Source organism: Phacochoerus africanus, chromosome 7 (genome assembly GCF_016906955.1).
Source record: "Phacochoerus africanus isolate WHEZ1 chromosome 7, ROS_Pafr_v1, whole genome shotgun sequence".
Classification (NCBI taxonomy): Eukaryota; Metazoa; Chordata; class Mammalia; order Artiodactyla; family Suidae; genus Phacochoerus; species Phacochoerus africanus.
The window spans coordinates 86,234,181-86,522,538 of record NC_062550.1 but is presented as its reverse complement, the minus strand read 5'-3'; the positions used below and the strand labels follow the sequence as shown (position 1 = coordinate 86,522,538).

At 39.9% G+C, this 288,358-nt stretch overlaps 4 protein-coding genes across 5 annotated transcripts; 3 read left to right on the top strand and 1 right to left on the bottom strand.

The window, feature by feature from the left end:
• The first annotated feature begins 8,911 nt into the window (after nucleotides 1-8,911).
• Nucleotides 8,912-26,484, top strand: SPIC (Spi-C transcription factor). Of its 2 annotated transcripts, XM_047788180.1 has the most exons (6): nucleotides 8,912-9,028; nucleotides 10,883-11,032; nucleotides 12,057-12,150; nucleotides 15,297-15,409; nucleotides 17,184-17,292; nucleotides 25,739-26,484. In XM_047788180.1, the coding sequence occupies exons 2-6, from the start codon at nucleotides 11,030-11,032 to the stop codon at nucleotides 26,164-26,166; spliced, it is 747 nt and encodes a 248-aa protein (XP_047644136.1). In that variant the 5' UTR covers nucleotides 8,912-9,028; nucleotides 10,883-11,029; the 3' UTR covers nucleotides 26,167-26,484. The 2 variants fall into 2 exon arrangements, with proteins under 2 accessions (XP_047644136.1, XP_047644137.1); XM_047788181.1 differs by lacking the exons at nucleotides 10,883-11,032; nucleotides 12,057-12,150 and having other exon boundaries at nucleotides 8,969-9,028.
• Nucleotides 26,485-126,101: 99,617 nt separating this feature from the next.
• MYBPC1 (myosin binding protein C1) lies at nucleotides 126,102-199,651 on the top strand (the record flags this gene model as incomplete). The annotated part of the gene is made up of 31 exons (XM_047785796.1): nucleotides 126,102-126,129; nucleotides 128,551-128,619; nucleotides 129,731-129,799; nucleotides 130,604-130,645; nucleotides 138,757-138,795; nucleotides 139,486-139,521; nucleotides 141,156-141,266; nucleotides 144,112-144,260; nucleotides 144,728-144,845; nucleotides 146,630-146,681; nucleotides 149,004-149,060; nucleotides 154,575-154,741; nucleotides 155,146-155,278; nucleotides 156,874-156,998; nucleotides 157,990-158,095; nucleotides 159,532-159,698; nucleotides 161,014-161,176; nucleotides 162,247-162,353; nucleotides 162,932-163,065; nucleotides 169,310-169,469; nucleotides 170,682-170,786; nucleotides 171,745-171,933; nucleotides 173,080-173,214; nucleotides 177,558-177,725; nucleotides 181,936-182,024; nucleotides 185,010-185,205; nucleotides 189,741-189,880; nucleotides 191,464-191,623; nucleotides 192,278-192,414; nucleotides 194,092-194,278; nucleotides 198,989-199,651. Coding segments are annotated over 31 exons (3,639 nt in total), but the record flags the coding sequence as incomplete, so codon positions are not given.
• A 14,220-nt stretch (nucleotides 199,652-213,871) lies between these two features.
• Nucleotides 213,872-256,717, top strand: CHPT1 (choline phosphotransferase 1). The gene is given in 10 exon segments (XM_047788178.1): nucleotides 213,872-214,159; nucleotides 233,766-233,913; nucleotides 234,208-234,263; nucleotides 234,265-234,350; nucleotides 242,527-242,611; nucleotides 246,533-246,664; nucleotides 250,179-250,337; nucleotides 250,756-250,881; nucleotides 253,432-253,542; nucleotides 256,545-256,717. Coding segments are annotated over 10 exon segments (1,221 nt in total). The 5' UTR covers nucleotides 213,872-213,886; the 3' UTR covers nucleotides 256,590-256,717.
• Nucleotides 256,521-264,640, bottom strand: SYCP3 (synaptonemal complex protein 3). The gene is given in 10 exon segments (XM_047788179.1): nucleotides 256,521-256,624; nucleotides 256,750-256,763; nucleotides 256,766-256,853; nucleotides 257,768-257,866; nucleotides 258,499-258,598; nucleotides 259,955-260,072; nucleotides 262,632-262,666; nucleotides 262,833-262,899; nucleotides 263,627-263,763; nucleotides 264,591-264,640. Coding segments are annotated over 9 exon segments (708 nt in total). The 5' UTR covers nucleotides 263,760-263,763; nucleotides 264,591-264,640; the 3' UTR covers nucleotides 256,521-256,570.
• Nucleotides 264,641-288,358: the final 23,718 nt, after the last annotated feature.

The following is a 288,358-nucleotide window of genomic DNA, read 5'->3' as shown; positions in this document are numbered from 1 at the left end:
AAAAGCAAAAAATAAATAATAAATAAATTAAATAAAATAGATTTAGTTGTTTATTTTTGAACCTTGTGAAAATCCTGTCATATTTTATTTTATTTTTATTATCACTTTTTACTTTTTAGGGTCTCACCCACTGCATGTGGAAGTTCCCAGGCCAGGGGTCAAACTGAAGCTTGAGCTGCCAGCCTACACCACAGCCACAGTAACACAGAATCCTTAACCCACTGCGTGAGGCCAGGGATCTAACCCACATCTTTATGAATACTAGTCGGATTCGTTTCCGTTGTGCCCTAACAGGAACTCCAAAACCCTGTCATGTTTTAAGTGGTTTCCTGGGTTTTAGTTTTTTCACGGAATTTTGTATTTTCAAAATTCTTCCATGTTATTGCATCTAGCTGTATTTTATTCATTCTCACTCTTCTATGTTATTCCATTATGTGAGCATACTACAATTTATTCTCTTGTCAGTGTGTATATATGTTTATATATCTATGTATTTATTTATCCATATGTGGGGGGAGAGAGAGAGATCAGGTGTTTGCAGATCTTCTCATTACAAACATGCCTGCTAACATCTTTCTATGCATATCCTGGCAATCATGTATAAAATTATCTCTTGTGTACCCTCTTGAGAATGGATCTGTGGGCTAAGCTTTACTAATAACTAGTTATTTTCCTAAATGGTGTCCCAGGTTACACTCCTACTAGACACATCTTCTCCATGTAATTGGTATTGTCAGACTTCTTAATTTTTGTTAATCTAAACCACGGGATTAAAAACGGAACAAAACCTTTTGTCAAAATTAATGGATTTGTTTCCAAACTAAAAGTCCTGCAACAATCTGGCCGTGAGAAGCTGATCGTCCATATGGCGATCCCCACTTCAGGTGGGAAGCAATCTCACAGTTCCTGCTTCTCTTATTGGCGGCTGTCTTATTTGGTAAACAGCACAATGTAAACCAATTCATACTTCAAAGTGATCTCGGCTATATCCATTCTGGGCATTAGCATCTCATGATATTTTGATAACACATGTCTTTTTTCCCCTTCCTTTCTTTTCTTTCCTTCCTTCCCTCCCTCCCTCTCTTTCCTCCTTCTTTTATGCCCATACCTGAAGCATATAGAAGTTCTCAGGTTAGGGGTCAAATTGGAGTTGCCAACACCATAGCACCAGCAACGTCAGGTCTAAGCCACATCTGCGACCTATGCCGTACGTATCATGCAGCAGTGCCGTAGCTTGCAGCAACACTGGATCCTTAACCCACTGAGCGAGTCCAGGGATCAAACCCACATTCTCACAGACACTATATCAGGATCTTAACTGCTGAGCCACAACGGGAACTCCTCTTCCTTTATTTTCAAATAGATTTTGATTTTTTTTTTGCCCTTTTTTTGCCATTTCTTGGGCCACTCCCTCGGCACATGGAGGTTCCCAGGCTAGGGGTCGAATTGGAGCTGTAGCCGCTGGCCTATGCCAGAGCCACAGAAACACAGGACCCGAGCCACGGCTGCAACTTACACCACAGCTCATGGCAACGCCAGATCTTTAACCCACTGAGCAAGGGCAGGGATGGAACCCGCAACCTCATGGTTCCTAGTCGGATTCGTTAACCACTGAGCCACGATGGGAACTCCTCAAATAGATTTTTAAAAAACCCCAAACAACAAAAATTTGACATGGAAAAAGCAGTTGTGAAAATGCTTCTTTTTGTGTGTTTTTTTTTAGTTTTTTTTTTTTTCTCCTAGCAGCACCCATTGCATTTGGAAGTTCCCCAGCCAGGGATTGAATCTGAGCTGCAGCTTCGGGAACACCAGATCCTTAACCCACTGCACCACAGTGGGAACTCTTAAAACATTTCTTTTCTTATTCAATAATAAACCTAGTTTTGTAAGATAAAACTATTTAAATGTGTATTTGTCCTCCTCTCAGCATATTTGCTTACTAAGAAAATGCAACTTTAAAAACCAGTTGGTATCTGCCAATGTTTTCCAGAGATGATATCTGAAAAGCCGAATTGAGCATGAGGAGATCCCAGTTCTAAACCTAATACTCACTGAGTGACCTCTCATCTCCTGAGTATCAGTTTCCTCACCAGCAAATGGGATGACACTTGCCCTGCTGGCCTCAAGGGCTATAGTGAGAGTTAAATGATACAATGCACTTATTTACTTACAACCTCCACTAAAGTCCTATGTTAGTAGTTAGTGTTTTACCACCTGCTTTGGGAAAGTAAAAGACATGTAAGAATTGCTCCCTCCACCCAAGTTGTTAAAGTAATATGGCAGAGATTATGCTAAAAATGACAGAATCTTATGAAAGTATAAAGTTATATGATCATGGTGGTTATCATGAAGATATGTAAAAAATTGGAGCAGAACAGTACTGAGAACCCCTTGAAACTATCTTTGAAAGGTTTCTCTCTTTTCTAACCACACCAAAGACACTCTATAGATTTTTAAATCTATTTAGAAAGTATTAGAGTATTTTCTTTTTCTTGTCTTTCACTTATTTATTTTGTGTTTTTTTTCTTTTCTTTTTTCTTCCTTTTTTCCTTTTTTTCTTTCTTTTTTTTTTTTTTTTTTGGTCTTTTTACAGCTGCAACCATGGCACATGGAAGTTTCCCAAGATAGAGGTCAAATCAGAACTGCAGCTGCTGAGCTACGCCACAGCAACACCAGATCCAAGCAGCATCTGTGAACTATACCACAGCTAAAGGAAATGCCAGATCCTTAACCCACTGAGTGGGGCCAGGGGTTGAACCCTCGTCCTCACGGGTTACCACTGAGCCACAATGAGAACTCCAAGTATTAGAGTATTTTCATTGCTAATTGCAAGTATCTGATAGAAGTTAAATACAAAGAGACTATAAATTTTATAATGTATAGCAGCCGGAGCCAGAGAGTATAAATCTCATAGTAAATAGTCACTGGAGACAGAAACTCACAGCCTGTTATAGGTACACAGCTGTAACTTGGGATCCCATTAATGGGTCAGTTTCCCAAAATATTCTGAGCTCAGGGAATCCCTTCCCCACCCCATCCCACTTTCCCTAACAGTTCCCTACATCCCGTTAACTTCTGTAGGAAGAGGATGCTGCTTCTTAATGAAAGATAGTGTTGCCCTGCTAATTGATTTTGTTAAAACATAGGGTATTGCCGCTCACAAATTTTAAGGAAAAAAAAAAAAAAAAACCCTCACCAAAAGGATTTGGAGATGAAGCAAAATCATCTGTCTTCTGAGTGAACTAGAAAGTGAAAATAGGCATGATGGCACAGGAACTATATTCAATATCTTGTAATAACCTATAATGGATAAGAATCTGAAAAAATACATATGTATTATAGATATGCATATATGTGTATATATACTTACACACACATACATACATCTATATGTACACTGAATCACTTTGCTCTACACCTGAAACACTGTAAATCAACTATACTTCAACGTAAGAAAAAAAAAGAAAATAGGCATGATGACCCCAATAAGAGGAGGGACAAGTCATCCTTCCTTTTCCCAAACCAGTGAATGATTTGGATTTAGAAGCTTTTGAGGCCAAAAGGACTGAAGTGGAGAGGCCCACTTGTTCTTAAGGTTCAAAATAAAGATGTATAAAAATTTGGCTGTGGGTTAGCTCACCTCTCCTCGTCTAGAATGCTGTCAGGTGCGCCAATAGGCTGTCAGACCCTATTCTCACAGTTCTGACAACTGTCTTAGGACTATTTAGAGCCCTTTCGTGGTTCTAACAAACCAAACCCCCTTCAGTGCCTTCACGGAAGTCACAAGAGTAAATCTGTTGTCTCCCCGCCTCGCTGTGGAGCTGGGTGGTTTTTTTACTTGTCCTGTGTCAGAGGAGTTTCCTCTGTTGGTATGAACACTGGTGAGAACCATTACAGTAATTACAGTAAATACCAGCACCTATGGTGAATATTTATCCAGCCCGATTATTGGGAAGGGGCACCAGATCTGGCAGGAGAGACCAGGCTCAGCCTCAGAGGTGGGTTTGAGCTAGGCTGTAGGTCCCAGGGGTGGTGAAATAGGCACAGTTTTGGTGGTAATAGCCACCGTTGGGTGTGTTTACCTCTCTTCTCCTGCATTATCTCAGGAGCCCTTTGACGTGAGGCCATTATCGAATTCTTGTTCTCATTCTCATTCTCATTCTCATTCTCATTCTCAGTCTTACTTCACAGATAAGGAAGCAAAGTCCTGTGGAATGGTTAAAAGCCTTTGGCTGAAGTCAGGTAGAACTGGTTTGAAAACCTTCACTTCTATCACTCGCTGTGTGACCTAAAGTAAATCACTTAACTTTCCTGAGCCTCTGTTATGTCATCCGTAATACAGGGATAATTACAAAGCAGGACCTAACATGTGTTCAACACTTGTTAAATGCTTACACCTGTCCAAAGTACATGACATGAATTCGTTCAGGTTTTCGCAATAACTCTATGTAGTAAGTAAAATCATTATGCTCACTTTATAGAGAAAACTGGGAGGTTAAATAACTTGTCCAAATTTACACAGAGAGGTGAGACAGAGCCACAGTTGGAGCTCAGGATAATAACAGCACCTCAGGGCATTACCGTGAGGGTTAAATAATCTATTATGATAACATATGTAGAAGTTAATATATGACAAGAGTAGCACAAAAGACGGGAGGGGATGTAAACTGAATTATACGGTGATAAGCTTCTTATACATGAAGCGATATAATGGTAACTCAAGGTAGACTTGATAAATTAAGAATAAGTATTGTAGCCCCTGGAGCAACCACTAAAAATAAATTACAGAAGTATATCATATCGTGTCACATCGTGATATTACAAAAAGTTAATGGAAGAAATGTAATGAAATAATTAAATATATTTAATCCAAAAGAAAGACGAGACGGAAGAACAAAAATAAATAGAACAAATAGAAAACAAATAGCAAGATGGAAGACAAAGCTAACTGTAACTACATTAGTAATTACTAAATTGGACTAAACACCAATAAAGTAGAGATCATCAAACTAGGTAAAAATAAGCAATATCTAACTACATTTATATATTTAAAGTGTGTCTTCAGAGTGACATGTTGAAAGTAAAAAGTATAGGAAAACTAGTGTGGTTAATATCAAAGTAGACTTCAAGGATTACCAGAAAAGAAGGAAAGACAGAAATTTTATAATGATAAAAGGATTGATTCAATGGGAACACAACAGTTTTAAGTGAGTATGCATCTAATAACAGAGCTTCAAAACACATGAAAGCAAAAATGGACAGAATTAAAGAGAGAAATAGACAAATCCACAATTATAGTTTGACATTCCTCTTTGTAACTGATAGAAAATGCAGAGAAAAAAATCAGTTAAGAATATGAAAGATTTAAACATTATCAACCTACTTGATCTAATTGACGTTTATCCGGCACTACATATAGTAACCTCAAAACACACATTCTTTCAAGTGCAAATGGAACATTCATCAAGGCAGCCCTTATGTTCAGCCACAAAACAAGTCTCAAGGCCTTCCGGTCGTGGCACAGTGGTTAACGAATCCAGCTAGGAACCATGAGGTTGCAGGTTCCATCCCTGGCCTTGCTCAGTGGGTTGAGGATCCGGTGTTGCCATGAGCTGTGGTGTAGGTTGCAGACGTGGTTCAAATCTGGCGTTGCTGTGGCTCTGGCCGGTGGCTACAGCTCTGGATTAGACCCCTAGCCAGGGAATCTCCATATGCCACAGGAGCAGCCCTAGAAACAAACAAACAAACAAAAAAGTCAATAAATTTCAAAGAGTAATTTAGTACAAGTAATTATTAAAATGAGGGTGAGAGTTACTTACTCGTCTCATACTCTCTGGTTCTATGAATTCTACTCAGACATAAGAAATTTTCTGGCACCTTTTTCCTGGTCTAGCAATATTATTTTCTTATTAGATTTTCAGAGATCTAAGATTAAGACTCCGTTCTTTAATACCCTACATAATTAAATTATTTTAATAGAAACTGCGAAGGATGATAAAAGCTTGAACTTAGTCTCCCTTTTCCCTGAGCTCTGAAGTTCTCTGTTCTCAGAAAATGCAGTCTTCCACCTGAAGCTTGGCACCATATTATTTAGACTTCAGCACATCTGCTGCTTACAATTTTCTAAAATAATCTGAGTTGCCACTGAGGGCAATGAACTTCTGCAAAAGAGAATCTGTCAATCAGGGATCCTGTCTTTAGAGCCCTTGTTACTCAGCTCCATTCTAGAGTTAAGGGAAACATTGGTGTCCACCCCTAAAAAATGCTCTGTGTGTATATCTTGGGCACACACGCCCCAAGAAAAAGTACTTGGATAAGAAGACTTTGAAAACACCATACAGCAGGAGCTCATAAACTGGGTTATATTGGCCTGATTGGGAGAGTTTGCCTGAAAATGTTGTACTGATGGCATTTTCCTGGAGAAATAGCTCATCATAACTTTCATCATGTTCTCAAGGATAGGAGCTTTGACCTCTAGAATGCAAAAAAACAGTGATTTTTTTTTTTTAAGGACAGCATATCATATTTTTTTTAAGTTGCTGAAAGCATTTTCTTACCCTCACAAAGGTTTCAAAACTGCCTGTTTCTCATCTGTAGTATAGAATTGTGCCCCTGAAACATCATGTTCTCGTTGGTTTCACTCCACTCTTTTTTTCAGGGTTCATTTATTTCTGTCTTGCAGAATAAAACTCTGGAGACACCAGCTGGGGAAAATGTTGGCCTAGAAAATTGACTGTGTTTTTCCATTCACTTTCAAATACATACCAAGCTTGTCTTTACTATAACAATCTGCTGGGGGTTATGGGGACTGCCCTCAGGACTGAGAACCCTGGTCTAATGGAACCGAGCCTGCAAACACAGGGCTCCAACATGGCGGTCCAGGGTACATGCACGAAGTCATTTGGGCCCAGATCTGGACCCAACCCAGCCCATCTATCACTAGCAATTGGACCTTAGGAAAAAAACCATGAATGTCTTTGAGCCTCAGTTTAGATATCTGTGAAATGGGGCTAAGCAGGTAACTACTATCATATGTGATTTTTAGATTCTTTTGAAAATGTTATTATTTGGGGGCTTGATGTGTGGATTGATGGGGACTCCCTCCTTCCTCTTGAACTTTGCCTCTTGGCCCCCAGGCTCATTTTGCTCCAGCTCTACTGTCTTTCTTTTTTGTGCCTTGAATAAACCAAACTCATTCCCATCTCAGGCTCTTGGTGTCTGTTGTTTCAGGTGCTTCACTGCATCTCTGCTTTTCTTTTGCTCACACTTTCTTATCCTTGGATTTCAGCTCACACATATTCCCTTAGAAATTTTGTGACTATTCATTACGACCATATATACTCACCATCACTTTTCTCTTATTGTTTTCTCTGTACTTATTGTTATTTAACACTTCTCTAATTTGCTTTTTTTTTTTTAATTTTAATTGAATTTTTTTTAGGGCTGCGCCAGCGGCATATGGAGATTCCCAAGCTAGGGGTCTAATCGGAGCTGTGCCTGCCTACACCACAGCCACAGCAATGCCAAATCTGAGCTGCGTCTGTGACCTACACCACAGCTCAGGACAACGCCGGATCCTTAACCCGCTGAGCGAGGCCAGGGATTGAACTTGCGTCCTGATGGATGCTATTCAGGTTCATTAACCACCGAGCCACGACGGGAACTCCAGTTTGCTTTTCTTTAAAAAAATCATTTTTACTCACCCAAACTTTTCCAGGGCTGTGGTCCCTGGTCTCAGGATAGTGTCTAGCACAGGAAAGAGCTCAGTAATACATATTTGTTTAATAAGTATAGCAACCGAAATAAAGGGATGGGAAAAGGGCGTAGTCTTGGCCGGATTAAAACTCATCAACATCTGCGATTCGATTTTATACACTTGTTACTTATAACATCTGCATTTCAGAAGAGGGGATGTGTGTTTACATTTGCATAACAAACTGGGTCAAATAAGTAATTGGTCCAAAACAATAGTCCCATATCAAGGTGAGCTGAGATTCCAACCATGCAAAACACAAAGTCTCTCTCCCCACCCACCAGGTTTACAAAAAATTCTTAGGTGGTTTTCCCCCTGGCTAAATGTGACATCTATTAAAATAACAGAGGTTACAGTTACTTAAGGGTATTGCAGACCCGTGTGTTAGAGGGGAAAGTTATTTCTACCTGGAGTACGCGTAGATGTTAGACTGGCCTCCAATGGAAAGGTAAGAGAAAAGGGGTAAATGAGCTGATGGATGGACTGGGAAGGAAGCCTGATAGGTGAAGGAAGGACCCCATAATTTCCATCTGAGCCTCCAAAAACCATTCCAAATAAAGCTTCGGGCTAAATAAGAGAACTGGACCCGCTCTGTCAATGCAACCGCTTTAAGCAGGTCCACAGGCTTCTCTGTTTTGGAGCTGTTACTGGATCCAGGTGTGGAGGGAAGCCCATAGCGTGGATTCCCTTTCCTCCTCTTAAAGGGATGGTGGTAACTAGAATTAAGGCTGGAATGAGGAGCCTCGAATGCCATGGCTAGGGCCTGTGCCTTTAAGATCTCTAAGTAGGGCAATCAGTGAATGACATTATGAGTAAAGTGGTTTGAGAGGAAAGAGACCAGAGTGAAGGCTGTTAATAGTCCAGGCAAGAAAACGACCCAGGTTCCAAAATGAGGGGTGAAATAATAGGAGTGAGTTTTTAAAAAGAAGGATGAACAAGGGTTGTACAGGTCAGAATTGTCCCCCAGGGTTGCTGGGGGCAGAAAAGCTGCAGATCATGCAGGGCTGGGGGTTTCATGGCATTTGTTCTAAGGCTTTTGGCCCATAGGATACAAATATTCTATGCCTCTTCAAAATACTAGCCCCTGGTGTCTAATGGCCGTATCATGAAATAGAAATAATGAAGGCACTGTATCTTTTAAAAAAAATCCCCTTTTGTAGCACTTCCTTAAAAACAGCTACTTAATGCAACTCTGCCAGTGAGCTCTTGACAGTTCTGTCTTGCCCATTCTGGTATTAATGAAACAGCTTGGTAAAGAGTTGAAGTATCTTCCTGGTAAGTGTTTAGTGTATGTTTTTCAAAATTATTTGTATTTACTGTTAATTTTCTTCTTTGGCCTAATGAGTGGTTCTCATTGCCTGTTCTGATATTAGAAATATTAAGCAACTGAAGTGATCAATAATGTTTTCCAGCTTTTTTCTCTTTGGACTTGCTACTTTTAAGAGTCGTAATGATGCGGGAGTTCCCATCGTGGCTCAGTGGAAACGAATCTGACTAGTATCCATGAGGATGCAGGTTCGATCCCTGGCCTCGCTCAGTGGGTTAAGGATCCAGCATCGCTGTGAGCTGTGGTGTAGGCTGGCAGGTTCACCTCCAGTTTGACCCCTAGCCTGGAACCTCCATATGACAAGAGTGTGGCCCTAAAAAGACAAAATAATGATAATAATAATAATAATGATTTGTGGGCAGTGATTAGTCAAAGAGAGTAATTTCATGTAAGTATTTAATTCAAAAGTACAACATTCAGGTTATGTATTTGCTTCAGTGCTTATGAGTTGAGGTGTAATTAATTGAAAGTCATTGATAGGGCCTTTTAAAAATACATACACTGGTAATATTCTTTAGGGACCATAGCCCAAACTCTAATTTATGGATTTTTTTTTTTTTTAAGTTTTTGCTAAATTCTTCAACATCCCCCACATTGGGAAGCTGTGTCTTTTCCCCCCTAGCTTTACTGAGATATAATTGACATTGTGTAAGTTTTAAGGAATAAAGATGATGATTTGACATATTGGGAAACGATTACCATTGTAAGACAAGTTAACATATCCACCACCTCATATTGTTAGCATGTTTATAATTTTTCTTCTCATATTATCTTTTAAATGACAGTGATTTCCAAGAGCAGAATAGAATTTCGATGTTTGATATATGATATTAATATGGATATGTATAATAAGAACATTAGATTATATCATCTTTTTGTATTATGTAGTGTTAAATATTAAAGAGTAAGTTCATTGTGTGTTCAGGATAAGCTCTGAAAACAGAGTTGCTGTGTGTGCGGAAAGAAATGATAAGCTCTGCTGGACCCACCACGCACTCTTTCTTGTTATGTGGATTTGTTTTCTTTGTGTAGTTCTATAGAACACAAAGTTAAAAATCATTTATTGTGGGTTAGTATCATAATTGTTTATTTAAAACAAAATCTAAATTACTTACAGAGATAAGAAAGTAGATAACGTGAAATTATAGACCAGGGTTCTTAACCTAGGATTTTAGAAAAGTCCGCAGATGGGTTTCACAGAGTGCATTTTATTTGTAAATTCACATTTCATGAAAGAAAAAAAATCTTTCACCAGATTCTCAGAAGTCTCTATGACACCAGAAATATTAAAATAAAAAATTACTGTTATAAATGGAGCCTTATGCTAAGGTAAAAAAGATTTTGATTTCTAGAATTTTTAAATAATACTTAAAAGAATTTTGAAAGGCTTGAAATACTTAAACATACTCAAATTATTTCTATATTTTCATATAAGTAATTTATGTAATTAACTAGCTTTTTCATTTATTTCTTAATCTTTAAAATTTAAGCATAGTTAATTATAATGTTGTGTTACTTTCAAGTATACGGCAAAGTGATTCAGTTACACATATTTAGCTACTTTAACCTTTAGGAAATTTTGTAATCATAGAAAAGCAAAAATAAATCTTTGTAGGAAATTTCTGTAGAAAGGAAATTTGTACTCATCAAGGAGAATTCGGGAAGTACTTTTGGTTTATATAAGATATATTTAGAAAATATTTTGAATAAGTTCTTTTAATTCAGAGGCAAATTAAATAGAAAACTAATTTCTTTTTTTGTTATTTTCTTTCTTTTTTTTTTTTTTTGTCTATGGTGTGCAGTGGCTTGATGTCAGATTTCAGTTGCCAGACCAGCAGGCTATAGCTGAGAAAAGCACCAAATCCTAACCACTAGACCACCAGGGAACTCCTTAATTTTGTTTTTTACTTATTAGTCTTTTTTTAGAATTGTCAGTTTATGAATGAAGCATGGTAAGTTGGCATTTTAAAATCTTCTATACTCTTTCTCCACTTTGAAAATAAAATATGTGAATTAGATTAATGAGGGTGTGAGACGGTTCGTAAGATGTTTTGTAAAACAGTTCAACTTTAGGTCTTGGAGACACGTTTTTGAAATTAAGAGGATTTCGTTTCATTTATTTTTATTTTTATTTTTATTTTTTTGTCTTTTTTGCCATTTCTAGGGCCGCTCCCTTGGCATATGGAGGTTCCCAGACTAAGGGTCCTAATTGGAGCTGTAGCCACTGGCCTAGGCCAGAGCCACAGCAACACGGGATCCGAGCCATGTCTTTGACCTACACCACAGCTCATGGCAACGCCGGATCCTTAACCCACTGAGCAAGGCCAGGGATCAAACCCGCAACCTCATGGTTCCTAGTCAGATTTGTTAACCACTGAGCCACGATGGGAACTCCAGATTCTGTTTAACCTTGATCCCTTTTTCCAGATCAGTCTCCTCCTATATAACTTCTTGCTAAAAATTTATCAAATGTTAAATACTGTACTATATAATGACTGTTATTCTCTAAATACCATATTGTAGAGCAGCAACCAGGGATCGCAACCAGGGTTGATGTTGTTCCCCAGGGTTTATTTGGTATGTCTGAGACATTTTTGTTTGTCACAACTGTGGGGGTACTACTAGCATCCAGTGGGTAGAAGCCAGAGGTGCTATAAAGCACACAATAACCATGCACAGGACAGTCCCCCACAATAGCCTAATTTAGCCACATAAAATGTCAATGGTGCTGTGCTTGAGAATTCCTTCTTCATATAAAATTAAGTTCAGTTGGAAATTTCCATAACTCCAGAGTTCTTTCCTTATGGTGCAGTGGGTTCAGGCTCTGGTGTCACTGCAGGGGCTCGGGTTCCTGCTGTGGTGAGGGTTTGATCCCTGGCCTGGGATCTTCCACATGCTGCAGATATGGCCAAAACAAGCAAACAAATAAACACAAACACAAACAAAAAAACCAGAGTTCTGCTGTTGTTCTCACAGGCTTGTGTTGAACAAGACAAGCTGGGTCAAGCATTTGAAGATGCTTTCGAAGTACTGAGGCAGCATTCAACAGGAGATCTTCAGTACTCCTCAGGTAAAGACGTCAGGCCGCTTCTGTCTGCCGGTACATCAAATAAATGGCTTGTTGCTCACACACGTACACATGTGAAAATCATGACCAGAATAGAGAAAGACCCATTTTTACCCACTGCATCTAGAATTAATTCTAATGATGGCAGAAAGCATCCAGGGTTGTCTATCCTAAATAAGTTTTTTGTTGTTGTTTTTGTTTGTTTGTTTTTGCTTTTTAGGGCTGCACGGCGGCATAGGCTAGGGGTCAAACTGGAGCTGCAGCTGCCTGCCACAGCCATAACCACAGCAACTAAATAAAAATTTTTTTAGGTGTAATATTTTATATTCTACTGATTTTTATTTATTATTAAGGTAAAATTGTTTTATAGTATTGTATTAGCTTCAGGTGTACAGCACAGTATTTTTGCAGATTATACTCCGTTATAAATTATTACACCTAATTCCCTGTGCTATACAATATATTTTGGTGCTTATTAATTTTATACATGGTAGTTTGTATCTGTTAATCCCATACCGCTAATTTGTCCCTCCCTGCTTCCCTCTCTCCTTTGGTAACCACAAGTTTATTTTTTATATTTGAGAGTCTGTTTCTGTTTTGCTTGTATTATTTTTTCTTTTTTTTGTTTTTTTGTTTTGTTTTAATGATCTTTATTTTTTTCCGTTACAGAAGGTTTACAGTGTTCTGTCAATTTTCTACTGTACAGCAAGGTGACCCAGTCACACATACATATATACATTCTTTTTTCTCACATTATCATGCTCCGTCATAAGTGACTAGATATAGTTCCCAGTGCTATACAGCAGGATCTCATTGCTTATCCATTCCAAAGGCAATAGTTGGCATCTATTAACCCCAAATTCCCAGTCCATCCCATTCCCTTCCCTTCCCCCGTGGCAACCACAAGTCTGTTCTCCATGTCCATTATTTTCTGTGGAAAGATTCATTTGTGCCGTATATTAGATTCCAGATATAAGTGATATCATATGGTATCTGTCTTTCTTTCTGACTTACCTCACTTAGTATGAGAGTCTCTAGTTCCATCCATGCTGCTGCAAATAGCATTATTTTGTTCTTTTATATGGCCGAAGGTATTCCATTGTGTATATATACCACACTTGTATTATTTTTTAGATTCCACATGTAAGTGATATCATATAGCACTTATTTTCTCTGACTTGTTTTACTAAGTATAATATTCTCTAGGTAATTGATGTTGCTGCGAATGGAATATTTGATTCTTTTTTATGGCTGAATAATGTTCCACTATACATATATAATATAGTGCTGATATGAATATTGGGGTGCATGTATGTTTCTTAATTAGAATTTTCATTTTCTTTGGCTATATATCCAAGAATGGAATTGCTGAATCATATGGTAGCATTCTGGCACGGGGACCATAAATGGTTCCATAGTGGCTGTACCAATTTGCATTACCACTAAGCACACAAGGGTTCCATTTTCTCACATCCTCTCTGGCATTTATAATTTTTAGACTTTTTTCTCTTTTAATTAATTAATTTACTTACTTTGCTTTTTAGGGCCACACCTGCAGCATATGGAAGTCCCCAGGCTCGGGGTCAAAGAGGAGCTACAGCCACTGGCCTACACCATAGCCACAACAATGCGGGATCTGATCCGCGTTTTCAACCTACAGCACAGCTCACAGCAACACTGAACCCTTAACTCACTGAGCAAGGCCAGGGATCAAACCCGTGTCCTCACAGATGCTAGTTGGGTTGGTTACTTCTGAGCCAAGACGGGAACTCCCTATTTGTAGACTTTTTGATGATAGGCATTCTGACTGGTGTGAGGTGATAGCTCATTGTAATTTTGATTTGCATTTCTCTAATAATTAGTGATGTTGAGCATCTTTTCATGTGTCTATTAGGAGTCTGTATGCCTTTGGAGAAATGTCTATTTGGGCCTTCTGTCCATTTTTTTTGTTGGATTATTTTGATATTTTTTTGATATTGAGTTATATGTGCTATTTATTTTTTACTGTATGTAAATGACATTTTTTAATTACTCAATGAATTTCATTACATTTATAGTTATACAATGACCGTCACAACCTAATTTTATAACATATATATGCTATTTATGTATTTTAGAAATTAACACTTTGGATATCAAATCATTTGCAAATATTTTCTCCCATTCTGTAGGCTGTCTTTTCATTCTGTTTATGGTTTCCTTTGCTGCACAAAAGCTTTCAAGTTTAGTTAGGTCCCATTTGTTTATTTTTCTTTTGTTTATTTTGCCTTTGGAGACAGGTCTACATATATTTTCTATTCCTAAGTAATGATGTGAGATCTCAATTCCCAGAACAGGGATTGAACCTGGGCTGCAGCAGTGAAAACACTGAATCCTAACCACTAGACCACCAGGGAACTCCTAGGACATATAATTTAACTTTTCATGGGGGCTTTTCAATTATTCTAATTTATCTTACAGGCCTTCTACCCATCCACAGGAGTAGTTATTCTACTCAGAAGGTTAATATTTTTATTCTTCCTTATCCATTACCCTTTAGACTTTAAGGTTTTGGTTTTTTTTGTTTGTTTGTTTTGTTTTTGTCTTTTTAGGGCCGCATCTGCGGCATGTGGAGGTTCCCAGGCTAGGGGATCCATTCAGAGCTGTAGCTGCAAGCCTATGCCACAGCCACAGCAACACCAGATCCGAGCCACATCTGCAACCTACACCACAGCTCATGGCAACACCGGATCCTTAACCCACTGAGCAAGGCCAGGGATCGAACCCGCAACCCCATGGTTCCTAGTCATATTCATTTCTGTTGCACCACGACGGGAACTCCTCCATTACCCTTTAGACTTTAGAAAGATAGTCTAGATGAGATGCAGATATTTTGCCTCTTGAGTTTATGTAGGGTGTTGTGGGCAGTTCCAAGTTAAAAGAACTCATGGGCTCTTCTCCTACAAGGAGTTTCTTCTGTAGTAAGAGACATGGGCTCTGTAAGATGTATCTGTAATAATAGTGTCACACAATAAAAGCAAAGTGGGAACAGAACACATGAAAGAACAATTGCATGTGTAAACATAGAAGCATGCATAAGCACACACAGACATACATAATATAAACTGACTTTTCTCAGGTTTTTTTTTTTTTCTCTGTTTTTAAATTAGATTACAAAAATTACCTGGCTTTCATCAACCACTGTTCTCATGTCAGAGGAAACTCCAATAGCTATGGTGTGCTGCCCACAGAGGAACCGGTCTATAACTGGAGAACTGTAATAGTGAGTACTTTAAGCAGGAGAGCACCATCCCTCAGTAACAGGCAGATTTCCTCTTTGCACCAGCCTTCCCCTTGGTGGATGCCAGCTGAAAGCAGCTTAAAGACAGCACTGACTGAAACTGCTTACTCACAGCCCTCTGTGGCGTGAATTTAGCCGTCCACACGGGGCATCATCAGTGCTGTCAAGAAGGAAACTGCCCCTCATTCTTCATCTGGCGTCAGACGGCTTTAAATGGTTTCTATAAAGAGGAAGTGTTTTTAGGGCTCTCATGTTGATGCTTCTAGGTCCATCTGGAAAATTGTAGGAAAGTTATGGTTCCCCTGAAACATCCCCGGCTCTGGCTTTATTAACTTGTATTAACTTGCTCTGTTTCCCCTTCCAAGCTCAGAGCTAGCTGTGCATATCGTGCAAATTCATTTGTTTTAGCAGCCTCCCGCAAAAAGAAGTGTCCCCACCATCTATCACCATCTATCGCTCCCTCCGTGTCTTCTTTCACATTGTTTTCTTAATGTATCCATTTTATCAAGCAGTCTGAATGTAATAAAGGGAATGTAAATAGAAATTTTCTTTCAGTCATTACCTTCAACCATGCTATGTCAAACATCCCTTTTCTGTCCCTGTAAATTGTTCTGTCAAGTCCTCTCCAGCAAGATACTACTTTAAAGAAGGAGTTTTGAAAACAAACAAACAAAAAAGGTGTTCCCATTGTGGCTCGGTGAGTTAAGGACCCTATGTAGTCTCCATAGGATGGAGATGTGATCCCTGGTCTGAATCAGTAGCTTAAGGGTCCGGCATTGCCGCAAACTGTGGCATAGGTTGCAATTGGGGCTCAGATCCGGTGTTGCTGTGGCTGTGGGATAGGCTGGCAGCTGCAGCTCTGTTTCGATGCCCCACCCCCTTGCCTGGGAACTTCCATATGCCATAGGTACAGCCATAAAAAGAAAATAACTAACCAACTCACTAACTAACTAAATAAAATAGAGGAGTTTTGCTTCCTGCTTAACCTCTTTCACCCTCCCCCCTTAGGGTAGCTAGGTAAAATATAGGATGCCTAATATTTTTATTTGCTACATCTGGCAACCCTGCTTCCACTTCTCCTTCCACCCTCAGCATACACTGTATAGCCTCTTATGCCTGGGATTCCTTGCCTCCTGGGCAGCCCTCTGGTATAAGGTGTAGTCAGATGGCTCACACAGTGTCTAGTTAACCCATGGAGGCCCACATCTCCTTGCCATATGTAATGGTAGGGTCTCAGGCTGCTTATTCCTGCCTCCTCTCTTGGCTCTGCCCTCCCTTGGCTGCCATATTTCTCATCTCTTTTCCTCTTGCCCAGATGGGCATCCAGTTCAGCAATGGAAATCCATCTTCCCTTTTTGCTGGCACCTTAATTTCTACTAATAATTCTTTTGGTTCTTTCTCACTTGCTTTTTTTCTTTTTTCTTTTTAGAGCTGCACCTGGGGGCATACGGAAGTTCCCAGGCTAAGGGTCCCATCAGAGCTACAGGCATTGGCCTACGCCACAGCCACAACAATGCTGGATCCTAGCCAAGTCTGCAACCTACACCACAGCTCATGGCAACGCTGGATCCATAACCCACGGAGCAAGGCCAGGCATCCAACCCGCATCCTCATGAATACTAGTTGGATTTGTTTCCACTATGCCACAGTGAGAACTCCCCCGAACACTCTTTTTACCCTCAGCTTTTGACTTTAGCCGCCAGCTGGGGGCCACATGGAAAATCCCACTTAATATCCTGCTGCATTATTTATGTAGAACGGTGCTGCGGACCTCTATTTTGAAGGAAATATTCATCAGTCTCTGCAGAACATCCCTGAAAACCAACTGGTACAACCTGCTGTTCTTCAGCAAAAGGGAGGAAAAGGTATGTGGCTCCATCACTCTTTGTATAGGTAAAAGAACCAAATCTTCCTCAAAGTAGCTTTATTTTATTTACCTTTTTTTTTTTTTTTGTCTTTTTAAGGCTGCACCCTCGGCATAAGGAGGCTCCCAGGCTAGGGGTCGAATTGCAGCTGTACCTGCTGGCCTATGCTTCAGTCATAGCAGCATCAGATCCAAGCCACATCTGCGAGCTACACCACAGCTCACGGCAACACTGGATCCTTAACCCACTGAATGAAGCCAGAGACCGAATCTGCATCCTCATGGATGCTAGTCAGATTCATTTCTACTGAGCCATGATGGGAACTCCTATTTTGTATTTTACTTACTCTTTTGGCCATATGTGTGTCACATGGAAACTCCTGGGCCAGGGGTTAAACCCATGCCACAGCAGTGGCCCAGCCGTTGCAATGACAATGCTGAATCCTTAACCCACTGTACACAAGGGAATTCCCAAAGCAGCTTTAATATCTGAGTTTGGAATTGTATTTACAAAATATTTTCTTATCACAATTGAGAATATTTAACTCTAACAGAGAAACCACTCCAAGCTATTCATTTTGGATGAGTTTTTCAATTGCTTCATAGACGTCTGGTGAAGGTACAGGGTGTTACTTAACTCAGATAAATCTTCGTATTCAGATTTATTGAGAACAAACTAGTGGTTACTAGTGGGGAGAGGGAAGCAGGGAGAGGTAATATAAGAGTAGGAGATTAAGGAGTTCCTGTTATAGCTCATCAGTGAAGAACCCATCTAGTATCCATGAGGATGTGGGTTCGATCCTTGGCCTTGCTCAGTGTGTTAAGGATCTGGCATTACCACGAGCTGTGGTGTAGGTCACAGGTGCAGCTTGGATCCTGAGTGCTATAGGGTATAGCACTGTGGTATAGGCTGGCGGCTACAGCTCTGATTCAACCCCTAGCCTGGGAACTTCCATATGCTGAGGGTACGGCCCTAAAAAGACAAAAAAAAAAAAAAAGTAGGCGATTAAGAGGTATTATGTATAAAATAAGCTACAAGGATATAGTCTATAACATAGGGAATATAGCCCATATTTTATAATAGCTTTAAATAGAGTATGACTTTTAAAAGCTGTGAGTCATTATATTGTACACCTATAGCAGATGCAGATCAGATCTGGCCTTGCTGTGGCTGTGGTGTAGGCCGGTAGCTGTAGCTCTGAGTTGACCCCTAGCCTGGGAACCTCCATATGCTGTGGGTGCAGCCCGAAAAAGACAAAAGACAAAAACAAACAAAAAAAACCCCACAAAAAGGCAGGGGTAAGCGTTAAAGCAAGAGTTCCCTGGTGGCCTAGTGGCTAAGGATCTGGTGTTGTCACATCTGTGGCTCTGGTCATTGCTGTGGTGCAAGTTCGATACCTGGCCTGGGAATTTCCACATGCTGTAGGAATGGCCAAAAAGAGAAAAAAGTATTAATAAAGCAGGATAGTAGCCTCTGTTGGCTAAAATGTGGGCCACACATATTCATGTGCGCTATTAAAGGGAGTATAAATTGGTATAAAGTTTTGTGAGGTAGTTCAGTGATTCCTACCAAAATTTTGAGTGCTCATATCTTCTGACTCTTCGTGACTGTATAACTCAGTGGTTGAGTGTGAACACTGGGTTAATTATGTGAGCCCAGCCAAATCACTTAACCTTCTATACCACAGTTGCCTTATTCAAAAAAGCGAATCACAATAATTGTACAGACATTGTAAGGTTGCTATATAAATTAAGTGAGAAAATCTACATACAGCATTATGCCTATGGTCTGGTACTATAGATATTTCCCCAAATATCTTAGGTGCATGTGTATACATACATATGTATTAGGATGTTCCTTGCAATGTTTATGATAGTAAAAAATAGGAACTGACCTACTATATAGTCAGACCATAAGATACATTCCAATTTCAGGGGGCAATTTTATTTTATTTTATTTTTTGTATTTTTAGGGCTGCACCTGGGGCATATGGAGGTTCCCAGGCTAGGGGTCGAATCAGAACTGCAGCCTCTGGCCTACACCACAGTCACAGCAACACCAGGTCCAAGTCATTTCTGTGACCTACACCACAGCTCACGGAAACAATGGATCCTTAACCCACTGAGCAAGACCAGGGATCGAACCTGTGTCCTTGTGGATACTAGACAGATTCGTTTCTACTGAACCACGACGGGAACTCCTATTTTATTTTTTATTTTCTTGGCCTCATCTGTGACATGTGGAAGTTCCTGGGCAAAGGATTGAACCCTCACTGCTGTTGCAGCCTGTGCCAGAGCTACAGCAACACCGGATCCTTAACCCACTATGCCACAAAGAACCTTGTATGCTGCAATTTTTTTTTGTTTGTTTGTTTTTGTTTTTTTAGGGCCATACCCTTGGCATGTGAAAGTTCCCAGGCTAGGGGTCGAATCAGAGCTGTAGCTGCCGGCCTACACCACAGCCACTGCAGTGGGGGATCCAGGCCATGTCTGTGACTTACACCACAGCTCAGAGCAACGCCGGATCCTTGACTCACTGAGGGGCCAGGGATTGAACCCGGGGCCTCATGGATACTAGTTGGTTTCATTACTGCTGAACCACGATGGGAACTCTGCAATTTTTTTTTTTCTGAAAAATAGAAAGGAAAATTACTTATTTATTTTTAGTCCAATCATTTATCATTTTATGAGTGTTATAATTTAGTTTTATTTTACGTGCAATTTTTTTGATTTTGTTTTTTTGTCTTTTTAAAGGGCTGCACCTGTGACATATAGTGGTTCCCAGGCTAGAGGTCTAATCAGAGCTGTAGCTGCGGCCTTCACCACAGCCACAGCAATGCCAGATCTGAGCAGAATCTAAGACCTACACCACAGCTCATGGCAACATCAGATCCTCAATCCATTGAGCAAGGACAGGGATTGAAACTGTGTCCTAATGGATCTAGTCAGATTCATTTCGACTGAGCCACAACGGGAACGCCTCTGCAGTTCTTAAAATGCTACTTTATCATAGCTATTTGAAATTATTTTGCTTTTTGTGTTTCCATTGTGGCTCAGCAGTAAGGAATCCAACTATTATCCATGAGGATATTGGTTTGATCCCTGGCTTTGCTCAGTGGGTTAAGGATCTGGTGTTGCTGCAAGGTGTGGCATAGGTTGCACATGCAGCTCAGATCTGGTGTTGCTGTGGCTGTGGCATAGGCCGGCAGCTTAGCTCTGATTTGAAACCTAGCTTGGGAACCTCCATATGCTGCAGGTGAGGCCCTAAAAAAAAAAAAAATTTGCTTTAAAAATTTTATTTTGTTGCAGTAGTTGATTACAATAGTTTGATAATTGATTTAAATTAGTTTGAGGTTTACAATGTGTGATTGAATTTTTATAGGTTATGCTCCCTTTAAAGTTATTATAAAATATTGGCTATATTTTCTGTGTTGCGTGATATATCCATGTAGCCTTTTTTGTTTCTTTTTGGCTGTGCCCATGGCATACAAAAGTTCCTGGGCCAGGGATCAAATCTGAGCCTCAGCAGTGACAATGCTGGATCCTTAACCTGCCGAGCCACCTGAGAACTCCTCACTGTGATTTGCATTTGATTTGCATTTCTCTGATAACTAGTAATATTGAGCCTAAAAAGTTTTGCATGTGTCTGTTAGCCATCTGTATGTCTTTGGAAAAATATCTACAGCTCTTCTGCCCATTTTTTAATTGTGCTGTTTGTTTTTTTGATATTGAGTTGTATGAGTTATTTGTCTATTTTTTATATTAACTATTTGTTGGTCATATCATTTACAAATATTTGCTTCCAGTCAGTAGGTTGTCTTTTTATTTTGTCAGTCGTTTCCTTTGCTGCACAACAGTTTTTAAATTTAAGTAGGTCCCATTTGTTTATTTTTGTTTTTGTTTCCTTTGCCTTAGGAAACAGATTTTTTTTAAAAAATTGCTACAGGAGTTCCTATTGTGGCTCAGCAGTAACGAATCTGACTAGTATCCATGAGGATGCAGGTTTGATCCCTGGCCTCGCTCAGTGGGTTAAGGATTCGGTGTTGCATCGAGCTGTGGTGTAGGTCACAGACATGGCTCAGATCTGGCGTGGCTGTAGCTGTGGCTTAGGCCAGCAGCTGTAGCTCCCTTTCGACCCTAGCCTGGGAACTTGCATATGTCTCTGGTGTGGTTCCAAAAAAAAAAACAAAAAACTTTTTTTCTACAATTTATGTCAAAGAGTGTTCTGCCTGTGCTTTTCTTCTAAGAGTTTTATGGTTTCTGGTTTTATATTTAGGTCTTTAGTCCATTTTGAATTTATTTTTGTAAATGATGTAAGAAAATGTTCTGATTTCATTCTTTTACATATAGCTATCCATACTTAAAATTAATTTTAAGTGAACATATATATATTTTTTTCTTTTTTTGCTTTTTCTAGGGCTGTACCCGTGGCATATGGAGGTTCCCAGGCTAGGGGTCCAATCAGAGCTGTAGTTGCTGGCCTATACCACAGCCACAGCAACTTGGGATCCAAGCCATGTCTGCAACCTACACCACAGCTCACTGCAACGCCAGATCCTTAACCCACTGAATGAGGCCAGGGATTGAACCCGCAACCTCGTGGCTCCTAGTCAGATTCGTTAACCACTGAGCTATGATGGGAACTCCTATATATATATTTTATTTTATTTTATTTATTTTTTTGGTCTTTTGTCCTTTTAGGGCTGCACCTGTGGCATATGGAAGTTCCCAGGCCTGGGATCGAATCAGAGCCACAGCCGCCAGCCTATGCCACAGCCACAGCAATGCCAGATCCGAGCCCCATCTGTGACCTACACCACAGCTTAGGGCAACACTGGATCCTTAACCCACTGAATAAGATTGAACCCGCAACCTCATGGTTCCTAGTCGTATTCATTTCCACTGCACCATGATGGGAACTCCAAAATGAATATTTTTTGAGTTAACTAGTTTTGTTTCTATAAAACAATATGCTGTATCCTAGAATTATAAAATTCTAGGAGTTCCTGTGGTGACTTAGCCTTTTTTCCCCCCCTCCCCGCTTTTTAGGGCTGCTCCTGTGGCTCAGCCTTAACAAACCTGATTAGTATCAGGGAGCTCCTGTCATGGGTCAATGGTTAATGAATCTGACTAAGAACCATGAAGTTGGGGGTTCGATCCCTGGCCCCGCTCAGTGGGTTAAGGATCCGGCATTGCCATGAGCCATGGTGTAGGTTGCAGACGCAGTGTGGATCTGGCGTTGCTGTGACTGTGGTGTAGGCCAGCGGCTACAGCTCTAATTAGACCCCTAGTCTGGAGACCTCCATATGCCTCGGATGCGGCCCTAGAAAAGACAAAAAAAAAAAAAAAGAAAAACCCAACTAGTATCTATGAGGTTGTGGGTTCTATCCCTGCCCTCATTCAGTGGGTTAAGGATCTGGCGTTGCCGTGAGCTGTGGTATAGGTTGCAGATGCAGCTCAGGATCCCAAGCTGCTATGGCTGTGGTGTAGGCCGGCAGCTACAGGTCCAATTCAACTCCTAGCCTGGGAACTTCCATATGCTAAGGGTGCAGCCCTAAAAAGACCAAAAAAAAAAAAAAAAAAAAAAAATATATATATATATATATATATATATATATATATAACTATTCAGGAATATTCTAATCCAGCAAGGAATAATGTGTAAAATCATATAAGGAGATCTACTAAATATTAGTATTGGATATTGAATGATGATAGCAATTTAATAGAAGACTAGCACTTCTACATCTATCATCTTTTTTTTTTTTTTTTTAAACAAACCTACTAACTATTAACTCCAGGGTATGACACCTGTGTCCTTTCATTGATGTTTCATGCTTTGGAGCTTTGCCATTAGGGAAAGTATCATTTACCACTCTGTTTTATTTTTAAAATTTTTTTCATTTTAAGGTTTTATTGAAGAATAGTTGATTTACAATGTTGTGATAATTTCTGCTGTACAACAAAATGATTCAGTTACACATATTCATACATCCATTCTTTTTCAGATTCTTTTCCCGTATAGATTATCACAGACTGTTGGGCAGCGTTCCCTGAGCTATACAGTATGTCCCCACTGGCCAGTCACTCCATACCAATTCATTGGCATATGCATACTTTTAGAGCTTAGTCTTCAACTTGAAGCAGCAATACATTTGAAACAATGAAACTTCAAAATACTTTAGGAATTCATTATTGGGTGAAAAATAGTACAGTCATAAAAATAGAACATATATAATTATTAAAAGGCAGCAAGGCATATTTTAAGTATCGAAACAGAAAATACTCTAAAATATATTTTGTTTTTTGTTGTAACCCTTTTTACTTCCATAATTCAAAAGTAAGAATGTTCATTATTAAACGTCCAAATGGGGGTTCCCACTGTAATGCAGTGGAAGCGAATCCAACTAGTATCCATGAGGATGTGAGTTTGATCCCTGGCCTTTCTCAGTGGGTCGGGGATCTGGCTTTGACATGAGCTGTGGTGTAGGTCAAAGATGTGGCTTGGATCCCACTTTGCTGTAGCTGAGGCATAAACCAGCGGCTGTAGCTCCGATTCTACCCCTAGCCTGGGAATTTCCATATGCCGTGAGTGCAGCCCTAAAAAGCAAATAACTAAATTCAGGTATATAAAAAATAAGTGAAAATATTCTTTTGTCCCACACTATGTCCCATTGTTAACAATTTAGTATTTCCTCTATCTATAGCTAATCTCTATATTGTTCTATTATTTATTTAGTATATATTATTTACTGTATATTATTCATACAAAATATTGTGATAACATTTTTAATTTTTAAAGGGTATGCATATCTTTATATATGCAAAAAATAAATCATTTTCTAGGGATATAGGAGAGACTTGGGCTTTTACTTTCAGTTTGTTTTTGGAGGGAGTGGGATGGACTGGGAGTTTGGAGTTAGTAGATGCAAACTATTACATTTGATATGAATAAGCAATGAGAGCCTGCTGTATAGCACAGGGAACCATATCTAGTCACTTGTGATGGAACATGATGGAGGATATTGTGAGAAAAAATGTATATATATACATTATATACATGTATATATAAAATGTATATATATACATTATATATATACATATATATGTGTATGTATGTATGTGTGTTACTGGGTCACTTTGCTATATAGCAGAAATTGACAGAACATTGTAAATCAACTATAATAAAAATTTTAAAAATACTTCTGGTTTTAAAAAATAAAAATGTAAACATTTCTTTCAAAATTGAAAACAAACTTTAAAAGGCAAGGATCCATTATAATTGATGTGACCACTGGTTGAGCGGCAGAGAGCTCGTTTAAGGCTAGGACTTTAATTCATGATGTGTTTTTTGGTAAGTCCCTTTCATTTCTCAATTTATAAACTCAAGATAATATAATGCAAAAGATAATCCTTGTAAAAACCTCTGAGGTTTTTGGATGAATGATGACTGATGCACGAGTATTACACCCCAGAGACTGTTTACAGCAGTTTGGGAGTCTACTATTCTACTTTCTCAAGGGGAAAATGGAATTTGGCCATGGGGCTTTTAGCTGCTGACAGATCTGGTGGGACATGGTATTTATAGGCCAATTCAGAAGTCACAAAACGGGTTGTCACCTTTGTTCTCCAATCCACTGAACAAGCAAAAACCACAATAGATATTTCCTTTCTAGTTATTCCGAGATATAAAGGGCTGTGTTCCTAAGAGAGATTAAAAACTCTGGCAGTACCATTTTATTTCACAGCAGTGAAATATCACCATGCTCATTGCCATTGCTCTCAAATCGTGTCAAAATGTCATGAAGATATTTTTGCATTTAACTCCAGTTTTTTTCCATTCTTTATTTTTCAAGTAATTATGCAGAACCAGAGTTAGCATTTTTACCTAACCTTCTTTGTTACTGATTTCACTTATATTTGCACACTGCTTTGCATTTTACAAAAGGCATTCACTTCCTTCACTCACTTGACTTTTTATTTGAATAAAACCCCTTCAAATGAGTTGCCCTTTCGAAATGGCTTTTCAAGTTTTTTTAAAACCACGAAACTTTGCAGTCCATTTTACTCAGTTTTGTTGTTCTGCAGACAGCTTAATATATGACATAAAACTAGTAGTCAAGATTTAACTGTGAAGAAAGATCACATGACAACTGGGAAACTCTGATAAAGAGACTTGACACCTCCCTTTGTCAGTGAAGGACAGGACACAGTTTTGGACAGCTTCCCCAGCAAAGAACGGTTCTATTGAAACTTCAATAGGCCAAGTAGACCCTTGACTTTTAATCCCATGAAATGATACCATAAATGCATTCTAAGGGGGTGAGTAGGAAGAAAACCAGTTCTACTGCAGCTTTGAATTCTGTAGTCACTCGGCAAACCCTTTCTGAGGATGTTCTTTGTGTACAGCCATGGTGGAGTGTGACATAGCGTCCCTCTTATTTTAGGCAGGAAGAAGCTCCGACTGTTTGAATACCTTCATGAATCCCTGTGCAATCCAGAGATGGCATCGTGTATTCAGTGGATAGACCAGACCAAAGGCATCTTTCAGTTCGTATCAAAAAACAAAGAAAAACTTGCCCAACTTTGGGGGAAAAGAAAAGGCAACCGGAAGACCATGACTTACCAGAAAATGGCCAGAGCATTGAGGAATTATGGAAGAACTGGGGAAATCATCAAAATCCGGAGAAAATTAACTTACCAGTTCAGTGAGGCCATTCTCCAAAGACTTTCTCCATCATATTTCTTAGAAAAAGAATTCTTCTACTCACAGTATGTTCAACCTGATCAAGGATATCTCAGCTTAAATAACTGGAATGCAGATTATAATTGTGCATATGCCAATTACCATGAGCTAAGTCATGCTGATTGCTAAATATACTCTTACATTTCATAATTTTCTGGCATCAGAAATACTTGCAAATTTTAGGATTTTTCTCTGAAAGCAAATGCTGCAGGAAAAAAAAAAACTTCATTATTGCTCTCTTTTATGAAGTAGGGTATAATCTATACTAACTTGGTGAGAAATTTTGCCAGTCAGCAAATTTAAAATGATCAAGTCCCATTTGGAAATACGCATAAATGTCCTTCCTCTTACTATTGTCTATGCAGTACTTCTAGATTAATAATACCAGTAGAGATGACTTGATTTATATATTGGTTTAAACATTATTTTACTGTCACATATTCAGACACAAAATCACTCTAATGTATATCCAACAGCTTTAGCAACAAAACAAAAAAATGATTGCCTGTGATACTGTTCATGCTAAATTACATTCACAGCTTTAAAAACTTCAGGGGCTAAAATTAGAACTACCATATGATCCAGCAATTCCATTCCTGGGTATATAGCCAAAGAAAGTGAAAACACTAATTTGAAAACATATATGCATCCTAAAGTTTATAGCAGCATTATTTGTAATAGCCAAGATATGGAAGCAGCTTAAGTGTCAATCAACAGATGAATGGATAAAGAAAATGTGGTATAAATGAAATGTTACTCAGCCATAAAAAGAATGAAATTATGCTATTTGCAGCAACATGGGTGGACCTGGAGGCTTAGTGAAATAAATCCTGTACGTTATCATTTATAGGTGGAATCTAAAAATTGAAACAACCAAATGAATATACCAAAATAGAAATGGACTCAAAGATATAGAGAACAAACTAGTTACCAATGGGGAGAAGGAAGTGGGGGGAGGGGCAAGATAGGTTTAGGGGATTAAAGAGGTGCAGACTACTATGTATAAAATAAGATACAAGGATGTAATGTATAGCACAGGGAGTATAGCCGATATTTTACAATAGCTTTACAGGAAATATAATCTAGAAAAATATGTAATACACCTGAAACTAATATAATATTGTACATCTGAAACTAATATAATATTGTGAATCAACTATATTTCTATAAAATAAAGATTTTTAAAATAAAAACTTTAATAGCTGTCCTGAACCAATATTTTCTCCGCACTTCAAACCTCATGGTCTGTATCATGTGACACTAAAGAAGCAATGGTCTAGGAGTTCTCTGGTGCCTCACTGGGTCGGGCATTGTCACTGCTATGGCTCAGGTCACTTCTGTGGCTGGGGTTCAACCCCCTGGCCCAGGAACTTTTGCATGTGTGGGCATAGCCAAAAATTAAAAAGAAGGGGAAAAAAAAGAAGCTGACACTTGTGTCATAAAATATCTCCTTTTATTATTGACAGCTATATTTTAATAAATAATGAGAAAAAAAAAAAGCAGCAGCAGAGATGGTCTAAGGAAGACGCCACCTACAAATTCCAAAGCTTACACTTCCCAGCAATCACCTCCTAGTATGCATTTCTTTTGCCTGGTGTAGATCCAGGAACAAAGGTTTCTTGCTTTCCTGCCATTCAGCCATGGGGAGGTGCTCTTGCACCATTGGCTCTCTGTCCCAACCTTGGGTCATGTTGTCTTTCTTGGAACATTTGGAGAAAAGAAAGAAAAAACAAAACAAAACAAAAGACTTTAATAAACGAGACTAGCAAATAATAAACCCTAGAGAGGAGCCAAGATTCAGGCAGTCTTGCCTGAAATCTATGGTGTATTCTCAATATTCCATAAGAAACCCCGGGAAGACTCTGTTTCTTACTACTTGGCAGGTTTATGCATATGCTGTCTGTATTACCATGAAGAAGGAGAGCTTCCTAGATGGTATGGGCCATCTTCAGTCAAGGGCAAGAGGACTGGTCAGTAGGCCAAGAGCTCCCTGGAGCTTTCTCTATCAGATGTGCACCATTCCCAGTCTCCCCTTTGTGCCCTCGGGTACCTTTCCTTCAGAAGAAACAAACACATTTTATTTTATGATGTAGGCGAACAAATAAAATTTTGCATACCAAGTATGTTTTATGTAAGCAATTAAATGATAACAATCATGAGGTGAAAGGTCACATTTATAAGTTTTAGAGTTTTAGAATATTTTGTTTCTTCTCATTACCTCACTAAAATCAGGAAGATCAGTTGGGATGCTCTGGGCTTCAAGTAACGAAAAACTCTGACTCAAACTGGTGTAACATTTGCTCCTGATGTGGCCCTACTTCCTGGTACTGAATTTTGAAGCAGTAAACTTTCTTGGTTGCAGTTCACTTAAATCAGCTTTGACTCACTGAAGTATTTGCTGGGATTTATGGAACAGTATTAGATTGCTTACAGAATTTCCGAGAAAGCTGGAGAACAAGCAGCCGGATGTGAAGCCCCAAACCACATCAAAGATCAGGCCAAATGAGGACATCACTGTCATTGGTACTGGTCACTCGATGCTGCAACTTATGTCATCTCGAGTGTCACTGAAGAGAACCAGCAGAGCATCCCTGTGGCCCCCAGAAACGTTCTTGCAACTGCCATTGGATTCAGGGATGGTCGTCTATCCCCTCTGCCTCTGTAAATCACTAGATCCCCATTTAAAGTCCGGGAAAGGAACTTCTGATTGGCTGACGCTTGGTCATGTGCTCATGCTTGGCTGCAAAGAAAGCTAGAAAAGTGACTATCTGGAATTCTCAGTTCTTATGCTGGGAGACTGTTTCTGCATCCTATCAAGACTCAGAAGGTCAAGAATTCCCCAAACATAGAAAGGGGTTCAGATGCTGGGCAGCCAAAAGAATGACAAAAGTTCACTAGAATTTTAAACTACAATAACAAGGATCAGAGCATGAAATAGTTTAATTTTAAAGACCTTTGCCCTACCTGGCAAATTTCCAAAACAAAAACAAAAACAAAAAAAAACAAAAAAAAAACCCACTCTTTGTTCTTAGTACTTCTGTGGTCATAGGAATTTAAACAGTTTCTAAACAACTTTTCCTTATCTTTCTGAGAGGGCAATTTCAGCATGGTATTTAAATTCTCTGATTATCAAGTAAAATTGTAACATTTCTATAGTTGAAGCTAATCTGAAAAATTAAAGCCTATACTTTTTAACTTTTACGATAGGGAGACTTCATTCATATCTGTTTTCTTTTGTTCAGGAGCTTTTGCAATGTCCCAGCTTCATGATTCAGTTTCACTGGGCTTAAGTTTGAAGAGCTCAAAAGAATGTAATCAACCAAGTATCACAGGTAACAGATACTCTTTTCCCAAGAGCATTTTCTGGTTGCCAGAGCTGGCTCTGAGGATGTGAAGGTCCATTGGCAGTGCTCAAGGTTCAGTGGTGCCCTAGGACCAGCTCTCAACCCATGGAAGATGGAGTTGGTAGATACTTACCTCTGCTTCATCACCTCTCATTTGGCATATTGCTGAGGCATGTTCTTATGCTTCCTACGCCTCCAAAGCTGTTTCCTGGAACCACCTCTCATACTGCTAACATTCACATCCTTGTCTCAGTTTTGCTTCTGGAGAAGGGGGAGGGTACAGCACAAGCCATTCACTGAATCGAGTTCCTTAGGACACTGTTTTATCAATCACAAATGAGAAGAGCGGACTAGCAGTTACAACTCACCGAAATGCTAGTTAGGTTTGCCGTCTCCTCTCTTTCAGGCAGGCTGTACCATGAGTCAAGGTGGGTATTGACATGCTGATGTTATAGATAGAGACTCTGATGATGGAGTAATTTAAATATCTTTTCTAAAATCATCTGGATAATGCATATTCTACTGTCATTTGAACTCAGGTCCATCTAATTCTTTTATTTATTTATGTATTTATGTATTTACTTATTTATTGTCTTTTGTCCTTTTGGGCTGCACCTGCAGCATGTGGAGGGTCCCAGGCTAGGGGTCTAATTGGAGCTGTAGCCGTCAGCCTCCGCCACAGCCACAGCAATGCCAGATCCGAGCCGCGTCTTCGACCTACACCACAGCTCATGGCAACGCCGGATCCTCAACCCACTGAGCAAGGCCAGGGATCGAACCTGCAACCTCATGGCTCCTAGTCAGGTTCATTAACCACTGAGCCACAGCAGCGGGAACTCCAATCTAATTCTTTCTGCTATGCTGTCCTGTCTGCTGATGTCAAAGACCGTCTTAGGTGTGCACGAATAGAGGTTCTCTCCTGGTCCAGTGCTAGATTTTCACACCACTATCATTTTGCAGGAAAGCTTTTGCTAATTTTATTAAATGCCATTAATAAAAATCATGTATAAAATCACCATCTCTCTGTCACTGTTGATGGGAGTGTACATTTGTACAATCCTTGGAGGACAATGGGACAATATTAAGCAGAGTTTTAAAGCACCATAGCTAAATATTACTATATTTTAAATTTATATCAAGGTACTCATGTACAGAATTTAAATCTCAAATAGTTCTGAGAGCCTTATAATGGAAAACAGTGGAACCTTCCTACGACCCTCTCTGCTTCCAGTTTTGTTCTCAGAACAACTATTTCACATCCTTTTAGCTATTTCTTCTGTCTTTATGACACAAGTATAAATAAATATGAGTGCTACAATTTTTTGGTCTCCCAACTTCACATGCTATCAATTGATATTATCACCTTGTCCCCACTTATAAGGCATCAGGCTTCTTCTCATTTCACTAAGGCACCTCTTCAAAGAGCTTCTTAATCTAATTTCATAGCAGGTTAGTATTTTTAGTCCCTGTAAGTGTAAATATACCTTGATTTTATCCTCATATTTGATTTTTAGTTTGGGTAGGAAATTCAAAGTTAAAAACCAGGTTCTCTCTGAATTTGGAAGGCATTTCTCCATCATCTTCTCATGTTCACTATTTTTTTTTTTTTTTGATCATGCCCAACAGATGGTTGCTTCTTTTCTTTACCTGTCTGAAAATTTTTGAATCTCCTTTTTATCCTGGGTGTTTCTAAACTTGCTTGATTTTGTGCCCTGGCATGGGTACTTTTTAACATACTATGTTGAGCATTTAGTGTACTTTTTAAACATGAAGACTCATACTTTTCAGTTGTAGGATATTTTTACAGTTATTTCTTTGACAATTTCTTCCTCACTATTTTCTGTCTCACATTTTGAAAATTCTAACTATTAGACTTTATGAATTGATCCTGTAAATCTTATCATTTCTTTTCTCTTCCTCTTTTTTTTTTTTTTTTTTTTCTTTTTTACAGCCACGCCTATGGCACATGGAAGCTCCTGGGCTAGGGGTCGAACCGGAGCTGCAGCTGTGACCTACGCCATAGCCATGGCAACACCAGATCCAAACTGTATCTGTGACCTATGCTACAGTTTGTGGCAATGCCAGCTCCTTAACCCAGGGAGCGAGGCCAGGGATTGAACCCACATCCTCTCAGACACTATGTCAGGTTCTTAACCCACTGAGCCACAATGGGAACTCAATCTCTCTCTTTTTTCTAATGCATGTACACATGCATTGCAATCATTATTGATGACAAGTCTGTGGCTAAAAAAAAGCACTATATCTTTTGGTACAAATAATCCTAGTAGGAACTGAACACAACAGGCCTAGCCAGGGCTTCCTGATGATGCCATAATGACGTTCATGAGAAAATTTTCAGTAGCTTAGGGAAGTCAGGACAGAGGTAGTTTTAATCTTTTGAGCATAAATGGCAATTAAAGCAATGGACATCATATTTATTTTAGATAGAGTACAGAGTGAGAAGATAGCCAAGCATATAGTTAATAAACAGATAACAATTTTAAAAGAGAGAAAACTGAATTATAAGCCAAAGAATAAGATAAATATCTATGGGTCCATATTGATATAGATAAATGATTTAATAAACTAATTAAGGACAGTAGACAGAAGTTGGATGCAGGAGAACTCATAATAATTTACATAGATACTCTACCCTCCAGAAGGTGGGGGAGAACACCGCACCCTCTGTCTTTGCAGTAGAGAAAATTAACACTACCTCAGCCAGGAAACTAAGATGAGCATCATCAGTGATAACCAGGCGATGAAGTTTAGCATCATCAGTATCACACATATTGATATTATGTGCCCTTGATAGGAAATGATGAAAATAGCATTTTACCTGTATGATCTTCCTCCCCCCAAACCTACAACCCTAGTTTAACCGTAAGACAACATCAGACAAATGCCAATTTGGGAACATTCTACAAAATACCTAAACAGTAATCCTCAAAAATGTCAACATCATCAAAAACAATGGAAGGAACTGAAGTAACTTCACATCATCTCTTAAAGTCACTTCATAGTTTTTTGCTTTGTTTTTCAATACACCTATTCTATAAACGCTGCCCCTCCCCTCTTTCTCAGTTGTTTAAAGGTACTGCAAAATGCTATTGACTTGTAGCTTCCAGGTCTGCATAACCTTTTAGCACCTGAATCCACAATAGCAGGAATCTTTTTTTTTTTTTTTTTTTTTTGGTTTTTAGGGCTGGACTCACAGCATATGGAGGTTCCCAGGCTAGGGGTCTAATTGGAGCTACAGCTGCCAGCCTACACCACAGCCACAGCAACGCAGGATCCGAGCCACATCTGCAACCTACACCACAGCTCACAGCAACGCTGGATCCTTAATCCACTGAGTGAGGCCAGGGATTGAACCCTCCACCTCATGGCTACTAGTCAGATTTGTTTCCACCACACTACAACAGGAACTCCCTAGCTGGCATCTTCTGTCTTTATCTCTAAAGTCAAATTCCCAAACACGTAATTTCCTGGAGAAGGGTATCTTTGGTACTCATCTTCAGATGTCACTAATTATTGGCTCATCTGTAAAAGGACTCCTTCAGTTAGAGGCTCAACGTAGCTCCATTTAGCTGTGACCAATGGAGATGGGCAAACCTTATTAAGAAAGGGTGTGCTTAGGGTGAGCACCCCCAAAACATTTCTACTTCAGCTACTGTGGTTAAGAGAATAAAACGCCTTAGAGAGGTGAGATAGGTAGTGTGATATCCATTTCTTAATCTCCAGAACCTGTGAATAAATTGTTACGTGGCAAGAGTATGAAGGGTGCAGATGCAACTTCAAGATGTTGATCAGGTGAGCTTAAAATTGGAAGATGATCCTGGGTTACCCAGGTGGATCCAATGGAATTATTCACGAGCATCTTCAAAGGTGGAAGAGGGAAGAAGACGAATCAATGTTAGAGTGATGAGATGTGAGAAAGGCTCAGCCAGCCATTGCTGGCTTTGAAGATGGAAGGGGCCCAGGAGCTAGTGAATGTGGGCAGCCTCTAGGAGATAGAACATGCAAGAAAAATATTCTCCTTTAGAGCCTCCAGAAGGGAATGCAGTCCTGCCAACACCTTGATTACAGCTCAGTGAGACCCAATTTTTGGAATCTGTCCTATAAAATGTAAGAATTTAATTTTTCTTTTTAAAAATTGAAGCGTAGTTGATTTAAATTATTGCATTAGTTTCAGGTGTATAGCATAGTGATTCAGGGTGTGGGTTTTTTGCAGTTTATATTCCATTATAAGTTATTATAAGATATTGGATATTGGTCCTTGTGCTATAGAGTAAATCTTTGTTGCTTATCTATTTTATGTACGGTAGTTTGTATCTGTTAATCCCTTACTCCTAATTAGTCCCTTGTCCCTCCTCTCCCCTTTGGTAACCATAGGTTTTTTTCCTATGTCTGTAAATTTGTATTTGTCTTGTATGTAGACTCATTTTTATTATTTTTTAGATTCCACAGTAAGTGATACCATACAGTGTTTGTCTTTCTCTGACTTATTTCACTAAACATATTATCCTCTAGGTTCACCCATGTTGCTGCAAATGGCAGAGAATGTTTTGCCTATGTTCTCTTCCAGGAGTTTGATGGTGTCTTTTCTTATATTTACGTCTTTAAGCCATTTTGAGTTTATTTTCGGGCTTATAGTTTCATTGATTTGCCTGTCCAGGTGAAAACCTTAAAATTTCACTTTAAAAAGTCTGTTGTGTTAATTATTATTATTATTATTATTTGCCTTTTAGGGCCACACCCATGGCATATGGAAGTTCCCAGGCTCGGAGTCAAATTGGAGCTGCAGCTGCCAACCTGCATCACAGCCACAGTGATGCCAGATCTGAGCCACATCTGCAATTGCATCTACAATCCAGCAATGCCAGATCCTTTAACCCACTGAGTGAGGCCAGAGATCAAACCCATGTTCTCATGGATACTAGTCAGGTTCATTACCACTGAGCCACAATGGAAATTTCCATATGCCACATGTACGGCCCTAAAAAGACAAAAAAGACAAAAAAAAAAAGAATGAAATGAATCCAGCTAGTATCCATGAGGACATGGGTTCGATCCCTGGCCTCACTCAGTGGGTTAAGGATCTGGCATTGCCTTGAGCTGTGGTGTAGGTCGCAGACACAGCTCAGAACCCCTATTGCTATGGCTGTGGTATAGGCCAGTGGCTACAGCTCTGATTTGACACCTAGCCTGGAAACTTCCATAGGCTGCATATTTGGCCCTATGAAAATAAAAAAAAATATATATTTTCATTATAGCTGATTTACAATGTTCTTTCAATTTCTGCTGTACAATGAATTGACCCAGTCATACATATACATAGATATATACACACACTCACACACACACACACACATTCTTTTTCTCACATTATCCTCCATCATGTTCCATCACAAGTGACTAGATATATTTCCTGGTGCTATACAGCAGGAACTCATTGCTTATCCATTCCAAATGCAATAGTTTGCAACTACTAACCCCAAATTCCCAGTCCATCCCATTTCCTCCCCCTCCCCCTTGGCAACCATAAGTCTGTTCTCCATGTCCATGAGTTTGTTTCTTTCCTGTAGATAGGTTCATTTGTGTCATATATTAGATTCCAAATATGTCATATCAAATGGTATTGGCCTCTTTCTGACTTATTTCACTTAGTTATGAGAATCTCTAGTTCCATCCATGTTGCTACAGATGGCATTATTTTGTTCTTTTCATGGCTGAGTAATATTCCATTGTGTATATACACCACATCCTCTTAATCCATTCATTCATCTGTCAATGAACATTTAGGTTGTTTATATTTCTTGGGTATTGTGAATAGCACTGCAATGAACATAGGGGTGCATGTATCTTTTTCAATGAAAGTTTTGTCTGGATATATGCCCAGGACTGGGATTGCTGGGTCATATGGTAGTTCTATATTTAGTTTTATAAGGTACCTCCATACTGTTTTCCATAGTGGTTGTACCAATTTACATTCCCACCAACAGTGAGGGGGGGGTACCATTTTCTCCACACCCTCTCCAGCATTTGTTATTTGTTGAATTGTTGATGATGGCCATTCTGACTGGTGTGAGGTGGTATCTCATTGTAGTTTTGATTTGCATTTCTCTAATAATTAGTGATATTGAGCATTTTTTCATATGCCTGTTGGCCATCTGTGTGTCTTCTTTGGAGAAATGTCTGTTTAGGTCTTCTGCCCATTTTTCAGTTGGGTTGTTTATTTTGTTGTTGTTGAGTTGCATGTGTTGTGTGTGTATTTTGGAGATGAGGCCCCTGCCTGTAGCATCATTTGCAAAGACTTTCTCCCATTTAGTTATAATTTTATATGTATTGATTTTCTGGGTTTTTTTCTTATATTTATCAAATGCACCTTTGTGTGTATTCATGGCTGCTTTATAGCTTTTTGGGGAAGTAAATGAGGGCATAAACTGTATTGACATCTATTTAACCCTTGCATTATTTTATTCATTGCCTTCTTTGGTAAGCTTATTTTGAATTTTTCTTCAAAGACATTGACATGATTTATTAATTTTGTGTGGGACTTACACTGAAGAGGTAGGAAATCAACCTAATCTACTACTGGAGGTTAGATAATTGATATGAGATACTAGTTTCTTAGATTATCTAAAAAGATTATTATATTACTGAACTTTAAAATATATAAGGCATGGTAAAATACAGGGAAAGCCATCAGATCTATGCATTTGGTCATAAGAAATTAGTCTTTCTTCTAGATTGCCCTAGGCAAATTTTATTCAGAGGCAAAAACAACTCAACATTTGAAATGGATATTTTTAGAAATACATTTATATGTAGGGACTACATGATATCATGATGATGTAAAAACATTTTTGTAGAGCAGGAATATCCTGTTATGTCCCAGAGTGGCAGAAGAAATATGTCATCCCAACTCATAAAAATATTTTTGCTATCTTATTACCTCCATACGGAATATCTTATTCAGACCATCTGACTTGGTTGCAATATGTGAGGGAACTTTCAAAATTATTTCTTAGAGTGTAATATAACTTTGCTGAAGGGATTATGACTATCTGGGGAGGAATTTGTAGGAGAAAGGAAACCACATATAAATTAAATAGTTGAAAGAGCCTTACATTGAGGTTTATGACATAGAAAATATTATTCACACAAGAAAATATAGGGGTGTTATTTAAAAAACATTTTTTTTTTAAATTTTTGGCAACACCCACAACATGTGGAAATTCCCAGGCCAGGGACTGAAACCATACCATCTCAGTGATCTAAGCCACTGCAGTTGCAATGCCAGATCCTTAACCCGCTGAACCACAAGAGAAGTCCAGGAGTGTTATGTTTTACAAAAGTGTGTGTACCTGTCGTGGCTCAGTGGTTAATGAATCCGACTAGGAACCATGAGGTTGCAGGTTCAATCCCCGGCCTTATTCAGTGGGTTAAGGATCTGGCGTTGCCATGAGCTCTGGTGTAGGTCACGGACATGGCTCAGATTCAGCATTGCTGGGGCTGTGGCTGGTGGCTACAGCTCCGATGAGACCCCTAGCCTGGGAACCTCCATATGCCGCCGGTGTGGCCCTCGAAAAGACAAAAATAAATAAATAAATAAATAAATAAATAAATAAATAAATAAATAAAAGTGTGTATGAGTGTGTATCAGGTATATAGTTTAAAAAAACAAAAAAACAAAAAAAACCCGTGTTTGGATCTTCAGTCTGTCAGTGACTTAAAATTTTTGGTACACAATTTATTCTTTGTTTTAATGTAGATACTACTCTTGCTCAAGGCTGTCCTGGGGGCTGAATGACATACCTATACTCATCCCCTTTAAAAATGGCCCATCATGTAACTTAACCTCTCATTTTCTCAGTGCAAAGTTCAAAAAATATTTTAAGTCACTTGAAAATGTAAACTTCTAGAATGTCCGTTAATCAACTATGTTTAATATAGTAATTGTGTTATGACTTCTGGCTCTGACTGACCTTGAGCAAGCTCTTTACCTATGAGCTTTGGTGACATCCCCTGTAAGGGAGGAAAATATGATGACCCAACTCAAATGCCTATTGCTAGAATTCAACACACACTTATCCTTGGGATACGTTACACCTTGCAGTGGTTTGCCAAAGCTGCTGTAACGAACTCTAACAAACTGGGTGGCTTAAGCAAGAGAAATTTATTGTCTTTCAGTTCTGGAGACTAGAAGGTGGAAATCAAAAACTCGTCAGGATTGGTTCCTCTAAGGGCTGTGAGCGAAGGATATGTCCTTGGCCTCTCTCTTTGGCTTCTGGATGGCCATCTTCTCCCTGCATCTCCCTGCATTATCTTCCCTCTACACATCTCTCTTTGCCCAAACTTCCCTTTTTTACATGGACGCTAGTCATATTGGATTAAAGGCCAGCCCTACTCTAGTCTGACTTCAGCCTAATGAAATACATCTGCATAAACTCTGTTTCCAAAAGACCACATTCTAAGATACTGGGGGTTGGAAACTTCAAAGGGTGGATTTTGGAGAGATGCCATTCAACCCATAGCCTATCTACGTGGAACTTTGTACTATATATCACAATTATATGATGCTCAATATATTCTTACATCTTTCAATGTATTCATGAGAGAGACATGAATTAGATTAGTCTTTTAGATTAAATATTTTCTTGAAATGTTACATAGTTTAAGTGAATCAACATTTAGGCGGAATATCCAGATGAGGAAAAAACTGAGGGGAGAGGTCAGAAAGCTGAACATTGTCTCTACATTGTCTCTACATTGGAGAGGTCAGAAAGCTGAACATGGCAGATGAGTTCGACAGCTGCACATGGTGGGGCAAGCTTGCTGTTTCCCCTCTCGATGTGTCCTTCACATTAACTCTCGTAGTCAAGGTGCCTGAAGCTCTTTCATCTCCTGCCTTGTAGACTTCATTCTCTCCTCTCCCAGGCTTCTCCACCTTTACTAGACTTGGTCTGCTAAGTAAACAGCTGTCCTAGTCTTAGTCAAAGCTGTCAATGTTAATTAGTTGCTATAAACTGACTCTAAACAGTGTGGATATGATGGCTGATTAATTTGTATTTTTTCCTTCATTGATTTTTTTTTTTTTAGGTGTTCTCTGACTCCAAATCTACACTCTAATCAACACAATATATAAGTAAGTTGGAGATAATTTTAGACACAGAAGATGGCTTTTATGAAAATTTTAGAAACAAAGCTTGAGCTAAAGACTTTGACCCTTTCTTATCCGATTCTTACCCTACAGGATTTCCCTTAACCACTTGATCGGGGGTTAGATCACCATCTCTTCCTTCAAAGTGGAAATTGCTTCTCTCTCTCTCTTTTTTTTTTTTTGGTTGTACATATACAATTCACACTTTTTTTTTTGTCTTTTTGTCTTTTTGCCATTTCTTGGGCCGCTCCCGCGGCATATGGAGGTTCCCAGGCTAGGGGTCGAATCAGAGCTGTAGCCACCGGCCTACGCCAGAGCCACAGCAACTCGGGATCCGAGCCGCGTCTGCAACCTACACCACAGCTCATGGCAACGCCGGATTGTTAACCCACTGAGCAAGGGCAGGGACTGAACCCGCAACCTCATGGTTCCCAGTCGGATCCATTAACCCCTGTGCCACAACAGGAACTCCACAATTCATACTTCTTATAAAAGATTCATAAATTAAAAATATAAAGGTACAGGAGTTCCCACTGTAGCTCAGTGTGTTACGAATCTGACTAGTATCCATGAGGATGTGGGTTTGATCCTTGGCCTCACTCAGTCAGTCAGGGATCCGGCATTGCTGTGAGCTGTGGTGTAGGTTGCAGATGTGGCTCAGATCCTGTGTTGCTGTGGCTGTGGTATAGACTAGTAATAACCTTTTATTTTTTTATGTCTCCTTCCAAATGTTTTCTATGCACATATAGCCATGCATGTATTTTACAAAATGTGTTATACATGTGTTCTGTATTCTGTTTGCAATCATGACTCTGCATAGAAAAATGTAACGTGAACATTTTTTTTGGTGGACAAAGAGAGCTTTATATTATTATTGTAATGGCACATCCTTATGTAGATGTGCCATGAGGTATTTAATAGACTGACCCCCAATCTTGAGCTATGACATTCTATCTATCTATTTATTTATTTATTTTGCTTTTTAGGGCCGCACCCGTGGCATATGGAGGTTCTCAGGCTAGGGGTTCTATAGGAGCTACAGCTGCCAGCCACCACCACAGCCAAAGCAACATCAGATTCGAGCCATGTCTGCAACCTACACCACAGCTCACGGCAACGCTGGATCCTTAACCCACTGATGGAGGCCAGGGATGGAACCCGCAACCTCAGCGTTCCTAGTCAGATTCATTTCTGCTGCGCCATGATGGGAACTCCTGTGATATTTTTTAGAAACCTTTCCAGATTTGACATCAAGTTTTCCCTTTTTGTTATGTGCGGGCCTTTTAAGGTTCAAAGTACAAGTTTTCCCAATAAAAATAGAAACCCAGGGCACTGACGCCTGAGCCATGGCTCCTGTCAAGTCACATCCTGTGCAGAGTGCTACTGTTTTTCCACTGTGAAACATTACTTGACCAGATTCTCAAAATAGCCCTCCCTCTTTTTAGCATGCTGGCCTCTCACTTGTGTTATCTGGCCCTCCCAAAGCGGCCAGCAAGGATTCTCAGCTTCTCGGCCTCGGAGTCCCTCTGTCCCCGTGCCAGACCAGACTTAGCCATCAGGGCATAGCAACGGGAGCTGCAGGCAGTTGGAACTTTGGGACAGCAAGTGGGAATGCAGACTCGTGGAGCCAGCCAGGTCCCTGTCTCCACCCATGGCAAGAGATCCCAGGTCACGCATAGAAGTATTCTGAGTCGGGGATAAAGGTCAGGGATCCAGGCTTCTGGTGTGTGCGAAATCCAGCCTAAGCAGCTCATAGTTTGTACTTGCTGATACCTAAAAATGACAGAGCAGGGGTTGAGAAGCGTTATAGATTTTTCAAGTCTTTCAGTCCTTAATTTGCGCGAGTGTAACTTAGAAGAGAACATCAGCTTCAGAATCAGAGAGTCTCAAGTTCAAGCCTAGATCTGCCACTTATTTTTCGTGAGACCTGACACTTCAGACACTCAACACTTTTTAAATAAATGTGTTGAATGTACGTCTGTGAATATCAGGTTCCTCAGCTGTAAGATGAGGAGATCAACGTACCAATTCTGGGGCCGTCGTGGGGACAATTTAATGAATGCACAATCGCCACATAAAACGTGCTGCGTAAATTAGAGCTGCTGCTTTTTTATTCTCTGAAGAAAAATTAGAACCCTTCTTTCCAAAATCTGCTTTTCAAGCCTCTTACCAAGTTTCTTTGTTCAACAAGTAGTTATTAAATAAGCAAGGGTGAAACATGTTGAGTCAGACACTATCCGAGGCTACAATCTAGAAACACTCATTCATTCATTCAACATACACATTGATTTACCGTCAATTAGTCAGGAACAGAGCACACAGTCATCTCCCTCCAAAATCCTTTTTTTGCATCTATCTACTGACTTCCCTCTCCATCTTCTTCATTCTATGGACCATAGCCACAGTTTCCTAACCACTCTCCCTGTTTCTATTCTTTTCTTTTCTTTTTTTTTTTTTTTTTTTTTCTTTTTAAGGCTGCACTGTGGCATATGGAAGTTCCCAGGCTAGGGGTCTAATGGGAGCTGCAGCTGCCAGCCACACCCACAGCGACAACAACATGGGATCTGAGCCTCATCTGTGACCTACAGCACAGCTCACAGCAAGGCTGGATCCTTAACCCACTGGGCGAGGCCAGGGTTCAAACCTGCCTCCTCATGATTACTGGGCAAGTTTTTTCTTGCTGAGCCACAATGGGAACTCCCCATTCTCAACTTTTTAGAACTACTTCTCATCCAAAGTGATTTTTTTAAAACTGTTAATCAGATTATACCGTTCCTTTGCTAAGGCACAAAATCCGTAAAGAATAAGATGCACATAGGAGACCTGGGCCCACATGGCCCTACAAGACCTGGCCCCTTCCTACAACTACAACTTCAGCTTAGCTCACCCATGTCACTCTTCCTCTGCCCCTGTATTCCACAGCCTCAGTTTCTAGAACTGGTCAAGCTCTTTTCATCCTCGGAGCCTTTGCACGTATTGGTCTTTCTGTCTCAAATACCATCTCCTAGGCTTTTTGAATGGCAGGCTTCTTCTCATCCTTTATGAATCGGTCAAAAGTCACCCTCTCGGGAAGTCATCCCTAATGACCATCATCCATTCCTTAAAACAATATCTTGTTTATTTCTCTTGTGGCTTTATATAGTCTGTACTTACTATTTTTGTTTACTTGCTTACTTGTTTATTATGGTCTCTCTCACTAGAACATAAGCTTCATGAAGGCAGAAGCAGAACCTTGGACTGTGCCTGCCACATAGTGGGCACTTAACAATTTATTACATGAAAGATGGAGTTCCCATCACGGCACAGCAGGAACAAATCCGACTAGGAACCATGAGGTGGTGAGTTCGATCCCTGGCCTCGCTCAGTGGGCTAAGGATCCGGCGTTGCCATGAGCTGTGGTGTAGGTCACGGACACGGCTCGGATCTCGAGTTGCTGGGGCTGTGCTGTAGGGCGGCAGCTATAGCTCCAATTCGACCCCTGGCCTGGGAACCTCTATATGCTGTGGGTGCAGCCCTAAAAAGACAAAAAGAAAAAAATTAATTACATGAAAGAATAAATGAGTGAATTTCTATTGTTTAGAACTACCAGGAATAGAAATTCCCAACTTCAGGTTGGCATGTTCTAGGATAGATATTTTCTGACATGAAAAGTTATTTTTATGTTGGATTACATTTGAAAATGGATAGACTGTGACCCGCAGAGGAGAAGGGAAAGTCAGTCTCCTCCAGGAGAAGAGCAGAGTTGAGGACACTCCAGCAGCAGAGAATTTAAGAACTCATTTGTGGGAGTTCCCTTTGTGGCTCAGTGGTAATGAAATCGGCTGGCATCCCAGAGAATGAGGGTTCAATCTCTGGCCTCGCTCAGCGGGTTAAGGATCCAGCATTGCTGTGGCTGTGGTGTAGGCCAGCAGCTATAACTTGGATTTGACCCCTAGCCTGGGAACTTCCATATGCTGTGGGTGCAGCCCTAAAAAAAAAAAAAAAGAAAGAAAAACAAATACATAAATAAAAACTCATTTGTTTTTAGTGGCGATCAGTGCACAGTGGAATCAGGGGTGTCTCTGCCATGCTGGGATGCAGGTTCAATCCCTGGCCCTGCACAGCGTGTTAAAGGATCCAGTGTTGCTGCAGCTACAGCATAGGTCACAACCACAGCTCGGATCTGATCCCTGGCCTGGGAACTTGGTATGCTGTGGGGCAACCAAAACGGAAAAAAACAAACAAAACTTATTTGTATTTAGCGACAGGATGAATTCCTTCTCTACTGCCCTCTGAGTAAGGCCTCACCATGAAGAGAATGGCTTTGGATCCAAGAACCTGGATTCGCAGGCTCTACCACTTACCAGCTGTATGACCGAAGACAAGAGGGCCAATGGCTCTGAGTTTATTTGAGCAAGAAATGGACCCCCGAGTCTGCTACAGAGGAAGTGATTAGTTCATGTTAATTAATTATCCTTTTTATTCCACTAAAAAGATTTTTTTTTAGGCTCACTATTGCAAGTTTAAAAGACACCAATGGCCAAACCTAGCACAGGGCTGGATAGGTCATGGATGCTTAAAAAGTGCAAGTTCACTGGTGAGGATGGAAATTGGCGCAGCCACTGTGGAAAACAGTATGGAGATTTCTCAAGAAACTAAAAATAGGGAGTTCCTGTCATGGCTCAGTGGTTAAGAAACCTGACTAGTATCCATGAGGATGCCAGTTCAATCCCTGGCCTCTCTCAGTGGGTTAAGGATCTAGCGTTGCCATGAGCTGTGGTGTAGGTTGCAGACGTGGCTCGGATCTGGTGTAGCTGTGGCTGTGGACTGTGGCGTAGGCTGGCAGCTACAGCTCTGATTGGACCCCCCCAGCCTGGGAACGCAGCCATAAAAAGACAAAAAAAAAAGAAACTAAAAATAGAACTACCATTTGACCCAGCAATTCCACTCCTGTGTATATACCTGAAAAAAATGAAAACACTACTTTGTAAAGATACATGCACCCCAATGTTCATAGCATCATTATTTACAATTACCAAGACATGGAAGTAGCCCAAGTGGAGATGTGAGATATATGTGTATAATACATATTCACACACACAAACAATGGAATAGCACTCAGCCATAAAAAGTACAAAATTTTTCCATTTGCAGCAACATGAATGGTCTTGGAGGGTATTTTGCTTACTGAAATAAGTCAGGCAGAGGAAAACAAATAGTGCATGATATCACTTACATGTGGAATCTAAAAAATACAACTAACTAGTGATTATAACAAAACAGAAGCAGACTCACAAATATAGAGAACAAAGCCGTGGTTGCGAATGCGGTGGGCAATTTTGGGGTAGGTTGTTTTTTTTTGTTGTCATTTTTTTTTAGGAGCTGCACCTGTGGCATATGGACTTTCCCAGGCTAGGGGTTGCATTGGAGCTGTACCTGCTGGCCTACACCACAGCTAAGGTAACACCAGATCCGAGCCATATCTGCAACCTACACTACAGCTCACAGCAGCACTGGATCCTCAACCCACTGAGCTAGACCAGGGATCAAACCTGCATCCTCACGGATACTAGTCAGGTTTGTGCCACAGCAGGAACTCCCAGGATAGGGTTTTAAGAGATAGAAACCATTAGGTATAAGATAAGGTGCAAAGATGTATTGTAAAACACACAAAATATAGCCAATATTTTATAATAATGGTCAGTGGAGTATATATTTTATTTTATTTTTGTCATTTCTAGGGCCGCTCTCACGGCATATGGAGCTTCCCAGGCTAGGGATCAAATCGGAGCTGTAGCTGCTGGCCTACACCACAGCCACAGCAATGCAGGATCCAAACCAAGTCTGCGACCTACACCACAACTCACAGCAATGCTGAGATCCTTAACCCACTGAACAAGGCCAGGGATCAAACCCACAACCTCATGGTTCCTAGTCAGATTCGTTAACCACTGCGCCACGACAGGAACTCTGAGTATAAACTTTAAAAACTGTGACTCACTTGTACACCTGTCACTTAACTAATACTGCACATCCACTATACTTCAATTAAAAAAAGAAGGCACTGGTGAGAGAGGCACTAGCATCAAGGGAAAAAAAAGTGGGCATGTAAGGTAAGAGCACAGTGGTCTCAGGCTCCAGAGGGCATTAGAGTCAGCTGGAGGGTGGCTTAAAACCCAGAGGCCTGGGCCCCTCCATGAGTTTCTGTTTCACGATGCTGGCAAAGCCTGAGAATTTGCATTTCTAACAAGTTTCCAGATGATGCTGATGCTTCTGATCCAGAGACCACACTTTGAGAGCAACTGACAGCTGTTAAATACACCAACCAACTCTGGGTGCCAGACTGGTTGCGTTCAAGTCTCAGCTCTGTCTCCCCACCAGATATACGATCCCCAGCGAGTTGCTTAATCCTTCTGGCCTCAGTTCTCTCATCTGCAAATGGAGATTAAATAGAGCCGTCCTCTGGGGGTTTTTATGAGGGTTTAAATGAGGCCTCGCACACTGTAATTGTTTGATACACATTGACTGTTATTTGAAAATAAAACCCAATTAAAATGAATTTATAGGAATTCTCATCATGGCTCAGTGGTAACAAACCTGACTAGTATCCATGAGGATGAAGGTTCAACCCCGGCCTCATCCTCATGGATTAAGGATTAAGGATCTGACACTGCCGTGAGCAATGGTGTAGGTCACAGACGTGGCTCGGATCCTGTGTTGCTGTGGTTGTGGTTATGTAGGCTGGCAGGTACAGCTCCAATTTGACCCCTAGCCTGAAAAATTCCAAATGCTGCGTGTACAGCCCTAAAAAGACACACACAGACACAATGAATTTATAACTGTGCTGTCCAATAGAACTTTCTAGGATTATGGAAGGGTCTGTCCAATTTGGCAGCCACTAGCCACATGTGGCTATGGAGTATTTGCATTGTGGCCAGCACAATTGAAGAGCTTAATATTTAAGGTCAATTAATTTTAATTAATTTTTGATTTAAGTAGTCTCATGTGGTTAGAAAAGCACAAACGTCCTGTTAGAATTCTTCCCCACCACCTAGGCAGGGCCTCTTGGTGGTAGCTCTTTGGAAAGTTGACAACGTAGGCTGGTATAAAGCCAGGGGGTGCAGGGATCTGCCACTTATTTATTTATTTATTGGCTGTGCCCATGGCATGTGGAAGTTCCTGGGCCAGAGATAGAACCAATGCTGCAGCATCAACCAGAGCCACAGCATTGACAATGCCCAATCCTTAACCTGCTGAGCCACCAGGGAACTCCATGCTTATTTTTAAAATTGGAAAATGCAGGACATCATACAGAAAAGATTTAATTCTTCCACAATTCTTTTGTGTGTGTGTGTGTGTGTGTGTGTGTGTGTGTGTCTTTTTGCCATTTCTTGAGCCGCTCCCACGGCATAAGGAGGTTCCCAGGCTAAGGGTCAAATCAGAGCTGTAGCTGCTGGCCTACACCACAGCTATAGCAACGCAGGATCCAAGCCATGTCTGCGACCTACACCACAGCTCACGGCAACACCGGATCCTTAACCCACTGAGAAAGGCCAGGGATCGAACCGGCAAACTCATAGTTTCTAGTTGGATTCATTAACCACTGAGCCACAACGGGAACTCCAATTCTTCCACAATTCTTCCACCTAGTGATAAGCCTCTAGGTAACCTTAATATTTTGAGGCAAGTATGGATATGTATTCATTCATTCATTCATTCATTCAATGAATATTTTTTGAATGCCTGCTATGGGCCAGGCAGTTTTCTAGGTGATGGTAATACAGCAATGAACAAAACAGACAAAAAAAAAAAAAAGTTGCTCTCATGGAGCTTAAATTCTAGTGGATGATATTTGAAGACTCAATAAAATATATATACAAAATTTAAAACCAACCAGGAAAATGTTATTTACAGTGCTATACATGCTGTATGCTGTTGGTTGTGCTTTCCCCTTTTGTTATGTTGGGAGCATTTTCTCATTTCTTTTTTTTTAAAGCAGGTCTGTCCTTATACCCATTGCCTGCTGAGCCACCACACAGGGCTGGCTGGGGCAAAAGGAAAAGTCAATACTCAAGTTATGTCTTCAAAAACTTCAGCCTGGAGTGTGACGTTCTTAGGGGATCAACTGGGATGCCCAGTCCTGTGTCCCTTGCAGTATCCTGTCCAGAACCAGAGAAGCCCAAGTCCAGGAGCCGATGTCACAGGTTTTCCTGAATCTTCGGGCATCACCGTTTCATCTTGCGACTCTGATGCATTTCTTTAGGTCTTAAAGAAACAGTTTTCTGCAGTCATCAGGACCCATATGGTTTGTGGCCCACCCTCTTCTATGCCTGCATGACTAACCTGGCGAATCCCTCTGCCCCTTTGCAGGTTCAGATGAAAATAACTGAAACTTAAATCCTGAAAGAGGCTTCCGATTCAGGGTAGTGAGCAGTGTGGGTTGGGGAGCAGAGCCCACACTGCAATGGAGGGCGTGAGGGTGGACACTGCACAGGGGGGAGCCAGAACAATTTGTCCTCTTTTGTGCCCTGGGCCTTGACCACTGTGGCCCCCTTTTTTCTACGTGGAGACCCTTTCTCCTGGTTTCTTCCCCTTCTTCCACTCTCCCATGGCCCCACAGCCTTTGCTCCTTAGAGTCTGCAAATAGGAGAAGGAACCCATATGTCCTCAAAACATCAAGGGCAGCCATCTTGTTTGACTTGGGAATAAAAGAACAAATCCATGAGTGAATGAACTTCCTGGGTAGCCTTTGATGGGCAGACAAGTGGTCTGTTATGTAATCTCTGTGCTTCATTTTCCTCATCTATAAACAGGGAAATAATAATCCCTACCTCATTTAGAATCGGGTTTTATGAGGATTAAAGGAACTCTTAGAACCTTGCCTGACGCAAAGTTGACCATTAATAAATGTTAGCTCTTACGATCGTCAGCTAGATGATCTTTAACCACATCCTTATCATGATCAGAGCTGTCTTTCAGTAAAGTTTTACTCTGAGCTTTCTAAATCGGGGAATGTATGCCTGCTATCTTGCAATGAAATTATATGCCACTTCAGAAATCCTGGCTCCCTTCAAACAAAGATTTTCAGGGAGAGTTTGGTCCTAAGCTGTGCTTTCCCAAAGCTGGATAGCCTGCAATTTAACAAACGTCTTAAATACTATTAAGTCTGCAAGTAGAGTCTTTATGAATTTCCCCAATAAACAGTATCATGTTTTTATAGGAGATAAAATTAGGTTCATCACTGTAAAATTATCCCAGCTTGCTTTTCTATGCTCTCTTAAGCAGTTAAAACCATGCTTCCCCACAGTAAGAAATAGCACTTGTCATGCTGAAACTATGGCTTACAGCCACAAATCCATATTAATACCACAGGATGTATTTCGGGGTCAAAGCATTATGATATACACATTGTTACCTGGGGCACTTGTATGACAGCTTTGAGTAAGCAATGGAGTCATTTTCCAGCAGTTGGTTTGGACTCCTTAAAGAAATACAGATCTTCCTTGACTTACAGTGGGGTTATGTCCCAATAAACCCATTATAAGTTGAAAACATTTAAGTCAAAATGCACTTAATATACCTAACCTGAGGAATATCATAGCTTAGTTGAGCCTAACTTAAACATGCTGAGAACACTTACATTATCCTATAGCTGGGCAAAATCATCTAACACAAAGCCTATTTTTATTTTTATTATTACTTATTTATTTGTCTTTTTGCCATTTCTTGGGCCGCTCCCACGGCATATGGAGGCTCACAGGCTAGGGGTCAAATCCAAGCGGTAGCTGCTGGCCTACGCCAGAGCCATGGTAACGTGGGATCTGAGCCTCTCTGTGACCTATACCACAGCTCACGGCAACGCTGGATCCTTAACCCACTGAGCAAGGCCAGGGATCAAACCCGTAACCTCATGGTTCCTAGTCGGATTTGTTAACCACTGAGCCACAACAGGAACTCCCACAAAGCCTATTTTGTAATGAGGTGTTGAGGGAGTTCCCATTGTGGTTCAGTGGTTAAGGAACCCAAATGGTATCCATGAGGACACAAGGTTTGACCTTGCTCAGTGGCTTAAGGATCTGGTGTTGCCATGAGCTGTGGTGTAGGTTGCAGATGCGGCTTGGATCTCAAGTTGCTGTGGCTGTGGCGTAGGCTGGCAGCTGCAGCTCCAATTCAACCCCTAGACTGGGAACTTCTATATGCTGCAGATGTGGTCCTAAAAAAGATTAAAAAAAAAAAACAAAAAAATAAATAAATATAATGAGGTATCGAATAGCTCAAGTAATTCATTGAATACTGTACCGACAGTGAAAAACAGCATGGTCTTCCGGGAATAGAACGTGTAAGTGTACCTGTAAGCGCATTATCACCTGAAACTGGGAGCTGCACAGCACCACTCGAGAGTATCCTACTGCCTAAGCGAGCCAGGGAAAAGATCAGGATTTAAAATTCAAAGTAGAGTTTCTACTGAATGTCTATTACTGTCAAACCATCATTAAGTAGAAAAATCCTAAGTTGAACGATCATAAATTGAGGACCACTTATAGATCTTAGAAGTTCCACGTCTCTAATTCTTTCATTTATTTATATATCTACTCATTCATTCATTCAACTATCTGTTTGTTCAACAAATATGCACTAAATGCTTACTATGGGTAACTTTGCAAGTTACCAAGGAGTCGATGGTAAGATCATATAGTCCCTGCCCCAACAAACTTACAATCCAGTGGGGGCAAAAGACATTAATTGAATAATCATGCAAATAAAATTGTCAACTGGCATGATGGCTATTAAGAAGGGGGAATTTTTCTCTGGGAGTCTATGAGGAAGGATGCCGGGGCCAGCTCAGCAGGATGGGGCTGAAGAACGGGTGCTGTGGAACTTAAGGAAAAATAGTTAACATAAAAAAGACACAGAGACATTTATCTTAAGTAAAGGTGGGAGCCAGGGAACTCAAGGTCTCAGGGACCAAGAGCGCGGGGGACTCGAGGTCTCAGGGACCAAGAGCGCCCTCAAGAATCCACACTGCTTTTATTGTGCTCTTTAGATGAGATCAAGTGAGGAGTGGCTATGGGTGGATGATACAGGGTTTGTTTGCTATTATATAAGTTCTTTTACTATTTAGAAAGCCACTTAGGTGGTAAAGGGTTAAGCTCTTACTCTGACCTCTAGGCACATAACAGTTCTTAAGCTTAAGTCACTTATGCCTTTAGGTCTTTGCTCTTAAGCTTAAGTCATTTACCAGCACTGTGACTGTTTCTCCAAGAAGGAAGATGGGATAAAATAAAGAAGGACAAGATGGAGTTTTCAAGGAAACATGTCTTGCAACATCTCCCCCTTTTTGTTTTTTTGGGAAGACAAAAATAGGTCTTGCAACTTTTTTCATTTCTTCTTGAATTATTCGCTTAGACAGAACACAGTCCAAGTTAAGTCTCAGAGTTCAAGTTTTAAGTCTCACGTGGAACTCCTCGGGCTTCTGCTGTGCATAGACTGACCAGCTTCCATGGGTGGCCAGAGCAGGGCTTAGCACTCTGATGATGGTGAAGGGAGTCTCTGGAACTTGACCATGAAGAGATTCTTGAGGTGCAATACAGCCTTCCCGGTGTCCATGTCAGCAGCAGATGCAACCTTCTTCACTCTGATGTGATGGATCCATGGGGCAATACCCGCAATCTTTATAGCAGTTGGGCTTGCTATGTGACCCTCAGTTTACAAATGTTAATAAATAGCCACAAAGAATGTATCAAAGCCCATATCCCTACACTGACTACCTGAGTTAAAAATCTACCTTAATTCCCCCCCTTTGAGTTGGAGACTCTAACTGTGGGAAAAGGGGCGACGACCGCTCTAACTTCTTCCTGCTGAAAAGGGGCGTCGTTAGGGAAAGCAGTTAGGTCTCCACTCATGGAATGGTCAAGTGGGCTTTGATAACATTGCTTTGGATACCTCAAAGAAATATTTTAATAGCACAGGTAACTCATGATTCTTCTGATTTCTCTGGCTGGTTATGAAACATTTGTATACCTTGGTCAGCATGCAATGGAAAGCTACCTATGTCCTTTTGAACAGTATGATTTATGGCATCACCTTCAAGTTAACTTACTCAAATATATTCTAAACAGTCCCCACCATGTTCAAAATTCTCTTCTCAATGTCCACTTGCCACACACCTTGTATCACTTTCTGTATCCATATTAGTCTGTCCCTTATTTTCCAACCAGAGCAATCAGCTGAAGACAGACTATCTTTCTTTTGCCTTAATAAGATGTAATTCCATTCCTCATTCCTTCTATATTGAAAACACACATATCCTACTTTTCTAAAGCAACCACGGACTGACTTTTATAATTTCTAAAAACAAGTTTTTCTTATAGAGACCATCTCAGGTGGCACTGATCATATTGGTTAATCATTCTAAAGACCTTTAGTTTCTGTTTAGTAACTAATGTTTCAGTGTCTCATTTGACTTCTGTTAAACCTAGGTACGATAAGATATTATACCTTAGGTTGACAACTGTAACAACGTGTATGTAGTTACCTTCCATATTTTAAGAATTTCTAAAAGAGGAGTTGGACTCTGAAACAATCAGAAAGGTATTGAGAAAAGAAAATGGATTCCCAGTCACAACTCAAAGGTTGTGTAAAGAATTTTGTAACCGGCTTGCCAGAAATATAAATGTGGCAGATTCATGAGGGAGGGGCCCAGGATTGGAGAGGAGGACTGAAAAGTGGCTCTGTATTCCAACATTTAGAGTCACCCAGGGCTGAGTGGTAATAAGGACAGGAGCCATTATGGAAATGTTCCATCAGTCTTGATCCTGGGCCTGAGGGGTCAACCACAGAGACCTTCGTCTTCAGGGGCAATCCCTCTTCCAGTGATCTGAGTCTTGGGGCATTCCCATTTAAAGGGTCCCTCTTTTCCTCAGAGGAAACAGACTCCGGGCCTAGTTCTCTGCCCTAGTCCTCTCACCTTTGAGACTCCCAGGTTGACTCCCTGTAGCGCCATAACTAGAGCCTCAGCCTTTTCTCAGTCTCTCTTCTTGTTCTCCTTTCATTCTTCCTGGCCCCGATTATAACATAGTCTGAGGAGGTGCTCCAGATCCTGATCAGGGCCAAAAGCCAATTTTTGGAGCTTTCTCCATATATCTGGCACCGACTGAGCTATGAATTTATCCTTAAGAATTATTTGGCCCTCCATTGTTTCTGGGTTCCTTTGTATGTTTTCTCAATGCCCTTCTGAGTCTTGCTAAGAAAGCTGATGGACTCTCTTGTTAAACCTTCAATAGTTTTTAATGGGTTTTACTCATGAGGCTTTTAGTCTCTGTACTATACAAGTAATAAAATGATTCCTATGCCAGTTGTGAGAATACTCACTGCGATGGAAACCAAAGTAAAGAGAGCTAAGACCAAATTATTTGGAGTGAGAGGCTTTCCTTTTCTTAGTAGATTTTCAGCTGCTCGGGTTAGATGTTTGATTTGACCTCAAGTGGGAAGATGAGCTCTTATCATCCTCCTTCTGGGGTCTGGAGTTGAGGGATGCTTCACAAGCTTGCTCATGATATGGTTTGATTCTTCTATATGGCCCTTCTCTAATTATTCTTGGACAAGATCACTTAAAACCTTTAATTTTTCTGAAGAAAGAGGCCACTGCTCAACCCAAACTGGTTTTTCTGTAGTCCATTTCAGTCAAATAGGTTCAGGAGAAACATAATTATTTTTACAAGCAGTGGCCGCTAATGAAAAGGCCGATATCCCAAACCAGATTTGTCCCTTTTAATCTCAGATTCAATAGGTTCCACTCTCCCTTGATGATGTCTTCCTAATCCCAATCCGGGAATGTAACCCTGTTTCTGCAACATTTTTTGGCTTTGATGACTATATTGATCTACTGGTGGTAAGTAAATTTCTGCATGCCACTGTTGTAATAAATCTCTCCCCCATAGATTGATAGGAAGTTGAGCAACATAAGGTTTCAATCTAGCTGGCTGCCCATCTGGTCCTTCACAATTAAGCCATTGGGCACTCTTTTTGAGACCCTCTGCTTTTCCTAACCCAGTGACTTCAATATCAGCTGGCTGAAGAGGCCAGGTGTCTGGCCAATGTAAATGGCTAATGATTGAAACATCAGCACCAGTATCAATCAATCCTCTAAAAGACTTCCCATTTATGATAACTTGACAAGTGGGTCGTTCCTCTAGGACCTTTTCTGATAAAAACACTCCTGCCCCTCCTGTGGTATTGAATCTCTTCTGTCTAAAATTATTCCTGTCTTTTTTCTTCTGGACTCTAGGTAAAATTAAGATTTGAGCAATCCGATCCCCTTTTTAATTTTCCAAGGAATCGCAGTGGAAACCATCACTTGTACTTTATCATCCCCGTTATTATCCAATATCCTGGTATGAACTCGAATTCCTTGTTCTGTTAGCTCTGCCCTTCCTATTATCAATCCTATTGTATCTGATGGTAATGGATTTTCCAATTTGGTTGTAATAGAAGTAGGAGTTTCACTAGGAAGGAGAATTAAATCGTGTAAACTAGGGAGATCTACTGTGATGTCGAACTCTGGTGCAGAGTGTAGTTCCAGGGAGTCTGGCTCTTGTTCTGAATGGGGAATGCTTCCTTGGTTGACGGGGCTGGAAGCTTGCCCCGAGGGTAGTTTCCCAACAAGGGGGTTCCATCTTTATGAAAGATGGACCGGCACTGGTTAGCCCAGTGATTTCCTTTATTACATCTTGGACATAGTCTGGGCTGTTTATTATTGTTACCAGAAGGTGCTGAAGCTCCGTGAAAGAAAGGTCGGGCTCGTGGAAGAGCGCGACATTGTTTTTTAATATGTCCTGTCTTACCACAATTAAAACATTTTCCTGAAAATTTGTCTTTAACTTTTAAATTAGCCATTGCTTGGGCTAGCATTGAGGCCTTAAAGGACTCCGTCCCCACTCCCTGACAGGCTTTAATATATTCGGCTATGTTAGCTTTTCCTTTTAAAAATCCTATGGCCTTTTTGCAATCAGTGTTTGCATTTTCATATGCTAACAATTGAAAAATAGTATCAGACACCTCAGAGTTAGTAACTTGTCGTTTTAATGCCTCTTGTAAACGAGCTAGAAATTCAGTATAAGGTTCCTTAGGGCCTTGTAGGATCTTTTGAAAAGAAATATTTATTTGACCCGTAGATTCAATTTTATCCCATGCTGTTAAGCAACATTGTCTAATCTGTTCAATAGCCAAATCATTCATTCTTAATTGATCTTGAAGATTACTCCAAGGACCAATCCCTAACAATTGTTCCATTGTAATTGGAAGATTTCGAACCTGATTACGATTAGCAGTAATTTGGGCATGATCTTGCCACCAAGACTTAAATTGTAAATATTCACTAGGTGATAGCACAGTACGGGTTAAGCTATGCCAATCAGCAGGAATCATACGATTTCCTTCAGCTACTCCCTGCAGGATTCCTTTTGTAAAGGGAGAATTAACACCATAGTTTTGAACGGCCTGTTTTAATTCTTTAAGTATTTTAAAAGGAAAGGGCTCACGAATGAACTCGTAAGCTCCATCAGGGTTGGCGGGATCAATGCCTGGAGCCACTGTCTCCCTGACAGTTACTGGAAAGGCTAAGTGTATGGCATCCAAATCGCCTTCCCTTTGAGCCTGTAAAATTCCCTGTTGAATGGATGATAGGTGGTGTTCACGGATAGCACTCATTTTCTTTACAACCCTAGAAGTAGAGGCTTGATGAGTCCTCATCACCTTACTCCTAATAGGAGGCGATTGAGGAATATCAGAATCAACAATTGGAGCCAAAGGCTCAGGAGCCAGATACTCTCTATGATAATTTTGTTCAGGGACTGCATATTTGGATTCTTCCAACAAAAGTGTAAACTCCCCTTCTTCCTCTAAGTCCTCTGTGGTCTCTGGAAGTTCTAAAACTGATTTAATTAAGTTCCAAGTACTCCAAATGGACACAGGAATTTGAATGCCCTCATCATGCAATATCCTAAGTTCCATTCCTATCGTTTCCCATATCTTTAGATATAATGTTTCTGATGTAAAAAGCCAATCACAATGTTTCTCAATAGTCTGAAAAAGTTTCGAAAGCTTACTTTCACTTGTTTTTGCACCCCCCTTTTTAAGGAGTTGTCCAAACAAACAAATGTAAGGATTATAGTTTCCCATTTTACCCCGTAAATACCTGAGAGAGGGAACTTATCTGCAGGATTTCTTTAGCGTGGCCACACAAAATTCCTCTCTCCTCAGGGCTCCACAGCACTTCCAGTGAATAAAATTTCCGCTGTAGTCGCGATCCTTGATCCTTCGTTCCTCGTGCCTGCCTGTTTGTGAGCCTGCCCCACGTTGGGCGCCACTTGCCGGGGCCAGCTCAGCAGGATGGGGCTGAAGAACGGGTGCTGTGGAACTTAAGGAAAAATAGTTAACATAAAAAAGACACAGAGACATTTATCTTAAGTAAAGGTGGGAGCCAGGGAACTCAAGGTCTCAGGGACCAAGAGCGCGGGGGACTCGAGGTCTCAGGGACCAAGAGCGCCCTCAAGAATCCACACTGCTTTTATTGTGCTCTTTAGATGAGATCAAGTGAGGAGTGGCTATGGGTGGATGATACAGGGTTTGTTTGCTATTATATAAGTTCTTTTACTATTTAGAAAGCCACTTAGGTGGTAAAGGGTTAAGCTCTTACTCTGACCTCTAGGCACATAACAGTTCTTAAGCTTAAGTCACTTATGCCTTTAGGTCTTTGCTCTTAAGCTTAAGTCATTTACCAGCACTGTGACTGTTTCTCCAAGAAGGAAGATGGGATAAAATAAAGAAGGACAAGATGGAGTTTTCAAGGAAACATGTCTTGCAACAGAAGGAAGTTGATTTTGGTCAGTGAAATTTTCCCCAAGAAAGTGCTGATGGGGCTGTGAGCTGGAGGAGTTAATCAGGTGGAGAGGGGACGGAACTGCATTCCAGGCAGAGGGAACAGCATGAACAGCATTCCTGAGGTGGCTAGGGCATGGTGAGGGGGAGAGACGGAAAGAGGGGCTGTGGGCCTGAAGTGGAGGGTCCACAGGCTGAGGTTGACCTGGAGAAGTAGGTAGAACCAAACATCACAGGTTCCTAATGGCCACGTGAAGGATTTTGTATTTACATGAAGAGCATTGAGAAGTAGACATTGGGACCTCAAAACTTGGGGATGCCTTTCTTTGCTGGGTCAGATCTCACTTTGACTCCTTGTAATTATGATGAAATTAAAATCTCAGGACACCAAGACATAGAGACCAGGTAATGGGCTGCACGTGACCCTTATTCCTCATCAAGTGCATCCTAAAGCAACACTAACTCCTGCCTCTGGTCCTCCCTTAAGTTCCCTTCTTCAGTTTTCCAACCAACTCGGAGCCTCCATCTTTGTTTCTCGGTGTTTGGAAGAACAGGCAATAAAGGAGTTTTGACCGCAGATTAGATGTGAACCCCTGAAGAAACCAAATGTTCCACCAGAAAAAGAAGTGAAGCTGTTACATATCTTAAGTGAGACAAATGAGTCTCCATTCTGGATGGGAGGCAAAGAGGCAAGACATGATCATAGTTGCCTCTGAAAGGATAACTAGATACAATGTGAAAAGAAAGAGAGAGAGAGAGGCAGGAAGGTTAGGAGAAGCTATGGAAAGAAAAGAACAACTATTTCGGTCATGATGAGGTTGAGGTAGAGGTGTCAGGAGGTATGTTAAGGCTCTTAAGATGATGTTAAAATGAAGGCAAGTTGATGGATTTGAATGGTAGAAGGCAAAACCAACTGGACTTGGAGATAGATTGGTTCTAAAAAGTAAAGGCGAGAAAGATGTCAAGAATACCTCCTAGAATCTTAAGCTGTATACCTGGATGAATGGTCATGTCATACCCTTTAAGCTTTGGAGCAGAAAGAAGAAGACTGTAGGGAAAAAATGGATGAGTTCAATTTTCAATGGAGGAATTTGAGATGCTTTAAAGATTTCCAAGAGATGTGATTAAAGCAGTGGATGGTAAGTTCTGGCACTTGCGAGAAATACATTCTCCAAGAGAAATGATGAATATTTTCAATCAGGAAGCTCAAGTCATCTTGTCTATAAAATTCTCTCTCTCTCTCTCTCTCTTTTTTTTTTTTAGGGCCGCATATGGAAGTTCCCAGGCTAGGGGTCGAATTGGAGCAGTAGCTGCCGGCCTATGCCACAGCAGCTCAGGGGATCTGAGCTGCATCTGTGACCTACACCACAGCTCAAGGCAATGCCAGATCCTTGACCCACCGAGCAAGGCCAGGGATTGAACCCACATCCTTGTGGATACTATCAGATTCATTTCCACTGTGCCGCATTGGGAACTCCCTCTATAAAATACACTTGGATTATTTCTTTGAGGCTTCTCTTCCCTTCATTTTTCTCTGTTCCTTTTTCTACAGCTCTTGTGATTCAGGTGGTACATTTTCTTTATTTTTCATCTCTTGACATATTTTCTGGAAGATCTCAAATTTGTCATCCAATCCTTCTACTGATTGTCAGAAAAAAGAACTAAGTGCAGGCCGGGACTCATGGGGGTGCACCTAAAAGTGACTACACAAACCTGACTGGTGATTGGTGCTACTGCAGACTCCAAGTGTCTCCACCAAAGATCAAATGCTGAACCCTGATGCCCAAGGGTTTTAGGGGGTGGGGCCTTTGGGAGGTGATTAGGTCATGGGGTGGGAGACTCATAACGTCTTTATGAAAGAGACCTGGGATAAATGATAGAGAAGGAAACTGAAGTGGTGAACAGCAGGTGAACTGCATTAAAAACTGGGAACAGGACAGACTTGTGGTTGCCAAAGGGGAGGGGGAGGGAGTGGGATGGACTGGGAGTCTGGGGTTAATAGATGCAAACTACTGCATTTGGAGTGGCTAAGCAATGAGATCCTGCTGTATAGCACAGGGAACTATATCCAGTCACTCATGATGGAACATGATGGAGGATAATGTGAGAAAAAGAATATATATATACATAAACATATATATACGTGTATATATATATATATATATATATATATATATATATATGACTGGGTCATTTTGCTGTACAGTAGAAATTGACAGAACACTGTAAACCAACTATAATGGAAAAAATAAAAATCATTAAAAATAAAAAAAAATTTTAAATAATAAAAGAGACCTGGGAGAACTCCCTTGTCTCCCTTGTCTATCCACCTTTTGAGGATATGGTGAGAAGGCAGCCAGTTATGAACCAAAATTCAACCTCTCATCAGACGCCGAATCTGAGGATGCTTTGATCTTGGACTTCCCAGCAACCAGAATTGTAAGAGATCAATTTTGCTGTTTAATGCACCCAGTCTATGGGTAATTTTGTTTACTTTTTAAATTAAATCTTTTTTTCATTTTTTAAAGTTTAATTGAAGTATAGTTAATTACAATGTAATAATTTCTGCTGTACAGTAAAGTGATTCAGTTATACATGTATATACATCTATTCTTTTTCAGAGTCTTTTCCCACAGAAATCATTACAGAATATTGGGTAGAGTTATCTGTGCTATACAGCAATCCTGTTGGCCACTCATTCCATATACCTCAGTGTGCATATGCCAATCACATAGGGTATTTTTTTTTTTTATGATTTTCTGGGCCACACTCACGGAAAATGGAGGTTCCCAGGCTAGGGGTCAAATCGGAGCTACAGCTGCCAGCCTCTGCCACAGCCACAGCAACATCAGATCTGAGCTGTGTCTGCCACCCACACCACAGCTCACGGCAATGCTGGATCCTTAACCCACTGAGCGAGGCTAGGGGTCGAACCCGCAACTTCATGATTCCTAGTCGGATTCGTTTCAGCTGCACTACAGTGGGAACTCCATCACAGTGTATTTTTGTTATAGCAGCCTGAACTAAGACAGATGCACTTCTAAAATCTGTCAGTTGTTTCCTGTCGATGTGATGACTCTTCCCTTTTTCTACTTCTTCATATTATGCTAAGATTGAAGAAATTGGCACACCCATTGTAAATCAGCTATATTTCAATTTAAAAAAAAGATTGAGCTCTGCCATATAGCTATGCAATGTCCATGGGTATTACTGGAAAATCTTAATGGAAAAAGAATCTAACGGAGACTCAGAAAAGAAGAGGTAAAAGGGAAAGTGGAAGATAAAGAAGAGATGTGTTTGGCGTTCCCGTTGTGTTGCAGTGGAAACCAACCCAACTAGGAACCATGAGGTTGTGGGTTCAATCCTTGGCCTCACTCAGTGGGTTAAGGATTCAGCATTGCCATGAGCTGTGGGGTAGGTCACAGACACAGCTCAGATCCTGCCTTGCTGTGGCTGTGGCATAGGCCAGCAGCTGTAGCTCCGATTGGACTGCTAGCCTGGGAACCTCCATATGCCGTGAGTGTGGCCCTGAAAATCTTTTTTTTTTGTCTTTTTCTAGTGCTGCACCTGTGGCATATGGAGGTTCCCAGGCTAGGGGTCTAATCGGAGCAGTAGCCACCAGCCTACACCAGAGCCACAGCAACGCAGGATCTGAGCCGCGTCTGCGACCTACACCAAAACTCACGGCAACGCAGGATCCTTAACCCACTGACCGAGGCCAGGGATCAAACCCACAACCTCATCATTCCTACTCAGGTTCATTAACCACTGAGCCATGACAGGAATCCCCTTGGCCCTGAAAATCTTAAAAAAACAACAACAACAACCAAAAAAAAAAAAAAAACGATGTGTTTGAATCAAAAAAACTACTGAATGAAACACTACCCAAAGTAGCTTAAGCAAAAAAAAAAAAAAAAAGGATCTTTTTTTTTTTTGCTCATGTAATTGAAAAATTCATCTATCCATTCCTTTCTTCATTCAATGATATTTATCAAATGCCTACTACTTGCCAGGCCCTGCTTTAGTCCCTTGAGATACATTAGTAAACAAAAAGCCCAGGATTACTGACCTTGTTGGACCTTAAACTCAAGCAGGCAGAAATAAATTACAGACAATAACCATATTTAAGAGGAAATTTTTGAGTGTGTTAAAAGATGTAAGTGCTGGGAGTTCCCTAGTGGCCTAGCAGTTAAGGATTGGGCGGTTGTCACTGCTGTGGCGAGGGTTCAATCCCTGGCCCTGGAACTCTCTATACCAAAAAAAAAAAAAAAAAGGTATGTGCTATGAAAACAAGAAAAGAAAGTTGTGGTCTGGGAGTCTGAGAGTGCTGCTGAGGAGCCAGGTTAAACAGAATAAGATTTTGTTGAGTAGGTGTCATTTGAGAAAAGACTTGAGGAATTCCCGTCGTGGCGCAGTGGTTAACGAATCCGACTAGGAACCATGAGGTTGCGGGTTCAGTCCCTGCCCTTGCTCAGCGGGTTAACGATCCGGCGTTGCCGTGAGCTGTGGTGTAGGTTGCAGACGCGGCTCTGATCCCGCGTTGCTGTGGCTCTGGCGTAGGCTGGTGGATACAGCTCCGATTGGACCCCTAGCCCGGGAACCTCCACATGCCGCGGGAGCGGACCAAGAAATAGCAACAACAACAAAAAAGACAAAAGACAAAAAAAAAAAAAGACTTGAAGAAGTCAAAGTAGTTCTGGTTTAGGCACAGACAGATACGGATTCTCAAATGATATCATTAGGACATTGCCTGAGCTCTGATTCTCCCTGTGATGACTTCATTCTCAGGCAGGTTGTCCCCGTGGAGGGGGCTCAGGTGTTCCTTGGGACTTTAGGATTATGTTTACTGGGTGAGCAACTCTCACAGAGAACAAGAGCCTCATACAATCCAGAAAACCCCAGAATACCTCTATTAAAAACTGAGCAAAGGACCTGGACAGACATTTCTCAAGAGTAAACATGCGAAGTGTCCACAGTTACATGGAAAGGAGTCCAACATCACTCACCATCAGGGAAGTGCAGATCAAACCACAGTGAGCGTGCGCCTCGCACCTGTCAGAATGGCTGCTGTCAAAAAGACGCAAGAACACAGCTTTGGGGCAGATGTGGGGGCAAAGGGAACTCTTGTGCACTGTTGGTGGGAATGTAAATTGATGCAGCTACTATGGAAACAGTATAGAAATTCTTCAAAAAATTAAAAATAGAATTACCATGTAATCTAGTAAGCCTGCTTCTAGGTACATATCCAAAGGAGATAAAAAAATCAGTATCTTGGAAACATGTCTGCATTTCCACGTTCATCATGGCCTTGTTTATAATAGCCAAGATTTGGAGTTCCCATCGTAGCTCAGTGGTTAACGAACCTGACTAGTATCCATGAGCCCTCGGGTTCGATTCCTGGCCTCGCTCAGTGGGTTAAGGGTCCGGCATTGCTGTGCGCTGTGGTGTAGCTCACAGACACGGCTTGGATCCCATGTTGCTGCGGTGTAGGCTGACAGTTATAGCTCCAATTTGACCCCTAGCCTGGGAACCTCCCTATGCCATGGGTACCGCCCTCAAAAAAAACCAAAAAAACAAAAACCAACAAATAGGCAAGATATGCAAACAATTAGTGTCTGTCAGTGGATGAATGGATAAAGAACGTGATGTATACTTGTGTGTGTGTGTAGAGAAACACATACACACACACAAGAGACTATTACTCGGCCTTATAAGAGAAGAAATTCTTGCCATTTGCAGCAACGTGGATGAACCTGGAGGACATCACATGAACTGACACAAGCCAGACACAGAAAAACAAATGCTGCGCAATCTCACTAACACGCGGAACATAAAATAGTCAAACTCATAGACTCAGAGAGTAGGATGGTAGTTGCTAGGGGCTGGGATTAGGGATGAGTAAATCTGAAGATGGAATATACCTCTGGGAATATTGTTAACAACACTGTGTTACACACTTGAAATTTGCGAAGAGGGTAGATCTTAAGTGTTCTCACGGTGAAAAAAAAGAAAAGGAAAAGAAAGAAAATGGTAACGATGTGAGGTGATGGATGGGTTAATTAGCTTGATTGTGATGGTCGTCTCATTGTAGATACATATATATATACATCAAGTTCTACATCTTAAATATATGTAATTTTTACTTATCAATTATAGCTCCATAAAACTGGGGAAAATAAGAGAGCTCGTGTTCCTACCATTCCGCCAAAATCACAGGTGTGGGTCTCACCAGCTTCCTTGGATCATGTGACCATTTCTAAACCAATGGCATTGGTCAGGGGATGGAGTGGTCTGATTGGCCAGCCTCAGATTACATTCTTACCTCCGTCCAAAGTCAGGGGAGGGAGGCAGGAGGAAAACCAGAGGGATGGAGGGTGGGAGTGAGCAGTTGCCCAAAGAATGCGGGGGTGCCAGAAGAAAGAGGAATGGTTGCTGAGCTGGCGAAACAAAACAAAATGCCCCAAGATTTCTATTACCGGGTCTGTGGGAGAAGAAACATGACGCCAGTTGTCTCAAATGCTGCTGCACCTTTGGGCCCCAGGTAAGCAGATTACTATGACTAGGTTACCGTTAATGAAAGGTTTTGTTTTCTTCAGCTTGGTTCAAGCAATGCTGTTTGTAAGCCACATGAACTTGCAAGTTTTCCAGGGTACCAGCTCTCAGAAGTTTTTATTGTTGATAATATTTGGGTTGCAAGATCGGCAGGAAGAGAAACCACTCAGATATAATTTAGTTACCAAGTAGGTAACTGGCTTCATGTGATTTTAATGGACTCCCCCCCTCCCCATGTAATTTAGCTACCAAGTAGGTAACTAGTTTCATGTGATTTAAAGGGAGCTTGACCATTTGCTTTTGTTTCATTTTTGACTTTTCCATTCCCTGAATCCACACAGTACCTTGATTATAGATGCCTCTCCAATTTCCACTCTCCATCTCCCTTTATTGTTTGAATGGGAATTTAGATTTTCTCATCTCTGCTTATCTAGGATTAATTTCTCTCTTATTCTGTTATTGTACATTGTAACTCATTGGAGGCGGAAAAGAGATACTAGTTCCATCTCAAAGATCATGATTTTAAAGCAGCCCAGGTTAACCTAACTCAGAAATGAGTTTGAAGAAAGTGTCTTCAAAACAGCTATTGCTTCAATGGGAGTTTCAAGAGGGACAATGTTAGACGGTGTGTTTGTCTGTGCTTTTTGAAAGAGGCTTGAGCTGACATTTAACACATGCTTAGGTTGACCTGAACCCTAACATGGGGAAGAATCTCTGTCAAGAGCATCAAGAAGTCCCCGTTGTGGCTCAGTGGGTTAAGAACCTGACTTGTATCCATGAGGATGTGGGTTCCATCCCTGGCCTCGTTCAGTGGGTTAAGGATCCATGTTTGCCACAAACTGTGGTGCAGGTCGCAGATGTGGCTCAGGTCTGGCACAGGCAACCAGCTGCAGCTCTGATTCAACCCCTAGCGTGGGAACTGCCATATGCCACAGGTGAGGCCCTAAAAACAAAACAAAACAAATCAAGCATCAGTAATGCTAAGTGAAAAGTCAAATTAACTTACTGGCGTATGATTTCCCAAAGCACCTCTATGTCTGAAGCTCATTTTTTTCAAGATATATACACCGCCCTTTTTTTTTCCAAAAAAAAAAAAAATCCCACCATGTTGATTTCTTCCTTTTATTGAAACCATATCCTCTAAGCTACATCTTTCCTTTTTTTTTTTCTTTTTTTTTTTCTTTTTTTTTTCAGGGCCAAACCCATAGCATATGGAAGTTCCCAGGCTAGGGGTCAAATCAGAGCTACAGTTGCCGACCTACACCACAGCTCACGGCAACGCCAGATCCTTAACCCACCGAGTGAAGACAGGGATTGAACCCACATCCTCATGGATGCTATCTTATTCATTTCCCCTGTGCCATGATGGGAACTCCCTAAGCTCCAGAATTTTGAGTTCACTAAAACATATTTTTTGCCACCTTTGCAAACTCTTACAGCACAGAGTCCTGAAAATGTCACTAGGATAACCTTCTCCAGACGGAGTGACTCTAATTAATGCTGTGTCTTAGTTTCCTCATCTCTCAAAGGAAAATAATGACAGTCCCTACTTTTGAAGGTTGTTGTGGAGAGAAAATCGATCAGTACTTGTAGAGTCTATAGCTGCAGAGTAGTTTCTGCATATATTTATCACTCAGTATTTGTATTACTTGGTTATTATTCTCCACACTATGATTTTATGAGAACCTAGTGGCTGGTAGGAGATGTTCTTGCCCAGCATTCTCTTGGGATGATATCAGAAAGAGACTGAAGTGGTATTTAAGGGTTTGGTTTTTTTTTTTTTTCCTTTTTCAGCCCCACCTGCGGCATTTGGCAGTTCCCAGTTCAGGGATCGAGTACAAGCTGCAGCTGCGGCAACACCGGATCCTTTAGCAGACTATGCTGGGCTGGGGATTGAACCCAAGCCTCTGTGGCGACCCAAGCTGCTGCAGTAGGATTCTTAACCCACTGTGCCATAGCAGGAACTCCTGAGTGTTCCTGATCTGTCCAGGATGGATGAATGTGTTACAAATTCCTTTCTCGGCAACACCCCTCCCCCCTGAGACTGATATGGGCCTTAATCTCTGCCCTTGAGACTTTGCAGTGTACGCAGAGTCACCAAGCAGGCAGGACATTCCTTGAGACTTTAACCTCTTGCCATTTAAACCTACAGATCCAAGAGATACTAGGAGCCCAAAGTAGACGGGATTTGTCATCTGTTCCAGCACCATAATACAGCCCAAAGCAAAGGTGCCGTGACCATGATAGGGTTGGTGTGGCAAAGCACAATCTCACCAAACAGGCCCTATTCCGCTTCTTAAAGAGTGTTGGGCCACGATATTCCTGGGGAAGATCTGGTTGCACAGCAACCCCTGCCCCTTGCCCCTCAACATGGGGTGTGATTTAGGTGTGACCAAAAGCACACCAGCTAATTCTCTTTGAGCCTGACTCTGTCCCAGCTTGCCATTTGTTTTTGTTTTTGTTGTCTTTTTTGCTTTTCTAGGGCCGCTCCTGCAGCACATGGAGGTTCCCAGGCTAGGGGTCGAATCGGAGCTATAGCCAACGGCCTACGCCACAGCCACAGTAACTAGGATCCAAGCCGCATCTACGACCTACACCACAGCTCACGGTAACGCCAGATCCTCAACCCACTGAGCAAGGCCAGGGATCAAACCCACAACCTCATGGTTCCCAGTCGGATTTGTTAACCACTGAGCCACGATGGGAACTCCATCCCAGCTTGCCATTTGAAGATGGTTTATGGGCACAGAGCTCTTGTCTGGAAGCTGAAAAAGCTTAAGATTTGCCTAGTGGTGCTGCACTGAAGGAAGTTCCAGCTTTCCAACCTTGGTCGTTGCTTCTAGGCAGGATTTTGCAAATCTATCTTGCTGCACACTTAACCTTTGAGAGAAACCTCTCGGCTTTAGGAAGGCTAGCCAGTCCACAAATTCCCTTTCCCTAAACCGAATTGATTCTCCATTCCTACCCCAGTTTCCCAATTCCAAGGGTAATCCTTTCATGGTACTCCTGTAAGTTAACTCTGACTAGAAAAGGGTCAAAGAGCTTCAGATAAAATTCAGATTAATTTGGAAGCGTGGGGTTGTTGCAACTGAATTTGAGGAGGTCCATTCCTTTCGGCAGCTGGTGTCATAGTTTCATAGGTTATATAAAAGTATTATGTGCACATGTCAGTCCTACAGAACTGGGGGCAGGACATAAGGTAGATTTGACCAATCGGGAGATATTTTTCATGCCATCTCAAAGCAACTCGCAGATGCCTGACAGCTGCAGCTGTCCGGGCCCCTCGCAATGGCATTGCTCTATGACTCAGAGGGATGTTTATGCCAGAGAATGCTGCCACTGCAACATTACTCCAGAGATGCCCCAGGAGAAAATAATTTGAAGCAATGAGTGAGAGAGGATGGTCCCTGACCAGAATGAGTCAAATCCAACCTCATATCTGAGTGCAAATGGTGGTCTATGTAGAGGCAGGAAATGCATGGGCTTTGTGGGCTGATAGAGCCAGCCACCATTCTTAGCTCTGGGCACTTCATGTTCAGTCAGTTATTCATTCCATTAATACTTATTGAGGCTCTACTATGCTAGACACTGTACTAGGTGCTGGGAAATAATAGTTAGCAGGATGGACTCTGTACTTTGTGGGGCCGATTCAAAAAAGAAAAAAAAAAAGGAAATGCAGGGCTCCTTGTTCAAAGATTATTAATATTCAAGATGGTAATAGCAGAATATGAAACAAAGCAGGGGCCCCTTCTGAGCATGGCATCCTGTGCAATTGCACTAGATGAAGCTGGTCCTCATGGTAAGCCTTAGGAAATGAGACTTTGTGCCCATGGAGCTGAATTTCTGGGGATAAATTCTGAATCATACCAATTTATCAACAATCATGACTCCCTAAGGACTATCGAAGGACAGGAGCATGGTGCCATGAAGGGCTGCCCATCATAGAGGTTATCTTAGCTCAGGCTGCCACAGCAAAATGCCATACATGGAGTGGCTTAAACAGCAGATTTATTTCCTCATCTAGCCTAGTTTGGAGGCTAGAAGGCCAAGATCAGAGTGCCAGCATGGCTGGCTTCTGGTGAGAGCTCTCTTCCTGGTTTGCAGACGGCCTCCTTCTTCATGTCCTCATAGGGAAGACAGAGGAGCTCTGGTCTCAGTTTCTCTTTGTATAAGGGCATTAATCCCATCATAGGTTCCCCACCCTCATGACCTCATCTAAACCTAATTGCCTCCCAAACACCCATCTCCAAATACCATCACTTTTGAGGTGAGGACTTCAAGGTATGAATTTTAGGAAGACACAAACATTGATACCTATCAAGGGAGTTGGATTAGTCAGGGAGTTGAGGAAAGGCTTTCCCAAGGAAGTGATGCTTAGGATAAGATTTGAAGAATGACTCAGCATTAACTAGCCAAAAATGAGAGCTGGTCTTTGAGGGACTCCATTATTCTGAAGCCCAGCGGACGGTGATAAGCCTGCAGAGGAGAACGAGGAGACAATGTCAACATAGGAGGAAAACAGGAAAGGCTGGAGTCATGGGAGCAAAGGAGGGAAGTGTTTTAGGAAGCACAGAAAATCTTCATGGGTGACTCTGGCAAGTGGTATCATGTGTCAACCCAGGGAAACACTCCCCAAGGCTGACTGGACTTATTGAAATACACGTCGTGTTCATTCCTTCCTGGTAATTAATTGTATCTACCTAGTTCTTAATCTTGGTGCATAGTTCAGAGAGGGACATTGAGGCCCAGAGAAGCCAAGTTGAAGAGAAGTGAAATAATAATCTTCTAGGGGCGGGCACATGTGAACACACATGGTGCGAAGCCACCAGGCACCACTTCCAATTCTACCCCCATCACCTCATTCTCCATCCCCTTCACCAGACCCACCCTCTCTGTGCCTTCAGTGCCAGGATGTAGCCTGGGTCTCTGCCACACCATGTCCCCTTGCTGTGCTGTTCCTCTGCCTGGAGCACCCCTTCATTTCCGCTCTCGGGCATGACCCAGGCTTTGCTTCATTCTTCTAATAACTTTCTTAAAGGACCTTCTGCCCCCAAACCAAATTAGGTTCTTCCTGTTTTTCCCTTCTTTGGTAACATAAATATAATATGTAAAAAAGGAATAAGCACAAAATGCAATTCTTCTCATAGCCCCTGTTCTTTCTTTGATACCATGTAACGTACTTGCTGATCTACTTGCTCATGAAGGTGCCTCAGTTCACCATCCGTTTCTGGCAGGCTGGTACCGAGCCCGTGTTCCCCTCTGCGTGTACACCAATCACCCGGCACATTGAAGTTACCAAATGAATGAGCAGAGAAATGTGTTTTCCACAAGGCAAGGGAGCCCAGGGATGCTCTTGTCCAAGCCTGACTTGGAGAGGGAGATGTTCTTAAAGATTATTTAAGCCTCATTCACGGTCATTTCTGTAAGCACCTCTCAGTTCCACTGCTCTCTCATCACCATAGCAACCCACATATCAAAAGGGGAGGATATTTTTTCTTTTTTTTTTTGAAAGATTTATTAATGTAGAGTTGATTTACAAGGGTGTGATAATTTCTGCTGTACAACAAAGTGACCCAGTCATACATGTATGCATATCCACTCTCTCTCAGATTCTTTTCCCACAAGGATTATCACAGAATCCTGGATAGAGTTCCCTGTGGTATATGGCATGTCCTCACTGGCCAATCATTCCATATACCTCATTGTGCATTTGCCAATCCCAAAGCCCCAGTCCGTCCCTCCTCTCCCACCCTCGGCCTGTCCCCTTTGGTAACCATAAGTCTTTTAAAGTCTGTGAATCTGTTTCTGTTCTGCAAGTAGTTTATTTGTATCCTTTTTTTAGATTCCACATATAAGTGATATCATATACCATTTGTCTTTCACTAACTTAGTATGAAAATCTCTAGTTGCATCCATGTTGTTGCAAATGGCATTATTTCATTCTTTTTTATGGCTGAGTAATATTCCGTTGTATATGTGTACCATATCTTTATCCATTCCTCTGTTGATGGACTTTTAGGTTGCTCCCATGTCTTGGCTATTGTAAGTAGTGTTGCAGTGAACATTGGGGTGCAAGTCTATTTTTGAATCATTTTCTCGGGATAGATGCCCAGGAGTGGAATTGCTGGATCATATGGTAGTTCTGTATTTAGTTTTTCGAGGAATCACTATTCTGTTTTCCATAGTGGTTGCACCAATGTACATTCCTACCAACAGTGTAAGAGGGTTCAAACAGGGAGTTTTCTGAAGCTGGTCCTCTGTTTCTTCATTGAGGTTTAGTGTGTGTGTGCATGTGTGTGTGCAGTGTGTGTGTAGAGAGGAGGCCTTACAGTCCATCAGACAGGATATGAAATCAAGATCAACCGAGTGCTCTGAGATCTCCTGTGACAGAATTATCATATCGGTAGGGCTGGGGTCCTAACTGGGAGAAGGGAACGGGATAGGGCTGGGGTAGGGAATGTGAACACCTAGGATTGATTATGGAAATGTTAGTTTAGTTACATTCATGCCAGACTCATACCAGCCGATTCCAAGTTGTTTGCCACTTGTGTTCATTCCAGCACTGTCTGAATATTAAAACAGCACTTGTTTTCTGCAGGCTGCACTTGCTGACACTCTTCAACCAATACAGAAGCAAAGAAATGGAAAACCATATGACTAAGCTCATATGGGAAGGGACTCTGGGCATCTAATTCACCAGAGTATATCCAACAGCTCACAAGGTGTCTGGCTGAAGTGGCTATTCCCAAAGGAATAGCCTAATAAAGAGGTGGGAAGAGAAATCAGGGGGTGGGAGAGCATCAGTGAAGGCGTGTGATTGAGCACCTGAGACCCTCCGACTGGGGGTGTCTGGGAGACCATATCAAAGCCATCTCAAAATTATCTCCCTCCTACTGGAGATAAATTGGAGGAAATTTATCCTCCAATTTCCATCCATTTGGTCTGCCTCTGGGGGCCAAGAAAAAGGCCCTTAGGTGAAGATGACTCCTGTAGGCATGGAATGGTTAGTGCTCAGGGGACATGGGTGGGGCACCAACAGAGTTTGCTACAGAGAGAGAAAAGCACAATAAAAAGCAAAAAGGAAACAGTGCATGCGTGCGGCAATGAGACCTATTAACAATAAATAATAACTTAGAAACACTTTGCAATCAACCCCTCTATACAAACTTCTCTCTCTATCTGAAATAAGCACTTTTACATTTAAAGATTGTTATTTTCATACATGAATTTTTAAATAGAGCAACACATTAAAAAGTACTTATAAAAAGCATTCGTGAATGAGAAAATTTCCTAAAGGGCTAATAAATGTAACAAATATATGAAAAGACATTCCAGTGATCAGGGAAATGCATAGTAAAACAAGAAACCATTTGGGGAATTTTTTTTTGGCTTTTTAGGCCCGCACCCAGGGCATATGGAAGTTCCCAGGCTAGGGGTCAAATCGGAGTTGTAGCCGCCAGCTACACCATAGCCACAGCAATGCAGGATCCAAGCCGCATCTACAACCTACACCACAGCTCATGGCCACGCTGGAAACTTAACCCACTGGGTGAGTTCAGGAATTGAACTTGCATCTTCATGCATACTAGTCGGACTTGTTACCACTGAGCCACGATGGGAACTCCAGGAAATATAAGATGAATAATATCCAGTGTTAGCAAGGATATGGGGGAAGGGACATTGCTATACACCGTTGTTAGGAAACTGTTATTGGAGGTCCAGCTGTGGCACAGTGGGTTGAGGATCTGGCATTGATGCAGCTGTGGCATAGGTCACAGCTGTGGCTCAGATTTGATCCCGGCCTGAGAACTTCATATATCAAGGATGCAGCCAAAAAGAAAAAGAAAGAAAGAAAGAAATCTGAGTTATATTTGGGGAAAGAAATGTAGCAAGATACATTAAGATTACAAAACATGGATTCCTTTTGTTCTTTCTGGAATCTCTTTTGAATAATTAAAAGCACTAGAATTGGAGTTCCCATCGTGGCTCAGGGGAAGTGAATCTGACTAGCATCCATGAGGACACAGGTTTGATCCCTGGCCTCGCGCAGTGGGTTAAGGATCCGTGATGTAGGTTGCAGACATGGCTCGGATCTGGTGTTTCTGTGGCTGTGGTGTAGGCCAGTGGCTACAGCTCCAATTTGACCCCTAGCCTGGGAACCTCCTTCATGTACTGCAGGTGCAGCCCTGAAAAAAAAAAAAAAAACTGAAATAAAATAAAAGCAGTAGAATTGAAGGGTATTTATATGATTTCTTTTGCTTTTTTTGCTTTTTTGCTTTCTAGGGCCACACCCGCAGCATATGTAGGTTCCCAGGCTAGGGGTCAAATTGGAGCTACAGTCACCGGCCTATGCCACAGCCACAGCAATGCAGGATCTGAATCATGTCTTCGACCTACACCACAGCTCATGGCAACACCGGATCCTTAACCCACTGAGCGAGGCCAGGGATCGAACTTTCAACCTCATGGTTCCTAGTCGGATTAGCTTATGGGAAGGGTATTTATAAAAGGATATTTACTGTAGCATTATTTGAGCAAAATATCAATTCCACTAAAATGGAAAAAAAAAAAGGGAAATTGTAGTATATCCATAGCAGTAAAAATAATGACTTAGTGTTGTCTGTCTTGAAGTTGAGGAATAGTCATTATACAGCAAGGGAAATGAGCAAATTGCACTGTACGATATTTATTTCAATTCAGTGGAGTAAAAAAAAAAGTAAAAACTTTTTTTTTTTTGGCCATTTCTTGGGCCACTCCTGTGGCATATGGAGGTTCCCAGGCTAGGGGTCGAATCCAAGCTGTAGCCACCGGCCTACGCCAGAGCCACAGCAACACGGGATCCAAGCCACATCTGCGACCTACACCATAGCTCATGGCAATGCCAGATCTTAAACCCACTGAGCAAGGGCAGGGATTGAACCCGCAACCTCATGGTTCCTAGTCGGATTTGTTAACCACTGAGCCACAATGGGAACCCCAAAAAAGTAAAAACTTTACATTTGTACAAAATAATTGAGCTAGAGGATTGTATGGAAGGATATTCAACTGTTGCCATTGGAGGTTGGGGCGGGGGCCATGGTGAGATTTGTCGTGGAGAGGGTGCGGCAGATGTGAATGTTTGTGCCTTCATTGTACAGTTTGGCTTATGGCAAAAAGCAAGTATTACTTTTGAGGCTTGAAAGGAAAACCAAATAGATGGTGAAGAAAAACCCTCAGTTCTGCCGGGACTGTTGAGAAGCAGATATGTTGACCGGTAATCTGGGGGCTTAAGAATGAGTAGAACCATTGTGGAAAAAGATCAGAGCATCATAAATAAGTGTTCTAAAATGGATGATACTGTGGGAATATATCCCAAAGAAATAGATAAACTCTCCCCTCCCCATACCTCTGTGGGAGGCGAGAGGTATCTGTTGCTTATCTTTTTTTAAAAAAAAGTATATAATTTTTTTTCATCAGCCCCCTAGAAAACTCACATGGCCCCAAATTAGGGAGTCATTAAGCAAACCATAATGTACTAAATATATTGAAAAAGAATAGTAAAGATCAGGAGTTCCCATTGTGGCTCAGCAGAAACATATTGGAATAGTGTCCATGAGAATGTAGGTTCGATCCCTGACCTTGCTCAGTGAGTAGGGGATCCGGTGTTGCTGTGGTGTAGGTCATAGACGTTCGACAGATCCAGTGTTGCTGTGGCTGTGGTGTAGACCAGCAGTTGTAGCTCTGATTTGACCCTTAGCTTGGGAACTTCCATATGCCTTGGGTGCAGTCCTAAAACACGGAGAAAGAAAAAGAAAAAAAGTAAAGGTCAGAACTAAGTATCTGTTGTGTTTGAGTTCTGCTTCTCTTGCTTGCTGGTTGTGTGACTTTTAAGCATGTCACTTAGCATCCTTGAACTTCAGTTCCTTCATCCTATAATGGGGATAACAATGGTCTCTAATTTAAATTTGCTCTGAAGATTAGATGAAATCTGCATAATGTATGATTATTACTGCTACTTCATAACAATATAAAATGGATGAGTGAATGATCAGATGAATGAAGAACTCTATGTGAGACACTGTGCTGTATATTACATGCTAAGTGAAAAAGTACAACAGGACACGTCCTTTACATTAATTACATAAAAATTATTTACACAATGATCAAAATCAAAAGGTCCAAAATTTTGTAAATGTTAGTAGTTGATATTTTAACGTGGAATTATTTGCCCCTGTAGTTTTATTGGTCTTTAAAGGTGGTTAATTATGTAGTAGCTTAAATAGATTTTTAATATTGAAGGCAAATCCAAGAAACAAAATTACTTAGGGGGCTATTCTTTGACAATAAAAATAATGTTTTCTGGTGTTTATTATGTCTATCCCCACACTGCTACACACACACACACACACACACACACACTCACTCCCGATCATGGGTACGTTCCAGAACATGCCCATAGTTCCCAGGCTGCTCATCAAGCTTGTGGCTGGCAGGTGCAGTCTTACCAAATACAGAGTCTTCTAGGATGTCTTGCCAGAAAGACCAAGGTCCAGGCTGGCAGAGGCCTTTGGAGCAGGTTCACGCAGACAGAGATCGGAGCGCAGGGAACACAGACAGTGTATACTTAGGAAAACGCTATAAGCCTCGTTTAAAATAGAAGCAGCAGCGGGTAGATGAGACCCCTCTGAATCTAGCTCAGCCCCCCTGTTAGTCTTGCTGCGCAGGCCACAGCCACGCACCCTGCTCCAGCACCCCCGCCCCTGCAAGCCCTCATGCCAGTTCCTGGACATGGCACCATGTGCATGCTCCATGCCCATGCCTGGGCTGTTTTCTCTGCTGGGAACGTCCTTCATGCCCTTCAAGTTCCTCTGGAAAACTTTCCCTGATCATCCTCTTCTCTTTTTCCATAAAAGATGGAATCACTGTCCGCAGCATCTGGTGCAGTTCCCCACCAGGGCACTCACACGCCTGACCTGCACCGATTTGCCCTCTCATGGGACACCCTCACGCCCTCACCTAGACTAGCGTCGCTTCCTCTTTCTCGCTTCTCCTTCATCCTGCACAGTCACTGGTAAATCGCGGGCATGTAAACCTGCTGATTGACAGAATACATGGGGAATGAAAATACAGGAAGAGCACTGCCTATTCAGTGATATCCAAGGACAATTTAATTCGGCACCATGCTGTTACACAACCAACTCTAACACAGAATTAAGTATAAACTTAGGTCACGCTCAGATGTCACCCAAAGGGTCCTTGTTACAAGAAGCACAAAAAGAACTATGAAAATAATTTCACCTAATTTTATATTTGCCTTCCATGAACTCAGAATAGCAATATACGCCTCTTAAGTTCAATTTCTTTTCTTCCTTCCTTCCTTCTTTCCTCCCTTCCTTCTTTCTTCTCCCTCTTTCTCTCTCTCTTTTCTTCTTTCCTTTCCTACCGCTTCATTCATACAACAAACTTTGACCAAGCACCTGGTATCTCCTTAGCATCATGATATGGTATATAAGCATTCCTAAAATGTAATGTCTGCAGTATTTACATTAGAATCTGGGCGCTATCACTTAACAGTAAAATAAACTTTGGAAAAAACAGCCTCTCTGACCCATTGGTTCTTCACCTTTGAATTGTCCTAGATTTTTTTCTACCAAGCAAAAATTCTTACCCTTTAGGGCTTTGGAAAGAGGAAGAATTCTCTCTCTCTCTCTCTTTTTTTTTGCTTTTTTTTTTGTTTTGTTTTGAGGGGGGGATGTGCCCACAGCATACATAAACTCCCTGGCCAGGGATCAAACCTGCACCATAGCAGTGGCCTAAGCTGCTGCCGTGACAATGCTGGATCCTTAACCCACTGCGCCACAAGAGAACTCCAGGAAGAGGGAGAAATCTCTTTGGCAGGAGAGGGAGGAAAGGGAAGCTTTAAATACTCTTATGTGACCTTTTTTTTTTTTTTTTTTGGTCCCATCACAAGGATATTTGGCAACCTACAGGAAAGAATGTGTCAGGGTCAAATGTAAGAGGAGAACCAAATTAGGAGTGGAAAGGCACACGAAAGGAGTGACAACAGGTGGGTTTGCCAGGATGGAGAGGAGATGGGGTGACCCAACCATCTGATTGTAACTTAAAATATCTTTTCAACTCTATTGATAGTGAATGTTACCTACCAGTGTGGTAGAATTTGCACATTTGATGAGTGGACGCTATCCATGGGTATTAGGTAATCCGATGTCTTTGGAGAACACGTAATTCCTAAATCTTTAAGTATCATGGGTGAAAGTGAATTCATTGAAGAATCAAACCAAGAACAAACACATGACTGGACTTCACTCAAAACATACGAACAAGCTTATTGTTAACTGGCTTTTATTTATTTTTTGGGCCAAGTGTGCAGCATATGGAAGTTCCCAGGCTAGGGGTCTAATGGGAGCTATAGCTGCCAGACTATACCACAGCCGCAGTAAGACAGAATCCAAGTGGCATCTGTGACCTACACCACAGCTCATAGCAACTCTGGATACTTAACCCACTGAGCAAAGCCTAGGATCGAACCTGCATCCTCATGGATACTAGTCAGGTTTATTACCACTGAGCCACAATGGGAACTCCGCTTATTGTTAGTTGGGAAGACAAAACGAGAGACTGGGGGTATCAGTTAGCTTATGTTTTCTCCAAGGTTCATGGGCTGAGAGCCTGACAGTCTAGAGACAAATCTCATCTCCTTGGGCAAAATACTGAGACCTTTATTCCTGAGTTTCTTTAAATGTAAGATAAGGGTAATAATATTACAAACCACACAGAGTTGTTGTACTTGATGAATAACCAAAAACATTACCTTAGCTCGCTTGAGATGGAGCATTAAGAATGGTTTTCTTCTTAAAACTTTTTATTTCTTTAAAAAATTTAATTTTATGGGAGAATAGTTGATTTACAACGTTTTATTAGTTTCAGGCATACAGCAAAGTGAAACAGTCATGCTTAAACATATATCCATTCTTTTTTTCCCATGTAGGTTATTACAAACTATGAGTCGTTTGTCCTGTGCTATACAGTAGGTTCTTGTTTTGTTCATCTATTTTATACAGTAGTGTGTATATATTATTCCTACCCTCCCAATTCTTCTCTCCCCCTTTTGATTGAATAGAACTTGAACCTTAGACTTAAATATGAAAGGAATAAGGAAAGAAAGCAAAGGGGCCGGGAGAAGCTTTCCTTTGGCTGAGTTGCTATTAGTTTGGACAATACATGGCTAATACATTACAAGCAAATGGAGTGCTACAGAGTTTTGGCCAGGTAGTCAGCTGAAGCCATTAACACTTTGTATAGAAGTTAAAACCTAACCCCGCAAGTGAGGCAGTTTGAGCCTATATTTATAACTGAAAGTCTGTTGCTGAGATGAAAGATCCTTACTCATTCGGGATCTTTGTCAAGTTCAGGCTAATGGAAGGAAGGGAGGAAAGACGTCAGTTCTCTGGCGCTCATCTAACACAGGACCTGCGATCAATGTCTTAACTGGTCACAGAGATGTTTTCCAGAGCAGATATAGAATAAGGTTGAATTTGGAGGGAAATTAATATCCAACTAACCATAATGTAACTTGTTCATCTTTTAAAAAGTGTTTTTGTCCGTATTATTAATTAGAGCTTGTTCTCCTGTCCTGTACCTGGAGAGACTTGAATCTTTCTGCATTGCTTATCTGCAAGGGCAACTGACTTTGGGCATATATTCTTGGTTTTTCTATTTTTCCTTTTCCAAATTCAAGTCCCACCAGGACCCAGGGCAGTGCTGTGAGGACGAAGTAGGCTAAAACCAAGTGTAACTAGAGTTACTAAGTTTTTTTTTTTTTTCTTACTGTACCTGTCATCAGCTGTATCAGATGCCCACTCCATGTTTCATCAGTCCTATTAAATGTTCCTTTAAGCAGACTGTTATAAATGCTATGAGAAAACAGAGCTAAACATGAGTGTGGGAATGCGATGGCGTTTTAGGAGAAAGGCAGACCGAGAGAATGGAAAAGATTCTGGTTCACTAGCCTTTTGGTTGGGGTTTCACAATTGCTTCAGATTCTGGCCACTTGAAACACTTTACTCCCATCTGCAATAGGATAAAGCAAGGAGAAGTTCTTTGTTCAGGGTTCAAGTACTCTTGTGACTATCCCAAAATAACTCTGAGTGTAATACAGTAGGGCCTCACGTAGCTAAACCCTCAAGCCTTTGACCTGTCATCATTGTCACCCCAATCGTTCTTTCCTCCTTTCTTAGGCAAGCCAGGCACTTGAATAAAATTTTCCGTCAACACTGAGAGTTGCATAAACCCCTTCTTTTTGCTTTTCCAAATCCACTACGAGTCTCCCTGTCAGTTAAAGAGAAAAGTACATAAGCTGGACTTATCAAGCACTTCTCTTCTAAATAAGTTTTCCTAGTGGCTTATACTGTTCTTCACTTAGATTTGAATCAGATTAAGTCCACCTTCCCAGTCGGTTTTGTTTCACCAGAGGATCTTATTTTTCTTCATTGGTCAGATTTTGCCAGAATTGTGATGTTTTCAACCAGCCTTTTAGTCATGGGTCTGTGGGTGCCACCGTTCAGCATTTATTCCATCAGCCAAGTTATTGTGCTGAGTTGAGCATTAAAGAAATCTGATCGTTTCCTTGGTCTCTATTTTGGAAGATGCAAGAGTTTTAGCCTTGGTGACAGTGTGAAAACAATACTTAAGCTAGGTTAGCAAAGAGAAGGGGTTGAAATGGGAGGGTAAAACTGTGAACCTTTTAACTTACCTCAAGAGTAGCTGGGAAGTAGGAACAAAAAAAGTATAAAACTAGGAGTTTCTAGAGATTGGGTCATGCAACACAGAAAAGGAGTACATAAAATATATATGCAAATAGAACGGTATGAAATTGACCCTGAAAGGAAGGGAATCTACCAATAATATCAGATACTTGGATGAAGGAATCACAGGTGATTTATTTTTTTCTTCTGTATATAGTGTGGAATTTCCTCCCGCTTCATGTCTATGGCTCTTCTATGTCTTGTCTATATCTATAGGATTTTACATCACCCTTTGCTGTTTGGTGCAGACATTTCTTGCAGAATAAATTCCTAGAAAAGAAAGTGTATAGACACCAAAGTTTTTTTTGAAAAATGGATATATGCTGTTTTTATTCTATAAATGTGTAAAATTTAAATAATAAACAGGGAGATAGCTGAAATTTTACAAAATTTGAATTTTCCTTAAAAATTCTTTGTGTTAGTTTCCTTTTACCCTGGTTGTAAATGGCATGTGTTACAACTTTACTGTAACTATAAAAGTAACTGAAAACGGCTACTACTTTAGTGAACAATCCTCCATATTATTATCATTCTTTACAAAACAGGATCATACTATAATACTGTTCAGCAACTTGCTTATTTTTCCTGACATTTCTTGAACATACTGATCCACATCATTATAACTCTAGTCCGTCCATCCTTCCTTTCTTCCTTCCCTCCCTCCTTTCCCTCTTTTTCTCTCTCTCTCTTTTTCTTTCTCTTTCCAAGGCCACACCTGTGGCATATGGAAGTTCCCAGGCAAGGGGCTGAATTGGTGCTGGAGCTGCCAGCCTACGCCACAGCCACAGCAAAGTGGGATCCAAGCCACATATATGACCCACAGCAATGCTGGATCCTTAACCTGCTGAGCAAGGCCAAGGATCAAATCCACATTCTGAGAGAGACCATGTCAGGTCCTTAACCCGCTGAACCGCAATGGGAACTCCAAGTTCTTTCCTTTTTGATGGGTATAAGCTCCTTTGTATGTGCCATTCATTGTGTAGCAGATTAAATATAGAGATGAAGATATAAGATATTTAATCAGACTGATTACTGGCACTTGGCTCATTTTCTTTTTCTTTTCTGTTCTTTTCTTTTTTTTAATTAATTAATTTTTTTTTCCACTGCACAGCATGGGGCCCAAGTTACACATACACGTATACATACTTTTTCCTCCCTCTCATTATTGTGTTGCAATGTAAGTATCTACACATAGTTCTCAATGCTACAGAGCAGGATCTCATTGTAAATCCATTCTAAGAGCAATAGATTGCATCCATTAACCCCAAGCTCCCGATCCCTCCTGCTCCCTCCCTCTCCCCCCGGGCAGCCACAAGTCTATTCTCCAAGTCTATGATCTTTTTTTTTCTTTTTTAAGGGCTGCACCCATGACATATGGAGGTTCCCAGGCTAGGGGTCAAGTTGGAACTGTAGTTCTGGCCTATGCCACAGCTACAGCAATGAAGGATTCGAGCTGTGTATGTGACCTACACCACAGCTCACGGGCCACACTGGGTCCCCAACCCACTGAGCCAAGACAGGGATCGAACCTGCATCCTCATGGATACTAGTTGGATTAATTTCCGCTGCACCAAGACGGGGAACTCCATTGGCTCATTTTCTTAATAGTTGCAAACAGTGGGCCCAGTAAACATCCTTTTATTTGGTCTCTACCATCTTGGGCACAAAGCGAATGGAAGTTGCTCAACTGGGCTGGGGAATGGGTTAGACCGTCAGCTTAGCACAACCACAGGATCATGATTTACTGGCTTCTGCGCACACACAGTTTTATTGGAAAAATGGAAAAGTTTTCAGTTTGTCCACCAGTAGGTGGCACCTCGTCTTCCTCTCTGTTGACTAAAATCCCCCCTAACTTCAGCGCATTCCTGGCGTGTCACTGAGCCTGCACCAACAAAGCGATGATCACATCACGTACAAATGCCCCTGTCTCATTCCACTTATCCCATGTTTGTATTGTTCTGGTTCCAGGACGCTGAGACTTTAAGCCCAAGGCTCTAACTTGAGCAGGAAGAGTTTATTTTGGGATGAAGAATCTTCCCCCATCGGAGGGCCTCTCAACCAGTGTCTCTATTTCTTTGTCTTTAGAAACTGGGAAGTTCTGGAGGGGAAAACATTTTCTAAATCTGCAGAACTGCCTCCTTCTCTCAGAAAATATCAGACTGGTATGTTGTTCAGATTTACTCAGTTTCTAGAGGGGGCCACAGAGTCTCAGGGTCATCGAGGGGTCGTGTTGAGAGCGATTTCGGTCAGTTATGCTTAGGAGAATAACCCTATAAATCTCCTTAAGTATGGAGAGTTGATGGGACAAATATACACAAAGTATCCATTTCATCAAACCTATAAATACACGTGTTTTAAATGGCCAGAAAGGAAGAAACAGCAAAGTGTAATTTTAAAAAATGTGATGACACATCATTTTGTTTTGTGTAGGGATCAGTTTTCTTTAAAATAAGTATATCTGAAAAGTTCAGGGTAAAAGTTTAACATCTTTCTTAAAATATTTTTTTTTGATCAGAGTGAATATAAATTTTTTTGTGACCAGAAATACCTGAGTATGACCTTGAATAAACCTTTAAAGGAAATAAGGGAGAGCCCTGGAAACTTGTGATTTGCCTTTTCTTTAAATATGGAAATGTCTTGACAGAGTTCTTGTTCCCTCCTAAAGAAGAATTCAAACACATGTGGTTTTCTCAGAATAGATAAGAAAAATGAACTTTTGAAGTTGGTAGGAAAATAAATATAGCAATTATGATACATTTGGCTAATTGTGAAAATTCCACTTTGGGCCCTCTGGGGACCATTTTACTCTATGATGCACAGAGTTTGCTTGTGGTCACCATAACTTGCAAAGGTATAGTCCTTAAAAAATATCCGGATCTCCTTCCTCCCCTCCTCCCTTTTCCCTTCCAAATCTAGATAAAGAATGTGTATTTTCTAACAGAATATTTCATAAACAGTAATTGAGTGATATGCACCAATAAGATACAAAAATGTCTTTGTTTTGTTTTAAGTTAGCTAAACACATCATTGGGTTGACATCCCTTCCCCCCACCACCCAGGATCACGAAAGTGATATTGGGGGAAAAAATAAGTGCTGAATTTCAGCTTAAAAAGTTATATCATTGAAAATGATTTTCTTCCATATTTATGCAACATTCTTTTTTTGGCTACAGCATTGTGTTTTTAAATCTTCTGGTCCACCCTAACTCTGATACACCAAAATCCAATCTGTCTTAGCCCAGCTTGAGATTTTAAAAGAAAGGTAAATGATAACTGTGGTGGAAAATGGGGAAGAAAAAAAAATTTTTTTAATGTGGCTTATGAACAGAGTGTAATACTCAGCTCTGTTTTAGGCTTTATAAAAATAATCACAAAACTCTTCACTACAAAATCCCTTTTATATCCTCTTTCTTGGTAGATTTAGTGATGGTATTAGGACATTAGCTACTTGGCAAAGAAGCTGAAATGTCGATGAATAACCACAGATGAAAGAATAGGCTGTCTGAAATTATAAAGTTAGTGAGGAGGTACCCTAGAACAGTGACCTTCCAAAAATACTTTCATTGTATAAAGTCAGCTGTACCTGTAGGAATCCTTCCTCTGGACCAATCAATGAACCATCCTAGTCCTTAAAAGTCTGACTGTTGAGACCTGTGGTTACAATCGTGGCTGTACATTTTAATCACCTCAAGGAACATTAGTTAAAACAAAAAATACTGTTGCTGAGCCCTGTCACACCCACCCTAATTAAAGCTGAATGTGTGTCTGGACAAGGCACTTAAAAACACTCATATGGGTATTTTCTCAAGGTTTCCCAGGAGATTTTGATGTGTGTCAGGGTTGCAAAGTACCTGTCTAAATTTTTTTTTTTCTATTTCAAATTCCTGAGCGACTTACACGTTTCTGGCTAGAATCTGAATTTTTTCCTTCCTTCCCTGGAAGCAGGCAATGGGACTGTGCTAATGATATCACCGAAACAGTTGGGGAGAGAAGAGAATGTGACTTATGTAAAGGTCCAAAGATACCCACAGAAATTATTTTTAAAAAGTAAACTTTTCTTGCTCAGGGTGACTCATGGTTACTACTTAGGCTATTGTGTTTGCCAAGATCTTTTTTCTCCTTTCAGAGTCAATTTGCTAAGAAAGAATGCAATTGGACAGTTGGCTCTCTCCATTATCTTGTCCTAACCCCCATTTAGTAAGCCCTGAAGATGGTTTGAGCCTAGGAAACTTTCCAGTGGAGAAAGTTGGGTCAAATGGAGTCCTCCTGGTTTAGGTCATGGGAAAGCATCTTATCATTTCTTCCCAGCTTTTCATGGCTGCCTGAGCATGAGGAGCGGTGCACCATGGGAGTTAGAGTGGGCACTGGAGGCAGACCACCTAGCTTCAGATGCTGGCTCTTGCTCTTCCTAAATATTTATATATGTGGACAAATTACTCAATTTCTCTGAAGTTTATTTTCCTCATCTGTGAAATGGTGATATTAATTTTCAGCGACATTATAAGAATTAAATGGAATAATGAGTGCAGAATGCAAGGATTAAATGAAATCATGGATGCAAAATACTCAGCATACCACTTGACTCAGACTTAGTAGTCAAAAAATAATAGGTATTATTATCCTAACTGTCTTTATCCACCTCCACTTAACTGACTGGCAAAATTAACCATCTCTCTCTCTTTACTCCCTCTAAATAAAACACACTGACCAATGCTCCTAGTATCCTGGAATACTCTTAAGCACACAGGCTTACTTCTCCTACCAGTGAGTTATAGCCTTCTCAAGAGTATTATTTGTTCCCAAAGCTGTTAATGCTGGTTATCCTTGTTATTGGAATTTAATTAAATATTAAGTAAACAGATGAAATATGAATATGGAGAGTTGTTTCTGTGAAAACTAGATTGAATACATAAATTCAAATTGCCGGGAAAAAAGTGAGTGTGGTAAAACAGCTAACTGTATCAGACTTAGAAAACTGAAAATTTGGAACCGTTTTAGGCACAGATTTATTTTATTTTATTTTTTTGTGGTGGCTGTTTTTTTTTTTAACTCAATGGATTTTATTACATTTATACTTGTATGACAATCATCCCAACAAAATTTTATAGCATTTCCATCCCAAACCCTCAGTGCATCCCTCCACCCCCCAACCAGTCTCCTTTGGAAACCATAAGTTTTTCAAAGTCTGTGAGTCAGTATCTGTTCTGCAAAGAAGTTCATTCTGTCCTTTTTTCAAATTCCATGTCAGTGATAGCATTTGATGTTGGTGTCTCATTGTCTGACTGACTTCACTTAACAGGATAATTTCTAGGTCCATCCATGTTGCTGCTGGTATTTCTTTCCTTTTAATGTCTGAGTAATATTCCATTGTGTGTATGTACCACTTCTTCTTTATCCACTCCTCTGTCGATGGACATTTAGGTTGTTTCCATGTCTTGGCTATTGCAAATAGTGCTGCAGTGAACATTGGAATACATGTGTCTTTTTGAGTCATGGTTTTCTCTGGATAGATGACTAGCAGTGGGATTCCTGGATCAAATGGTAATTCTATTTTTCGTTTTCTGAGGCATCTTCATACTGTTTTCCACAGTGGTTGCACCAATTTACATTCCCACCAACAGTGTAAAAGGGTTCCTTTTTCTCCACACCCTCTCCAGCATTTATTGTTTGTAGACTTTTTGATGATGGCCTTTCTGGCTGGTGTAAAGTGATATCTATAGTAGTTTTGATTTGCATTTCTGTAATAATGAGTGATGTTGGACACCTTTTCATGTGTTTTTTTTGGCCATCTGTATGTCTTCTGTGGAGAATTGTCTGTTTAGATATTCTGCCCTTTTTTGATGGAGTTGTTTGTTTTTTTAGGTATTGAGCTGTAGGAGGTGTTTGTAAATTTTGGAGATTAATCCCTTGTCAGTCGATTCATTTGCAAATATTTTCTCCCATCTGTGGGTTGTCTTTTCTTTTTATTTAGAGTTTCCTTTGCTGTGCAGAAACTTTTAAGTTTAATTAAGTCACATTTTTTTATTTTTGTTTTTATCGTCATTACTCTAAGAGGTGGATCTGAGAAGATATTGCTGTGGTTTACGTCAGAGAGTGTTTGGCCTATGTTTTCCTCTAAGAGTTTTATGGTATCTGGTCTTATATTTAGTTCTTTAATCCATTTTGAGTTTATTTTTGTATATGGTGTTAGGAAGTATTCTAATTTCATTCTTTTACATGTGGCTGTCCAGTTTATCCAGCACCACTTATTGACTGTCTTTTCTCCATTGTATTTTCTTGCCTCCTCCTTTGTCATATATTAGTTGGCTGTAGGTGTGTGGGTTTAATACTGGGCTTTCTATCCTGTTCCACTGATCTATATTTCTGTCTTTGTGCCAGTACCATACAGTTTTGATGACTGTTGCTTTGTGGTATAGTCTGAAGTCAGGGAGCCTGATTCCTCCAGCTCCATTTTTCTTTCTCAGGATGTCTTTGGCTATTCGGGGTCTTTTGTGCTTCCCAACAAATGTTAAAATATTTTGTTTGAGTTCTGTGAAAAATGTCCTTGGTAATTTGATAGGGATTGAATTGAATCTGTAGATTGCCTTGGGTAGTATAGTCATTTTGATAATATTGACTCTTCCAATGCAAGAGCATGGTATTTTCATCATTGATTTCTTTCATCAGTGTCTTATAGTTTTCAGAATACAGGTCTTTTGTCTTTAGGTAGGTTTATTCCTAAGCATTTTATTCTTTTGGATATGATGGTAAATGGGATTGTTTCCCTAATTTCTCTTTCTGATCTTTCATTGTTAGTATATAGAAATGCAATCAATTTCTGTGTATTAATTTTGTATCCTGTGACTTTGCCAAATTCGTGGATGAGCTCTAACAGCTTTCTGGTAGAGTCTTTAGGATTCTCTAGGTATAGTATCATGTTATCTGCAAACAGTGATAGTTTTATTTCTTCCTTTCCAATCTGGATTCCTTTTATTTCTTTTATTTCTCTGATTGCCGTGGCCAGCACTTTCAAAACTATATTGAATAGTAGTGGCAAGAGTGGACATCCTTGTCTTCTTCTGATCTCAGTGGGAATTCTTTCAGCTTTTCACCATTGAGAATGATGTTTGCTGTGGGTTTGTCATATATGGCCTTTATTATGTTGAGATTGGTTCCCTCTCTGCCACTTTCTGGAGGGTTTTTATCAGAAATGGGTGTTGGATTTTGTCAAAGGCTTTTTCTGCATCTATTGAGGGGATCATATGGTCTTTATTCTTCAGTTTGTTAATGTGGTGTATCACACTGATGGATTTGCAGATATTGAAGAACACTTGCATCACTGGGATAAATCCCCCTTGATCATGAGGTACAATCCTTTTACTATATTGTTGGATTCAGTTTTCTAGTGTTTTGTTGAGAATATTTGCATCTATGTTCATCAGTGAAATTGGCCTGTAATTTTCTTTTTTTGTGGTATCTTTGTCTGGTTTTGGTATCGGGGTGATTGTGGCCTCATAGAATGAGTTTGGGAGTGTTCCTTCCTCTGCATTTTTTTTGGAATAGTTTCAGAAGGATAGGTGTTAGCTCTTCTCTAAATGCTTGACAGAATTTGTTAGTGAAGCCATCTGGTCCTGGACTTTTGTTGGTTGGAAGTTTTTTCATCACAGTTTCAATTTCAGTACTTGTGATTGGTCTGTTCATCTTTTCTATTTCATCTTGGTTTACTCTTGGAAGATTGTACTTTTCTAAGAATTTCTGCAATTCTTCCATTTTTTCTGTTTTATAGGCATATAGTTGCATGCAATACTTTCTTATGATCCATAGTATTTCTGTGATGTCCATTGATACTTCCCCTTTTTCATTTCTAATTTTATTGATTTGAGTCTTCCCTCTTTTTTTCTTGATAAGTCTGGCTAAAGGTCTATCAATTTTTTTGAACTTTTCATGGAACCAGCTTTTAGTCTCATTGAACTTTTCTATCATTTTCTTCGTTTCTATTTCATTGATTTCTGCTCTGATCTTTATGATTAATTTCCTTCTGCTAACTTTAGGTCCTATCTGTCCTTTTCTCTAGATGCTTTAGCTGTAAAGATTTTCATTTGAGCTTTTTCTTGTTTCCTGAGGTAGGCTTGTATTGCTATAAACTTCCCTCTTAGAACTGCTTTTACTTCATGCCGTAGGTTTTGGAGTGTCCTATCTTTGTTGTCATTTGCTTCTAGGTATTTTTAAATTTCCTCTTTGAGTTCTTCAGTAACCCATTGGTTGTTTAGTAGCATGTTGTTTAGTCTCCATGTGCTTGTGTTTTTTGCAGTTTTTTCTTGTTGATGTCCTGTCATACAGCATTGTGGTCGGAAAAGATGCTTGATATGATTTCAGTTTTCTTAAATTTACTGAGACTTGATTTGTAGCCCATAATATCATCAGTCTTAGAGGATGTTCCATGGGCATTTGAGAAGAATGTGTATTCTGCTTCTTTTGGATGGAATGTCCTATAAATATTCTTAAGTCCATCTGGTCTAATGCTTCATTCAGGGCCTATGTTTCCTTGTTGACTTTCTCTCTGGATGATCTGTTCATTGCTGTAAGTGTGCTATTAAAATACCCCACTATTATTGTGGTATTGTCTGTTTCTCTTTTTAAAGTTGTTAGCAGTTGCTTTATATTTTGTGGTGATCATATGTTGGGTGCATATATATTTAAAATTGTTATATCTTCTTCTTGGATTGATCCTTTAATCATTATGTAGTGTCCTTCCTTGTCTCTTAAAATATTCTTCATTTTAAGGTCTATTTTGTTGGATATGAGTATTGTTACTCCAGCTTTCTTTTGATTCCCATTTGCATGGAATATTTTCTTCCATCCTCTCACTTTCAATTTGTATGTGTCCCTAGAAGTGAAGTGGGTCTCTTGAAGACAGCATATATATGAATCTTTTTTTTGCATCCATTCAGCTAGTCTATGTCTTTTGGTTGGGGAATTTAGTCCATTAACATTTAAGGTAATTATTGATATGTATGTTCTTATTGCCATTTAATGAACTTTTTTGGATTTGTTCTTGTTGCTCTTTTTTCTTCCCTTCTTCTCTTGTTCTCTCCTCTTGTGGTTTGATGACTATCTTTAGTGCTGTATTTGAGTTGATTTTTCTTATTTGTGTGTGTATCAATTGTAGATTTTTGGTTTGCAGTTATTCCGAATTTTTGACATAGGAATGTGTGTGTGTGTGTGTGTGTGTCTATGTGTATGAGACTGTTTTAAGTTGTTGGTCTCTTAATTGCAAGTGCATCTCCAGTATCCTGCATTTGTACCCTCCTCTTCTCACAATTTCTGATTTTGGTAGCATAATTACAAGTGGATGATTTCCTATCTTTACTGTATATATGCCTTTACTGGTGAGCCTTGTCATTTGTGGTATTTTTGTTTCTGGTTGTGGTCTTTTCTTTTCTGCCTAAAGAGTTCTTTTAGTATTTGTTGTAAAGCTGTTTAGTATTGCTGAATTCTCTTAGCTTTTGCTTATCTGTGAAGCTTTTTATTTCTCTTTCAAATCTGAATGAGAGCCTCCCTGGGTAAAGTAATCTTGGTTGGAGGTTTTATCCTTTCATCACATTAAGTATATCATGCCACTCCTTTCTGGCCTGAAGAGTTTCTGCTGAAAAATCTGCTGATAACTTTATTGGGATTCCCTTGTATGTTATTTGTTTCTTTTCCCTAACTGCTTTCAATATTTTCTCTTTGTCTTTAATTTTGGTCAGTAAAAAAAAAAAAAAAAAAAAATTGGTCAGTTTGATTAGTATGTGTCTCAGGATGTTCCTTTTTGGGGTTATTTTATATGGTACTTGTACTTCCTGGATTTGAGTGAGTGGTTGCTTTCCCATGTTAGGGAAGTTTTTGGCTATTATCTCCTCAAATATTTTTTTCTGTCCCTTTCTCTCTTCTCCTTCTGGCACCCCTGTAATACTGATGTTGGTGCATTTAACATTGTCCCAGAGTTCTCTGAGACTCTCTTCATTTGTTTTCAATCTTTTTTCTCGTCTCTGTTCCACATCAGCGATTTCCACTCGTCTGGCCTCCACCTCACTTATTCCTTCTTCTGCCTCCTGTATTCTGCTGTTGGTTATTTCTAATGAATTTTTTTTCAGTCATTATATTTTGCATCCCTGCTTGCTTAAGTATTAAATCTTGTATTTCCTTAACCAATGTTTTCTGTAAATTATCAATCTTTGCCTCCAGTTTATTTCCAGTGTCTTGCATCATCTTCAGCATCATCAATCTAAAGGCTGATAATTTCCAGATCACTTAGCTGTTTTTCTGGGCATTTTTCTTTCTCCCTTTTCTGAGTTATAGTTCTCTGTCTTTTCATTTGTATAGATTTTTGGTGTGGTGACCTTTTTGCAGACAATAGAGTTGTGGCCTCTCTTACTTCTGATGTCTACCCCCCTTGTGGCTAAAGTTGGTACAGGGGCTTGCTGTAGGCTTCCTGATGGGAGGGACTGGTTCCTGCCCACTGGAGGGTGGGGCTGATTCCTATCTCTTTGGTGGGTGGGGCTTTGTCTCTGGGTGATATTAGAGGTGGCTGTGTGCCTGGGGGGTCTTTTGACAGCCTGTTTACTGATGTGTGGGGCTGTGATCCCACGGATAACTGTTTTGCCTTAGGCTTCTCAGCACTAATGGTGTTGATAAATAATTGGATTATTTCCAGGTTTTTTTGATATTATGGATATTGCTATTATTTATCTTAATAGACATAAAGTTATATTTCTGTTGGGTTGCTAGGAGTGGCATTGCTGGGCCGTTTTCAGCTTTTGCAAATGGTGCCAAGCATTTTGTCCAAGTTGGTTTTCTTAGTTTCAGTTTTAAAGTATTTGCTTTGTGATTGTTAGCCTGGGAGGTTCAGACAGCATATGAGGATCAGAAGAATGTCTTAATCTAAAAGACGCTTGCATATCATGTCTGAAGCTCCTCTTGCTTTAAGACTTTTCTGGAGAAAATTTCAAATTCCCTAACTAGGGTTATAGACAGACCCAAACTTCATGGGAGATGGCCAATGTCCTATGAGAGGACCCAGGATGACATGCAAACTATAGGATTTTAAAAGTGCTAGTGTAGTTTTAGGCCATTTATATAAAATATGTTTGCTTATTGTTGATCTTCTTCTTGGAAATAATCTAAGGAGGCAAGTTATACACAAGCAAAGATATTTGAATGTAACAGGAGACTTGATTGATGGGTGCAATTATGGTAATAGTCCTCTGTTCCCAAGAAAGGACCACAGTATTATGGTAGAGCTTGAAGGATGGTGGTGTCAATGAGGACTCAAATTTTCTGGCTTAGATGACTAGGTTAATGGTGAAGTAATTAATCCTGATAAATAATTTGGGAGAAGCAGGTCATGCTATGGAGCTAATGCAATTCTGACTCCAAGAAGTCTTTTTCCGTTGGTGGGAATATATTCTTCAACCAAAGAAAGAAGTCATAGTTGGCTTCATAAATAATTTCTTGGTTTCACCAACAAACCATACTAAACCAACAATGGCAAGATGGCATCAACAACTTTAAGCTCAAGTCCACCGGGTGGTATTGAAGAGGTATGCAGCTCATCTCACTTCTCTGAGGGTGATAATGTGGTGAATTGCAAGGTGAACTGTGAGTGTCTGTCTCCCCAGCAGACTGTAGGCTCTTCAAGGGCAGACAGTGGGTCTTTTCATTGTTGGAGACCCAGTGCTAACACTGTGCTAGGCCCAGAGAACATGCTGCATAAATGCGCATTGAGCTAAATTGAATTGAGGTCTTTTTTTAAGGATTTAGCATAAGACTCTTGTTTATCTCAAGACTGTAATTGAATCAAATGACGGGTAAGAGATGCTTCCTGTGCATGGAATGTTTAGGGTGGTGCTGGTGGCTTTTGTGTGCAGAAAAGCTTGTTCAGAGTTTACTTTGGAATAAACAATATTAAATTGATTGTAATCACACACTCATAAGCTGAGGGTTTTTCTTTAAAGTTTTAAATTGAGCTTAGAAATTTTATCATTCAGTTTTTACCTCTGGCAAAATTTAGCCATCTCTTTTAAGGAGACAACATAATCAGAATATTTCATTTACAAATCTGGTTGGCTACATTATCTTTCTAAATTGTATATTGCTCAACTAGGCCAGATTTATAAATTAATATATTTCACTTTCTTTTAAAATATTTTAATTTTCTGAATTGAGTAAAACTGTTAATATTTGAGTAACTCTGTGTTTAAAGTAAAATTCTCTGAGATATGTTAATATTGCCCATGAACTCAATGAGATTTCAACTTAAAATCAAAATTTAAATCAGTTCTTCAATTACTTTTTGTGTGTGTGTATCTTTTTTAGGGCCGCACCGGCAGCATATGAAGGTTCCCAGGCTAGGGGTGGAATTGGAACTGTAGCCACTGGCCTATGCCACAGCCATAGCAAGATCCAAGCTGTGTCTGCAACCTACATCACAGTCCTTAACGCACTGAGAGAGGCCAGGGATCGAACCTGTGTCCTCATGGACGCTAGTCAGATTCATTTCCCCTGAGCCATGACAGGAACTCCCAATTATGTATTTTAAATTGGAATGACAAGGCTATCTCCTAAATAGCGCAGTACAAATGCCAGGTGGTAAATGAAGATATTAAAACCATAGTTTTGTTTTTTTGTTGTTGTTGAATAATTTTGACATGTGATATTGTGTAAATTTAAGATGAACACCATATTACTTTAGTATGGTTGCCACTGTAATGATATTTATCCCATTGCATGCTTATACAATGCTATCATCTGTGTTCAATAAACTATACTTTAAATCTCCATCGCTATTTAGTACTTGTTACAAGTTTGTATCCTTAAACACTATTAATTAATCTTATCCTGCCAACCCCCATCCCCTGGTAACCATCATTTTACTCTCTGTTGTTATTGTCTTTATATGTTTGATTTTTTTAGATTACACATATAAGTGATCTCATGCAGTATTGTCTTCCTCTGTCTGGCTTATCTCACTTAGTGTATTATGCTCACAGTCCATCCCTGTTATTGAAAATGACAGGATATCCTCCTTTCTCATGGCTGAATAATATTTTATTGTGTCTATACTATATCTTTTTATTCATCTTTTGATGGTTATTTTGTTGTTTTGGGTTGTTTTTATTTCTTGGCTATTGTGAACAGGGCTGCAATAAACATGGGTGTACATGTATCTCATTAAATTCCTATCTTCTTTCCTTTGAGTATATTCCCAGAAGTGAAATTTCTGAGTCAAATGGTAGGTCTAGTTTTAATTTTTTGAAGGGCCTCCATATTGTTTTCCATAGTGGTTGGACTAACTCACTTTCCCACTAATAGTGTACAAGGATTCCCTTTTCACTAGCAGGTGCCAGCACTTGTCTCCTCTCATCTACTTGACGATAGCCCTTCCACCAGAATACCATGGTTTTGATTCTCTCGAACTTTGCTACACTTAGTTCAAAATCTTCCTTGAGTTAAAAAAAAAAAAATGAATACTCACTTAATGAAGACAATTACTATGCTACTTAACTGAGGTTGCTCTTTCATAATATAGATACCTTCTAGTTGGTGGTGGTCATTTAGGATCAGAGAATTTGTCCAGATTTGAGACTTGGATTCTTCCCCCCACATAACTATCAACCTGAGCTCTTTTTTTTTTTTTTTTTGTCCTTTTAGGGCCACACCCGAGATTTATGGAGGTTCCCAGGCTAGCAGCTGAGTTGGAGCTGCAGCTGCCAGCCTACACCACAGCCACAGCAACGCCACATCTGAGCTGCATCTGCAGCCTACACCACAGCTCATGGCAATGCCGGATCCTTAACCCACTTAACAAGGCCAGGGATCGAACCTGTGTTCTCATGGATACTCGTCAGATTCGTTTCTGCTGATCCACAACGGGAATTCACTGAGCTCCTTCGTATAGTCACTGTGTTTTTGATCTTGAATCTTGGAAAGAAGTTCCCCTCTAACCCACCTTACCTAATTCTCTGTCTAGTGTCAAGTATTTGCAACTCTGGACCAATTCCACACCCAGCTGATCACTTCCTTTTATTTCCTGTTTCTTCAGCCTTTGATATGTCCCTAGGCTTCTCATTTACATCTAGATATTTTTTGACTTAACAGGATTCGAAGACATATAAGTGTTTTTTTCTACCTAACTTAAAAGACTTTGAAGTCCTAAGATATAAAAATTTTTCTTGGGGTGGGGAGGGATAAATTAGGAGTTTGGGAATAACATATACACATTGTTATAAATAAAATAATGAACAAGGATCTGCTATATAGCACAAGGAATTATGCTCAATATTTTGTAATAACCCATAAGGGAAAAGAATTTGAAAAAGAATGTGTCTGAATCACTCTGCTGTACACCTGAAATTCACACAATGTTGTAAATCAAATATACTTCAATTTTAAAAAGGTGGTGAAATTTTTACTAGGTATAAAAAAAAAGAGTAAAAACAAGAAAATGTTCATCTATTTTGCTTGTTGGAAACTAAGGCCAATCCACCTTGCAGGAATATTTTATATGATGCCGGTGACCTTGTCCAACTTGTGGTTCTAAAGTCATGAACTCATTCTATTTATATGTCCCTCAAAATTAAGACCCTGAGGAGTTCCCATCTTGGTGCAGCAGAAAAAAATCTGACTAGGAACCATGAGGTTGCAGGTTCCATCCCTGGCCTTGCTCAGTGGGTTAAGGATCTGGCATTGCTGTGAGCTGTGGTGTAGGTCGCAGACGCAGCTCAGATCTGATATGGCTGTGGCACAGGCTGGCAGCTGTAGCTCCAATTGGAACCCTAGCCTGAGAACCTCCATATATGCTCTGGGTGCGGCCCTAAAAAGAAAAAAAAAAATTAAGACACTGAGACTCTTATCTGGGGAACTTTCCCCTTCATAATCACAGATAGACCTTCTGAAAGCCCTTGGCAGACTTTGCTAGTTGATGACTGAATTTTCCCAGAGCTCTTTAAAAGTAGCATCGCAGGTGGCACTCTGGAGATCTATGGACCGAACCTAGATAGGACACCTCTTTGCCACCTTCTTTTTCATGCTAAAGTAATAGTAAACATCTCAGGATTGGAAGACATGTGTTTTCAAAAGAAAAATATTCACCTAAATTTATTCGAGGAATTACAGTTCAATGGTTTAGACCTTGAATTCTGGAAACCATACCTGCTTTCAAATACTGGCTTCATCTCTTTCTAACTGTGAACTCAGAAAAATATCTAACCTCCTTGTACCTCATGTGAAAATGGGGATAGCAATGCAGTGTTTTTTGAATATTAAAGGAGGTAATACATCTGAAATGCTTAGAATGCCTGGGACACTGTAAATGTTTACAAAGTTATGATGGTTGCTTCTCTGAATTGTCTGGGAGTCAGACGAGGGAAGAAGCACACCTTCAACCGGGGAGGCAGGCAGAATGAGGGCACTGTGTGACAGCAGCAATGGTCAGGGCAGCTGAGCAGGACCAGAGCGTTTTCAAACAAAGGCACAGGCAGAAAATAAATCTGAGCCGCAGAATCCCATCTCAGAGGCCCCAGTGCTGCAAATAGCAGCTGCAGCTGCAGACCAGGGGCTGGCCTTTACATGTGCACAGCATGAAAAGATTCACGGTGACAAACTGATCTTTTCCATCACACCCACACAGAGCCAGCAATCACACATAGCAGTAAACTCTGAATATTTAGCAGCCATTTTTCAGTAGAGAGTAGCAGACTAACTGATAATACAGATTATATATTTGGGATACAGGGCTGGTGAATTTTGCACATTAGATGTTCTCATACACGTTATGGATGATTCTGGATTGTTTAGCTTCCAATAATAATTCCTCCCCTCCGTAGAACCCTCACATGTCTAGACTGTGGCAAGGACTTCACATATATTAGCTCATTTAACTCTCCCACATCACTATGGGACAGGCAGGATTATCGTCCCAGCCTAGAGCTTAAAATAGGACAATAAAAGATGAGGAAACTAAGATTCAGAAGGTTAAATAATTTACCCAACATGACAAGATTCGAAATACAGAGCCAAGTTATAAAGCCAACTCTGTCTATAACTCTAGCATCTCATCTGTTAAAATGATTTCTGTTATCTTGATCAGAAATTATTTCAGGTGCTTATTTCTTGTTATCTCAAATTGTTCCCCCATGAGGAGTGGCAAAGTGTCAACACTTGCTTGTTTTGTATCTCCAAGCTATCAAGGCATAGGAGAAGGTGAATTGATACTTACTGATAGATTCCAAAAAATGTTATGATGGAATGGGGAATGGGAGAAATTGGTCAGATACCTCTGACATTACCTCAAGGTTACCTAAGAAGAAGAAAGATCTACCACTCAATCCATATACTTTTTTTCAGCTACAAATTACTAAAATGCCAGTTGAAAGGTATAAAGATGATTAAGACAAGACGCTGTCTCTCAAGTATACCAATCTGCAACTAAGTATTAAAAATTCAAATGTCCAGCTGGACCTGGTACTTAACACAAATGAATGAAGTGGCCCAAGAAACAACCTAGGGTGACCCCTCCTGAGCTCCAGCATATTGTTTCTACCTGGATCCACTATTTCCAAGAGAAGTCAGAAATTCATGTTTTAAACGATATATATATATATTTTTTTTTTCCCACGTGAAACAACAGTGTGGGCCAGGCAGAATTCACTTGTAAACTGGGTCTAACTCACAGGCTGAGATCTCTGGTTTAAACAATAAGACACATAAGGAAGGACAATAAGACACATAAGGAAGGACAATAGGAGTTAGAGTGTAGTCACCATACAAGGAGTATTCAGTAAAGTGGGAAATAATTTCCAGGTGGCGCATTTGAGAAGACTTTGTGGAGGAAGTCATCTTTTAATTTATCCTTCCAAAATTCATCAGGTTTGGAACCACCATGTTCCAGCATTCCAGAGAAGGAATGCTGCTTCAGTTGTAGGACCCAAGACCAGCAGATGGGAAATCATAGGTCAAGGTCAGGACCTCTCTGAGTTACATTTTAGTTTGGTTTTTCTTTCGTTTGTTTATTTCTTTCATTTTGTTTTATTTTTTAGTTTCTTACTGAAAATAAATTTATTGCACATGTAACCTGTAGTCATCAGAATTAGGAAAGTGTGTTTTTCCTATAAACACTATAAGCAGGGAGAAGACATGGAGGCTGAAAATTGTTAGGGTCCATAAGTTAAAAGAGATTTTAAGGCAATGGAACGTTCAGTGATTGCAGACTTTTGCATGGTGTGTGGCAGGACATGAAGCTTAAAAGAACATCTGAATCTTGGAAAGGATCCAGCAAAGGCACCAGGACTAATTTAGGAGATGAAGGGTATGTCTTATGAGGAGAGGCTTAGAGGGCTTAACATGCTTCAGCTTTAAAATAAGGCGGGTGAGCAGAGTTCTATTGATAGCTTGCAAGGCTTCCAGTATGAACTTGTACTTGGTGTGAGATAAAATTCAAAGTCACACTAAAGAATGTCAAGAAGGCGGGTTCTTTTCTTTTTCATTTTAAGAATGATGAGTCCAGGAATATTTTGTGCAAGAAAGTTAAAAAATGGAATGGCTTTCCATAAGTATTTGGGGGAACAGCTTCAATTTTATCATCCTCCATTCACAGAAGTGCTAAGTTTAAAGATAAGTTATTCATAATATTAACTCATAATGTTGTGTGCAGAAACATCACAGTGCTGGTTGTTGCAAGTGCACATGTAATAAGCTTAAGACACAAATAGAGATAGAGGAGTGGAGGAGGGAAGGAGGGAGAGGGGCAGAGAGAGAGAGAGAGAATTCACTTAGTCGTTACTTAGTAAAACTCTGCTAAAATTTTACAAATTCACCAAACCTTTGCCACCCTCACCACTTGTCTCTTCTTGCTTCACATACAATGAGGCAGTTTATGGCTGGGATAACTGGTAGACATAATAAGAATGTTGGTAACAATTCAGTGGGGTCAGGCTTCAAAATTTTGAATCACTTTGATAATCTGCTTTTTTTTTTTTGTATTTTGACTAATTTCATTTTGGATCCTGGACTTCTGCTCTTCACAACTTAGTTAAAACTCAGAAATCTCCACAAAATATGCATAGGAAAAAAAACTGTTAGAAAATATAATAATTTTAACAATTTTTATCTCTAATTGGTTAAATTTTTAATATTTAACATACACCATAGGTTCAGAAGTAGAACTCAGGATCTAGGTAGAGACAGGTTCTGAAAGTCGTTCAGACAGTAATTGTGGAGGATGTGAGAGAGGATTAGCTCACTCAGAGAGAGAATGTACACACAGAGGGCGAGGTCCCCACCTCCACCCCTTGGGGAAAGGGCCTCGGCAAAGGAAAAAGCAAAAGCAGGGGGAGAGGCAGAGTCTATTTACTGCCATTTAGACCCATAAGCCCCTTCCTCTTGATCACTGATCAATCATCTAAACAGAGCCCTTTCGTTTTTGCTATGGACTGAATTGTGGTCCCTCCCCCATCCAACCCACCACCCCCTATTCATATGTTTGGCCCTAACCCCAACGTGATGGTATTTGGAGATTACGCCTTTGGGAGGTCATCAGGTTTAGATGAGGTCATGAGGGTGGAATCTTCACAATGGCATTGATGCTCTTATAAGAGGATTCACCAGAGAGCTTCTCTCTATCTCTCTCTGTAGTGTGAAGGCATAATGAGAAAGCAGCCATTTATAAATCAGGAAGGGAGCTCTCACCAGAACTTGACCATCCTGGCACTCTGTTCTCAGACTTCCAGCCTCAGAGCTGTGAGAAATAAATTTTTGCTAAGACACTCGGTTAAATAAATAACAGAAATAAAATTTTGTTAAGACACTGTGGCATTTTTTTTATGGCAGCCTGAGCTGATTAATGCACCTTCAAAAACATTTTTTGGATAATCTTTACACATTTTTAGGTTGACATTTTAAGTTTTCTATCATAAGTTTAATTACTGCAAAGAATAATTTCCAGCCTTCTGTAAAAGTTGACATTCAAAATAAAAATAAAACCATAACCTCATTATTTTGAATATCTCCCATAAAATAAAAATGTCATATTAATAAGATACCCAACATAATATATTAAAGACATATAAGTAAGATTATATCAGACAGAATAGGTTTTAATTCAAAAATTGTCACAAGGAACAAAGTGCATTATATATTGATAAAAAGGTCAGCTCATTAAAAAGATGCAACAATTATAAACATATGCACACAAAACAACAGAGGCCCAAAACATATGAAGCAAACATTGACAGAATTAAAGGGAGAAATAGACAGTTCTATAGCAATAGTTGGGGATCTAAACACCTCATTTTCAGTAATGGATAGAATGTCTAGACAGATGATCAGTAAAGAAATAGAGGAGTTGAACAACACTATAAACCAACTATACCTAATAAAAATCTATAGAGCACTCCATTCAATAATAGCAGAATGCACATTCTTCTCAAGAGCACATGGAACACTCTCCATGATAGACCAAATTTGTCTCAACCAAAGTCTCAATAATTTTCTTAAAACTTCAGATCATACATATTTTCTTCTATGACTACAATGGAATGAAGCTGTGAATCAATAAGAAAGGAAAACTGGGAAATTCACAAATAGGTGGAAATTAAACAACACATTCCTAAATAACCAATGGATCAAAGAAGAAATCACTGGGGAATAAGAAATCACTGAGAGATGAATGAAATAAAAAACATAACATACCAAAATTTCTGAGATGCAGTAAAATCAATGATAAGAGAGAAATTTATGGCAATGACACCTATACTATAAAGGAAGAGAGATCTAAAATTGATAATGCACTATACACATCAAGGAACTAGTAAAAGAAGAAAAACTAGATCCAAAACTAGCAGAAGGAAAGAAATAATAACAATTAGGGTAGAAATTAATTAAGTAGAGGATAGAAAGAACCAATAAATCAAAAATCTGGCTCTTTGAAATAATCAACAAAAATGAAAAACAGATTGACAAAGAAAAATATGTAAATATCTAAGCTTATAAATGAAAATGGAGCTATTACTACCAAACTTGCTTAAAAAAAAGGACTATAAGAGAATACTATAACAACTATATGCCAATAAACTGCAGACCCTAGATAAAATGAAAAAATTCCTAGAACAGACAAACTACCAAAACAGATTCAAGAAGAAATAGAGGAGTTTCTGTCATAGCGCAGCAGATAGCAAACCCAACTAGCATCCGTGAGGATTCGAGTTTGATCCCTGGCCTCACTCAGTGGGTTAAGGATCCAGTGTTGCCACGAACTGTGGTGTAGGTCCCAGACATGGCTCGGATCCTGTTTTGCTGTGGCTCTGGCACAGGCCAGTGACTAAAGCTCCAATTGGACCTGTAGCCTGGGAACCTCCATTTGGTGCAGGTGCAGCCCTAAAAAGACAAAAGACCAAAAAAAAAAAAAACAACAACAAGAAGAAAAAGAAATAGAAAATCTGAACAGATCTATAACAAGTAAAGACATTGAATCAATAATCAAAAACGACTAAACAAAGAAAAGCCCAAAACCTGAACCAGGTGGCTTCCCTGGTTAACTCTAACAAACAGTAAAAGAAAAATTAACACTAACCTTCTCAAGCTCCTCCAAAAGATTGAATAAGAGGAAATACTTTTAGACTACTTTTTTGAGGCCAGATTATCCTGAAACCAAAGCCAAATAAAGATATTATAAGAAAAGAAAACTACACCAATATCCCTTACGAATATACATGAAAAATCCACAACAAAATAATAGCAAATTGAATCCAACAGCATGTTAAAAGAACTATACACTATGATCAAGTGAGATTTGTCCCAAGAATGCAAGGATGGTTCAATATAAGAAAATCAATCAGGATTTCTCATTGTGGCTCAGCAGTAACAAACCTGACTAGGATCCATGAGGATGTGGGTTCAACGCTGCCCTTACCCAGCAGTTTAAGGAGCCAGCATTGCCGTGAGCTGTGGTGTGTAGGTTGCAGACACAGCTCAGATCCTACGTGACTGTGGCTGTGGCATAGGCTGGCAGCTATAGCTCTGATTCGACCCCTAGCCTGGGAACTTCCATATGCTGTGGGTGTGCCCCTGAAAAGCAAATAAATAAATAAATAAATAAATGCAAGAAAATTAATGTTGTACCACATTAATAGAGTAAAGAGAAAAAACTTCCAAGATCATCTTAATTGATGTAGATAATGCATTTGACAAAACCCAACACTCTTTCATGATAAAAACTCTCAGAAAACTAAGGAAAAGGGGGAATGTACTCAACATGATAAAGGGCATTCATGAAAAACCCACATCTAACATCATACTCAAAGGTGAAAGGCCAAAAACTTTCCCTTAAAATCAGGAATAAAACAAGAACACCCACTTTCATAACAGCTATTCAACATTGTACTGTGAGTTCTAGCCAGAACAATTAGGCAAGAAAACAAAATTTTAGGCATCCGAGTTGGAAAGGGGGAGTAAAACCATCTCTCTTTGCAGGTCACATAATCATGTATATAGAAAATACCAAAGAACACACATACACAAACTACATCTAATAAATGCATCCATCCAAGCAGCAGTGAGCAGGATTAATACACCATCAGTTGCATTTCTGTATACCAGCAGGGAACAAATCAAAAAGGAAGTTAAGAAAACAATGACATTTACAGTAGCATCCCCAAAATGAAATATCTAGGAATACATTTAACCAAGGGGATGAAAGATTTGGACACTGACACTATAAAACATTGTTGAAAGAAATTAATGAAGACCTAAGTTAATGGAAAGACATGATCATGAATTGCAAGACTTAATATTATTACACTGGCAATACTACCCAAAGCCTTTACAGATCTAATGCAATCTTTTTTTTTTTTTGTCTTTTTGGGGCCATACCCATGGCATATGGATGTTTCCAGGCTAGGGGTCTAATCAGAGTTGTAGCTGCCAGCCTACGCCATAGCCACAGCAATGCCAGATCCAATGCCAGATTCTCATGGTTCGTAGTCGGATTTGTTAACCACTGAGCCACAACAGGAACTCCAAAGAGATTATTCTTTTCTCACTGAATGACCTTGGCACTCTAGTTGAAAATCATATGGCCATAAATGTGAAGATTTATTTCTAGGCTTTCAATTCTATTCCACTGGTCTATATGTCTACCCTTATGCCAGTACCACCCTATTTTTTTTTAATCACAGTAGCTTTATATTAAGTTTTGGATTGGGAAGTATAAATCATCCAAATTTATTGTTCTTTTTCAGTATTATTTTGGCTATTCAAGTTCCCTTGAAAGTCTATTTAAGAATCATCTTATCCTTGGAGTTCCTGTGTGGCACAGTGAAAATGAATCCGACCAGGAACCATAAGGCCCAGTTCGATCCCTGGCCTTGCTCAGTGGGTTAAGGATCCAGCATTGCCGTGAGCTGTGGTGTGGGTTGCAGACATGGCTCAGATCTGATGTTGCTGTGGCTGTGGTCAGTGGCTACAGCTCTGATTCGACCCCTAGCCTGGGAACGTCCATGTGCCACAGATGTGGCCCTAAAAAGAAAAAAAAAAAAGAGTCATCTTATCCATCTTTTCAGAAAGGTCACTGGAGTTTTGATAAAGATTGCATTAAGGAGTTCCTGTCATGGTGCATGGAAACGAATCTGACTGGCATCCATGTGGATGCAAGTTCGATCCCTGGCCTTGCTCAGTGGGTTAAGGATCTGGCATTGCTGTGAGCTGTGGTGTAGGTCACAGATGCAGCTCAGATCCTGCGTTGCTGTGGCTGTGGTGGAGGCTGGCGTCTACAGCTCCGATTAGACCCCTAGCCTGGGAACCTCCACATACCATGGGAGCAGCCCTAGAAAAGGCAAAAAGAAAAAAAGAAAAATAGTCTCTTCAACAAATGGTGCTAGGACAGCTGGATAACAAAATGCGAAAGAATTTAGACCCCTACCTCAAATAAATATAAAAATCAATTCAAAATACATTAATGAAAGAAAAGCAGACAAACTAAAAAGGAGTTAGTTCTCTTGTGGAGCAGTAGACCAAGGATCCTGCACCATTAAAAATAGTTGTACACTGGAAAAAACGTATTTATGGAAATAGAGAAAACATAAATATTCATTAAGAATTAAGGGGTATAAAATATTACAAATTAAAATAAAACATTGTATATAAAAATACTCTTAAATCTAGAATTTCTTCTAAAATGAAAATTTTTCTAAAGCAAAAAGTTAATTAAAAAGTAGATACTACCAAAACTAATGTAATGTAGGTATTCTCAATTATATTTCAATTTCTAAAAAAGTGGAAATTCTGAATATCTCAAGGTCTAAAGAAGACATTGGAAATATTGTTTAAGAATTATCATTTAAAAAGGCACCAGACTAGATTGTTCTATAACCAAATACCATCTATCTTCAGACAACACCTTTTCCTGTTATTCAGACTATATCAAATATTAGAAAAAGGTGCAAGTATCTATATCAATCATATGATGCTAACATCACTTTTTTGAAAAAGACAAAAAGAATTTTACAGTAATTTCATCAACAGATATAAATTAAAATATACCTAAAATAAAATGGTAGCAAATGAAACCAGAATTGTATTAATTGACAAATTGTATATTAGTACAATGTGTATTAATATAATTAATGATTGTATTAATAGACTAATATACAATAATGAAATAGGATTATTATTCTGGAAGGGGCAAAGATTGTCCAAGATTTGGAAATTTTTCAAAATACATAACTCATTATATAAGCAAATTAAAGAAGAAAAATATGTGATTGCAACAATTTATACAAAAACAAATTTGATAAAATTCAATAGTCATTACCAACAAACAGTTCAAAAGTAGGAATAAAAGGAAACAATTTTAAAATGATAGACCATGGGGAGTTCCTGTCATGGCGCAGTGGTTAATGAATCCAACTAGGAACCATGAGGTTATGGGTTCGATCCCTGGCCTTACTCAGTGGGTTAAGGATCCGGCATTGCTGTGAGCTGTGGTGTAGGCCAGCAGCTGTAGCTCCAATTGGACCCCTAGCCTGGGAACCTCCATATGCCATGGAAGCGGCCCTAGAAAAGACAAAAAAATAAAAAATAAAATGATGATAGACCATTTACTCCAAATAGCAAATATTATATTAGAGTTTAAATACTAGATCCATTTCCATTAAAATCAAGAGCAAGGGAGGAAGACCCACCTTTCACACTATTAGTGTATTTGTTTTTCTAGCTAATGTAATAAGAAAAATAAATAAAAACTTAAAAAACCAAAATTATTATTTTTGCATATTATATAATTACAGCAAGTTATGGTAAATCCAAGTGACTTTCCTAAAAATCTCATTTGAACTAAAAGATTATTTGATTAGGTGGCTGGATACAAAATAATTATACAAATAACTTCATAGCGTTTCTTTATATTCCCAGTAATCAGTTAGAAATGGAAATGTAGAAAAGAAATTCTAGGAGTTCACTTCATGGCTCAGCAGTTAACAAACCAACTAGGATCCATGAGGATGCAGGTTCAGTCCTTGGCCTCGCTCCATGGGTTAAGGATCTGGTGTTGCCATGAGCTGTGGTGTAGGTTAAAGGTGGCTCGGATCCCAAGTTGCTATGGCTGTGGTGTAGGCCAACAGCCCTAGCTCCAATTTGACCTTTTGACCTCTAGCCTAGGAACTTTCATATGGGTGCTGCAAGCAAAAAAAAAGAAAATTCCAGGAGTTCCTGTCGTGACACAGTGGAAACAAATCCAACTATCCAACTAGCATCCATAAGGATTTGGGTTTGATCCCTGGCCTTGCTCAGTGGGTTGGGGATCTGGCATTGCCGAGAGCTGGGGTGTAGGTCATAGATGTGGCTTGGATCCTGTGTTGCTGTGGCTGAGGCATAGGCTGGTGGCTGTAGCTCCAATTCAACCCCTAGCCTGGGAACTTCCATATGTTGTGGGCACAACCCTAGAAAAACAAAACAAAATTAAAAATTAAAAAAAAGAAATTCCACTTGAAATAATGACAAAACTATAAAATACTAGGCACATTTAACATGAATGGTATGGGATTTTTAAAAATTTTATGGAGTTCCTATTGTGGCACAGCAGAAATGAATCTGACTAGGAACCATGAGGTTGTGGCTTCAATCCCTGGCCTTGCTCAGTGGGTTAAGGATCCTGCATTGCTGTGGCTGTGGTGTAGGCTGGCGGCTACAGCTCTGATTAGACCCCTAGACTGGGAACCTCCATATGCTATGGGTGTGGCCCTGGAAAGACCAAAAAAAGACAAAAAATTGTAATTGAGGTATGGTTGATGTACAATATAAGTTTCAAGTGTATGATATAGTGAGTCACAATTTTTAAGTGTTATACTCCATTGATAGTTATAAATATTGGCTATATTTCCTATGCTATACAATATACCTTTGTAGCTTATACTTCTCTGCACACTTTGTTGCAGGGAACATTAATGCTTTTATTTTGGAAGATGTGGCAGAGACTACTATTTACCTATCTAACATTCATTCTTATTTTCTTTAGTCAAAGAAGCCTATGGCCACTGAAATGAAAGACATTTCCCAGCTCCTTTTGTAGCCACATATGGCCATGAAATCAAGTTATGGCCAGTGGAAAGTGTCAGATGTTTTGTATGGGACTTCAAACAAGGCTCTTAATATTAAGAGAGTTCCCAGAGCTTCAGTGTGGCACAGTGGGTTAAGTATCCCAAGCTCTGCAGCAACTCAGGTCACTGCAGAGATGCAAGTTTGATCCCTGGCCAGGCACAATGGGTTAAAGGATCCAGAGTTCCTGCAGCTGTGGCTCAGATTTGATCCCTGGCCTGGGAACTTCCATATGCCACAGGTGTTGCCATAAAAATTTTTTTAAATTAAAAATAAAAAAAAGAGAGTCCTTTTTTCAGCTGCCTGAAATGTAGATGATGTAATGGCTAAAGCACTAGCTTCATTTAAATATTTAAATCACAAAGTTACCTGGAATGATAGAGTAGGAAGAAGCAGTTTGGATTCCTTATGACACTGTGGAGTCACTACCATGATTCTATTACTTTTGGGCATTCTTTTTTTTTTTTGGGGGGGGTCTTTTTAGGGCTGCACCTGTGGCACATGGAAATATGGAAGTTCCCAGGCTAGGGGTCAAATCAGAGCTGAAGCCACCAGCCTACACCACAGCCATAGCAACACCAGATCCAAGCTGTGTCTTCAACCTTCACCACAGCTCACAGCAACGCCCGATCCTTAACCCACTGAGCAAGGCCAGGGATCAAACCTGCATCCTCATGGATACTAGTCTGATTTGTTTCTGCTGAGCCACGATGGGAATTCCTGATTCTGTTACTTTTGGACTTGCTTTATATGAATGAGAAATACTTCTATCTTGGTTCAACTGTCATTGCTTTGTGATTTTGTATTATATTCAACCTAATCTCATCCTTAATAACACAAACGAAAAATCCAATAAAGGATTTAATAAAAGAAAAAAAGAGCCCTGTTGACCCCCCCCCCTTTTTTTTAAATGGCCACACCTGCAGCACAATGGAAATTCTAGGGCCAGGGACCGAATCTAACTTAACCCACTGTGCCAAAATGGGAACTCCCATTTTTCCCTTTCTTGAGAGTGAAGTTGAAGACAAAGAGTCTGCAACCTTCCAGATGAATGTATAATATTTGAAATAGAGATTGTGTTCTTAAAATGATACAGTCCTGGGAAAATTATATATGTCTACCTATTACTCTAATTTGAAATCTTATTTTAACCATCTAATACACTCCACAACTATGTATCCTAGAACTTGTCCGTACTGCCAATTCCTCCAATAAGTTTTTCTCTTTTTATAAACCAAGTCCTTAATTACCAGTAAGTTCTCTGGGTCATGAAGCATTTTCTCCTTGGGTTGCAATATTTCCTGGCACATGTTCACTTCGGTAAAATGATCAGTGTATTCAAAATCCAACAGAGTGTCTGCAGAAGCCAATGATGGCGTGGCACCTCTTTTGTGGCATGTGCAAAATCTGCCCATCACTATAAACATTCTTCTGCAACACGACACTTTGCCCTTATGTCCATTTCATATGTGGTGTTAGTGTGCTTGGGAATGCTGGGGGAAAAAGATTCTTTTTTAGGGACCAGTCATATAGAATCACAACGTTAACCGTAGAAGGGACTTCAAAGAATATTTTTTTAAAATCCCTCATTTTACAAAAGGAAACTGAGGCTCAGAAAGACCACTTGACTTAGAGTAACTTAGCTGGTTAATGATAGATCCAGAAATAGAAACCAAGAGTCTGACTTCAAATTCTAGTTTATCATGAGCATATTGATATGCTCATGATAAACTCAGGGGGAAGAATTTACAGTTTTTTCTTTCAAGCCACATCTAACTTTGTATTACAGAATATGCTGCATTCTGGCTGACATTTAGCTCTTTTGCATCTAAGGGCAGAGGAATATTTTTAAAAGGAAAACAATGTGCTCAGAAGCACTACATGGTTAAGAAAAGACTTTCTTTGTAGAAGATGTCCATTGACCTTCTTGATTGGCTTTCCTTCCCCTCCCCCCAAATAGCTAAAGCATGATGCTATTGAGTTCTAAGTTGAGTTTCCATCCTTATATGAAAAGTTAGCTTGGCACAGAGTTTGGTAGAGCTAAGTCTGACCAGCTGCACTCTTAGCCACAAGGGAAATTAAACGAGACAGTGTGGCTGGTTTAGTACAAATCAATCAAGGTCTCTTGAAAGTGGTCTTGAAAACACATACCAATATAGGCACACAAGTAGTCATCCTTTCATATAAACTAATTTTAGTCCTGGTCTCTGAGGTGCCATGCATGCGGACAAAGAAAGTAAGGTGACTCTTTCAGGTTGACTACTTGGTAGTTCATATTTCTCCATCAGTTCCATCAGAGTTTGGGAGAAGTTGGTCAAATCTGACAATATCTTAAGTTAAATTTGAGTGTATGTTTGCCATCTTGCAACAAAACAATGGCTACTGATCTATCTGACTTTCTTTGCCTGTTCCTTTTATATTTTTAAGGGTACAATTCAGTGGTTTTTAATATATTCCTGAAGCTGTGCATCTATCACCACTACCTAATTCCAGAGTGTTTTTGTCATTCCCAAAAAAAGCTTCATCTCCATTAGCAATCTCTCCCAATCCCACCTCCCCTAAACCCCTGGCAACCAATAGTTGACTTTTGGATGCTAGGGATTTGCCAATCCTGGATATTTCATATAAATGGAATCATACAATATGTGGTTTTTTGTGTCTAGCATCTTTCAGTGGCATAATGTTCTCAAGCTTTAAGCCTGTCATAGCATGTATCAGCACTTCATTCTTTTATACATGCAAGTTTTTTAAAGGATGCTTCTTTCAAAATGTACAGAAAGGAGTTCCTGTCGTGGCTCAGCAGTTAACGAAGCCAAGTGGCATCCATGAGGATGCGAGTTCGATCCCTGGCCTCACTCATTGGTTTAAGGATCTGGCATTGCCCTGAGCTGTGGTGTGGGTCGCAGACGTGGCTCCGATCCTGCATTGCTATGGCTGTGGTGTAGGCTGGCAGCTGTAGCTCCAATTGGACCCTTAGCTTGAGAACCTCCGTATGCTGCAGGTGCGGCCCCAAAAAGACAAAAAGACCAAAAAATAAAAATAATAAAAAGGTACAGAAATTTTTGCTTTTTTATTTGCCTTTATTTTTGGCTGTGCCTGTGGCATGCAGAAGTTCCCAGGGCAAGGACTGAACCTGTGCTACTACAGTGACAACACTGGATCTTTAACCTGCTGCACCACAAGGGAACTCCAAAACTTTGCTATTCTTGAAGGAGAAGGTGAGACAAGATATTCAACATAGAAATTTGGCTTGATGAGTTCATATTAATATATTGATGAAAGAGAAAAATCTTAAATCCAGTAATTAAGAACAGAAAAAAAAAGAAAAAGCTGATGGGAGCATAATATTATCATCAATACAAGAGATTTTTCTTCATAATCTTAGTGAAAATTAAAGTCTATGTTGCATTAACATGTTATGAGTTTCAATAGGATTTAGTTTAATTTTTTATTGTCAGACAAACTTTTTGCACTTCAGAGTTGACACATGCCTCCGCCAGGCAGAGAGACAAGAGCAAGAAGGACCACAAGGCTGCAGCTGAATTTAGAAAGTTAGAGGTGTTCTCATAGCCACATGAGACAGACAGAAGATTCCTTCCAGTAGGCGAGAGAGCAGAGTGCAGACAACAGATGTGAGAAAGGTCCCCATAGCTGTCAAGTTCCAGCATCCTTGTGCTAAAGAAGGGGCGGTGCCTACGTGATTGATGTTCACAGCTAATATAAAAGCACGGGACTTCTCCCCAAGGGCTTGTCACACTGACCTACACCATCTCTCAACTGCTCGTGGGGTTTCTGTCAACTAGTACTGGAAGGGAGCAGACTCTTTGGAGAATAACGTTTTCCTGTGGCCATGCCAGAACCCACTAAGAAAGAGGGTAAGCCTCATCCATAGATTTTTTTCTTGTACTTTTTACTAAAGCATGCTTCTTTTGGAATTTTTAAGCAAACAATCCTATTTCTTAGTCTATAAAATAATAGAATCACTGTGATTCAAGGAAAAGATCTCTTAGTGTATACAGAACAGAGGGAATTTATAGGAAGAGTATAACCAATTGAAAAATATCTGATATTTCTAGGAAGGAATATTAACTAAAATGATCAAAGTAGAATTTCATCATTCAATTGCAAGGAATCCTTCAAGTATGATTTAAGGATGTTAATTGCTCATGATGAGCAGATTGCATTTTCAAGTGTATTTGCTTAGGTTCAGTCACAAATGTTTCACCACATATTTGCAATTTATAGGGGGCGGGGGTGGGAGGGGCTTGGAATACTTTCTTAAATTGTTGATAAATTTGATCAAGATTTCAAAAAAAGAATTTGTGACACAGTTTCCAGATGCTCTATTTTTCTCACGGGAAAACATTTAAGATATGCAGATGCAGGGGTTTTTTTGCTTTTATGATTTTGGGGCTTTACTAGTTGTGACATTATTACATTCTTGCCTGGAAAGAAAATCAAACACCTGGGTAAAAGAATATCTTTGGGTACCGCTGATAGATTGTGTACTTTAATGAGCTTCATTGTGGATAAGAGCATAATATGTAGCCTTTTAAAAATAATTAAGCTGAAAATATTCTTTATTGGAAGAAATGTTTCCTTCAAGAACAGTTTCTCCTTTCCATAAAAAAAAAATTTTAAAGCTACTAATTAATAGCATAAATAAACTGGAGTTAGAAATTACTAAAATAACAAAAAAACAAATTAACAGCACAAGCACATTGCATTTAATTTTAAATGGAAACATCTTTTAAAAATATTATTTTCATTCACATTAGTCTTCCTTAGTGCTTACCAAATCTTTATTTTTCACTTCTTCAAATAGAAGCCAAAACTAAACGAACATTAGCAGGGAACATAAAAGTGGAATTTAGTTTTTTTTTCATTTTGAATTCTAAAAATTGCTTTTAACCATTATTTTGAAGAACCTTGAAAAAGATGCTAGATGTTGAATCCAAAGTTAAAATACTAACCAAATTATCAAAGTCTTTGAAATATATTTTCTTTATATAATTAAGTAACCAGCGTTGACAGGCTGTGGTGATCAGTTTACAGGTTGGCTTTACTTAGTGGTGGAGGGCATTGATGGGTGAAGTCTTCTACCCAAAATAACCACACCAAATGCATGCATTAATATGGGAACTTAATCCTGCCTATCAGGCAGCAAGTCCAACCCCTGCTAAAGTGTCTTGTTTGTAATGCAAATGATTTACATGTGTATTAAGTGTCCTTTTCATTTGATCTGTCACTTGACTAGCCTCTTCAAGGCTTATTTAGATGAAATGCATTCTGTGTTTCCTGACAGAGGGAAGAATATTGTTTTAATTATCCTGCATTTTGTGGATGAATTTTCCTGTGTTATTTTAAAGCCCATTGGAAAATGGCAAAAATAATAATAATAATAACCAAAAGAAAGCTGAGACACTAAAAAATAAGAGGACGAGCTGTAGAGCGTATAAAGCTAATTATATTTTGATTGCTGGAGGTGATAAAGTTTTACTTTTTGTCTGACAACTCCGACAACTCAAAAGTAGTCTAATCCATTCGAATTTAAATGCAAAGAGATTTTGGAGCTTCAAAGAGGAAAATATGTCTTAAACTCCGGCTCCCTCCCAAACCCACCTATTTTTTTTTTTTTCTTTTCTAAGTCAACATACATACCAAAGTCCCCAAGGTCTTCTTTTGCTATAAATGCACTGTTGATATTTCATGTAGGAGTTCCCCCCACCCAGGACAGAAACTTTATACTCAGATTCTTTGGTTAGTTTAAATTTGGATGGTGGGGAGTGGGGATAAAGAGTGTCACTGATATATTTAAAATCCGTTGAGGAAGTACAGGGATTTTTTTGTTTCCTTACCAGCAGAACTGATTTTTAAAAGACCTGTACCTTGTAGAGTTTCCCTAGTGAAATCATTGCATTTTAATCCTGTTTACATCAGAAGAATAAGGAGTATGGCCATTCAGGAACTCTTCTGGTTCTTGCACTTTCTCCTAACAGATTTTGTTTTCCCTGGGGTTGGTTTTGTTCTAGCTTCCCTCTGAAAGACAGCCTCAAGAATGAAATATACAGGGAATTCCTATCATGGCACAGAGGAAACAAATCCAACTAGGAAACCATGAGATTGCAGGTTCAATCCCTGGCCTTGCTCAGTGGGTTAAGGATCCGGTGTTGCCATGAGCTGTGGTGTAGGTCACAGACAGTTCGGATCTGGCATTGCTGTGGCTGTGGTGTAGGCCAGCAGCTACAGCTCCGATGAGACCCTTAGGAGCCTGGGAACCTCCATATGCCACAGGTGTGGCCCTGAAAAAAAAAAAAAAAAACCAGCAAAGAATGAAACATACACCCAACCAATTCTTCAGAGTCCTTTCAAACTATCTACACTCCTCCATACCCCCCCCCCAAAAAAAACCCAAACCAAACCAAACCAAAAACCAGGCTTCTCCAACCTCTTCAGGTCTTCTTATATCTCTTCCTTAGCTGGGAGAACCACACCCAGGAAGAGCATGACCACTTGCTGTAAATCTTGATGAGATATATGGGCCGGTTTGACACTCCTAGGATCCAGGAGGACCTGGCAACTCTTCAAAAGGGGCTGAGTTTTCAGCACCTGAAGGTGGAAAATATATCTCTCAATTGCCTCCCAAGCTGCGGTGGCTTGATTCTCAGAGCTTCACGTTGGGTCCTAGGAGAGCTGGTCCTTCTAAGGAGAAGAAAGAAGGATATGTGTAACTTTAGGGTTCAAGGTGGAACTCTAATGGACGTCATTGGTCAACCATCCTTAGACCTCCAAAAAAAAAAAAAAGCATTATTTATGAGGAGTAACTACTTCCCATCGTTCTCCTCTCCACCTCTATCCGTTGGTCACGTATTTGTTGGAGAACTGTAATATTTGTACGCCAGTTCCTAAGAAAAGGCCTTTCTTACCCATCAGTTGATGCAGAACCTGAGACTCAATAAAATTGAATTGTTCTAATCAAGTAGCAAGAAAGGATGTGGAAGAAAGTTTCAAATTTGTAGGGCTTTCCCAGGATGTCTTGCTGATACATTCATTAATAGAGTAACTATGAACTGGACACTTACTAAAGCTGGTCACTGGGATTTCGGAGGTATATGCAGCATGATCTCTGTTCTAAAAACCCTTATAGTTAATCGCCCTTGGTCCTACTGAGTAAAGAAATCATCTTTCAGTGGAATTTTCTCTTTTCCTATAAGCAAGTTATTTATGAACATGAAATTAGAAATTTGCAATGGCCTTTCTTCCGTGTTTTTTTTCTGCCTTTTTTTTTTTTCTTCTCGAATCGCACCTGCGACATATGGAGGTTCCCAGGCTAGGGGTCTAATAGGAACTGTAGCCACCGGCCCACAGCACAGCCACAGCAACGCAGGACCTGAGCCGCATCTGCGACCTACACCATAGCTCTTGGCAACGCTGGATCCTTAACCCACTGAGCAACGCCAAGGACTGAACCCACAACCTCTTGGTTCCTAGTCAGATTTGTTAACCACTGCGCCACGACAGGAACTCCTGGCCTTTCTTCTGTGATAGACTCTCTAATCATTTAAAAACACTATCAATATTATTTTTTGCCTATATATCATTTCTTAAGGATTTTATCTTTGCAGTATATGACGATTAAAACCATAAAGCCGGGAGTTCCCATTATGAATCGGAAGATTAAAAACCCAACCTAGTGTCCATGAGGATGAGGGTTCGATCTCTGGCCTCACCCAGTGGATTAAGGATCTGGTGTTGCTGCAAGCTATGGCATAGGTCACAGAGGCAGCTTGGATCCGGCATTGCTATGGCTGTAGTGTAGGCCTGCAGCTGCAGTTTCAATTCGACCCCTAGCCCAGATACTTCCATATGCTGCAGGTACAGCCCTAAAAAGAAAAAACAAACAAAAAAACGTAAAGCCTGGTTCTTCTTTTTTTTTTTTCTTTTTGTCTTTTTGTCTTTTTAGGGCCGTACCGTGACATACAGAGGTTCCCACGGTAGGGGTCTAATTAGGGCTGTTGCTGCTGGCCTACGCCAGAGCCACAGCAGTGCCAGATCTGAGCTGCATCTGCACCCTACACCACAGCTCACGGCAATGCCAGATCCTTAACCCACTGAGCAAGGCCAGGGATCGAACCCACAACCTCATGGTTCCTAGTCGGATTTGAGCCATGATGGGAACTCCCTAAAGCTTGGTTCTTAAATAGACAATGGTTAACTGTTAGATTCTGTGGAATCTAGAACAATTCCTTTGTAAACCCCCAGGTTCAAGCCTTAACGTGAATTTAACTTTCTGTTATGTGATATATATCAGGCCCTATTATATTTTGTGTACTTAACCTGTAGGGAAAAACGCAGTAGTTCCTCCTTTGTGCTTATGTGTCATTCAAACACCTTGGGAGAGTCACCGCAACATTCTCAACATCCAAATAAGGTCTCTCCTTGAAAACTCAAACACATGGTAAAGCATATACTCCACGGATGAACATCATTTTAAGGAGCTGTTCTGAGATCTCCAGGAATCAAAACTACGGCATTGTTGTTCCCGGTTCTTTTGCTATATCAACATGCAATATCTATCTAATTATTCTATCCTGGCTTATTTCAGTAGGAATGGGTGGGAAGATGGACATGGAGAAAACGTTTTTCAGTCTGTAGGAGTTTTTCCCTTGCTATTGTTTTTTTGGTTTTGGTTTTGTTTGGTCCCTAGAGATTTCATGCACTTTAAGGTCCTGCGAAGCCCCAAACCTCTCTGAATGCAGGGCAGAACTCAGCACCTCTTACCTATTTCCTAGCATCCCTCAAGGCTGAGTCATCCTCAGAAAAGGAGCCCTGGTGATGGGAAACCTCCCTCTCATATTTACTGCTTGACCTTCAGGTGTCACCTGCATGAAATGGGATGGCCTATTTCAAACACCCAAATAAATTTGTCTCTGCAGAAGTTCTCTGATGTATAAAACATTACCTTTCCCTCAAATTGGGGAAAAGTTCATTTGTTGGAAGTAAGCAAAAGAACAGAAGAAGAGAGACATGGTAAACTTCAAGTGGTTTGTTTAGGCCCCACTGAGCATTTGAAATTAAAGAATACCAATGTTCTTCCCCCTGCAAAAACTTTGCCAGGCTGTACTGGAGAAATACGGTATAGATGTGAGCTATCTGCTGTAAGAAGGGATACTCTTGGGCTAATGCTCATGAGAGGGCAAAATCATTGCCCTCTTGGCAAAAATCATTCTTCTTCAGTAGCCTGCTTTTATGACTGTCCGACTGCACCTGTTAGGAAGATAAATAAAGGACTGGCCAATTCTTTCCTCTCAAGTGCCCTAAATATATCACTTTAAAAAAAAAACTTGGGAAAAACAATTTGTATCCTTGTTTCTCATCCAGTAAGTCTGAAGAAGTCTCCCCTAGGCCTTGCAAAGAGCAAGGGTAAGGGAGTTTCTGAAATGAACAAAGGTCAAGGTTAGGCATTCTGGCTGGTCTGAGACCTAAGGAAAGGGAAGAAGAGAAACACAATCCTTTGTTCTCTCAATGCCTCACAATTTTATTTTGGCCGGAGATAAGGCCTTGAGACATTTTATTTTAGGTTCTTTGTGGACACAAAATTCACAGTGTTTCCTTATTTATAGCAATTTTAAACTGTCCCTGAATCTATGAGGAATGTTAGAATAAAGTGCCCAGGCTGCAGTTGCTTTAAAGAAATGCTTGGACACAAAAATAAATAGATATACCATCTTTTAAAAAACTTGAGTGGGGAGTTCCCATCGTGGCTCATTGGTTAACGAATCTGACTAGGAACCATGAGGCTGCGGGTTCGAATCCTGGCCTTGCTCAGTGAATTAAAAATCCCGTGTGGCTGTGGCTGTGGTGTAGGCCGGCAGCTATAGCTCCAATTAGACCCCTAGCTTGGGAAACCTAGGCCCTAGGAAAGGCAAAAAAAAAAAAAAAACCTTGAGTGAATATGAAACGATGTTTTGCCATCTTTTTGTAAACACGTATATGCCTTTTTTTTTTTTTTTTTAGAATTGTGGAAAGATGCTGCCCTGAAAGAAAATAGTGCTATCATTTGTATAGCCCTAGATAACATTTTTGCTATTTTTGCTTAAATTTCTTGTCATTGTTTTATTTAAAATTTATGTTTATATTCTTTATGGCCCAACAAAAGAATTCTTATTATTGTTAATAAGTGCTATTTTATTTTATTTATTTATTTTTTGGTCTTTTCTAGGGCTGCACCCGCGGTATATGGAGGTTCCCAGGCTAGGGGTCCAAGTGGAGCTGCAGCTGCCAAGGTACGCCAGAGCCACAGCAACGCGGGATGTGAGCAGCATCTGCAACCTACACCACAGCTCACTGGCAACACTGGATCCTTAACTCACTGAGCAAGGCCAGGGTCCAAACCCACAACCTCGTAGTTTCTAGTCGGATCGTTAACCACTGCGCCACGACGGGAACTCCAATAATTACTATTTTTATTTGCGTTCCTTCTTAATTAGTCTATGAAACTTATATTAAGAGACACAAAATACTCTTGGCAGCCTGTGGCTTCTGTGGTAATTCTAGACCTCATCTCTAGACATACTTGAGTGTGTTAGATAATAAAAAACAGGATTAAAACTCTAGCAATCAGGAGTTCCCGTCGTGGCGCAGTGATTACCAAATCCGACTAGGAACCATGAGGTTGTGGGTTCGGTCCCTGCCCTTGCTGAGTAGGTTAACGATCCGGCGTTGCCGTGAGCTGTGGTGTGGCTCGCAGACGTGGCTCGGATCCTGTGTTGCTGTGGCTCTGGCGCAGGCCGGTGGCTACAGCTCCAATTCGACCCCTAGCCTGGGAACCTCCACATGCTGTGGAAGCGGCCCAAAGAAATAGCAAAAAGACCAAACAAACAAACAAACCCAAAAAAACCTCTAGCAATCAAAAACAAGCAGAGAGCTCTTAATCTCATGGGTGTACCTGTGGGAATAAGACCATGTCTTTCTACCCCCTCCCTCCCTGCCCCCACATCAGTTCTTGATGGAACAGAAGTCTTTTCTGGAGTCCTTAGTTTATTCAGAATATGGTACCATGGGGAAACCCAATAAATACACAGAAAGATAGTTATTGAAATAGTGTTTTGAGTTAGGTTAAGTAGCTAATTGCTTATTCAAGGACAGTTTCCTAATATTTGAAAGCATCATGATTAAGGAAAATGAAACTGTGAAAAAGAAAACAAGGAGTTCTCGTGACTCCACAGAAATGAATCTGAGTAGCATCCATGAGGACACAGAAATGAATGTGACTAGCATCCATGAGGACGCAGGTTCAATCCCTGGCCTCACTCAGTGGGTTAAGGATCCGGGGTTGCCATGAGCTGTGGTGTAGGTTGCAGAGGCGGCTCAGATCTGCTGTGGCCGTGGCTGTGGCGTAGGCCGGTGGCTACAGCTCCTCTTGGACCCCTAGCCCGGGAACCTCCATATGCTGCCGGTGTTGCCCTGAAAAGACAAAAAAAAGAAAGAAACAAAGCAAAAGACTTTATCACTCAATTTCCTTTTTTTTTAAATGATTTTTATTTTTTCCATTAGAGTTGGTTAACTATCACTTAATTTCCTACACGTATGCAAATTGTCTTATACCTGGGGGAGAACAGGTATCTGTCCCCACAGCTTTTTACAAAGACAGCCCCCAAAATATCAAAGTGATGATGTTGACATACCCAAATCTTTTCTTCACAAATAGGCCCAGTTTTAATTCACAAAACGTATATATGTTTTGGACAGCCACACAGACAGCAAGCCAAGCTTCAGGATGTTCCCGTGCAAGGGGCAGATGATACACTTTTATACACATTTCCAGAGTAAAGTTTTAGATTCCATCAGATTGGGATATGAAGCGATTGACTTGGCAAAGAAAAAGACCAGGATCATTTAACCTCATGCTTATTTTTCTCTCTCAGATGATTTCCCAAAAAGCTAACTGGAATCTGGTTTTCATATGCCTTTCAAGTCTGAAACCCTCTTTGATAAGACTTTTATACTCCCTTAGGAATCTTTTTATGGGCCAATCTGGCATATAAATACAATACCTAAAATTATGTTTGATAACATGTCAGATGTTAGATCATATAATTTTTGTTTTATTTCTTTTCTGACTTGTACTTTAGATCTTTACAAGAACTTAGGGCTCAAAAGTTTTCTCTTTCTTCAAAATCATCTTTCTTTCAATAGCCATGGTCTCTTTTTAAGTTCCTCAAGAATTCTTTGTTGGAGTTCCCTTCATGGCTCAGTGGTAACGAATCTGACTAACATCCATGAGGATGCAGGTTCAATCCCTGGCCTTGCTCAGTGGGTTAAGGATCTGGCATTGCCATGAGCTGTGGTGTAGGTCGCAGACACGTCTCAGATCCTGCGTTGCTGTGGCTGTGGGGTAGGCTGGCAGCTGTAGCTGCGATTCGACCCCTAGCCTGGGAACCTCCATATGCCTTGGGTGTGGCCCTAAAAAGACAAAAAAAAAAAAAAAGAATTCTTTGTTGATATCAGGTAATGGCTTTTGCTTTCTACAAAATTTTGTATCTGTTGGAATAGAATAAGAGTATTCTGCTTATAACTAAAAATTCAGCTAGTTATATAGTTCTATAATTTAATTTCTGATTTTTTTTTTAGTTACATGTTTTTAGAATTGTTCTGCATAGAATATGTATTTTGGCTTTTTCCTTATGTATATTAAGCGAAATTCATTATTAAACATAGTGACATAAACAAGCCTATTCTTCAAATTCCAGCTTTACCATGTATTTAGTTACAATTCATATGCCTCCATTTCCTCATCTGTTAAATGTGAATAATAATAGCAACTAGCTCATTGGTTTTTTTTGGTAAGAATAAAATGAGATAAATCAGGAAATAAGCTCAGAATACATCCTAGTATAATAAAAAGAACTAAGTTGTTTCTCCCTAAAGCAGCAAATTCAGAAATCTTATGCAGCATAAGGTGTTACCTGCTTCCCATTTAAACTTGGAGATCCTTTCTGCCAACATGAATCAACCACTGTAAGATATGGAACAAACACTGTTCACCTCCTTACCTGGTGTTTAATGTTTATTACACATTCTGAAACAGCTGCTGTTATTATACATCCATCACTGCCACCACCATGAGTATTCAGCCCCCTCCCCCTTTTTTTTAAAAAAACTTATGGTGAAACATCTTTGCTTTCACCCCTAGAGGCTCAAATCAAGTAAGAGGTCTCCATTTCAGAGCCTCTGTTCTGTTCCTGCTGAAATGTGTCATGTCCAGCTGGGGGTCCCCAGTTGTTAGCCAGACGGTGATAACCAGCTGTTTCTTCCCTGTTCCACTGCGGGGGCACGGCCTTTCCCATTTAGACGGAAGAGTCACCCTGCACAGTTGAACATGTAACTATATCCACCACAAAGGGTTATGAGGCTTGGGCGTGTAGGACATTAAAATTTCTCTTCCCACCAAGGGTGCTATTGGCAGGTGGGGTCTTCCTCTGGCCTGGACTTTTCTGAGGATACCCCATCCAGAACTCTCCACGACCACATATGGATATGGTGGGTGATTGATTGAGTGGCTGTGTTTACTGCTGTGGAATCTTATTTTTATGACCCCACCTGGCATCAGGCCTGTCCTTCCTCTATTTTTAAAAGTCACCCAATGGAGGCCCAGCAATGGCTTGGGGCAAGGTCTGTAGCGGATTTATTCTGATAACCTTAGAACCACAGAAGAGTAATGTGTTGGTAGTGGAGGGCTCCCCAGGAGCAGACCCCCCAGGAAAGTCATAAAAAAGGCCAAAAGGAGAAATTGTTAACAAATACTTTTGCAATAATTTCCTTTAGACCTGTGCTAAGTCTTTAAATGTCTACTTGTGTAAAGCGTCTTCCACACCACTTCCCCCACCTATGTCACTACAACTTCCATTTGATTCTTTCTTTAAAACCTGGCGAGAATAATGATAAAGAGACTTGTCATCAGATTTGAGCAAAATATCTCATTTTCATCCAGCCCCATGTTAAGAGCGTGAAGCTATTTGTTGCAGTGTATTAATAACAGACTTTAATCTTCCTGTGTGGAATGACATCTCAACATGTGTAATTCGAACAAGGAAGAACAAATTGACTAGGAAAGGGAAGAAACTCTGTGGATTCAGGGAATTTCCATCAAGCTGAATAATGAGCCATTGAAAATTTACATACTTGATAATTAATTAGACTCTATTTATTCAGAACCCTAGAATACAGTCCTTGGTGATATTTGGCCATGATAAACAATTATGGACTAAACTGGTGGAATCACATTCTGAATAGCTGGATTCACTGGATAGCTAAGAGTTCATTTTGTTCTTGAACCTTATTGTTTTAACCAGTTTGTGTATAAACATGCTTGAAAGGTAATATATCACTCCTCGTTTTTATAAACAAAGTGCAGTGGATAGAATTTAACTTTGTCATTAATTATAAATATGAGTTATCATACCATGTGATAGCTTGAAAGCCCAAATTATTTGGCTTTTTGTTCAATGGGCCCACATTGTTTTGTATTTTGAATTTGTGTCCAATTTTTTAATAGCTTTCCTGTTTCATCCCTTGCCAGAAGGCTGCTGCTTTCTGTAATTACTCTTACCAGTCAGTGTGTGAAGCTGCCCTCTTCTTTTCCCTCTGTTGTTTGTTTTGGATCCCTGGCTGGGTCTATAATCTAGAGCTGAGTAGGGCCACCAGCAGGGCACCACATTTAAGGAGGCACTCATTTTCAAGGTTGTGCAAATTCAGGGTCCATGCCTGAGTGTCGGTGCCTCCTTAAATATTGCCCCCTGGGCACCTGGCCTGCCTCACTCTAGTTCCATTTCCTGGGGAGCGGGGGAGGCTTTTCTTGAGAGTAAAGAATTTGAACTCTTAGTGCTTCAAGAAGGAGGAGCTTGAGACAATTCATTTTGCTCTTCAGAAGCCCTTACACTTTGCTGGTTAGCAGCTGTTACCTGAATAAGTGAGGTTGCTAAATAGCTGGATTCTAAGTAGGGGAGCTGGTACTAGACAATATTACAGTTTTGTTTCTATTATTATGCACATAGGAAAATAAATTACTGCTCCCCAAATCAGTTTATGGCTTTTACTTTGACTGATTCATTTGTTTTATTAAGCAAGGCTACAGATTTTTCCTAAATGACACATATGACGTGAGTTGTTTTTTTTTTTAGGTAAACACACAAAATAATTTTTAAAGAAGATTTACCATAAATTCTAAATGATTCTCAAACTTTTTGGGCTCAGATCCATTGGCACGCAATAATTACTTTTTTTAATTATTATTATTATTTTTTTGTCTTTTTGTCTTTTCTAGGGCCACACCCACGGCATATGGAGGTTCCCAGGCTAGGAGTCCAATCAGAGCTGTAGCTGCTGGCATACACCACAGACACAGCAACACCAGATCCTTAACCCAATGATCAGACCCGCAACCTCATGGTTCCTAGCCAGATTCGTTAACCACTGAGCCATGATGGGAACTCCTGGCACGCAATAATTATTGAGGAAACTGAAAAACGTTTATGTGCATTTTATCTATCAATATGTACTGCATTTGAAATTAAAATGGACACACTCTTTTTTTTATGTACCACATTGTCTTTCTTTTTTTAACTCAATGAATTTTGATACATTTATAGTTGTGCAATGATCATTACAACCCAGTTTTATAGCATTTCTATCCCAAACCCCCAACCCACCCCAACCTCCCAACCCCTCAACCTCTCTCCTTTGGAAACCACAAGTTTTTCAGTCTGTGAATCGGTATCTGTTCTGCAAAGAAGTTCATTGTCTCCTTTTTTTAGATTCCACATATGAGTGACAGCATATGTTGGTTTCTCAGTGTCTGACTAATTTCACTTAGCATGAAAATTTCTAGGTCCATCCATGTTACTGTAAATGCCATGATTTCATTCCTTTTTATAGCTGAGTAATATTCCATTGTATATATGTACCACATCTTCTTTATTCACTCCTCTGTTGATGGACTTTTAGATTGCTTCCCAAAAAACTCACAAATTTTTTAAACATAAGAGTACAAAGCACATGTTCTATTAGCTGTCAGGGTGTTGACATCATCACATGTTATATACCCTTTGGAAAAACTCTACCACACATTTGTGAGAGATGTGGGTGAAAAAGGCATATAATGTTTTAACATTATTATGAAAATAATTTTGACCTCATGAACTCTTCAAAAGTGTCTCAGGAACTCTTGGGGATCCCAGGCAGGCCATACTTTGAAAATCTCTGTAATAAGTCAATATAGAATTGTCTCTGGGAGTTTCTGTTGTGACTCAGTGGGTTAAGAACCCAACTAATATCCATGATGATGCAAGTTTGATCCTTGGCCTTGCTCAGTGGGTTAAGAATCCAGCATTTCTGTGAGCTGTGGTTAGGTTGCAGATGCAGCTTGGATCTGGTGGTGTTGTGGCTGTGGTATAGGCCAGCAGCTATAGTTGCGATTTGATCCCTAGCCTGGGAACCTCCATATGCTGCAGGTGCAGCCCTAAAAAATAAATAAATAAATAAAAGAATTGCCTCTAAAAAATGTGTAATTCCCCCTTAAATTCCAAGGTGTAAAATATCTGGACCTGGAGCCTATAATGAATAGAATGGGGAAGAAAATAAGGCTGTAACTGTGAAAACATTCAATTACACATTAATTTATGTCCAAAAATCTTTATTTCTGATGCATAAGCAAAATGACCTGCACCAACATTTGTGTTTGCCGCACTTTTTGGTGGCACTTATGATTAGTATAATCAAAACTTCTTTAGGTGTTATGCATGTCCCTATGCAAACAATATTTTACATTAAGGTAGTTTCCGTTCTGCTATTGTCCAGGATATGAGAGACAGGCTGTGACATGCACTATCAACAGGGGATTCACCTTGCTATCAACAGGGGATTCACCTGACAGTGTTTATGGCGTATTTAACCTAAAAGGGAAGATAATTTGCTCTATGACCAAAAGTTACAGGAGTTGGTCAGATAAAGCCTTATTCACCAGGATGCTCGCCATACATAAAGCATTCACAGATTTATTTCAAACCAAGAATGTGACTTTGAGAATAAGAAATAATAATTAGGAATAACATACAGTTTTGCCCTGCAGCCCAGATGACCAAAGGATACTTGTAGCACATTTATTTTATCCAAGAAAAGTAGCAAAAAGAAAGCTACGCACACACACAAATGCATACAAACCTACCACTCAACGATAACAACTGTTATTTCATGTTCTTCCTGTTTTCCACGCCTGTATAACGTATTTATATGATGTAATTATGCTCTCCATGCTATTAAAAGGCTAAATTATATTGCATGTGAGGGCCCATGAAATACTTTTAAGTAAGTCGAACTGTGGATTATTTGAGCAAGTGAGTCCATAGGACGGAGAGACCTGGGTTGTTTGGTATCATTTTGATGTACAGATATATACAGAGAGAGAGGCCGGTTTAAAAAAAAAAAAAAAAAAAAAGGACCACTTAACGTTTTTTCCCCTTTAATTTACTGACCATGGAACCCTTGATTGTTGAAAATAGAAATGGACTGCATTGGAGGGAGCCAACCATTTATGGAGCTACTGGGCTCCTAGTCTTTTAGCAGAGCACCAAGTCCACATACGGGCTGTCTATTTAATAGCTCCCACCAGTGCCCGTCAATTAGAAAGCCCTGGCACTCACTGTGCAGGCCTGCCATTGGTGGCATACCTGTGCTTCTTACAGTAGGTGGTCATAGGAAAAATCCACCAGAAATAGATCGAGCCCTTTGAAAGCATTTCAGCATTGCAGAGGGAAAGAAAGTCTATAGCTGTGAATTAGAAAGGATCAAAGCCCAGCCGCCTTTGCTGAAGAAGGAAGGAGGTAGCTTCAGTTCTTGTTCAGAATCCAGTTAACTTTTTAAAACTTTTTTAAAATTAAAATATAATTGATTTACAATGCTATGTCAATTTCTGCTGTATAGTATAGTTACATATCTAGTCATACATAGTCATACATATCTAGAATCCAGTTAATTTTTATGTTGTCCATGAACGTATTTCCTCAGGCTTAATTTTTCATCATACATATCTAGAATCTGGTTAATTTTTATGTTGTCCATGAAAATATTTCCTCGGGCTTAATTTTTCAGAGTATCTTGGTTTCTTTTTATTATTATTATAAAACAATAACTTACATAATCCTGCTTCTTTAGTCCATCCTGTTGGACTAAGGAGAAACGGTGGGGAGAATGGGTAAGGGGGATAAAAAGCCAACTTTATTCACCTGTCAAAAAAGTCCCAAGAAACCTGCCCTTTGGTTTTGGAATAAGCTGAAGTAGAGCAGGATCTCACCTCGACAGACACCTATTTGCTCTAAACCTAAAGATTGCAGAGAGCTTCCCAAGACCTTGTGCTTCCCAACCATTTCAACATGGTGAGGCTCGCTGACCATGGAGTTGGCAGGGTTGGCCGAGGGTTATTTGCTAAGAACTCTAACCCAGATTTGGAAAAAGGGCATCCTTAGAAAGGCAAGGGCGTTTTGAGGGTCAAAACTCTAGCCCTAGTTGCTATCCTGAAAGGGAAGGTGTGTTGACAATAAGATGAAATCTACATCACGGGGTTGGGCCTGTGCCGGGGAGCCTTCCGCCAGTGGGAGGGTCACCAGTGGGAGACATAGTGTTCCCTGTGGGTAAGGCAGATGAAGAAAGCTGCCCTTGCAGTGCCAGGGGACGCTTCTTGGTTTCTTGGCAGCCAGGAGAAGGGGCTTTTGTGCGGATAGGCACAGCCTGCCAGTCAACTATATTTATAGAGCACCTGCTGTGCGGAATTTGAAAAGGAGGAGGAGACAGGCCTTGTCCTCAAGAAGCTTGTGATCAAAGAGAGAAGAAAAGTCCCCAGGCACTGTAAACCCATCCCCATTCACAGTCATGTTTGAAGTGGGAAAGGATTTGGTGATAAGCCATCTTTTTCCAAGTGTGGGTCCTGAAATGACAGCATCAGTATCACCCGGGGAGCCTGTGAGAAATGCACGATCTGGAACCCTGCCGCAGATCCCCAGAGTCAAAACCTGCCCTTGACCCAGTCCCCGCGTGCATGATTCATAGCCGTATTGCAGTTTTAGATGCGCAACAAGGGCCCTGGAGGTGCTGCGTCTCAAAGGTTTTCAGAGAGGGGAGCCACCTGGTTTGGCGACTCCACTGATAGAAGAGGACAGTTAACGTCCCTGTGACATCCTCAAACACAGGCATCTCATCTCAGGTGCCTTTGTAGACCCCACCGTTGTTAATTCAGTGAATTCTGGTTGTGTGGGTGCTTTTTCCTCCAGTCCCTGTTTGATGGGGTACTGTGGTGATCGTTGTGAGTGAATTATTGCTACAGAAGCAGCTAATGAATTTGGGGAACATGTAAATGATTTTTAGGGGCGTAGGCAAAGCTGGGCATGACAAAGCCTGGCAGAGCCAACTGTTTGCGTAAGAGAGATGCATGAACAGTTCTTTTAAGGCAAGAGCAGGCCCTGAGACTTCCGCGCAGGGGTTTGTTTTCAGTCTTTAAACCACGTGCTGCTTGGCCTTCACCCCACCTGGTGCCACGTCTCTCCAGATGTAGGACAGCTGGAATTCTTTGTTTCAAATGCCTTGAAAACTAAGGAGAGTTCTCCTCTCCTTATCTTTTCTGTCCCCCGGACTGATTGATTGATTATCTATTTATTTATATTGTACAAACTCTATAGTGCACATAAAATTCATCCAACTCAATTCTTATTGCCGTTTTACAGTAATAACTTCTGCCTCCACAAGGGTGGTAGTGGAGAAAGGAAGTGTAGTTCCATCCTCAGAGGCCAGCTTCTGAGTCAGCCAGACCTAGGACAGAACCTGGGTTCACCTTTCATGGGCTGTGGGACCCTGCGGGCCTCAGTTCCCATCTGCGAAATGGGAGTAGCTTTGGTACTGACTTCAGAGTGGGATAGGTTCAGCATGCAGTGGGTGCCGGTACATAGCAGTTATTTATTTATTCCTTCACCGACTGTAAAGTAATGGGGTTTCTATGATATTAAGGAGGAAAAGTTCTGGCTTTGCCTGCTCGCCAGACAGGCATGCATTTTCCTCCTTCCACTTGCCACAACCATCCTAAAAATGTGCCAGCACTAATATCCTATACTGTTTCTGTAGTTCTGATACAGTTGGCTGTGAACAATCGATGTTCTGTGGATTTGTTGGAAATTGAACTAAGTCCTTTAAATTCTCATTTTGGTTTGATTTGAGGGCTGTTTCATAAAACACTGAGGCTACAGATACAAGGGAAATGAAGAATTCACATTCCAGGCACACTTGACAGTTTCAGTGCGCAAGAAGGTTCTCTTTTATTTACTTGATTAGAATTCACCCTTGGCCTTTCTTCCAAAACAGAATTTTAAGCACCCCTGACTTCCTTCACAAAATAGGACTTTGTTTACACAGATGCTGAGAAAGCAATGGCCAATGTGATGGTTCAAACACAACCACCAAAGAAGCCCTGCTTAATTCTTTTTTATCAGTGCATTCTGCTTTAGTGTGTTTTTAGCAATAAAATGAGGTACCAGGGGGAAAGGAAGGAAGAAAAGATCTCTGTTTCATTGGGAGGGACAAGAAACAAATATTTGGAGACAGCTGGGAAATAATTTTAAAATAATCAGTGAATAAGGAGTGTATTAGGATTTCCCTGGAGGCCTAGTGGTTAAGGATTCAGCATTGTCACTGCTATAGCTGGGGTTTGATCCCTGGCCCAGGAACGTCCACATGGCATGGGTGTGGCAAAAAAAAAAAAAAAAAGAGTGTATTATGAGGTGGTCCATATGCCTGGGTCACTTTGCTGTGCAAGAGAAATTGGCACCACGTTGTAAGGCAGCTCTACTGCAATTTGAAAAAATGCATTTAAAAAAATAAGGTGTTCCAGAATGCCAAGAGAATACAGGAGGGAAGCAGAATGGAATAATCAGCTTCCAGAGTCTCAAGAGAAAGGTCAAAAAGACAGATCAAGATTGCCAAAGGGAAATTATGGTAACAGTTATTGCTGTCGATTATAGAGCTCTTTCTACATGCAGAAACAGTGCTATGCATTTTGTTATCTTATTATTCTTATTTCACAGACAAGGACACCAAGACTGATAGAACTTAAGGAATGGTTCCTGATTACACAACTAGAACATTGTAGAGTCAGGATTCGAACCTAGGTCTGTCTGACTCAATCATGTGTAGAGGAAGAGCAAAAGGTCTGTTGGGGAGAAGACCTTTCTCCTCGGTGGCAGAAAGTTCAGAAGGTGCAAAGAGAAACCAGCTCCAGAACAGAGAGGTCACTGGGGTCAATAAGAAAAGGGAGAGCCGGGAAGTGCCTGCTGACAATGGCTTTGACCTTTAACCTGATGACTGTGGATCTAATCTAGGAGGTAACTGGGACCCTCTTGGGTAAAATAACAAGATGAAATACGCTAGTGGCATAAGTAAACCTGCAGCGGTGAGAAAGAGAGACAGGCAGGCAGAGAACCTTGTCCTCAAGGGAGCCCAGGAGAGGTCCATGGGTGTTGAATGACAATGACCTCATCCAAAAGAGAGAGTCAAAGAAATTGGCTCCTTGCTCAGAATTCTGATACCCACGTCCAGCCACAGCTCACCCAGAGCCGAAAGGTCAATATTAGATTTCCATTTCTGCACTCAGGTCTCTGAAAATAAAATGCTTTGACTGAGGGGTTCATCTCCTAGTTGACACTGGCAGCAAAGATCCTTTCCATGACGTGGCGAAGGAATGAAAGCGTTTCTGGTGCGCCATCCGCGGGGCATTTGTGGCTTCACTGTGTCTTTAAACCACACCACATCCTGCCACGTTATCTTCTCCCGTCTGTAAGGTGACATGGTTTTTCCCCTTTGCCTATAGTTTCCTCTTCCTTAGTAAATAATAATATCCTTATTTATGGTCATCTGAATGAAAATACAGTGATTGTGGGTTTTTTGGTTATTTTTGTTTTGTTTTGCTTTTTAGGACCGCATCTATGGCGTATGGAGGTTCCCAGGCTAGGGGTGGAAATGGAACTTTAGCTGCCAGCCCACACCACTGCCACAGCAACTCTGGACCCAAGCCACATCTGTGACCTTGCAGCAATGCTGTTTCCTTAACCCACTGAGCAAGGCCAGGGATCAAACCAGCAACCTCATGGACACCATGTCGGGTTCTTAACCCACTGAGCCACAGTGGGAACTCCTGATTGTGCATTTTTAAACAATAAATTGGATGTTATACCCAGCACAGAAAATGAATGATGAAAGAAGACTTTGCGGTTTCCTGGCAGCCCTGTGACCCTGCTCTTATTTCTGTGGTAGTGCAGGCTGCCCCTTGTTCTGTCTCATCCCAGCCTGCATAGACTAAAACCGGGCACCTGGCCTGCACCCAGGAATGACTCTGGAGCCACACTGCTTGTTGTGAGTTATTGTGCTCTTTGCTCGGGAAGAGACACTTGTGGAATAAATGTGGAAAATCCTAGAGGTCTGGACAAAGACAAGGCTCCTGGGATCTCACAGTGTGTCTATACTACAAAAAATTTTCTAGGAGTTCCCTAGTGGCTTAGCAGATTAAGGACTGGAGTTGCCATTGCTATGTCTCAGATCACTGCAGGGGCACAGGTTCGATCCCTGGCCCAGGGAACTTCCACATGCCATGGACGCAGCCAATAAAAATAAGAATAAAACTTTAAAAAAACAAAACCCCTTTCCTTTGGCATTTATTAATGAAACAGAAAATAATTTAAAAAGAGATCACCTTTATTAACTGCCTCTTTGTGCCCTGGAGTTAGGAGGAGCTGGTTAACCATCACTAATTCCCTATTCTAGGTACCCCTGGGGATTTAGCAGGGGAAATTCCATGCCACTGGTCATAGAATATGCCTTTATCTACTTGGACATAGTATATTCTTTAATAGGAATAACATTTTAAAACGCATTTCACTGCCAGATTGCTCTATAATTCTGGATATCCAAAGCCAGGTATAAAACCTTAAAACCAGGGCTCTGAAACTTTTGGATACGTGTAGGTGGAAATCTACTCCAGGCATATGCACTTCCCGATATGACGGTGACTGTGAAGGCAGTTGATGCTGTTTCCCAGGGAACAGTGGTTTGCCTTGTAATAAAAGCGCTTTGCCTTTGCAAAGCCAGAGGACACGGGTCTTTCCATCATTCCGAAAGCACATCCCATGAGGGCAGATGGTGTCTCTTGGGGAAAGCGGTGTCTCATCTACGGAGCATCTTAGGCTCTAACGGACATGCTTGACACACACTGTGTCTCATTTCATCCCCATAGCAATACTCTGCACATGAGGTAGGTGGTGGTGTGCCCATTTTCCAGAGAGAGAGAAACAAGTTCAGTGCCATGAAATGCCCGGCCTGCTGCCTGAGGGGATAACTAAGTGGGAAAATGTCCAGATCCCCATTTTAGCCATGCTCTGTCCATCACGACAGCGTACCCCTCAGGAAATCTACTTATCTTCAGACCACCTCTAGATCCCTGCCTCGCATCAGACACCGAAAGGTGTGTGTCTTGGGTTGAGGCTTTTCCTGTGCCCCTGCGCTTGCCAGTGCAGGGAAGAGGGCTGCCTGGCGGTGAGCACAGCCTGGGGCTGGGGAAAGGAGCTTTTCTCAGGATAAGTGAGACTCATGTGTCTATTACTCTTTCCATTTCTAGAAAATGAAGTACCGGCCCCAGCCCCAGCCCCAGCCCCAGCCCCAGCTCCACTCCCAGGAGGTAAGTAAAGACATGGCCTTATGTGTTTGGGCTGCACATGCAGAATATCCAACCAAGCAGCATGACTTGGTCTCCACTGAAGCTGTGAGCTTTAACCCAACATCCATGGAGAAGCTGATTAACTGCAGTTGTCACAGGTTTATAACAACAATAATACATTGTGCTTATATAACTTCCTTAGGTTGATCTGGTTTGGATGGCATGTCATATGCTTATAAAATCTTTGAAGTTATGCCAAGTTATGCCAAATCTTTGAAGTTACACCCATGTGGAGGCTGAAGGGTTAACAGCGCTTTTTCACACGTAGGTAAAGGTAAACAAAGCCCACATCTTCCTTGTGACAGTGGGGTGATCCTACCCCAGTCCTGGAGGAGGATGAGTGGCCCTTTCCTTACTTGAACTGTGTCACCAACGAGCACCTCCAGAAACTCCTCGGGGAATTTCCAGGCCTCTGAGGCTCAGCATCAGACAAGTTCTCCAGTCCTTTGTACCCTGTTGTCCAACAGGCGGCAACAAAAAAATAAGCAATAAAGAGTCCCACTGAACTCCTTGGCAGGTAGAGGTGATGTCCAGTAACACAGTAGGTGATTGTGTTCTTAGATACCCTGCTTCTATACCCGCATACATCTAAGGAAAAGGACAGGATTGGAAGAATGGCAAACCCAAGTGGAATCCCCAGAACCATTTGCCCAGCCACAGGGCCACCAGGGTGAAGGCAACCAAAAGTATGTGCATTGTCCCGTGAAGACCCCAAAGTGCTCTCTCTTATCACTTCTCCTCCTCAAGCAGAATGAGAAAACTGGCAGCCAATCAAGAACTCGCCACATGCTCTTTAGCACACGTACAACTCTGTCCTAACCCTTCAGAAGGATACAGAGCTACCCACCAGATACTGATTGATAGCTACCCAGCAAAGGTACCATACCAAATGTGGTAGAGAAACTCTTAAGGAGAAAAAATTTCCCTGTATCAGGTTGCTTACAGCCAAGTAGAAAATAAAATATAAAATATAGCCCAGAGAATAATTAGGTAAGATGCAAACACTGTATGGAAACATCAGACAGTCCTGTGAGAACCTTACTGGGCAGTATGTGATTTTATGTGCAGGTTATTTGAACGGACTCTGTAGTATGAAGCCAAGGAGGTCCCTGTAGACCAATCCAGCCTAAGCGAAAGCCAGAAATAAGGCTGCAGTTGCTGGTGATATTTTTGCACAGAAATTTATAAGGGAACATGAAGCAGTCTGTTCTAGAGATTATTTTCAGGAGGGCAGTGTAAGAAATTTAACTGCACATAGGAGTCCCCTTTGTCCCTAGATTCACGCACTTCAAATCCTTATATTGTATAGAAGGGTACTGCTCTGTGTTGAAATAAATGAAGCAGGCTCAGTATTTCATACGAGTTCAAACAAGGGCAAGCTCAAGGTTCGTTTTCTTTCAACCCACGTGGATGTGCGACACTCTTCTTAGGAATGTCTTCTTTGGTCTGGTTCCTTCTTCCATACAGAGATGTCTTTTTGCCAGCCCTGAGTACATTGGGAACCTGCGGCCAGTTACAGACCTAACTTTTCCTTCTGTTCGTTAGATCAGCAGCTGTCACTGGGCCACTATAAAGCTTCCCGTGTTGTGCCATGTTTCATATTCATTATACAATCCTGACCTTCCGTTCCTAAAACAAGTCTTCTCCCAAACTCTGCTCACATTGTCCTTATTCATTAACTACGACTCAGATGTCTCTTCATCAATGAAAACAAAAAGAATTCATGGTTGAAATAATTCTTCTCTTACATTCACCACAAGTCAGACACTATTTGCAGGTGTGTCAACTAATATGGATTCTAAACAGGGAGAGAGGCAAACCAGGAGGTCTCCACTGACAAAATCTGACGTTATTGCTCTTGTGTTACATTTCTTGCCAATCAACTCAACTGAGAAGATTAGTATGTGTATCAAAATATTTTCTGGAAACTGCTGGAATTGTAGACATTATACCCTGACTCTTTAATATCATCCAGAACTCCAAACTTTTGAAACTATTACCTAGGTCAAACTTTCTTAAAAATCTGTCCCTGGTTGGGGTCTAAAATGAGGCCCCACATTTTATACTCATTCCATGTTAGCATTCCAACGTGGTCTCAGCATAGCCAAGCTATTTTAACAAAATCTGTGCTGCATGTTTTTTTGCATCCTTTTCCCCAATGCGATCCAGCTTTATTAACTGCTTTTATTAAAATTTTAATGTGACTCTGTAATTCCCAAATTGATAATTCATGTATAGGGTAATAAATGAACATGTGGCATCATTTATAATCTGTCTTGCTGTCATTAATTTCTTCTATCCCCTCTCTACCCTGTTGCTCATCACACAGTAAAATGCTTTCTTTAAGCTACTTTTAAAAATGTGCTTGTACTTTCCACACAGAACCAAGTAAAGAGAAGGAGGCCGGAACTGCACCAGCAAAAGGGGAGGCCGGAACTACACCAGCAAAAGGTGAATTGGAGGGAGGGCAAGGGAGGGAATTCAGCAGAGTTAGAAGCAGAAGGAGCTCGGGGATGACAGCCACGGAGGCCCCATAGAATTTATTCGATGAGTTAACTGAGATTCAGATCTCTGTTCATCAATCAAAAAAAAAAAAAAAAAGAAAGATTCCTGGTTGAAACAATTCTTTTCTTACACATGCAAGTCCAATATCACTTGCAGGTATGTAAGCGAATATGGTTCTAAACAGAGAGACATGAAAACCAAAGGGTCGTAACTGATAAAATCTGATGTTACTGCTCTTGTGTTGTATTTATCACCATTCAACTCAACTGAGAAGATTAATGTGTGTGCCAAAGTATTTTCTTTGAAACTGCTGTACAATTGCAGATCTTATACCCTCGCTCCTCACTGTGATATTATCTAGAAGTCCAAACCATTGGAACCATTACAGGGGTCAAACTTTGTTAAAAAGGCTGTTGCTGATGGGGGTCTAAAGTGAAGTGACCCACATTTTATACTCTAACTCCACACCACTGTGTGACAACAGGGTCCCAGCTAAGCTATTTTAACAAAATCGGTATTGCATGTTTTATGTACACTTTTCCCCAACATGATCAGATTTCTTAACAGTTTTTATTAAGTTTAATATGACTCTATATTATAATCCCCAAATTCATAATTCATATATCACATAATAAATGAGTATGTAGCATCATTTATGATCTATCCTGCTGTCATTAATTTCTTCTCTCCCCTCTTTACCCAATTTTCATCCCACAATAAAATGCCTTCTTTAAGATACTTTAAAAAATGTGAAAAGAGGAGTTCCCGTCGTGGCACAGTGGTTAACGAATCCGACTAGGAACCATGAGGTTGCGGGTTCGATCCCTGCCCTTGCTCAGTGGGTTAAGGATCCCGCATTGCTGTGAGCTGTGGTGTAGGTCGCAGATGCAGCTCGGATCTGGCATTGCTGCGGCTGTGGTGTAGGCCGGCAGCTGTAGCTCTGGTTGGACCCCTAGCCTGGGAACCTCCATATGCTGCGAGTGCGGCCCTAAAAAGGACAAAAGACAAAAACAAAACAACAACAACAACAAAAAATGTGCTTGTACTTTCCACACAGAACCAAGTAAAGAGAAGGAGGCCGGAACTGCACCAGCAAAAGGGGAGGCCGGAACTACACCAGCAAAAGGTGAGTTGGAGGGAGGGTAAGGGAGGGAATTCAGCAGAGTTAGAAGCAGAAGGAGCTCGGGGATGACAGCCACGGAGGCCCCATAGAATTTATTGGATGAGTTAACTGAGATTCAGATCTCTGTTCATCAATCAAAAAAAAAAAAAAAGAAAGATTCCTGGTTGAAACAGTTCTTTTCTTACATATGCAAGTCCAATATCACTTGCAGGTATGTAAGCGAATATGGTTCTAAACAGAGAGACATGAAAACCAAAGGGTCGTAACTGATAAAATACTGATGTTGTATTTATCACCATTCAACTCAACTGAGATTAATGTGTGTGCCAAAATATTTTCTTTGAAACTGCTGTACAATTGCAGATCTTATACCCTCGCTCCTCACTGTGATATTATCCAGAAGTCCAAACCATTGGAACCATTACAGGGGTCAAACTTTGTTAAAAAGGCTGTTGCTGATGGGGGTCTAAAGTGAAGTGACCCACATTTTATACTCTAACTCCACACCACTGTGTGACAACAGGGTCCCAGCTAAGCTATTTTAACAAAATCGGTATTGCATGTTTTATGTACACTTTTCCCCAACATAATCAGATTTCTTAACAGTTTTTATTGTTTAATACGACTCTATATTATAATCCCCAAATTCATAATTCATATATCGCATAATAAATGAGTATGTAGCATCATTTATGATCTATCCTGCTGTCATTAATTTCTTCTCTCCCCTCTTTACCCTATTTTCATCCCACAATAAAATGCTTTCTTTAAGCTACTTTTAAAAATGTGCTTGTACTTTCCACACAGAACCGAGTAAAGAGAAGAAGCCCGGAACTGCACCAGCAAAAGGTGAGTTGGAGGGAGGGAGAGGGAGGGAATTCAGCAGAGTTAGAAGCAGAAGGAGCTCAGGGATGACAGCCGTGGCGGCCCCACAGATTTTCTCTGCATTATCTTTCATCAGTGTGGTTTAAAGTTCTTCCTTTGCATCTTATCTGCACAATCCTTTCAGCATAATGACGAAGTGCTTTGATCCGTTTTCATTACACACATTTTTAAAAGAAAAGCAACCGTGATTTAAAAAAAGATCACGAGCACTTGTTGACGTGCCAGCAGATTAACTGGTAGTTTCCAAGTTTCCATGTGCATGTGAAAGAAAAGAGGTGTCTGGTCGTCTTGGGTTTACACCAATTTGGAAAATTATCTTGATTAGCCAAATTTTAAAAAAAATGGAAAGTTTTCACATAACTGTGTAAACTGTTTCAGGTTTCACTAGTTATTTGAAAACTAGCATCTCATTTGGAAACACTGTGTGATCATGCAGATTTGTATAGTGATTTATATAGAGGGACAATACCACATTAAGCGAACATTATGTTCCTCCTTATTGAATTGGAAACTTATTCCTATAATATTATTCTATTTTCACTTTATATAGAGATAGTCCTCCTTTAGAAAGTGAATAATCTTTATTACATCCTGCTGTGGATCCATGAAATCCTAATTCCTTTCTCTCCCCATGGGGAAAGTCGTCATTACTCACCATTTGTCTTAAGTCAAGGAGCATTAGTCTTCTATAGAAGAAAGTTTTCACAAAGGTAGACGTGACAGTTTTGCTTTGTATGTTTGTATCATCCTTTAAAAAGTTCATCTTTTACTTGTGCAATGTATAAGAGAGTTTAGATTCTGGAATAACCCATTATTTCCTGACTATAATAAGACTTTTTTTTCTTGATACCACTCAAAAGCATGTCAAGTATCTTTTTGTTTTTACCATGTCATACATCATTAAGTCATTCCTATGATATTATTTCCACGCCAAATGTTAGCAAAATACTTCTCTTTTTATTTCTTTCAGTATATTGAACCATTTTTCTTCAGTTAACTTGAACTTACAGCTCTTATATATGAACACATAAGGTAGTACACTCACTTTGTCCTTGACCTTCAGTGGCTCCCATGGATAGTAAACATGAATGCTGATCCTGGGCACAGGAGCCAAAATCTGAAGGTTATTTGCTTATGGAATGCAGACAGCACAAACTCCTAGAACTCCTTCCATGAGATGGGTTCAAGGAGGTTTGGACATCCTGGCTGAAGTCATTGTAACACTAGACAGGGATGATGGCATACACCTCTGTTTCCAAATTTGGAAAGGTGCTTAGACCAGGTGTATGGCTCAACCAACAGAGTAGATGATGTAATCCCAGGAGGCAAGCTGTCAAAATTTAAACAAAGCCTGTGCCTGACCCTTAATCAGAAAAGTCACATTATATTTGTATACTTAAAGGAGAAAACGCCTTTCTGTAAGTTAAAATCACTCAGGCAACCCATCAACCAGTCTACCGTCCACAAAATCTGTTTTCTTTGTGCAGAATACAATATAATGAAAGAGCAAGGCCAAATGACCAAGAAGGGCATCCTGAGATTAGTAGAACTTTTATTCTGACATTTGCAAAAGTCAAGTCCTGTGCAGTCACATGCCCAGGTATATAAACTGCCATGTATGTATTTGTTCTACATGCCTAGGGAGCAGATCAGTCTAGGATAGAAAGTGACATCCCTAAATAACGAAGGCAGAAGTTATTTTTAAATACACAGTCATTTTCAACGATTACTTACTTTCATCAAGGACAGGAAAATTTCAAAGAAAATGCGTGTGTGAAAAGTGGACACAGTAGTCATTGCTATATGTATAGCCTTGGCTGAAGAAGTCTTGCATGAGCGTGAACAAGATTGACAGGTGCAGCAGATTTTTCCTCCAGTTTATACTAGAATCCCTGTCCTTTATCCTCCCCCAATCCCCAGTCCATCTAATTGTTTTTGTAACCATTCAGTTCAAGTGTCACTCTTTTGTGTATCTTTCTCCTGACCATCCTAATTCCCTTTCCCTTCCCCTTCTTCCTCTTAATTTCTCTTGAACTGTTTGCCTCTGTCATTAAATCACTCTTTTCTCCACTGAATCACATATTAGTGGTTCACCCCTTTTCCTAACAGGTGGTAAACTTTGTGATGTTCAGGCATCGTGTCTTAACACGTCTTTGGGCCCCTCAGCTCATTTCTTCCAGCATCTGGCAGAGAGCCTCCTATGGCAATCTCTTAATAAACACCCATAGAACGAACGAACAATTGAATTTCCCTGCTGGCTTAGCTGTCCATCTTGCAGAGTGGTAATCTAGATAGATGTTTTTAAAATTTTTAATTAGAATATAGTTGATTTATAGCATTGTGCCAATTTCTGCTGAACATCAAAGTGACCCAGTCATATAACACACACACACACACACACACACACACACTCACACTCACACACACACACTCCCTTTCTTATATTATCTTTCCATCATGGTCTATCCCAAGACACTGGACATTGCTCCCTGTGATACATAGTAGGATCTCATTGCTTTCTAGATAGAGTTTTACTTCCAGTTGCTGGGCAGGAGGATGAATCTCCTATGCATACTTTTAGTCAGTAAGTTTTGAAGTGGGACACCAGTGCCGTGTATTATGTGTGCGCCTCCTTAGGACAGATGGATGATACAAAATCAGTTCACTTAAAGCTATTGAAAATAGTCATGCCTGCATACAGAGCATTTTTAGGACTTTAGTTAGTGCCCTAATTAGTTGAGGTATATTCAAATAATAGTTCTAAGACTCTCATTATTAAGAACATCATTCATAGCAATGCAATCTTAATATCTTTCGCAGGTTACCAGAATCATTTTGCAACAGCCTAGAAATGCTCAGAAAAAAATTTTTGTATCTGCAGAATGTTGCTTGTTTCTTATACTAACCCTTAAAAAAATTTTTATTGGACTGTAGCTGACTCACAATGTTGTGTTAGTTTCAGGTGTACAGCAAAAGTGAATCAGTTATACATATATCCATTCTTTTTCAGATTCTTTTCCCATATAATTTATTACAGCATATTGAGTAGATATCCCTGTGCTATACATGATATTAATCTTATAAGCAGTATTTGTGGTTAGATTTGCCAACTTTTTACACTCATTGAGAGTCTCTGATAAATAGCTGATTTCTCAGGAAGGGGTTTATTATTTGTTTGTTTGCTTGTTTGCGTCCATCCATGTATCCTGTTCTTTAATGCCGCTCACTGTGTCTTAGAATTGAGGCACTAGGGATGACGATAAAGAAATGGGTTTAACCAAACAACATCAGAATTTAGATATGCAAATCCCTTTCAGAGTGATCATCCTGGGAGGTAATGTCCTTGTAAAAAAAAAAAAAATGCTGCATAGTTTATAATTCTTCCAGAATAACCACAGGTAACAAATCAACGGGAAGGGAAGTACAGATATTTTCCATATTCTCAGTGAGACCAAAGATCGGCCTTCTAGTCTCACATTCATTTATTAGTCTCAAGGATTCACTGAATGTTGACTATGTACCAGGTTCTGGTCTGGGCACTGGGTCCTGCACCCCTAGAGCTGACTTTAGTGACTTAGGGAGCTTTAGAGAGCAGAACCACCACCAGTACCTTATCATTGTGTAGTCTATTGTTTGTTTGTTTGTTCATTTGTTTTGTTTTGTTTTTGTAAGCTCGGTTGAGATAGTGACTGCCTCTTTCTTTCTTCCAGAAAAATAACTGCCTTTGGTAATTGCTACTATGGAAGTAAAAACTTTCTTTTCCCAGGCATGGTCATTATCGTTACCACAAACTAGCACGGATGAACCTTGTGCATATTAATGATCTCGTAACTTGAAATGAAGAGTCTTTCTTTTGGCATGAATGTGGTTGTCAGGTGAGGAAGTGAGTCAGCAGAAGTTCCAGCAAATTTCTCTTAAGTAATATGATTTTTTTAAATTAAAAGAATGATTAATTTTTTTTTTCTTCATTTAGGTCCCTTTACAACGGCCATAACATTATCTTGGTACTTCTTACATCATGCTAAAACATTTTCGTGTCATTTTATCTTTAGGTATCAGATAATCAACCATCTACAAAAATGTCTCTGTACTTTAGGAGTCTAACTGCATGATTTCTTTGTAATAAACTTTATTAAAAATTAATATCACATCTCAATTTTAAAACACAACCATTATAATATGCAACATTGATTTTATAGATGGGGGAGTAGAAACTCATTAAATAAACCTTTATTTATGGTAAGATGAATCCTGATTTCAGAAGAATCAATGCACAAGACATGTCTTCTCATTCAGAAAATAAGACAAATTCATCAGTGCCTCAAAACATGATGCGTTAATGTTAGAAGTTGGTCTTTATTGCCTTCCATATGTGGTGATTGTTGTTGCTGTTGTTATTTTGGTAACGTATGCCAACATTTACCACAACTGATTACCCTCCTTTAGGAATTCCTAAATTCGTCTAAATCAAACAAGGTATTGTATCTGTATTTAACTGAGGTTTGCTGACAGGACATTTTAATTTTATATGCTTTTATTCTAAAATCTCCACAATTGTCCCAACTAAGGATAATTTTAAGAATGAATTTCAGAAGACAATTTAAATCAACCATAGGTAAACATTATTTTGTACTCAAGACAGCCTGGAGAATTTTTAAGAATGGATATATTCTACCATATCTGGAGTTTTCTCCCTCACATTCCAGATTTCATTCATGTGGACCCCCTCCCCCCAAATTCCAGTCTTGTAATATGAGACCAAGACCAAGTTCTTTCTCCACTTTCCAGGCATTCGTCTCTGGGAACTTCAGTGCTGAAAGAATTATTTTTATGATTTTACAAATGCTATTTTCCCATGACTTAAAGACACCTAAATTCCTACTTTGATTAATTCCCCTCCTACGTAGCTAGGGAAGACAGCTCTGTGGCTTTCAGTCTGTGGTGTCATGTAGGCTGTATTCTAAAGTGCCAAAAGCGAATGTTTAAATTGCGGTCACTTTTAAGTATAAAACAATGTAACTTACATACTGCATTTTTTGTTTTGTTTGAGAATGTCCCTCGAATGATGCCATGGCTTTATATATGTGATGATGGATTAGGCACAACCAGAAGGATTTGGATACTCAGTTTCCCTTCTAGCAGTAGAACCTGTTTTTCCCTGGTGAATAAGAATGATTAAATCTTTCATTCTCATCCAACTCAACCAAATTCAACCACACAAATTTTCAAGAATTTCAGGTCAGAACCCAACATCCTAACTACGTTTCCCAATCTAAAGGGATGACAAGACCAAAGCTACTTTCAAAAGAAGGGAAACAGTAAATATTGTCCCTTATCAACTGTATTTTCTAACACTTCAGTGAATTCGAAGACATATGTACAATAATGCATATATTGCCCATTGAGAAGTAATGGCTGTTTGGAGGTAATGTCGGATTGTCTAGAGTAATATGTATATAATTTGCTTTTTAGGGCCTCACTCACGGCATATGGAGGTTCCCAGGCTAGGGGTCAAGTCAGAGCTGTAGCCTCTGGGCCACGCTACAGCCACCGCAACCAGAGATCTGAGCCGTGTCTGCAACCTACACCACAGCTCATGGCAATGCTGGATCCTTAACCCACTGAGCGAGACTGGGGATCAAACCGCAACCTCATGGTTACTGTTCGGATTTGTTTCTGCTGTGCTGTGATGGGAACTCCTAGAGTATTATATTTATGATACTTTGAAGCACTGCCTTAGTACATGGTGACTTCGTAGTCTAAAATAGTTGTGCATATCCCACAAAGTGTCTTGAAACTTAGCGAACTTTTAAACTACTCACCCGCTGAATTTTTGCTTAAAAATTGCTCCTATTTTCATTTTAGTTTTGTGAAAATATATGAATAGTCTTTCCAATCATTTCACATAAACAATTAACTCAAAGATTTGTCAGGCACTGTGGGTAAGTGACCACCAAACGTGTAAAATGAAGCGTTCATTTGACTCAAAATTGTTCTAGTTTCTAGATTGTGTACACTAAAGGCAGCTCCTTTCTAGGATTGATTTGGGTTTTAAAACTTCATTTCCAAGAATTTTTATGGAACTTTAGATCAAGATTCTTTATATTTTAGTGAATAAAAGCCTTTGCATAGGATAAAGGATACAGTCCTACATGCCAAGTTAAATGTGTGGCAAATAATATAGAAAAAATGCAAGGTATTTTATTTTTGGTTATGTAAAATTTTAATTATATAGCCATCTCCTGAAATACAGAATTTCCCTGAGAGCTGAGAAATACCTATACTTCCCCAAAATGCATGATGTTTTGAAAGTTAGTGGATACTCCAGGAGAAAAGGATTCAAATGTGAACTACGTTCGGGAAATGGTAAATAACTATCATTTCTGATCTCCACCCTCAGTGCCAACACTGAGCATACCGAAGGTTCTGAGATACCCTACAGTAAACACACAAATAATACAGTAAAACAGAAGCACTTAACTTTATTCAGCCTAACCTTTTTTTTAATCCTATTGAAATATAGTTGATTGACAATGTTGTGTTAGTTTCAGGGGTACAGCAAAGTGGTTCGATTATACATATAAATACATATACATTCTTTTTAGATTCTTTTCCATTATAGGTTATTAGAAGATCCTGAGTATAGATCCCTGTGCTATTGTCAAGAATTTTTTTATTAAAGTGTAGTTGATTTGCAATGTTGTGCCAATTTCTGCTGCTCAGCCAAGTGATCCAGGCATTGGAATTTTTTTAAAGCACTTTGAAAAAAATTTTTCTTGGAGTACTGTTGACTGATAATGTTGTGTTAGTTTCAGGTGTGCATCAGAGTGAACCAGTTATACATATATCCGTTCTTTTCAAATTCTTTTCCCATACAGTTAGTACAGAATATTGAATAGATTTCCCTGAAAGCACTTTTGAATTAACAGTCATGTGTGTTTGTTTCCTGTATCCTATTTTATGTGGTCACTAAAATTTGCATTTTGAAACCCACAATTATTCTAGTATTTTAAGTGCAATGATTATTATTATTTACACTAACACTAGTCTTCATGCTTTTTGAGAAAGAAGCAGAGGTTCAGATAATACCAATTACCTATTTAAGCATCTAAAATGTAAAGACATTTTGAAATTCACACATTTTAGAAAAGTGGAATATTCAGTGTCTTTGCACAAACACTGCAAGGCATATTTTGAATTTTACAGATGTTTACAGGTAAGCATTTTTCAAATTATACAGCTTTGCCCAATGCCAATATAACTTTGGGGAAAAAAAAGATAAAATTCCTACAATAATTATTGGTTGACTTAGTAAGTATGACAAACTGATTTAATGTTGACTTTTTTTTGTCTTTTGTCTTTTTTTAGGGCCACACCCGCAGCATATGGAGGTTCCCAGGCTACAGGTCGAATTGGAGCTGCAGCTGCTGACCTACATCACAGCCACAGCAACGGGGGATCCGAGGAACACCACAGCCCACGGCAATGCCAGATCATCAACCCACTGAGCGAGGCCAGGGATCAAACTCCCATAGATGCTAGTCTGGTTCGTTAACCACTGAGCCATGATGGGAACTCCTAATGTTGACTTTTGTGTCCTAAATGTAGAAGGGGAATTAATGATGAGGTTTTCTGAGGGGTATTGAGTTCTCAAATAGTACAAAAACATATATGCTTTTATGTCTGTGTCCAAATGAATGTGGTACATGAGCTAGGCTGTCCTTGACTTTAGCTACAAAGTACGAACTTGCATACCACCTCCACCGCTTATTTCATCAAGGTTAGATTTTTAGCATTGATTTTTTTCCCCAATCTCATAAAATGTTTGCATAGAGTACCATTTTTAAAGCTACTTTCGATGGGATTACCCAACTCTCTCACCCTTTTATTTATTTTTCTCTTTTGCCTGGAATGCTCAAGTATAATTTTTCAGCTGCCACATCTTCTAAGGTTTATGCATCACTTGAAAGTGTTGTGTGTAGTTTCTCTTCTTCTTTTCCAGATTTCTCTTTTCTCAGGATGCTGGGGATGAAGTCCTTTTCTCCTTGATTTTTCATTCCTCTTTCTTATTTCAGATGAAGAGGAAGCCTCCCCGCCTAGTACCCTGCCTCCAGGTTAGGATGATTCCAACCCTTTCCCCTACTTTGTACTTTATTATTAATTGATGGTAAAGATAACAAAATGGTAGGAGCATCTTGATGAGACAGTGCTCAGAGCAAGACCCAGGTCTTGCAGGTGCCTGAGAGAGAAAATGTTGACTTTAATGGCAATGTTTTTTAACACGAGAAGCTTCTTAAAATTTTTTATTATAGTTGATATACAATATTCTGTCAATTTCTGCTGTACAGCAAAGTGACCCAGTCATATACTCATTTTCTCATATCATCTTCTATCATGTTCTGTCACAAGTGATTGGATACAGTTCCCCAGGCTATGCAGCAGGACCTCACATGAGAAACTTTTTCAAAAGAGGCTCTTTGGGTGAAATCAGTAAGAGTAGTAACTCTTGGGTATAAATTTGGGAAGCAAAAATATTTGTCTTTTACTTCCAGCTCTATATTCTTTTCTCCTGTTCCTTAGATATTTGGATTCATTTATTTTATTATTGTTTTTTTAAGTAAGACACATTCTTTTCATGGATGCTTTCATAGTTGAAGCTCTACGGATTTTCCATCCAAGCCAGCTTCTAGATTTTTTTCTCTCCATCATCAAAAGAGACAGGATTAGGGGGATCTGAGAAGGTTGACGTCAACACTTCATTTTCTCCCTCCCCCTTGTATCATCCAATCACGCTTTCCTTTCAGGTTTGAGTAGTCGGGCCCTGGAAAGAAAAGATTCAGGTGAGCACATTCCTGAAGCAAGGCGTCTGACCCCATCCTAATACAGTCACCACTAATGAACTCATTTCTTAAAGCTGTATTTGATTCTAATCTTGGTTTTATTCAGTTTGTAGCTTTCATAGCAATCTTTCATTACATTCATCTGACTAGAAAACTAATGTATTGAGAATTAATTTTGCATGATACACACACACACACACACACAAATTCAGGAATCTAGTCATGTATACCACAGGTTGGTTTGTTTTATTATCATTATATTTTTAACATTTGGCAAATACACAGAGATTAAGAGACTTAAATTCGCCATTCTCAGGATGTATTGACATTAGCTAATAATTCATATTTTATAGACATGTTCATACACTTGAAAGGACACCTCCAAATGCATCCCATTGTAGCCACGATTCTGTGAGGTTATTTATTCATTCAACAAATTTGTGTTGAGGGCCTGCTATGATCTTGCTACAGACCAGGCATTTTTGCAGACACTTGTAGATATAGAAATTAAAAAAAAAACCCTGTCCTCACATTCAAAACATTAATGGCCACTATTCACTATTACTAAAAATACTACAAATACACACTACCTAAAATTTTAACATCCACTTGGGTATTTTTTTTTTATTGTGTAATCATGGGATTACATTGCTTAACTTCATTGTGAAGATGATGGTCTTCTATGGATAGAAATACTAAGTATGATTGAACATGGGAACTAAAATAACTAAATCTACACTTTCTTCTTTTTAAGAAACATTAACAGGTAGAGCATTGGCAACCCATGCATTTTTTTTCCAGTTATTAAGTGGCTGAAATTGAACTTCTCTTTATTCAGCTCTGGGAGACAGTTTTCTCTCCTACCTTTCTCATTGGCATTGGCTGCTGATTAATACCACCTAAGCACCTGGAGTGCAAACTAGAAAATGCAAAAGAAACTTCATTTCCAGCTTGTCTGTCTTCATGGGAGAGACTCAAGTGTTTCTTCTTCCTTCTATTTTTCTAGTTTTTTGTTTTCCTTCTTTTCAGGATGCTACTAGATTGAAATGTGTGTCTGCAGGTCATGGTCTATTATTTAATCATCAAGCTATGACCACATCTATTCAACCCTAGTAGAATTATCTAATCATATAATAGTGAGGAATCTAGAAATATGAGGCCAGGCTTGGCTGTCCTCTCTCTCCTACTTGACCGGGAAACTGACCTATCCCTTTAGTCTTTTCCAACTCTGTTGTTACATAGACATGGCCTTACAGCCAGGCGCCTGAAAAAAATACTGTGAGTACTGCTCATAGCCTTCCCGCCATTATGTATCAGTTAGGGGACAGGCCGATTGGGAAACAAAAGATACTTGGCTGCCAGGAAAGAGTAACAACGTTCCTGAAAAGTTCTGCTATTTCTAGGAGTTAGAAAGCATTCCTTGATCCCATCGTGGAAGAAATATCCCTGTCAAATGGAACCTCTCCCTCTACTGATGGCCATAGGGGAGGTGGAAGGAAAGAGTGATGTTATATTTATCCAGGTTTATTAGACAAAGAGAAGCATCAGCGCTGATGAGAACAACAAACCCAGGTAAGTCTGCCTAAGAAGAGCCTGGCCCTGAAATGACGATTTTCCTCCCTTCTGCTCATTAGAATGGTCTGTTGGCGAACCACCTGCAGGGGAGGAACAGGACAAGCAGAATGCCAACTCTCAGCTGTCCACCCTGTTCGTGGAGAAGCCTCAAAGTGGAGAGGTGAAAGTTGGTGAGTGCCAAGCAGTAAATCTTGTTTGGTTTTTTTTTAAATAAAGATGAGGCGTTCCCCTTGTGGTTCAGTGGGTTAAGAATCACACTAGTATCCAGGAGGATGCAGGCTTGATCCCTGGCCTCACTCAGTGGGTTAAGGATCCCGTGTTGCCACAGCTGTGGTGTAGGTCATAGATGTGGCTTGGATCCAGTGTTGCCATGGCTGTGGCATAGACCTCAGCTGCAGCTCCAATTTGATTCCTGGCCTGAGGAATGCCATATGCCGCAGATCCAGCCCTAAAAAGAAAAAGAAAATGAAGATGAAATTCATATAACATAAGATTAATCATTTAAAAGTGAATGATCAGTAGCCATTAGTACACTCAACATTGCACAACCAAGTTTCAAAATATTTTCATCACCCCAGACAGAAACCCTGTATCCCATTAGGCAGTTATCCCTCATTCTCCCTCCCCCAACCCCTGGCAACCACTAATCTGCTTTGTCTCTGTGAATTTCCCTATGCTAGATATTTAATATAAATGGAATCACACAATGTATGATTTTTGTGTCTGGCTTCTTTCACTTAGCATGTTTTCAAGGTCTATCCATGTTATGGCAAGAATCAGTACTTCATTCTTTTTCATGGCTAAGTAATATTCTGTTGTATGTAGTAAATTCTGCCTTTTCTAATCTGAAAAAAAGTGAGTGACAGTTATCCTTTCAGTAGCATGTAGCTCACAGTACTTAAGTACTTGGACCCTGGGGCCAGGGTGGGTTCAAACCAGTTTCCTCATCTGTAAAATAGGGCTAATACTACCTGTGAAGTACTTTGAACAGTGCCTGGCATATCTTAAAGCTCTGAGCCAGTGTTTTCTGTCATTACCACACACCTCATTCTGTAAGATGATTATAAATCTGCACACACTGGATCATAATATGTAGTTTCTCAGAGGAAGCTGGTCAGACAGATGGCTCAACTTTGGAGATATTATTTCCAAAAGTATTGATTACACACCTCCTGTTGAACACTGAGCACAATATGTGCGCACTCAGAATTTATAGTCTTAATGACGGGAGCAAACAAGCAGATCATCACAAATTCAAGTGCCATGAAGAAAATAAACAGGTTGGCAATCTAGAGAATGACCCGGGGATTCAGGAATTTTAACTAAATGAATTTTTATAAGGAATATATTGTGATTAGAACTAGTCTTTGACACGCACCAAATATCACACAAATGAACACACTAGCTAACTACATTCTAAAATTACTTTTTTTCAGATCAAGAGTGTAGAAGCACACTGCATGTGAATGGAAATGTTCACTCCCCTCATGTTTCTGGAAAACACCAAAATGCTAGGCTGGCCACTAAGCTAGAATTTTGATGTCCTTTGGGTCTAATGAGTCAATACAAACAGGAGAGTTTTCTTCAAAAAGATCCATTATATTTAGTCATATGCCTATAATTCCCAACTTGCCATCATTTGCCTAATAAAAAGGATGGAAACAAATCCATACATATGTGGTGTGTGTTTTCCCATTTTTTTATTTCATTTTTTCCATACACATGCATACATTGGAGATACTGTGGATTTGGTTCCAAACCACCACAATAAAGCAACTATGACTATAAAGCAAGCCCCCCAATTTTTTTGGCGTCCCAGTGTATATGAAGTTTTATTTATACTATATTGCAAACTATTAAGTATGCAATAATGTTATGTCTTTTAAAAAAATGTACAGGAGTTCCCACTGTGGCCAGCGGTAATGACCCTGACTAGTATCCATGAGGATGTGGGTTAAATCCCTGGCTTTGCTTAGTGGGTTAAGGATCTGGTATTGCTGTAAGCTATGGTGTAGGTCACAGACACAGCTTGGATCTGGCATTGCTGTGGCTGTGGTCTAGGCTGGTACCTGCAGCTTAATTCGATCCCTAGCCTGGGAACCTCCACATGCCGTGGGTGTGGCCCTAAAAAGACATACATACACACAAAAATGTACATACCTTAATTAAAAATACTTTATTGGAGTTCCTGTTGTGGTTCAGCTAGTTAAGAACCCGACTATATCCATGAAGATGTGGGTTCAGCGCCTGGCTTTACTCAGTGGGTTAAGGATCTGGCATTGCCACAAGCTGTGGCTAGGTCACAGATGCAGCTCAGATCTGGTGTTGCTGTGGCTGTGGTATAGGCCTGCAGCTGCTCTAATTCAACCGCTAGCCCAGGAACTCCCATATGCCACAAGTGCGGCCATGAAAAGAAAAAAAAAAAAAGAAAAAAAATGTTATTGCTAAAAAGTCCTGGCCATCATCTAAACCTTCAGTGAATCATATTTTTATATCAACATCAAAGATCACTGATCACAGCTCATCATAATAAATATAGTAATAATGAAAAAGTGTGAAATATTTTAATAATTACCAAATGTGACACAGAAACATGAAATGAGCAAATGCTGTTGGAAAAATGACACAAATAGATGTGCTTGATGCAGGGTTGCCACAAACCTTCAATTCATCTTAAAAAAAAAGTGCAATAAAAAAAGTGCAATAAAATGAGGTGTGCCTGCATATTTTATCTTATCCATATAACATTTCTTTGGATTCCAGATGAAATGTATTTCCACTGATTTCCCCATTGCTCTTTTTCTGTTCCATAAGCCTCAAAAGCAGAAGTTGGAATATCCTGAGAGTTATGGTACTCATAAAAAAAAATGTCAGGGCAGTTTCATTGCTCAGTTCCAGTAGTGCCAGTAACATCATAGTCTATGCAGTGTTGTCCTCTGTAACTCCTTCCAGGCAAGAGCAAAACAAGCCACAGTTGTCAAACCACAGTCTGAATTACTTGCACTTTTTCCCTAGGTGAAAATATCACCTTTATAGCCAAAGTCAAGGCTGAAGATCTTCTTAGAAAGCCCACTGTCAAATGGTTCAAAGGGAAATGGATGGACCTGGCCAGCAAAGCTGGGAAGCATCTCCAGCTGAAGGAAACCTTTGAAAGGCATTCTCGGGTATGACCCTGACCTCCTGCTGCAGGGGCTCAGCTAGCTCATTCCTTTGTGTGCGTAAAAGGTCATTTTCAAAGGTTCAGCTTTATAAAAATTTGCATGTAATTTTATTAGGACGTTGACAACATATAGTCTTAAAAATGTATTGGAGTATAGTTGACTAACAAAGTTGTGTGAGTTTCAGGGGTACAGCAAGGTAAATCAGTTCAGCTTTGAGAGACTTCAGTCCCAGAAAATCCATGGAGTTACTACTCCTAGTGTTTGTACTTCAGTGTGGTTGCCCTGCTGTGCCCAGTGGCTTCAGAGCATGGCACTGACCCCCTCCTATACTGAGAACACTGCACTGGAATCCTCAGATACCGACACATCTTTACGCCAATGCTGAGGAATTTGGGAAAGAACTGCAATGTGATGGCCTCTTTCTGCCAGCCAGGTAGGGCTGAAATGTGTCCGGATGCTTTTCATTGCAGGTGTACACATTTGAGATGCAGATCATCAAGGCCAAAGAGAACTATGCAGGAAACTACAGATGCGAAGTCACCTATAAGGATAAGTTTGACAGCTGTTCATTCGATCTTGAAGTACACGGTAAGAGGGACTTGTAGAGTGTGACCTTTTTTTAATGGGCTATGAGGGGACAGAGGAAGATAAGGCCACTGATTACTATGAGATTTTTAAAATAAATTTCAAAAAATAAAAATAAATTTCCCTTTAAAACTGTGTTTCTGACTGTGGTAGTCTCAGCAAGCCTGCTGAATTCAATTGTTATGAGACAATTTAAAAATAGAATTGGGGGGAGTATATTGCTAAATATCTCTTGGCCATGCCATCTATATACCTTCAATCTCCCAGATAAGGGCTAATGTCATTTTGTTGTTGTTGTTGCTACTGAGTGTACCTGTTTGGTTGGGTCCTCTTGTTCCTGCTCAGGTTTGGGGGTAAGTTCATATAAGACAGTGATGTCAGGATACCCAGGCAGAAGGGAGGATTTCTCTTATAAAGACTAATGTCAGATGTGGAAGTTCTTTGCCTGTATGTTCTGTGTACTGCCAAGAGTGAATTTAATAGGAATAAATTAAAAATATATATGATAGATTGAGGGAAAAGCAACACTTTGATAAGTTTACAAAGGTAAAGCTGACTTGGCAGCAAAGATAATCAGCTTAAGATGAATCCAAAGTGTGATGTAGCTATAAAAGATTAAGCAGATATAATTTAAAAACAGAGCATTACAAGAGTTCTCGTTGTGGCTCAGCATGTTAAGAACCTGATATAGTGTCCATGAGGATGTGGGTTCAATCCCCGGCCTTGCTCAGTGAGTTAAGGATCTGGCATTGCCCAAGCTGCAGGGTAGGTCGCAGATGTGGCTCAAATCTGGTGTGGCTGTGGCTGTGGCATAGGTCAGCATCTGCAGTTCTGATTCAACCCCAAGCCTGGGAACTTCCTTATGCTACAGCCACAACCTAAAAAAAACAAAACAAAACAAAACCCAGAGCATTACAAATGTTATAGGATCTCAGTTTGGGAAGTGGTACTACTCTCTGCAGCAGGCTACTTGTTCCACATTTAGAGTGATGCCTTTGGCCCTGGGCACCATACCTCCTCTGGAATCCCTCATGGAATAGGGCAACCAGGAGGATGCAGCATCCAGAAATGACGCCCTTTTGAACTGGAATGTGTAGGTGAAGGAGGTCAGGCATTTATGACTCATTGTAAGCAGAGGAAAGGCTGTCACCCAGAAGAAGGACAAGGCCATTTTCCATGTCCTTGAGAAGGGTTTAGGCAAATTAAAGTAAGAAGATAGAAATTATGAGGAGGTGAATTTTGTCTTCATATTAGCCCTAGTCCTTCCATCAGAGCCATAGAGACACAACTGAAGGTCATGAGATTTCCATCCGAGAGCTATCAAGCAGAGGCTAGATGACCCTAGGTGGAGGTGCTGTCAAGATTTCCAAATTAAGCAGGAATTTGGTCCTGAGCGTTGCTTCTTCAATCTGGCCAGAAGCCAAGAATCACCTGAGGGGTTTTTTGAGAATGCTGATTTCTGGGTGCCCATCCCTGATCTGATGAGTCAAAATCTCCAGCAGGGAGATCTAGGAGCTGATCTCTTTTTAAGCTCCTGAGGTGATTCTCACGGTCAGGCGGGTGGAACCTGACACCCAGATGCAGTAACGCCTAAAGCACCTACATTGATGCTATGTGAGGGAAGAAGAGATGTGATGTCTCAGCAGCTCAGTGGTCCAGGAGGACATCTATCCTGCCTTCACCTGGCACCCTCTCCATCTGAAGAACCCTCACAGCCTGGAAAGGAGCTGACCACAAAACTGCCTTCTTAATGGGTATTTATTTTATTGTTTTCTTTCTTTTCCAAGAATCTACTGGGACTACTCCAAACATTGACATCAGATCTGCTTTCAAGAGAAGGTAACTTCAAAAGGGGAATCGAGGTAGCTTTTGTATAACATTCAAGTGGAGGATTTTCAAAACACAGTTTTCCCTTCCTCCTCTATATTCCAGATACGATCAACTTTTTCGCAGAAGTCAAACATAAATAAATAAATAAATAACATAAATATTCAAAAGTTAGTGTTCAAGAGGAGCCATAGGTTTGATGCCAAATCAAGTTTATACTGATCACTTGTAAGAATATTCTTGTCATAGTGAAGCTCCCATTTTGCAGGCTTCACCGTTGCTGTTTAAAGACACACTTTCTATTTATATGCAGCTTCTTCCTTATTGCATTATTTTCTACCAAATGGCCTGGAAAGATACAGAACAATGTACATCTCATATAGCATCAGTTAAGTAATGTCAGAAAACTTAATTGCATTTTATCTGGAAATCATTTATGGAGCTATCAAGCCATGTGCCCAGAAAACCACAACCAAGTAGCTGCTTTCTGAAGTTAGCACTATTTAAATATCGAATTCTCCTTAATGAAAGACTACTGAGTCCACCAGAATAAAGTACACTGTATAGGGTGTATCCACTATGGCTCAGCGATAACAAACCTGACTAGTATCCATGAGGACGAGGGTTCAATCCCTAGCCTTGCTCAGCGGGTTAAGGATCTGTCATCACTGAGAGCTGTGGTGTAGGTTGCAGACATGGCTTGGATCCAGAGATTCTGTGACTGTGGTGTAGGCTGGCAGCTATGGCTCTGACTGGACCCCTAGCCTGGGAACTTCATATGCTGCAGATGTGAACCTAAAAAACAAACAAATCAAAAAACACTGTAGAAAGGCAAAATATAAATGTTTGCTTGATTTATTTTGCAACCACCGTGGTAGAAAAATCAGAAGGTCAAGGAAGAAAAATGAAAAAAAATTTTCTAGTCTCTGAGAAATACAACTCTTCCTGCCATTATTTTACTCCCTATACTCAGTTCTTCTGAAATAGAAATTCATTAATGACAGCAAATTTTTATTTGGTTCTTAAGACTAAATCCACCTACAGTTTTGTTGGATAAGGAAAGTCATCCCAAACTATTGCAAAGCAATGATTTAGACTATTCATAAAAGGCACAGTTCCCTTCTAAATTATGAATAAATAAAAATTATAATTACTTTAAAAAGATATTTAGTATTTCCTGATCAATTATATTTTTAAGTCATAACTTTCAAATTCTCTCACCTTCTCTTCACCCCATGCTTGGCAAATGCATAGGTCAAAAACTACATCCATCCTACGTATATGTTAAGAGAAGGAGATGTTATGTACTAAGCGTTGTGCTTTAAGAGAATAGAAATGTGTTTATGTCAAAAGGAATGCTCCAAATACCTTCTGTTAAAGAAAATTTGAAAACACATTGAGTTCAATTCTTATAACGTACGTGTTATACACATTGTTTTTAAACCCACAGACTCTTTTCTTAGAAACCATAACTAACATTTGTAAAGAGCAGAAAACAAAATCTTCCTTAAAAAATTAAACATGTAAGTAAATACGTAGTGCCATTTAAATGTCAGCTCCATAGCTTCTATTTAGAGTTTCTATGAAATCATGAAGGTGGCTGCATGCCTAATTTAAGATGCATTTCTCTACAGGGAAGCACTTTTAAAAACTCCTAGTAAAGGGCTCAACAATTCTAGGACAAATTTTTGGAAAATACATTTTAAAAGGTATAAAAATTAACAAGAAAATGAAAAGCTTATAATTATTCCCCTTTAAAAGAGAAAGGAATGCATCTTTTTAAAAGCTCTGCACTAGCTCCATTTTTATGTTATGTTGGTATCACGTTATCCGATTCATCTTCTGATGCACACAAGGAGGTTGCTTTGAATATAAGTGTTATACTTATATATTTGACATGGTACACTTGGTCCTCCAAGCCAATCTCTGTCTGACATGAATAACAGAGATCAGCAAAAGTCCTTTGCTTTTTACACAGGTATGTTTCTAGAGCCCCCAACTTGCAAAAACAAAGTACTTTGTGTTGCTTGGCTTAAGTGCATTTGTGTTACTCTGTTTAACACAAATCCAAGCAGTTTTATATATGCAATCCACAAAAAAATGTCTTCTGAAATCAGAGTAACACAAGCTCCTGGGGTTTACTTTTCCACAAGTACATACTCCAAAACGTAAAATGTCACTTGTGTGAAAAGAAATCGTTTGTGTTGATTCAGTCCCATGACTTGTGTGCTGGTACAAAATTGCATATACGTTATACGTAGAGTGTTTGGGGGAAACTGTTTTGTATGTGCCTCAGCCTTAAACCAAGATTTGCTTCTCTTTTGTCAATGACAGTGGAGACGGTCAAGACGATGCAGGGGAACTTGACTTTAGTGGTCTCCTGAAACGTAGGTGAGAACCCAGTGATGGAGTGAGGCGCTTTGGCCTGGAACTATTTTAGATGCCCACTCAGAGAAGTCAAGTTTAACGTGGATGTTTGTCAAAGATGTTCTCATTTCCTAAAATGTGTTTGGCTTGTGGAATACCATAACAGAGTCAACTAAAAAAGAGAGAAACAACTGCATACTAATCTGTTCAAGATTTTAGCTGATGCTTTTACTCTCTTCGTAAATGTTTCCTGAGTCTTCACATATTTTCTTAGTTGGGGATGAGGAAATTTGAAAACTGAGACAGAAGACTTGAATACCTAGATGCCTGAGATTTCTCTCATGATTTCTATTATTTCAATCATGATGCATTGTCATGATTGAATAACTAAAGCCTTTTTTTCTTCTGCTTTTGATATTTGACTGAAAAGTCAACTTCACAATTTTGGTATAGTCTCTTCAGGTATATGTGTGTGTGTGTGTGTGTATATGTGTGTATATATATATATATTATATATACATGCACATTTTTAAAAACGTAGACTAATATACCATATTGATGATTTACTGTATTTCATCAAATGTGACATCATTCACATTAATATATACCTGTATTTTATAAATCACTAAGCAATGGAAAAAATTTCTCCAAATAGTTTATTATGACAAACTATTGACATATAAAGCACATCCTTACTTCAGAGGTGTTTAAAATGTCAAAAATATACATTTTAGAAGAGAGAAAATATAGCAATAAAATGGATATGTATTTAGTATTATCACTCACACTCTCTTAACTTGGTACTCTCTCACAATAAAATATATAGAGTTTCATTGTGGATATTTAGTACACAAAAATTTTCTAGAATTTCTGCCCACATATATACATATACATCATCATAAATGCGGTCTATATATATGTGATTATATATATAAAGATGTATATATCTAGATACTCACTGTAATACAGAAGCAACAAAAAGAAAATGACTTCTGCCAGTATTGTCCTTATCTCCCAAACTTGTAAATAAACAGTAAAACTACAATTCTAAATTAATGGTATATAATATTGATACCACTTTTCATTTAGCATTTTAGGTTCATTTTTCATTATTTTTACCTCTTTCTCTGGTTACTACAATAACATAAGTGTAGATATGCTTCACAACAAATTACAAATAGTAATAATTGGGCTTGTGTTCATTCTCAGTTTAGTTGGATGGCTTTATTCAAGTCCCTATGAATGAAAAATTCACCCCAGCTCTAAATATTTAGGTCGAGAGCATAAATATTAACAGGTTCCATTTATTAATAATCAAATGGATATTATCCAATCAGTAGACTTTGGCAGTATCAAAAACATCTTTCCTCTTCCGGATACTTCAAATAAATCATTAGTCTCAATAATATGCGTTAATTCCCCAAATGTATTTAAAGCAATAGTATATGAAGTGACCTTAAGTGAGCCTCACTCTTCTCTGTTCTATGGATGAGACCAAAGACCAGAGAAGTTGAACAACTTACCCCAAGTCACACAGCTAGTTAGGGGCAGGGCAGGGACTTAAATCCAAATTTCCCTTTCCTGAGCACATAGCCTGTGACTCCACGCAAGAAAAGCCACTCTGAATCTGCTTCAGAAGTAGGTGCCTCAAAGTTCCCGCTGTGGCACAACGGGATCCGAGGCAGTGTATTGGGAGCACTGGAACGCAGGTTCAACACCCGCTCCCCTGCCGCCCCAGACTGGCACATCCGGTGTTGCTGCAGCTGCGGCTTTTGTCGCACTTGTGGCTCAGATCCATTCCCTGGCCTGGGAACTCCATGTGCTGTAGGGCGGCTAAAGAACAACAAAAGAAGTAGCTGCCTCGGTTGATAATAGGAATTGAAACTTTAGGGAGATGAGACAGATTTGTTTTGTTTTTTTCCTGCAGTCATTTACTCAACCAGGAAAGTACCAAATGCTTTCTTTGCATAAAATGTAAAATTCGGTGACGTGAGGAAAAGAAATACAGTGCCTTCCAGTGCCTGACACATAGGAAGGGATAAATACATATTCGTGGCAAGGAAAAGGTAGTGGTTGAAACATGGGTTTGAGTCTTAACTCTCCCATTTACCAGTTACATGACTCTTGTCAAATTACATGTCCTCTCTGAGACTTGTTTTCCACATCTGTAAATACTGAGAATAAAAATTACATAAGAGCATTATTGTGAGAATTAATTAAATATAAAAGGCCTGGTTCATATAGGTGTCAAATATCCACTTCCCCCCAAAATGTGACATTTTCCCTTGAAGAGCTTATATTAGTAAAGTGACAAAATACACCTAACATACACATCAATCAACAAAAATGTGATACAGTAGATTATTAAATGCCATGTCTGATTTAAAAGGACAAAGAAAACAAGAGCAGACTACGTCTACCAGTATTTTGGAGAGGAAAAGAAATCTAATTAATGCTCAAAACGACTTAAGAAAAAAATTACTAGAAAAAAAAAATGGGCAGCCATGTCTCCTGTTCTCATTTTCTTTACATCCCCTAATTATGATTTGCACTCATAATTAGATTTTTTAACATAAAACTATATTCATTTACTATGTACTAATCCACCAATATAATCTGAATCATTGTGTTCTCCTACTAATTTGTGAATCGCATGTGTTTTCATTGTGGTAATGACATGGGGTTACCATTTCTACTCCTCCAAGAGTGTGTGACAAAATCTCTATGAGAGTAAACTGCATTATGACCAACATCTGTATACAACAAAAGATCTCCCTGCTCTGAACAAAGCCAGGATATTTCAAATAAACATTAGATAAATCAGATCTTTTGGGCAGTATCTTGTTATGGGATTTTGGCCTATACAAATACTCATTTATTTCTACATAAAATTTCTGTAACTTCTTTGTACTTCACTAGGATTGTCAAGTTATAGAAATTTTGATGGGGATGGAAGTACTGGGCATGTTATATAGGTCTATCCCAATGCTTGGCAAGAATTGGTGGTACCTATAGAAATTTTGATTTTTTTTTTTTTCCGCCTACTGGAATTTAATGTAGCCATGCAGATAGGGTCATGTGCAGCCACCATGGTAAGTAAAGATATGTTCTGGATGATTTTAGGAAATGCTAAAGGTGGAAACCTTGATCTCACATCCCAATGCAAAAGGACGAATACTTCCTACAATTTATGATTCGGTGAAATGACGGGGAGGAAAGGAAGGAATCGGAAAGAGGTCCTGGGTGTCTGTATACAAAACTTGATAAGATAAAAGACTTGGTAGAGTGGGGTGTATTTTGGTGTTTTAACCTAAAAATAAAAATAAAAGAAGTGAGAATGACAGTTGATGAATCTACCAACCAACCTGACTTAAGAAGTCACACTAAAAAGGATGACCTTTATTACTGGCTTCTTTTGTATAAACATTCACCTCATGGGTCTAGCTATGTCTCCATGTTTGATTTGTGCCTCTTATTAGCTGTTTTAATCTAGTTTGATATCTTTCATTTTTTCTTCACCCATTTCAGGAGGATATTTGAAATGGGTATGTAATTCTTCTTGGCTGAAATACAAATTGAACACAGTGTCATATGGCATAATTGTACAATTTGGGGACTATATTAGACTAGAATGTGACAAAAATGGAGCACTGATGTAGTGGATTGAGGAAAGACCCACAGAGAGGATATACATATATACATATCTACATACACATTTTAATTGCAATTCTCCAAGACTTCCTACAACATATTTAAATGTTGTATTTGAAATTTAGGCTGCTTTCAGGCAGTAGATTGGGCAAATTATCAACAATATTCCAAGTTTAGGACAATATTCTTAAGCTTTTTCAATTTCTTTGTGTTAACAGAGTGTGTAGTTATCATTTCAGTGAAATGAAGATGATAGTTGTGTCGAGTTTTTTGAAGACACATTTGCCTAATGGCGTTGCTAGTCCTTCACAAAGGTTACTGATGACCAAGGATCTCTCACTTCCTTCCATTTTTCAGATTTGCCTCAGCATCCTTCTTTACTGGGCAAAAGACTTACCTAACAATGGAAATTAGATATGCAGAAGTCATCCTTGCTTAATGCCACTCTAAACTCTATGTTCGTATTTATAGTCTCCTCCTCTTCCCTATGATTACAACCTAGTATTTCCTCAAGAAATTCTGAAACAGGTGTAATTAACATGACAATGCAAACATAGGTAGCCCATTACTTGTTAACACAATGGCATGAATCTGTGTTCACACTGTGATGTTTGAGATGTGTTGACCAGTTTTCCTGGAAAATCACATCCAAACCAGCATTATTCACAGTAAGCAGTCACTATAATATTTCCAAATTAAACTGATGGAAACAGTTAACTAAAGTTAAACACAACAAATTAAGCTAGTGAAGGAAATCAATTTAAATTATATCTTGCATTTACACTAAGGCTCTCCCTAAAGACTATTTATTCCTGAGTTCTGTTTCATTATTTGGTTTTAAAATAAGGACAAATGGAGTTCTCTCATGGCTTAATGGGTTAAGGATCCAGCATTGTCACCACTGTAGCTCTGGTTATAGCTGTGGCATGGAACTTCTGCATGCTGTAGGAGTGTCCAAAAATAAAAAATAAAATTAAATAGGGACAGGAAAGTGTATGCACTTTAAATCACATATACATATTAGTTACATATATTCTTTATATGTTCTTTTGTTGGTGATCAAAATTTAGTCATGATTTTGATAATTACACTAAGTTATCTTCACCTTGTTCATGCAAGTCCAGTGACTTGCTTTATAGTTTCACATTTATATTTTTATGATTCATAGCCAACTTGCTTCCAAACAGGTTCAGAACAGTACTTTAGGATGAAATATGAAAGAATTTGGGGTCTCATTCTCTTTTTGCTTTGACAGTTTAGGGGGAAAATAGTTTTCTTTTAAAAAGAATATGTATCCACAAAAATCAAATGAAAAACAAAACCAAAACCACAGTTTCAAATATTTTTTGTATTAAAAAAGAAAAAATAATTAACGTGCACATTTACTAACATAGTGGGGAAAGAAAGATTCGAAATATTGTATTTGTAGCATCTCTCAATATAGCTAGCAAATATGCACACCAACAAAGCTTGAAAGAGAGCATTTTTCTTTCATAGGTCACTATCTCAAGTCTTCTAGTTTTCAATATTCATGTTCTTGATGAAAATTGATCTCAAGTTCCTCAAAAATCTCACCTTCTATTTAGATTTTCCAGTTAGAAATGAATAACAATAGCTTCTGGATATTTCCTGATAGCCTGCCCTCCTCCTAATATTGCGTTTTTAACTAGGAAAACAAGAATATTAATATAAGTGCACGTATCTGATCTTTCACCATCTGGAACTTTCCCTGACACTTCAAGCAGACTTTCGTCTCGGCTTTGAGTATTCAGGCTTTAAACAGAGCTTTTATCACAGAACCTAAAATTCGGTATCACACTCCGACCTTCCTTATCTTTAAGGACCAGTGGGCACCTACTAAACTAGGTAATGGTTCTCCCCGCTTAGAGAGGTGAAGCAGCAGGAGGAAGAACCTGAGGTCGATGTATGGGAGCTGCTGAAGAATGCGAACCCCAACGAGTACGAGAGGATCGCCTTCCAGTACGGCATCACTGATCTGCGTGGGATGCTCAAGCGGCTCAAGCGCATGCGCAGAGTGGAGAAGAAGAGCGCCGGTGAGCAAACCCGGGGGAGGGGTCTGCGCGGGGCGGAGGGTTGCCGAGTCCCAGGAGGGTGAAGACCCCTACGGTAAACCCCACTCCACAGTCACTAGTGGGTTGTGGTGGAATTTGCAGGGGTGACACCTCTCTGGGTTAACTTGGCTTCAGGTGAAGTGACTTCCTGCCAGTCGGACAGCTGCTCAAGATTTAAGGATTTTCTTTACATTTTTAAATTGTCTTATTTTTTTTTTAATATAAATCGACACAGACTTCTACAATATAAGGGATGATTTGGAAGCTGCCTAATTTTTTCCTCTTCGGTCTCAATTTTTTATATTTAGTTTTAGCTTCTCATACATCTATTGACTATTTAAATTCATAGCATGTATTAACATAGTTTTGCTCCTTCTCTCTACCAGCTTTTGCAAAAATTCTTGATCCTGCTTATCAGGTTGATAAAGGAGGCAGGGTAAGATTTGCTGTGGAACTGGCAGATCCAAAATTGGAGGTGAAATGGTATAAAAATGGTCAAGAAATTCGACCCAGTACAAAGTAAGTGGGATTTGCAAGTTATCAGTGGTAACTATAGAAATCAAAAAGCAGTTTGACTTAATGTTCTATGCCTAAAAGCACTTTTTTTTTGCATACACCTGTATGTTGCAAAATCATATGGTGGGACAGTAAAAATTTTTCATGTATTTTGGAACCATCAAAATTATAGGACTATAGAAATTAAACCCTGTTTGGGGTTTTAATTCTATAAAAATTATTTCAGGTGATTCCCAGTTATAGTTTTGTGTCAATATAGATTATATATAGGTGGTTATTTCAGAGCGAAACTTCTCCCAATGTTTTTAGAATGAAATTTTGAAAAAAACAATTTGAGTTGCATATTTGATATACCAGCTAGAAATCACACTTTATAATTAGATAACTTGTTTTTCCAGAACAGCATCTAAAGCCTGTGTTTTATTGGTTTTTTTTTGGCCCAAATGAGGAGACAGACTAATCCCTGATATCCGATGGTATTGCCTGGCTATTATGAAACTACTTTATAGAGATCCTGCTCAGCCCAAGAGATTTTCAACTCCAATATGTATATTTTTAAGTTAACAGGAGCCATGTGCTTTTTTTTTTCTTTTTCTTTTTGTCTTTTTAAAAGATTTTTATTTTTTTCTGTTGTAGTTGATACGCACATATTTATAAAAGATTTTAATCTTGAAAAGTCTGTCACTTCTGTAGTACAGTTATGTGGTTTCCAATTTTTTAATGTGGTCATGCTCTCAAAGCGACTTTGTGATAATGTTTAATATCTAGTAAGAATCTCTTGAAGGTGGCCCAAATTTATCAAAAACATAATTCTGTTTGATTATCTTTATTTAGAAAATGTTGTTTAGTGTTTTGTTCTTGAAATCTTCAGTTTGAGAATTTCCCTAATGAGAACTTTTTCTTTAGTCTCTTCTAAGGCCCTAAAATACTTATCCATGATCTAGGTCACAAATAATCAAACTTGCAGTCTTCTTGGCTTCTAGTTTTTTGTTTCCAGACATTCAAGCTCTTTCTTAGTTGATGTTAACTATAACACTAGCCTTAGGCTCATAAGAGAATATCAGATTCAGTAGAATTTGTATCAGTGATTAAATTCATATTCTTGCTTAAATTGTATAATCGTTTATTCCCCCCTTAAAATCTCTATCACTGGGCTAGGCAGGAGTGAAGTCAGTGAATCAATGGAAAAGATCAACTGTCTGTCCTTCTATAAAGTAGATACATTGATCATTTTTTAAATTGTACAGCCTTAAAAACCTTAGCCAACCCTAACTTCTAGCAGTAGGTCAAAAGTTGTTTCAATGGCAAATATGGAAGTAATGATTTATATTTGAAATGAAAAACATTATATAAAAGAAAGTGATATAAATTAAATATTATGTGTAAATATCCATATATATTATATGTTAAAAGATAGAAATTGGTTTCATGTTTGATGTTTATTAAACTGTGTAAGCTATGGCTGCGTATCAAAGGGCAGAGGAAAATTATTTCTGACTTTCAAATGTGACTGAATTATAAGCCAAATTTGGTTTCAGTAAAGAAAAGAATAAAATCAAATTCATGGACTCTGTTTATCTCCTTCCTATTTAAAATAGATACATCTTTGAACATAAAGGATGTGAAAGAATCATGTTTATCAATAACTGTGGGCTAACAGATGATTCAGAGTATTATGTGACAGCTGGTGATGAGAAATGTTCCACTGAGCTCTTTGTAAGAGGTAAGGTGAAATCTCCTATTGTAAACATCAAGAGCCATTGGCTCTCCTTCTCTCCGGGGCAATAATCCAAATGGAAGTAATGAGATGAGCTTCACTTGGGCTCCAGCACAGAGACCGTAGTACGTCTAGAAATGCTTTAGTTTGGGTGGTACAACTGGCTCCGTGTTGAAGCACCTCTACACTGGCAGTTATTGTACATCCTAATTAATTGCCAGGTTTGTTGAAGACTAGAAAAGAGGAGGGGAGGACAAAACTGCTGAGTAAAAATGCCTTGTGGTTTGGGTCAAGCAAGCAGTATTTGCAGTGCAGTTGTTCTAGTTCTAGTTTCTGAAACCCAGCAAAGTGTACAGGGTAATCCTCATTTTACACACTAAGCTGGTCACGAATAGATTTCCCGAGAAACAGCTTCATTAGTTAAGGGCACCAAGAGTGTGGAAGATCATCATTTACTAAGACACGGTGAAAAGACCTAGAAGGTGTCAGTGAGGCCATGAATCTCTTATTTTCCTTATGAGGACCTGTGATTAAGGCAACTATGTGATCTTATATACATCAACTATATTTCAATGAAAAAAATGTTTAAATGACAACACCTTAATCTCTGTCATCCATCCAGCTAGAACCACAATCAAAGAATTTTTGTGTGATAGGTTCTCCTTCACCAGAAATGTCTACCATCTGGTATCTTATCTGCCAAAGGAATGATAATTGGTATATTTTTTCCTGCTCTCTAAAACCATAATTTATTAGATTTGAAGAGTTCTTAGAAAGTGGAAAAAAAACTTGCCAGCTATTTATTTTGCCATGAGATGTCATTAAAAACAAACAAACAAAAAAAACTGCTACATACCACCATCTAACCGTAGCACTATGATAAATGATATTTTCTTATTGTTGGGTTTTCATCTATGAACAAACCTAAGGTCAGGAGACAGGTTTTTTGACATTCAATAATTCTGATTCCCCCCCTCCTTTTTTTTTTCCATGCTAGAGCCTCCAGTTATGGTGACCAAACAGCTGGAAGATACAAAAGCTTACTGTGGAGAGAGAGTGGAATTAGAATGTGAGGTGTCTGAAGATGATGCCAACGTAAAATGGTAAATAGCTTTCCTGAGGTCTGTCCATTTTTACAAGACAAAAGAAAGGGCCCTTCGTAGCTTGGAGAATAGGAAATTGCTTTTGCACATATGAAAAGAAACTCACCCTCATTCGTGTTACTAGCAATTATAACTAAAGCTTTATCAAGATACTGTGAAAATGAAAACTGAGAAATGTCCAGAAATCTATCTTGGTAAGGATATAGGGAAGCAGGCACTTACGAGTAAAGGGATGGCTCAGGGTTCCCCAGGTCTATTTAACTCCAAAGTCCATGGGTGCTCTATACCATGCTTACTCTTACTATACCATACTGACAAGTTACATGGAAAAATTTTTTTCATTTTATTATTAGTCACTTTATTGTTACCGTATCTCAAGAAAATATTTTAGACTGAGAATTACCGATTACTTAAAAAAATTTTTTAATAAAAAGCATTTTTTAATCTGATGGGAAGTGTTTTCTCAAGTTCTCTGCAAATAACTTCAAAATTAAAGACTAGAAGACTCCAAGCATTCCTGTTGTGGCTCAGCGGAAGTGAATCCGACTAGGATCCGTGAGGAAGCTGGCTCAATCCCTGGCCTCGCTCACTGGGTTAAGGATCTGGCGTTGCTGTGAGCTTTGGTGTAGGTCACAGTCGCAGCTTGGATCCAGCGTTGCTGTGGCTGTGGTATAGTCCGGCAGCTGCAGTTCCAATTCAACCCCTAGTCTGGGAACTTCCATATGCCATGGGTGCAGCCCTAAAAAGTGGGGGGGAGGTAAAGACTAGAAGACCCAGAATCTTAAAAATGAAATACTTTGTTGAGAAATATAGTAAATTATGCCACAGGAATCTCTAGTAATTGGTACAGAATAGATTGTTCATTCTAATCTAGAATCTTGGCTATCTTTCCAATGTATTAAAAATGTTATTCTTACTTGTGTGTGCCAAGAGCCCAGACGTGGATAATACCCACTCTTAATATCTTTATCTGATTGATCTTGAACGGAAAGAGGGGGCATACTTTTTTTTTTGTCTTTTTGCCATTTCTTGGGCTATTCTCACGGCATGTGGAGGTTCCCAGGCTAGGGGTTTAATCAGAGCTGTAGCCACCAGCCTACACCAGAGCCACAGCAATGCAGGATCTGAGCCAGGAGTCTTCTACCTATACCACAGCTCATGGCAACACCGGATCCTTAACCCACTGAGCAAGGTCAGGGATCGAACCTGCAACCTCATGGTTCCTAGTCGGATTCGTTAACCACTGCGCCATGACAGGAACTCCCAGGAGGGGGTTACATTTTTAATGTAATTTTTCAGGAAATGCTTGCCCAGTATTAGGCCACTGATAGATTGATTCATAAGTTCTTTAATTCAGCAAAGAGTCTTTGAATGTTTGGTATCTGTATCCTGAAGAGTCTTTTATAAAACTTTTTTTATAATATATTTTAACTCAGGTTTAAGAATGGTGAGGAAATTATCCCCGGTCCAAAATCAAGATACCGAATTAAAGTTGACGGCAAGAAACACATCTTGATCATAGAAGGAGCAACAAAGGCTGATACTGCAGAATATTCTGTAATGACAACAGGAGGACAGTCATCTGCTAAACTTAGTGTTGACTGTAAGTAAGACTTCCTTGGATATCTTCCAGGTGGTTTTCCTAGTGGTGTTGCATTTGTTAATTCAACTCAATCTATCCGATTTCTACTTGTGACAGTTTTAAACATGTGACATTAGATTCCATTCTAGTTGAGTGTCTGTGTCATATCCATCAGGGTCTCTGAGAAAAGAACCTACTACTCAATTTAATAGTAGAATACCAGGAGTTCCTGCTGTGGCCCAAGTGGGTTAAGAATCCAACTGTAGTGGTTTGGTTTGCTGCAGAGGTGAGGGTTCAGTCCCTAGCACAGCACAGTGGGCTAAGAATACAACATTGCCACAGCTACACTGGGTTCAATCCCTGGTCCAAGAAGTTCCATATGCTGTGGGAGCAGCCACAAAAAAAAAAATGTAGAGTATCAGTATTGGGAAGGAAGTATAAAAATCACCTGCCACAGAGTTATCCAAATGGTTAAGAGATATTTTAATCCTCAAACCATATAAATGGTTGATAAATACTTAGATATGATATCAAATCCTGATATCCTGTTTCCTTAATCCATAGATGAACTTACTATCTATTCATTAAACATTCAGCATTCTACAATTTGGAGTGAGGAGTTACTCAAAATAATGGTCTTCAGCTGAGAAGACTGTAAGGGCGAGTTTGCGGATATTCTTCAGCGGCATGAGGGAATGCATGTTCTTCCCCAAAGGCCCCCGATGATAGTCAGTTCTTAGCGGCAGAGTCTGTTAGCCATGAAAGTTAGAATAGCAAATTTCACAAGAAGATTAATAGGAAATGCAGAGCAGAAATACCACTTCTTTACTTCTTTCTTAGTCTGGGTGTGATTCATATGATCATCGAATTATTTGGAAATAATCTCGGTATACTCCTTATGTTTTGGGGAATGGTAGTCATTTGAGTATAATATCAAAAAAGTTTTTTTCAATCATAGGCAGATCCTTATCTGATATTTTTATCCATTTAAAACAATTACAGTCGGGAGTTCCCATTATGGCTCAGCAGAAATGAATCTTACTAGCACCCATGAGGATGCAGGTTTGATTCTTGGCCTCACTCATTGGGTTAAAGATCCAGCATTGCTGTGAGCTGTGGTGTAGGTTGCAGACCCAGCTCGGATCTGGCATTGCTGTGGCTGAGGCATAGGCTGGCACCTGTAGCTCTGATTCAACCCCTAGCCTGGGAACCTCCATATGCCACAGGTAATAAAAAAATTATTATAGCAAAACTGATTGTACCATTGTGAAATGAAACCATCTTGACCTGTCTGGAATTGGAATTTGTCGCTTATAACCATCTATTATTTCTGTAGTAAAACCTCTGAAGATATTGACACCTCTGACTGATCAGACTGTAAACCTTGGAAAAGAAATCTGCTTGAAATGTGAAATCTCTGAAAACATATCAGGAAAATGGACTAAAAATAGTCTACCTGTTCAGGAAACTGACCGTCTAAAGATTATTCACAAAGGAAGGTAAGCAAGCTAGGGTGATCCCTAAGTGAGGACTGGTGCCCATCTTCACTTCTTCCTAGTTCCTAAGTTACATAATTGGTGAGGATGTTTGGAGAGTAGTCATGGGGAGAGGATCTATTTCTCACTCTTTTCTCCAAATAGCAAGAGTATGTGATTTGCCTGTTGTACATCATGTCCTACCTGCGATGCTACACCCATACCTTACAGTAAGCTGCTATGTTATTTCAAAACCCATTGACTGAGTCTTCCATATAGACACGAGGTTAGAGGAATGACACTGAATTCTGGTTGAGGAACTAGTCAAATTTGATAACTGTCCCTAACCTAACCAATAAGAGGTACATGACCTTTCCACAATTTGTTGAGGGGCTGCATAATAGTCTAGAGTCTAGCAAAGATGTAAGGCAGCTTGGATCTGTGGATTCTTAGGAGATTGTGAGTGAACTGCAGGGGCCCCAATAAATCCTCTGAAGTTGTAAGCGAATTCTGTGTATACAAAAATACTTGCTTTTCTCCAGATTGAGGAGTCACAGAGTCCACCAGATATTCACTGGGTCATGATGCCAATAAAGTTAAGGACTATTGCTCTTATGGTGATACTTTATAATAACTATAGATGAAGTAAAACCTTTAGAAATCATGAATTACTCTGTTGAATGCCTGAAATTTATATAATATTGTACATCAACTATACCTCAATTTTAAAAAAATAATCTATTGCTCTTAGGTTTGTATAAAAAGCCAAAGTCAAGGTTATTCTTGGTAATCACTTGAATCTTAAAGTATGGCATTAGTGAGCTGTTATCTTCTAATCTTTTTTTAATCTGTGAGATTTTTTAAAAAGCATAGGAGATTCTTATATAATATGCAGGCTGTATTTGTAGAGGTAGTTCATAAAGCCCAAAATAACTACTGAATGTGAATTAGTAAATAGGATGATTAAGGCTTCACATTATTTACTCTTTCTCCAGGATGTACTAAATAAGTAATAAAATAAAATCAGGTGTCCCCCCAGTTTGGGTCCTAAATCCTTGCAAAGTTTTAGAAATATGTTTTTTTCATTTCCTTAGGATCCACAAATTGGTGATAGCCAATGCTCTCATTGAGGATGAAGGTGATTATGTATTTACACCAGATGCCTACTCTGTTACTTTGCCTGCCAAAGTTCATGTCATTGGTGAGTAGATAAAAGAAATCATTGCAGAGTGGTGTCCTTGTTTTTCTGGTTTTGGTTACCTTGAAATTATATTCAAAACAGGATATTTAAAGAAAAGGTAGATGGGAGTTCCCATTGTAGCTCAGTGGTAGTGAACCTGACTAGTATCCATGAGGATGGTTCAATCCCTGGCCTTGCTCAGTAGGTTAAGGATCTGGCATTGCCATGAGCTGTGGTATAGGTCACAGATGCAGCTCACATCTGGCACTGCTGTGGTTTAGGCTGGCAGCTGTAACTCTGATTTGACCCTTAGCCTGAAAACTTCCATATGGTGTGGATGCAGCCCTAAAAAGAAAAAAATATATATTTAAAGAAAAAGTACATGAATTAGTATTAATCATTAATCATAATGGTTGATTCTTGAGAAATCTTAGAATATAAGTAGTTTTTCAAGGAACCAGGCACCAACTGTTTGACTCCTATTGCATCCTTTTTGATCAGGTAAAATATTGGTTAGTAACATTGTTTAACCCTAAGTACTAGCCCAGATATTCACATGGAAATAACTGTCTGATAACAAAGGCATGTTAATATTCCAGATCCTCCTAGGATTAACCTGGATGGTCTCGGTCCTGACAATACAGTGACAGTAATTGCAGGAAACAAGCTTCGTCTAGAGATTCCCATCAGTGGAGAACCACCTCCTAAAGTCATTTGGAGCCGAGCAGACAAGGTTTGTTCTATACACACACACACACACACACACACACACACACTGCCCATCCCACTCCCTGCCCACCATTAGGAAGGCAAATGAGTGTACAGTAAAGATGTAATTCCTTTAATTAAGAAAGATCACTGATTTTCAAGCAAATATAATAATAATTTATTTACTTTTCATATATCTGACTATTATGTAACTATATGCATATAAATGTTATGTGTAGCAAATGAGATTCCACCTTTTGTTCTAATGGGTTTCAGGAAATGAGGTGGGAGAGAAATGGACAATGAATCATTAAATAAATAAAGTCATTTATTTATTAATGAGTGGATAGTTATGAGTGATATGAAGATTTTTTAAAAAGGTAATATGATTAGTAAGTGACTGAATGGTGCATGACAAAAGCCTCTGTGAATGACAACAATGTGGCCCTAAAAAAAAAGCGAAAAAAAAACCTATAAAATCTTAGATACAAGAAGCTCAATAACACCCCAACCCAAGGAGCATTGAGAAAACAGCATTCAGAGATCTTGCTGTAGCTCAGTGTGATCAGGGGCCTCTCTGCAGTGCCAGAATGCAGATTTGATTCCCATCCCAGCACAGTGGGTTAAATGTGGATCTGATCCCTGGCCCAGAAATTCCATATGCCACAGGGCGGCTGAAAAAAAAAAGAGAAAAAAGAAAATGACCTTAAGACTCATCATAATAAAATTGCTCAAAACTTTTGGTTAAGAAAAAGTCTTAAAAGTAGGCAGAGAAAAAAGGTCGCATGAAATCCACAAGAACAAAGGCAGATCTCTCTGGAAGCAAAGCAAGTAAGAAGACAGTGGAGCAACATTTAAAGGAAAAACAAAAACAAACAAACAAAAAAAAAACCTGTCAACCTAGAATTCTATACTCAATAGAAATAATTTTCAGAAATGAAGGCAAAATAAAATTATTTTCATATGTACAAAAGCTGAAAGAAGCAATCTCCAGCAGACCCACACTACAGGAAATGCTAAAAGAAGCCTTTAAGTCAGAAGGAAATGATACAAAGATGAGAACAGGTCCACAAAAGAACTGAGAGCATCAGAATGGTAATTATGTGGATAAACACATAGGATTTTTTCATATTATTTAAATCTCTTTAAAAGATAATTGACTGTTTAAATAAAAGTAATAAAAATGCACTGTGGGGCTTCTAACTTACGTGTAAGTAAAATTTATGACAGTGAAAACATAAGGCCAACAGGGGAGAAATGAAATAAGGATTGGAAGGAGTGAAATGGACATATGCTATTGTAAGTTTCTTTGCTGTACATGAAATATAATACCACATGAAGGTAGACTAAACATAAACCCTAAAGGAACCTCTAAAATAATAAAATGAAGAGTTATAGCTAATAGGCCAAAAAAAGACATACAGTGGAATCACAAAAAAATATTTAGTGAAACCAAGAGAAGGCAGGAAAAGAGGCAAAACAAACAATTGAGACAAATAGAAATCAAATAGAAAGATGATAGAGTTACAAAGAAAAAAGATAAATTAGAGATTTCAATACTTTTCTCTCAACAGTTGATAGAATAAGACAGGCAATCAATAAAGATATACAAGGTTTGAGAAACACTATTAACCATCTTGATGGTAGTTTACATTTTAGAACACTCCTATTAAACAAAGCAGAATGGCCATTATTTTAAAATGCACGTGGAGGGAGTTCCCATCGTGGCTCAGTGGTCAACGAATCCAACTAGGAACCATGAAGTTGCAGGTTCGATCCCTGGCCTTGCTCAGTGGGTTAAGGATCCGGCATTGCCGTGAGCTGTGGTGTAGGTTGAAAATGCGGCTCAGATCCTGCATTGCTGTGGCTCTGGCGTAGGCCGGTGGCTACAGCTCTGATTCGACCCCTAGCCTGAGAACCTACATATGCTGCTGGAGCGGCCCAAGAAATGGCAAAAAGACCAAAAAAATAAAAAATAGAAAAAATAAATAAAATGCACACGGAAAATTTACCAAAATAGACCACAAATCAGTCTCAATAAATATAAAAGGATTCAGGTCATGTAAGTTATACTTTCTCACCACAATGGAATTAGTTAGAAAACAACAACAGAAAGATTTGGAAAATTTCCAAATATTTAGAAACTAAGTAATTTATTTTTAAGTAACTCATGGATCAAAGAAGAAATCACAAGAGAAACTGGAAAATATTTATGAATGTAGCATAAAACAGAATTTGCAAAATGCCATTAAATCAGTACGGAGTAGCCTTATATCTATTAAAGAAATGAAACTTGTAGTTTAAATTCTTTAAAAAAAAAATTCCAGGAGTTCCTGTGTCACAGTGGAAACAAATCTGACTAGTGTCCATGAGGATGCAGGTTTGATCCCAGGCTTCGCTCAGTGGGTTGGGGATCTGGCATTACTTTGGGCTGTGGTATAGATTCCAGATAGGGCTCGGACCCCGTGTTGCTGTGGCTGTGGCTGGCAGCTGTAGCTCCAAGTAGACCCCTAGTCTGGGAACCTCCATATGTCACAGGTGTGGCCCTAAAAAGCAAATAAATAAATAAAAAGAAGAAGAAGAAAAGAAAGAAAAATGGAAAAAGAAAAGAAAAGAAAATTCCACATCTAAATGATTTTATCGAGGAGTTCTACCAAATATTTAAGAAAGAAATAGTAGGAGTTCCCGTCGTGGCTCGGTGGTAACAAACCTGACTAGTGTCCATGAGGACACAGATTCAATCACTGGCCTCGCTCAGTGGGTTAAGGATCCAGGATCGCCATGAACTGTGGTGTAGGTTGGAGATGATCCTGCTTTGCTGTGGCTGTGGTGTAGACTGGGAGCTGTAGCTCTGATTCTACCCATAGCCTGGGAACTCTTGTTATAACTCAGGTGCAGCCCTAAAAAGCCAAAAGAAAGAAAGAGAGAGAGAGAAAGAAAAAGAAGGAAAGAGAAAGAAGGGAGGGAAGGAAGGAAGAAAGGAAGGAAGAAAGAAAGGAAGAAACAGGGAGGGAAGAAGGAAGGAAGGAAATTTAGCACAGATTCCTCCAGAAAGTTGAAGACAAGAAAATAGGACAATACATTCTCAAAGGCCAGTATTACCTTTGTAGCAAAACCAAAAAAAAGACATAACAAGACAAGAAAGCTACAAACCAATATCACTCATGAACGTAGATGAAAAAGTTCTAAACAAAATTTAGCAAATCAAATCTGAAAACATATAAAAGGAACAATACATCATATCCACATGGGGTTTATCTCAGGAATGCAAAAGTAGGTTTAACATTTTAAAATAAGGTAACATAAACCACCACATTAACAAACCAGAGGGGAAAAAAGATCATCTCAATAGATATAGAAAAATGTTTGACAAAATCCAACATTCATTCCAAATAAAAACCTCTCAGCAAAGTGAAAGGAACTTATTCAACATGATAAAAGACACCCATGGAAATCCTACAGCTGTCATCCTCCTTAGTGGTGAGAGGTTGGATACTTTCCCTCTAAGTTCAGAAAGAAGAAAGAGAAGATGTTCGCCTATTCAACATTGTACTGGAGGTTCTAGCCAAGGCAATCAAGCAAGAAAAAGAAATAAAAGACCTCCACTTTGGAAAGGAAGGTGTAGAACTGTCTTTATTTGCAGGTGACATAGTCATTGATGCAGAAAAGCCAGTGGAATCCACACACACAAAAAAACTACTAGCACAAATGGTCATAGTAGCCTTATTTGTACTATTCAAAAGCTAAAAAACAAGGCTAATTCCATCAATGGTGAATGGGTAAGTAAAATATAGGAAATTCATACAAGGATATAGTACTCTGTAATAAAAAAGAATGATTTAGAAATATATTGCAATATATTTGGATGACTCTCAAAATAATTATGCTGAGTGAAAGAAACTGGACCAAAAATAGGTATTTTTACAAGCCATTTAAAAAATTGACAATACCAAATGCTGGCAAGGATATGGCATGATTCAACTCTCATACATTTCTGGTGGAAATGCAAAATGGTACATCCACTTTGGAAAACAGTTTGATTGTTTTTTATAGAGTTAAACATGCACTTACCATACACCCATACAAAGCTATTCCTAGGTATTTACCCCAAAAAATGAAACACATGTCCATACAAAAACCTGTACAAGAATGTTTATAGTTTATAAATAAATATTTATTTATAATTGTCAAAACCTAGAAGTAATTCAAACTTCTTGGACAGACATGCAGTTTGTACATACATAAACCAACTGCAATCAAATATGCAATGGAAAACTACCCAGCAATTTAAAAAAATGGCCTAGTATTACATGCAACAATATGGATCAGTCCAGAAAGTACACTCAAAAGACTACGTACTGTTTGATTCCATTTACGCGACATTCTGGAAAAGGGGAAACTAAAGGGCAAATAACAGAGACCAGGGTATGGAATTAGTGGCTTGAATGCCAAGGAGCATGCGGAGATGGTCAGAGGTGATGGAAATTGTCTGTATATTGATTATGGTGATGGTCACCCAATCACATAAGTCAAGACTCATAGAGCTCTATATCTAAAAAATAAATTTTACTCTGGGTAAATTTTAGCACAACAAAATAAAATATAGAAAACTGAAGGGAATAATATAATATGACCCTAAGTAAATATTTTTATTTTCACATTTAAAAGAAAGGCATAACATCTTTTATAAGGGATAATAGAACTTGGCTAAATGAGGATATTTTGTTCTGTTATAAAACAAGAGTTATGGAGTTCCCGTCTTGGTTCATTGGAAACAAATCTAACTAGTATACGTGAGGATGCAGGTTCCATCCCTGGCCTTGTTTAGTGGGTTAAGGATCTGGTGTTGCCATGATCTATGGCATAGGTCACAGATGTGCCTCGGATCTGGTGTTGCTGTGGCTTGGCGTAGGCCAGTGGCTATAGCTCTGATTCGATCCCTAGCCTGGGAACCTCCATATGCCACAGGTGTAGTCCTAAAAAGACAAAGAAAAAAAAGAATTAGGAAACCCATTTCAAGTGTTCTTATTGCTATCACAATCTTACATATTGAATTCTAAGTCCTAATCCAGGCACAAAAGAGTAGAGTTGACAATAGTGGCAAATTACCCTGTTTCTAAATTGCCTTGAACTTCTGTTTTTCCTTTTTGTATATTGGCTGTCCATTGTCACATGGAAAATATGACCTGGAAATCAGAAAAATGTAATGCTGCTTTCAATTTCTGGTTTAACGGAAGAAATGAAGGAAAATAAGAAAGGGAAAGGAGAAAGAGGAGAAGAAGGGAAAAAGAAAGAAAATAGAAGTCTCAACCTCATTCTATTTTTTTTTTTTTTTTGGTTATGCCCTTGACATATGGAAGTTCTCGGTCCAGGGGATCAAACTTATGCCACAGCAACAACCCAAGCCGCTGCAGATCCTTAACCCACTGCACCACAAAGGAACTCCAACCTCACTCCATCTTGACTTGGGCAATTAGATATTTATTCTTTCATGTCCTACTAGAAGGGAGAAATCCATACTTGTATGGAAAACTGGGGTGGAAAAATTCTGAAAAAAAGAGTTCCTGTTGTGGTTCAGTGGAAACCAATCGGACTAGTATCCATGAGGACCCAGGTTTGATCCCTGGCCTTGCTCAGTGGCTTAGGGATCCTTCGTTGCCGTGAGCGGTGGTGTAGGTCACAGACACGGCTTGGAGCTGATGTTGCTGTGGCTGCAGCGTAAGCCAGTGGCTATAGCTCTGATTCCACCCCTAGCCTGGGAACCTCCATATGCCAGGAGTGGGGCCCCAAGAAGACAAAAAAAGGAAAGAAAGAAAGAAAAAAGGAAAAAAGAAAATTAGTACTGTGGCCTTCTTCAATCCCTTTCAGTATTTTTAAATTTCCAAGACAGCTAAGGAAATGAACAGATCATCGTTTGGTTTCTGGTATGAGTTTAAGAATTTCTGATTTCATGTAGAAAGAAACTCCTCTCCTAGAAGGACACTTGTGCGCTCAAATTCTGGGTCCTCCAACTTTGTCTTTAAGGAGTTAATTGGTAGTGAACTTTGGAGTCAAATCCAAGTTCTACCAGTTCTTAGCCGTAGAGCCTGGAGCCACAGCTTCCCCTGCGTAAAATGGGATGACACCACCTTTGTCCTTAGAGTTGATGGAGGATTCATCTAAGCACACGTACTGCAGACATCGGCGCCACATCCAGCTTAAGTGACCACTCTGGAGGTGTCCTTGTTGTTTGTATAGGTTGTGCCACATTGTGTTTCTTCTCTCCGTAGGCTATTATGGAGGGCAGCGGCCGGATAAGAGCTGAAACTTACCCCGATAGCAGCACACTGGTCATTGATGTGGCAGAGAGAGATGACTCTGGTGTTTACAACATAAATCTGAAAAATGAAGCCGGGGAAGCACATGCAAGCATCAAGGTTAAAGTTGTGGGTAAGTCCCTTTAGTGAACAAACTTCTAGAATCAAGTGACATGTCTAGATCCTTTTTCTCTCTTTGTCACTTTATTTGTCTTTCTTTCTCTTTTCTTTCCTTTTTCTCTCCTTCCTCTTCTTTCCCTTTCTCCTCTTTTCTCTTGCCTAGAGAACTAGTTGCAGGAGTGAGTAGCTAAGGGTAGCCACTTGGGGTTGCTATCATGTGCTTTTCCCTGTCATATCCCCTTTCAGTGTCCTCTAAAGTCACTGAAACACAATTGCTAAATAATTTCCAATATCACACTCACTGTAGAAGATTCAGATCTGCCTTGGTTCCTAAACCATCTAAGTACATTTTTCCTAATTGTGAAACCAAGTGAGATGCTGATGGACTACTTGTGGTCTAAGGTCTTATGATCGCTTCGTCCCACTTCAGTTTTTCTTTAGGAAGCATCTTGCAAATTCACCAAAACTAAGATCACTTTATTAGGTACTGAACTATATTTAGAAGACCTGGTAACTTGCTGTTTTTGACTTGGAGTTCTGCTGGTCAACATCTTGAATCTCCGAACTGATGTAAAACGGACAATGATTGGTCTGAGTCAGTTCTGCTGATGTTCACTTTGTACTTAAAAAAGAAAATGAGGGAGTTCCTAGTGTGGCTCAGCAGTAACGAATCTGACTAGTATCCATGAGGTTGAAGGTTCGATCTCTGGCCTTGCTCAGTGGGTTAAGGATCCAGCATTGCTGTGAGCTGCAGTGTAGGTTGCAGATGTGGCTCAGATCCTGCGTTGCTATGGCATAGACAGGCAGGTGCAGCTCCATTTTGACCCCTAGCCCGGGAACTTCCATATGCTGCAGGTGCAGCCCTAACCACCACCACCACCACCCCCCAAAAAAAAGAAAGAAAAGAAAAAAGAAAACATCGCTATTTTCAAGGTAAAGAACAAGCATCTTGGATTTCATGTAGTTCTCTAGCGTGACACTAATTTAAAGGATTTGGAGACGTTTATTTTTACTATTATTGGGATCGCCTTCCCTCATTCCATATGGAGCATGACTTTGTGCCACATTAGTTACTCGAGTACATTTCAGTAAACATGGAAAAGTAAGCAGACATAACATTACTTTTGTGATTATCACCGAAACCCATATTTTCCAATCAACATTTTTCTTTGTGCTCTTGCTTGCTCAATTTTATTCTATTCTATTCTTTTTTGGTTTACTTCAGACATCCCTGATCCTCCCGTAGCGCCGAATGTGAAAGAAGTAGGAGATGATTGGTGCATCATGACCTGGGAGCCTCCTCTCTATGACGGAGGGTCGCCAATCTTAGGTAACTGCCTGTTGGTCAGTCTGTGAAACTGCTAGTGGACATGGTGTCCTCTTTATGCTCATTAGTACAAAGCACACTTTAACATATTGCATTGAGACAAAAAAACCCTTAAATAGCCATTCAAATTGAAAGGAATTTGGGGATGCTCTTGCGATTTCAATGTCTCTGATGAATATTTTGCCTTTCCTCTTTTTAGTCTGACATTTATATTCAATATCTAATTTTGAAACAACTCTATGTCTAACTTTTTTCTGGTCAGTAGATGCCTAGTTGCATAGAATTATGTCTATGAGGACATTTCTTTTAAACATCTTCTTCCCCTGTGGAACAAGAACTTTTTTTAACTAGTTAAAATGCTAATAATGAAACTCACAGAACTGGTTATTTCTCCCTTTTTGCCTTGCTAGGACTCAAAGCCACATCTATTGCACAAATAGAATGACTGTAAATTTCCGCGGCTTCCATATTTATGGTCTCCTTTTATTTCTGTTCTTCCTAGTACAATTTTAATTTTTTCCAGTCCTGTTATTTTTATCTATTATCTTATGAATTTAAATATTTATATTCCTTATAGTCTTCCTCAAACAATTGATAGAATAAAATGGGTTAAAAATACATATATATAGGCGTTCCCACCATGGCACAGTGGGTTAAGAATCTAACTGCAGCAGCTTGTGTTGCTACAGATGTGTGGGTTTGATCCTTGGCCTGATGTAGTGCAATAAAGGATGTGGCATTGCCGCAACTGTGGCTCAGGTCGCCTCTGTGGCTCAGATTCAGTTCCTGGCCTGGGAACTTCCATGTGTCATGAGTGTGGCCATTAAAAAAAAAAAAAAAAAAAGACTGTTTCACTTAGGATACTGAGAATATGGGAAATTTTAAGAATTCTAATATCTGACAAGATTTCATTTGGGAGGCCAAGGGCAAAACCTCCATTTCCATTTTGTGTTGCCTGTAGGATACTTCATTGAGAGGAAAAAGAAACAGAGCTCCAGGTGGATGAGGCTGAATTTTGATCTCTGCAAAGAAACAACCTTTGAGCCCAAGAAGATGATTGAAGGTGTGGCCTATGAGGTCCGCATCTTTGCTGTCAATGCTGTTGGCATCTCCAAGCCCAGTATGCCATCGAGGCCTTTTGTTCCATTGGGTGAGTCAAGAGAGATGTGTCTTTGTCATGAGACTCATTGCTCCAGATTGGTTTTGTTTTTGTTTTGGGGTGGTTTTTTTAGTGATTTTTTTTTTAAGTCTTGTTGTGCCAATTTCTGCTGTACAGCAACACGATCCAGTCATATATTTTTTTTTCCCTTTTCTTATATTTTCTTCCATCATAGTCTACCCCCAAAGACTGGATAGAGTTCCCTGTGCTATACGGTAGGACCTCATTGCTTATCCATTCTGAATGTGCCCCAGATTGTGATGGCTTCATTCCAGCCTCTAACTGGAGCAGGCCTGGAAGCTTCTTAAGAGTTGTGCTAGAGCAAGAAACTAGAGGTGGTTAAGGGCAATTTTCTAGGAAATTACAAACCGCATATGATAGAGTCGAATGCCTTCGTAATGTAGGCTCTGGAATTTATTACCAGAATTCCAAGGACAGCTGTGGATGGCCACTCCCTACTGCAAATGTGCAGCTGAGGCTATTGACACGTGACCACTTCCCTTTGTCCTTCTGAAAGTGGAACCCAGAGCCTTGGTGTAGACACTGTAACTAAAACAAATTGAGATCAATGCGACAAAGCACACTTGAAAGCCAGTATCTTGGCTTTACAGTCACACTTTAAATGTTATCTATTGAGCAAAAAAAGTCAGTTCAGTAAAGGCAAAGAAACAGAAGATATCTCCATTATTTTATAGTAGTAAAGTAAGTTTTTCAATAGCAAGAAGATTTAATACAAGAGTTTGCACTTTAAAATTAGAAAGTTAAATTGTAAATCAACTATACTTCAATTAAATAAATACATACGTAAATTAAAAAATTAAAAATTAAAAAGTAATGGGAAATTTACCCTACATTGTTAGATCTCAAACTTTGTCTCAAATTCCACGGGCTTCCCAGCTTCCCACACCAGCCTCCCAAATAGAGGGAGAATGTCACAGGTTTTCTAAGAAATTTTCCATCTTAGCCAGATCTTTGCTAGATACACGGCATGTGCTCAGGGAGTCTTCATTGCATTTTCTTAAGACGTGGGATTTCTGTGTATATTTGTATTTGTATCCTAGCTCATTTGCTCACAATTCCTATGCCATAATTCTGTAGTTAATCATTTCTTCTTTTTCTGTCTCTTTTACCCTGAAGCTGTCACCAGCCCTCCTACTCTTCTGGCTGTTGACTCCGTAACTGACACCACTGTCACAATGAAGTGGCGGCCTCCGGACCAGATTGGCGCAGCAGGTTTAGACGGCTATGTGCTAGAGTATTGCTATGAAGGATGTAAGTACAACTCATAGTTAAAACGAATACTGTCATCAGTAGGTGAGATATGCACCCCCTTTTTTGTTTCTCTTTCTTGGGAACTCCTCTCTTTCCTCCTGAAAAGGACAGTAAGCCAAAGGTCATCCTTCTAAGATGGATAAAAATTTAGCCGTTCTTTGGTACTTGATGCTCACACTCTGAGCTCTCAGAAGCATCCTAGCTAGGCTCCCAGATTGGATAACACAATTGATCCAAGAAATAGGAGGAAGGGATCCTGACAAAATTCCCCCTTCTCACATTGGTGGAACTAAAAGCAAAATAAAAGTCGAGTTAGGATAAAGCAAGTTGGAAATTCTAAACTCTGTGCTGAGCAGAGATCAGCTATCAACAGAGTTGCCTATTTCCGGATAATAAAGAGAGACTATGTATTTGACTATCTGGTAATCAAGTCCTGCCTTCCTAAAGAAAAAAAAAAAAGAAGAAGAAGGACAACTTTCAGTGTTTAAAGAAATCTGCATTAAATCCCAGAAGGTGTAAGAAATAGATTCAATATAGAGCAGTAACTAGTCTTAGGACATGGGCATTTTAAAATTTAAACACTTAGGCATTCCCATCGTGATTCAGCCGGTTAAGAAACCCTATTAGGATCCATGAGGATTCGGGTAGATCCCCGGCCTCACTCAGTGGGTTAACAATCCAGTGTTGTCATGAGCTATGGCTTAGGCCAGCAGCTGCAGTTCCAATTTGACCTCTAGCCTGGGAATTTCCATATGCCACAGGTGCGGCCCTAAAAAGAAAAAAAAAAAATTGATTAAATTTAGGAAGGGAAGAAAAACAAGCCAAAAAAAAAAAAAATCCCTGCTAGAAATAATACAAAAAGAAAAGGTGACACAAGAAAATATGGGCCAGAGGGTACCTAAAACCAAAAAAAAAAAAAAAAAGATGAGAAATACACTGAAAGCCTCTGAAGTTTTTCGATTTCCTATTTGTTATGATTTGGAAATGGGTGAATCAAACTGCCCCAGCTCTGGACTCAGGTTCCATTGTAGATGATGGTAAGTAAAGGATCCACCAGGGAAGCTTGTTCACATCTCCACAAATGATAAGCCACGACTTGGCCCCCAAGAAAACTCTTTGGACCCTAAACTTTCACGTGGATCTTACATGAAGGAAAGAGAGACTACAGAACACACTTGGGAAAGCGGGAATGTGGACACCTCCCCAGAAGGAAAACCTCTATGGAGAAGAAACTTCTCATGCAGAGAAAACTGCTGAAAAAGAAGCCCCAGGCTCCCAGATGAGGGCACCGTGAAAGTGACCAGCATTGGTGGGGAGGGTAGAAGAGGAAGATGGACTAGAGCATCTTGGTATCACTCCGTTCCTTTCCTGTGCACTCACTCAGCACTGTGCTTGATTTTTCCAAGGCTTAGAAAGCCACTAACGCAAAGCCCTGGTGATATTATAAGACAGTTCCCTGAGTTATGCTGGCGTGGGAGGGGGGCCCTGTCATTCAGGCCACAGAGAAATTCTTGAGCACTTTGGAATATGGTTTATACCCATTCCATTCCCCTTCTCCCATTTCAAAACCCTTGAGCCCTCCTCTCTGGGAGTTATTGATACTCCCAGCCAGCAGAATTCCCAAATCTTACATGTGATGTGGCTACTGAACAGGGAACCTTTTGTGTATGTGTGAAACAGAGCCAATTCTTTACTCTTTTCTTTCTGATAGGTTTAAAAAGTAAGAAGATACAACAAAATGATAGATGGCTGTCATTTTGATGTTACCTACCTTAGATAAAATACAACGAAGTGTATTTTACATCATTTTGTGTGTGGTCTGTGTAGATATATATGTATACCAGTATATACATATATATATGTACACAGTCATTATCATGTATATATTTTGCCACATAACGTTTTGGAATTAGCTTTCTATGGAAGTTCTTTCGTAACGTGTACATCTTTCTTCTTGCAGTCTTATCTACTTCCTTTATGTGGCTGCCCTCTTCTTCATTCTCTTTTAATGGCTGTTGTCCTCCAGACTAATTTTCTGTAGTGTTTAATGCTTTTAGATATGTCAGGTTTTATTCTGTAAGAGAAGTCTTTCTTTTATAAGACTGTGTGTTGGTTTGGACTCTGCCTTTCTCTTGTTTTTTATTTTATTTTTGAATGCCTGCACTGTTTTATTCTTCTCTGTTTTCCTTCTTCTCCCTGGTTCTTTCTTTTCTTCTTTAAAAATTCTCCTTATGTGTTAAGTAACTCTCATGTTCCTTTCCCATCCCCTGGACAGCATTTTCTTTCTGTTTCCCTCAAGTAGTTCCAGTGTGAAGAGATGTCTTTGTTTCCCTCTGATCTTGTTTCGTCCTGTGTTCTCTTGAAATTTTCTCCTTTCCTCGTTCTTCCCTCTTTCGTGCACATTTTTTCAGTCTCCTATTTCACCTTCTCATCAACTGTCTCTTGGTTATGAAAATATCAACATAGTAGCTCCCAAACCCACCATTAGCTTTAAGACGTATGTATCTCTTTTCCAAAGTCCTAAGTACTTTTTGTCACTCAGATGCCCTCCTAGCCACCAGGATGTTCTGGGTTGCTGCTCCTTCTCCTTGATACACCTTGAAAGGTTGAAGTAAAAGAGAGGAGAAGGTCAGGGTGGGGGGGCAGTCCAGTCCCCACCTCCCTGCTCCGTTCCTGACATCCTAGATGCTCATCGTCTAAACCAGTGGGGTACACCCACAGCCGCTCTGTGACCCAGCAACATTCCCACCACCTGTGTGGAATGTAGCAAGCCAGGTCGGTTGGCTCAATTTGTTTGCTAGCCCAAGAGCTTGTTGTCATGGCAACCAGGGGCTGCCTCCTGCCTGCTGGGCAGTTTCCATTTCCATTTCCTGGTAAGACAGGACTCGCCTTATCTCAAGTGCCATCGCTCCTAGATGCTGATATAAGAGCCCCGCAATGGGAGAACTCTGTTCCCTGGGAACCCAAGGACCCTCCCAGGCTGAAGTGGCCAGGGACAGGGGCAAGGGTAGACTATCCCGCTGTGCACTGCTCCACTCTTGGAGTCCAGGACCTGCTCCTCCTTTCTCTTCAGGGTCGTGTTTGGCTCTTCTCTACCTCTTGTTCCTACAGCTGGAGGTGCCCCAGCCTCCTTTCTCCTCCTCTTCTCTGTGGCAGGTGCCTCAGGACAAAAAAAACCACAGTCTGAACAGAGCAGGCTGTGCCCCTCCTGAGGCACTTTCCCCTCTAACTTGTTTGGTCTCTTCCGTCACTGTTCTGAAGACAAATATCTTTGCATCCGTTGCAAACTTTACTAACAGAGAATGCTGATTACTGATACAATATTCTTCTGGTGTGAAAGTGGGTGTCTTTAATTAATTTTAATGACGGATTCTCAAAGGTACATCAGCAAAACAGTCTGATGAAAATGGGGAGGCGACATATGACCTACCAGGTAAAGTATTCTCTGAAAGCTCACAATCTTTCTTACTGTCTGCTAAAGTTTCTGGGAATGTTCCATGACCGAGCATGAAATACATCCACCACCCCCCCACACACACACACATAACAGCCCTTAGAGATGGAGGGGAAAGGTGGGCAGTGGGTTAATAATGTGGGATCCAAGCCTTCTCCCTGACCCAAGGTGGACATAATCTGAAATATTTGTAAAACCTGGATGCTGGGTTTAAATTTTCCTGGTGTTATAGACATTTTTAATTTAAACATTTTTAAAAAATCAGAATTTGTGAGTAAAGTGAAAGATTATGCCGATTCCACATGAGGTCTTGGCTCCTGAGCTGTGTTTCCTCTTTGCCGTGGATATAAGCTTCTTTTTTTCCTAATTTTGGGCATGATCAGATTTCCCATGCCCATATTAGTGTCTTAAAATAATAACCAGTCAGAATAAAACAGAGAGATCCTATGACTACAAAGGTGAGTGTCTCTCATTCATAAAAATAGCATTTTTGTGTTTTTCTGAACTTTATATAGTTGGTTAAATATCATGGTTACATTAATTGTAAAAATGTATATTATAAAACCAAATTGAAATAAACTACTACAGGATTCCTGGGACAGTTACTATGGTTCAGAATACCCTAGGATCCTGAATAAGAGGTTTTTCAGATAGAGCAGAATCTGATTATCATTCTTCCTGTTATTTACATTAGCCATTCTACGCCATTTTTAATTTAAATATAAAAAGTGCCCAGCCAAGTGGTCTGTATCCAGACCAAAGTCATATTCCCTCCAGATGATTTCATTATGAGTAAAGTACTAATTCAGAGTCAACTGTTTAACAGTCATGATGAGTTCTTTCACTAACTACCATTCTTCTTTCTTTCTTTCTTTTAAATGGACTTTAGCTGACAACTGGTTACCTGCACACAAAGACCTGATCGACAAGACCAAGTTCACCATCACGGATCTGCCTACGGATGCAAAGATCTTTGTGCGTGTGAAGGCTGTGAATGCTGCTGGCGCCAGCGAGCCCAAGTACTACTCTCAGCCAATCCTCGTGAAGCAAATCATAGGTAGGTGACAAGGCTTTCAAAATTTTGTCTCCACATTGTTTGCTTTTTTTTTTTGGTCTTTTCTAGGGCCGCACCCGCGGCATAAGGAGGTTCCCAGGCTAGGGGTCAAATTGGAGCTGTAGCCACCGGCCTACGCCAGAGCCACAGAAACGCGGGATCCGAGTTGCATCTGCAACCTACACCACAGCTCATGGCAACGCCGGATCCTTAACCCACTGAGCAAGGCCAAGGATCGAACCCGCAACTTCATGGTTCCTAGTCGGATTCTTTAATCACTGAGCCACGATGGGAACTCCATGTTTGCTTTTTTTTTTTAAAGCTCTTTCTTTCTCAAAACCTCCTATTTTCTTGTCACTCTTGATATTTTATTAATATCTTCTGGGAATTAGAAATTGTCATTAAAAAATATACACAACCTAAAAGGTGAGTTAAGTTTTATTTGGGGAAGAATGAGGACTGTAGCCCGGGAAGTAGCACTATAGATGGTTCTGAAATACTGCTCCAGAGAGGTAGGGGGGAAGGTCAATATATATGTGCTTTTGATGAAGGGGGAGGTACATGTATCCAGGCAGATCTTTTACAGAAGGTTGCTGCAGGTTTCCTGAATGTTATTGCTAGTCACAAGGAGCAGACGTCACCATGAAGAAATACAGTGCTTTTCTAGATTCAAGAAGATGTAAGAATTGGGCTCATAAAATCTCCTGAAAGTATCTAACTGCTTGAAGACCTGTTCTGCCAGTTTTCCCAGAGCACAGAGTGCCTCACCCGTGATCTCTGCCCTGAGTTCCTTTCGGGGGCTGTTGAGGGTCAGCAGCTGCAGTTGCTCATGATCAATCTGTGTAGACGCAGATGGCAAGTGACAATTTCCAGTTCACAAAATGAACAAAACAGCCGTGTACAGGCAATATGGGAGGTCAGCTCACAGTTTGTAACTTGGTATGAGGACCAGATAACCTCACCAGGTCCCATGAGCCAAATGTGGCCAGGCTGCCTCTTCACAGTGGAGAGAGAGGGAGTAGAGAAGGGGGGTGAGCAGTGCAAACAATCTGAGCAGCAGAGAAATGACTGAAGTGGGTCTACGAGGTCAGTACTATTTGCATAATAATATGAACACATTATTTTCCCTTTTCTTGTGTTTGACATCTGCACTGACGGTGCAAAGACAATGGTGTGTAAAACTACTGGTGCCTTATTGGGGATTGGATCCATGCCACCAAATTCTTTAGTCGTCCTTGCCGTCCTCACCACCAGGCACTCACAATTACAAAAATACAGCCAGTTTTGCCTTGGGATGTTCTTGATGAGGTGTATAAATTATTAATCTTTTTAAACTTTGGTTCTTGGGTACACTTTTTTCCTCTACTCTGTGTGACAATGAAATGCAAGTGTGTGTGTGTGTATATATATATATATATATATATATACACACACACACACACACAGCTCTTAGGCTGCATACTGCAGTACAGTGGTTGTCTCTAGGAAGAGCACATGTGCACCTGAGTTAGAGGCTTGTCCACAAAACTCCATTCTTCCTTGAAAGAATGACAGAGTGGCAAACTTTGACTATTCAGACTTGGGTATTTGGCAGTTATTTTTCTAGAAAATGAATGGAGTGAGTCCATCGCTTCAAGGAAAACAACTTACAGTATTTGGTGTCAACTGACCAGTGAAAAAATTTAAGCTTCAAAGCAAAAAATGAGAATTTGGGAAAACTGATATACACCATCTTGGATTTGGCAGCTTTCCAGTCCATGATGATCTAGTTGGTGACATTATCGAATGTAATTTTTTGATATTGAATAATGCAGTGTTTCATCGTTTGGACCATCTGCACAATTCAATGAAGCTATGTTTTCCAAATGATCAGTGCAAGTTAAAAAATCATGCACGGGTAAAAGATACATTCAAAATGGAAGTCAGACCAATGGATTTTAATCTAACGGTATGAAAAGTTCATAGGAGGTTTCAGATTCCATGTTGCAGCTAACCCTTAAGAAATTACAACTTATGCTTCAGTGTAGAATCAAAGAATACTCACAATGGTCTGAAAAGTTTATTGAAATATTCCTTCCTGTGTGAAGCCAAAATGTCTTTCTGTACCTCAGCCAGTACAGCAGATTGCAGCCGATTAAAGGCAGAAACACATATGAGAGTTCAGCCATCCTCAATTAAGTCAGACATTAGAGATTTGCCAAAATATAAAATAATGCCACTCAGTTCACAAAATTTTTCGTGGATGTAAAATATGGTTGTTTTCATTAAAATGTTTGTTACTGTTTTTCAATCAATAAGTACATAAATATTTCAAATTTCTTGGTTTTCATTTCTGATACGGTAAATTTTATAGATACAGCCCACATAAACACAAGCTTCTGGGGGCCTTTGCTGAGGTTCAAGAGTGCAACGGGATACTGAGACCAGAAAGTTTGAGACTCGCTGCTCCAGGGCAGAGACCATTGGGCAGGGGCTTGGACATTTGGGTCTGGACCCTGTTCCACCACAGACTTATGATGTGACTGCCTAAAACCTGCTGAGAATAAGTTAGAGGATGGATGGATAAATGGATGGATGGTTGGCTGGATGGATAGATGGAAAGAAGGAAGGAAGCATGAAGCATGCACATTTTCTTAATAGACTCTGAAAACAAGTATGAAAGCCGAGTCCTCTTTCCATTGTTGATTATCTTTGTGGTCTCAGGCAAATGTCTTGATTTTCCTGAGCCTTCATTTCTTCATCTGCAAAATGGAGATAATAATAGTACTTACCACATCAAGAGGTTGTGAGAGTTGAATAAATTAATAGTAAATAAATTTGCTAAACAGAATGCTTGCCACATGAAAAGTGATTGATATATGTAAGTTTTTTCCTACCGTAATGGTTTCATGTGCTGGAGAATCTCACTGAGTCTCTTTTTTCTCACATGTAAATGAGGAAGTTAGAGGACCTCTCAAATCTCATCAAGTTCCAACATTCAGTAATCACCTTGCCACTGCCGCCATCATCTCCTAAAATTTATCAAGCGCCGTACTGTTCTCAGCCATTATGCTAAATGCTTTATTTAGCATAATTACCTTATTTAATCCTCACAACAATCCTGTGAATGAAATGCTGTTATCATACTGATTGTACAGAATGGACTGGAACCAGATCTACTGTCTGATCTAGAGGAACTCAAACTCAGATCTCTCTGACTCTGTTATCCATGCTTCTAAGCAAAGGCTGACTCCAGTTTCTAACCCAGGCTGTGTCACCTTGGACAAGTGACTTAAACCCCTGTGCTTTAGTTTCTTTATCATAAAGTAAAAACAGTACCTGTGGCATAAGGTGGCTGTGAGGTGTAAATTGATCCCTTCATGAAAAGTATTTATCCCAGTGTCTGTTACATATTGAGGCCTCAGATGCTAAGACCTGCCTCATCCCTATGAACCATGAGCCTCGACTGTCTGCTTCTGATGGGTTTACATCCACATGTTCTAGTATCTTAGTGGAGTTTCCTTAAGAAGCATCCATATACATTGGGCTAGGGCTGCCTGCTATATATGGCCCTATAGTCATACAAGGAGAAAGTTACCATCAAATTCCAGCAGAATGACATAAACAGTAAGTGCTAAGTGCTAAAGCTTTTTTTTTTTCTGAGCAGTCCTACCAGCTAATGTGGTAATCTTTTATGGACTGTTCATTGGAGAATGTACTCACTGTTAGAAATTATGAACATATGTATATTATTTATATGTCATAATATAGTTAATATTTAATATGTATTATATTAAATATCTATAAATTTTATTAACACTGAATTTTCTCTTTGGATCTAATATGTATATTTTATATTAGATATATAAATTAAATATATGTTAATTTATTTTATATATATATATACACACACACACACATATATATATATATAAAATCCAAAGAGGAAATTTAGTGTTTATCTATCAAGTTGCTTTAGGCTTATAATAAAAATAGGAAGTTGCAGTAAAATCAAGGGGGTTAAGAATGAATCTTGTTGAGTCCAACTCTTAAAACATCTCTTCTTGAAGGAAACTTACGGAGCCAAAGTTACCATATATAATCCGTTAGCGGCCCATCTAAGATTTACTGCAGAGACAGGGGGACAGGGAAATGCTGGTGAGTGTGATGCATATGTAAGGCAGCTTCCAGTGTATGATACCAACTGTAAACTTATCCTCTCTACCTCACTCAGAGCCTCCAAAGATTCGCATCCCAAGGCACCTGAAACAGACCTATATCCGCAGAGTTGGAGAAGCCATCAATCTGGTTATACCTTTCCAGGTAATAATTCAGAGTTGTTTGTTGTCTCTTTCCAATGCAAAGGAGTTTAAGAAGTAGAGAGACTGAGTTTCCGTCGTGGCGCCGTGGTTAATGAATCCGACTAGGAACCATGAGGTTGCGGGTTTGATCCCTGGCCTTGCTCAGTGGGTTAAGGATCTGGTGCTGCCGTGAGCTGTGGTGTAGGTCACGGACACGGCTCGGATCTGGTGTTGCTGTGGCTGTGGTGTAGGCCGGCAGCTACAGCTCCGATGAGACTCCTAGCCTGGGAACCTCCATGTGCCGCAGCAAGCGGCCCTAGAAAAGGCAAGGAAAAAAAAAAAAAAAGGGGGAGAAGTAGAGAGAGGTGCTCTAGCATTTAAGTTCATCGTGATTCAGAATTTCTTCGGAGGAAGAGTAGGAAATTATGGGAGAGATCTGAAGAGTGATGAAACCATCCCCTGCTTTAGAAGTAGAGAAATCTGTAAAACTGGCATAGATTTTCCTTCTGCATGAGATCAGTGAGACCAATCAGGGACACAGTGGGCCAGAGAGGAAACACTGAGGAGACACCAAAACAAGGAATTGCTTGAAGAGTCTTTCTGGCCCCATCCATCTGTGAAACTGGTCTTACTTTTATGCGAAGCTCTGGGTGTGACATTCAGGAAAGCAGCCTGTGCTCACTTCCCATAATTACCCCCAACCACATTCAGATCACCCAAATTCTAATAAGAGGGATAACTGAAATCTGAAATTCTGTTGCCACTAACGGAAATACAGGAACATTGTCAAGTCATCGCTCCCGCAAAGGAATCTGCTGTTTATTAGACTCACCAGGCTTTGCATACCATAGGCGCTCTCGGTCAGACACACACACACTGCACCATCATTTCCTTACTCATTTGACTCCTTTTATGCCTAGTCAGTGCTGTTCTGCAGAATGTTGTATGATGATAGGAATGTTCTGGATATGCGATGTGCAGTATGGCAGCCACAGGCACATGTAGCCATTGAGCCCTTGAAAGGTGCCACGAAAACTAGTGTGCCTGGGGAAGTGAATTTTTAATTTTCCTTAATTAGTTTTAGTTTAAATGGCCACATTTAGCTCATGGCTGTCATATCAGACAGCATAGCCTTAGTCTTAAAATTTTGGTCTCTGCACACCTTTGGACACACCCGCTCACACACACACACATACAGAGCTCATTCAAACCCAGGCTCCTTTGAAAACTAGCCTGAAAGGAACAGCCAGTTGAGGTCATCTTCATCGTACTTGGGACCCAGACCTTCGAAGAGGCAGTTATCTTTCACATACACAGCGCTCAAAGTCAGAAGGGAAGCCAAGGAGGATGCAAGCAGCAGAGGAGGAAGGAGATGGCTTAGCAAAAGCTTCTCCCCCTTCTCTCCTCCCACAGCCTCCAGCACAGCCAGGAGCTGGCCCCAGCCCTGGACCAGGACTGAATCAGCCCTCTGGTTTCCTAGTTGTCGACAACTAGGGCTAATCCCGATTCCCACATCTTGAGGGGCCGGGTGTGTATTCAGCTTTGGTCACTGGGTCTGGGAGAGGAACGAACATGAGGACAGGGGCCTCGTAGGTAGGACACCCCAGGGGCTTCTCAGCCACTAGGAAGAGGGTGATGAGACTAGTATATCATGTTTGTATATTTAGGTAACCTCTAGAATTCTCAAACATTTTCTCATTTGACCCCCAGAAACACCTTGTGAGGCAGGAAGGGCAGATTTTCTTACCCCACCCCCTTGAGAAGGGAAAAAACTGAGATTCAGAGAAGTTAAGTGACTTGGCCAAAGTCACACAGCAAATAGATAGTAGTGCTATGAACAGAATCTGTGTCTCCACATACTGAATCCAATGGGTTATTGTGTTTATTTGTTTTTACTCCATATGTTATCAGAGAACTCAACTTTTTCCTTAGTAGCTAATAGTAAATTGAGTAAATTGTAAATGATTTAGGAAAATAAGACCTGAAACAGGTCCTATCTTTCTCCTGTCTTTAACAGTATTGTTCTCTACTTCCCACGTGCATAACTGAGCACTCCAACCAGTCTTTAAGCCCCATGGGCAGGGGTTTGATGGGTGTCTCGCACATCCCTTAGCACACAAGCCACATCAGGAGCCCCAGGGAAGGCTGTGCCTTCCTTGATGGAATTCATGCTTGGTTCCCATCTGTGGAGTGAGCCTGTTAGCTTAGGAATCTTAGGAAGTTCCTTTGTGACAGAAACTGAAACTCATGTCCTTGAATGAGATTATAGTTACTCAAAGTCTCCTCTTAAAGAAGACTTGTAACTGCCAGAGAGAACAGAGAAAGAATTATAAACAAGTCTGAAATGAGCAACCCAGTACAGTGGGGTCATATCATCAACAAGTAGATGATATGAATAAAACCCCTACGTAGTGTGCAGAGCTTTCTAAGGACCTCAGCCTTGGTACGCACCCCATGCCATAGGTCCTGTCCTTCTCATTTTACAGATTGGGAAACCCAGGCGGAGAGTTCAAATAACTTGCCCAAAGTCACACAGCTAGTAAGGAGCAGAGTCAGGACCCAAAAACGGATTCTGGGGCCCCAGGACCCATGTTCTGAACCCTTAGGCTTTGCTGCACAGGCTATGGAGCTGAAGAGACCTGGCTGGAAGATCAGGTTCCAGCACTTAGCAAGTCTTTTAACACCTTTATTCCCCTCACCCACCCCGCCCCCGTCCCCCCCCCCGCCCCCCACCAAATGAGGATGATGATACTCATCTTGATGTGAAGATTAAGGGAAATTATAAACATCAGGTACCTAACATAGTGCCTTGTATACCGAATGCTGTCGATGGACAATAATGAATATTATGTTACTGCTGTAACCGCCACCACGATACTCTTCCCACCTTGCCTAGGATGGGTAAGCCACTCCCCATTTTTGTAATGCTGAAAAAAAAAAAAAAATCTGGAGGCAAACTGACATGCCCCCTCCTACCTCTACCTTTTTTCTGTCCTTTTTTAAAAAGGGTAAACCAAAACCAGAATTAACTTGGAAGAAGGATGGTAAAGAAATCGATAAGAATCAGATAAACATTCGCAACTCGGAGACTGATTCAATCATATTTATCAGAAAAGCAGAGAGGAGCCACTCTGGGAAATATGATCTGGAGGTCAAAGTGGAAAAATTCATGGAAACTGCGTCCATCGATATCCAGGTTGTTGGTAAGTTTGGAGGAAGACACTGGAACATTCTGTCAATGCAATATGGAAACAAATTGTCTTTGTCAATAAAGCAAGAGTCAGAATTTTTGTTAGGCTGGCTCTACAGAAAATTCTGTGTTTAGAATTTTAAAAAAAAGATGCATTAATAAGATTGGTTAGCATTTTAGAATAGTTTTTCACTGACTAAACGGACTGATCATGGGAGACATAGGGCATATATGGTAAAAATAATTAATGTGTGAACTTTCTAGTGAAAACTATCAGTACTGTTTTGCACTCCAGTTCTTTCTTAGTCTGTTTCTCAACTCTTCAATGATAAAACTATTTCCTGTGTTGAATTCTTGCATTAAGAAAACACTGTAGATGCTGGATGTAGTTTAACACATTTCTTACTACATTAAACATTTGCTAATGATGAAGTTAATGGAGAATGGAAAATTTTTATTAGATGTAAGAAAGCTGTGCCTAAACAAAGTTAAACAGTTAAAGACTGAAATTTCCCTGGTCCTGCAGGGCTACTCAGATACTTACCTGTCCGAAAAAGGTTAGTTCTTCCTTCTGTCCAGTCAGGACAATACATGGAGGAGCTCCTAAAAGTAGATCCTTCCTGTTTAAATTGTTCTATAATTTTTGCAATGTCTAGAAATAAAGAGCAGAGTCAGGAGAAGCCTTGTCTCCAATCATTTTTGTTCCTTTTGTGTTACTTTTTAGCAAATATGCCAGAGCCAGTGGTTCTCTAAACAAAGGAGCACCTTCCTATGGCAAGCCTGCCCTTGGGTGAAAGTTCATGTCCATTATTATTTTGAGGGGCCAAGCCCAAGGCACATGTAAGTTCCCCGGGCCAAGGATCAAACCCACACCATCGTAGTGACCAGAGCCACAGCCGTGACATCGCTTGAGCCTTAACACACTGAGCCACAAGGGAACTCCTCGTGTCCTCTAAAACTAAGCACTTTTCCCTGCTGACTTAACCATCTTGACTTTTTTTCAGTTGAGGGGCCTGTTGAAGATGTTTTCTGTGCCCTTGAGTCTGCTGGCTCCATTTCAATGGAAGCCCTTGTGCTTGGGTCTAGAAGAGCCCTGGTCTCTGAAATAAGGATTTTTAAATTTTTTCCTACTTCGCCATGTAGTTACTTTACCAGGTGGTTTAAGTGCCTCGCACATCACTCACACTCAAAGTGTTCAATAATAGTGGTTATCCTACTTACTTTATTTATTATTATTATTATTATTATTATTATTATTATTATTATTATTATTGCTCTTTAGGGCCTCACCCACGACATATGGAGATTTGCAGGCTAGGGGTCCATTTGGAGCTACAGGCTGCCGGCCTACACCACAACCGCAGCAATGCAGGATCCGAGCTTCATCTGCAACCTATACCACAGCTCATGGCAGCACCAGATCCTTAACCCACTGAGCGAGGCCAGGGATTGAACCCGTACCGTCATGGTTCCTCGTCAGATTTGTTTATGCTGTGCCACGACGGGAACTCCCTTATTTACTTTATTAGTCCCAAATTTATGAGTCTGGTTGAAGCATTGCTGGTATAGTGGCTAGCATAGCTGCCTTCCAAATGTAGGTGTCTGCTGTGCTTGTAAAAATCTAGCAATGTCATTTAATTAGGGAGCAAGTGCTTTGGAAAGTCAGTGTGAACCCTGAAGACACGGCAGGCTTGGGGTGCAGCTGGGAAGCTGGATTAGAAAAAGAAGACCGAGGGTAGGACAAGTTGGTGAAAACAGAAGACAGAAAATTGTAGTTGTAGGAACTTTCTTTTTAATGGCCGCACCCACAGCATATGGAAGTTCCCAGGCCAGGTACTGAGTCCGTGCTGCAGCGGCAGCCTATGCAGCCGCTGCAGCAGTGCCAGATCCTTTACCCCACTGTGCCAGGTTGGGGAACAAACCCGTGCCTCCACAGCAACCCAAGCCGCTGCAGTTGGATTCTTCACCCACTGAGCCACCATGGGAACTCTGAAACTCATTGTTGGTAATTGTGGAAAAAAGTTAGGATAACCAGGGTGCTTTCCGCCAGCAGCCCGTGAAGACTACTTGCTGAATGTTGTTTAAAAGAGAAAAACATGACCAGAAAGCACTCTAGTATTTGCTCTTTTCAGTTTGACATTTCATATAGAAATAATTACAATTGCATTTTAGTACCTGAAAAATATTTCAGGACAGAAAGGGTGATGTGGACAGAGAGGATAACAAGACATTTCCCTGAAAAAAAAATTAAGAAATACTGTGTAAATACACAATATGATTATTATTCTTCCTTGCACCTCTGGCGTGATTTTTTTTTTTTTTTGAGGGAGCCTCCCAACCAAGACTTTGTTTTCTTTTTTTTTCTTTTCCTTTTTTTTTTTTAAATAATTCATGGTACTAATTTCATTTTATTTATTTTTTAATGATGATTTTTTTTTCCATTAGAGCTGGTTTACAGTATTCTATCAATTTTCTACCACACAGCAAGGTGACCCAGTTATACATACATGTATACATTCTTTTTTTCTCACATTATCATACTCAATCATAAATTCCCAGTGCTACACAGCAGGATCTCATTGCTTATCCATTCCAAAGGCAATAGTTTGTATCTATTAACACCAAATTCCCAGTCCATCCCACTCCCTCCCCTTCCCCCTTGCCACCCACAAGTCTATTCTCCATGTCCATGATTTTCTTTTCTGTGGAAAGGTTCATTTGTGCCATAGATTCCAGATATAAGTAATATCATATGGTATTCGTCTTTCTCTTTCTGACTTATTTCACTTAGTACAAGAGTCTCTAATTCCATCTATGTTGTTGCAAATGGCATTATTTTGTTCTTTTTAATGGCTGAGTCATATTCCATTATGTATATATACAACATCTTTTTAATCCAGTCATTTGTCGATGAACATTTAAGTTGTTTCCATGTCTTGGCAATTGTGAATAGTGCTGCAATGAACATGCGGGTGCATGTGTCTTTTTCAAGGAAAGTTTTGTCCAGATATATGCCCAAGAGGGGGATTGCTGGGCCATGCGGCAGTTCTATCTATAGTTTTCTAAGGTACTTCCATACTGTTTTCCATAGTGGTTGTACCAGTTTACATTCCCACCAAAAGTGCAGGAGAGTTCCCTTTTCTCCACACCCCTCCAGCATTTGTTATTTGTGGACTTATTAATGATGGCCATTCTGACTGGTTTGCATTTCTCTAATAATCAGGGACGTTGACCATTTTTTCATGTGCTTGTTGGCCATCTGTATATCTTCTTTGGAGAAATGTCTATTGAGGTCTTTTATCCATTTTTCAATCAGGTTGTTGGCTTTTTTGCTGTCAAGTTGTATAAGTTGTTTGTATATTTTAGAGATTAAGCTCTTGTCAGTTGCATTGTTTGAAACTATTTTCTCCCATTATGTAAATTGTCTTTTTGTTTTTGTTTTGTTTTTTTTATAGTTTCCTTTACTGTGCAAAAGCTTGTCAGTTTGATTAGGTCTCATTGGTTTATTTTTGCTGTTATTCCTGTTGCTTTGGGAGACTGACCTGAGAAAACATTTGTAAGGTTGATATCAGAGAATTGTTTGCCTATGTTCTCTTCTAGGAGTTTGATGGTTTCTTACATTTAGTCTTTAAGGCATTTTGAGTTTATTTTTGTGCATGGTGTGAGGGTGTGTTCCAGTTTCATTGATTTACATGCAGCTGTCCAGGTTTCCCAGCAATATTTGCTGAAAAGTCTTTTTTCCCATTTTATATTCTTGCCTCCTTTATCGAAGGACTTTGTTTTCTTGACTTCTGGCCTTTCTGAACATTCCTGCAATTTATTAGAAGGTCAGAGGTCACAGAGAGTCTTGGTATAGAAAACAAAATGAAGAAAGAGTATTTCCTTATTAATGCATTTTACTTACATAAAATGGAAACCCTTGATAAATACCAGTGAATCTTGGAGGGAGAGATGATAGAGCAAACAAGTTTTCCTCACTCCCTTTAAAGGTGCCTTTTGAGTACATCAGAGGACCCCTCTCACAGGCTGTCAGCTTTGGGCCTTTCAGCAAAAGCTGAAGCTCCCCAGCCCAGCGGGGGGCGATAAGATTTCAAGTCTAGTGTCAGCTTACCTTTCCCATTAGGCAGGGTAGCCTGTGATTCATTGCCTGTGGTTTGCCCCTAGAGGGATGGTTAAGGAGGTTTGAGGTTTCATTTAAATGTTCTTTTCAGGAGTTCCCTAGTGGCTCAGCCAGTTAAGAATCCAGCATTGTCACTGCTGTGTAAGGGTTTGATCTTTGGCCTTGAAACTGCCACATGCCACAGGCTCAGCCAAAAAATAATAATAATAAATTTTCTTTTCAAAATCCTTTCTCTCCATGAAGATGAAAACCAAGTATTTCCAGATAAACTTAGCTGGAGCTCATTGTGCTTCTCTGGAGTTTAAGAATGCAAAAGAGATGTGGGTAGAAATACAGAGGGGAAAGGCTACTTTAAAATATCCTCCTTTAGCAAGGTCCAGGTTGGGGAGAAAATGACCTCATAGTGATGCCGTGAATTCGTCCCATAGACCGTCCGGGTCCACCTCAAGTCGTGAAGATCGACGACGTCTGGGGAGAGAACGTGGCTCTGTCGTGGACACCACCAAAGGATGATGGGAATGCTGCCATCACAGGGTACACGATCCAGAAGGCCGACAAGAAGAGCATGGTAAGGTCTGGCTCTTTCTGGTTCAGCAGCACCAAGATCACATTTCATCAGAAGTAAAAGGGGTCAGAGTTCCCATCGTGGCGCAGTGGAAACAAAGCCAACTAGGACCGTGAGGTTGCGGGTTCAATCCCTGGCTTCACTCAGTGGGTTAAGGAGCCAGCACTGCCGTGAGCTATGGTGTAGGTGACAGACGCGGCTCAGACCTGGCGTTGCTGTGGCACTGGCGTATGCCATCGGCTACAGCTCCCATTTGACCCCTCGCCTGGGAACCTCCATAGGCCACAGGTGAGGCCCTAAAAAAGGCAAAAAAAAAAAGTAAAATGGGAAGCATGAGGCCCTCTCTGGTGAGGAACTCATGAGGTCGTGGGGAAGTGCTGCAGCACAGTGGAAGGATAAGGCTTTGGCAGCCACAGAGGGTTGAACTTGAATTTCTACTTAGGACCACATGTACATGGACAGTCACTTAACCTCTTTGATCTCCATTTCCCTCATCTGTAAAATAGAGACACTAAGATTTACCTTGCTTGTTCATCAAGAGGCTAAAACAATAAAAAAGCAACTGGCAGAATGCTCAGTAGAATTCAGTAAATTCATTCATTCAACAAATATTTACTCACTCTGCATTCTGACTCAGATCTGCACCCATGCCACTCTTTCTCCTTGTGAAATGAATGTTGTATAGCATGGACTTATGTTTCAAAAAAAAAAAAGACACCAGTTAGAAAAAAGAGATTATAAAAAGGATAGCCTATGCAAAGGTCCTGCAGAGGGAAAGAACTTAGGGAGTTCAAGAAGCAACTCACTTGGAGTACAAATAATTATTACCTATATTTTATAGATGAGGAAACTGAGGCTCAAAAAGCTAAATGACTTACTGGAGATCATCAGATTTTAAATGTTAAAGTCTAGACCTTTCTGAATCCAAACCCATTCACTACACCTACCCTGCCCTACCTGTAAGTCAGTGAATGAATAAACGAATTTTTGATCACAAAATGGCATGGAGCCACTTTTCATTCTCATAGGAAGAGTAAAACATCCTACTGAATGATATTAACAGGAAGTCTTTAGGCATTTACACTAGTCGAACTCAATGAGAACTTAGGTTATAAGGTCACATTGGAGTAATAGAAGGAGAGAGGGTTGGGAAGTGCAGTCGAAGTAATAGGAATAGATTTCAAGCCTTTCTTTAAACTATTTCTAGCCTTTCCCCACCCCTCCTTGTTTGGGAGTTAAGTGACAAAATAAGATTTTGCATTTAAAGAAACTTTTTTTTCAGCCAGACAAGGACCACTTGAGAATTACATCATTGGGTGACTTCCCCATACCTAGTGTGTGATAATTTCTTCCATCAACACCTAGGGTATATGAATCTAATGTGTAAATGATGATCAAGGTACATAATCAAGTGTAAACCAATAGTAAAGTATTAAACAAGTTAAATAGACATTTCCGTAACGCTCAATATAAAAATTAGTGCTTTTTCCTCTGAGTTAAATGCCCCTGTTATGTATTCTAGTCAACAGGTAAAACAACTCTATATTTTTAAGTGATTTGCCTCAAATTATCACAAATCTTTTTAGGAGTGGTTCACCGTCATTGAGCATTATCACCGAACCAGTGCCACCATTTCCGAACTGGTCATAGGAAACGAATATTACTTCCGGGTCTTTTCTGAAAACATGTGCGGCCTCAGTGAGGATGCCACGATGACCAAAGAGAGCGCCGTGATTGCCAAAGATGGTGAGTGGGAAGTGGGCTGGATAACACGGAAAAGGTGGAAAGAGAGAGAGATGTGAGAGGGAATAAAAATACCATAAAGACACATTTAAAAACATGGTAAAAATGTCCAACTAAAATGTTAATCTTACAAGTAAAATTTTTTAAGACAAATTCTCTTACAATTGTACTTTTTAACTCACAAGCTTTTATTCCTTCCAACTTCTGGGCAGTGGGCCCCTCAATGGCTCAAATCATGGGGATGGGAAAAAGTGGACATTTGCCTCTAGAGCTTGGGTTGCACTCTCACGGATGCTACACATGAGAGCCACTTTGCAGTGAAAGGAGAAGCCGGACTCCACCCCTGCCGTTTCCTTTCCTCTTAAACCATGTCCTTCCAGCCCTTCCTCGTTACTTTCACATTAAAGCACACTGTGAAACCAAATCCTCAGGCCCTGACTTCTTCCCAATGCTTGTCTCAGTTCCAGATGACCCCTCTGGCTTTCTGTCCCGTGTGTGATTGACCGTACCTTGGTACCCTTCAGAATGAATGCCCTATAACCTTCATGCGTGTTTTTCATATTTTTCTAAGCTCAGGGAAGCTTTTATCATCAGTCAAGTACGCCAGGAATAATATATTCTCAGGCCAGCTTGTATATTTTAATGCTTGTTTTTAAGGGAAAATCTACAAAAATCCAGTGTATGAAGACTTCGATTTCACAGAGGCGCCCATGTTTACTCAACCTTTGGTCAATACTTACGCTGTAGCTGGTTACAATGCTACCCTGAACTGCAGTGTGAGAGGAAATCCTAAGGTACCGTGATTTTTTTTTTAAGTCACATTACTTAAATTTAAGAATTAACCCCAAACTCCCTCTTTTGTATTTTCTTTGTTGTAATTATAAGTAGTCATACAAATTGACCTTCCAACTGCCATTGGTGTCTTTTTCTGGGATAAGGAGGGGAGTATAGAGTGGTGGTGCTGATGGATAATTAAGTACACTATTTAAATTATTAAAAACGTCTGTATTTCTTTACTAAGGGATACTTGCTAAGAAACAAACCAAGCCACTTACTTTTAAAAGAACTGAGAGATAAGGAGAGAAGTAGTGTTGTGTCACCTGAAAAACTAAGTGGTAATATTAGTTTTCAAGTTTAATTTAATTAAGTAATTAATTAGTAATATTATTCTCCAAGTTTCCTGTGACAGTGTAAAGCAAATGATGAAACTGTAAGGAAAGGGTTAGAATACAAAATGTATGGTGGTACGAGTACAGAGTACCAGGAAGGGAGAGATCCCATCTGACTAAAGAGAGTTAGAACCTGTTTTAAGGTTTCATATTGTTGGCATTTGAAAAGAATAGCAGATGAGCGAATGTTGCCTATGGCGCTGGATATGTGTGGACAGAAAATTTGAGGGAAAGTGCCCTCAAATTTGGAAATACTGCAGACAGCAGTATTTTTTCCTGCATATCCCATGAGCAGAAATAGAGAGAGAGAAAGATGCTGAATTCATGTTTAATTGGAGGCGGCGTTAGTACATTCAAGTGGGAATGACCAGGAGGCAGAGAAAAGCATCACCAGAGCTTGGGAGAAAGGTGAGGGCTGTGACTCTTGGTTTGGGTGACCCAAGCATGGGGTGCTACATTCCACCCTTGGAGCTGAAGCTCTAGAAAGGAATATCATTGAAGGAGGAGAGCAGTGAAGGAGATGTCGGGGACAGAGGTGTGAGCCTCGAGGAAGGCTCCCCTTTGAAAGGCAGGAGGAGGAAGAGGACAGTGTGAAGGACACTGGAAAGTGCTCTCTCTTGGGTCTGAGCAAGACAAAATCATATAAGATGTGAAGGAGAGAGTGGGGGAGGGTGTATAATTACAGAGAGGAGTAGAAGACACTATGAGAAAGGAGTGGAGGCTCAGAGGAATCAGCTGGAGTTCAGAGATCAAGCAGGATGGAATGACCTTCCTGGGGGCCTGGATCATTACGGATCCAGGATTATCTGAGGAGAGAAGATCCATCCACTGCCACTGGCTGATGAAAACAGATGTCAGAAGAGGGATGACATGGAGAGGAGATATAAGCAGCCCATAAAGTGGATATCAGAAAAAGGAAAGGAAGTAGAGAAAAACTGGCTGGTGATGACACATTATGGGGATTCTCTGAAGAACACCGAGCAATATACACTCTCCTGGATGAGGTAACCTCACGGACCTGTCCATCAAATTTCCATGTAACTGAATCTGTTTGGGAAGATTGCCCCAGGGCTGTCCTCTGAGCTCATCTGGCTGGCTTCTTCAGAACTGCTCATTTGCTTTCTGGCCGAGCATTAAGTAGAATTTAATTTGAGAGAAACAGGGCTCAAGTTGACGTGGATTCTTCTTAGATGTAGTATTTTCTTTCTAAGCCATGCTTTCAGATTCTGTCACTGGCTTTGATGGTCTCTTTTATTTGGCTAAATACAGATATGTTTTGACCAAATTTGCTTCCATCTTTAGCCCAAAATCACCTGGATGAAAAACAAAGTGACTATTAAGGACGACCCAAGATACAGGATGTTCAGCAACCAAGGGGTCTGTACTCTGGAGATTCGCAAGCCCAGCCCCTATGATGGAGGCACTTACTGCTGCAAAGCAGTCAATGACCTTGGGACGGTAGAGATCGAATGCAAACTGGAGGTGAAAGGTATGACATTCCATCTCTCTTGTAGACTGAAATGAAAGAAAATCATTTAAGTCCTGTTCTTATGCAAAATCCAAATTGCTTGCCAACATTTTCTGGGGTAGGGGAGGAAGCAGGGAGAGGATTTGGGGAGAGAAGATAGTTTCCCATTCCGTACTCACTCTTACTTGTGATGGCGCCTTGGTTTTTAAGTAGACTTACTTTCATCTCTTGATTCTTGTTAACTAAAGGAATATTTATTTCAGTGGATTGCGGTACGTGCCCAGCATGGTGACCATGAATAAAGTTAAAGGGACAGTATTTTGATGAGGTAGTCCATCTTAGAGAAATAGAAGCCTAGCGTAAAAGCTCATCTAATGAAACTGCCGTTAAGGAATGTACACGATTTTTGAATGAGTTTACTATTTTTGTGAAACGTTCTACATGTATATATGTAAATTTACTAATTTAGTGTTTAATATGACACATGTAGAATTTAGCATACACATCAGATGACCCGTTCCTTTTAAAATCTCACTAAAGACTTTCCATTTATAAGTATGCATTTCATGTATACTGGTTTTCAGGAGTGTTGCAGCTAATGTAAACCGAGAAAACATAAAGACGTATGTGGTAGAAAAGTCTCAACGGAATCGTCAGCTTAATCCATTTTCATATTAATTGACTATAATTTTTGTACTGAAGTTTTTTCTTGACAATAGCAAGCAACTTTGGGACTTCATGAAAACTCCCGCAGCAGTCACAGTCACTGCTATGAGATAATGGGTGACCTGACTGTAATGTCTTTTCTCTCATTCTTACTATATTGCCATCTTGTGATTGACAGTCTTTATTTTTCCTGCCTCTATATAGTGACGAAATTATCATCTAAAAGTCAGAAAGATTACTTTTGTAAATCTCTGTTTTAGAAAAACATAGTCAACGCTTAGGCTATTTATGTGAAAAACAACAACAAAAGTGCTTTCTAGTCCTAACTCTATTGTAAATCTAGTAGAGAAACTTCTTGAAAATTTTTTTTCCTACTGAAACTTTAGAAAACCAATATTCTTTCTTAGGATTTTAGTCCATCCTCAGATAATACAGAAGAGAAGATTCATAGGAAGAAAATTTTTTCCTCTTAAGTATAAAACGTATGATATTCTTAGAAAATTTCAGGCTTTAATATTGAGATGGTACGTACCAACTTAAACATTGTTATTTTAGCTATTTATCAGCTTTAAATGCAGATTAAGGCCACAGCTGCAAACACATGTGGTTTCTGAACTACTAGCCTTATAAGTTCCAAGGTATTGTTGCTACTTAGGTTCCAAACCACTCCCCCCCAAAAATGCAAAGTCAAAAACCCAATACCACCTCTGCATGCTTTGAAAATAACTGAATGTTGCTAATGATATAAAATGATAGTTTCATAAATAGTTCAACATTTGGTATCTCTATAAGCAAATAATATTATGCATATACATGATATATATGGTCAATTGTATTTAATTATACGGTCAATTGTATAGTAATGGAATGTAATGATATAAATAATGTATTCTACCATATAAGTTTTAATAAGGTATCAACTGTGAAATATTGGTAAAAGCTTTTGGTCCTAAAAATGAAGCCAAGATTGTTTATCATCAGATTGTTATCTGATAATAGGTGACTTGAATCAAGTTAAGCTGTGAAAAAAAAAAAAGGTAAGAATGTCAACCAAGAATAAATAAATACTGGTGCACATATTCTAATTCTGCAGTGATATATCAAGGAGTAAATACCCCTGGACAACCAGTCTTCCTGGAGGGGCAGCAACAGGTTTTAAAAGTTCCTATCCCACCGGATATTTCTTCTTTCCGTTCCATTCCTCTTACATGAAATCGCACTTTGCATGTAAAGCTTGTCTTTCTCATTTGCTTTTAATGGTATTTCTTAGCAGCTCATGGCATACAGTGGTTATGCCATGAACAAGGAAGGCCAAATTATTCAAGGATATTAGGTAATGCAGGAGCTAAATTTTGTCAGAAAACTAAGTGCCTTACAAGCACAGGTCCCCATAAATAAAGCCAGAAAGACACATTTGACCTAATTTTAGATGTAAGATTATCAAAATACGGGATTCAATGGCATTTCTTTAGTATTCTCATTTTCAAGTGTAGAGAGCTGTGTTCTTCCTTTAAGATAGTTCCCAGTTGTAAGTTCATTAGATTCGTGTAGAAATTCAGAAAACCGAACACTTTTCAATTGTTAAGTTGTAGGAAAAGTGTTCTGGGCCTTTTTGATGTGGAGAGGATACAGATTAAAAAATATATATATTTGGAGGAGTTCCCAATGTGGCGCAGTGGAAATGAATCTGACTAGGAACCACAAGGTTGTGGGTTCAATCCCCGGCCTTGCTCAGTGGGTTGAGGATCTGGTATTGCTGTGAGCTGTGGTGTAGGTTGCAGACATGGCTCGGATCCTGCATTGCTGTGGCTGTAGCCTAGGCTGGCGGCTCTAGCTCTGATTGGACCCCTAGCCTGGGAACCTCCATATGCCATGGGTACAGCCTTAAAAAGCCAAAAAAAAAAAAAAATTGGGAGCATTTCCATCCAGGATTTGGAAACTTTCCTATTTAAGATTTTGCAATGAAAAATTCACTAGTAGAATATCTATAACCCATCTATCTGTTTTACATTTTGGATATTTTCATGGCACCAAGATTAGATCATATATTCATGAACTTGAAAGAAAATCCAAGGCCCCATTAACTAAACATATTAAGCAATAAATGAGTCCTACGGTATGTGTATAATTGACCCTCACTTGGAAGAATGCCTTAAGAAGTTCTTTAGGCTAGGTGAACGAATGACGTCAATGCTAATGACGTAGAACGACGTGTCAGTTTCTAGTATTTGCTCTCAGAATTCCCAGAGATAATGTCAGCTTTCAAAAAAGGAAAGAAGCGGGACCCTTTCTCTAAAGTTTTGTAAACTGCACCTAGGGTCACTTTCTAGCCTGTTTGTTTAAGCCTTGCATTTATTTAGCCAGTCATATATAGTCCCTTCAGAATACAATATTCTAGTCTAATTTTTATATCCACTTGATAATTTTGCCTTTTAGAATTTCAACATATATATATATGTATACTAATGCTTTGTCTCTTGTCCATGTTTTTCTTTTGTTGAAAAACACTATATATATATGTTGTAGGGTTTTATTTTAGCTAATGGTTTGGAAGCTGTTACTGTAATTGTTCTCTGTACAATCAAATTGGCTTTGCCACCTGTTCAGGCAAAGTGGTTGTGCATATTAATAAATGTTTTACCTTATTAATGATCCTTTTGAAGTGACTGGATCCCTGCCCTTCATTCCACGCGCTTCTATTTTCCTGTATTTTTCACCTGACTAAGGATTAATGAAATCACCTCATCATAATCGTGACCGTAATTTCATCCAACAAGTACTCAACTTTGGTCTTAGCACTTTATTAATGCTTACAACGTCTCTCTCTCTTTCTCTCTCTTTCCTTAGTTGTAGCACAGTAAGGATGTTTGAATGTATATTATCATCTAAGGTAAGCTTTCATATGGTTTTGGCATATGAAGCTTATGACTGTCATAAGCCATACAGAGCCTGTGGAGTATGGCATGATTTTCATTATGTAATCCAATGAAAATAGACTCTTTAAAATCTAACATCATAGTTTTAATATGTATTTCAGTATCTTGACATTAACAGCTAGTACTTAATCATCACAACAACCTCCTGTTGACATGAAGCAAGTTGTTGAATGCAATAGAGCATGAATTAAAGCATTTAATGTAGATGAAAATGAGTGGTACCCAAGCATTCTGAACTCTGCATCAAGGAATGGACATGTACATAAGTGGCATCATTTCTACCAATATGTGACTTGAATTTTTTTTTAAAAAAAAAAAAGGAGAATGACTTTCCCAAATTTGCATTAAAGAAGTTTTAAGAATGTTCAAATGGCATGCTGTTTTTGTCTGGACTTGAATTTATTAGCAAGTAGTAAAACACTTCTCTAAAGGACCATGAATATGTCTGGTTTCATGGGTTCTCTCGTAAAGGGTACTTTTATGTTTTAAATATAAATCAGAACCATGCACGGTAAGTATGAAATATTAGTAGAGCTTTCTCTCACCTTCAGAAGTATTGGACAGGTTTTACTATGTTGAACAAGAGATTTCTAATTTTTGCACTTTTGACATTGTATCTATCAGTAGCCAAGATTAAAGGAATAGTGCCTTTTTTCTTCTCCAGTATACTTGAATGGGAACTCTTTGTACTAAATTAAAAAGAACATTAACAAACTGGAAACAGTTCTTCCCACTGATTCATAACTTGATTTGCATTTATTCTGCCAGTTAGTTCAGAACACTGAAATCACCTATAGAGGAATCTCAAAACCTCTTAAAGAGCAATAAATACACTCCAACTAGTTAGGAATATAAATTAAGAATGAATTATACTAGAGAACAAAAAAACAAAACAAAACAAAAATGGCTATGGCTCTGCAGGGATCTTGCTTTTCCTTCTAGAGGCCAAGTACTTTAGATTCTAAATGTCCTAAACCCAGGAGAAAATTTCCAAGTAGGGACTGAATGAATCTTTGTAACCAACTGGATCATTAGTCACATTTCCAGGCAGCTAGTCAAACAGTATTATTTCAGGGGTTTTTCACGTGTAGACGGTCTTGACTTTGCTTTCCCTTCTCATCCTTTCTAGGTGGCCTTTCCTTCTGCAGGCTCCTCTTGCAAGGCGTGCCTCCTAACATAATTGATTCATATTTGCGAGACTTGCAATCAAGCAATCCTGAGGAATACTAAGGGCCTGTGCCCCGCTTCTCTGCCCTCCACTGCTCTGAAATCGGGTTGCAGTGAGAAAGCATTTCTGTTTTCCCACCAGGCTCCCAAAGTGTGTTTTCTTTCCTCCCCATATTGAAGAAAAAAAAGAAAAGAAATGTTTGCACGGATGGCTTCATTAAAAATTGCAAACAAACTTTTATTTGAAGTTAGCATTTTGTTGTCTGTGCCTGGTCACTGTGCTTTCCCAAGGAAGCAAGTTATAGAATAAGCAAAAGCAGTTATTTCAGTTTAAAACAATAGGCTCTAAATGTTTTTTTTTCTTCCCTAGAGTAAAAAAAAAAAAAGGTACACTACACCATACTATCATCTCGAAAACCCAGCTTTCTCTGGATCTAAGAGATTTTTCTAAGCAAAGAAGAGCTGTTTATTTCACACAGCCCTGCCTAACACCAGGGGATCTGTAGCCCTTTTCCCATTTAAACTCATTACAAGATTTTTTTAAGTCTTTCAGACAAGTCTTCTCAGCAGAAGGGAAAATGTATTCAATAAATGGCACAATAAATCTGAAGTGTTGATGGTGAAATGATACAGTATTCGTTTATGTGTTTGGGGTTGCATGAGCAGTCAGCACTGAGGACAAAGGCTGGAAGCCAGGATGCTACCAAACTCAAGCCTGACCCAAATCATGTCTCTGGCACGGCATCCTGGCCAAACCTACCAGAGTTCCTGCCAAATCAGCCAGTCACGCGATGGAGAGCTTTTGCAGACTACAGAGCAGTTACAGATCTAGAGGTAGCCAGTGGCATCCATTCAAGTGGACAGAAACCGGTCCCAAATCTAGAGGCTGAAACACATTTGTACAAGCCCATAATCTTTTCAGCAACGTCCTTCCCGCTTCCTGATGTTACAGAGAAAGTTGCAGTAACGGAATAAGGCAGAGGTGGGCGGCGAGTACCACACCGCCGTTGTTTTCTCCCATGCCTCCCTCCCTTTGGTTCTTTTGGTCGTTTGTTCTAGGAGCTCCGTCCATCGTGGCGGACCCACCGCAGCCTGGGACAGCATTTTAAAATATCTGCTGGGCTTCCTTTCCAGGTTAGAGCTGGGAAGGTGGGATGGTGGTCAGGCACCTGGGTGGATATGGGGCTTATAAAGGGAAGGATCCAGGGAGTTGTAGCACTTTAGGGGAAAAGCAAGGGAAACTCTGAGCTTTTGTCCAAACTCTGGTGGCTGCCTCTTTTTCTCTTTTGATTGGCGGGTGATCTTGCCTTACGGATGTTAAGAATATTGGCTATTGGGAGTTTCTGTCACACCTCAGTGGAAACGAATCTGACTAGCATCCATGAGGACACAGGGTTCGATCCCTGGCCTCACTTAGTGGGTTTAAGGATCCGGCGTTGCCGTGAGCTGTGGTGTAGGTCGCAGACGTGGCTCGCTTCTGGTGTTGCTATGGCTATGGTGTAGGCCAGCAGCTACAGCTCCAATTAGACCCCTAGCCTGGGAACCTCCATGTGCCGTGGATGTGGCCCTAAAAAGACCAAAAAAGAAGAAGAAGAATATTGGCTATCAACCCATGTTCTCAATTACCTTCAAAATAATGATGCATGCAATCCCTAGGAAATCTATGCACACATTATTGGCTAAGATACTTTACATAAGAGCAGTCTGGCTAATCTGTAAAGACGTGAAGACTATATCTCCACCTACAAACCAAACGAGAGTGTTGCCAGATCCATCTCCATGGCCCCTGCAGCCCGCTGCTGGGTCAGAGTCTCCGGGTAGCTGCTGAGCTGGTTGCTTAACTCAGTTACTCACTGACCAGTTGTGCCAGGTCATAGTGAAGTTTCTTAGGCCATTTGCTATGAACACTGCCTAATGTGACTGTAAAGCCTCCGTACCAAATATTGGCTCCCCAGTCATGACTTCGCTCTCTAACTATATTGTATACTATAGATAATGTTATTTTTCTGCATATTAAGGATCCTCATATTAGGGATACTTACACACAGCAAAGTTTCCATAAGAAGAAAACTGCAAAGAACAAAAAAAATCAAATGCTGTCACTGCTATTAGCTTTCCTATAATTTTGTTCTAATTTTGTTTCAAGTTCATTCTATGAAAGAAAAACAATACATCACAGAAATTTACCAAAAATTCTTTTTGGGAACTATACATTCATTTAATTTTTTTAAAGAGTCACAGTATTTCTTTATGAGGTTTTTTTTTTTTTTTTTTTGGCCATGCCTGAAGCATGTGGAAGTTCCTAGGCCAGGGATCAAACCTACGCCACAGCAGCAACCTGAGCCACAGCAGTGACAATGCCAGGTCCTTAACTCTCTGAGCCAACAGGGAACTCCTATTACTTACTTACTTTAAAGAGAGCTTAGGAAATTCCTGTCTTGGCTTAGTGGTAACAAACCCGGATCCCTGGCCCCACTGGGTTGGTTGGGGATCCAGCATTTCCGTGAACTGTGGTGTGGGTCACAGACATGGCTTGGATCCCACATTCTTGTGGTTGTAGTATAGGCCTGCAGCTCCAATTTGACCCTCAGCCTAGGAACTTCCATATGCCACAGGAGTGGCCTTAAAAAAAAAAAAATTTAGTGGATGTTTTTGTCTAGATTAATACGGAAATAGAAAAAAAAAAAAAAAAAGCCCTACTAGTTCTAAGAATAAAGCGATACATCCTTGTCCACTCATTTTTACATTGAATTCAGAAACATTCTATTCAACTCAACAAATCAGTTCTTTTTTTTTTGTCTTTTGTCTTTTTTGTTGTTGTTGTTGTTGCTATTTCTTGGGCCGCTCCCGCGGCATATGGAGGTTCCCAGGCTAGGGGTCGAATCGGAGCTGTAGCCACCGGCCTACGCCAGAGCCACAGCAATGCGGGATCCGAGCCACGTCTGCAACCTACACCACAGCTCACGGCAACGCCGGATCGTTAACCCACTGAGCAAGGGCAGGGATTGAACCCGCAACCTCATGGTTCCTAGTCGGATTCGTTAACCACTGCGCCACGACGGGAACTCCAACAAATCAGTTCTTGAAAGTCTGATGTGTGCATGGCACTCTGATGCATTCAGCTAAGAACTCAGTGAGAATTAAGCCACTTCCTGCCTTCAAGAAATTTATCATGTGCAGGACTAGTACCCAAAGGGAAGCACTAAACAGGGCAGACTGCAGGTGTAAGAGAACACGCTGTGGATTCAGAAATTGGATAATGTGCTTTATGTGTTTGTTATCATTGTATGCATCACACTAGGATGGAGTACAGGGCGTGCCACGTGATTTTATTTTTCTAAATCAAATTAAATATGACTCCAAGCTCCGCATGAACCTGAGAGACTGAGAAATTCTCTCTGTCCTGCTTCAGGGTCCTAGGTCAGCTGGAATCTTTCCTGGTCCCTAGAAAATGGAGAGAAAGAAAGGGCTCTGGTCTTCAGGCTGTACTGGTGACTGCAAGGATGCCTGTGGTCCAGCCCAGCAGAGTCCAGCCAAAGGCAAGGGCCTCTGAAACTTCCCTAACAAGTGTGGACCTGGCACCTTTCAACCTCCAAGGCCTGAGCTTGGCTATTTACCTGTACTTTTAAAGACGTTCTTTGTGGGAAGACAGAACAGTTCTGTTACTTCGTATTAGGCTTGGACCTAGGCAAGAGGGACCTGTACACTTTCAAGAGCCTCTCTCTGGCCCTTCTTCAACCCTATTTCCTGCCCAAAAGCAGGGAGGCCATGAATCCAAGGGCATGGGCCAAGTTGGAACCATTCTGAAACCCCGCTTCTTGTAGACAGCCTCCAGGTTCACTTTGAGGGGCTTGATGGCCTTTTCCCTGGGTACAAACCTGCAAGGAAGAACCATATGGCCAGTGTATACACTCTGAGGCCCAACGGGTGGCCTGGAAGCTCCTGTTTGTCAGGGATGGGGGTTGGAGATAGGACCAGAGCATGATCATGAGGCGGGGCATCTCTGTGTGTGCACCTGCGACCCCTCATATGTGATGCAGCAGGGTCAGCGTGGAAAGCACCCGGAGACCCAGGCCTGGCAGGAGGGCCACAATATTCTAGCAAGTATCTCTGCAGAAGCTGACAGTTCTACATGCACATCTGCCTCCACCATCATCAAGAGGGTATCCCTGCAAAAATTAGGAAGGCTACCACCATCTTATTAACCACCTGTTAGTTTGACTCATACCTTCTAAATGGTTCTGGATAAGAGCTACAAAAGGTAGGGGTCAGCCAGCCCCCAACCACCTCTGCTCCCTTTCCTGTCTCCCCCCTCCCCCCTCCTCTACCAGCCAACGTCACTCTCACCTCTCCACTGTTATCAGGTCCGTCCCCCGACTCCAGGCCTGACCCTCTCTCTCCTTCCTCACTTCCGTTCCTTTGAATGGAATTCTAGAAATAAAAGGCGGCCTTCTTTTCCTAGGCGTGGAGAAGAATAAGAAATAAGAAGCGCTGTCTTACCAACTCTGCCTATAACATTGCTTGATTCTAAATTGAACTCTGTATGTGTTTGGTTTCCTTCTTTTAGCTGGGTCACTAGTGACTCTCCTTGCACCAAAGACTCAGCAGATTAGTACATGTAGGTACTTATAAACATCCTTTGTAATTCAACTTGGATGACTTAGGACGGACTAGAGAAACAAACCCACTAATGGAATGACCAGTTCTCCCAGTGCTCGGGTTGTCATCACCCTCTTAAACTCACCTGATGATCTTGAGCAACCTCTGGCCTCACTGCATATTTTTCTTCTCTCTGGAGTTGATTATGAAAGACTGAAACACCAGAGAGGTGGCAGGGCAGTTAAACACTCCCAGAAGGGTCACTCGGAGTGTGGCTTGGGGCACTCACTGACTCACATCTTAGGGACAAAAACTTTGCCCTCAAGCACGTAATTGACCATAACTTTTTTCCCCCCAAGCAATGGTTTAGAGAGAAGCTTCCTGTTCTTTGTAGATAAAGCCTTACACAGCTACCCACAGGGAACAGCTTCTCTCCTTCCAGTATTCTCCTCTCACTTTCATCCTAGTCTTGGAGACCAAGAAAACATCTTAGGCCCTGGAACAAGTGTGACGTGTGTGAAGAAGCCCCAGAGTTCAAGATGAAGAGAAGGGAAGGAAGCCTCTGGAGGTCCTGACCTGGAAGCTGATCCCCAGGAACTGGCTTGGACAAAGACTGGGGATAAGGCTGGAGATGGTCCTGATGGCAAGGAGGAGACTGCATCAAGTCTCGTGCCCCTTAAAATGCCAGAGGCAGGTGAAGGGCAACCATTGGCTTGAAAGAAAACAAACAGAAGCATTTATGCTGTGAGTAAGTTGGAAGACCTTATACCCTAATTTAACAACAGTTGCTTAAAAATTATTTTAAGGAGTTCCCGCCATGGCTCAGTGGAAACAAATCTGACTACCATCCATGAGGACGCAGGTTCAATACCTGAACTTGCTCAGTGGGTTAAGGATCTGGCATCACTGTGAGATGTGGTGCAGGTCGCAGACACGGCTTGGATCATGCATTGCTGTGGCTGTGGTGTAGGCCAGCAGCTATGGCTCCAATTGGACCCCTAGCCTGGGAACCTCCATATGCTGTGGGTGCAGCCCTAGAAAGACCAAAAAAAATTATTTTAAGTTAATGAAAAAACAATAAGAAAGAAAAAATAATAGGCGTGACCAGCAACACTCTGGCAAAAAAAAAAGAGGAGCCATTATTCACTTTGTCAGGCATCCCTCTTGGCCAGTTGGGACAAGGAGTAATTGGAAGGGTGCCATGTTACAAAATAAACCAAAGCGGATTTGCAGTCATGTGGTCATTTGGAAAATTCCAAGCCCTAGAGAGCCAAACAATGCACCCCCCTGTGGGCTATGGCTTGAAGTGCCACTGGGCTGGTCATCCCAGCCTTATTCCTGCACGCCCAGTGGGGGTCACTGTAAATTCATTTCTCATTCCTGGGCAGTGCCCCTGAGCTGGAGGCAGGTGGAGTGATAGCAGGAGGTTGTCAAGCAGGGGCAGAGCCTCTCTGTGGGGGTTATTTTTATGTACTTCTCCGTAGCTTAAAGTTAGGGCTCAAGAAACATTAGCAGCAAGAGAACCAGGAGTTGATTGGTGAGACTTTGTTCCCTGGGTCCCCCCTGGTCTGTCCATCACTGTTGCTTCACTTCTTGAGGGAGTGGAGTTCCTAGAGGCAGACATTGGTTAGAGGCCATGCTGGTCGCTATGCAGACTTGACCCAATATCTGCCTTTAGTGACTCCTCTTCCTAAAGAGGCGAAGCGCTAGTGATGGACAGACTGGGAGGAGAGTGGCAGGAAAGAGCTCAGGGAAGGCCAAGACCAAGGATCAACACCAAGCAGGGGGAGGGAAGAAGGACCGGCCAATGCATGATTATTCGTAGAGAGGGAAGGGCAGTCGAGAGCAGAGGCAGAAAGGAAGCCAGAAACAACCTTGCCTGGCAAGGAACTAAAGAAAGAGGAAACAACAAGAAATTAAAAAATAGAAAGAAAGCACCTGCTTCTGCACTTCACAGGCATTATCGCTGCCACGGGCTTTTCCTCCCTGTCCACCTCTGCTGCCTCCCTCTTCACAGGAGAAAAGAAAACTGTAGACAGGACGTGAGAGCAGAGACTAAAGCCACTGCCACAACCCTTCAAATGTTTATTAAGTTTATCCCCGTCTTACCTTCCTCTCCATGATATATGAGTTTATTTAATAGGAAAATAATTTTTTTCAGAGTCCCTGCTGTGATGCAATGGGATCAGCAGCACCAGGACACAGGTTCGATCCCAGGCCCGGCACAGTGGACTAAGAATTCAGGAGTTCCCGTCGTGACGCAGTGGTTAACGAATCCGACTAGGAACCATGAGGTTGCAGGGTTCGGTCCCTGCCCTTGCTCAGTGGGTTAACGGATCCGGCGTTGCCGTGAGCTGTGGTGTAGGTTGCAGATGCGGCTCGGATCCCGCGTTGCTGTGGCTCTGGCAGTAGGCCGGTGGCTACAGCTCCGATTCAGCCCCTAGCCTGGGAACCTCCATATGCCGCGGAAGCGGCCCAAGAAATGGCAAAAAGACAAAAGACAAAAAAAAAGAATTCAGTGTTGCCAGGGTAATTTGCCGCTATGGCTTGGATCTGATCCCTGGCCCAGGAATTCCATATGCTGTGGGGTGGCCAAACAAAGGCAGTCCTTTTTTCCTTCCCAGATCTTCAAACGGATGTCGTTCCAGACGTACTGTCAGGGAGTTCCGGGTCTGGGAATCACGGCATTAATTGTAGAAAACGTCTCAACAGTGAACACGGACACCTTTATCAAGACCAACAAGTAGATCTCCATGCCACTGTAGATGGTATTATGTGATCACAGTAATATCTATAATAGAAGAAAAAAGTAGAAAATGTTCGTATCTATCTGCGTATCCCTTCTTTGTCCCGGAAAGAAGAGGCTTCCGCAAAATTAAGAGAGCCATTCTGGTACATTCTCATCCTTGAACTGCCCTCAGCCCTGGCTCTCCTCGTGCTGCCCCATCCCCCTTCCGCATGTGGCCTCCTCAGAGCTGTGCCTCCAGCCGAGCCTCCTAAGACTCAGTCGGCTTTAGGCCCCTCGCGGCTCAAACGGGGTCTGGAGACACGGACAGAACACTGTAAACCCACTGGAATGGAACAAATAAAAATCATTCATAAAAAAAGATTAGCATGTGTAAGAAGCATTGCGGTGACGTTGAGATCATGAAGACGGCTTTGCAGACTGGGAAGAAAAACGTGGTCTGGGTTCCCGCAGCATCTGCATCACCTGGGAGACCCCTCCCCGACTCTCTCTCTCCAGATCCAGATCCGCCAACGGAGGCCCTGCGTTAGCACAGGATCTCCAGGTAATCTGCATTCTCCTCCGTGTCTGAGAGTTGCAGCTCTGGCCCTCTCTCTCCCTCGTTCCTTGCATGGCTATTTGTTTGTAGCCATTCTCTCCCAGCTGCATCTGAAGAAAGAGTCTGCTAAACGCCTCGCTCCTAAGGCATTCCTGATAACAACCTAGCCTAAGATAGACATCTGACCTACCCTGCTTATCCTGAAAGCCCCAACCCAAATATAGAATAACTGGGTTGGGCTTTCTCCACCCTCAGGACTGCTGAAGAAGGAATATTTGAGGAAGGAGATTCGCTCTAATGCTCTTCAAATCGTACCATGGAAAACAGTTTAAAGCAGTAGGATGTGAACTCAGAAAAAGATAATAAATAAAAAATGGCGAAAGGCTATAAATAGGACAGACTGCTAAGAACTGTGTCTCTGAGGGAAATCAGTTTCTTTAAACCCTAGGTCATTTTCGCAATGTCAGATAAAAAGCATAATTACAACATCTCAGGGATACTATTGTGAAATTTGGCTTTCTGATCTTGTTCCAGAAAGCAAACATTTCTAGAGAAGGGAGCAAAGATTTTTGTCAATCTTGTATTAAACACGCACGTCTGCTCATGTATTTTGTAAGGTGCTGTGGTTTTATAACACTTGGACTTGAGAGGCGCAAAGTACAAAACTCTAAAAACAAATCAAAGCAAGTAAATGAGAAAAGGGCAAGTATTTATACCACAGAACTATACTAATCATAAATACTCTAGCCTGTGGGTCCAAAGCTCTAAACACACAGAACGTTGACTCCTTGAATGATAAAATTCTGCTACCCTGAAAGTCTAATCTGGTGATTTTCTTATTGCAACCCATGCCTTTTTCCAAACCATTGAAAGACAGGGGCTTTTCACACTGACACCTAATCTGGCTCCATGAGACTGTGCAACACGGTAGGGGTGTTGGACTAGATGCGAAGATGCTGAGGAAGAACATTTGAAATGTGAGTGCAAGTTTTAAAAAAGGAACCAGTGATAAAACCAAGATAAACAGCCAAAGAGAAACATGAATCTCTCTCGTGCTGTGGATATGTAAGACATTACTATTGGAAGAGGCTGGATGAAGAGCACAAGGGGTCTCTCTGTACTATTTTTGCCACTTTCTATGAGACTGCTATTTCAAAACAAAAAAAATTTTTGAAGTATGGATGTCGCCTGGGACCCAGTCCTGATGCTCAGAACTGGACAAGAGGCAGATGAGCACGTAAGTGGCCCGAGACAGACTGGATAACAGGGTACAAAGGACTCTGGTTGTGTGGAAGCCCAAGAGGTCCAAATGGAAGAATCTGAGAGACCCTCTCAGCGAAGGCAGGATTTCCACTGAGCCTTGAGTGATGGGCAAGTGCTTTAGGGGCGAGGAGGGATGGGGGGTTCTTGCCAAGCCCAGGGAGCAAAGGAGGCCGTGAGAAAGTGCTGAGTATGTTTGAGAACAACTAATGGACCCATGAAGCTGGCAAGTGGGACTTGGGAGGGGAGTGAGGGAAGAGACGCTTGGGAGATGAGACTGGAAAGGAAGATCAGGCCTTTGGATGCCAAGCTAGGGAAGTTGGACTGTACCAAAATCTCTCTCTCTCTCTTTTTTTTTTTTTTTGGTCTTTTCTAGGGCAGCACACGCAGCCTATGGAGGTTCCCAGGCTAAGGGTGGAATCGGAGCTGTAGCCAGCCGGCCTACGCCAGAGCCACAGCAACGCCAGATCCAAGCCGCATCTGCGACCTATATCACAGCCACAGCAACGCCAGATCCTTAACCCACTGAGCAAGGCCAGGGATTGAACCTGCAACCTCATAGGTTCCTAGTCAGATTCGTTAACCACTGAGCCGCAATGGGAACTCCTACCAAAATCTGAGCAAAGACATGCATTATGAGTTTTAGTAAATTTAGTAAGGTAATTCTTTACATAATATTTAGAATGGACTCGAAAGTCACAAAACCTACATGATATATAGAAAACGGATTGTTCAATATTGACAAAACTACCCAAGTCCAATATTTAATATACGTTATGTATTAGGTGGCCTTTAGCCATAGTTAGGAGTATAGACTCTGGACTCTTTGACTAGAGGGGCCTGAAATCCTGGCTTTATCTCTGTTCTCACAATCATGTCAGGTTGTTGAACCTCACTGACCTCCAATTTCCTCATCCGCAAAGTGGGGGTAATAATGGTACCCACTTCCTAGATTTTTGTGAGGATTAAATGAAATAACTCCTGATGCTTAGAACAGTGCTTAGCATGGAACAGGAGCTCATAAATGTAATTCCTGTTCGTTCAGGAAAAGGAAAAATTATATACATCAACCTCTTGCATAACAAATCATGATAATAAAAGGAAACCATCTTGCAGAAAGTAAAATAATAGGAACTCTCTAATCTAGTTTTCTTTGACTTTAGGCAGATATGTCATGAATTAATTTGGAATTTCCAAAAATCCACCCCCTAAAAAACAAACAAAAAACCCAGGGGAAAGGCAGCTCAGGTGCTTTTAAAAATTGCATTACTTTTACTACTTTTTAACTATTTCCTATTTGCAAGAGAAAAAGATTATACGTGTATATATATTATAAATAATAATAAAATGAATACTATATTCCCACTCCCTAGTTTAATGACTGTGGTTGAGACAGCTGGATGGCCCTCCAATAGTCATTCTCCCAATTTTCAGTAGAAATTTCTGGGCTGGAAAAATGGTTGGCTTGGTAAAAACAACATTGCCAGCCTCTCTCGCAGCAGGGTTTAGCCATGCGACCAAGTTCTGGCCAATGGCATGAGAGCAGAGTGATGTGTGCATCTTTAGGCCATATCCTTAAAAGGAACACGGTGTCTCTTTTTCCCCTTCCAAGGGGCTGGAAGTTGTGGGGCCTGCCACTTTTGACCGCAAGGACAAGGTGGTAGACTAACGAAACGGAAGAGACCTGAGTTTCTTGGAGCTGACACCTCGGAGCTGCCAGTACCCGTTTCAGATTGCCTACTCAATTAGGTGAGAAAAAAATCATCTCTCCTGTTTCAGCCTCTGTAGTTTCACATTCTAACATAGATTTACCAATACTTTGGAAGCTATCCGTGTGCCCCCCCCACAATACCATCTTTCTTCCTCTCCACCAGGAGTAACCACTCTCCAGAACTGTGTTTATCATTTTTTTTTTCTTTCCTTTCTAGCTTTGCCACATTTGTACGTATTCTGAAACACACAATCTTGCATATCTTTGAACTTTATATAAATAAACAAAATCATACCGTGTGCGTTGTTCTGTAAACTTTTTTGCACTCGGCATCATGCTTGTGCAGTGCATCTATGTTAATAAGTATAGCTTTTTTAATTTTTGTAATGGCTGCACCCACAGCATATGGACGTTCCCAGGCCAGGGATTGAATTCAAGCTGCAGTTGCCATCCGAGGTGCAGCAACAGCAATGCCAGATCCTTTAATCCACTGAGCCAGGCAAGGGATGGAACCCTCACCTCTGCAGTGACCCAAGCAGCTGCAGTTGTATTCTTTGTTGTTGTTGTTGTTGTTGTTGTTGTTATTGTTGTTGCTGTTGTTGTTGCTATTTCTTGGGCCGCTCCCGCAGCATATGGAGGTTCCCAGGCTAGTGGGTCCAATCGGAGCTGTAGCCACCCGCCTACACCAGAGCCACAGCAACGCGGGATCCGAGCCGCGTCTGCAACCTACACCACAGCTCACGGCAACGCCGGATCGTTAACCCACTGAGCAAGGGCAGGGACCGAACCCGCAACCTCATGGTTCCTATGCAGTTGTATTCTTAACCCACTGCACCACAGTGGGAACTCCAAGCACAGCTTATTAAACTTGGTAAATAAAATTAAATTATGTGCAAATACCACAGTTCATTTATCCATTCGGAATTGGCAAATAGGTTACTTACAGCTTTTGTTTACCGTTCGGAGGTGCTGTGAATGTTCTTATACTCACTTCCTAGGACACATGTACAAGAATTTCTCTGAGATCTACTTCTGGATCAGAATTGTGATGTTACAGAGTGTGCGCACTTCAGCGTTACCAGATAACTCCAGACTGTTGTGCAGAATGCTTGTACCCATCTTTGTAACACTTGAACTTAGGCCTGTGATAAAGAAAGTTCTGGCCAATGGGAGGTATGTAAAACTCTTCTGGAAAAGCACCCTACTTTGCTGGCTGAGCTAAGTGGTATCCAGCTTTTTCCCTACCTTCTTGCACTGTCCTGCTGCTTGAAATACAAATAGGATGGCGGGTGCTTCGGCAGCCCCTTCAGAACCAAGAGATGACCTTGTAGCTGGAAGTCAGAGAGGATGTTGGAGCAGAAAGACAGAAGAGCTTGGGTTCCTGATGACTATGGACCCACCATCCCAGACCCAGGCCGTCAATTCTAAACTTACTATTTTTAGGGCTGCAGGTACAGCGTATGGAAATTCCCAGGCTAGGAGTTCAATCAGAGCTGCAGCTGCCGGCCCATGGCACAGCCACAGCAATGCCAGATCCGAGCTACATCTGTGACCTATGCCATAGTTTATGGCAATGCCAGATCCTTAACCCTCCGAGTGAGGCCAGGGATTAAACCCATATCGTCATGGCTACTAGTCATACTAGTCAGGTTCTTAACCTGCTGAGCCACAGTGGGAACTCCCATTTTTCTATTCTTCATGGATTTCTAGGAATTCTTTATATGATCCCGGTGCTATTCAATATGGATTTTATCTGAGGGAAATAACTTTTCCCCGTTTATGGTTTGTCCTTACATTCTCTTTACGATGTTTTTGATGTATATTAGAAATTATCTGTAATGTAGTTAAATTTATTAATTGGAAATGGAATTTTTTCCTTGGCCTATTCACGGAACAGCTAAATTAAAAGGCAGATAGCTCAAAATTGACCATACATAAAAGCAGCATAGTTAAAAGTAGATTTCTGGAGAGTTCCCAGTGTGGCTCAGCAGATTACAAACCATACTAGCATCCATGAGGTTGTGGGTTACATCCCTGGCCTTATTCAGTGGGTTAAGGATCCAGCATTGCCATGAGGTATGGTGTAGGTCACAGAAGAGGCTCAGATCCCACATTGCTGTGGCTGTGGCATAGGCTGGCAGCTGCAGCTCTTATTCGACCCCTACCTGGGAACTTCCATATGCCACAGGTGCGGTCCTAAAAAAAAACCAAAAAAAGGTAAAAGAAAAAGAAAGGGGGGTATCTCTGTCATTCCAATTACTTTCCTGCATTTGGCAGCATCATTTTTTCACATTGAATATTAAGAGATGTATATTCAGGAGTTCCTGTCGTGGCTCAGTGGCTTAACAAATTCAACTAGGAACCATGAGGTTGCAGGTTCGATCCCTGGCCTTGCTCAGTGGGTTAAGGATCTGGCATTGTCTTGAGCTGTGGTGTAGGCCAGCATCTACAGCTCAGATCAGGCCCCTAGCCTGGGAACCTCCATATGGCGTGAGTGCGGCCCTAGAAAAGACAAAAAAAAAAAAAGATGTATATTCAATGCATGATGTGGTCTGCAGACACCCCCATATTGCTCTAAGGAAAGGATTACCAAATTTTGTTGGTAAAAGGCCAGGCAGTAAATATTGTAGGCTTTGCGGGCTGTATGGTCTCTGTCACAACCACTGAACTTTGCCCTTGGAACATGAAAGCAGTCAAAAAAATATGTAAGGCATAAGTGGCTTTATTCATGGCACTGAAATATGAATTTCATGTAATGTTATGTCACAGAAAAATTCTTTAAAAATTTTTTTTCAGTCATTTAAAAATGTAAAAACCATACTTAGCTCATATGTGGAATGAAAACAGGTGGTGTGCGGGGGCGTAGCTCATTGGCGCATCTCCAAGGCGTGCTAAATCCTTGGAACAAACTACACCTGCTGGTGCCCGGCCCAACACGACGCTCAGGAAAACAGTTTCTGAGTTTGTTCTATGCCTTAGAGAAGCGCATGCAGATAAGAGCCATGAAGTGAAGAAAAAGGTAAGTGGCAGACTTGCCTCGGGTTGAGCAAAATGACATGTTTGTGACAGGCTGTCCCCTGTCTAAATGGGTGCATTGTGAGGTAAGGGGCTGGTGAACTGCCATTATGTGGCATGGGGGGGCTTGTTCCCCCTCCTTGCGGGGAAGGGGGTGTGTAAAAACACCCACTGGTATTGGTATCAGACGCTCTTATCAGATGGGTTTCGACCATTCAGGCTCCTTGTTAGCCAGTCTTTCTAAGCCCTGATTGATAGTTCCAACACCTTGGAATCTGAACCCTGAACCCTGATCCCTGAACCCGCTAGTGAGGGTTCTCTAGAGCTAAAACATGGCAGGGCCCCTAGAGGTTGGAAGGAAGAACTGGGCCTGTGTGTTTATCCAGGAAGATCTCTCTTCTGGCAGATGCGGCCCTCAAGCCCATGACCCAAGAAAGGCAAAATCACCTTCTCACACACTACCCAGCTCTCCCCGGCTCTGCAGGCGGCGGCGGCGTCCTGCAGTGTGGGAAGGGCTAGAGCGTTCCCCGCTAGGAGGACGGAGCCGTGCACACCGCACGAGTTGGAGAAACCAGATTCTAACCGTGCAGCCCGCGACACGTCCCCCAGGGGAGTTTTCCCACCGTCCCGGGAGAAGAATCGGACTTTAGAGTCAGGTGCATCGGGCTCTGGGGGAAGTCTGGGTCCTTCGCGCGGCAATTAGAGAGTCAGGGGCGCCAGGGACCCGGCGGTGCCCCCCTCCCCGACCCTCACCCCCCCCCCAGCCCGGGCCCCTCCCCGAGCCCCGCCCCCCGCGGCCCGCGGCTCTGCGGGCGGGCGCCTAGGGCCCCGGGGGGCCCCGGCCTGAGTTCGACCTCGGCCGCGGGCCGGACGGGCGAGTCCCACCCGCCGGGCGCAGGCCCGGGCCCGCGAGCCCCTCCCTCCACCTGTCCCCGCCCTGGCGCCGGGCGCGGGCTGCCCTCGCTCGCAGCGCCCGGGCCCGCAGGCGGCCATGGCGGCGGGCGCCGGGGCCAGGCCCGCGCCGCGCTGGCAGAAGGCGCTGGCAGAGCCGCTGAGCGCGGCGCAGCTTCGGCGGCTGGAGGAGCACCGCTACAGTGCAGCGGGCGTCTCGCTGCTCGAGCCGCCGCTGCAGCTCTACTGGACCTGGCTGCTCCAGTGGATTCCGCTGTGGATGGCCCCCAACTCCATCACCCTCCTGGGCCTCGCCATCAACCTGCTCACCACGCTTCTGCTCATCTCCTATTGCCCGACGGTCACCGAGGAGGTAGGGCCTGGCCGCCCGCCCACCCCCAACTGCTGGCCCCCGGAACCCTGAGCCCCCCGCCCGGGCCCCGCCCCGGGTGCGCTGCTGAGCCTCCCGAGGCCGCAGAGGGTGGACCCCGCCATCGCCCCCGCGCTGCGGCCGCCTGGAAGTGGTCACGCCGCTACCCGGTCCTGTGTCCACCCCCCGCCTCCCCCCGGACCGCACAGGGGCTGTCAAGGTCACTGCCCCAGTCCCGTGTTCACCGTCCCCGGGCCGCAGACGGGCCGCCTTGGCCACTGCGAGCCGGGGGCCTGCCTGCGCGGCCGCCTCCCGACCCCGGGCCAAGCTGCAGGGTGGATAGGCAGTCGGTTACTTTGCACCCTGGGAACACCCCCAGCTCCGTCCTGCCTGGCCCCGGGGCTTGTGGTGCGCTTGGCCAAGCCCCAGATGCCTTTTGAACACATATACTTAACCGTCTGTTTCTCGAAAGTTGCGCTAATGATCCTGAAATTACCGGTAGCCGGTGGTGATCAAAGATAACTTTCTAAGAGGTTACTTCCTCTTTGCTTTGTTGGCTTTTTCTTGAAAAACAAAGGTATTATTAGCAAAGTGATAATCCTTATCATCACGACCCAGGGATCATAGGAGGCAAAGGATTTTTATTAGCAGTGAGTATTTGACCTATGTCCGAAATAGGAAGAGTAAATAAATGCGGGCTTCGGACAGCTGGTAATGAGACCTGTGCTGGAGGACCGCAGGCAGAGGGGGCTACTCCCACCCATTGCTTTTTAGAGAATGTGGGAAAAATATTACATTGCATGTTTTCTAATGTTGCTTTCTTTTCTTTGCCCTCCAAGTAGAGAACTCCATTTGTAATAATTGAGTATGGGTCCTGGGAGAACTAATTCGTTGAGGTTCGGTAGCAGCATACACTGGAAGTATTTCATGCCCTCCATACATGGATCTGTTTTTTTAAATATTTGATGAAGCCTACATTTTAATCATATCTTGCCAGTTGATGGATATGTTTATTATATGTGATTTGTCAGTGAACGTTCTGTTTTTGTTTTGGTTTTGGTTTGGGGTGGTTTTTTTTTTTTTTTTTTTTTTTTGTCTTTTCTAGGGCCACAGGTGCAGCATATGGAGATTCCCAGGCTAGGGTCTAATAGGGCTATAGCTGCCGGCCTACGCCACAGCAATGCAGGATCCTTAACCCACTGAGGAAGGCCAGGGGTGGAACCCCCAACCTCCTGGTTCTTATATTTGTTTAACCACTGAGCCACCACAGGAACTCCTGTTCTGATTGTTAATTCGTTTACATATGGTTTTAAAACAGTAAGTTGCCACCTGTTTGCAGAATCCCCCAGAGGCAGTGTGCCAGACTGAAAAGTGCACTGAGTTAGAAGTGATTGCTTCCTTCTAATGTAGAGACATTTGGGTCTGCTTTCCCCCATGCAAAATAGAAATAATGTCTGCCAAACCAATCTCACAAGAATGCAGGGAGGACTGAATGATATATTACATGCAGAGAAATGTAGACGATTAGAATTTGTTCAGCAGGTTAAAAACATTACCATTATTAAAAAAGCCCTGAAAACATATAATAAAATCCAGTTTTTATTGGGCCTGGATTTGACAGCATTCAGATGTTTCTGGTGTTTGCCAGTTAAATTGTGAACGTTTCGATATCGTTGTTCATTTAAGAACCATTTTGTTGAGCAGAGAAGTCCGAGAGATTCTGTTCAGGGATGTCAGGGGAGGCCTGATGGTACAGGTAAAATTATGATTAATTTTTAAGCTGTGCTTCTCTTTTAAAAAAATGTGTGTGGGGGCAATATGAGGCATGGCAAGTAAGGGTTAAAGCCGTTGCTGGAATTCAGCCTCTGCTCACCAAATAGAAACCTAGAGACAGAGTTTTGGGTGAAGGAGAAAAAGATAGCTTTATTGCTTTGCCAGGCAAAGGAGGCCATAGCAAGCTAATGCCTTAAAGACGGTGCCCCTACTTCGGAGAGTTTGGGAGGTGGTTTTATAGTTTGGGGAGTGAAAAATAGGGCCACAGCTAAGGATTCGGGTAGAGGCAAGCTTGCATTATTTTCAAAGCTGGTGTTCAGTGGTCTGGTGGTCTTCTTTCCAGAATAAAGAACGCTTCATTAACATCTTGCATTTGTTGGGGGTTTTAGTTCTGCGGAAGAACGCAAAAGATAATATTATCCATATTCCTTGAGGAGAAAGCCGAGACCCTGCTCCCAAAGCTGCGCTATTGTTTCCTGACTGCCCCTTCTTGATCCCTGCGTCCCCTCCCTTCCCTGTTGAGCAACTGTTTGAACCTGCCCTTTGGAACTCAGGGAAGGTCATGGAGGCTGAAGTTTATTACCGCACGAACAACAAATGGGAGACACAGAAAGGCTTATGTGCCCAGGGGCCCCACAGGGCCCTGCTGGGTTTCAAAATCATAAGATGAAATTGAGAAGAGTGCAGGATGCAATCAGATCCTGCACATGCTTCCAAGTGGCTGAGCAGTGGGGGAAACACCTTAGCAGGATTCACATTGCCTGTTCGATAAAGTCCCAGCAATAGCACCGAAGAAGCATAGCAGTAAAAGCTCGTTTGCTTTCAGGCCACAGAGCTGGTAACGATAGGACCTAGTAGGATTCAGATCTAAGTCAGTCTGGCTCCAGAACCATCTTCTTTTAAAGCACTTACCACCACCATCTCATCCTCAGTTCCTGCCTTTCTCTCTGTGAGATAGAGAAAAAATACCTTGTGCTTTATGTAATGCTTACCAGGTAGGGAAAGTGCTTTCACATCCATTGTTGCTTTTGTGTCTTATGTCAGCCCAAGGAGGTTGGCAGGTTTTTTCCCTTCCTCAAATTGCCTTCCCACCGTTTTCGTATTTCTTCTATCCGCCCATCCTGAAGTCAGAGTAGCATACATTTTTACCAAGAGGAAATTGAAGCCTGGAGGGTTCAATGACTTTAACCTGGCTTGGAGCTTGTTTTCTGATTCTTAGACTTAAGAATTCTTAGTGCTTTTTCAGACTTGACAGATTCCTTCCAGAAGGGATTGGGAAAAAATCATGTGTAGTTTTTGGACTCTGATGCTTGCGTTTCTCTCTCCATTTCCGATATAATGCTGACTACATAGCTATATTACTATTATTTGATCTTTTTTTAACTACTGTGTTGATTTCTAGGACATGACTGGGGACGAAGGGCAATGAGTAGAGAAAGGTTAAATGATTTGTACTAAGCTTCTAGAATGGTGCTCTGAACTGCATTTCATGCCACCATTTTGTAAAGGAACTTTCTACTCCAGCCAGATTGAACTATTTCCTAGAGCTAAGATGTCTCTCCTCCTTGTCCCTCTCTTTTCTCCTTCCTCTTTTTTTGGGACGAAGTGGGGAGGCATGTCCACGGCATGCGGAAGTTCCCAGGCCATGGAGCACACAGCAGTACCAAGGAGCCACAGCCATGACAGTGGCAAATCCTTAACCACAAGGACACCAGGCAACTCCTCCTTGTCTTCCTTTTCCGTGTCCTACTTCCTCTTTCAGTACCCAGTCCACACTATGTCCTTAGGTAATTTTTCTTCCTTCACTGGAGTCAGATCCACGACTTCATCCCACTCTGATGATGATAACAACGAGAGCTAACATTTATGGGGTATTACTGAGGTACTGGGCATTAATTTAAGCTTCTTTTATCTATTATCTTATTTAATCCTCTCAGCAACTTGATGCAAAGATACTGTTGATCATTCCCATTTTATAGATGAGGAAACTAACAGGAAATAAATTAACCTCTTTAAACTGAGTCCAGGAGTCCAAGCCAGAAAGCGAGGTACGTCCACCACCAGTCTTTGCAGCTCTCCTGTAGAGCTTCTCCATTTTATTTGGGTTATGTGTGTTATGTTATGTTTGGTTATGCATGTCCTTATGGAGCAGGACAATCCACTCTATTTTAAGTTCAATCAGCAGTTGCCGAGACCAGCTCAGCAGGATGGGGCTGAAGAACGGGTGCTGTGGAACTTAAGGAAAAAAAGTTTACATAAAACCAGACACAGAGACATTTATCTTAAGTAAAGGTGGGAACCGGGGGACTCAAGGTCTCAGGGACCAAGAGCCCTGTGTCAAGAAACCACACTGCTTTTATTGTGCTCTTGAGGATGAAGTCAAGTGAAAAGGGGGTTGTAGGTGCAGGATATAGGGTTTTTTTATTATTATTATTTTCTAAGTTCTTTTATTATTTTAAAAGTCACTTAGCTGGTAGATGGTTAAACTTTTACTCTAAACTTTAGGCATTTAAGAATCATTAGCATTTGAGTTAGCTATCTATGCATAGCATTTCAGAGACTCCTCACTGTGCTTCTGCAAAGGGCATGCCTGTTTTGCGGCAACCCTGTGTGCCTAGGTTCTCTTTGCACCTTTGGTTCTCTTTGCTAATTCTCTTAGCTAATTCTGCTAACAACCCCTCATAAACCACTTGGCCATGAGGTTCCTCTTTCTCTTATTCTTTAGAGGACACATCATGCTTGTGCAAATGGCGTGCCCATCTGCACAGGTCCGGCATGCCTAGACCCATGTATCATGTCCTCATTCAGCTGACCCCGCGGATAACCCATGCCTTTAGGTCTTTGTTCTTAAGCTTAAGTCATTTACCATCCCCGTGACTGTTTCTCAAGCAGGAAGACGGGACAAAGGAAGGAAGGACAAGATGGAGTTTTCAGCAAAGAGGCTAAGAAAATATTATAAAAACATGTGTCGCAACAAGCAGTCACCCATTTGTACATTCTCCACAGCACAGGGTCTTGTGTCAAGCAGATGCTTAGTCAGCATTTGCTACATCACTGACTGCATGAACGAAATAAAAAATTGTAACTGGGAGATAGATGATGTTTTTCCAATCTAATTCGGCTCTAGCTGTTCTTAGCTTAAATACTTACCTATTTGGCCTGGCTAATTTTAACCCGAGTGAGCAAGAGTTGGGCAGAGGACCCAAGAATTGTGTCCCCCTCCCTTGGGTGAAGCAGTTCTGTCTGAAAGCTACGCTGCATATAGTCCTTGGCCCCCACTCTTTGGCTGCTGGATCCTAAAACAGAATCACAGACTCGTACTATGTGAAGGACCTTGGAGCTTCTTTAATGCAATTCCTACTTTTATGTCTGAGAACACTCAGTGATTCAAATCTGGTTTTTTAGGTTCCAGCCTAGTAGCATTCTCTACCACGAAACACTCTTATGCTTGTTTTTGACTCCGAGCTGTGGCTGTGTTCGCTTTTAAGCTTATTTGAGTAAATATTTTTGCTCTGCCTTCTTGATCTGTGTAAGTAAATCCATGTCAGTATTTGTTAAGAGTGTGTTTATAGCAGGTAGGTGCCTAGCCTAGAGCTAGGTCAAAAGACATTAAATGATTTCTTTCATTTACGATGATAGAAAGTTGAACCAAAAAGCAGGTATTTCTGAGGAAGTCAGAATCATCTTAAGAAATGGTTTATTTCTTGTCTGAACAATTCAGATTAGAGTGGCCTTTGCACCATAAAGATTTATTTGTTGGAATAATTTTTAAAAAAAAAAGACAATAACTAAGTCGAATTCTTTTTTTTTTTTTTCTGTCTGCACTTGTGGCATATGGAAGTTCCTGGGCTAGGTTTCAAACCTGCGCCACAGCAGCAACCTGAGCTGTTGCAGTGACCACTCCAGATCCCTAACCCACTGTGCCACAGGAGAACTCTCCTAATCAGATTCTTTTATAGGTTTGGGTTCTTTGAAATCTAGAATATTTCCCTTTTTTAAAATCACCTAATTTCTCTTTTTTCTTTTTAACCAGTCCGGTAACTTATCAAGCATCATTTCTTAAGGCAGGATTCTTGAAAGGGAGTGGCCTCTCTCAGTAAAACAAAATAACCTGCAGGAAGTGAAAGTTTTAGAAGCAGAGCAGGAACTAGAATGAGGCAAGCAGGCACGTTCATGACCCTGAGAGGAGTAGACGCCTCCCTAAATTCGGCAGTCTTGTTGTCTCACCTGCCTCATCCTAATCCCAACCTTGTCTAGAAGGAGCTTCTGCAAGTGATGTGGAGATAGCTTTGCTTTGGGGGTCGTCCCTTTGATTCCCAAGGACTAAGCTGTTTCATCTGTAGAATTCAGGTTCAAGTGTGGATAAAACATCCCATTGTGGCGTAACTAGAGGGAGCTTTAAATCACAGTCCTGGTGTGTGTGACTTGGGTGTAAGTCTCCTGACCCCTTGGATTTTGTGAAGTTAAAGAGCAGAAGCAGATGTGAAAGCAGCCAGTGCACTTGATGTTGGTGATCGATTTGGCCCCAGGATTCTCGTCTTACCCTCGCCCTGCCTGTTTCCCTTAGCCCTGGTGGGAGGCTGGACGTTTCCAACAAGAACTCCGGTAAGTACTAAAAGAGGTTTTTAAAAAGAATCCTAGTATCCACACAAAATTTAAAAAGAAAGAAGGCTACCTTTCAAAATACCGGTTTCTGGGAGTTCCCGTCATGGCTCAGCTGGTAACAAACCTGACTAGTATCCATGAGGATGCGGTTTTGTTCCCTGGCCTCGCTCAGTGGCTTAAGGATCCCGAATGGCTGTGGCGTAGGCTGGCAGTTGCTGCTCCCATTCTACCCCTAGCTTGGGAACGTCCATATGCCGCGGGTGTGACCCCTAAAAAGGAAAAAAAAAAAGAGAGAAAAAGTACAGATTTCTAATATCATGAGAAAACTCCTCTGACCCCAAATTGCTCGGTTGAGCTGTGTTCGCGCCCTGCCTGTGCTGCTCCCTGAGACGTAACCTGCCTCATTTCCTGAAGATGGGTGTGCTCCTTTCAGATGCTGGCCCTTAACCAGAGCGGAGGCCAGAGGTTGGGGTGAGCCACGAAGCCCCCAAGCCTTCCTGATGGGTGGGGCTGAGAATGAGCTACCTCTGCTGACCACCAAGCCTCTGGAGCCTCCGTGGCCTCCAGGGGGAGCCCTTCTGTAAGCAAGGAAGTGACCCTGGCCACGGGTGCAACTGTGTCATGGGCACTTAATACTGCTTAGAGCGATGTCAGATTAGCAGCCTATTAAAATGCCACGAGTTTTCTCTTAAAAATCCCTAGAGTCACCCAACTGGGTATGAAATGCACCTTTTAACACTACACCAGCACTACATTTTTTCACTGCATGCCTGATCCGTCTTCTAATTTTCTTTCTTCCTACATCTTATAAATGCAGTTTCTATTTTTATAGAGGGAGAGGTCAGTTGATATTTGGATAATTGAAATCTCCCTGCTACCAGCTGACCCAGTCACTACTCCTTATGTAATACTCTTTGCATCTGTATCATCTTATACCCAAGGCCATTTAAAGCAAAGGGGCACTTTTTAAGTATGAAAATTCATATAAATAGGCATTATATAGTTCTAGTCTTTCCTCAATTTTATTAGGGGAAGATTTTTGCTTTTATTACCTGTACTATTTGGGGGGGTTTTGTTGTTTGTTTGTTTTTTGTCTTTTTTGTTGTTGTTGTTGCTATTTCTTGGGCCGCTCCCGCGGCATATGGAGGTTCCCAGGCTAGGGGTTGAATTGGAGCTGTAGCTGCCAGCCTACACCACAGCCACAGCAATGCAGGATCTGAGCTACGTCTATGACGTACACCATACCTCACAGCAGCGCTGGATCCTTAACCCACTGAGCAAGGCCAGGGATCGAACCCGCAACCTCATGGTTCCTAGTCGGATTCGTTAACCACTGTGCCACGACGGGAACTCCTGTTTGTTTGTTTTTTGGCTGCACCTGTGGCATGTGGACATTCCCCCGGCCAGGGATGGAACCTGCACTGCAGTTATGACCTGCACCACAGCTGTGGCAACGCTGGATCCTTAACCCAGTGCACCCCATGGGAACTTCCTACTTATACTATTTTTTATTTACATCAGTTTTAAATCTACTTCTTTTTAAAAACTTAGATTCATTTGAAGCCTTAATGTCTATAAAATCATAGGTTTATAGCTATGCTAGCTAATTTTAAAAAGATTTATTTTTCAAAATACATTAAAGACATAAGTAATAAAATGAAAAATTTACCTATAAATCACCTAAAATTATATAGTATCGGAAATATTAATGACTAAAATTTACTGAGCTCTTCCCATATGCTAACCACTTTTCTAGGCACTTTACATGTAATAATTCATTGAATTCTCAAGATGAGACAGGAAGAGTGATTATTCCCATTTTTCATAAAGGGAAACTAAGGCCCCAGGAGATTAAGTAGCTCATCCAGTTTGCCCAACTGGTAATGGCACAGCTAGGATCCAGGTGATACTGGTGGAGTGCAGAGTCTACACTTCTAGCCACTCTGCAAGAAGAACCCAGGACATGTGGTCGTTTTGGAAACCATTTTACCTGATAGGTTACCAGGTAACCTATTACTTGATAGGAAACATTTAGATCATCAGCTGATTTTAATCATCTAGTTATTTAGCTCCCATGGTATGTAGAACAGATTTTAAAAACAGAAAACAGGAGTTCCCGTCATGACTCAATGGAAACAAGTCTGACTAGCATCCATGAGGATGCAGGTTCGATCCCTGGCCTCTCTCAGTGGGTTAAGGATGCAGTGTTGCCATGAGCTGTGGTGTAGGTTACAGTCATGGCTTGGATCTGGCATTGCTGTGGCTGTGGCACAGAGCAGTGGCTGCAGCTCTAATTCAGCCCCTAGCCTGGGAACCTCCACATGCCTCAGGTATGGCCCTACCAAAAAAAAAAAAAAGCAGAGAACATATCTCCTCCTCTTGAGGGGATTATATTCTGTTGTGAAGATGGGACTTTGGAGGCTACCTCGTCTAGCATGTTCTGTTACAGAAAACCTAAGAATGTGTTCCCCAAAATCCAATATTTTAAGGTCTGAGCTGTAAATAAAATTTGTCCAGTAAGCAGAGATGTTTGTTAATCACTAAGTATTATCTTTCTTTTCCTGATGTCTCTGCACAAACACACATATAATAAGAGGTATGATATCTAGAATAAGTAATTGATCTAAATATGAGTGTTCTCTCTGAGCCAGAGTTATTTTGAACAAGAACAATCACCATGTGATCTGATTCAAATATCTGGTTTCTCTAATCCTATAATTCAAGTAACTAGAAAAAGTAAAACTTCCCCCAATACTTACTTTTATACAGTTTTTTTTTTCAGTGATGTAACTGAAAAGCAGTTTAAATTTATCGTTTGTTTTTTTTTAATGACTAGGGGGTCAATCTTTTATGCAGTTATGTACAATTTATCATTAGTGAAGTTATTGCTTCAATACCATGCAGTCATTTAAAAGAAGGATGTGTTTTGACCCTTGGCCTGGGAACTTCCATATGCTGCAGGTGCAGCCATAAAAAGGAAAAAAAAATGATGTAGATCTTTATGCTTGACCTAGAAAGATTTCTATGATGTATTATAAAATTCTAATTTTTAAGGATACAGTAGATTTTATGCAAATGATATAATTACAAGCTTTAAATGTTAAAAAATCTAATACGACCCAGAGAATTTCCACTTTTTGGAATAGTTTCCTTCTTTTCTTTTTATTTCTTTTTTTTTTTTTTTTTTTTTTTGCTTTTTAGGGCCACACCTGTGTCATATGGAAGTTCCTGGGCTAGGGGTCAAATTGGAGCTGCAGCTGCTGGCCTACACACTAGCCCATAGCAACTCCAGATCCTTAACCCACTGAGCAAGGCCAGGGATCAAACCCTCATCTTCATGGATACACACATATAAAAAGAGGTATGATACCTAGAATAAGTAATTGGTCTAAATATGAGAGTTCTCTGAAACAGAGTTATTTTGAGCAAGAACAATTACCGCAACAGGAACTCCCTGGAACAGTTTCCTTTTATAGAAGTATTCTGGGAATTCCCTGGTGGCTTAGGTTAAGGATCCAGCATCACTGCTGTGGATCTGCTTACAGCTGTGGCACAGGTTCCATCTTGGGAACTTCCACGTGTCACGGGCATGACTAAAAAAAAAGGTGTTCTGACATATTGCTATGACTTTATAATTCATAATCCAAGCCTGATTTTCCCGTACTTACATTTAAAACTTTTGAAAATAAGTTAAACATGATAACTGGAGTTCCCGTCGTGGCTCAGTGGTTAATGAATCTGACTAGGAACCACGAGGTTGAGGGTTCGATCCCCGGCCTCGCTCAGTGGGTTAAGGATCCAGCATTGCCGTGAGCTGTGGTGTAGGTCACAGACATGGCTTGGATCCCGTGTTGCTGTAGCTGTGGTATAGGCCAGCAGCTGTAGCTCCAATGGGACCCCTAGCCTAGACATTTCCATATGCCGCTGGTGCAGCCCTAAAAAGACAAGAGACCAAAACACACACACGCACACAGACAAAAGTTAACATGAAAACTGGAATTGACTTGGGGCGGCCCTGTAGATCCTGCTTCTCCAGAATGTCTTCTGTGATGACACTTGTTTTGAGTAGAGTCTGGGAAGGAAGGGCCACTGTTCCTGGCAAGTTTATCTCCGACCTGGGGTCTGTTCTGCAGGTTAGAAAAGAGGTTGAAAATTTGCGGACTATTTTGTAGCTCCCAGGGGCGAAGGGAGGTGATGACATCAGGGAAAAGAGAAGTCCATTTCCTGCGGCCATGGGAGGACTGGAAAGGGAGGGACCAGTGTGCCTTTCTGGGTTTAAAAGGACTCAGCTGGCAGCAGCTCCCACCACTCAGGTTCACTGCACTTATATTGTGGCTGTGTTGTGGGAGTGGGACAGTGCTTCTCGGAGGTTTGAAGGTCTAGGTAAGAATCCAGGTGGGAAGTGACATCCAGTCTGTAGCCTGCAGCACAACAGACCTCCTATCACAGGGCGGTCAGAAAACCCAGGCTGGATTCCTGGACCCAGTCTAGCTGCTTTGCTTATGGAACTTTATCACCTCTCCCCAAGTTTCCTTTTTATTTGTAATAAAAAGAACATGATAATAGCTGCCTTGTCTCTGGATTGTTGTATCAAATAACAGAATACTTTTTAAAAGTTTTTTGTTGGACTTTTTAAGATAGCATCACTACCTTTCCAATTGTCTCTCGTGTAATTACCTATGGCTCTTCTGTTCCAGAAACATGATCTAGTCACTGGCTCATGAATAAACTGGTCACTTTTGGGCCTCTACCTTCCTTTCTGCCAAAACTCATTTCTCTTTTTTTCCTGTTTAAATTCCCCCTGCCTCTCTTTACATATTTAAACCCTGAATCTTAAACCCTCTAGTGTATTAAAGAAGTCATTTTAAGCTAGTGAGCCAGTCTTCCATTTCCTTTTTCCAAATAAGGGACAGCGTCCACCCCCAACTGTGCTCTCCAGGAGTAGCCAAATTTATTTCATCATGTAACACTTTGTAACCAGTAACACTTTGACCTTTAACTCTGCTATGGCCAGTCTCCCGGATCAAAAGTTAGAATTAAGCTTTTCATGTGGACCTTTGGAATGCTTTTTGAGAAGCTCCAAATTTTCCATATAAGAAGGGAGAAATGGACTGTCTCGCAGTAGATGATTTATTTCCTGTAATTTCTGGGGAAAGTATTCAGTGGAAAATAAATGATAAGAAAAATGACTTTTTGTGTCATTCCAGAAAATTTAATAATGTCAGTTTCAATTTCCAATTTTACATGTATTTGAGATATAAATTTGATCTCCTTTGGTTATCAAAATTAAAATATCTTTTCAATGAATTTTATTATATTTATAGCTGTACAACCATCATCACAACCTAATGGTACATTTCCATCCCAAACCCCAGCCCATCCCTCCCCCCTCAACCAGTCTCATTTGATAACTACAAGTTTTACAAAGTCTGTGAGTCAGTTTGTTCTGCAAGTACATTGTAGCCTTTTTTTAGATTCCACGTACAAGTGATAGCATATGATGTTCATGTCTCACTGTCTAACTAACTTCACTTAGCATGACAATTTCTAGGTCCATCCATGTTGCGCAAATGCCATTATTTCATTCCTTTTTATGGCTAAGTAATACTCCATTGTGTATATGTACCTCATCTTTATCCACTCCTCTCTCAATGGACATTTAGGTTGCTTCCATGCCTGGGCTATTGTCTAGTGCTGCTGTGAACATTGGGGTACATGTATCTTTTCAAGTTAGGGTTTTCAGCAAGGAGTAGGATTGCTGGATCATATGATGGTTCTAGATTTAGTTTTCTGAGGAATCTCCATACTGTTTTCCGTAGTAGTTGCACCAATTTACATTCCCCCAACAGTGTAAGAGGGTTCCCTTTCTGCACACCCTCTCCAGCATTTATTGTTTATAGACTTTTTGATGGTGGCCATTCTGGCTGGTGTAAGGTGGTATCTCATAGTAGTTTTGATTTGCATTTCTCTAATAATAAGTGATGTCAAACATCTTTTTGTGTGTTTTTTGGCCATCTGTATGTCTTCTTTGGAGAATTTTCTGATTAGATCTTCTGCCAGTTTTGGTGGGGTTGTTTGGATTTGGGTGTTTTTTGTTTTGTTTTGTTTTTGCTATTGAGCTGCAGGAGGTGTTATATATTTTGGAGATTAATCCTTCGTCAGTTGCTTCATTTGCAAATATTTTCTCCGATTCTGTGGGTTGTCTTTTTGTCTTGTTTAGGGTTTCCTTTGCTGTGCAAAAACTTGAGTTTAATTAGGTCCCATTTGTTTATTTTTGTTTTTATTGTCATTAGTCTAGGAGGTGGCTCTGAGAAGATATTGCCATGGTTTACATCAGAGAGCGTTCAGCCTATGTTTTCCTCTAAGAGGTTTATACCCTCTGGGCTTATATTTAGGCATTTAATTCATTTGGAGTTTATTTTTTTGTGTGGTGTTACGGAGTATTCTAATGTCATTGTTTTACATGTAGCTGTCCAGTTTTTCCAGCACCACTTATTGAAGGGGCTATCTTTTCTTCAATGTATATTCTTACCTCCTTTGTCATAGCTGAGTTGACCGTAGGTTATGGGTTTAATTCTGGGCTTTCTATCCTGTTCCACTGATCTATATTTCTCTTTTTGTGTCAGTACCATACTGTTTTGATGGCTGTAGCTTTGTAATATAGTCTGAAGTCAGGGTGCCTGATTCCTCCAGTTCCATTTTTATCAGGATGGCTTTGGCTATTCGGGGTCTTTTGTGCTTCCAAACAAACTTTAAAATATTTTGTTCTAGGTCTGTGAAAAATGTCCTTAGTAAATTGGTAGGGATTGCATTGAATCTGTAGATTGCCTTGGGTAGTATAGTCATTTTGACAGTATTGATTCTTCCAGTCAAAGTGCATGGTCTATCTTACCATCAGTTTGTGTCATCTTTGATTTCTTTCATCAGTGTCATATTCTTTTCAGAGTACAAGCCTTTTGTCTCTTTAGGTGGGTTTCTTCCTAGGTGTTTTTTGGGTTTTGTTTTGTTTTGTTTTGTCTTTTTGCCTTTTCTAGGGCCACTCCCTCGGCATATGGAGGTTCCCAGGCTGGGGTCTAATTGGAGCTGTAGCCACTGGCCTACACCAGAGCCACAGCAACACGGTGTCCGAGCCGAGTCTGCGACCTACACCACAGCTCACGGCAATACCAGATCATTAACCCACTGAGCAAGGGCAGGGATCGAACCTGCAACCTCATGGTTCCTAGTCGGATTCATTAACCACTGAGCCGTAACGGGAACTCCCCTAGGTGTTTTATTCTTTTTGTTGTGATGGTAAGTGGGATTGTTTCTCAAATTTCTCTTTCTGATCTTTCATTGTTAGTATCTAGAAATGCAGTCAATTTCATTACTTTTGTATCCTGCAACTTTACCAGATTCATTGATGAGCTCTAACAGTTTTCTGTCTTTAGGATTTTCTAGGTATAATATCATGTCATCTGCAAATAGTGATAGTTTTACTTCTTCCTTTCCTGTTTGGATTCCTTTTATGTATCTTCTTCTCTGATTGCTGTGGCTAAGACTTCCAAAACTATGTTGAGTAGTAGTGGCAAGAGGAGATATCCTTGTCTTGTTCCTGATCTTAACAGGAATTCTTGCTGCTTTTCACCATTGAGAATAACATTAGCTGTGGGGTTTATCATATATGGCCTTTATTATGTTGAGGTAGGTTCCCTCTATGCCCACTTTCTGGAGGGTTTTTATCAAAATGTGTGTTGGATTCTGTCAGAAGCTTTTTCTGAATCTACTGAGAGGATCATATTGTTTTTATTCTTCCATTTGTTAATGTGATTGATTTGTGGATGTTGAAAAATCCTTGCATTCCTGGACTAAATCCCACTTGATTGTTGTGTACAATTCTTTTAATATATTTCTGGATTCAGTGTGCTAGTATTTTGTTGATATTTTGTTTATTTGTTTGTTTTGCTTTTTAGGGCCATACCTGCAGCATATGGAAGTTCCCAGGCTAGGGGTCAAATCAGAGCTGCAGCTGCCAGCCTGTGCTACAGCTACATCAATGCAGGATCCAAACCACATCTGTAACCTACACCACACCTCATGACAATGCTGGATCCTTAACCCACTGGTGAGGCCAGGGATAGAAGCTGCATCCTCATGAATACTCGTTGGATTTGTTTCCACTGAACCTCAGTGGGAACTCCATGCAAACCATAGCTTTTGGATTGTTTTGTCTTTGTTGCCTTTTCTTCTGGGTATTTTTAAATTTCCTCTTTGATTTCTTTAGTGATCAATTGGTTGTTTAGTAGCATATTGTTTAGTCTTCACCTGTTTGTGTTTTTTGCAGTTTTTTTCTTGTTGATTTCCAGTTGTATAGCATTGTGGTTGGAAAAGATCTTTATATGATTTCAGTTTTCTTAAATTTACCAAGCTTTGTTTTGTGGCCCAGAATGTGATCTATCCTAGAGAATGTTATGTGTGCACTTGAAAAGAATGTGTATTCTGCTGCTTTTGGATGGGAATGTTCGATAAATATCTAGTAGGTCTGTCTGATCTAATTCATCATTTAAGGCCTGTGTTTCCTTGTTGATTTTCTGTCTGAATGATCTGTCCATTGCTGTAAGTGGGGTATTAAAGTCCCTCACTATTACTGTGTTATTGTCAATTTCGATTCCTTTTAATGTTGTTAGCAGTTGCCTTATATTTTTGAGGTGATCTTATGTTGGGCGCTCTATATATTTACAATTGTTATATCTCCTTCTTGGATTGATCCTTTGATCATTATATAGTGTCCTTCTTTGTATATTATAATATTCTTTATTTTAAGGTCTATTTTGTCTAATGAATATTGCTACTCCAGCTTTCTTTTTTTTTTTTTTTGTCTTTTGTCTTTTTGTTGTTGTTGTTGTTGTTGCTATTTCTTGGGCCGCTCCCGCAGCATATGGAGGTTCCCAGGCTAGGGGTTGAATCGGAGCTGTAGCCACCCGCCTACGCCAGAGCCACAGAAACGCGGGATCCGAGCCGCGTCTGCAACCTACACCACAGCTCACGGCAATGCCGGATCGTTAACCCACTGAGCAAGGGCAGGGACCGAACCCGCAACCTCATGGTTCCTAGTCGGATTCGTTAACCACTGCACCATGATGGGAACTCCCAGCTTTCTTTTGATTTCTGTTTGCATGGAATATTTTCTTCCATCCTCTCACTTTCAATCTGTATTTATGCGTCCCTAGAACTAAAATAGGTCTCTTGAAGACAGCAAATATATGGGTCTTGTTTTTATATCCATTCAGCCAGTCTGTGTCTTTTGGTTGGGGCATTTAGTCCATTTACACTTACGGTAATTATTGATATGTATGTTCTTATTGCCATTCTGTTAATTATTTTGAATTTGTTTCAGTTGGTCTTTTTTCTTCCCTTCTTTTCCTGTTCTCTTGTGTTTTGATGACTATCTTTACTGTTGTGTTTGAATTGCTTTTTCCTATTTGTGTGTGTATCTATTGTAGATTTTTGGTTTGCAGTTGCCATAAAGTTTTGAAGGAGTCTACACACACACACACACACACACACACACACACACGATTGTTCTAAGTTTTTGGTCTCTTAATTGCAAGCGCACCTCCAGTATCCTGCATCTGTACCCTCTTCTTCTCACAATTTATGGTGTTGGTAGCTTATTTGTATATGGATGATTCCCTACCTTTACTATATGAGTGCCTTTACCGGCGAGCCTTGTCATTTGTAATATTTTTGTTTCTAGTTGTGGCCTTTTCTTTTCCACCTAGAGAAGTTCCTTTATTATTTGTTGTAAAACTGGGTTAGTGGTGCTGAATTCTCTTAGCTTTTGCTTGTCTGGAAAGCTTTTGATTTCTCCTTCTAATCTGAGTGGGAGCCTTGCTGGGTAGAGAATCCTACCTAACTGGAGGTTTTTTCATTTTTTTCACTTTAAGTATATCATGCCAATCCCTTGTAGCCTACAGAGTTTCTGCTGAAAAATCAGCCAATAACCTTATTGGAGTTCCCTTGTGTGCTATTTGTTTCTTTTACCTAGCTGCTTTCAATATTTTCCTTTTGTCTTTAATTTTGGTCAGTTTTATCTTGGGGTGTTCCTCTTTGGGTTTATTTTATATGATACTCATGGATTTGAGTGAGTGATTCCTTTCCCATGTTAGGGAAGTTTTCAGCTATCATCTCTTCAGATATTTTCTCTGGCCCTTTCTCTCTCTCTTCTCCTTCTGGCACCCCAATAATACAGATGGTGGTCACACCCGTGGCATATGAATGTTCCCAGGCTAGTGGCCAAATCTGACCTGCAGCTGCCGGCCTACACCACAGCCACAGCAACAGGGGATCCGAGCCACATCTGTGGTGTATTCCACAGCTTGCGGCAATGTCAGATCCCTAACCCATTGAGTGAGGCCAGGGATGGAACCCACATCCTCATGGGTACTAATCAGGTTCGTAACCCACTGAGCCACAATGGAAACTCCTTGTGCATGTATTTAAATCAAACATTTGACTTATAAAAAGAAATCCTATTTCTTAACAATTTTGCTATACTTCCTTGTCTGAGACATAGAATTCTGGGTTGACCATTGCTGTCATCACAGTTTCCTGAGGAAATAGAATACATTTATAAAGTGCTGAAAGAAAAGAATAGTTATTTAAAAATCTTTTTTCCCCTCTTATTCAAATTGCATCATTTCTGTTGACCTGCCTTCAAGTTTACTGACTCTTTTGCTCTGTCATCATTACCTGTGCTTCTGTATGTAATGTGTCTTTTTCTTCTGGTTTCTTTAATGATTTTTTCTTTATCACTGGACTTCAGTGATTTGATTATGATGTGCCTTGCTGGGTTTTTTAAAAATACTTATTCTGCTTAGGGTTGGTTAAGCTTCTTAGATATGTGAGTTTACAGATTTCATCAAATTTGGAAATTTCCAGCCTTTTTTTTTTTCATCTTTTTTTGTCTTTTAGGCCAGCACCCACAGCATATGGAGGTTCCCAGGGTAGGAGTCCAATCGGAACTGTAGCCACCAGCCTATGCCACAGCCACAGCAATGCGGGATCCAAGCCGCGACTGCAGCCTGCACCACAGCTCATGGCAACACTGGATCCTTAACCCACTGAGCGAGGTCAGGGATTGAACCTGCATCCCCATGGATGCTAGCGGGGTTCACTAACCACTGAGCAACAACAGGAACTCCCTATTTTTAGTTATATTTTTCATGTCTGATGCTCACTCTTCCCTCCCTCTGAGACTTCAATTATGCATATGTTAGACTGCTGTCGTCCCACAGGGTCCACTGATGCCCAATCAGTTTATTATAGTCTTTTTGTCTGTGCATGATTTGGAGAGTTTCCAGTGATAGTCTGCACGTTCACTGATCTTTTCTTCTCCGGTGTCTAATGTGCTGTTAATTTATCTAGTATATTTTACATTTGAAATATTGTGCTTTTCATTTCTAGAGTTTTCACTGGAGTCATTTTTCCTCCCACCTTCTTGAAATATGAGGCATATTTATAAGAATTCTTATTTGGATGCCAGACATTGTGAATTTTACTTTTTTTTTTTTTAATAATCACACCCACAGCATATGGAAGTTCCTGGGCCAGGATCAAACCCACACCTCCACAGCAACCCAAGCCACTGAGTCAGGTACTTAACCCACTGTGCCACAGCAGGAACTCTAAGAATAATACATTTTTGGGTACTAGATTTGGTTGGGGTATTCCTTTTAAGTGTTGTACTTTGTGTTGTCTAGAGTTAAGTTACCTGGAATCCAGTTGGATCTTTTTGAGGCTGGATTTCACATCCATTCAGGCTGTCCAGAGAAGCCTTTAGTCTAGGGCTAATTCATACCCACTGCTAGCACTAGTTCACTTCTGAGAACTCCACCCAATGCCCTAAGTATTATAACTTCTTCTCTCCTCTGCCTGGGTAGGAATACAACAATTCCCAGCGGGCTTCAATAATTGTGTGGCCGGAGTTCCCTTTGTGGCTCAGCAGTTAACGAAGGCAGACTAGGATCCATGAGGATGTGGGGTTCGATCCCTGGCCTTGCTCAGTGGGTTAAGGATCTGGCATTGCCGTGAGCTGTGGGGTAGGTCACAGATGCAGCTTGGATCTGGCATGGCTGTGGTATAGGCCAGCAGCTATAGCTCCGATTCGACCCCTAGCCTGGGAGTCTCCATATGCCATGGATGTGGCTCTAAAAAACAAACAAAAAAAGGAATTATGTGGCCTTGGAGTTCCTGTGGTGGCTCAGCAGAAACAAATCTGACTAGTATCCATGAAGATGCAGGTTCAATACCTGGCCTAGCTCAGAGGGTTAAGGATCCAGCATTGCCGTGAGCTGTGGTGTAGGCCCACGGCTCCAGCTGTGATTGGACCCCTAGCCTGGGAACTTCCATATGCCTCGGGTGCAGCCCTAAAAAGACAAAAAAGAGAAAAACAACTGTGTGGCTTGCACTTTTCAGTGATTCATTCCTGGCCTTGGTTAGCAGTTTTGTCTCACTAGGCACAGGTCACTTTTCAGCCAGAACTCACACCCCTCCCATCTCCAGTGCCCTCCCCACATATTCTAGCTGCCTTGACCTTCCTGAACTCTGCTCCATTTCTTCTCAGCACAGCAGGATGGCTGGGTTCTTGTACCAGTTCCCCCGCCTGTGTCGTGTGGCCTGGAAACTGCCTATTGCTGTAAGCCAGAGCAGTCACAGGGCTCACCTCCGTTTGTTTCCCTTCTGTCAGGGAGCACAGTGCCGCACTGTCTGCAGTGTCTGAAAATATTTGTTTTCTTTATTTTACTGCTTTTCTAGTTATACAAGATGGGAGAGTAGATCTAGTCCCTGACACTCCGTCATGAATAAAAGCAGGGGTCTGTGGTTTGTATTTAAGGGTTTTTTTCCATAGCAGAGACATAGCGTATAATTTCAAACCCAGAGCCATAAATGAATATATTACATTAAAAGGAATGTGAACTAAGAATCAAAATCAGGGTCCTAATCCTGGCTTGTTCATGTAAGTTTCTACCTTTTACAGTATAGACTTCCTTGACTCTCTGCCCAAATGACCTTGAGCAATTCATTTCTCAGTTTAATTCTCATCTGTAGAAGGAGGCTTGTGCCTGTTCTTTATAACACACTGAGGTGATAACATTAAAAAAAATGTGTTGATTGCCGTAGGTTGAGCTATTTTCAAACAGACGCTAGCTTATCATCACTCACCTGTCTTATTGTTTATATTTATTTGTAGGCGCCATACTGGACGTACCTTTTATGTGCATTGGGTCTCTTCATCTACCAATCACTGGATGCTATTGATGGGAAACAAGCCAGAAGAACAAACTCTTGTTCTCCTTTAGGGGAACTTTTTGACCATGGTTGTGACTCTCTTTCCACAGGTAACTTAGTGGCAGTTTTTTTTTCCTTTAATTGGCTTTTTTGTTTGTCTTAGAGATGGCTTAAAAACGGAAGTGAATTGAGCTCTTTGGTCAGATTTTTGGACAGGGTTACATTTGGGAGCAATTTTGCACAGTGTATTTTAAAAGTATGTTCAAGAATTTATTTTGTTTAGTGTGCCTTATTTTAATGCCAAGATTAGGCACCTTAAAATTCTGTATTTCTAAACAGTCAGTGGCAATTATTTCATTAATGATTTTAAATTCTTAATTGTTCTTAAATGTTGTTTCTTTCAGTTTTTATGGCAGTTGGAGCTTCAATTGCCGTTCGCTTAGGAACTCATCCTGACTGGTTGGTTTTTCTGCTCTTTTATTGGGATGTTCATGTTTTATTGTGCTCATTGGCAGACTTATGTTTCAGGCGTGTTGAGGTTTGGAAGGTAAGTATATATTTTAAGTTGTACATTTTAATGTATAATCGAATTCAGTTTCACAATCTGTCCTGCTTCATTTGTTCATAATAAGGGGGACAAAGCATCAACCAGGAATCTAAATTACCTTTAAATTTAATGAAACATCCATAATGCTACACCTTAATTTTAGCCTTTTAGGTATTCTTCATCTTATATCATCAATATTTGATAATTATGTTTTTCCCTCTTCTCCACCTTACCAGCTCACATTTACATTAGCCAGGAGAAAGAAAAATAAGGAACCTGAATAATATAGAAAAAGGATGTGCAATGCTTTAAAAAATAGCATTTGATTACATGAGACATGGGAATTCCCATTGTAACTCAGTGGTAACGAATCTGACTAGTATCCATGAGGATGCAGGTTCAATCCCTGGCCTCGCTCAGTGGGTTAAGGATCTGGCATTGCCGTGAGCTGGCATATAGGCCGGCGGCTATAGCTCCAATTCTACCCCAGCCTGGGAACTTCCATGTGCTGCAGGTGTGGGCCCCTAAAAAGCAAAAAAAAAAAAAAAAAGAGAGAGAGAGAGATGGATTATAAAAGGTCCCTTTCAGGCAAATCTTTGTGTGTCCAGAAGGTGGGACCCCCTTAAAGTGGTCACAACAATAGTAAACATAAGACTCAGCTGTGATAGACAATTGATGAGATAATGTCAAAGCATCTTGTAATATTTGTCCCTGATGCCTTGTTCTTAGACACCAGGAAATAGTGCACAAGAGAGGAACTCTCTTCTCTAGCCCTGTTTCCCACCAGTTCCCTCTCTGCCTGATCCTTTAATAGCTGTCTGCCTTTGGCTCATTCACAGCTTTGGCTTATTCACAGCTTTGGCTTCTCCTTTCTACTGATCTTTAGCCCCACTTTGTTGCTGCACGGGAGCCCCAGTAGCTTTGAAAAAAATTTCTGATAACGACATATGAAAGGAAAAGTTCAAAACTATGGATCGGTTAGCAGAGTGAAGGCCTTTGGAATTTTTCCCATTGACTAAAGCAGGGAATGGTTGCAGCTGCCACCTCTTTGAGCACTTGCATGGCTCTGCTGCTGTACTCAGAGTTTTACATCCATTATCTCATTTATTTCTTGCATTAACCATGTAAGAGTGTTACTTCTCCACTGTACCCATGAGCCAGAGAGTTTCCATAACTTCCTTATATTGCTAAAAACTGTAGAGCCAGGGTTCAAAACTCGTTTCCAAACCACATACTCTTAATGACTACTACTCAGTACTGCAGATTATCCACATATTAGGTGCTATGGAAGGATACAGAATGCATTTTTTAAATGCCTATTTTAGGAACTATATAGTACATGTATTAAAAGGATGGAATAATACTTCTGTGACACTGCTAATACAATCCATAGCCACATGAAAAAATGACCTGCTTTAGGGAGTTCCCTGGTGGCCTAATGGTTAAGGATCTAGAATATCCCTGGCCCAGGAACTTCTGCATTCTATGGGTGCAACCAAAAATAATAATAATAATAATCTGCTTTAGTTCTCCACAGCACTGAGGAAATCCTGAGTAAGAAGTTGATTGTAGGCTGAATTAGTTTAGGAAAGCTTTTATGGAAAAGGTGAGTCTTCAGCTGGTTCCTCACATACAGGTCAAGAGCCCAAGGATCAAAAAGCCAGGCTAAAAATTCAAAGGAACTATGTAAAATTAAGAATCTGTATCTAGGTATAGATTAAAATAAGCCTAAATAGAAACATAGCTTTGCAAAGCCTAATGCATTTTAGTTAATATGCTGAACTTGCTATGGTAAATTGGAGTGACTTAACATTGCAGTGTTCTGATTACTTATTATTGTTATTGATATTAATGACTCTGACCTTACCATTTTGGCTTCTAACTTCATTAAAAATCTTTCTGACATGAATTGGTTCACATTTCTGGCCGAGTTGTATATTTTATACTCACTTGCTGTTGACTGAAAGCCTAATGTGTGCCTAGAACTGGAGATACAAAGATGAGTCACTTGTGAATGGAATATGCTGGACAAATTGGGATAAAAGCATTCTAGGCAGAAGCATGAGGAAATACTCAGAACATTAAGGAAATGGCTCTTGTAGTGGAGCAGCAAGCCTGTTGGGAACTGGAGGAAATCCTGCACTGCCCAGGGGGTCAGCTATTTAAAATATTTACTTGATATGGCAGAAGCCCTAACCTGTGTGTTTTTTTCACTTTATCAAAGTGAAAATATCATTGAGCATTGAGTAGGATATACTGATGGTCCAGCTTAACACCATAAGAAGGATCTAAATATAGGACATCAACCAAGCCACTAGATATGCTCACAAAGACAGTATCGATTGTTTGCTGGCTAGGATGGATTTCTGAAATTGTGTCACTTTATGAGAGGTCTAATTTTTATAGTTTTTATGTTATTGGAATACAGGTATGTGAAACCAAGCCAAACAATCTCAGAATATAATGTGGAAATTCACTTTATTAGTATATGAGTGTGTGTGTATTTTTTTTTTCTTTTTTGGCTGGCCATGGCATATGAAGTTCTGGGCCAGGGATCAGATCCGAGCTGCATTTGTGACCTACACCACAACTGTGGCAATGCCAGATCCTTTAACCCACTGTGCCAGGCCAGAGATGGAACCTGTGTCCTGAAGCTGCAGGGATGTTGCTGATCCTGCTGTGCCACAGCAGGAACTCCAAGGCACATCTTACTTATAGCATGTTTGCTCCATATATCAAGGGTCAGCTCCCATGTGATTCAATATAGTAAACAATTCTTAAAGCTTAATTTAAAAAATCTAAACCAAGTCCAATATTGACTCATATTATGTGGTATTTTGTTATTTACATGTGAATATTTAGACTCAGTGTTAATTTTCTCTTCTTTCAAAATCAAGACTTTCCATATGGTATTAGGTCTATTTTTCCACAAATCTGTGGTAAAGGACTAGTTTCTACTCTGTCCTCTTCTAACCCATCATGAACTAATAACATGTAATTTAAAAAGTAAAAAAACAGGGTATGGAGAAAAAGGAACCCTATTACACTGTTGGAATGTAAAGTAGTGCAACCACTGTGGAAAACAGTATGGAGATGCCTCAGAAAACTAAAAATAGAACTACCATTTGATCCAGCAATCCTACTCCTGGGCGTCTTTCCAGAGAGAGCCATGACTCGAAAAGACACATATATTCCAGTGTTCACTACAGCACTGTAATAACAACCTAAATGTCCATCACCAGAGGAGTGGATAAAGATGTGGTATATACACAATGGAATATTACTCAGCCATTAGAAGGAAAGAGATAATGGCATTTGCAACAACATGGACCTAGAAATTATCCTGCTAAGTGAAGTCAGTCAGACAATGAGACACCAACATCAAATGCTATCACTGACATGTGGAATCTAAAAAAAGGATACACTGGACTTCTTTGCAGAACAGATACAGACTCACAGACTTTGAACTTAGGGATTCCAAATGAGACAGACTGGGGGGTGGGGGGATGCACTGAGGGTTTGGGATAGAAATTCTATAAAATTTGGTTGTGATGATTGTTGTAAAACTATAAATGTAATAAAATTCATTAAATAATTAAAATATTAGCAAGAAAAAAAGTAAAAAACAGACTTACAAAATACAGTCTCCAATATTTCATTCAATTCAACAGATACAGATACTCTACCAAACTGCCATAAAAGTTTCTAACTGCTTACTCTCAATCTCTGTACTTATCTCATTGTGGACTGTAACAAACCCTAGACCACTTTTCCAAGATCACTATTATAGATTGTCCTCCATGATTAACAGTTTGGGATTTAAGGGTCTACTTATTACCATGTACCCCAATATCCATCTTTCCTGAAATTTTTTTTCAGCATTTAGGTTTTTATTTTTTCTATTACAGTTGATTTACATTGTTCTGTCAATTTCTGCTATACAGCAAAGTGACCCAGTCATTTTCACACACACACACACACACACACACACACACACACACACACATTCTTTTTCTCACGCTATCCTCCATCATGTTCCACAAGTGACTAGATATAGTCTCCTGTGCTACACAGCAGGATCTCATTGCTTATCCACTGCAGGTGCAGTAGTTTGCATCTGCTAACCCCAATCTCCCATTCCATCCCACTCCCTCCCTCTCCTCCTCCACAACCACAAGTCTGTTCTCCAAGTCCATGAATTTGTTTCTTTTCTGTAAAAAGGTTCATTTGTGCTGTGTATTAGATTCCAGATATAAGTGATATGGTATTTGCCTTTCTCTTTCAACTTACTTTCACTTAGTACGAGAGTCTCTAGTTCCATCCATGTTGCTGCAGATGGCATTATTTTGTTCTTTTTATGGCTGAGTAGTATTCCATTGTGTATATATACCACATCTTAATCCGTTCATCTGTCAATAGATGTTTCCATGTCTTGGCTATTGTGAATGTTGCTGCAGTGAATATAGGGGTGCATGTATATTTTTCAGTGAAAGATTTACCTAGATATGTACCCAGGAGTGGGATTGCTGGGTCATATGGTAGTTCTATATTTAGTTTCCTGAGGTAGCTCTATACTGGTTTCTATAGCGGGTGTGCCAATTTACATTCCCACCAACAGAGGATGAGGGTTTCCCTTTTCTCCACACCCCTTCCAGTGTTTGTTATTTGTTGATATTAACAAATAACAAATAACCATTGTTTTTCTAGCCACTCTGGCCAGTGTGAAGTGGTACCTCATTTGTAGTTTTGATTTGCGTTTCTCTAATAATTTGTGATGTTGAGCATTTTTTCATGTGCCTGATGGCCATTAGTAAATCTTCTTTGGAAAAATATCTTTTCAAGTCTTCTGCCCATTTTTCATTTGGGCTGTTAGTTTTTTGTTGTTGTTATTGAGTTGTATAAGTTGTATGTTTTAAAGATTAAGCCCTTGTCAGTTGCATCATTTGAAACTATTTTCTCTCATTCCATAGGTTGCCTTTTTGTTTGTTTGTTTTTTATGATTTCCTTTGCTGTGCAAAAGCTTGATTAGGTCCCATTGGCTTATTTCTGTTTTTATTTCTGTTGCCTTAGAAGACTGACCTAAGAAAACATTTGTACAGTTGATGTCAGAGAACGTTTTGCCTATATCCTCTTAGAGGAGTTTTATGTTATCTTATGTTTAAGTCTTTAAGCTATTTTGAGTTTATTTTTGTGCATGGTGTGAGGGTGTGTTCTTTCTTGGATTTTTAAAGACTTTGGACTTAGTTATTAAAATCTTGGGCCCACTAATGAGTTCTCTAAGTTTGTATAAGTTTGTAAATTGTTGTACAGATTATTCTTTCATTTGTCTAATGTATCTTTCAAGCTTCAACTGTCTCCATATTTCAAACATTTGAAGATTTGGTGAGTGATTCCACCCTTTTAATCTTTCAACATTCTTTTTTCAGGATTCAATATTTGTTATTTAACATGCATGCATGAATACCAATATTCTTCATTGTAAAGAAAAAATTACTCAGAAAAAGTAACTTAAAAATTATTTTTGGCAATTTAAAAATCGCCAAAAAAAGAACAAGAACTGTTATTTATTTAGTTTATCCTTAAGAGGCAGAGAGGGAGAGTGAAGCTTTGAGTTTAATTTAAAATATGTGATGTGTGGAGTTCCTGTCATGGCACAGCAGAAACGAATCCGACTAGGAACCATGAGGTAGCAGGTTCAATCCCTGGCTTCGCTCAGTGGGTTCAGGATCTGGCATTGCCATGAGCTGTGGTGTAGGTCACAGACGCAGCTCAGATCCCGTGTGGCTGTGGCTGTGGTGTAGGCCAGCTGCTCCAGCTCCAATTCGATCCCTAGCCTGGGGACCTCCATATGCCACGGGGGCAGCCCTCAAAAGACAAAAAAAGACCAAAAAAATGTGGCGTGAATGATATGTATATGAAACCAAGGTTCCTATCTCAATCCCTGCATGTGGCATTTAGTTCATTGAGAGAAACTTTGTTCTATAATTTCTTTTTTTTTTTTTTCAGATTTTTTTCCATTGTAGCTGGTTTATAGTGTTCTGTCAATTTTCTACGATAATTTTACCAGCTTTCCTTGTTGCTTATGTTCGCTAGTCATACCCTGGAAAAATTATGGATTAACTTAATGCAATTCTCCCACTGTTACTGGAAAAAGAGTACAAAATTCTAATAAGTCTTAGGTATAGTAGGAAGAGCGTTGGCTCCGAAGTCATTTTCCTATAGCAATATCTAACCATTTCAATACAGGCATGGAAAAATCCTTTTAATTTCCCTTTCTAAGAAAACAGGCATTAGAGTTCGTAACTCATAGTCAGATGCTTAGTAAATGTTAATACCTTTCCTTCCATTTCTCCACAAAATACTGTATATTATATTATTAAGTTTACCTTTTTCGACTAACTTGACTGTTTCTCCATGCAGCCTGGAGGCCTTGGTTTGCCTGTCACTATCTTACAAATACTAGATGTCATTCTCTTTTCTTTTTATTTGTGGGTTAATGTTCCATTCACCTTTTCCTCCTAAATGCTCTCCAAATAACTCAGTTAAGAAGTCTTTTCCTCCATATCTGGTTCTACTTTATCATCTAATCCCTACATTTCTTATATTTGCAAAGCAGTAAGTATTCCTCTAGCATCTAAAGACTCCAGGGCATCCAAATAGAGATGCAAAGTAGGTAGATAGCTATAAAAAATCTGGAGCTCACAAGAAAAGATGTGGATTTGGAGAAATGGATTTAGAGGTCATTAGCATATAAATACTAGTCTTAAGTATAGATAAAATTCTTCAGGGAATCTAAAAAGAGGAATTATGGAAACAATAGCATTTAAGATATAGAGCATCCGGCAAGGTAGAAGAATCATGAGAGAGCATGGAATAAATAAAGACATAGCAAAGCATTTCAAGAAAGAGGGAGTGATCAGCCTTTTAAATACTGCAGTGTATCCCTTACATTTAACAAATTGAAAGTAACTGTTTAAGCGGTTTTAAAAGAATGGGGCCAAAACCTAGACTGCAGTGGATTAAACAGCAAATATGAAGAGAGAAGAGGGAGTTCCCATTTTGGCACAGCGGAAACGAATCCAAATAGGAACCACGAACGAGGTTGCAGGTTCGATCCCTGGCCTCGCTCAGTGGATGAAGGATCCAGTGTTGCCGTGAGCAGCGGTGTAGGTCGCAGACGTGGCTCAGATCTGGCATTGCTGTGGCTGTGGTGCAGGCCGGCAGCAACAGCTCCGATTAGATCCCTAGCCTGGGAATCTCCATATGCTGCGGGTGCAGCCATTAAAAAAGACCAAAAAAAAAAAAAAGAAAATTACAAATGTACACCACTTCTCAGCCCTGTTTATGGTACAAAGGAGAGAAGAGTTGATATCTTCAGAGGACACAGATTAGAGAATGATATTGGTTGGCTGAGTGGGTTTTGACAGAAGTTTAAATATGTTTATATATTACTGGGAAAATGTATATGGAAATCAGAAAACTATAGTAACTATTGGTAACCTAATGAAAAAAAAACTTGAAATTTTCACTCCTTTTTTTTTGGCCACACCCACAGCATATGGAAGTTCCCCCACCAGAGATCGAATTTGAGCCACAGCTGCAACCTATGCCACAGCTGCAGCAATACCGGACAGATCCTTAACCGACTGCACCAGGCCAGGAATGGAACCCACACCACCACAGAGACAACACCTGATCCTTAACCCGTTGCACCACAATGGGAACTCCCTTCACTACTTTTTAAATGAAATCGACTTGGGAGTGTTTAAGAGTTTGCCTTAAATCATCTGGTTGTTTTTATATTATTGTAATTTTTCCTGACTATAAGAGTAATACCTGATTATTAATAAAACATTTAAACTTTGTGGAGTACATAAAGTAGAGAAGAAAAGCCTCCTGTAATCTCAGCAATAATCATTCTTAACAATTTTGTAAATGTTGTACAGATTTTTTCTCCTGTTCACATTACTAATGTTTACATATATGTGAGCACATGTTGTTCTGTAGGCTTTTTCACTCAGCAGTATAGTTAATTGATTATTAAGGATAACTTAAGACAAAAATAAACTAAACCTATAGAGAGTTTTACATCTTTGATTTTAATATATGATTAACCCACCTTCATATTCAGGAATTTTATTTACAAACATCTTTTCTGTTCTTTATCCTTCTTCAGAGTGGATGTAACTGAAATTCAGATAGCTTTAGTGATCATCTTTGTACTCTCTACATTTGGAGGAGCAGCAATGTGGGACTATACGGTAAATCTGAACGTTCAAATTTATATTTAAGTAAACCTTAAAAATATTTAGGAAAAAATGTTGCATTGTTAATTTTCTTCAGAAATCCTTGGAATTGTATTTAATACTCATTCTATTTATGAAGTTTTTTTCTTCACTTTATGATTTTACTAACCTTTATTATGGCATTTTCCCTTTATGCAAAGCATGAATTTATAACAGTGGCGCCCAGAGAGTCAACTTTTATCAAAATACTGAGGTCTCTAACCAAGCAAAATTTAAAAACACTCCTTAACATAGGAAACTCCATTCATAGTAGATTATAAATGTTCAAATTAGCAACTTTTCTTTCCTAACATTAAACATAAAATATTTTCCTGAGTTTACTTTTTATATATCTATTTAATAAGATAAATTTTGGCCTGAAAAGGTAGTTCAACTAGTGTGTTTAACTTTATATTAGGGGAGTTCCTGTTGCGATATAGTGGAATCAAATCCAACTAGGGACCATGAAGTTGCATGTTCGATCCCTGGCCTCGCTCAGCGGGTTAAGGATCCAGTGTTGCCATGAGCTGTGGTGTAGGTTGCAGACGTGGCTCGGACCTGACGTTGCTATGACTGTGGCGTAGGCTGGCAGCTTTAGCTCCGATTGGACCCCTAGCCTGGGAACGTCCATATGCTGCAGGTGTGGCCCTAAAAAGCCAAAAAAAAAAAAAAAACAACTTTGTATTAGGGAAAAGGGGTCCTTTTCTTCTATGTGGTAATATTTTCGTGTATAGGGGAAATGATTAAGTAATTTATCCAACACATAGCTAGTAAACACTGGAGCTAGAAATTAGGCAGATTGGTTCCAGACTCTCTTCTTAAGCACTAAGCTATATACCTCTGGTAAAAATAGTAAGAGATACAAAACTAAGCATACTCTTACCACTGTGTTCCTTGGTATTTACCCAAAACACTTAAAAATTTTTGCCCTTTCAGGAGTTCCACCTGTGGCACAGTAGTTAAGAATCAGACTGCAGCAGCTCGGGTCGCTGTTGAGGGGCAGGTTCGATCCAAAGCAGTGAGTTAAGGGGTCTGGCACTGCCACATCTGTGGCACAGGTCACAGCTGTAGCTCAGATTCAGTCCCTGGCCCAGGAACTTTTATATGTCTTGGGTTCGACCATAAAATTAAAAAAAATACATATGTCCATGCAAAATCCTGAACACAGATGTTTATAACAGCTTATTTATAATTGCTGAAACTTGGAAGCAAGTCCTTCGGTAGATGCCCTTCAATGGGTAAATGGATAAATAAACTACGGTACATCCAGGCAGTGGAATACTATTCATTGTTAAAAAGAAAGTGCTATTGGAGTTCCTGTCGTGGCGCAGTGGTTAACGAATCCGACTAGGAGCCATGAGGTTGCGGGTTCAATCCCTGCCCTTGCTCAGTGAGTTAACGATCCAGCGTTGCCGTGAGCTGTGGTGTAGGTTGCAGACATGGCTCAGATCCCATGTTGCTGTGGCTTTGGCATAGGCTGGCAGCCACAGCTCCGATTCAACCCCTAGCCTGGGAACCTCCATATGCCGCAGGATCGGCCCAAGAAATGGCAAAAAGACAAAAAAAAAAAAAGAAAAAGAAAAAGAAAAGAAAGTGCTACCAAGCCACAAAAAGACATGGAGGAATCTTAAATGCATATTATTTAGTGAAAGAAGCCAATCTGAAAAGGCTCCATATTGTATGATTCCACACTGTATATGGTACCCTGGAAAAGGCAAAATGCTGGAAACAGTGAAAAGATCTGCTATTGCCAGAGGTTGGGGGGAAGGAGGGATAAATTGACAAAGTACAGAAGATTTTTAGCGCAGTGGAACTATTGTCTGTGATTCTATAATTGTGGATCCCTGTCCATCTGTCATTATACATTTGTCATTTATGCATTGTTCACTGTCATAGAATGTACAACAGCAAGAGTGAACCCTAATATAAACTATGGACTTAAGGTGATAATGTTTGTGTCAGTGTAGGTTTGTGGATTGTAACACATGGATTGAACCACCACTCTGGTGGGTGATATTGTTAGTTGGGGAGCATGAGTGTGTGTGAGGGGCAAAGGAGTATATGGGAACTCTATGTATTTTCTGTATAGTTTTGCTGTGAACCTAAAATCGCTCTAAAAATCAAGTCTATTTTTTAAAAAATAGTAAAAGTTCTCTGTGGCGTGTAATTTCAGAATTGCCAATTACGGTTCATATCACTAGGCTCAAAAATAGACATTAAGTGGAGTTCCCTGGTGGCACAATGGATTAAGTTTTCACTGTTGTCACTGCTGTGGCTTGGGTCACTGCTGCAGTGAAGTTCCATCCCTGGTCTGGGAACTTCTGCATGCCAAGGACGTGCCCCCCCCCAAAAAAAAGAGCATAAGCAATTATTTTATTTATTTATTTATTTTCCATTTCTTGGGCCACTCCTCACGGCATACGGAGGTTCCCAGGCTAGGGGTCGAATTGGAGCTGTAGCCGCCGGCCTACGCCACAGCCACAGCAGTCCGGGATCCAAGCCTCGTCTTTGACCTACACCACAGCTCACTGCAACGCCAGATCCTTAACCCACTGAGCAAGGCCAGGGATCGAACCCGAAACCTCATGGTTCCTAGTTGGATTCGTTAACCACTGAGCCACAGCGGGAACTCCAGAAATTATTTTATTTTATTTTTACAGAATACCACTTTTTTTTTCTTTTTACAGTTGCACCTTCCTTATATGGAAGTTCCCGAGCCAGGGATCAATCATAACTGCAGTTGAGGCTTATGCTACAGCCATGGCAACACCGGATCCAAGCTGCATCTGCAACCTACACTGTAGCTTGCAGCAACACCAGATCCTTAACCCACTGAGTGAGGCCAGGGATCAAACCTTCATCCTCACAGAGACTTTGTCAGATCCTTAACCCAATGAGCCACAATAGGAATTCTGAGCATAAGCATATTTTTAGGTAGAGGAACATTCCCTGAGACATTCATCTTCCTTCTCATCATGTAAGAATGAAAAAAGAGTCAAGGATATGCTACTGTAGGCCTCTAAAAATATACTAGAGGGTTGCAGGGTGTTTTTCATGGTAGCTGTTCAGCCAGTACCCATGAGAAGGTGAATATAGACCTAGAGGCAGTTAGGTAGCTCTGGTCCTTGTCATATGTGGTTGTCTTAAATATGGAATTCTGATTTAGTTATACTGAGGAAGAATTTAATCTTAAAATCATTTCACTCAATGTTTTGGCAATACCATAAGAAGAAAGCATACTTGCTTATTCTCACCAATAAGAATCCTTATTTTAGATATAGATTTTATAAATTTAATTGTTAATCTGTAGTTTCCACAAATCTTGGTACAGTATTTCAAAGTGTATTTTCAAAACACAGTAGCCTACAGCTTTTGGCAATTCATTGTTACTGTTTTTTAAATCCTTTGCTGCCCTTGGAAGTTTTCTTGAACAGCAATTGACCAACAGGTAAATATACTGCTAGAGATTTAATCCTGGATATTAACTACACAGAATTCTTGCATGCACGCACACTGTGATATTTGTCACATTCATGATGCAGATCATGGTGTCTGACTTTCCTGCGGTGCTGCGTTTTAGAGGCACTAAATTCAAGTGAACTATCCTTTTTCATGTTTCCTTTAAATCAGATGAAGGCTTGTGGGATGAAATACTTCATCACAGTTATTTAAGCCGCCTTGGCTGGATTTGATAGATTCATTTTTCACTTAATAGATAACACCATTAAAAGAAAAAATACTTCGGGTTATAGTCCAGAAGTTAAGGTTTGATAGCTTTTTTTTTTAGTATCTAAGAAAAAGGATAGTACAGGGCCATATCATAATGTTTCTTTACTATTTAATAGGAAAATAAATTCTTTTTTCCTAATGACGTGTTTCTTTCCTTTACCCCTAAAGATACCCATCCTAGAAATAAAACTGAAGATCTTACCAGTTCTTGGAGTAGTAGGTGGAGCAATATTTTCCTGTTCGAATTATTTCCATGTTATCCTCCATGGCGGTGTGGGCAAGAATGGATCCACAATAGCAGTAAGACACTCATTTCATCATCATTCTGCATTAATTTTATGATAAGTTTTCTCATTACCCAGCTACAGAGATACTAAAAATATGATGATAGTTCAAGACGGGAGAAGGAAACTGAATATCTTAAAGAATTCTTTTTAGGTACATAATACAAAAGCATTTTTATAGCAATTTAGATTGATTTTTAAAGCATTTTTCCTCTTTCTACAGCCTTTATCCAAGTAAGGACATACCATTTAATCACTCACTGTTTCATTACTGTACAGAATTAAGAGTTGCCATGTTTTCTGGCACGTTGTGCCTTGACCTAATAGGGGAGGGGAGGAGGCATAGAGAATGAGTTCCTGATTGAATGTCAGGAAAGCTGCCAAAGGTCATGGTTTCACATATGGGACAATTTATTACTCATGGAGTAAATTTTATTGAAATTTCACTGAAATTTTTTTTAGTATTCTAATATTTTAAAAGGTAAAAATTTTCACCTCAATTCTTTTATTATCTTTTGTCTTTTTAGGGCTGCCCCTACGGCATATGGAGGTTCCCAGGCTAGGGGTCCAATCGGAGCTGTACCTGCCGGACACAGCCACAACCACAGCCACAGCAATGCCAGATCCGAGCCGCGTCTGCAACCTACACCGCAGCTCACGGCAACACTGGATTCTTAACCCACTGAGCAAGGCCAGGGATCAAACCTGCAGCCTCATGGTTCCTAGTCAGATTCGTTTCCGCTGTGCCATGATGGGAACTCCTTCACCTCAATTCTTAAGTTGAGTGGGTACACCCTGTATTTGTGTTCCTTACAGTTTGCTCATGCTATAATTCTTTTGTAGTTATTCATATTTGTTTTTTAAAACTTTTTCAATACACAGGAAAGAGGCAGAAAGGAATTCTGCCCAGTTTTTAAACAAATGTAATAAAATGTCTATTTAAAAAAAAACATTGTCATCTTTAAGGTAGTTGAACATAAGAAGATGTGTACTTATTCCAGTGATGCCATCTTCTATCAAAACATTGATGGACTACCTTTAAGCTCATTCTCTTTAATTTCCTCAGTACTATAGTTCAAAATTTCTGTCCTTTAAAGGGTGGGTTTGATTTTGAGAAAAAGTAAAGTCATTTGGAGCCAGATCTAATAAATAAAAGGATTGAAAACATGAAATACAGCGTTTTTATTTTTAAAAAGTCTCATTCTTGGAGTTCCCATCGTGGCGCAGTGGTTAACGAATCCGACTAGGAACCATGAGGTTGCGGGTTCGGTCCCTGCCCTTGCTCAGTGGGTTAACGATCCGGCGTTGCCGTGAGCTGTGGTGTAGGTTGCAGACACGGCTCGGATTCTGAGTTGCTGTGGCTCTGGCGTAGGCCAGTGGCTACAGCTCCGATTCGACCCCTAGCCTGGGAACCTCCATATGCCGCGGGAGTGGCCCAAAGAAATGGCAAAAAGACAAAAAAAAAAGTCTCATTCTCTTAAAAGACTTATAAATTGGTTCTCAAGACAGTTTCAAAGGAATCCACATAATTATCAATCTTTATGAATATATTATATATGTATTTCAAAGGAGAAGTATAAAAAATCATTTAGATGCATAAGTTCTGCTATATTTGGAAAAATTAATTTATTATTATTTTGAGGTGTTTGTCAGTTGACCACAGAATTGTTTTAGAAATGTTAAGAGTACACTGTGTAAAGGGCTTAAGAATACTTGTTGCTTGACCATGGATGATAAAATAGAGCGCTAGCTGGAACACGAGTTCCACTAAAAGGTGATAAGATTTAATGAGAATCAATGTCTACTTTAGAGAATACTTTTTTTTTTTTTTATGCTTTTTAGGGCCGCACCTGTGGCATATGGAGGTTCCCAGGCTAGGGGTCTAATCAGAGCTGTAGCCGCCGGCCTATACCACAGCCACAGCAACGCCAGATCCGAGCGACATCTGCAATCTACACCACAGGTCACGGCAACACCGGATCCTTAACCCACTGAGCGAGGCCAGGGATCGAACCCGCAACCTCATGGTTCCTAGTTGGATTAGTTTCCACTGCGCCATGATGGGAACTCCTACATTAGAGAATACTTTAATAAGAAATATTAGATTAAATGTTTGAAGGAAGACAAGAAATAAAAAATTATGTCTAAGAAGTGGTTGATTTCAAACTCTTAAGCTGGTGGTGGTTCAATTTTTTTTTTCTTTTTTGGACGCCCCATAGCATATGGAGTTCTCAGGCCAGGGATCAGATCCAAGCCACAGTTGCAACCCTCACTGCAGCTGTGGCGATGCCAGATCCTTTAACCCACTATGCCTGGCCAGGGATCAAATCTGCATCCTGGTGCTGCAGAGGTTCCACTGATCCCATTGCACCACTGGGAACTCTGGTGGTCCAATTTTTTCTTTAGCAGCAGATTTCCTTGAATATAATTTACAGAACCATATACAGATAAAAGCACTAAGTTTAATGGTCTGAATTTTTATAACTTATTATAGTGTTTTATTATGATAATTTTATAATATTTACAATATTTTAGTGTAGTTTTATAGTACTTATTTATAACATATAAACTTAACAAGAATAAGGCTATTTTAATGGATACATTTAAATTGATGGTTATGTATTTAGTAAGCTTTAATGTCAAATATATTTCATTATTTTTTTTCAGGATCAGCAGTGCTAAGATAATCCTGATTCACATAGATAAAAATGTAATGGGTTGGATTGTACAATATTACATAAGAGAGCATTTGCGGTCTTAATGCTGAAGGCAGGGGTGGGCATGGGATGTTGGAACAGAGAGAGACCAGGGTAGAATTAAACTTCTTCTAACCACTGATTAAGTTAAAGTGTAAAAAAGGCAGGTTAAGCTTTATTTCAGTATCTGCCCAAAAATTGTTAACTTGGCAATCAAAATGTTGATGGCCTTCAGCATAGTAAAACTTGGTATAGAATAAATCACATTGTTATCTTTTAGTGTTTATTAGTTTAATATGTGTGTTCATATAAAACTGGAATCAAACATCTGTGGCACTGTATTACCTCTTTGTAACCCAAGGGTTCTGTGGAAGTTTGAAAAGCACGGCTGAGGTCTGTATACTCCTTGAGGCCACACACTACATCATACTCTTTGGGTCTCTAGTTCCTTACACAAAATAGATGCTTAGAAAATATCTGCATTGTAATAAATGCATTATTGAAATGTGCTACAGACTTAGAAAACAAACTTACGGTTAACAAAGGGAAAGGTGATGGGGAGGATAAATTAACATGTACATGCTACTATATATAAAATAGGTGATCAACAAGGACAGACTGTACAGCACAGGGAACGCTACTCAATAGTCTATCGTAATCTATATGGGAAAAGAATCTGAAAAAGAATGAATACATGTATATGTATGGCTGAATCACTTTGCTATATACCTAAAACTATCACAACATTGTAAATCAACTATACCCCAATATAAGATTAAAAAATTTTTAAATAAAGTAAAATAAAATGTGCTGATTTTCTGCTTTATCCCTTAGGGCACCAGTGTCTTGTCGCCTGGACTCCACATAGGAATAATTATTATATTGGCAATAATGATCTATAAAAAGTCAGCAACTAATTTGTTTGAAAAGCATCCTTGTCTTTATACTCTAATGTTCGGATGTGTCTTTGCTAAAGTCTCACAAAAATTGGTGGTAAGAAATTGTTTTATGATTCATGGTATAAATAATGTATTTATTCTTCAGATACAAAGCCGGAAACTATTTCATACAATGGTTAAGTTTTCCGTAGTCTTATCATCACAGTAAAGTTAGGTATTGTGCTCCAAGTAATACTGTTCAGAGAGACTATTTACTGTATAGTAAGTTCTTTTCATTGTTTAGCAGTTATTATCAATTATAATTTTCTGATAATCAAGGAATTTAAATATTGGAAACTTTAATAAGCTACGCAGTCATGAATTTGAGAAATTTTAGTCAGTATTCCCATATCAAATTAAATGGTTTCTTTATCCTTGTCTTAGTAATAAATTATAGTTAATTCTACCCTGAAAATAAAAGCTAAAACATTTAAAATTTAATAGTGAAATTATTTTCTTTTATATTTTTATAGATAGCACACATGACCAAAAGTGAACTGTATCTTCAAGACAGTGTCTTTTTGGGCCCAGGTCTTTTATTTTTAGACCAGTACTTTAATAATTTTGTAGACGAATATATTGTTCTGTGGATAGCAATGGTAAGTGCTTTTTTTTCCTAAGGTTGCTATTTATTTTTAACAAATGTCAGATAATACTATGCTTAAGAGTCCTTTGAGTGAGATAGCAGATAGTCTTTACTTTTAGTCTATACAGTGTTTCTGAACATTTAAAATTACTTCTTTAAAGCTTGCTTTATATTGTGTTTGGAAATGGCTCATATATCTGGAGATCAGGTTTCCACCAACCTAAATCCCTAAAAACACAACTCTGTAACTTTAAAAAACTGTACCAAAAAAACAGTACAAAGATGTCAAAAATCGGGAGTTCCCTGGTGGCTTAGTGGGTTAAAGATCTGATGTTGTTACTGCTGTGACTTGAGTCACTGCTATGGCCTGGTTTAATCCCTGGCCTGGGAACTTCCACATGCTGTGGGTGCAAAAAAAAAAAAAAAAAAGTCTGCAGTCATTTCACTCTCTGGCAAAGGACTACCAGAGAGTGGTATGTCTGACTTGTATTTAATCTATCTTGTTAGAATTATTCCAAGCTTTTAGCAGATTACAGATTGTTAGCAAATGTGAGCACTGTTGTATCAAGAGCTGTCAGCTAATACTGAGGAAACAGAACAGACAGCACTACCAAGTACAGGAATCTGGGACCGTTTTGTGCTAGAAGAAACCCTACGTATCTGTATGCACTTGAGGATAGTGCAAAATTTATAAGTAATAATGACTTATCAAGCAAATTAAATTCTGATTGATTGCATCCTGCTTAAGAAAATAATGTGGATAATGCATATATTGATTTCTATTCAGAATTATTATAAAATATAGACTTAAGGTGCTTAAGAGAGCTTTAGCCATCTGAAGAAAATCATTGTTGGTAACACTTTACTCACACAAGAGGATAAAGGAGACACTATTAAATTATTTTATTGAGGTATTATCTGTATGGTTGGTCTTCAGTTAATGGTAGTTCTGGACAATTTTGCTATATTTTTCCCCTACCTCCATACCTCACTGGCCTTCATCAAATTATGATATACAAAAACAAAGTGCACTCCTACTGGTCTGGTTAACCTTTTTTTAATTTCACATTATTTCTTAGATAGAGGTATTTTCAAAAAAAAAAAAAGATCTGTGTATGGACCGGGGTACATCTGATCACCCTTTATACTAGATTCTATAGTATTATACTTTTTTCAGAGTAAATTAATAATGTCATTTCAGAAGTCTTCCATTCTTCAAATGGGGGTAAGATGTAAATCTTAAACCTTGAAAGTCTCTCAGGCAATATTCTAAAAAGTGTTTGAAAATCAGAATAATTTTTTTAATTGGCTGTCCACTATAAATATTGTTAGGGCTCTAAAACAACCAAAATTTAAGAAATAGGGAGTGATTATTCAAAATACCCGAAAATTCAATCTAGGGTTTCTTTTAGTGAACTCAAGTATTACTAAATAGAATTAACATAATTAAAATATCAAGTGTTAAAAATTCAAGCACCTGATTTTGTTCTTGTTTTTTTTTAGGGCCGCCCCTGTGGCATATGGAGTTTCCCAAGCTAGGGGTCCAGTTGGAACTGTACCTGCCAGCCTACACCACAGCAACGCCAGATCTGAGCCACATCTGCGACCTACACCACAGCTCACGGCAATGCCGGATCATTAACCCACTGAGCAAGGCCAGGAACCAAACCCTCAACCTCATGGTTCCTAGTTGGATTCGTTTCCACTGTGCCACGACGGGAACTCCTCAAGCACCTAATTTGTAATGAGTGAGCGGTCTGGTTTTACATCAGGTTATGTAGAGAAGATTATGGTGAGGAAATCAAATTCAGTTTTGCTTTAAAACGCTTTGTGGATGCACCACAGTTAAAAACAAACAAAAACTCTATGTGGACCAGAATACACATTCTGTGCCCTTTGGCATCCTTAAGGAAAAGATTCTTGCTTCAGAGAGAAAAGGGTCAGGTGGAGTTTTTCAGGTAAATGACAAGGAGATTTTTGCCATCATGGGTGAGAATTCCCTCTCCATTGGCAGAGCTGCAAGGCTCTTCTTTTCTGACCGAACTTTTCCAATGTCTGGAAATGTTTTTAAGTAATGTGCTTCCTTCTTAATGTTGTAAAGAACATAATTTTGCATGTGCTTCCCCTCAACTATGGTGTCTCTTCTAGACCTTTACTTTCTCATAACTATTCTCAAAGGTATAAGGAACAAGAAAATTATGTGATGGAATGATTTCATTATAAAAACTGACAGTCCCTTCTAATAGAAAATTTGTTGGTTTGTTACAGAGCAGGAAATTGAAAGAATGTGGAGTCAAAAGACTTGAGTTCTGTTGTTGTCCAGCTTTTATATTTTAGTCTAGGCCTTTTGCCACTCTGAGCCTCAGTTTCTATAACTGTGAGATACCCTGCATAGTCTACAGATCTATAGTGAGGTCCAAATATGAACTATAAAATGTTAATATTTTCAGTGAAGAATTTTTGGTTAAGGTTTAAGATTAGGAGGTGGGGACAGAAAAATAGATGTTACTTCAGAAAAGACAGACTATAACCCATTTTATATTTTCTTTTTTTGTTTCTAAAGGTCATTTCTTCACTTGATATGATAAGGTACTTTAGTGCTTTATGCCTGCAAATTTCAAGACATCTTCATCTAAGTATCTTCAAGACTTCATGTCATCAAGCACCTGAACAGGTTCACAAGCATATTGACTAATAGCCCAAGGAAAAGAGGAGAAGCAGTTAGGGGAACCTATGAGTGAAGGAAATTCCCCTTTGCAGGAGGCTAGTATACTATCAAATAAGGTTATATTTTATATAAAACATTAAGTCCTATAGATTCCATTATGTCTATTTCAGTTGCAGAGCCCTCATTGTCTATCAACATTTTTGATCACAGGTATTATGAGAGTAATACAATCTATAAATTAATTGGAAACAAAACCAAACAAGGAAATTTCAATTTTCTAATAAGAAACTGAACAACTCTAGTTCTAAAGAGCAATCTCTTTGTCTCAGAAATCCTTATGAGACACATGGGATTTTCTCTGCCAAAGAATTACATAAAAATTCAGGACTTAAAGGATTTTAGTCATCTTGAGGGTAATGCTTGCTTTGATTGCGAAAAATTGACAAGTGAGTTCATAATATTGCATAAGTGTATGGATTGTAATAATGTAATTATTAAGTCAAATGATGTTCTAAATTTTTTATTAGCCACTTTCAAAAGAAGTATGTTATTTACTGGTGTATAAAAGGAAATACTTGCTTTAGTATACCAGTTAGAATTTAAAAGGGGCTACTCGGATTTTCTGTAATTTGTGGTTAGTAAAAGGAATTTGTCTTCACCACTTTAGAATATAGTGAGAGTAGCTTGTTCCCTGATATTGAGTTAAAATTTCATTGTCACAAAAAAGTGGACATTAAACATTTCCTTTTGTGCAAAATAACAGTAGCTAAAGCACAATTGATATATAAGAAAATTAGTAATTTATGAAAACATGGCAAAAATATCTTTAGAGTATCAGCTAAAGCTATTTCAAGTATACTTTGACTCATTTGAGGTAAAAGGGGAGTAAAATAAGTATGTCATTCAACCACTAAGTATATTTTGTCCTTCTTTGTTTTTTTTTTGCTTTTCTGGACCATACCCACAGCATATGGAGATTCCCAGGCTAGGGGTCAAATCAGAGTTACACTGCTGGCCACAGCCACAGCCACAGCCACGCAGGATCTGAGCTGTGTCTGCGAGCTACACCACAGCTCATGGCAATGCCAGATCCTTAACCCACTAATTGAGGCCAGGGATCAGACCCGCAACCTCGTGCTTCCTAGTCAGATTCGTTTCTGCTGTGCCACAATGGGAACTCCATTTCCTGATTCTTATCTTTCCACTCTCACTTCAAAGTACTTACATTGCTCATTATGAGTAACAGAACTATCACAAAGATCTTTGGTGACCCAGATCCTCAGATTCCCATCTTACCTGTATGTAATTTTATCCAGTAGTTTTGTAGACCATAAACCATATGATGAAATAATTTTTTAAAGGAGTAATGAACATGTACTAGTATCTAAGCAAGTAAAAGATGTATTTTAAAAAGTGAAAGCTGATATTCCTTAAAAGGAAAAATATGTACTTATGTGAATTAAGTATACAGAAAATACTCTGGAGGTACATATTTTGCCTCCGAAACAACTGATAAATTCAATATGACTTTTTAATTTGAATGGTACTTAAGATTTATAGTCCAACGTGTATTTTGGGTTAAAAGGGAAATCCTTTACAAAATGCAACAATTTAGGAGGTAAACTGTCCCTTTAATGTCAGATATTTGTTAATGGTAGAGAACTGATTTCTCCCTGTATGTTATTACTGTTAGAAATAGAGAATCTATAAGGATTTGTTTTTAAAAACTTGGAAAACCTAAAGCTAAAATTAGGGTAGGTTGTGGGACAAAAACTAGAATTTTAAATATGGAAAAAAAGGAGAAAGTCACTCTTCTCTCTTATTAAGCATATTTTTTTGTTTTGAATGATTCAGTAAAAATAGTAAGTTTAACTCAGAAATTTTAAACATTTCAAAAGCAATTTAACATTTATTAAATCAAGTATTTCATATGTTTTTGTTTAAAAATTAACATTTTAAAAGGGTATAAGAATTAATTGTTCAAGTTTGGAAATGAGTATTAATAACTTCCATATATTTACTGAATATTAAAACTGAAAAAGCAATCTAGGTAATTTAAAGACAGATATGAAGTACTTAAACCATAAATAATTAGGGAAGTTCCTATTGTGGCTCAGTAGGTTAAGAACCTGACACAGTGCCCCTGAGGAAGGAGGTTCAACCCCTAGCCTCACTCGGTGTGTTGAGGATCTGGTGTTGCTGCAAGCTTCAGTCAAGCCTGCAGATGCAGCTCACATCCCATGTTGCTGTGGCTCAGAGTTTACCCCTCACCTGGGAACTTCATGTGCTGCAGGTGCGGCCATGAAAAGAAATAATAAATAAATAGGTATATTAATGATATGCTCTAAATCATTACTAAGGGCATGCGTCATTTAATTGTGGACCAAACCCAATTAAATGGCATTTTGATGTCTTTGTAGAAATGACATTCACAAATCCATGCCTTAATATTGATATTTTTAGATCTTGTTTGGTTGTGTTAATGGTTTTTAGCAGTTTAATTTATTCCAAAATGGAAACTTAAGTTGCTTTTAATAAATTTGATAAGTCAATAGAATATATTTTCTTTTGAAATCTTTTCATTAGAATTGGCTGTGTAACTTAATGAATATGTGCAAAAGGATGTACATATAAAATAGATTTGGTATTTTTTTTCTTAGAGAAGAGTAACATTAACCATCTATATACTTGTGCTTTCTACCTTTTGGAAGTGATACCAATACTCTGAAGCCAACACTTGAAATTAAATCATCTTTATTGCTATAAGTTAAGTGACAAGTATTAGAAAAATGCACTATTAAAGAGTTGGAAGATTGGTGGTACATGTAATTTAGGAATTGCTCCTACTCACCTAACTTCATATTTTATTTGGAGATTAACAAAAAGAGAGGTCATGTACTTATTAAGCTAATGATCAATACAGTGTAATATTTTAAACTGAAATTTTAAACCATGCTGAAGACTTACATGCATCTTAGCTAATGTTATAATTGTATCATATTACTTAGGTTCAAGTTCTTCCTTCAAAGAGTCATCAGAATAACATGGATTGAAGAGACTTTCGAACACTTGCCATCTCTTGCTGCTGCTGTTACATGAAAGGAGATATTAAACATTTGTTTAATTTTAGATAAGTGTTATACATATTTCAGCAAATAAAATATTTCACTGCTTATATTAATCCTTATTTTTTCAATTTTAATTATAACTTACAGTTTCCATCATAATTTTTTTTGCAACATAGCCATTTCTTTTCTAAGTTCATTCTGTGCACCAGTAAGTAGATTATCATGATTCTTCTCTAAGTCCTCCATACTCTAAAACACAAAAGGCTAGTTCAGTTAGAAATCACCACTTTTCACCCCAGGTTCAAACTTGTACAATTAATTTTCAAAAGTAGGAAATTTTTAATATTCAAATATTATATATTATTTCAGATAAAAATATTCTAAGTAATACAGAAAACCAAACTATCCACTGAAGGAATAAAAAAATGTCAGACATGAGTCAAATATTATTAAAGGAGGTACAATAGTGTACGTTCTCATTGAAAGAAACAAACAACAGAATTTTATAATAGGAATAGAAACACAACTTGCTGCAGCTCTGCAGTAGAAAATGGGGATTGATTCCAGTTTAATTAGCAAAAGAATAGGACTTCAACGGGTAAGTAAAAAGGAGTTAAAAGTATTCTCAGGCAAGAGCATAATCAGAAGCATGAAAATGCAAAGTGAGTTCAGAGAAAGCAGTTTTGTAGAGGGATGGCACTAATGGATGACTGTAGTAACTGAAACATAAAAGAGGATTATATGTGTGTGTGTGTGGGGGGGTGTTTCCACACCTAACATTTAGAATGAGATGCTGTCAGTTTTTCAGAAGGGACGAGATACACCATTTTAGGAAGATAATATGGCAGACTCATGAAGGATGAGTTGGAGAACAGAGAAATCAGTTAAGAGTTTTAATATCATAAGCAAAGAATGATGAAGTTCTTAACTAGGGCAGTAGTGTGGATGTGAAGAATAAGGGAGATTGAGGAGTCAATTATCAGTACTAAAGTCCTACACTAAGTGGTAACACTTAGCATTTGGCACTTAAAAACAATGAATTCAAAATGGAAAATAGTTAAGAATTTAAAATGTGTAAGTAAAATGTTTTCCCCTTAAACTTAGAAAAAAATTATCTACTACTTCCACATAGAAATTATAAGAAATGTATTAATATAACAAACCTTTATGAACTGCTCATATAACTGTCGGATTGTTTTCAGTCTCTGGCTCTGAACAATTCTAGACTGTTGAAAAACTTTTTGTTGCTGGCGAAACATATTCTATAAAAGAAAAAATATGTGATAAATAACAATTGGGTGAAAATTAGCAAAAAATAATTCATTAAACTTCAAAGGAATAGTTTTAAATTACTATTTTTAAGATTTTGTTTTAACAACTGTTATGACTGAGGTTAGATAATGTGTGTTCATCACTTATATACAACAATAATATAATAATCCTACCAGTTCACTGAGTAAGGAATCTCAACAACACTCAAAACATGTCTTAATTTTTGGTGCTTTCAGTGTCAACACAGATGATCCTTCCAATAATACTGGGCTTTCAGTTTCTTGGCTTGTTTTCCACCAATGATTTTCATCTTTCACCCTACTTTAGCTATCCACTTACATACTCATACCCTAGATTTTGTCATTACTAATAACTGTAACTTCTACATGGTATTAATAATAACCAACTTCATATTAACGTGTTAGATAGGAAGCAAAGACCAACACAGCTTTTATGAGTATGGTATGTGCCTATACTTCTGTTTTACCATTCAGCAGAAACAAACTCACAGACAGCAAGGGGTAATGGAACCTGGCTGAGTTCCCTGGGTGTGCTACAGTTCTAGGTTCTCCATTCCTACTTGACAGTAATGATAAATTATAAAGTTAAGCATGATACTAACAGCTAGTTTTTCTTCTTGTTCTTCAGCTTTCTGCACATCTATATCCCACTGCTGAAACAAAGTCAGAAACTGCTGAGAATACTCCTGGTTAAGCTTCTGCCTATAAAACATAATGAATACAGCTATATTTCATATCAATATGGAAAAAACTTTAAAAACAATATTTGATATACTATAATAAAAGGCAATAACAGCAAACTTTCAGATGTCAAGTAAAATTATGATTTATGCTGATTCCAGGGGTATTTGTTTTCCTAACAGAAAAGACCTCTCATGTGCTTTAGCTCTTAAAAACTAGAAAAGTTTTATTGTATATACACATGTTCCAGAAAAGTACGTTTGGTTTCTTGAGGGATAGTTTTTTTTGGTGTTTTGTTTTTTTTTTTTTACAACCACACCTACAACATATGGAAGTTCCAGGCTAGGGGTTGAATCAGAGCTGCAGCTGAAGGCCTCACCACAGCTACACTGACACCAGATCCACATCTGCAATCTAGACGTATGCCTCAGCTTGCAGCAATGCAGGATTTTTACTTATTTATTTATTTTTTGTCTTTTTTTTTTTGCCATTTCTTGGGCCGCTCCCGCGGCATATGGGAGGTTCCCAGGCTAGGGGTCTAATCAGAGCTGTAGCTGCCAGCCTATGTCAGAGCCACAGCAACGTGGGATCCAAGCCGCGTCTGAGACCTACACCACAGCTCACAGCAACACCGGATCCTTAACCCACTGAGCGAGGCCAGGGATCGAACCCGCAACCTCATGGTTCCTAGTCGGATTCATTACCACTGCGCCACGAAGGGAACTCTCAGCAATGCTGGATTTTTAAGCTACTGATCAAGACCAGGGATTGAACCCATACCTTCATGGACACTATGTTGGGTTCTTAACCTGCTAAGCCACAATGGGAACTCCCAGAAAAGTTTGTTTGATCTCCAAGCAAGTTATTTTTCATTTTCTCCTACTGAATATAAGTTATCATAGATCCAGTGAAGCTATTATACTTATTATATTTGTATTTAAAATAGAAATATCTCAATTTTTCCCCATTTTGGCACACTGATTTTGTACAAAATAGTTAACTGAGCTAAAATATATAAATGGATTATAATACATAGACCCTTTTCTACATTGTTAAACAGTTAACTATCATTGAGACCAATGCTTTAAATAACACTTTTTATCCAGCTAGTATATTTCTAGAATGAATATAAATTACTTGCAAAAACTCAATTGTTATTTAAAAGGGGAAAAAGTCATCTTTATTGATTTCTAGGAAACACATCTCAAGTCTATGAAGGAATGAGGTTATAGGACTAAAGGACCTAGAGGAAAATCAAGCCAAATATACTTCTTACTAGAAACCCCAATAAATGATAGTACTTTTCATAATTTGTACCAATGAATACTAAGGAATGATACAAATGTTGTGGCAGTGAAAAAAAATGAACAACCTTACCTTTGCTCTTGCTGGGTTTTCCAAACATTTTCAATTTTCTGGTTACTGGTTTTGAGAGAAGCCTTGGTGTACATTTCTAGTTTTTTTCTCTTGGCAAGAAGAGCCTTGTTAATATCAGCTATGTTCAAAATAAAGATTCATTAAATTTAATGTGGAAGAAAGTTATTTTATTCCCACATACTCAAATAAATATGGATACAGCTGGTTTAAGAGTTTTAGAAAGATTTAAAATCAAATTTTAAAATAGAGATAATATCAAAAATCAAGATTATTTGCTTGGTTTTTGTTTCTGAGAAAAAAACTTTTGGTTTTTATTATCCCAATTCTGATTTTCCAAACTAGAGATAACTAAAAAGAGCTAATAAATGAAAAAAAAAAAAAGGTCTCAAGAATAGACTAATTTCTCCATAAGAAAACACTAATAAAGGCTGGAATTTTTAATTTATAAAATACTTTCTAACTGAAAGAACACATTTAGATGAATTATTGTTAGAACACATTATATAAAACATAATACTATTTTTTAGAAATCTAAAAAAGGATATCCTAGAGCAATGGCAATAAAGACACACATAAATCAATGGGACTTTAAGGAAACTCAAAAGCTGGCACAGCAAAGTTAACCATTAAAAAAATGAAGACAACCCACAGAATGGGAGAAAATCTTTGTCAACAATGCAACAGACAAGGGCCTAATCTCCAAAATATACAAACAACTCATGCAACTCAACAACAAAAAAATAAACAACCCAATTGAAAAATGGGCAGAAGACCTAAACAGACATTTCTCCAAAGAAGACATACGGATGGCCAACAGGCATATGAAAAAATGCTCAATATCACTAATTATTAGAGAAATGAAAATCAATACTACAATGAGGTACCACCTCACACCAGTCAGAATGGCCATCATTAACAAATCAACAAATAACAAATGCTGGAGAGGGTGCGGAGAAAAATGTACCCTCCTTCACTGTTGGTGGGAATGTAAACTGGTACAACCACTATGGAAAACAGTATGGAGGTACTCAGGAAACTAAATATAGAGCTACCATTTGATCCAGCAATTTCCACTGGTGGGTATATATATATATATATTCAGACAAAACTTTCACTGAAAAAGATACATGCACCCCTATGTTCGGAGCAGCACTATGCACAATAGCCAAAACATGCAAACAATCTAAATGTTCAATGACACAGATGAATGGATTAAGAGAATATGGTATATATATACAATGAAATACTACTCAGCTATTAAAAAAAACAACAAAATAATGCCATCTGCAGCAACATGGATGGAACTAGAGACTCTCATACTAAGTGAAATAAGAAAGAAAAAGACAAATACTGTATGATATCACTTATTTGTGGAATCTAAAATATGGAACAGAGAAGCCTATCTAAAAATAACAAAGAAAAAAACAGAAACAGATCATAGCCAAGAAGAGCAGACTTGGTGTTCCCAAGAGGGGAAGGGGAGGGAGTGGGATGGATGGGCATTTGGGAGGTTTTCTGGATGCAAACTGTTACATTTGGAATGCAACAGCATGGGGAAATGTGTGTGATTGGGTCACTTTGTTGTAAAACAACTTGACAAAACACTGTAAATCCACTATACTTTAATAATGGTAATTTTTTAAAAACCTAAAGACAAAAAATAAAAATTTTTAAAATACCATCAGTGATACTTTTAAGTATTTTTTTTTTACTAAAAGAGACAAAGACCAACCAAGCATAGAAAACCTTAATTTAAGTAAATATCTAGATAAATTCATTCATGAACCCTATTTTAAATACTTTTGTGGAGCTTTTTATTGGACATTTTTACCCATAAGTACACACTTCATAAGATTTTTTACTACTTCAAGTAATGCTCTGTTAAACATAAACACATGTATATGAATCTACCATCAGTTATTTTTCAATAACCATGATTAGGTGACCTACACAATTATATAAATACTTTTTACTTCAAATATGCATCAATAATAATAAATTTATTGACAGATTATAAAACAAGCATTTTGCTACTATCAAATAAGGCAAAGCTTTCAAAAAAGACTCGATTATATGAATCCATAGAAGAACCAAATATTGACTCTTTTAAGAATACTATTCCCTAAACACAGTAAATATAACTGATATTTGACATATAGTTTAAAGTTTATGAACTTCTTATCTGATTGTACATCTCTCAGTAATTCTTTAATTCTCAACCACATAATGTAAAAATAGTAAAGAGGTACTTTAAAGGCATCAATTTATAATGCTCTTCCTAAAGAACACAGGAATGTCTGAAAATAACTGAGAAAATAAAAACTCGACTTATACAGATATGTGTGTTTGTATCACTTAGTCCATGAAGATCCATAAAAAGGATACTTTTCCCCATCCACTTTTGTTCTATGATTCCACAATCCATTAAACTCACACATGTATAAAACATAAAAGCACCGTTCCTGCCTCACCACTGTCAGTATCATTCTCACTTCTCAGATCAATAATTGGAAAAGGTTAGTAAGGAAATCTGTGAAGCTGGATCACATATACTGTGCAAAATCGTTCATATGAGAATAGCCTTAAATAAGTCTCATAGTCCACTGATTATCATCTCCTATTATTCAAGTTACATGGTTTAAAACAATTTTCAATATAAGTATCTCCTAAAACATACCTCCAAATCTTTCCAGCATATTCTGTACTTCACCCCTGCGAAAAATTGCATGAAAAATTTTTAAGTTTCCATAAAATATCATTCTTGTCTTGGAGGAAATATCACACACTCATTGTAGTACATACAATACTCATTGGACAACCAAACAGATTTTTCTTAAAGTGTTTTATCTAACAGGCAAAAATCGTTTGCGAATATTACCCCAAATCTTCAACTATTCCTGTAGAAGTCCTTTTTTTCCCATGCTTATCAAGTATTGGAGTCTTCCCTGCATTGACAATGAAAAGAAAAATATTTGATATTAAGTATGCTATTTTGGTCACTTTTAATGGAGTAATATCTTAATTTTGAGATATTTTAGGCTTTCTGCTAAGACAAGTTTTTAAAGCAAACATATAAATAGAATACTTTCAGAGTTCCAGTGGTGGCTCAGTGGTTAATGAATCCGATTGGGAACCATGAGGTTGAGGGTTCGATCCCTGACCTCGCTCAGTGGGTTAAGGATCCCAATTTGCGGTGAGCTGTGGTGTAGGTCACAGACTCAGCTCCGATCTGGCATTGCTGTGCTATGGGGTAGGCTGGCGGCCACAGCTCCGATTAGACCCCTAGCCTGGGAACCTCCATATGACGCGGGAGCAGCCCTAGAAAAGGCAAAAAAAAAAGACAGTAATAATAATAAAATAAAAATAAATAAATAGAATACTTTCTCTGCAGGTCAGATGGAATTAAGTCAGGATCCAGGACCATTTTATATGAACAATTTTGCAAGTCTTCCTGTGTTAATGTCATAAAAAGCCATATAATTTATCAGACATTTTGGGAATAATGACAAGCAAAAGTGAGAAATCTACATACGTTTCACTAACTCCAAATGAGAAGCATGAAGTACATGAAAATGCTCTATAAGCAAAGTTCTATTGTAGTTTAAAATGTAGTGGTTTCAAAAATGAACTGCAGGACATGATCACTACCCAATAACAGGAGCTATATGGTACCTTCAATGACATCCTCCTCTGAACCACTCAGATCTTTTTTTTCTTCTTTCTCAAAGTCATAGGGTCTTATCACCTGATCCTCCATGGATGGCTTTCCAGATTTCCCGGTATGTTTTCTTCCAGAAGGCACCATTTTTCTAAATTAAAAAAAAAACAAAACAACAACAAAAAACACCTGAATCCAAAGACACCGTTTAAATGAATTGGCAAATTTCAAAATGAGAGATATCAAATAATGATCATCCTAGCTGATCCTAAGAGTCTCTTCTTTTATTTTGCTGGGCCAAAAATTAACAAAAAAGATGCCGCTGTCGCCCTGACCCCGGGGGCGGGGGGGGGGGGAGGCGGCGGTGCTGGGATGGCGAGTTCCCTGCCGAAGCCCCCACTCTGCCAGCTCCTGACTAAACTGAGGCAAATCTAGATTTTGCCTTTCAGTCCCACAGGGAAATCGGAGCTCCTGACAGGATCGATCACGAGCCCGACACCAAAACGTTCTGCCTTCTGGGTCACGGAGAACGACGTTCATTAAGACTGCCATGACCCAGGGCTTGAGGACCAGAGAAGGGAAGCCCTGAGATCCCCGGAATCATTTCTGCGGGTTGGGGGCGCGCAAACGAGGGCCCACCCTCCTCGCCTACTGGTGTCGCGTCCACCCGCCCGGCGTCGCGTCCCAAACCGCGCAGCCCGCGCTTTTTCGCCCGTCCCTCGCCAGCTCCCGGCCCTGCCCACAGGCAGCTTCACCGCTTTCACATTCCTGTCAGAGGCCTCAGGGAGAGCCAGCGGGAAAGATTTACCTCATTGGTCAAAAACAACCAACCGGACAAATAACCTGGATGGGACACCCGCGCTGGACAAACTTTCCCCTCCTCACGCCTGAAAAACATCCCAATAGCAGAGAACCACAACTACAGGTCTCCCGACAGGCGTCCCCGCCGCTCCCACCTCCTCCGGCCCGGCGCCTCACCTGAGGGGTTCGCTTCGATGCAGCGACGCTCCTCTGAGGCAACTCAGAATTCGTGCCTGAGAAAAGCCTGCCACGTCTCGCCCAGGGGCGTCTCTGATTGGCTGGTTGGAGGGCGCGTGCGTGCAGCGTCCCCGCGGCTCCGCCCCCATGGGCGACAGACCACGAGAGACCACTACCCAGAGCGCCTTGCGGGGCGCCATTTGTGGCTGGTACATGAGAGGCCGGGCACCTTCCAGTTTCTTTTTGTAACGGAAGTTTAAGTTTTTCATAGTATTTTAATAATGAAATGCCAAAGAATGTGTAACTTACGAAACGTGAAGAACACACAACTTAATTTGTGAAGTGGAATTTTACCAGAACCCACTGACTCTCCTCAGGATGTTCTTTCCGACCTATCCCCCCCGTTTCCTATTCAGAGATAGCTTTTAAAATTATGCTGAATTTTATGTGAATCATTGGGCCCTCCCATTTTTTAAGTTTTGTTACCACATATATGTGTCCCCTTAAACAACCCTGCCTAGTTTTGTCTTCTCTAAGTACAAAAAGTTGTACCATATTCTGTGTAATATTCTGCCACTCACTTTTTTACTTAGCGTTATGTCACTGAGAGAATCTAGATTATTACATGTAGCCATAGTTCTTTCGTTTTCACTGCTGTAAAATCCACTGTGCCTCTGTTCCACAATTTATTCATTTTCTTGTCTGTGGACATGTGAGTTATTTTCAGTTTACCTCCTGTATAAACAATGCTACGATGAGTATTCTAATCTGGTGCATCTATGCTAAAAGTTTTTACAAAGTATCTAGTGTGTAGTCGCTCCCTCATAGGCTAGATGATGTAATGCCAAATTGGCTTCCATTTTATACTCCCACCAACAGAGTGAGGTCCCATTGTTCAATGTACTCATCATTACTTGGTATAGTCAGATTTAATTTTGCCATTATAGTGGGCGTAAATTGTTATTTCTTTAGGGTCTTCTATTTTTCCAATCACTCATAATACTAAGCTCCTGTTATGCTTATTGGACATTTGCATTTCCTTTTCCTTAAAATATCCTTTTGCATTTCTTGCTCATTTTTCAATTGGGCTATGTGTTTCTTGTTGATTTGTAGGTCTTTATATACAGAGGGTTGTTAGTATTTATGACTGGTTTTCTGTATCTTCAAAGAAATTTGTTTTTATTCTGAAGTCATAAAAATGCAAAACTTTGAAGGTTTTTATTTTTCATTTTTAAGTCTTCGTTCATCTAGAATTTATTTCTGTGCCTGGTGACAGGTAGATCCAATTACTTCCCCCTGCCCCACCTATGTGGAAACCAGTTTATTGAATAGCCCATGCCTTCCCTTTAACAGCTACATCATCTGTCAAGTTTCTATATGCTTTTGAGTCTGTTTCTCTAGCTTGCTCCTTTGGTCAATTTGCCTTTCCTTGCACCCAAACCAGTTTTCATCATTCCAATTTTATTAAAGATTTGGCATCTAACAGGGCAAGTCTCACACTTATTTTTTCTTTGGGAGTATCCTGTGTATTCATGAACTGTTGTTTTTCAAGTAAAATTTTGAAATCAGTTTTCCAAGTTCTATGGGGGGAAAAAAAAAGACTAACCTCCTGAATTTTAATTAGAATCACTAAATCTATAGATCAATTTGGAGAGAAGTGAGTCTTCCTATTCCAAATAAACTCAAATATCATTCAATAAAGTTAACATTTTTCTCTGTGCAGGCTCTATAATTTTATTAGATTTATTTGTAAATGACATATTCTGTCTCTATTTTTTTTTCTAATTGTTGCTGGTATATCAATATCCAATTGATTTCTGATATGGCTCTTATTCTTAGATCCAGCAGCTTGCTAAACACTTTTATTCTAAAAATTTGTGGAGTCTGGCTCTTACAATAATATCATCTGTGAATAATGACATTTTTGATTCTTTCTAATTCTGAGGCTTTAATTCATTTTCTGATTGCACTGATTAGGATCTTTAGTACAAAGATGAATAGAAGCATCCATCCTAGACATTCTTCCTAATTTTTTTTTTTAATTTTTTGTTTTTTGTCAGCCTCACCCATGGCATATGGAGGTTCCCAGCCTAGGGATCTAATCGGAGCTGCAGCTGCCAGCCTACACCACAGCAATGCCAGATAAGAGCCACATCTGTGACCTACACCACAGCTCAGAGCAATGCCAGATCCTTAACCCACAGAGCAAAGCCAGGTAGTGAACCCACAACCTCATGGTTCCTAGTCACATTCATTTCCACTGCACCAGGACGGGAACCCTGTTCTTCCTAATTTTAAAGAGCATTTTTCTAAAGTTTCTATTAACAGTGATGATACTGATACCATGGGTTAAATGCATTTCACCTGCCATCACTAATCAAGGTCATTTTAAGACATGTGTCTTCCAAGTGCACTTAGCCTAAACAATAAAATGTTTGTTTGCCCAAGTTACTTTCCAGGAACTTGGAGTCAGCTATGTACAGTTTGAGCTGAGCTGGTTGAGTCTGGTTAGGACCACAGACCCTTCAGCTGGGTATTTGAGAATGTCTGCTTAGTGATCTTTTGACATCAGATTGCTAAAACTCCACCCTAAGAACAAACAGAGGCCTGTAGCCAATTATACCTGCTCAGGATGTCAATTACCACACCTTTCTCCAATCACAACTCCCCACACTCCCAGACCACCCTGCTTCCTTGATTCTTTATCCCATAAATACCCCAACCACTTGCCTAGAGGTAGACTTGAGATGGGTTTTCTTGTCTTCCTGCTTGGCTGTCTTGTGAGTAACTACTCTCTTTGCTGCAAATCTTGGCACCTCAGTGTTTTGCCTTGCTGTGTATCAGGCAAGACAGACCTGGTCTGGTAATAATGCTGTATGTATGTTTTTGGTAGTTGCCCCTTTTGAAAGTTTAGCTTCTAAGTTAGTTTTCTGAGAGTGTTTTTTTTTTTTTTTGCTTGTTTGTTTTGCCATTTTTTAATTTTTTTATTTGGTTTTTTAAAATCATGGGCAAGTGTTGCATTTTATTAAATTCTTTTTCTGTATCTATTGAATCTTTTCTCTTTAACTTGTTAATGTCATGAATAAAGTGTATTATTTCCTAATGTTGAACCAAATCTACGTTTCTGTGATAAGTCCAAGTTGATCACAATGTACTTTTTAAGCATGTTGCTGTGGTTGAGTTGTTCAGCATTTCAAGTCCATTTTCATGACTGAGATTGACTTGTAAATTTACCTTATTCTCTTGCCCTCATGTGGTTTGTAATCAAGGCTTTGCATATAGCTTCCTGCCCTTTCAAGCTGAAACTAAACTTTTTCTCAGGTAGTCCTTGAACCCAGCCAAAACTCAGATTGGGACTCAAACCCACTTTTTTCCCCCCCCAGTGGCCACATCTGTGGCATATGGAATTTCCTGGGCCAGGGATCAAAGTGAAGCTGCAGCTTCGGCCTTTGCCACAGCTACAGCAAAACGAGATCTCAGCCACATCTGCAACCTAAACCACAACTTCTGGCAATGCCAGATATTTAATCCACTGATTGAAGCCGGGATCAAACCACATCCTCACAGAGACAATGTCAAGTCCTTCACCTGCTGAGCCACACAACAGGATGCCTTTCTTACAAGCATCTTATACTAATAAACTCACTCTTTGCCTGCCACTTTGCCTCTTGCTGAGTTTTTCCTTCTTCCAGTCTAAAGAACCTGAGCTGCAGTAAGTCTTAACACCTTGTGAGTGGTTTCAATCAAAAGACAGTGGTTCCTGTTGTGGCTCAGCGGGTTAAAGACCCAAGATTGTCTCTGTGAGGATGTCGGTTCAATCCCTGGCCTCACTCACTGGGTTAAGGATCCAGCATTGCTTCCATCTGCAGTGTAGGTCACAGATGTGGCTAGGATATGGTGTTGCCATCGCTGTAGCATAGGCTGCAGCTGCAGCTTCAATTAGCTTGGGAAATTCCGAATGGTAATTTTTTTTTGGAGCAGCCAAAAAAAGAAGGCAAGGGGGGAGGTGAGAAGGCTCTGCCCCAGGTCTGAGAGAACCTTATTTTTATAAACAAAAGAAAAGGGAGAGGGGGAGAAGACCACCTTCTTCCTCATTCTTGTGTTGGCATCAAGGCTTGCGTCAGTAGTTCCTCCTTTGACCCTGTATGGTTTATCCAAGACCGTCATGGTGCTACTTAAATCATATGTATATTGGAGTTCCCATCGTAGCTTAACGAATCCGACTAGGAACCATTAGGTTGTGGGTTCAATCCCTGGCCTTGCTCAGTGGGTTAAAGATCCAGCGTTGCTGTGAGCCATGGTGTAGGTTGCAGACACGGTTCGGATCCTGTGTTGCTGAGGCTCTGGTGTAGGCTGGTGGCTGCAGCTCCGATTCAACCCCTAGCCTGGGAACATCCATATGCTGTGGGAGCGGCCCAAGAAATGGTAAAAAGGCAAAAAAAAAAAAGTGTATTAGCAAAGGGTGGTAACATATACTAAAATATGGTCATTCATCTCAGATTTCAGTATAATGTCCTCTTTCACCTAGTTTTTTTCTCTTTCACCTATATTTGTGTCTTCACTACATGCAGAAATTCTACTCTTCAAGAACTTTTAACTCCCTGACTTCATGCAACAAGATTCAAACTCCATATCTTTGGTTTGTGTTTTATCAGGGCTTGTAGCTTGAGTGTGTCTGGCACATTGATGGACCTAGTCTTCCTTCAAGGTACTGTAGATTGTTGCTAGGTTACTGAGTTCCTTGCTTGAGTGGTCATTAGCTTAAAAGTCTCCCAAACTCCCTTAAAATCCCCTTTTTGTCTTTAATCCCCTAGTGGGACTTCTAAACTGACTGTTAGAATTATCCTACTCTATCCCTACCTATCAAAGCCTTTGTTCAAATGTCACTGTTCCTCTCAATGAAGCCTTCTGTCCTCATTTTTACATTAGATACTGTAATTACAAGCTCCTGTGCTTTCTTTTCGTTCCCTAGTCTCCTTCCCCGGTATCTTTTCCCATAGCACTTAGTGCTTTTTTTTTCTTTTTATGGCCTCACTGTTGACATATGAAAGTTCCTGGGCCCAAGATTGATCTGAGCCACAGCTGTGACCTATGACACAGCTGCAGCAACACTGGATCCTTAGCCCCCTGATCCACAGCAGGAACTCCTACTGTTTTTAATGCAGTATGTAATTTTTAGATGATTTTTATTTTTTCCATCATATTTGATTTACAGTATGCTGTCAAATTCTACTGTACAGCAAAATGATCCAGATATATGTATATGTATATTCTTTTTCTCACATTATCCTCCATCATGTTCCATCGCAAGTGGCTAGATACAGTCCCTGTGCTAACTCACTCATTGCTTATCCACTCCAAAGGCAAGAGTTGGCATCTATTAACCCCAAATTCCCAGTCCATCCCTCCCCTTTCTCCTTGGCAACCATGAGTCTGTTCTCCAAGTCCGTGAGTTTCTTTTCTGTGGAAAAGTTCCTTTGTGCCATAATGTACTATGTAATTTGATCATTTCCTTGATTGTCTCCCCTAACCTCCCTTAGAACATAAACTCCAAAGGACAGACAGAATTGTATATAGTGTGAGGAACAGATCTAATTTTATCTTTTTCTGAATGGCTATTCAGTTATCTCAACATCATTTACTAAAAAGTCAATTTTTGCCCCCATTATTTTGAAATATCACCTTTATTATACATTCTAGAGTTCACACAGAGTTGGGTCAATTTCTGGATTTTTTTATTACATTCCACTGGTCTGACTGTTGATCTACCACTACCACACTAAATTATACAAGCTTATGAGTATATTTTAGTGTCTGATAAGCCAGTTCCCCCTCATAAGTATTCTTTTCAGGGTTTTCCTAGATATTAGCACATTTTTAAAATATGAATTTTAACATCATCTTATCCCCAAAAGAGGGAAAACTTTTATTTTTATTGGGATTGTATTAACATCTATTAATTAAGGAAAAATAACATCTTAACAATGTTAAAAAGTCTTAAGGAAAAAGAATGTCTTTCCAGTAGTCGAAGTTTGCTTTTAATCTTGAAGAATTTATAGTGTTTTGAATATAGATTTTTGAGTGTTTCTTGAGGTTATTCCTAAATGTTTTATCATTTTAGTATGTTTATTTCCATTTATATAACTTGTTATCTTTTGTGTATATGAAGACTTGTGGGGTTTGCATGTTACTTTCATATCCTACTACCTTTACAAAAATTTTCCTTGTTGCCAAGGGGGAGGGATGGACTAAGTTTGGGGTTAGTAGATGCAAACTGTTTTATTTAGAATGACTAAGCAATGGGGTCCTGCTGTATAGCTCAGGGAAATATATCCAATCTCCTGGAACAGAACATAATGGGGCATGATATGAGAAAAAGAGTGTGTGTGTGTGTGTGTGTGTGTGTGTGTGTGAGACAGGGTCTCCTTGCTGTACAGCAGAAATTGGCATAACACTGTAAATCAACTATAGTTTTATAAACTTAATTTTTTTAAATGTTTGAGTTTATTCACTGAGTCTCTAGAGTTCTCTAGATTTATTCTTATGTCATCTGTAAATAATTTTACTTCTTTCTACTTCTAATTCATCTGTCTCTGATTATTTTCCCTTATCTAAATTTCATTAGTTAGGGGTTCCAGCTGTGGCACAACAGGATCAGTGGCATCTTGGGAGCACTGAGACACAAGTTAGATCCCTGGCCTGGCACAGAGGGTTAAGGATCCAGCATTGGTGTGGCTTAGGTTGCAACTGTGGCTCAGATCTAATCCCTCATCCAGGAACTCCATATGCCACGGGGCAGCAAAAAAGAAAAAAATTAATTAAAAAATAAATTTCGTTTTCTAAAACTTTGAATACAATGTTAAATAGTGAAGGTGGTGGGCAGTTTTGCTTTATTCTTTACCCTAGTTGTAGCAATGCCTCAGGCCTTTCCCCATTATTAAGATGGTATACTTATGGCTCAATTTTTTTTTTTTTCTCTTTAGGGCCACACCTGTGACATATGGAAGTTCCCAGGCTAGGGGTCCAGTCGGAGCTGTGGCCAGGGATCAGACCCAGTTTCTAGTGGGATTTGTTTCCACTATGCCACAGCTCGAACTCCAAAAGTAATGTTTCTTAAGGCTACTGCCACTCCTCATCCTATTTGCTTTCAAAACCCAGCCAGTACTGTAAACTACTAAGTTCCTCGCCTGTGTTCTGTGTTTGGATTCTTAACGTTAGAGTCTTTCTAGGGGTTATTTTTCTGTGCTTCATCTAAGTCTTCTGCTCCCCAGCTGTCTTCAGCATAGTGTCCTAAGCTTTCTCTCCCACAGCTCACACTTCACTCACAGGCTTGCAGCAATGGCATGAGCTCTGTCAGAATTTATCTATTCACTACTAAAAGAAGTTCATTGTATTCTCTCTCTTCTGGTAATGCGAAAGGCATGAATTATGTGTGATTTTATTTTCACTTCTTGTTTATTTTATGGTTCCTGAAATAGATACATGGTGAGACTTAGATTTGGGGGGGTCACCATTATCCTGATATGCCAGATTTCTCCCCAAAATATTTCCTTATTTTTTTAAAACATCACTGGGGTGAATATATGCTCTTAGTCTTAAAAAAACAAAATGAAAAAACTACGGAGTTCCTATTGTGGCTCAGTGGGTTAAGAACCCGACATGGTATCCATAAGGATGCAGGTTCTCTCTGGGAACTTCGATGTGCCACAGTGCAGCCCTAAAAAGAAAAAGAAAAAAAAAGGGAAAAAACCCCTATTGTTATTAATCTTTTCTGTTAGTCTTAAATTTCTTAAATTTCTAAATTTCATTAATTTCTGTTCTTTTTTCCTCCTACTTTTTTTGTGTGTGGGGGGGGTCTTTTTAGGGCTGCACCCATGGCACATGGAGTTTCCAAGCTAGGGGTCCAGTTGGAGCTGTACCTGCCAGCCTACACCACAGCAACACCAGATCTGAGCCACATTTTCGACCTACACTACAGCTCATGGCAACGCCAGATCCATAACCCACTGAGCGAGGCCAGGGATCAAACCCGCAACCTCGTAGTTCCTTGTCGGATTCGTTTCTGCTGTGCCAAGACAGGAACTCCTACTCTTTTTTTTTTTTTTTTTTAATAAAAAGTCAATTTATCAATAGAATGTGAGAGAGAAAGAGAGAGTGGCCTGGAAGATACACATTCCACAGACAGAATGTGGTCCTTCTCAAAAGGCAAAAGAGCAGCCCTGGGAAATCAACTCGACAGAGAGAGTGTGGGCCAGCTCAGAGGGCAAGAAGCTTTCTACTTTCTTTTATTCTTTTTTCTAACCTTTTGTATTAGACCATCAGGTTATTCATTTTCAGCCCCTCTTCCAAGATGCTTATTTAAGATAATAAATTTCCTTTTATGTATCATTTAGCTGAACCCCATAAGGTGTGATAAGTATTTTCATCCTCATATGGTTCTTTCTAAGTATTTTTAAAATTCCACTGTGAGTTTTTCCTTGACTCATGAGTTGCTTAATAGGTGTTTTTAGACTTTCAAGAAAATTTTGTCTTTAAAATTTATCTCTGAGATACTCTCACTGGATATCCCTATAATCTGAATCATACCTGTGATTTTAAATGTGTTGCCTAATTCAAGGTCCATCTTTTTTAAATGTTTTATCCATGCTTGATTAAAAATGGGTGTGCTCAAATTTCAAGGTGCTGAATTCTAGATATGTCCAATATATATCAATCTTTTTAGTTGTCATTCAAATCTTATGTCTTTGCTGATAATCTTTTGTCTTCTTGGTTTATGAGTAATTGAAGAATGACTGGATATATGTAAAAATAATCTAGTCTGATAGCCGACTTAGAAATTTTTCCTTGTAGTTATGTTAACTTTATTTCTGTGCTCTTGAAGCTAATTAGGTGCATACAAATTTAGAATGTATATATATCTCTGTCAGTTGAAACTTTAATCATTATGTAGTAACCCTAATGATACTTTTTGCATTAAAATTATATTTCATATGATATTACTACAACTTCCCTATGTTTGTTGTTCAGTAGTTATCTAGGACATCCTTTCCCACCTGTTTATTTTCAAACTTTACACATTCTTTTATATTAATGCATATCCTTTGGTATATAATCTGGTCTTGGTTTATCTTACAATATAATGACCTTATCTTTCAGGTTAGGGATCCAGCATTGCCAGTGCTTTGGCTCAGGTCGCTGCGGTGGCATGGGTTCAATCCCTGGGCCAGAAACTCAAATGTCACAAGTGCAGCCAAAAAATAAGGACCTTATCTTTTGGGGGGCCACATTATCTCGATATGCCAAATTTACAGTGTTGTGATAAATCAACATCACAACTATACAAGATCAGCATCGCTGCTATACAACAACGTGGTTCAGATATGCATATACACACATTCATTCTTTTTCAGATTCTTTTCCCTGGAGTTCCCATCGTGGCACAGTGGACACAAATCTGACTAGGAACCAGATTCTCTTCCCATGTAAGTTATCACAGAATATTGGGCAGAGTTCCCTGTGCTGTAAAAATAAATTTATCTTTTGTTTAGGACTGCACCCGCAGCATGTGGAGGTTCCCAGACTAGGGGTCTAATCGGAGCCGTAGCCACAGCCACAGCAATGCCAGATCCAAGCTGCGAGGTCTGCAGCCTACACCACAGCTCATGGCAACACCTGATCCTTAACCCACTGAGCAAGGCCAGGGATCGAACCCACAACCTCATGGTTGCTAATCAAATTCATTTCTGCTGCACCACAATGGGAACTCCAAAATAAACTTTATTTTTTAACTGGTAAGTTTGGTCCATTAAAAGTTACTGTGACTAACTCTACTTCTGGACTTCTTCCCACCAATTGGAATATTTTTTTTCTTTTTTGTGCTTTGTGTTGAATGGAGTTTTTATTTATTTATTTATTTATTTTTTGGTTTAATTTCACATTTTACCCTCCTCTACTGTTTTGAATGTATAGCTTCCAATCTCTAACTCTTGGACTTTACCATTCACACTTAAAGTCTAAAATAAGTCAATAATTTTTATGTCCCATGGCATAAAAGTTACCAGGCCAGGGATTATATTATCCTTGGCATGGCTACAATGCTGAATCCTTTAACCCACTATACTCAGTGGATCAAACTCAAACCTTTGCAGCGACCCGAGCCACTGCAGTGGGATTCTTAATGGACTTGCCACAGCAGAAACTCCTAAATCAACAATTTAATTTTGAACACGTTTCCTTTGAACACTTTGAAACACTTTGACTCCAACCACCCCCTCCTGATGTATGTGCTGTTGTTATCCATTAGTTCTGATTTTAATCCCTGAAGTAAGACGCTATTATTATTGCAATTATTACAGACAGTTGACAATTTGCTATGTATTTGCCAATTTCTGTGCTCAGAAATTACTCCTTTTTGGATCTTAGGGAATATTCTTTCTGGCTACTTTGTTTTTGACCTTCTATAGTTTCATTATGATGTTTCTAGGTGTGGATTCTCTTTATTTGTCCCTTTTGTTTCTTCATATATTTGTAGATTGAGTTGGTTCATAGAAACAAATTTTATGGAAAATTCTTGGCTATTCTCTCTTCATTCCATCTAGGACTCCAATTAAATTATAGGAGATCTTATTCTGTCCCCAGTATCTGTTAGCTTCTATCAGTCATCAATTGCTACATAGCAAACCACTCTAAAACTTAGGGGCTGAAAGCAAACACCATTTTATTTGTTTGGGTCATTGCTTTGCACTGATTCAGGTGGCAGCAGTCATCTGGCATGTCTATGGGGACTGGGTGATCTATCTAGTATGTCTTTGATGACATTTTAGGGGGCATGCAAACCGTTGGCCACAGCACTCAGGTCTCTGCCGATGGAGCTCTCCAGGAAGCTAGCTTCAGCTCATTCACATTAAGGTTTCAGGGTTCCAACTGAAGCCAAAGAACTCTGCAGCACAAATACTTTGCAAATCGCTGCTTGTGTTCCACGCACCAAAGCTATTCAAATAGCCAAGCCCAGCTTTAAAGAGTGAAGCAAATTCCAATAAATTGGTAGGAGGGGCAGCATAGTCACAATGCAGAGGTTGGTTCGTACAGGGACAGGGGATTATTGTGGCCATCTTTGCAAATACGCTGTTACAGATATCTTATATCTCTGTTGACAAATGTATCTATATTTGGTTAAGTCCCTATGTGAAATGCAACCAAATGCAATTCTGAATGATACAGAAATGCCTGACTGAAAATCATATTTTACCTAGTTCACTTTAATTAGCATGGACTATTAATGCAACAAATAAATCCAAGCGTATATAATGATTAAAAATTCTATTCCTTCTATAACAGTCATGGGCAAGTGAATAGGTCCTAGGGGCAGTTTTCATCCCTGCAGTCAGCCAGGGACCCCCAAGCTGATGGAAACTGCCACCTTCAACATGTAACTTCTAAGCTGGCCCTAAACGTGGTCTCCAGCGCAGCCACCTAGAAGGGGAACAGAGTATGGAAGTTTTTACCGCTAGGCTTGGGAGGGGCAAACATCAATTCTACTCAAATTTTCTTAGCAAGACCTCAGTCACCTGGTCACACCCATTTTACTGGCTAGAACTCAGTTACCTGGTCACACAGCAAGGAAGGCAGGTAAATGCCCAGCTGAAGGCCCCAGAAGAGAAGAATGGGTGTTTAGGTGCATACTTAGCAATCACTGCTTCTTACCTAGAGGACTTTCAAAAAGAATCTTAGAAATCAAGTATAAAATCACGCAAGGAGAAACTCATAAAAATGGTTTAAAACGTGACATGAAAAGCTAGGACAATGGTAAATTTGGCTCTGCCACTTCCTGTGAGACCTCAGTCAAACAACTTGAGTTTTCTAAGCCTCCATTTCTTCACTAACATAATGGCCATAATAATAGTATTTCCCTCATAGAATTTTTGATTTCTTAAAAGTGAAATAATGCATAAAAACTTTGAGTAGGCACTCAATAGCATATAGTAAGTATTCAGTAGATACAAGCTATCACCTTTGATAATAATATAATGGGTATAATGGTATACTATTTCCTGAATAGCAAATATAAATGCCTTCCAATATCAGACATTTAACAAAAAAATAAAAATTTTATTTTAAAAATTAGTGTTTTGTCGAAATAGATTTTCATTTTAATTTTTACTGCAATTGATTTACAATGTCCTGTTGATTTCTGCTGTACAGCCAAGTGACCCCATTATGCATAAATATGCACTCTTTTTCTCACATTATCCTCCATCATGTTCCATCACAAGTGACTAGATATAGTTCTGGGGTGTCGTATGGCAGGATCTCATTGCTTATCTACTCTAAATGCAATAGTTTGCATCTACTAACCTCAAAATACCAGTCCATCCCACTCCCTCCCAACCCCCCTTGGCAACCACATGTCTGTTCTCCATGTCCACAAGTGTGTTTCTTTCCTGTAGATAGGTTCATTTATGCCGTATATTAGATTCTAGTTATAAGGGATATCATATGGTATTTGTCTTTCTCTTTCTGACTTGCTTCACTCAGGATGAGAGTCTCTAGTTCCATCCATGTTGCTGCAAATGGCATTATTTTGTTCTTTTTTATGGCTGAGTAGTATTCCATTGTGTATATATACCACATCTTCTGAATCCATTCATCTGTCAATGAGCACTTAGGTTTTTTCTATGTCTTGGCTATTATAAATAGTGCTGCAATGAACATAGGGGTGCATGGCTCTTCTTCAATGCAAGTTTTGTCAGGGTATATGCCCAAGAGTGGTATTGCTGGGTAATACGATAGTTCTATATTTAGTTTTCTGAGGTACCTCCATAATGAAGTAATTGTACCAATTTACATTCCCACCAACATTGTAGGAGGGTTCCCTTTTCTCCATACCCTCTCCAGCATTTGTCATTTTGTCCACTTACTAATGATGGCCATTCTGACCAGTGTGTGGTGGTAGGTACCTCATTGTAGTTTTGATTTGCATTTCTCTAATATGTAGTGACATTGAGCATTTTTTCATGTGTCTGTCGGCCATCTATAGGTTTCTTTAGGGAAATGTATATTCAGGTCTTCTGCTCATTTTTCAGTTGTTGGGTTTTTTTGCTCTTGAGTTGTATGAGTTGTTTGTCTTTGTATGTGTTGTTTATCTATCTTGGAGATTAAGCCCTCATTGGTTGGATGATTTGCAACTGTTTTCTCCCAATCCATAGGTTGACTTTTTGTTTTTGTATGGTTTCCTTTACTATGCAAAAGCTTGTAAGTTTGATTAGGTCCCATTGGTTTGTTTTTGTTTTATTTCTATTGCCTTGGGAGACTAACCTAGGAAAACATTTCTATGGTTGATGTCAGAGAATGTGTTGCCTATGTTCTCTTCTAGGAGTTTGATGGTGTCTTGTCTTATGTTTAAGTCTTTAAGCCATTTTGAATATATTTTTTGTGCATGGTGTGAGGGTGTGTTCTAGTTTCATTGATTTACATCCAGCTATCCAGTTTTCCCAGCATCACCTGCTGAAGAGACTGTCTTTTTCCCATTTTATATTCTTGCCTTCTGTGTCGAAGATAAATTGACCATAGCTTTCTGGGCTTATTTCTGGGTTCTCTATTCTGTTCCATTGGTCTGTGTGTCTGTTTTTATACCAGTACCACACCATCTTGATTAATGCAGCTTTGTAATATTCTCTGAAGTCTGGGAGAGTTATGCCTTCTGCTTGGGTTTTTTTTTTCCCCTCAGGATTGCTTTGTCAATTCTGGGTCTTTTGTGGTTCCATATAAATTTGGGATTGTTTGTTCTAGATTAAATCTGTAGATTGCTTTGGGTAGTATGGCCACGTTAACAATATTAATTCTTCCAATCCAGGAGAATGGTATATTTTTCTGTTTCTTTGAATCCTCTTTAATTTCCTTGATCAACGTTTATAATTCTCAGCATATAACTCTTTCACCTCTTTGGTCAGATTTATTGCTAGGTATTTAATTTTTGGGGGGTACAAATTCAAAAGCTATTGTTTTTTGTTTTTGTTTGCTTTTTAGGGCTACACCCATGGCATAGAGGCTAGAGGGCAAATTGGAGCTGTAGCTGCTGGTCTGCACCACAGCCACAGCAACGCAGAATCCGAGCCATGTCTGCAAATTACACCACAGCTTACAGCAAAGCCAGATCCTTAACCCACTGAGCAAGGCCAGGGATCAAACCCACAACCTCATGGTTCCTAATCAGATTCGTTTCCTCTGCACCATGATGGGAACTCTTATTCCTTTTCTAATATTTCATTTTTAGTATACAGAAATGCAACTGATTTCTGAATGTTAACTCTTTTATCATGCTACTTTGCTGAATTCATTGATCAGTTTGAGTAGTCATTTTTGTGTGGAGTCCTTAGGGTTTTCTATATATAGTAGCATGTCATCTGCATAGAGTGACAATTTTACCTCTTCCCTTCAAATTTGGATACCTTTTATTTCTTTTGTTTGTCTGATTGCTGTGGCTAGGACCTCCAATATTATGTTGAATAAAAGTGGTAAGAGTGGGCATCCTTATCTTGTTCCAGATTTTATCAGGAAGGCTTTCAGCTTTTCTCCGTTGAGTATTCTATTGGCTGTGGTGGCTTTTTGTCATAATAAAAGCCATTGTCATAAATGGCTTTTATTATGTTGAGATATGTTCCCTCTATACCCACTTTGGTAGGAGTTATGAATGGATGTTGGATTTTGTCAAATGCTTTTTCTGTATCTTTTGAGAGGATCATGTCATTTTTTACTTTGCTTTTGTTAATGTGGTTTATGATGTTGACTGATTTGCATATGTTGAACCATCATTGTGAACTTGTGAAAAATCCCACTTGTCATGATGTATGGTCTTTTTTATGTGGTGTTGGATTTGGTTGACTAAAATTTTTGGGGGAATTTTAGCAGCTATATTCATCAAAGGTATTGGCATATTGTCTGGTTTTGGTATTAGGGGGATGGTGGCTTTTTGGGATTATTCCTTCTTCAACCTTTTGGAAAAGTTTAAGAAGGATTGGTATAAGTCCTTCTTTATACGTTTGGTAGAATTCACTTGTGAAGCCATGTGGTCCTTGACTTTTGTTTGTAGGGAGTGTTTTTATTACATATTCAATTTCATTTCTAGTTACCAATCTGATCAGTTGATTTATTTCCTCTTGATTCAGTTTTGGTGGGCTGTACGTCTCTAGAAAATTGTCCATTTCTTCTAGGTTGTCAAATTTGTTGGCATATAATTGTTCATAGTATCCTCTTATGGGTTTTTGTATTTCTGCAATCTCCATGGAGATTTGTCCTTTTTCATTTCTTATTTTGTTGAGTTCTTTCTCTCTTTTTCTTGGTGAGTTTGGCCAGAGGTTTGTCAATTTTGTTTACCCTTTCAAAGAATCAGCTCTTTGTTTTATTGATTTTTTTTCTTTTTTTTTTTTTTGAATATCTATTTTATTGATTTCCTCTCTGATCTCCATGACTTCCTTTCCTCTGCTGACTTTAGGTTTTATTCGTTGTTTTTTTTTTTTTTTTTCTAATTCTTTTAGGTGATGGGTTAAGTTGTTGATTTGAGATTTTTTTTTTTTCTTTTTAGGGCCACAACCACAGCATATGGAATTTCTCAGACTAGGGGTCAAACTGGAGCTGCAGCTGCTGGCCTACACCATAGGCACAGCAATGCAGGATCCAAGCCACGTCTGCAACCTATACCACAGCTCACAGCAACACAGGATCCCCAACCCACTCACAGTTAGGCCAGAGATCAAACCTGCATCCTCATGGATACTAGTTGGATTCGTTTCCACTGTGCCACATTGGGAATTCCCCTTTCTCCTCTTTTTGAGGAAGGCCCATGTCACTGTGAACTTCTCCCTAAGAAATGCTTTTGTGGCCTCCCATAGAGTTTGAAAGGTTGTGTTTTCATTATCATTTGTCTTGAGGTATTTTTTTAATTTCCCTTTTGATTTCCTCTGGACCCATTGGTTTTTTGTAACATGTTGTTTAGTTTCCATGTCATTTCTTTTCCTGTGGTTGATTTCTAGTTTCTTGGCATTATGGTCAGAGAAGATGCTTGAAATAATTTCTGTACTCTTAAATTTGTTGAGGTTAGTTTTGTGCCCCAGAGCATGGTCGATCCTTAAGAATTTTCCATGTGCACTTGAAAAGAACACATATTCTGATTTTTTTTTAATGTAATGTCCTGGGAAAATATCAATTTTAAGTCTAATTTTCTATTGTGTCATTTAGGATCTCTGTTGCTGTGTTGATTTTCTTTCTAGAGGATTTGTCCATTGATGTGAGTGGGCTGTTAAAGTCTCCTAATATTGCCATCATTTTCTCTTTTTATGTCTGTTAGTTATTGTTGTATTATCTGGGAGCTCCTATATTAGTGGCATATGTATTGACAAGTATAATATCCTTTTCTTGAGTGGATCCTTTCATCATTAAATACTGTCCTTCTTTGTCTTTCATTATGGTCTTTGTTTTAAAGTCTATTTTGTCCGACATAAGTATTGCAACTCCCACTTTCCTGTCTTTTCCATTTACATGAAGTATCTTTTGCCATCCCCTTACTTTCAATTTGTATGTGAGTCTCTTATAGGCAGCATATTGTGGACTCTTGCTTTTTTATCCAGTCTGACACTCTGTGTTTTGATAGGAGCATTCAATCCATTGACATTTAAGGTTATTATTGATAAATATGTATTTATTGCCATTTTAAACCTTGTTTTCCATTTGAGTCTATGTTTCTCCTTTGTTCTTTTCTTTTTAGGGTTGGATGGTTTCCTTTTATCTTCTATCCTCTTCTTTTTAGTTTTTGTGAACCTATTGTTTGGTTTTGATTTGCTGTTGCCCTGTTTTTCAATTATGTTAACCCCTTCCTATATCTGCTTGTTTAGCCTGATAGTCATATTGGCTCAAAGACATTCTTAAAAAAAAAAGAAAATTGTCTAGAATCTCTTACTTTCCTTCCACAATTTTTATGATTTTGATGTCCTTTTTTAACATCTTCATGTTTAGCCTGTTCCTCTTCCTTGTGTTTGTTGCTGCTTTTACAATAGTTTTCTTTTGGATCTGTATACTGGCTTATTTAAGTGATTAGTTTCCAGTTGTGATTTCCTGCATCCTGTATCTTCTTACTTCTTTCCTATTTAGAGGAAACCTTTTGGTATTTCTTTTGGAATGGGTTTAGTATTGCTGTATTCTTTTCATTTTTGTTTGTTGGAGAAATTCTTTATTTCTCCTTCTGTTTTAAATGATAATCTTGCTGGTTGAAATATTCTAGGCCGCAAAGTTTTCCCTCTTAGAACTTTGAGTATATCTTGCCACTTTCTTCTGGCCTGTAATGTTTCTGTAGAGAAATCAGCTGATAGCCTTATCAGGGTTCCCTTATGCTTAACTCCTTGTTTTTCTCTTGCTGCTTTTAGAATCCTCTCCTTAACTCTTGCCATTTTTATTATAATTTGTCTTGGTGTGGGTCTGTTTGGGTTTTTCTTTGAGGGCCTCTATGCTTCCTGTATCTTAATACCTGTTTCCTTTAGGTTTGGAAAGTTTTAGCCACAATTTTTTCAAATATATTTTCAATCACCTTTTCTTTTAATTCTCCTCTGGAATCCCTGTAAAAACTTTTCTCCTTCTAGAATTCCTGTAAAAACTCTTAGTAGGCACTCAATAGCATACAGCAAGTACTCAGTAGATATAAGCTATCAACATTGATAATATTATAATGGGTATTTGAGCCACTGGTATACTATTTTCTGAATATCAAACATGAATGCCTACCAATACCAGACATATTTAACAAAAAAATTAAAAATTTTTTAAATTAACATTTTGTCAAAATACAGATTTTTAGGTGGAATATGTAACAGTTCTTTCAAATAGGGGTTACTAACATTATATAATGTCACAAGGCATTTGAGTCTTCTAGGGAAGTATTTCCCAAAAAAGATCTAAGAAGTTGGTAGCTATTTAGTCAAAAGGAAAACTGTATGCATATACTAGTTTAGAAGAACCCTGCAGTAGTCACTGCTCTCACAATCTTGAAGCTAGTCTCTCACGCATTGTCTTGTGCAATTCTGCATAATTGGCAAGTTATATTGATTTTTTTGTTTGTTTGTTTAGTGAACTAACACTTTGCGCATCAAGCAGAACAACTTCCTAGACATCTCTTTAATCAGGGAGAGCTTTTCCTCCAAGGCCCCACAGGAGAGAGAGCTTCATGGAAGCTGCCAGTTCCCTCCCATTATATCTCTTATTTGCTCACTTCCCCTCTACACCTTTATTTTTGACTTTTTCCCATTACCCTGGATCTTCCCTTTTGGGTCTCTCTATCTCTTTCTTCTGTAATCAAAATAACTGGCTCATGCTTTTGTTGCATCCCCGCTATAACTCCACTCAGCAAAACAAAGGAGCCTCCTAAGAAGGTTTGGAAAGGACAAGATTATATATCACTAGTTGATATTTTTGCAATAACAGTTAAAAAGAAAGCTTAATTTGGAAAGTTAATCTTCTAGGCAGCCTTGATATTGACCTCTTGGTCACCCTTGTCCATTCACTGGACCCTGGTATTTATTTGGCACCATCCCTTCCTGCTGACTCCAGCCCTCACCATTTGGCTTCTCAGTTCCTTAAGGTCCTTGTCTAAAGTGACCTGCCCCTGCACCTCATGCAGAGTCCTCCAGCTGCTATGGCTTCCCCTGAAGCTGTTCCACCTTCAAAATGCCTCTTTCAGATACCCTACCCTCAGAACAATTGCTCCCACCATTCCATCTTACTTAGTCTCATCTGTTTCCACTTGAAACCATTTTCCAGACTCATCCAAACTTCCAGTCCATTACTTTTACCTTTCCTCTCTCTACAATCCCTGCTCTTGTTATCTGAGACTCAAATTTCATCATGTCACTCAGTCTCTTGCAAATAACCACCTGGGCTTTCATTGAATTTGTCTGGCAAAGTGTTATTTCTGCAAAAATGCAACTATTTTTCTTTGTGCCTACCCCAGCTATAGAAAATTTCCCAATGGGGCAAATATGTAACAATTAAAATTTAAGAGTTCTAGCTTTAATTGGGCCCTCAACATTGCCCCATATTCTCCCATTTCCCTCTAGCCAATTAATTCTCCCCAGTAAGCCTTTTCTACACCATTCAACCTTCAATAGTGCCACCTCTCTTCGTGCTTGGTATTTGATCCTCTTGCTGTTTTTTTCTGAGGAAATAATTCAGACAGGAACTCCCAAAACTTCTGCCATCAAACCTACCCCCGCCTGCATGTGCATCCATCCTTTCCTCCTTTTAGACTAAGGACATATCCCTCTTCTTACGATCTAGGTTCCATGGCCTCTTGTCTTTCAAGAATCTTACATGATCCATTATTTCTCTCTTTCTTTGCTCTATCCCTCCCATTAAATTTACAAGACTCCAATCTCTCAACTTAAAAAATTCTGAGCCTTATTTCCAAACAAACTGCTTACTCCGCATCTCTTTCTCTTAGCAGCCAAAGTTGTAGAAAGAGTGAGCTCAATGTGTTGCCTCAGTTTCCTCTCCTCTCATGTTTGCTTTAAGCCATTTTGAGCCGAGTTTCCCCTTCCCATTTCTTCAAAGTGGTGATGGCTCTGAAATGACCAGGGACCTCCATGTTGCTGGATCAAATGGACATCCTCCAGTTCTCACCTCACTTGACTCTCAGCAACAGTCAAAACTATCAACCACTCTTTTTTTCTTCTCTCATTCTGGCTTCCTTTGACTGCCATATCTACACAGTCTCTTGTTACCCTATCACCATGGCAACTTCTCAGGACTTGTTTAGCTCTTTCTCCTCTGATGGATGGACCTTTACATGTTGAAGTTCCCCAGAAATTGGTTTTATTCATTTTGTTTTCTCGGTTTGCACTGTTTCTCTAAATGTCTTCACATATACTTATGACTTCAAATAACAATTTTTCAAAGTGTGTTTCATGGGCCAGCCTGTGTACCAGGATCACTTGCAGAGGATGAGGTGGGGCAGGTAGTAGAGTGGGGGAAGGGGTATTAAAATTCAGATTCCCAGGCCCCATTCACAGCCTACCAAATTAACTCTGTGGGTGGAGACTGGGATCCGCATTTTAAATAAATTCTCAAAGTTATTCCCATAGTGAATCAAGCTTGGAACCACTAATTTGATGGTCACGTTAACAAGGACAGCTCAACATCTCCATCTACTGACTTATTAACACCGTTGCCTTATTTTCTCAAATGTTAGGAAACTTAAAAATGTGAAGAAGAGGGAAAAAAAGGGGAAGAAATAAGGAACAAAAGAGATGAAAGAATTATCTCCCCCATGAATAATCAAGATTGGATTATGTCATCCTGTGACTTTTCCTAGCTCCAAATGAAAACTAGTCTATATTTGGGTTTTAAATTTTAATCTCTATCCAACTATATAAAAATGTAAGAATTGAAATGACTAATTCATCACACAGTCTCTTAAAATGGAACCCATGGCATTTTATGGATTTTCAAAGTTAGATTTCCTGAGCTTGGCTAATAAAAAGCATTGTATTTTCCAGTAGAAACTTAACAGGAGGAGTTCCCATTGTTGCTCAGAGGAAATGAATCTGACTAACATCCATGGAGACGCAGGTTCAAAACCTGGCCTTGCTCAGTGGGTTAAGGATCTAGTGTTGCTGTGAGCTGTGGTGTAGGTCGCAGACACAGCTGGATCCCTCGTTGATGTGGCTGTGGCCTAGGCCAGCAGCTGTAACTCCAATTCGACCTCTAGCCTGGGAATCTCCATATGCTGTGGCTGTGGCCCTAAAAAGAGACTGAGACAGAGAGAGAGAGAGAGAGAGAGACTGCCTAGTTCAAACCTCAGGGCTAATTCTTAGAAGACCACATTTTAATACTCTCCCATACATATCATCACTCATTTACTCCCTCTAATCACCTGGATTCCTGACAAAATGTTTTCTCATTTCTTTTTTTCTTAACTGTTGCAAATTTTATTATTGAGGTATAGTTGATTTGTAATATTGTTAGTTTCAGGTGTACAGCATAGTGATTCCGTATTTTGCAGGTTATACTCAACCATAGTTTATTACAAGATAATGGGTATAATTCCTTGTGCCACAAAGTATATCATTGGTGCTTATCTATTTTATATATAGTAGTTTGTATCTGTTAATCCTTAATCCCATACCTGGGAGCTCCTGCTGTGGCACAGTGGGTTAAGATCTGGTGTCTCCGAGGCAGCGTGGGTTCAATCCCTGGTCAGACACAGTGAATTAAGGATCTGGCATTGCCGCAGCTGTGGCATAGTTTGTAGCTGCAGCTCTGATTCAGTCTCTGGCATTCCATGTATCGAAGGTGTGGCCAAAAAAAAAAAAAGTGTGAATCCCTTATCTTTAACTTATCCCTTCCCCCCTCCCCCTCCCCTTTAGTAATCACAAATTTGTTCTCTGTAGCAATGAATCTGTTTCTATTTTGCATATGCATTCATTTGTATTAACTTTTAGATTCCACATATAAGTGATATCATATACTGTTTTTCTGTATGGTTTATTTCACTAAGCATAATATTTTCTAGGTCCATCCACACTGGTGCAAATGGCAGCATTTCATCCTCTCTCATGGCTGAGTATTGTATATGCCACATGTTTTTTATCAAATTATCTGTCACTGGGCACTTGGGTTGCTTACAAGCACTGGCTATTTTACGCAGTGCTACTGTGAACATTGCGGTGCAGGAATCTTTTGAATTATTGTGTATTCATTTTTTTCTGGATATATACCCAGAAGTGGAATTGCTGGATCCTATGGTATTTTTATTTTTTGCTTTTTTTTAGGAAACTCCATACTGTTTTCCATAGACGCTGCACCAATTTAAATTCCCACCAACAGTGTATGAAAGTTTCCTTTTCTCTGCATCCAATGTTTGTTAATTGTAGATTTTTTTGATAGCTATTCTGACAAGTGTAACATGAGGTGATACCTCCTTGTGTTTTGATTTGCATTTCTCTAATAATTAGTAACATTGAGCATTTTTCTCTCTTTCTTTCTTTCTTTCTTTTTTTTCTGCTTTTTAGGGCCTCAACCTGCGGCCTATGGAGGTACCCAGGCTAGACGTCCAAGTGGAGCTACGGCTACCGGCCTACTCCACAGCTACAGCAGCATCAGATCCAAGCCACGTCTGCGACCTACACCGCAGCTCATGGCAACGCCAGATCCTTAACCCACTGAGTAAGGCCAGGGATCAAAGCCACAGCGTCATGGTTCCTAGTCGGATTCATTTCTGCTGCATTCCGAGCATTTTTTTTTTCCCTGCCCCTGTTGGCCATCTGTATATATTCTTTGGAAAATGTCTATTCAGATCTTCTGTCCACTTCTCAATTGAGTTTTTTTAATATTGAATCGTATTAGCCTTTTGTATGTTTTGGATATTAACCCTTTGTCCACTACATCATTTGCAAATACTCTCTCCTATTGCATAGGTTGTCTTTTCAATTCGTGGATGATTTCTTCTGCTGTGCCAGAAGTTTTTAAGTTTAATTAAGTCCTGTTTGTTTTTTGGTTTTGTTTCGTTTGCCTTAGGAGACTGATGCAAGAAAACATTGCTACCATTTAAGTCAGTGTTCCCACTATGTTCTCTTCCAGGAGTTTTAGGGTTTCAGGTCTTACACTTAGATCTTTAAATCATTTCAGTTCATTTTTTTATATGGTCTAAGAGAATGTTCTAATCTCATTGTTTTTACATGTGGTGGTACAGTTTTCCTGGCATCACTTGTTGAACAGAGTGTCTTTTTTGCGTTGTGTATTCTTGCCTCCTTTTTCATAGGTTAACTGACAATAGATGACAAGGGTTTATTTCTGGGCTTTCTATTCTCATGCATTGATCTATGTGTCTGTTATTGTGCCAATACCATTATTGCCAAATGATAACGTCCCCCCCCCTTTTTTTTTTCCTTTTTTTCTTTTTAGGGCTGCACCCATGGCATATGGAGGTTCCCAGGCTAGGGGTCTAATTGGAGCTGTTGCTGCCGACCTATGCCACAGCCACAGCCACAGCAACGCCAGATCCTTAACCCACTGAGTGAGGCCAGGGATCGAACCCGCAACCTCATGGTTCCTGGTCAGATTTGTTTCTGCTGCACCATGACAGGAGCTCCAACAATAATGTTCTTTTGATTACTGTAGCTTTGGAGTACATTCTGAAGTCTTAGAGGGTTATACTTCCAGCTTTGTTCTTTTTACTCAGGACTGCTTTGGCAATTTGAGGGTTTTTTTGTGGCTACATATAAATTTTAGGATTGTTTTAATCCTTTGAAAAATGTCCCAGGTATTTTGATAGGGATTGCTTTAAATCTCTAGATTGCTTTGGGTAGTATGGCCATTTTAATAACACCGATTCTTCCAATCCAAGAGCGTGAGCTCACTCTCCATTTCTTTGAATCATATTTAATTTCCTTTATCAATGTTTTATAGTTTCCAGAGTATATATGCTTCACCTCTTTGGGTAAGTTTATTCCTAAATATTTTTTATGCAATTTTAAACATATTTTTTAGCATATATTTCATTATTAGTGTATAGAAATGAAGTCAATTTCTGTATACTCATCTTGTATCCTGCAACATTGCTGAATTCATTTATTAGTAATAATAGTTTTAGGGTGGAGACTTTAGGGTTCTCTACAAAGGGTGTCATTTTACCTGCAAATAGTGACAGTTTTGCCTCTTCCCTTCCAATTTGGAGAACTTTTATTTCTCGTCTGTTTTGACTAGGCGTTCCAATGCTGTGGTAAATAGAA

Coding starts and splice junctions, on each gene's coding strand:
- SPIC (XM_047788180.1), top strand. Junction 15,410..17,183: donor ATAACTGGAGAACTGTAATA/GTGAGTACTTTA, acceptor TTATTTATGTAG/AACGGTGCTGCGGACCTCTA. Junction 17,293..25,738: donor TCAGCAAAAGGGAGGAAAAG/GTATGTGGCTCC, acceptor CTCTTATTTTAG/GCAGGAAGAAGCTCCGACTG.